Source organism: Achroia grisella, unplaced genomic scaffold (genome assembly GCF_030625045.1).
Source record: "Achroia grisella isolate CSIRO2021 unplaced genomic scaffold, CSIRO_AGI_Agris_v1 utg319, whole genome shotgun sequence".
Taxonomy (NCBI): domain Eukaryota; kingdom Metazoa; phylum Arthropoda; class Insecta; order Lepidoptera; family Pyralidae; genus Achroia; species Achroia grisella.
The window spans coordinates 389,130-608,499 of NW_026712795.1; the positions used below are offsets into that span (position 1 = coordinate 389,130).

Sequence of the window (219,370 nt, forward strand, 5' to 3'; positions counted from 1 at the left end):
AACATGGTACATTGCTTGCAACGGACCACTAGTTACTAATAATCCTCCCACCAGCGTAGCAATGTTATCAATGGGGGCAATAGTCTACATTATTAATACAGGAGACATTCTGTACGTTTGCTGCCTAGTTTTTTTTATTAGGTTTAGGTTATTTCCCTGCCCTCTAGCTGCGACATTCAGAGGTATATTGTTTTAGCGTTGTTTCAGAATTCATGGCTAACTTTCGTTACGGATGTTGTTTATTTTATATTTCAGGATAAAGCCCCAGACACTTAAGCCTCAAGTGTTTACGACTCGCACGATCGAATTGATTAAAATTTATCCAACATTAAATAAATCCAAGATAATTTAAAATTTATCTAATACTTTAATAATTAACCTATTATTATCATCTGTGGATTCTGTAGCAACATTAAATCCGTCAGTCAGATACAACTGACAGCACAGATTATCGGTGTCAGTGTCAATAATACAGACTTACTGATCAGTCAGCGTCAGAATTTCATATTTCATTTCAATATCAATTATCGTTTAAATTCATTCATTCATTATTTATTATCCGATTTCGTTTGTATTCTTTGCCCGTTCACGTCGTTCGCTGGTTGCTTCTGAATATTACATTTTATCAACTAAACAGTGTTTAATAGTGACTTTGAAACAAATAGTGTTGAATATGTTACGAGTTGTGCTCGATGCATTTTGGAACGAGCATGTTTGGTTGCCTCCTAACACTACGTGGGATAGTTTAGCGCCTGGACCAGATAAGGCAGTCATTTACAACGATTCCAATCACGTTTTCTATCCTATACCGTTAGCATTCGTGTTTATACTTCTACGATATGTGCTTGAAAAGTAAGTATTAAGTCCATATAATTTTAACGAACTCGTTCGAAATAACCTATCATTTCATTGTAATGAATCTAGTGAGTCACGCATTTGCCGGTCTCATCTTATTGAGTTAATCGTTCTAATTTCTAAAACAAATTCTTGTATGTTAAGTAGGTATTCCGTAATAAATCATTCTTCATTATTATCTGTGATAGTTAATGACTGCTCTGTATATTATTTTTTTAATAATATATATTATTTTACATTAATTATTCAGTAAATAATTAATTAATTATTCCTATGAATATTTAATATTGTAAGCATGTAACTTACAATGAATCATAAAAGTGATAATAGTTAAAATATGTATTATCATTTTAGTTGTAGGATAAATACTTAATTATTTTAATTCAACATTATTACAATTTTTTTCTGGCAATAATTTTATTTTTTTAATATATTTTTTCGTTTGATCACAAGGAATTCCATTCCATTCCTATATAAAGTAACAACATATAACTCAAGCATACAAAAAAGTAATAAAATTTATCTGCATTTAAACAAGCAGTGTTAAATTTTATTTGTTGTTTCATTGTAAAATACAATAGAAATAGTAAAGTGACTGCATGACTTTGGAGATAAAATAAATTGTTACTGTGCTTACACACTGTCTGCATGTAACCTTGTGTGTTCTATGCATCAATTACTATGTCTACACTATAGAATTACCTATCCTAATGCCTCTCTTAAGTGAATGACTGAGTCAGTCATATGATTTGCATGGACTTTATGATAATAATTTAAATTTAACTTAAACATCTATACTTATATATCAACAACAATCAACTAATAAAGCAATAACAATCTGTAATAAATTACAGATTACCACAGAGTACAATTTTCAAAGATAATAATAGAAGTTTTGAGGTTTTTATGTCTGCTAGTTTTATTAGTGGTTTCACCTAGATCACATTGTTTTGTAACACAATGGAGCTTCTAATGAAACCCAGATTTTATATATTTATAGTATTTTATTTTTAATAATTTGTTAACACTTGTAACTAATTATATTGTACTGACCTAAATTTGTAACAAATTATTTTTATTACTGAAGCAATAAAAATGATTATATGATAATCATAAAAAAAATTATGCAGGTATGCAAAAAACAAATGGGTACACAATGAATCTGCTCAGTGTATCTTCTAAACACAAAAAATATCTTGCTTGTTGTTGTGATGAGTCTGCATTCCAAATGAATAAAATAATATGACTATTCAACAGTGTTTCTATTAAGTTTATTGGAATAAACACTATTTCTATTTTTTTCTCAATGCTAATAAAATAAATCAGGTACTTTGGATAGTATAACAGACTTATGTATGTAGTAAATATTATCTTTCCAATGTTCCTGACGGCCTCAGTTGTTCAGCACATTACTTCAGTGGTCGTAGGTTCAATTCCTCGCACTGTACAATCATTTGTATTCATGGGTCAGGTTATTTGTATCATTCTGGGTGTTTCTATGAATATTATGTTCCTTATTTACAAAAAAATATCTTAAGTATTTATATTAGTTGTCTAGTACCCATAACACAAGTTCTGTTTAGCTTCGGACTAGATGGCATTGTTTGAATTGTCAAGGGATATAGTGTATTTATTTATCATGTTTGTTGCAGTTATGTTTTCAGTTCCTTTGGCAAGTCACTCGGCATTAAGGACACAAGACCAAGGAAAGCACCCAATAATCCCAAACTGGAGGCAGTATATCAGACATCACCCAGGTTGAAAGATGTATGTATTATTTTTAATTATACATATAATAAAAATGGTTATTCAGGTCATGCTTTGTGGTCGTAGCCCACTCATACGTAAATGTAATATCTAATTAGGAAATTTTACACTCTATCCTGAGGAAATAAAAACGATCCCTCCTAAGAATATGCTTCAATTTTGGTCTTTGACGAGTTTAGGCTGCGAACTCTAAAAAGGATGAGCACAATAGAGCTTTGTATGTAGCAGTGCCAATAAAAAAAAAATAAAAAACTACCTAACCTCAGTCTGACCTATTTCAGCTAGCTTTATAAGATTTTGACTTAGTATAATCACAGATAAAAATTAGTAGAAACATGTTTTTCGGTTGACGGGTCCCGTACCGCACCGCACCCCCAAGGGAGTTGAAGGTTGGGGCCTCGGGGTGAACCCTTTTGCCCCAGTATTGATTTTGGGGACAACAACTTCCGGGTGACTGGATAAAAGTCTCTAGATTTTATAAACAATTTATATCTCGACGTTATAAACAACATAACTTTCAAAATATAGTGCCTTGGGGACAATATCGCATTTTTTTTTATAATAATAATAATAATAATTTCAGAACAATTCACACAGCGCCATCTAGACCAGACTTATGCTAGCTAAAGCTTGTGTTATGGGTACTAGATAACGTAATTATATACATATTATTCTGATTATATATCTAATTCTAATTCGTAAATACATACATAAAAAACACCCAGACCGATACAAATAATCATAATGTTTGCGCCGAGCAATCGAACCCGCGACCATCGAACTTATAACGGACGGTGTGCTACCGCTAGACTATGGAGTTCGTCAAATCTTATTTTTATATATTCGTTTTATATAGATTTTTTTTGACGGGTGAGATGTGGCAGTGAAATTACAGTGTACTGAGGCATGACATCCTTGACCTCCGCAATGACAATGCCTGAGTTACCACTGACGGTACAGGGTGACGTGGCGTCTGAACACAAACTACCGAATGGCACCAATAGAGAAGAGCAATATATTAAATAAACAGTTACTTGAGCAACCACCTACTTACCTTACATTTATCTCTAAGTATATTCAACCTCATTTAATCTTTATCTCTTAACATTACTTTGACATTACTTGTTTGTTAACATTTTCGTCGTATTTAAAACTAAAAGTTCATTCTATTTTTATAAATGCGGAAGTGTATCTATTCTAGCTATTTGTTACATGTTAAACTAAACTACTACATGTATAGAATTTTATGAAATTTTTTTATTCGTTCTTCTTGTGCTGATTCTGTTTTCCAAATGAGTGATAGAATAAAAAAAATATGTCTATACTAAAGTGGTTATATTAAGTTTTGTTTATTTAGTTTATTTTAATAAGATTATTTTTAGTGTCTTATACTCATACAGAGCATGGTGGAAGATCGCGGAAAGTGGCAAGAGCTCCACTGACAAGAGCGTAGTTCTTAAGTTATGAATGAATCTCATACTGAAACGATGTCGCAAGTAATCGTTAGTTTTATATATCCTTATTACTGATATTATAAATGCGAAAGTAAATCTGTCTGTCTGTCGCGCTGTCTGGCTTTCACGCAATTACTACTGGACTATTTTAAATGAAATTTGGTATACAGGTAGTCTAGACGCTGAGAATGGATATAGGCTACTATTTAATACGAAAAAAAAGGTTCAAAGGCGATGAAAGGTAGTATGGACATTCGTCGTTTTGAAGCTAGTTGGTACGATGAAACTTTTTTCATTGGATTTTTTCGATTAGATTTAAATATTTTCTCATTATTTCGTCAAGATCACAATTTCACGACGGATGAAGTCGCGGGTACAGCTAGTATCTCATAAAAGCAGACGATATCGCAGGCAACTAACTAACTAACTACTACTACTACACTATATATATGTATATATAAGACTACCTGTTGCGATATTTTTTTTAAATAAGAGCAATGACGGTGTTGTAATTTGATTATGGCGTTTGGGTAAAATCCGCCAATATCTTACGGAAGGATTAAGAAAAAATATAGTATAGGCTTTGAAACGATAACCTTAATCTAGATATCTACATTGTGATATACAACAACTCTTCAGAGCCCGAACTAGTTGATGCAGCCGATTACGGTAAAAACAAGCTAATATGTTTTTCTCGCGAAAAAATCGACAGTTTGTCGCGAGAAAAATGTAATATTGTTTTGACAGAAATATTATAAGTGTAGGCACAAGGTAACCCATTTTAAAGTCTCATTTATGTTTATACCAAACTTCATCATAAACCAGTCAGCAGTTTACGCGTGAAACTCTCATTATTGCATTTAATATATTACATATTCATTACACTTTGTGTCGTCTGAACATACTTTCACCCCCTACGTCCCTTCCAGAGTATTTTCAGCCCCGATTTCACCCCCATCCGTATTATTTTTATAAATTATTACTAGACGGACTACGTACTCATCATACATTGTTTTTCACGTTAAATTTCATTCAGAAGCATTTAACAGTTCAGTCGAGCAAATGTTCCAGACAGATAGACATAATTTAAAATGTATAATATTAGTACATTAGTTACAATATTAAAGCAATATGTTAATTATATTTGAATAAATGTATTATTATATATATAATATAGATTCGCCAGGAGTTTTGTTATTAATATGGGGAATATTCTTTCACCTACAATATATTGTAAATAAGAGTCATTATTGCCTAATTTTGAAATAAATATTGATAAGCATATTACAGGCAGTTGCGGAATCTAAATCCATGTCTATTGGCATAACAATAAATTCCAACTGAATAATATAGATAACTGTATATAGGTTATTATGTACTGTTATATAATAATCGTATAGATTATTATATAACAGTACATAATAACCTATATATACACATAAGATGTAACTGATCGCTGTCTGTACATGAAAATTATTGAATGACTTATTAATGTTTTAAACGCGAAAGTTTGTGAGTATGGATGGATGTTTGTTACTCTTTCACGCAGAAACTACTGAAGGGATTTTTATGAACCTTTACAGTAATATAGCTTATACATCCGAATAACATATAGGCTTTAAAAATTCACGCGACAAGACAAAACCGCGGGCATAACTAGTACGTTCTATAACGTATATCATTTAGATGTACGTTATAGAACCAAAAAGAATGACTTTTAGTATTTTTAGTAAAGTTTCATCAAAATCCGTTCAGTAGTTTTTGTGTGAAAGAGTTTTCATTCATACATCCACCCATTAATACTCACAAACTTTCGCGTTTATATTAGTAAGTTAAAAAAATGTGAGTATGGAGTTGCGGGTTCTAATACCTACTATGTCTCGCAGTTTTGCCCGCGTGGAATACTCGCTGATAATGTGGCTATCTTTAAATAATAGTATGTTTATTATCCATTATCACTATTCTATATTTATCCATTAATGAAACATTTACTATGTTTCATTTACCCGGTCATATATAAATTATATCTCACATTAAGGGAGGAAGTTAAGGGTTGGACGAAGACACTGATAGGGAGTGGGGTGTCAATTTAAAGTTATCATATTATTAAATAAAATTTTTTTTTTATTCATGTAGGTCTATTACAGACTATTATGATATGTCAAATCTACCGTCAGTTCGGAATGATTTCGAGCTGAGAACTGAAAAGAAACTCAGCTCGTATTCTTTTCAAATAAGGTTGAACATGTTTACAAAAATACAGATACATTTTTAAATTTAAATTTGGGAGAATAGAGTGACCACCAGCATATGCTGTTATTTTGTTAAAAGCAAATAGTCTAATTAGTGTTCGTAACCCAAACAGACCAATCTTCGCAAGCAACACACGTTCACGAGTATGACGGATGAGCCAGCCATCATGGCACTCTATCTATCTATTGAAAAAAGTATTGTAAATTACTGTTTTTTTTCTAAATTTAATAAAATAACTTTTTAAAACTTTGATAAGGGCGAGGGGGTGATAAACTTGAAATTTGTGTAATGTATATATTTTACGGTTGACCCCTGGCAGACGGCAGTGCATTTATTCCACAGAACAGAATATGTTATCTGTGGTTTATCCAAATACTACTAGTTCAGTCATTTCAAGAATTCCAATTTTGTATACCAATATTCCTCCGGGAACATGGAAACAAAAACAAGTAACAAACTATGAAAATAATTCCTAAGGAAATAATAATAGAGTCCCTATTTCCTTAGTTTGTTTATAAATAACTCTCCTATCAATAGTTTGTATGTAGGTATCTATATTTTATAATTTAGAACGCTATTAACTATAAATAACATTGTTACGCTATTGGAATTCAGATTCTCGGGTTATAGGGCGATTTTTAACTGATTATAATGGAATTATGTACCCGCCTGTGCTAACGATTTACGCTGGCGAGGTACCATTGGGGGATGATAAGCTGAGCATGAGGTCAGGTTAGATTTAGCCCATCATGACAAATTCATCAGGAATTTATCATGATGGTTTCCAGAAGTAACCGCGTGAACCTACTATGGTATATTGCTATAAAAAATATATATTACATCCAATATTTACATTTTACATTGTTTCCTGGTACCTAAACTACGTAGAAACTTGTATTTTTTTTATTTCCTCTTACAATTTACAATTATTGGAATTACAATTGACTGAAAAGATAACAAAAAGAGAATCAAAATAGGTATTAAATTAAACATAACAGACTATCAGTTACTTGTAATGTACATGTGTGTGTGTGAGACAGAGAGAGAGAGATTGCTAGCATAGCAACGGGAGCATTAGTCCACATTAATGAAAACCCCTTACCTGCAGACGGTTTTAAATGATAAAAAATGAGCTACCACATATTAGAGTAATCGAAAAGCCAATATTTTAGCTATTTTGTGACATTTAGGCCAGGGTTGGATTCAAATATTTAGTTATGTTATCAAACACCAAGGTCTCTACGACACGTGCACGTGACGTTTACATATCGCGTACCACGTTGGCAATAATTTAAATCGTCTTTTAACAAAAGCTTGAAAAAAATTTTCAAATTCACTATGGACGAATTCATTGAGAGGAGTATGAAGCGCGGAGCGATCTCGGAGATCAGATTTGCACTCTTTGTAACGATACTCCTCCGAAACGGCTTGACCGATCGAGACCAAAATTTCATCGAAGGTCAACCTTCGTACCTTTATTGTTTACCACTCAAAAAAATTCCGATCGGTCAAGGTTGACTTTTTAAGAATAAACGCGCTTCGCTCAACATGTGACCTGGTCTTTAAAAAAACATCGGTAACAAATCTACTTATAATTATTACAATATTTACCAATAAGTATGTAATACGGTCTTTTGTATTATATACTAGAGGGTAAATATTGTAATAAGGGTTGAAAGGGGAGATGAAAAGTTGTATGGAAGTATCGTCGATTTTGAAACTTGAAACTTATTTTTTAGGCTGTTGATTAAATATAATTAATATAACATTCAAAGTTTGTGAATATTTTACTCATAGGGGCGTAAAATAAATTCCATTATCTTAAAAAGAATGAGTCTTTCTATATTTTATCTGTATTCTCTAATGTTTTGTTGCGAAAAAACCATACGATGACGCCCAGTGACATGGCAAACCATAAATACACTTATCAGAAATCGATTAAAGATAAAAATCTGTGAAGTGTGAGTTAGGCTCTCACAGCTAGGGTTCGGAACAAATATTGTAAACAAATTTTATTTTCATTATTCTGCTTCACTCGTTGACATGTTTTATATATTAGTGCACCGCCAACAATCTTTCTCTGCACCACTCATGGTTGCCTGGTAGATAACGCCGCAAGGTGTGTAAGTCTACCATATGTACACATTATTTTTGTGCATTGAAGTTAAATAAATAAATTATATATTTGAACACACCCAGGTAGGTTTCCGTTTATCATTTTTGAACCCTAATATTTGTCGTAAGTGTAATAAGTGTAGTAATAATATAATGCTGAAAAGTTTCTTTGTTCGGTTGAACGCGCTAATCTCAGAAACTATTGGTTTTATTTTTTATTTTGAGCAGTGCAGAGCCTTTTGTTCCTCGTGTTGTGTTTTTATAATTCTCTGTATTATTTTTGTAATTATACTCTTATAATCTCCTTATCTTTTGTCTGTACCCCTAACGTGACAACGTATGAATGCATAAAAGACAAAAACATATTCTAAAAAATCTGTCTGTCTGTTCTTTCTAGTCACTGAAACGGATGGACCGATTTTAAAAGCATTTTACTTGCAGTAACTAATGTTATAAGGAGTAACGTACGCTACTTTTATATTAGAAATTTTATTTCAATAAAAGAACACTTAAATTCCACGCTAACCAAGTCGTAGGTAACTGTTAGTTTGACATATAAATATAGTATGACATGATAACGCTATGTGACGTTACATCGAACCATATATTTCAGTTTCTCGTTTCAATGATATATTAATTACTGAAGTTGATATCAATAATGTTAATATCCGATTTAATTGCTTTTATCGGGTATTTATTATTAACTATCTTGGTGGTCTTTTTTATGTAATTGGAATGGTAAACAAACTGCCGGCCTATATGGTGGTTGGAATAATACCAGAGTATCACCACCGTACCACCCGCCAAAAACTAAAGTACCATCTGTATGAATGACGGTCCTCTACAGTGCGGTTTTCTAGAAAAATTTTTGCTACGCACAACCACTTTGTAGAATCACCTTCCAGCAATGGTATTTCCAAACTGATACGATATTGAAACCTTCAAGATAAAAAGAGCTTATTCCTTCTTAAAAGGCTGACAATGCACTTTCATTTCCTCTGGTGTTGCTCATGGTCGGCGGTAGTCACTTACCATCAAGTCAGCCGCCAGCTCGTTTGTCCCCTGTGCTATAAAAAAAAAAGAAAAAAAAGGGGTCACGATCGATTACATGACACCAGTGTTGGTATTCCAGAGGATTAAGATGTCATTGTAAATACACTGCCCAATCTCAACCCAAACACAGCTTACAATGCAAGCTACTTAGCGGCTGAAATAAGTGAGACTGAGGTACCCATGCAAAACACTAAAAAAGAGACTAATTAAAAAGTTCACGAATTGTATATTTGTTAAATTAAAATGTAAATAAAAGTAATACTCTAATATGTAGGCAAACTAAATCATCAGTAGCCCACTGCAGTCCACTGCTGGACATAGGCCTCTTCCAAGCCACATCACTGGGCGTTCAACTCTTCTCATACAATTATTACCAGCAACCATATGTATCCACTGTAGAATGCATCTATTCCAGTTCTGCGATAAATATGACTAGCCCACTGTAACCCTTACGGTTAGCTTGCAAATTCGTAGAGCTATGTTGGTCTCCTTAGTGTTCTGGCGAATTACTTCGTTTCTGATATCAAATCAGAGAATCCCTCAGAGAAACTCCAAGCATAGCTCTTTCCATAGCTAGTTGAGCGACTTTGAGTTGGTGGTCCAGTCGAATCGTCCGTGTCCACGTTTCGGCACCGTAAGTCATAACTGGGTTGTAGCACTATAATTACAATCAATATTAAGCATGAAGTAAAAAGTTTCTGAGAAATACTAGAATGTTCTATTGCGGAGAGGAATAAAATACACAGAAAAATAATAATATACAGAAAAAGACTATCACACACATGCTCCTTATCCTTTTTATACGTAGGTATCTATTGTCGGCCTTGATTTTATTAAAGTGTATTTATCTAAACCCTATTATATAATTTCAGGTTTCAAGTCTGGCGAAAAAGCTGGATATTTCTGAACGGCAAGTGGAGCGGTGGTGGCGCCTCCGCCGCAGCCAGGACAAGCCCTCCACCCTGGTGAAGTTCTGTGAGAACGCGTGGAAGGCCACCTTCTATTTCTGCAACTTCACATTTGGCACCTATGTACTGTGGGACAAGGAATGGCTCTGGGACATAGATCAGTGCTATCTTGGATATCCTCATCAGGTAAATTTAACTTTTTTTGTTACTGTAATGACTAAAAACTGATGGTCCTGGTGGAGAGATATATTTTTTACTTATTCAGTGAGAACCATGCCTTAAAGAAAGTGTTTAACATGAAAGTGGATGGATGGAAAAGATGACCGCAAAAATGATGGATGAATTATAATAATGATAATATCCACCGTGTGAATAGTCTACGGATATTATTACTCTTGTCACAAATTAAGAGAGAGCTTGTGTTATGGGTACCAGGCATACCAGCCAACTGATATAATATAATATAATAATATCAGGACACTTCACACAGCACCATCTAGACCCAAGATAAGCTAGCTAAAGCTTGTGTTATGGGTACTAGATAACTGATACATATACATAGATTATTTTTTTTTGTAAATAAATACATATTATACATAGAAAACACCCAGACCGATACAAACAATCATACTCATGAATACAAATGTTTGTGCCGTGCGAGGAATCGAACCCGCGACCATCGGTCGTAAAGCGGTGTGCTAGACCGCTAGACCACCGAGGTCGTCAATAAATAATATAAGTATATAGATACATTTTTTAGTAAATAAATACATGATATGCATAGAGAACACCCAGAGCGATACAAACAATCATACTCATGAATACAAATGTTTGTACTGAACCCAGGCGCATTGAAAGTAAAGCGGTCCACTAAACCGATAGACCACCGAGGCCGTCATCTTGCTTAACGAGGATTACTAAAATGTTATGAGTACCTTGTGATTTTACTGCCTTAGATTAGAGCAGAGCTAGCTGTGCCCGCAATTTGATCCATGTGTTATATAGACCTTGACTAAATAAAGGAAAAATATTTAATAATCTAACACCAAAAAGAAACGAAAAAAGTTACATGCCTCTAGTTTTAAAAATGACAATACTTCCATACAAAGTTTCATTTTCCCTTACAACCCTTTTTCGCATTAAAAAATAGCCTATGTCCTTTTTCAGGGTCTAGAACATCTGTGTACCAAATTTCATTTAAATCGGTTCAGTAGTTTTGTCGTGCAAGCGAGATAGACAGACAGAGTTACTTTCGCATTTATAATATTACTAAGAACTAAGGATTACATCGAGTAGATCGTGAATCTCAAATACAACAGGATATACACTATTTATAAAATATAAGGAAATATACAAGGATAATAGCTAGGTTAGAATGCTAGTACCTCTATAAATTGTTGCTTAACTGGTACATTTACGCTTTATTTCAATAAATAAAGCTGAAATTACACCCTATGATTTGTTGTAGTCCATTTTGGAGTGGACTGTGGCTGCTCTGTGGTCTTTCAATCCAGTCCTCTTCTACAGGCAAATTCTTCTTAAAATAAAATAATTATTCTTAATCTGCCTATTAATTATTGTTATTAATAGGTAAATTAAAATATTAATTGATATTATTATTGTGTAATTCATATTATTTGATTTCTACATCCTAAATTTATCTCTTATCTTTATTCTGTTTGCCACATTTTTATTTTTTCTTTTACCGAGTCTTTGAAAAACCTGTTGTTGACTATCTCTAGAAACGGACTGTTGATTTAATGTATTGGATTGTAAGCTGTTGGTTTTATAATAAAAGCTGTCCCTGAAAACGTGGTTTTGCCTTAAAATAAAAAAAAAAAATTTAGGGGTGGACTACCCCTAACATTTAGGGGGATGAAAAATAGATGTTGGCCGATTCTCAGACCTACTCAATACGCTCACAAAATTTCTTGAGAATCGGTCAAGCCGTTTCGGAGGAGTATGGGAACGAAAACTGTGACACGAGAATTTTATATATAAGATTAAACTATTACAAAATCATGCTTCAAAGTCATCAGACAATTAAAATTTGTATGTATGATAAATTTTATTAAATTATTATTTGCACATTTTGACCTGCTCAACACTTCCTATGCCACTCTGTATTGTGTTGACTGGAAGATATCTCTTTTCGGGATACGTCCAATTAATTTCTATCTAATTTCTCATTAACATACCTGAAAATATATTTATGTACAATAAAGAATATAGAAGAATAAAATAAATAATAATAAAAATAAATTTCTTTCACTAACTGTTAATTATACAAGTCCGTTTTATTTAAAAATGTATTGAATTTAACTTGTAATGTATAATTAAATGTTACATTTTGTGTGTGTATATCTAATTCCTTCACTATGTCTATTAAATTTAATTGGTATACTATTCAATATTCTAAATTCACATGTGACAGAACACCTGCATTTTCCCTTGAATAATAAATATATATACCTACACATAATACACAAAATTTATTCGTTTCAAACTCGAATACTATTTAACTCCTTTATTGATTACTGGTTCTATACGATAGTGCTGCCCGCGTGAATTTTTATAAATAGTGTCGTATATGTTAATATAGGATATTACCTATCTATGTATGAAATTTCATTCGAATCTGTGCAGTAGTTTTTGCGTAAAAGAGTAACAAATTTCCATTCATCCAGCATCGGTAAAGTGTGAGTGGTGGTATAGAACATGATGTCTGTGATTCTGTTTGGGTATACAGGCGACGGTCACCGCTTACCATCAGGTAGTCCGTCAGCTTGTTTGCCACACCAATTGCTTGTGACGGCCCCGGTGGTCTAGCGGTTTAGCGCACCACCTTACTTCCGATGATCGTGGGTTTGATTTTTCGCACGGTACATACATTTGCATTAATTATAATTTTCTATATATTATGTATGTAATTACAATAAATATATGTCTATGAATTTACATCTGTTGTCTAGTACATATAACACAAGCTTGCTTAGCTTGGGATTGGACATGTTGTATGAATTTTCCTGAAATATTATTAAGAAAAAAATGCTCTGCCTATTTTGACACAAGATAACGATGTGTGAATAATCTTAAGGTTATTAATTATTATTTATTACTATTACAGGGTTTAACCAACGACGTATGGTGGTATTATACGATATCATCAGCATTCTACTGGTCACTGGCCATATCGCAGTTCTGGGATGTGCGCCGTAAGGACTTCTGGCAGATGTTCATCCACCACATCGCTACCATCGCTCTGCTCTCCTTCAGTTGGGTGTGCAATCTGCACAGAATTGGAACGCTAGTGATGTTTTTACATGACTGTGCGGATATATTTGTTGAGGTACGTACTAAAGTACAATGTATGGGTCATAGAGGTCCCTACGACATGGTTGAGCGCGATGATGGCAGGTTCATTTGTTATTATCATGACGGATGCTGCTTGTAGGAACTGGTCTGCTCTGATATATATGCTTATTGATATTTAGCTATTTTTAAACATTTGTGTTAAATATTTATTTATATTGTTAACCGGGTTCTAACATGAATAATTTTATGGTAAATAAAGGTATTTACCTCTCTCGACGGTTGGAGTAGTAAGCACCTTTATTTATTAAAAAAATATTCCATTTAAAACCCGGTTATCAATACGAATAATTATTGGTATTTGATAGTTTGTATGCACACAAAATTTTAAAAATGTAAAATTGAAGTTTTGTCAAAAAGCAACAAAGTTTTTTTGTAATTCTACTTAAGAAGTAAATAGCATTTTTTTTTATAATTTATATAACAATTGCTGCTTGTAGTAACTGGTCTGATTTATCTCAACTTGTTGGTTCTGTATTTATTATTTTAACTGTAGTGAATTACTGCTATTTGGTAGTTTGTATTTTCACATTTCAATTTAAAAATGTAAAATTATGACTAAATATTTTAAAAGAGGAACACGCAAGTTTCTTGTTTGTTCTTCTTGTTATAAAACAGCTTTCCGAATGAACGGTAGATTAAAAAAAAATAATTATGACTATTCATAAATGTTTATAAGTAAGTATGCGAAAAAAATGTATGAAATTTTCTATTCTCTTTTATACGGGATTTCCTTTGGTAACTGGCTACAAAACAATTAGTTATTGATGTGATTTAATAACAATGATGATGATGATGAAATTCCTCGCATTTCAGTTGGTGAAAGCATCGAAATACGCGAAGTACCAGCGTCTCTGCGACACAATGTTCCTGATTCTAATCGTAGTCTGGATCAGCACAAGGATTGTCATTTACCCATTTTACATTATATGGAGGTGAGATCACATATCCATACTAATATACAAATGCGAACGTGTCGGTCTGTCTGTCTTTCACTACTAAACGGCTGAATGGAACTTAATGAAAATTTATGTGAATATAGATTGTATCATATGATGTTATCTTTTACTTAAAAATAGCAGGCGATGCCGCGTCTCAACAGCTAGTAATATAATAGATGCGAAAGTATGTCTGACGTGTAAACACGCGTATCCCCTATATGTATGGTAGAAGTGAACCATATATTAACTTCTGCTCTAAACGACATATTTTCTATTCCTCACGGAATGAACCTGTTAATAATAATAATAATTCTGGCTGTGTTGTCTATGATACACAGTGCCATCTAGTCTCAAGCCCAGTAGAGCTTATGAAATAAGCTCTACTGGGTACTAGACAGAAACGGTAAATGATATACATACTTAATTGTTTTTCGTTAATATACATTATATATATAGAAAACACCCAGACCGACACAAACAATCTCACTGATAGTCATAAATACAAATGTTTGCACTGTGTGAGGAATCGAACCCGCGACTATTGGAAGTAAAGCGGTGTGCTAAACCTTAAGACCATTGAGGCCGTTCAAAATTATTAATACAGTATATAAATTAACATTGCAGTACGTCGATCCGCGCCCCCATGTTGCTGCCGATGTTTCCCGCGTACTACATCTTCAATTCTCTGCTCTGCCTGCTGCTGGTGCTCCATGTGGTGTGGACCTGGCTCATACTTCAGATTGCATACAAGACCATACAAGCCGGACAGGTCAGTTGTACAGTATTCTCATCTCATCTCATACATCTCGATCTTGTTCATTTTACGCTTAAATTTTTGCTTACACATAATATTTCTGTCTACACTTAAGACTAGAGTTGCCAGATTTTTTTCAGCCTATAAGGGGCAAACGCTTATAGGCAAAAAATACGGGAATTTAGTTTTTTACCCGGTACAGTTTATTACAAATAAAAAACAAAATTATATAGTTACATTCTTTATTTTTTTTTTACATTTTTTTGAAGAGCAAATCAGTTTTAACATATTTTTATAGGTTTTAACATATTTATAAAAATCAATACAATTATAATCGTAATTAAAAACGGTCATCAACTCGCTTTCTATTAAATTAGGGGTTCGAACGTTGCGTGCGTGAGTATTTTTGTCTAGCGTAGATCGATCGATTTAATAATGAAAAACGGTGCACGACTCGAATACGGGACAGAGTCAGTCTCGCCGGGACATTTTAACTAAGCCTAAAATATGGGACGTCCCGGGAAGTTGGACGTCTGGCAACGCTACTCCCATTAGTTTATCTTTCCAGATAATATATATTTAATTTCAGTATAAATTCAGTATACGTCCCGACGTCGCTTCGAATAAACATGCTCCTAATAAGCCATGTCACACTACCAAATAAACTTACTAACGTACAATAATGCGCCACCTACCACTTTTGTTGTATTTTCTCTACCTAAAGGTTGTCTGGAAGAGATTGCTTCTAGCGATAAGACCGCCTTTTGTACATCCATATCTCTTTTGTGTATAGTTCTTATGTATTAATTCTATTGGTGCAATAAAGAGTTTATAAATAAATAAATAAATAAATAATTTCACCTGTTTACTTACTATCTACATACTACAATAAACAATATATTATGTAGCGTCACCTCATGACATCATCATACGCTACAGTGGTGAGGTGATAGACGGTGCTGCAAATTAAAGTTGAATTATATTTAAAATTTCAGATGGAAGGCGACATCCGTAGCTCCAGTTCTGATCTCAGTGATAGCTCGCACAATTCCAACCACACCACACCTAATCATGTAAATAATAAAAAGTAAGTACTCATATTAATTGATATACGAAACGTAGTTTATTTGACCACCTCGGTGGTCTGGTGGTCTAGCAAACCGCTTCTTGGTTCCAGGTTTCATTCCTCGGACGGTCCTGACATTTGTATTCATGAGTATGACTGTTTGTGTTGGTCTGGCTGTTTTATATTATACTTGCCTCAGCTTCGCCCGGCTATACATATAAACCTTCCTCTTGAATCACTCTATCTATTAAAATAACCTTCAAAATCTGTTGCGTAGTTTTAAAGATTTGAGCATACATAGGGACGGACAGACAGCGACAGCGACTTTATTTTATACTATGTAATAATTATTATACAGGTATTTAAAAATATATGTAAGTATTTATATGAGTTGTCTAGTATAGTTGTAGTAGTAGTAGTAATATGTTAGTATGTAAAGATGATTAAATAAGTACATCACTTTCTTTCAGAACCACATAGGGGCCATCTTCAACAATCTAAGGATAATTATCACATGTCAGGCTCACTGTACATACCTAATGTTATATTTTTATACTATATATAGAAGAGAAAAACCGGTATTTTCCGGTTAAGAGTATACCATGGGAAACTTATACCTCAATTTATACATCTAAATTTGAATTTTCAAACTTCGAATTTGCAGTTCGATGTTATTTTAATTTGAAATCAAGATATAGATAAAACCTTATTAGTTCAAGGATGAGATAAGGTAGTGAAATTCCAGGGTACCGAGGCATGACTTCTTAGTCCTTCGGAATAGCTACTCTTGAGTGGTATTTCAGGATGATGGCAGTTGCCACTTACCATCACTCACTGTCAGTTTATTTGCATAAAAATAAGTACATACAGTCCAGAATTCTACTATGAGGGACAATATAAATTGATACCTAATAGTCTATGAATATTTAATGAAAATTGCGTTAAAATATTAATTAATAATCCTTGATATTGCATTTTACGATTAATATCGACTTATTAACCTTTCATTATATGTACCAATATACTGTATATTACGATATAAGTGCGTTATGATAGTTATAACACACGAGGCAACACAACAGCCCGATTCGAAAACGAGGTCGTAATAGAGCCCATTATGTTAAATATGCACATATATCGTACGAAATTTTTCAACACACTTGATTTTAAATAAACTCAAAAAACTGCACATTGTTGCCTTTCCTCCGTTTTACTTTATTAAAAATTATAGATTATAAATTAGCGCGTTGCGAGATTTATAAATAAAAATAGCAAATACTAGTGACGCACTGTTTGCGTTTATAACGCACGCGTATTTCGAGCTCATTTAGCGTAATTGATTTATATATCGTAAACCGGTGAAATTATATCCATGTTACGAGCAAGTGTGTTGAAAATGTTTTTATCTACAATTTTCAGTCGTTCTTTTATTTATTTTAGTTTAAGTATTATGAAAGTTAAGTATGGTAAAAATATCACATGTATGATAGACAATCTACTTGGTAATTTGTTTAGTTGTATTTCCAACGCTAGTTATTAGCTACTATATTGCGTGAAAATTATTATAATTACAATTTACTACTTGAAAAATATACCCTACTGTTCGAGTATTAAAATTCATTTTCATGTAGTAACTAGGGTTCCATCCCATTCATCATAAAAAAAAATATAGCACTTCGAAATCTAATATGAATTTGTACGTTCTGGTCGTATTCGTATAACAGAGTAAACAAACGGATTACAAATCTGTGGACGTATATTATGTTACTAAATTTATTTATTAATTAATTCGTAGTTTTCATCCTGCTGTTTTTTTTTAAACAATTGCGGTGAAAGAAATATCATAATAATGTTTAATGAATGCTGGCACTTGGTTTCGGATTAGTACACTTTATAATAACGTTTTAACGTTTATATTAGGCTGATTACTGTCTCGAAAATACTCGGCTTGTCTTTATAAGATGTGTAACAATCACATTACGGGGACCACGTAGATTGTTTGGTTTTGTTTAGTCTTCTATTGAATGTTCTAGTATACTGTTTATATAATAGCATCGCGATTAAACGCAAACAATTTCTAAGCACTGAGCAAGTAATCACTATGTTTAAAAGTTGGCACAGCCCTGACTATAAAAACTATGAATAGATACACGCGCCTGCGCTAATGGTCTCTTGGGGATCAAAGGAAGATTATATATTGTTACCCAATGTATTCATCCATCCCTATTACTAACAATCCTCTTACCCTTATGCGACCTGTAGTATTAAAATGTTATTCTAAAAATAAGTGCTTGTACATTTTCAATAAAGGAATATTTTCTTCCAAATTCGCGGTAGTGTACGAACAATAAAAATATATCCTGTTGACTACAGACAGCGCATTGATGTTTTTTATCTGTGGATTGCTATTTTTCTTACATATCGCGATGTGTGCCTTTTCTGGACGTCATATACGTAACGTAGCGTCATAGTCTTTAGTAGAAACACATCGATGTACATGTCGGTCTATAAGTATTGAAATTGGATGAGATTATCTATGCGCTTTTTTGTTTTAATAAGTCTCTAATTTTTGTACCGCAAGTGTCTTATATTTAACATACATTGCTCTTGTTTTTTGCCGATGTTATTGAAGACTTAACATCAATGTTTATGTAGTATCAACCATCCATTCATCCAAGCAATGACTAATAAACAAATAATACATGACGTACAAAAAGTACGCGCGTTTACAAGCGCGGGAAAAATAGCAAGCCATACATAAAAATCATTATATCTGTGGCTTCGATTTAATAAATATTGATGATTTTTTATCGATGATACAAGTTTTGCTTGTTACTATTTTAAAATGGCGATTAATCGCGTGTGCTAAGTCTTAGGTAGAACTAGATATAATATAAATACAATTCTGCGTAAGTCTGTCCTGTATATTCATATGTTTTGTAACGTTTTCATAAACATAACGTCGCGGTATGTTTGAAAATAATATAATATATTATTTATTAAATAAAATGTACTGAAATCTTTAAAAATCGTCGTCGTATTGTTATTATGTAATAATCACCATGTAGAAGCCTACTTATCCTATTAAGATAATCACTGTTGATGATACTTTTGTATAAAAAAAACATCTTAATATTATAAACGTTGAAGTTTGTGAGTGAGAATGGATGAATGTTTGTTACTCTTTCACGCAGTCTACGGAATGGATTTTAATGAAACTTTAAAGTAATTGTAAGGACATTATTCAATATGTAGTGCAAGAAAGCACTACAAAGTACGCTAAACAATTACAAAAAAATAATGATTAAAAATGTGAAATCTATACATATATACAAATACATATATATACTAAATATCATGCTACTTACTAATCCATGACTTTGTTTAATTTTAGATGTTAATTTATATGAAATGAATAATTCACAGAAATACATATATATATATTTCTACATCATATGTTGATGCGTGTCTGTCTTGATAATATGACATAATACAAGTATGTGCTCTTAAAAATGTTGTTAATAATAAACTATATCTGTACAATTGTTTCAAACGGACAGACGTTCTGATATGGTATTTGTATCAATGAGATCACAGACCCCATTACTAATAATCCCTTCTCTCCACTATAATATTTATAATAACATGTATACACTACACACTCAACTCATACAAGTGGAGTTTGTGTATATAATAAACGGAGAGTTTTTATGGTATTGCTAATAGACGACCATGGTGGTGTAGCGGTTTAGCACGTCGCCTTACTTCCGATGGTGCGGGTTCGATTTCTCGCACAGTATAAACTTTTGTATACATGAGTATGATTGTTTGTATTAGTCTTGGTGTTTTGTATGTTGTGTATGTAATCACAAAAAAAGGTATTTAAGTATTTATATCAGTTGTCTAGTACCTATAACACAAGCTTTGGTTAAGCTAGGGACTAGATGGCGCTGTGTGAATTATTCGGGGGTTAAAAAGAAATTTTGTTGATTAGGAGTGCAGTCTGTTACCATTCTCAAGTGATCCCAAATGTATAACTTAAAGTGGATTCTTGTATAAATGTATTCTTGTATAATGTACATTTGATATTATTATGTAACGCTTATTTATTACAATAAGAAAGTGTGTATGTTAACTAAGTTATTGTCTTATTTTTTAAGGTTTATTTTTATTTTAAAGGTATAATCGTACGGGTTTAATAATTTAATTTAATAAATTTAAACATAATAAAAAGGCCAAGACATTTATATATAAATTCGGGTATAACTGATATTTATGTATTCTTTACAATAACTATTGTGTCTAATTTAAAATACGATAATATAAATCTAAAATCATATTTGGACATTGTTCCAAATATTCAAAAATTAATAATTATAATAAGGCTTCCGGTGATAATAATAAAAATAGTGAGTATTACATTCTTTTAAACGAGATGAAAGAAGAGAAAAGAAAAAAAACTAATCATATTAATAATAATTTGAGATACAATATGACAGAATTGTATTCATTCGTTCATTAAAAAAAATAATCAATGGAGTAAATGCATTTTTTAAATAAATAAAATTGCTTTTTAAAGTCATCTTTTAAATCTAGATACTTTCTCCTGGCAGTCGGCTAAAAGTAGATAATAGAAAATATCGCTTATTTATTCATTAATGGCCACAAGTACACTACTTACATAATAAGTTATGCGACCGATAATCCGACCGCCCACCTAATAAGCACCGCAGATATCATTATTAAATTTCTATTGATATTATTAAATGAACTACTTGTTTTTTTTTACTCGTATGAATATACCTTTAATTTTTGTTAATAATCACTCGCTGTTATGCAAATGCGTAGTGTGAAGATACACCAGTGTATGTACAGCATAACTATAAGCCTCGTTTGGACTGATTTAGTTCATTGGCGAGTAAATTAATATAACATAAACGAGTCACGAGTCATTTAACAGCAAGAGCTTGAATATGAATTATTATAGGTGAAAGTTGTCCTCATTACATCTTGGTAAAATATACGCCATTTGTAATTTTTGGTAATTACGATTACAAGTGGTCAGTAATTCAGGAAATCGATTAGGTACTAGGTTAAGTCAGTCCGAACAAGTTTATAGTTTAGTTAGATATTGAATGTTTAGGTCACATGAGTATTTTTATATATCTATAGCTATCTCTTTCCAACATATACTTTCTCCCATTCTATTTTTGATACCAAGAAATTCTTTGGGCTTTTGTTATTTCTATTTAAAAGATAATAAATAATTGAAATAATAGAACTAAAACATAATAGAAGGAAAAGGATTTTATTTCTATATCGGAATTGTGGGAAATACGTATACATATGCGTCCCATGGTAAATGGTTACCAAATAGTCTGTTTTGTGAGATACAAAAAAAAATTACTTGAAAATTTGTATTACCTAACGAATTTTTATTATAATGTAGATGAAAATTTAACTTTTTTTAAAATGATACTGATAAATCATCAGTAAATAATTGATAAGAGATTATAATCTGTTTTAATTAAATTTATAATATTATGTTGATCTGGTTGCGATATATTGGACATAGAGCTGATTGTATGTATTTTTCTCATTTGAGGCTGGCATTAGGACCTGATTAATGTTGGTTATTTTTCTATACATTTGTTCATAAAAAAGTCAAACATGTTATAAACCTATTTCTAACTAAATGTATCGTTTGACGTATTTAAAACGGGTTCGTAAGTGTATGTTTTTATGAATAAAGTGTGATTTTATAATTTAGATGTTAGTCGATTGAGCACGTGTTTTAAAATCTTATTAGTGAAGTTTTTGAATTCTATTCTGTATTTTGCAATATTTAATCAGAAATTACTGTATGCAATCTTAAAATAGGTACTTTGTATCAAAAATTCGTCGTTTTGAATAGAGAAGAAATCCTTTACGACGACATGACGAATATATATTTTGTAAAAGTACCTTAATTTTTTTTCATACTGATTCAATTTTGAAACATACATCATAACAAATATCAGACTGACATGTCGCCATAGAAATCGCGCACGCATTTTAAAATCTCTCTCAAAACCTTCCACTCTCTTTCCAGCTTCATGTGATTCAGGGACGAGCCCTGTTAAATAATTTAGTTTATTCGTTTTAGAGAATTCTGTCTTCTCATATTGAAGTAAAAGACTACCTCCCAGTTTTGATACATATATAATATTTAAAATACTATTATTATAAGCACAGAGTCTAGAGCAGAGTTCTTTTGTCTCTGCACAGTCGTAGCTACTTTGCTGTATATCCATATCTACTGCTTAAGGATATACCAAGCTGAAAGACAATGATAGTATTCATTACGCTGAAGAAATTTTCCAAAGAAACAAAAAGGATCTTAAATATTTTTCATCATGCTCGTTTGTTTTCAATGCTATATAGAAAGTATAAAATGTTAACGTTTACTTATATATTAAATCTACAATGAAAGTTACTGGCACAATTTATATAATATTCCTATAGCCACGTTTAAAATAAAAATATTTTTTTTTACAGTTTCTTTATGAAAGTAGTTCGGAGTCTCACGAGAGATTCTACTTATCTTTCGGCTTGGTGTACCATATACGACTAAGTATAAATATATTTTTCAAGGCCACATGTAATATTTCTCGTATATTGGGATGGCTGTATTGCAAAATGTGCACATAAATGTAATTTATTATTCCATTACATGATTCCAGTATATATTTTTAGATTCTGCGCATACACAGATTATGTAATAACTATTTAGATCTGGTATTGATGTTATTCATGTAATTAATACAGAATATATTTTTTAACACAACTTTTATTTGTGTCACTTAAAGTTGTAACAAATATGTATTAGATGTAATAATTGACATTTTTCTACTGTAAAAATGTGAATTTATTACTTTAAATTCTGTAGTGAATTTTAATTTTGTGTAACGAAACAATAAATTTATTTAGCATTTATAAGTCTAAGAGGGATAATTTGAATGTAACATTATAAATATGATATTAATAATTGTTACATAATAAAATGTGTTTTAAACTTATTGTTTATATTGTGAATACCTTTCCTTTTTCGAAACTAGTGGTTAAGATTCAGTTACCCAGTGGGAGCCTAGAGGGAGCTCAAACCGCGGCAGGTATGGAGAGACTGAAGACCAGCTCAAGACTGACGGATAACAATATTTAGCTACAACGGATTTTGTTATTAATATCAATGGTAGCTAAAAATTCGGTTATTAATATACTAATAACGGGTGTAGGCTTTTTAATGCACGATATGTGCGGATGTGTGCATCACCTTTGGTGTATACAAAAAAATACTTAAGTAAGTCAAGATTCCCGTTAAAAAGTAAACTACTAAATTATTTTCTGGGTTAAAATATTCTCTTATGATTTAAGAATTAAATAGAATGTTTAGTGAATGATAGATTTGAGATTTTCCATAAACTATTTGAGAGTTGCAGAAGTAAGTGGTAAGGTTCGCAATTGCAACTAAAATAATTGTTTTATAAGAATAGAATAGAATAGAAATGGAAATTGATAGTACCATCGTCACACAATTTAAACCCATTCAGTCGTTTAGTCTTGAGAAGGTAAAAATAAACAGATATATATGGGTGTTAAAAGAAAACTACCGAATGTAATTGCAGAAATAATTCTCTGGCTATTTTTATTAACGTATTTAATTACATACATTAAATTCTTAACACACTTATTGAAATACGTAAACTCTTGTATTTCTAGATTTTATTTTTAGTTAATTCTATATATATACATCAATAATACGATGTATTAACGTGGAACTATTAAAAAAAATAGGTATATAACTAAATCAATGTCACACTATGTATTCCCCGTGATACGGTGGGCTAGTTAGTCCCTTCATAGTCATTCAAACGGTACATACATTTATGTACCTTGCACAATTCTAAATTTGGAACACTATTTCAATACCACATGACTTGCACAGTAATAATTTAACGTGCAAAGACCACTCCTAATCAAGCATCTTTGTCTATGGTAACGCACAAGTAGTTTGCCGCGATCTGTATTGGCTAATATGATCAATATACACACGGTTAATCCAAAGAGTCCTCGGATACCGTTTCGTAGAGCTCATTTGTTGTGTGCTAAAGAATTGTAAGGCTGATGCGTCTATCATGAATCATGTCCATGTGCCGCGTCTTGACCGCACGTTGAGCGTCGAATGGTGTGCGGAAAGCGACCCGCGCATCTCCCGTGGGCTGCCCTCGTTCGTTAAATCTTCTTATTACGTCATCCTGTGTTAATTCAAATTCACTGAAAAAGTTCATTATATCATCAATAGTGGCACGGAATGGTACGTTCTCCATTGAAACCACGCAACCTGGGGCTCCGAAATCCTCCAACGCTGGGTCTTGTTCGTCGTCATTTCGCATCTCCCGGTCGCGATTATTATCATAACCACCACGTCCTCGTCCAAATCCTCGTCCTCTGCTCCTATCAAAGCCGCGACCTCCTCTGTCAAAACCACGACCCCGGTAGTTGCCGCGACCTTGGTCAAAGCCACCCCTATATCCACCTCTATCGAAACCTCTGTTGGAATCAAAACCGCCGCGGCCTCCGCGATATGGTCCACCCCTATTCATAAACCCTCCACGCGGAGCATCAAAGTATGGTGGAACGGCAGGAGCGTTGCCCAATAAGCCTTCAGGTTGATTCTTCGATTCTAATGCTTCTTCGACTACACTACGTGCTACGAGATCGACAGTAACTCGACACCCCTCTAAGTTTTGGCCGTGCTTTTTAACAGCCATTCTAGCTTCTTGTGGAGATCTGAATTCACAAAAACAGTCACCGGAAGGTGAGCCGCTAGAGTCCAGCATAAGGTGTATACGAGCTGGTACGGCACTAGTGTCGGAGAGGAATGTCACTATTGTTCTATCTGTTGATGCTCGTGGTAAGCCCTTCATCAGTACACAGTCTAAGGGCTCGTCGTTTAAATCGGAAGTTATTGCGTTTGTTTTAGGAACTTGTGGTGGCCCGGCCATTGGATTCATTTGATTAGCGAATGTGGGGCGAGCGGCCCAGTTGGCTGCTGCAGCATGAGCATCTATACCTGTAGGAGCGGGAAACCCAGTAAATTGGTGTGCACCGGGAAACGGTCCACCGAAACCTTGCTGTGGAATAAAAGGGGCATTGAAAAAGGGCGCCCCTGCAACAGCGGGCTGTGCTTGTGGATTTACCTTACGCCCTTTATCTTCGAACTGACGTCGTTGTCGAGGATCACGTGGTACAACCGGTTCTGGTTGCTGCTCCTGGACTATCGGCAGCACTGGATCCTGTGGTTTATCATTTTGTGAAATCCTTTCTTTTTCATAATCTTCACTGGTCATTGTAACGATTGTGGGTGGGCGTCTTCCGAATATAGTATGTCTTTCTTTTCTTTCAAAAGCTGCCTTTGCATCTTCTGGCTTTACAAACTGTACATATGCAATTTTAGACCGAGTCACACGACAGTCATTTAAAGCAATGGATAGAAGTGAAAAATCACTGAACGCTTTGATGACGTCATGTTCCTTCACAAAGTTGGGTAGATCTGATAATTTCAGAACAGTGTAAGGTGGTTGGGAATCATCATTATCAGCGATAATAAGGGCTGGATCTTCGTCATCATTTTCCTCCCTGTATGGAAGAAATGAGTCCACAGCCGTTTCGTATTCATCGTCATCTAAAGTTTCCACGTTAACCGGCGAACCTTTCAGCTCGTTATTCTTCCGTTGTAAAGCTAAATGTTTGGACCGGGGATCGCAGAATCGTACGTAGATATTTCCTGTCCTTCGTCCCATGGTATCGTTTATCATTTTAATACCATGTTTGTCAATCATAAATGGGAAAAAGCGTCTTACGTCACCGTAACTGGTATGATTCGGTGCATTTCTGATAGCAACACAGCAGTCTCTCTGTTGATCATTATCAAAACGCGAAGGCCGACCTTCGCGACGGTAACTACTCCCACCGCGCTGTGCATTAGCGGCCCTACCGCCTGGGAATCTTCCAGTACCATTTTGTTGATCACCTTGAAAAGCATTGGGATTACGTTTTTTGCCAAGCTCTTGAAGTTTGTTAAATGCGTCTGCCATTGAAGGATCGTTAAAAAGATTTGCTTGTCCATCTCCTGCGCTTATAGCACCGTTTGGCATCAGTGCACCATGCAACATTTGTTGTGGTGGAAAATTAGTGTTGTTATTGGCAATGGATGGTGGTCCCGGTGGCATAACATTGTCGATATTTTGAACTTCGATATTTTTCTCCTGAGAGCTCTGAGGCGATCTGCGATCATTGCGCCGATCACGAGACCTTCTTGATGGTGAACGATCGCGGGATCGACTGCGGTCTTTCCTATCACGTTTACGGTCACGTCTATCTCTACTCCGGCTGCGGTCACGTCGCCGTCTCTCTCTGGAACGTGATCTATCCCGTCGATCTCTCTTTCTATCTTTCCGGTCTCGTGATCTAGAACGAGACTTGGATCGACGCCTTTCTTTCTCTCTACTTCTTTTTCTCTCAGGTTCCTTGTCTTCTTCTTCTGCTGAAAGATTTGTAGTTGGGCTGACGAGAGGTGCGGGAGGTTCTATGACGGCCGGTTGCGGGATCTCTTGAGGATTTCCAATGCCAGGAATGCCAAAGTTTGCTAATGGATTGTTACCTAATGCAGTTGAGAAAGGTGTTATGGTGGGTGGTATAGAAGGTACCAACTGCTGTGGAAGCGTCACCGGAGGTGCGACGGGGGCTACAGGAGGTGCTGGTGTGGTCAAACTCAGGATCGGTACACTCTGTCTCGCCGCTTCTATGACTTTGTGCATCTCTGAACGAGAACTGAGCAATAGTTTCACTTGTATCTCCTTTATTTTGCCGCCATCTAACATCATCGCTTGACGCGCGTCTTCATCCGTACTGTAACAATAGAAATGGGTATTTGAGAATATATTCAGACATAACAGTAATTCTATGGACATGTGTAATCGGATCAAAACAGATCGTACCGTTCAGAATAGTAAAGTAGTATTGTTATTAAAAGTTCGTCATAACAACCTATTATTACCCTAAAATATGGACGACCGCAGTAATGGCTGGCTCATAGGTCATAATCGTGAAGGAGTGCTGCTTGTAGGGATTGGTCTGATTACTACAACTGATTCAATCTTAATGTGTATTTAATATTTAACCCAAATAAATTTGTGCTAGTTGGTAGTTTGTAATCAAACGTTTCGACTTATTTAAAAGAGCAACAAGCAAGTTTCTTGCTCATTCTTCTTGTGATGAGACAGCTTTCCGATTGAGCGGTAGTTTAAAAAAAATGGGATGGGTATTCAAAAGTGCTTAAATTAAGTTTATTTGAATAATAGATTTTAAATTCTATTCTATTATCACTGTTTAGACAAATATAGCCTACTATAAGCATAGTGTCTAGGTTTTTTTTTCTAGGTTTAAGTTGTTCTACCTCGTTAAAATAAGTAAATAAAATAGCTGACATGCTTTGTACAAAGTCTCTCGAGGTAGTCAGCTAGTTGACCTATTTCTGCCAAGCTGCTTGTTATTTGTGTTTCGTTTAAAGGGTCTCCCCCTTTAAACGAAACACAATATGGCAGTAAAATTACAATACGGAGGTAAGACACCTTTCTTTGGAATGACAATCCATACTAAAAAACATGATGACCGTGCTGATATTCGTGTACCTATATAGGCAATATAATTAGTATCTTACTAATATTATAAAGCGAAAGTTTGTGACTATTGATGGATGTTTGTTACCCTATCGCGGAAAAAACGACTAAACAGATTTTGATGAAACTTTACAGTAATAGTAACAGTAACAGTAATTAATGATAAATGTCATGTGTGATGTAGGCCAAGATACACGAGTCGATTTGTATAAAAAGTTTATTAACTAGATTTTAAGGGGAATCTTTTTTAAATTTAGTAAATAACTTTGTACCTTGTCTCATTGACAATATATCTATAATCAATAAATAAATCCTGGACAATTAACACAGTCATCGTCTAGTCCCACGGTAAGCAGAGCTTGTATTATGGGTACTACCATAGACCACTGATAGATATACTTAGACACATTTTTTTAATACGCTTATAACACACATAGATAACAGTCAGATCAATATAAATGCGAGGAATCGAACCTGCGGCCATCAGAATAAAAGCGCCCCGGTAAACCGCTAAATTACTGAGCCGCTCAATAGTAATGAGTCTAAATGTTCTTATTTTTAACAATCCTCTCTTCCCACAGTTTACGGTATTTACAACTACAGCAGCATAAAAACATAATTTGAAGTTTATGGAGGCCATTCCATAATTCTAAATTGAAGGTCGTAACAGTCGATTTTCTACCCTAACAACCATTTCCTGCCGTAAAATTGTTTGATTCATAACCTGTTTTTTTTTTATTTAAAAAAAAAATTTTTTTTATTACTACAGGTATTCATTACTCCATCACTGATTATATTGATGACTAGCTGTTCCAGTGACCTGCGTAGAATTTAACTTAATTTTTCTTAAATAAAAGTAGCCTAAGTTACTCTTATTACATCAGCTACCTGGTAAAAAGAGACCCGTCATAATCGGTCCAGCCATTTCAGTGATTAGCCAGAATAAACAGGTAGACAGATAAAAATTGTAAAAAATGTTTTTATGGTATATGTACCTTAAAATTTTGTCATCAACCTCAGACCTTCTATTTCTCTATATTCACTTGTCTTTTACTTTCGCCCTATACTTATATTTCTCTATGTAATTAGAGTATTTATATTCGTATGCGTGTAGTAAAAAAACGGTTATTTCAATATTACAAACAGACACTCCAATTTTTATTTTAGATGTATAGATAAACTTTAATACTGGTATAAAAAAAACCATTCTACCTTCCTACCTACATTTACATTTCTAATTTGTTTTAATTATTTTTGTTATATATTTATAACAAAATTTTGCATGGTTACTTACAAAAACAGCTTGACAGACGTTTGGACGCTATTAACTATTGTACTCGTAAAATATGGAATGAGTCGTCAACGAAGTTGCTACAATGTTTAAACAGAGTCCATGTGTGTATTGATAAATTATTATATGTAATTTTATTGTATATGCATGTGCAATTATAAAAAAAATAGGGAAATACTTCATATATAAAATATGGTGTTTCAAATAGGTATATTATTATAAGAATTAATTTGTAATCATGTTTTTACAAATAAAGTTGCAAATTCTTTGCGCCTTTTTATACCTATATTAATTTTTGTGCCTATTTTGAATGTCTCTTCATTACAGGTTTTAGAATCGTAAGATTTTTGTTGTCATTTTTTTATTCTTACCATTCAAACATTATATCTATATAACCTACATTACAATTATTTACCATTTTTTATCCGTCGTTTGATTCTTCTGACACATATAATTCATTCACTCTATCGCCCAAAAAGTATTGTATTGAACTTAATAAATAGCTTCGTTGCTGTCTAGTTGAGGTAGTTCTTGTTATATAACTGGACTAGTTGACAGGCTGACGGTCTACACGATGGAATGTGGGTACCATCGCGTATATACATGAATGGCACTATATAGACACACGTCATCATGTGATGTCCATGGTACTATTAATGCGTCCATTTTAGTGTAATAAGGAGCCTTTCAAGTATTATCTACGTAAGCATTATGGGGAGGGGGGGATCTTTGTTTTGCTTGATGACTACGTCATAGGTAGTTCTTTACTTTTTTACACGAAAGACAACCCTCACATTGTCTTTGCTAAAAAAACAATACATTAATTAAAAATGTTTACGTAAGCATAGGGGGAGGGGGTAAGAGCTTTCTTTACTTTTGCTGACAAGGGTGATGGGGGATGGGGGGGGGGGGATGGGGGGTATTTTATTGTAATAAATCTGCTTACGTAATACTTGAACGGCCCCTAAGTACTTTTTATTATTATACAATTATAAAAACTTTTGACAATTCACACAGCGTCATCTAGTATCAAGCTAAGCAGAACTTGTGTATTTTGTGATAGTGCGCCGCTTGCGCTAACGGTTTAAGCTGGCGGGACACCAGTGGAGGATGATAGGAAGAGTATGAGTCAGAGGCCATTTCACTAGACATTTATCACATCATGAGTCTCAGTAAATTTCGGAGAAGAAAAAGACACCATGTCTCCGTACCTTGTATTTTCACTGCCTTAGCTCACCCTACCAGCGAAAGAAATCTATCAAAGCAAGCTGCATAATGGCTGAAATAGTTGAGACAGAAGTAATCATACTATTTTGTAAGTTATTGAAAGTCTATATTGGTATAAATAGAAGGTTCGATTCTAGTAAGATACAAACATTTGTATACATTAGTCTGTTTTTTCTTTTAATTTTCTATGTGTTTATTTGTATTGAAAAATATGTGCCTTTACTTATTTATATCAGTTGTGTAATGCACATTATTAAAAATCCTGTTTAGTGTGGCACTAGATGGCGCTGTGCGAATTGTCTGAGTTATTATTTCAATGAAATGAGAGGATTAATCTGCTATTTAAATGCTAAATCATAATATTTAGGTATAGTTTTGTGACCAATTACAGACCACTTCGTAACAACAATTGCATTTTTTTTCATGTGGATGATAATGGAATGTTGCATTCGGCTGCGCTAACGGTTTACGCTGGCGGGGCACCATTGGAGGATAAGATGAGCATGAAGTTAGTTCAGTAAGCCTCATCATGGACAATAGCATATTTAAACTTAGCGTGTAACTGCATCTCTCAAATTACTCATACATATAAAACATTGTAAACATACCAATTTATTGGGTAATCGATTACGAACGCAAATTTTTTTAAAATCAGTAAAGATTTAATGGAAACATTTCATTCCATAAATATTCCAACAGTCGTCCTTATGTATACATACATACATACAAATAGTATGTAGATTTATATCTAAATACTTTGTACCTTGTCTCTTGACAATATACCTATTTATAATAAATAAATAAATCCTGGACAATTAACACAATCACCGTCTAGTCCCACGGTAAGCAGAGATTGTGTTATGGGTACTAGGCAATTGATATAAATACTTAGATATTTTAATTTGTACATACATACAATCATACTCATGATACGTTTGCACCGTGCGAGGAATCGCACCCGCGACGATTGGAAATAAAGCGGTGTGCTAAACAGCTAGATCACCAAGACCGTTAAATCAAATCTATAAGTAGTATTACCAATTATATTTAATTTACGAATATTTTTATAACATAACTGTATCTCAATAACTCCTGTAAGATGAAGGAGAAATTTATTAGTAAGGTGTATTAGCCGATTCATTGCTAGGAATGTAACTACTATATCAGCTCCACCTTCTTGAATCCATAGTTGTTATATAAAGTGTGTCCATGCAATAAAATTGCGATGTAGTTATTCTTTAGAATTTATTTAATCTCTATTCAGAGACCTTATGTCTCCCCTCTCCCAATCGCGATAGCAATACTTTTAATTGAAATTATGCCGTAAATAATTATTCATTTTAATTTATATTTTAACTTAATTTAATATTAATTTTTGATATTATTTGTATTTTACATTTTTGTGTGTATTTAGTCTGTACGTACTAACATTAATTATAAGAAATCTGTAATACTAACAAAGTGGGCAATTAAGCGTGATAATAAATACATTATTATTATAATTATGTTCCGTTCTATTGGCTCCATTCTTATGATGTCAATTTTGTCGTCAGTTCGGAGTGCTTTCGAGCTAAGAACTGATAAAAAAACTTAGTTCTTATTCTATTCAAATGAGCTTGTACATGATTGTTACAGTGTATATAAAGGAATTTTTCGTAATCCTAAAAATTCATTACAATTCCATTATTATGCAATTTTTTTTCAAATTTTTATACTCTGGGAGGTTTCTTACGTATCAGCTAAAGAGAGGTCCCTTTTTTTGTAATAATCGAGTTTTTCTGTTACGTGTAATTCTAAATAATATTTTTTAAAGAAAATCTGACTGGTGTGAAATGTTGAGATTAGGTGCTGCCTTATCCTACGTTGAACATAGGATACTTGGGAGTTAAATTAATTAAAAAAAATGATTTATAATAGTAATGTTTTGTATGGAGAGGGATCGGAGACATACAGCCTTAATTCCTGGTGAATTCAACATGATAGGCTAACTGACCTGATTTTTATTTGATTTTATCAACCTCCACTTGCGTCACGTCAGCTTATACCAAATAATTATATTTTAAAATAACCCCGTGAGCGTTTCTCAGCTTCAATGATTGCTCAACTAAGCTCTTTAGATGATATTATCATAAAATTCTATTCTATAAATATACTTAATATAACTTTGAAATAGTTTTGCAGTCCTATTTTTTATTCTACCACTCATTCGGAAAGCAGACAATAAGAACGAGCAAGAAACTTGGGTGTTGCTCTTATAAATAAATACTTACCTACAGAAAGTGTACTGTCTAAGTACAACCTTAAAAGATAAGTAGGTACAAAGATGGTTATGGGATGATTTATATAATAAGAGGGTTATATGAATCGTCCCATAACCATCTTACCCCGTTATCAAATCGGTTATCAAAATATCAATTCAGTATTTTTAGCTGGAAAACACACAATTCAGTTGAAGTGACTAATTGATTACCGGAACTTGAGTTCAGATAACGTTTTAATGTCAGTTGTAATAACCAATACTTGTTTGTTGTAAATATTGTTAGGTACGTCTACTACGTCACAATTTTTTTAACGCCCTCGGTGCTTTCCTTCCTATGGTCGCGGGTTCAATTCCTGGCACGATACAAACATTCATATTCATGATTACGATTGTTTGTGTAGGGTTATAAGGTAGGTACAGAAAAATATGTGGGGTCGGTACCATAGCCGCTAAAAATATATCTAAGTATTTATACCAGTTGTTTAGTACCCATAACATAAGCGCTGCTTAGCTTGTGACTAGATTACGCTGTGTGAATTGTCCGGGGTTATTATTATTATTTAAGTCCCCACAAATAATAATTTTCCGAAGTAAAAAGTCCAAACGAATACTTCGGTAGTCAATCAGTTGGAGATCGATGCTTTATTCAAATAAACTTAATTTAAGCTCTTTTCAATAGCCACCACAAATATTTTAGTCTACCGCTCATTCGGAAAGCTTTCTCATTACAAGATGAATGAGTAAAACAACAATAAGATGGCATATTGAGATAATTAATATTTTCTAATAAATATGTAGTTCAATTATCCGTCATCTCGTGAACGGGTGCTGCTTGTGGGGACTGGTCTGTTCAGGTTGCGAACACTGATTAGATTTTTTTGTTTTTTTTGCAATGGCATATGCTGGTGGTCACTCTATTCTACCAAATTTGAATTTTAATGACTGTGTATTATTGTAAATATGTACAACATTTATTTGAAAAGAATACGAGTTGAGTTTCTTGTCAGTTCTTCTCATCTCGATATCATTCCGAACTGACGGTAGATTTGACATATAATAAGAGTCTGTAATAGACCTACATGAATAAACATGTTTTGAATTTGAATATGAATTAAAATGAACACAACGATTTAGAAACTACCAAAACTACTAGCTAGTAATACTGCTGGTAGAACAATATCATGAATTCATTTAGAAGAATTCTAACACCAAATTGCTTCCAATCAATCACATAGAACGGTATGTTTTCGTAAACCTAGATATAGAGTTTACTAGCATTATTATCTGCCTTTACCTTGTTATGTTATGACATTTTGCTTTCTATTTTAATTTTGTATTCCACAGATTTTATTTATGCTGGTAGTCGCTGTATTCTCCCAAATTTGAATTGAAAAATCAATTTTTATTATATACTTATTTGAAAAAAATATGAAGAGTTTCTTGTCAGTTCTTCTCATCTCGAAAGCATTCCGAAATGACGGTAGATTTGACATATCATAAGAATATAGTAATGGACCTACATGAATAAAGATATTTAGATTGTTTTTTGACAGATTTCATTTTTCATCGACACGTTTAATATTTATACATTATCAAAACTCTAAAATTATATCTTTGCTCTATAGTCAAATATCCGCCATTTTGATAATAATAAATTATAAACAAAAAGGCGCTAAAGCACGCACGAGGATCGTGGGAATGCGCTAACTGGCGGCGCGCGCAGTCGATCTTGTTCTCTTTGTCTACATTTACATGCACTCTTTCCCGCATGAAAGAGCATACGTGTAAGGGTAGCTATTGTATCTGATATAGTTGGTATGTAGACTTAGTGTATGTAATATGTACCTCACGTGTAACATATCGGATAAGTGCTAAAAGTAATTAAAACGTTTCATATTAACGAGTGATTAATACGGAATGAGAATTTTAAAGTTTCTAGAAATAATGACCACATTTTTCTATAAGACTTGGTTCCCGGCACAGCGCTGCTGCAAGGCAACAACTGTGTTATTGAAAGAGTTCAATAATAAACTGCGAATGACAACGATCCAAGATGCAATGATCCTATTTAAAAATTTCCGTGTTTAATACTTTAAAAATATAGTTAACCATGTCATAACACTAAAAATTTTATGGTGAATAAAGGTATTTACCTGCCAGCAGTTTTGCCGTTGGCACCTGCCGACAATAACATTGCTCCAGCATCCAGTATTCTAGTCAGCTTGTGACCACGGCTAGTGCAACCTAGTCGAAACGTCGAGATGTCAGAGGAGAGACGTCTTTTATTTACCATAAAATTGTTCATGTTAAGACCCGGTTAATTAATGAAAATTAACAAATTAAACGTTAGCGATCTAACATTTAATTTCTCCATCGTTATCTATAAAATGTATCTCTCCTGCTAGGTCTAGTTTGGATAATGTCCATCTTAGAAAGTTACCTAACAATATTTGCGACTAATGAGTAAAATTTTGAAATGGTTCTTTATTTCAAAACACATAATTTGAAGAGATAATTTTAAAGTCCGTACCTCAAATTTAAGGTCCTGTTAATAATAATGACATACATCTGAATTTTATACAACCCCAACTGTATAAGTTTCTATAACAAAGTAAAGTGGGGCTGATAATGAAATGACACTTCATTATCAGCCCTACAAAATCCTACACTTCTACAAAATGCTGATCGCTGAACGTTGAGTAGACGTCGCTCAGTCTTAACACTTCGGCTGCTATTTACGAACTAAAACCAGTATGATCGATGGTGCCATTGTTACAGAGTCAGACAGTCGCGGTTGTATAAAATTCAGAATATAAAATACTAACTACACTAAAGGTTTATGCTGACGATACACAAGTGGAAAATGACGTATCATGAAGTAAGGTTAGTTGGACTGCCGTAGCAAATTCGAAGATATTAACTACAAAGCGCTGTGAAGACTGCGCTGCTTATGCGTTCGACAAACCCATATACTGGAGAATCTCCAAGAACCTGCGCAGGCTAGAGACAAACATCGGTGTTTTTGTATGTCATAATAGGAGTTAATAAATAGTATCGTTCAGCTCCATCAGTCAGAACCTATAAGTGAATTAATTTGTGTTTAATTTAATAGAGTACAAAAGAAATAGCATTTTGATGATATAAATAATACTTAAATAAAGCGACTAAAACTTTCTAGAATACAGACATTTCAAATATTACACTCATGTCATATTATGTGGCAAACAAAGACTTTATTTGCCATGTTTTCTATTACTTAATTGCCAAGGAATTTAGCATTAACGTAGCATTAGGAAGAGAACATAGGTCTCTTTTTATGCTGCTCAAGACGTGGACGAATTTGCAGCATAGGTATGTTTATAACAGCGATGCTGATTCATTCTTGTAAGACTTTTGTTACAGTAACATAAAAAGTGATTTAAGAAGTCTGGTGATCTGCTGTTTAACATTACAGTAAAACTCATCAACATACATTAAATATATGGAATATGTGTGTGTGTAAGAAATAGCATTAATAATACCGTACACTTATTGTGCACGATACAAGTTGTGACTGAACATTAGATATCTATACCAGTTATCATTTATCACGTATCACGATGAGATTGCAGTCAATCGCGATCAAATTTCTTAATAATTATATTTTAGCATTATTCAACCCCTTTCATTTTAGGTCGTGAGGTGAGATTTAGGCACGCCAAAAAAATTATGTGTGATGAACAGGAAATGTTTGAAAAGTTCTGATCATTAAATATGGAACGTCAAGTACTATTATAAAAATGTCCAGACAGATATAAAGATTGTAGATACGGCTAACGATCCTCCTTCAGGTTAGGGCAATACAAGTCAAAAATCCTTATCTAACGGGTATTTCCAAAAGGACGAAAAAAAATTTCGCTGATTATAAATTGCGCGTTCAATGAAAAAATAATAATACACGTGTTACTTCACCAAACCCTACTCCCTCTCGTGTTTCCTAACTTCTCCATTCTAGCTTCGCGTAATTAATAAAAGTCAAATAAGAATAGAATAGAATAATAGATCTATTACCTAACGAAGGAAGAAGTCGTTTCAATTGCAACTAAATGTATTTTCCCCAGAATGTTGTGACGTTTTTTGCGCATTCTGTCGCGTTGTTTGAGATCCTCCTTTGTGCAGGATGTCGGGTACAAAGGACAGGTCAATAGATGGGCCATAATCTGGGATGGCGTTCCGCAGTCGCAAGTCTCCCTTGAAACGACACCACACACAAACAATACAAAAAATAGATAGAATTAATTGTATTGTTAACCCCGTTAATAAAATAAATGTGTAATACCAGTTAAAAAACTACTAAAACAGAGAAATCGGAAGAAAGCGCCAATATTCTCTAGTGAATGGCGACTAGTGATCTAACACAAAAATTTAATGATTAATGTGAGCACACATACAAGGCGTTTTCAGGTCATCTTGTCAAAAAGGCAATATGAAATCTAAACTAAGTATTGTAAGCAACTTCATTACATATATTGTTCTCATGATATGGTTTCTTAGTCCTTCAAATTTCAAACCAGAGAACGTGGTCACGTTACTAATAATTTAACGTTCATCAGAAACACACCCTTATATATTTTAAAAATATTATTTGAAATGTAAAATACTAATTACATTTTGTACTTTTAAACTGTTTTTTAGAAAACCATTTTGTATTTTATTTGTATTACTTTTTATAACCTATTTTATATTTGTAAAACATTTTTTGTAGTTTGTAAAATACTGACAATTTAAGATTAGGTAATAGAAGAATCAACTCCAATTGTACAGATTTAAATAAAAAACCTCACGTAGGCCACGTGAGGATTTTAATTTTTGTGTCTCTTAAGGCTTCTTCAATTCCATACTAAGTTTCAACAGATTTATTGATAACATCATACTGATTTCCATTATTAATTTAGTAACAAATAAAATATTATTTTTTGCAATTTCTGTAGGTGCTAATTTTGTCACGATTGACGTTGTGTAACCAAACTTAAAAAGTAATGATTTAATTTAATACAATAAAGTTAAGAATTATAAAATAATTGATTTTACTAAAATATTTTGAAAATACATATTTTACATTCAATATTTTAAATACAAAATGAATAGGTAATTTTGTTTATGCATTTGGTATTCAAAATGCAAAAAGTATTGGCATTGTCTATTTCAATACATTTTGCTCATGTCTGGCAATAAATCTTAATTTTATGAATAAAATATGTATTACCAGCATACCTATATTAATATTGTAATATTATAATGCTGGGGAAACGAGTGTTACAACAGGTCGACAAATTTCCTACATCCTGGTAACAACCGAAGGGAAAGATGAAAGTCCAGTGAAAGATTATCTGACCGTAAAAAGAGAAAGTTTCTTAAAATTAGTACATCATTATTTTGTTAATAATTTTTTCCCCTCTTTTCTGTCTTATCGTTATATACCATTAGTGCAGATGCCTCTGCAACTACATCCATAGGATCATATAAGAGTCGCAGTCTTCGATGAGTCACACGCTTGTAAGAGCACAAGCACCCATAGCGTTAATGAAATAAAACATAATACAACTGTACCGGAGATGACTATACCAGACGGCATAGCCTGAGGCATTGTTGACTCACCATGTCGTAGTGAGTCCAACGCTGCAGAGTCAGCCTACAGCAGTCTATCGGATTAGTTTCTGTTAGCTCCATAACCGGAGTAAATAAATTGACAGGATGTTTTGTTGTGTCTGCTAGATTGGAACTGACTGGACATTTGGGCCCAAGTCGCAGTAGTAAATCATTGGAAGCGATGCTCTAATAACGCTAAGGTAATGTAGTTGAAATTGATCAACACAAAACTGAACAAATATTACTTATTCTCACCAAGGGTATTCAAGTTTTCATAATATTAACTCATGGAATGAATGAAGTCTATTCTTAAACAACAAAGACTCTGTTCCTTTATGTACATTTTACTTTACAATCGGCCTCCTAAAAGGATGACCAAGTGTTTGCACTGCTGTGCATCTTGTAAAAAAATAATATTAGACGTTGAAGATTATGGTAATGATGAAATTCCTATGAAGGGTCCTCCTAGTAATACTGTTGCAATGTCCTGTATAGATACTATCATAAAAAAACATTACAAAGCAGCAGAGTAACATTTTATTAGCTGCAGAATTCCCCACGCCGTCTTCTAAAGAAATCCATGATCATATCATACATAAGTTTTGTATAGTTATTTCCACAGCACTCGTTTTGGTTGGCGGAGTAATTATATTTTATGACGACAGTTCCGATGACAGTGATCCTTTATAAATATGTCAGTTTTATACGATACTTTAGAACGTTTGTCTACGTGTAGAAAATTTTACGCTGCAAAATGTTTGTGTCTATTGCAACTTACATACCTTTTTCATCGATCGCTATCTGAAAGCTGTGGTTGTCGCGTATATATCAAATTAATTAGAAACATTACTAAGTATGTAACTAAATCTTAAGCACAATAATTAGCCCACGACCTCAGCGACTTAAGTATAACAAGACTCAGAGTCTTCTAACTCCCATTCTCAGTTTAACAGTGACGCAGTAAATTTCTAGAAATGTTCCACAAAAGATGGAATACAATAAGCTCTAATCTTACTTTCGTCTCATATGAGTAATGTGTCCAGCATTTTCGATCATAAATACGAGCAGATAAAGGGATGGATTTGTAAACAATTGCTAGTCAGTGTGGGTAATACTGTTGAAAATAATATAGTTTACAGGAAAGCACCTAAGAAAATAAGTAATTAAAAAATCCGGATAATTTTCTATATTTTGTTCATTCGTAGGTTGTAACTATATTTTACTTTCTTTTTTAGAACCAATAGTTCTATGTGCAGCATTAAGAAAAATAACATTATTACCATAAAATTTCAGGTTATCAATCAATCAAGATAAAATCGCCTTGCCACCGCCCATTTTCGTTAAAATCAATTCGGTCCAGTCTGTCGCTCTTGATTCTTGGCATATCGGCCATCTAAAACACTCCTCACGAACATTGTCTCTGGCAATGCTACAGGCCGTCACTACAATTACGTCATTCATGGCTATATTTTGCAGATACGCTTATCAAATAGCAGGGAACATACATATATGTAGGTATGTTAATTATAAACAGACTTGATTCGGGACTTAATACTTAAGCTTACGTTGACTGCTAACTACGGAATAACTCGTAGAATGAGTTACTTTCCAGGACGCCAAATACGAAATACCTCGCCCTGTGTTTACTTGCTATTTTACGCAACTAAGATTAAATTAGTAATATCTTAGTACTAATATCGACAAGCAAGTCGCAGTAATAGAAAATGTATTCAAAAGCAAATAATAATTATTCGTTGAAAGTTTTAAAAACTTTATGCTTATTGATAATAACTTGCTCAAGAATTTGAGTTTTATAACAATATAATGTGATTAAGTCAAATTCTCATTTTAAACCAGATTTTTGAAAATTGCCGTGACAGTCAACGTATTAAGAAGAAAGACGATCAAACTTTACTCTAACCCTACACAATGGAAGAGCGAATTGTTAGTAATAGGGTAACGTGTGACCTTATTGCTAGCAATACATACCATGTAAGCTTGATCTCCACGCGTTTTCCCCTGGGAACCATCGTCGTTAATTCTCAGTGAATTCGTCATGATGGGCTAACTGATCTGACTTCATGCTGATCCTATCATCCTCCACTAGTATCTCGCCAGCGTGAATCGTTAATGCATGAGGGTGCACCATTCTATCATCATTCATACAAATAAATGCTAAACAACCTTGTACTACCATTTTCATTACAATTAGAATTGTATGAAAACATTCATTGTTTGTAGTGTGTAGTGTATTCTTATATAGGTTCATATTAGAAGAACATACGTCATTGCTGCTCGCCGAGAAGTATATAGTAATATAGGGAAACAATATTGTATTCCCAATTAATAATATGTGTATATGTATGTATACCTAAAGCACACAATATTATAAAGACGACTAAGGCTTTTGCTGATATTAGAAATCAACAAACGCCTGAATGAGTTTGGTTTGAATTTTATACAGAAAAAGGATATAGAACAGACATTTTTAAGAAGTCAAAAATGCACATTTTTAAACAAAATAAGCAATTATCTGGTAAGTTAGAAGAATTTAGTTAAGTATAATCTACCTAAATCCTAAGTTACAGGGACATGTGGAAACATGTGCTTATGACTTTTTTAATGAGACTTACAGATATTTAAAAATCGTTGTAGATAAAATATACTACATAGTATAACGCACAAGTCATATAACATAATAAAACAATTTTAAGATAAATGTAAGTTATGTATAATTAAATCGTAGTTTAAAAACAATTATGTGTGAATTCCACAATGTCTCGAAATTAATTATCTATAGATTTCTCTTAGCGTATCATACAAGATTTTGATGAATTCTTAGTTTGCCGAAGTCAGCGCACATGTTCAGTACCTTCTAATCTTTTGTGTTAAGTTCAAGTCTGTATTAAAGTGGACACGAAATATAGTATTTGAAATTAAAAAATAGTAGTATAGTAACAGTATAACAGTCGATAAGAAAGTAAAGAGGTTTTAAATAGATGTTCGTGGAGTACTACGTGTAAAAATTCTGCACGAGGAATAAGAACAATTTGATAAACGCTGCGAAATAAGAATAGTCCGTGATGTACGTTGTGCTTCAGTTGCATCTGGGAGATAAATATCAAATTGGTGTCCTATGCAGATTTATGCCCACAGAAAATTTTTAATGCTATACCGATAATTTTGGTACCAATAGCTTAATTTACCGATTGTCTGAATAGGTGTTTAACAGCTGGTAAAATCATTTAGTTCTTACGACACTACCTACCTGTCTTGTCCTGTATTGCTAATAACTCCACGCGGTCTCCGCTGGAAACCATCGTAGTCAAACTTGATTCTCGTAATATCATATGACAAGAAATGTAGTCTTTGTCTCAGCCTACACTATGAGCCTCCAAATAAGTTTACGATCATTCTCTCGGCTATAATATTAAGACGAATGTTGCTGTTCAATTCCTTACTTTCTATTGCTAACAGAAACCGATAGTAACTACTAATTTAATAGCAATAAACTTTATAAACAAATCCATTCCTGTCGTAAGCATCAAGCCATTGCTCAGTTTAAGGCCTATTACTTTTGAAAGCAGATTGCAATTTGACAATATTACATGTGTATTTTGCAGACATCTATGTTCAATATTCCGTCATTAAGGCTTCCAAAATACACATATAGTAATTAGTGTAATTCTCCTAAATAATACCTAATTCTCTAAATATTTCAGGTAATGCATTACCCACATCCAATTGCGAGGACTGGTCACACAATATTCTCGAATTGCTCAAAGTACATACGATACGCATTGGTTTGTTTAATTTCAATGGGGCGCTTTGATTAATTTTCAGATACATTTTGTAATCCAGCAATAATTTTAATTATTTGTCGATGGTAAATTAATTAATTACTTAATTCTATGTTTGCGATGTATAGTATATTTTTAAGCTGTCAAATTGCGATGGGTTGCGACGCTCTTATTGCCTATACAGTTGACTAAACTTGATTGATTAAACTAAAAATTTATCAAAATTTGTAAAAATTTTTATCAACAGGAAACAATATGTCAGTAATGTAGAATCTACAACAATGAGAAGTGAAGTGAGAAAGCACATCATCACCCTGGTCACGGAGTAGGCAGAGAAATCTTATAAATCGTTTCAATGATACTGTGTAAAATCAAGAGATCTATAGAGAATTAATGACATAAATACGTAACGATATTGTATTTTTTTAAGTACAGCAATCATCAGAACCAGTAACCGATGAAGATGAGGCTATAACTAGTAATAAAGGCACTTTTGTCACTATATGAACGATGTCAGATGTGTCCCAGGAAGAATAGAATAGAAAATCCTTTATTCAAATAAAATTAATTTAAGCACTTTTGTATAGTTATAGTTTTTTTAATCTATTGCTCATTTGGAAAGCTGTCGCTTCACACGAAGAAGGGCAGAAATTTGCGTGATGCTCTTTAAAAAAATTGTTGAAACTACATTTTCAAGCCAAAATGTGTGAATACAAACTACCAAATTAAAACTAAAATCCGTCGTAGTGAGTAGAGCAGACCAGTTCCTACAAGCAGAGCTCGTTCACGAATATGACGGATGAGCCAGTCATTACTGTCACTCTAAGATCAATATAGATGTAAATGTTCATTGTTCCAGGGAGCTTATAAGGTCTGTTCAGTATTATAGAATTCAGCTGTAATTATGTTGATGTACAACAAAGCATACTTTAAATTTGATGTAATATTTCAAGTTATATCCTTATAGGTTCACCGAAGCTCAGTATTTGACAAGCACAACAATAGTGCGTATACAAAATTTCTGATTCCTCACCGTCTAAATTTTCTCCTACATTTAGCTTCTGTGATGCAGTAATTTAGGATTCCTAATTCTATAAACTCTATTTGTCAAATGTTTTATCAGTTTCAGGAACACGCCTTATAATTGTTAAGTGTGTAGCTTAAAATGTATTGTCCCCAATGCTATATAAAAAAGGTGTTTAATTTCTTCATATTAGCAGAAGGAAGAATATTCATATCTTAGTAAATAATGTTATTTTATATTTATTGGAGTTGAACATTATATCTGAACTAACCTTTCACTACTTGATACATTCTGGAACAGCGAATATATTGAAAAGGAAATTGTATGAAAGGACGTTCAAAACTACATTAATTAGTGGGCTTAATGGATAAAATTTACTAGTACCTCCAAAGGACATACAAAAACATTCCGTTGAGATGCCACCAGTCCGCATATACCAAAACATTACGAATATTGAGTACTATGTTGCGGGTTTATATTTTAATGACAAATATTCATCGTTTTTCGAGTTTCTAGCACACTAATGTTTACATAAGAGTTGCCGCAAACGAGATACAATCCTCGATGAATTGTTTTTCTGGTTTAGTAGAAGACAGCATTTAGGTTTGCCACAAATGAGGTACATTCCTGAATAAATTGTTTTTCTGTTAAGTAAAATAGAAGACAGCATTTGCAGACTTAAAACTGCTATAACCCTAAAAAAAATTGTGTTATCGACTTTATCGTCACAAAATGTAAGTAGATTTATCAGAGCAGGTTTTTTTTTTTGTAAATGCTGATCATTTGAGCGTGCAACACCTCTGTAGATAGTAGTCAAGATAAAGCAAATACTTCGTAGGCCCTATAAAGTTTTTTTTTTAATCTAAATTTATTTTGGGGATTTTGTTTTTAAACATTCCATTTATTAATCGTAACAATTCAATTCGCTCTATAAAGTATATTAGATAAGTAGACATATATCTGATTCATAGTTTTTTTTACAATGTTATCTCATTTTTGTAGATGCACTGCCTACATATATATGTTTATCCTACACTATGGTTGACTGGGAGAAATTGCCTTAAGCTGAGTCCGTCATGTGCACCTTCACTTGTGTAATAAAGTTTTAATAAATAAAATAATATATTCTATATTATTCATCAGGATATATAGCGAGTTAAAGAGCTATATAAATGAAAATAATTTTGTATTTTTAATACTAAACTGATTATGTGAATGTCCTGTTTTATTTTATTAAAATTATTTATTAAAAATTAATTATTTATTAAAATTATTTTCATTTGTCCAGTTTCTGCACCTCCTCATTGTGTGGCTCATATTTTTTTTATATAAATGATTTGATTATGATATTTTTATTCGGCTACAATTAGCATGTGAGATTAAATTGAAAATTTATGATCTCACACATACTAATTAACGAGCAATTAAACAAAACAATATAACTCCATCAAGTAGTGAAAAGGACGTCCGCAAAATAACACCTAATTCGATTAAATATATTTTTATAATAACAAGATCTTATCATAAGCATGATTCACGAAGTATTTAAAAAAAAATTCATTAATTTTATCTGTCATTATAGCCAAGTACAAAATATTTACATGATATGTACGCACGTGACTGTGCCTGTATTAGGAAATAGATGTATAAATATCCCTTATTTATTATCTGTTGGTATTTTAGAAGACCGAACAATTTACCGTCACAATTGTGGATGAAAATCAAACGAGGGGACCAGTAGATGACCCCTAAAGACTGTTGCATAAGGCTTAGCTTATATTTCGATACTATGTTTAATAAGTAACTATCACTTATTCACAATTATGTTGCAGATACTAGACTATATATGTAGTTATTTAAAAATAGTAGATATATATATACTCTGATATATTTATCAGAAAAAGTGATACCTAACAATATCTACTTACCAAACACATGGAGGACTGCTCACATAATCTCGTACTAGAGAAGTAGGATGGTAAATATTTTTTTAATTATTAATTGTGTCATACTAACCAAGTGTAAAGTCCATCAGGATGCCCGCTATCACACCAACCATACCTCACAAATTATATATCCTTTTTTATTCTTTTCATATAGTTTCATGCAGTCCTACTCTTATATTCTCCAATAATTTACAGTATTTATCTCTATTTTCGTCTATTCTAACTTGTATTGTACATGATAATAATATTACCCAATCCAGATACTCTTTTGTAAAGTCTATAATTTTGTTTTACAAAAATTAGATGGATGTAGAATTTTTGCAAAACAAATATATCTACAAATTCAGAGGCTACAGTTTCAGTCTTTCTATAAACATTAAAGTAAGAAGCAGTTGTTTTTAGTTGTCAGTTTTTCTTGGCTCGTAAGTACATTCCAAACTGACGGTTAAGTCGAGTTATTAGTGTTTGTAATAGACCTACATGTAGACATTTTCATTTCATGTCCATATGTTTTTTAATATGTCCGAATTAAAATATAGGGTAATTGAATCATATTGTGTCGTTTTATTTATTAATATATAAATTATCTAATAAATACACACTTAATACTAATTAAAAATATATAACAAGTATGTGTTTGTACTGAGATGTTTTCAATGAAACTGTCCAATGAAAAACCCCAGCTTTCGTTTCAATATTTGTGAAGTTAAATAGCTACCTGAAAGCAATGAACGCATCTCCGAGCTCGCCTCCTACGATGTGGACTCCCCCTTCCGGTATTGAGAGTCCTCGAAAGAAATTCCTAATGTCCAGGGCATTGGCGGACCACGGGAGGTTTTGCAGGCGTATGATGACACTCATTGTTGCACCGTTACCTATAAAACAAGTTAAAGTCTGGTCCATTTCACTGTTTGAATATTTCTATTCATAAATATACATTACAAGTCACTCATAGATCTATAAATCAACACAGAATATACAAGACTGCATTACTAACAGTGTAAGTTATTCTATCATTAATATTATTACAGTTAACAATATAATCATAGGTCATTAGTGAAGAATATGTCATTAGGTAATTGAATCATTGTTAGGAAATAGAAAGTAATAATCATTGTAGATATTTTTTTATGTAATTGAATGGCAAACAAGCTGTCGTATATACCCTGGTATAACAGACGAATGTTACAGATGGGCGTAACATTCGTCTGTTATACCAGGGTATATAAAATACGACGGATTATTTACACTTTTTTTTTATGGATGATTAATAGAATGGTGCACCCGCCTGAGCTAACGGTTTACGCTGGCGCGGCACCAGTGGAGGTTGATTCCTATCAACCTTGACATGATGTCAAGTCAGTTAACCCATCTTGACAAATTCTCCAAGAATTTATCATCCAGGGGATCTGCGTGGAGATCAATCTGACATGGTACATTGCTAGCAATAGGGTTATTAATCCACATTACTAACAATCCACTTCCCCCACCCAATCCCATGCTAGTACCATACACACCTTCGGGTGACGCGCGTGGAAGAACAAATATGTTGCCATTCAGGAAGACTAAGATGTTATACTTTTGTACTCTGATGTTAAACAGTAAGAAAACTGAACTAAATAGTCAATGAACTAAACAGTAAAAAAAATTGTCTGGGTCGAAACTCAATCGCACTCGAGAATGCTTGCTTTGTAAGCTGCACCCTATAACCAATACGGTTGTAGGGTGCAGATTAGACAGGGAAATTACAGGATAAGAGGCATGACATGTTCTTCTAGTATGACAACGCATGGTTGCTATTCAGGGCGAGACATGATCTGTTCCTGCATGTAGGCGACGGTTACCGTTTACCAGCAAGTGACCGTCAGCTTGTTTACCATTCACATTGTGATATATAAAAAAATAAGAATAACCCAAAAAATATTAGTTTGTATATAATGATTGTCCGCAGGTTGTCTGTACTGCTTTGAACGATGAGGCCGCTCTTTGTTGGCATTCTTTATATTAAGTTCTTTTTTTGTAAATATTTTTTCTGTGCACAATAGTTATATTATTATTAATTGCCACATTTCCACAGCTTTTGCGGTTTTTACGCCTTGTGGCGTATACCACACTTTCGGGCCGAAACCAAGTGTAGTGAGTGTGTGTGTGTGAGAGAGAGAGAGTGAGAGTGTGTGTGTGAACTTATTGTGAACCTTATTATTATTATTGATAAAATATTAGTTTCAAAGTTTCTTTGAAATGATTCAGATCAAGATGTACTAAAAAGACGATATTTTTAGTATGCATTCGAATGCACCAATTTTAGTATATCCCGCCATCTTGGAATCATCTCGACGAAGACTGGCAGAAGCGACGTCGCAACTCCTCCAATCGGTGGTCTAAAGGGTTAGCACACCGCCTTCCGACGGGTGCGATTCCTTGCATCGTACATAAATTTGTATTCATGGGTATGATTGGTTGCATCGGTCTGGGTGTTTTCTACGTATATTATGTATGTATTTGCAAAATAATGTAACTAAAAGTATTTATAGCAGTTGTCTAGTACGCCATAACACAATATCTGCTCAGCTTGGGCGTAGATGCCACTGTCTGAATTATCCAGGAATGTTATGGCTATTATGTCTATTCCATACTAATATGTAAAGTAAAAGAAAAAATATATCACTGTTATTATTTTATCACTATTAAACGGCTGAATAGATTTTAATAAATTTAGCGTAAAGATAGATAGAGTTAACTATTTTATCTAAAAAAAGCAGAATAAGTCGCGGTTAACTTTATGATACATTATTAATATGATAGGATTTAGAATGTCCGTGTAATTTAGTATATACGAAAATAGCTTATATTTATATTTTTACCAAATTGTCCTTGCAATTTCTATCTCTAAACCCAACTAGTGGTACGCCTTTGGTTCTGATAATAAGTTTTGGAGATGTATAACATATATGCATGTCACTGAAATAAAATCTGTATGTATAATATCATAGTGTTTATATCATACAGTTGCTGTTACCCGCAACTTCTTAAGCGTTAATTTTAACTTTTTTACTTTTAAAATAAATAAATATAATCTTATATAAAAGTTGCCAAGTCATCATTAAATATCTAAGAGTGAAGGTTACGTCAAAATATTTCCTGCGGTTTCCGAGAATAGCAAGAACAAACAAACAGACAGAGAGAGTATTTTTTATATAAGCTCAGTATATACATACTTTCACATGTATTTAATGAATCTTGAAATAGCTCCAACTTCAAATTACGAACAGACACTACAATGTATTTATTTGTATAGAACATAAATTTCAAAACATGATTTATAAAATTAAAATAAAATAAAATCAGCTTTCCAATATACCATACTTGATATATATCCTTTAATACTCTAAAAGAAAAACTAACCATCTATGGGAGTATTTACCTACTAAATCACTATTCAAAACAACCTAGAGTGGTACTAACAAATTTACCTACATACGCACATATGTACAGAGATTGCACATGTGATAAGACCAGCCTTTTGCCTTAGAACTAATGTTAGAACCATTGACGGCCTCAGTGGTTTCTACGTAGGTATTATTTGCGTATTTACAAATCAAAAATATCGAAACATTTATATAAGTTGTCTAGTACCCATAACAAAATCTCTGCTTACTATGGGACTAGATGGCGCTGTGTTAATTGTCCAGGGTTATTTATTATTATTATAAATATTTATTTCTAAGGTGTACCTATATATTAAATGTAATATTTCAATTATTAAAAATTGAAATTAAATTATTCTTACTGCATTATGAACCAATAATTATACTTATTACTGTAAGACCTGCTACATAATATACTTTGATTGTGAAATGGACTACCTGTCGCCACTATAGACTACTGCATGGGGCTTCCCAAGGACATATTAAAGCTTCTAAAGGGTAAACAATGCACAGGTGGCAGGTGAATGAAACACCAGGGGGTGTTTCTTTCCATAGGCTACTATAACTGTTACCATCAGATAGGACATATGTTTCATTACCAACATGGTTGTATAAAAAAAATACTTCAATTTGTAACAAATATTGTTAGTAGCTTACATTACAATTAACTAAAAAAATACAACCACATTTAGAAACTACTCTATTTTGTAGGTTGGGTAAAATACTACATTAACAATATTGTAAATATGATAGAAGAATTTAAATAGTCAAGACAAAACCAATCCTAAACATCTTTTGTAATAATTTACTTTTATACCTAAAAATTATTTAAACAATTGTAAGGATATAATTTCTTTCAATACCAATTTTATTTTAAGAAATAGGGTAATACAATTATTTTTTATGAATGATAATGGAATGATGCACCTGCCTGTGCTCACAGTTTATGGCATCAAATCAGATTAGTTCAAGATGGGCTATCTTGGCAAGATTTACCATGATGGTTTCTAGGAAGGAGTCAAAGGTCTTTGACAGGGTATATTGCTAGCAATTAGTCCACATGACTAGGGGGAAAAGCGATTGTCTGGACTGATGATCTTATTGCTAGCAATATACCATATCAGGTTGATCTCCACATGGTTCCCCCTGGAATCCAATGTGATAAATTCTTGGTGTATTTGTCACGATGAGCTAACAGACCTGACCTCATGTTCATCTTATCATCCTCCACTGGTGCCCCATCAGCGTAAACCATTAGCACAGACAGGTGCACCATTCCATTATCATCCATAAAAAAAATTCTACATCATTAACAATCCACTTCCCCCCTAACAATACTATATTGAGATTACCCAACAAATGACTATTTTGGAATGAGTGATATTCGAAAGAAAGTGATGGACAACAATTTTTTTATGTTATTGGCACACAAGTTAACAACCCATATGATGCTAAGTGGTAATTGTCACCTATATGTATAAACAGACATACAGACATCACATTATCATAAAGCACCTGCAATACCACTGATCCATTGCATACCACAGCCTCATCATGCCTCTTATCCTATAATTTCACTGCATCATCTAATCTCTCAATAGAAACAACACATTCAGAAATTTGTCATGATTGACTGAGAACACTCCACTTTATTTGCATTGTATAATCATTGTCTAGAGCTCTAACAGTGATTACCATTAGCACAGAAAGAACTATTCCATATTCATCCATAAAAACATTACTAACACATAATATTATATGTTAGGAATGTTTTTTTTTATATAAACAAAATGTCTTGTGTGTAATAAACAAACACAATGTTTTTTCTAACACATAATAAATTCTCCAGGAAATAATGTTGGAGACTTTATGGGAAGTGACATGATTCCACGCTCAACTGGAGCATACTGCCAATATTATGTTTGTGATGTTTGCTGATTCATTCATTCTCTTATCTTTCACATAAAAGAATGTAATGCCCAATAGGTAGAATGTTATTTAGCTTTTTGTACTTTATTTATAAATATAATAGAACAGAAAGGATTCAACAAGTTGATACAATATTTTCCAAATTATTACCTTACATAATCACTCACCAATTCAGTTTAAGTAGAATAAAGGTTAGATTAATACTTTAAAATGTAAGCTGGTGTATATATTTTTGTTTATTGTTTTCACTAGACGCCATAATGTTGTATACAATAATATGTAGTCCCATATTTTAACAGCAATAATATCTCAATTATGAACCATAGATAAACAGTAATATGCCATTGGTTTTATTTGTAAAAGTGACCAGTGATTGCCAATATAAAGTTAAGTAAAATATTATGTTTGGAAAAGCTACATGTATACACCTTATAGAGAAACACAGTGTAACAGATGCATAAATTTCAGTAGTATGCAGTTAGGATTGTTCTAGAACAGAAATTCTAAAACAAAATTTCTGTACAGGTAAGGGGGAAGAACCATAGAGTTATAACCTATTGTTATTCTACATAAGATATATAGCGCAATAAATATTATTATTAACAATTGAATAATAGGCAATATACAAAATTACAAAGTGAACAAGTTGTTCCTTGTGATAGTGACGCCATGCCATTGTTTGATAATGATATCGTAATAAATTCAGGTCGTCACCGCCTTGGACTTACCTACAAATACACAAAGTTATACGTTTTCAAACAATCAGCATTGACATTTTTTGTACACAAATAGTTCACAATGAAATATATCACATACGTTGTTAAACTTTAAAGATCATTCAATTTATTTAATATCGGCAGCAGAGCGTCATTCCACGACAGAGGAAACAAAATTAAAATGGCGGATGGAAATGGCGATTGTGTTTTTAAAAGACATTTTACGGCTATGGATAACTGCCGTTGTTAATTTTTATATAAGAGCCAATCTCATAGAAATTAATTTCAGCAACCACATTTTTTTATTGCGTATATATAACTTTTTGTATTATGTACATATAAAAGAACATAATAGTGGGTGGGTGGCTGTATTTTCAAATTTAACAAACACATACATAATTGCAAAAGTTTTAATTTCATTATAAACAATTAGAAAACATAACTTGAATACAAACTTTTGTGTGTCCATTGGCAACTCTATTTCTCCTAATTCCGTTGTGAAACAATTCTTCGAAGTTATAATAAGTACATGGTATGGTCGAACAACCTACTATCCAGATGCCTAAAATTATTATTAAAAAAAATTGCTGTCATATAAATATTTGTCTGTGAGTGAATAAAATTAGCGAAAAATAATTATACTTTTATTTTTACACAACATATAATTTCTCTACTTCTTCAATTTAGTAATATTTTGTAAGTACAACTCAATATTTTTAAAATGGTTTCCTTCTATGTATTGTTTTTATTATTATTAAATAGATGATGTCAATAATAGGCAAATATAAAATTCGATTACAGTTAAAAAAATATTTATCCTAATTTGCCGAATTGTTTCTCTTTCGTTATTATTGTTTCTAAATATTTTTTTACTACAGCATATATATTTTAAAGTGACCTTCTATTAAGAGCATTACTTAAGTAATTCTATGGTGTTGTTTCTTAATATGTTTTTATGTTTTATTTCTTGCATCTTAACGGTTTAACTTTGTGTTTTTACGATGTATGTTTATAATTAGTGACCGATACATTTTAATAATTTAATTAATTTATTATAACGTATTGTTCAGCAGTGAATAAACAATGCATGTTGACTTAATTCTATATTCTGTTAATTAATAGAAAATATTATTGATTCATTATTTTGTAATAATATTAATATTCAAGTTGTATATAAGATATCAACTAATTATAGTTTTAAATATATGTTTGCATCTCAAAATTGAACCTTATAATATTAATTTTTAATCTCATAAGATTAAACAATTTTTTTTATTTTAAAGGTCAATGTCTTCACAGCCATCTAGATTTATTTTTAAATATCGTGCTTTCCTTTTGGTGTACAGGACAATAACCATAGTTTTTTTTTCAGATACAACAATCAAGTCATTGATTTCTGAATTTAAACAGTATATGCCTAGGTAGTTTAAAAATGAAGTTTTAAAGTTCTTGCTCAATATTTAAGTAGGTTTTAGACATTTTTGACTAGTTGGTGTATGTTAAAGTGGACTAAATGTGTGATAGATATCCTGGATATTTGTTTGGAGGGACTCCTGTCAGTAGTTGGGACAGGGGTTTCAATACAATGGAGAATGTAAGTAGATATTTTTTAATCAAACTTTTTTCACATTGTTTTTGTGTATATAATATATAATAATTGTATATGTAATGCATAAACATTTTCATTTATATTATAATGTATAAACATCACTTAAGTGTAAAACTTCCATACTCTGTAATTTCACTTCCATACTGCCCGAATAATTAGGTTTACAGCTTACAAAGCAAACTGTTTAACAGCTATAATAGACTATATATATGGATACCTATACAGTGGACCTTGTAAAAACTAATTACAATCTTGTTAATTAAAGTAAATAATGGAAACAGGGTATTTACTGTATATTATATATACCTAAGCTAATAATTCAATGCCTACAAACAGTCTGCTCATGGTTTAAATGGAGGTAGCAGTGGATTTAAATATTTATCATGAATGGAAAAATCTCTTTACCTATTTTCTCAGTTGTTTTCTCCATACACTATCATCACTATCACTGGAAAACTTTATACAGTTGATAGTAATAACAAAATGCTCTCTGTATTATTTTGACTTTGTAGCATATCTAATTTAAGATTTATATGTTTACATACCTAACATCTATATAATATTACTATAATAAATATCTGTTTATATTATTTTGATTTTATTCTGCTTTAGACAATCTATAATATAAAAAAATGTTATTTTTTCTGATGCTCAGTCACATGATGTATTTTTGAAAGGATATTCTTTTATTAAACAGATATAGTTTATTATTACTTAACACTTGTGTATGTTTGTTTACATTTATATATGGTATTCAAGTATAGATTAACATTCATAAATACATTTTTTTTTGTTCATTTCAATATAAGCATTTAAGTACAATAGCTCTCTTCAATTTTTCTGCTATATCTGATCTAGCAGTGTTTCATTAGTGGTACCACAGGTTAGTGGTTTAATAGTACAGGTAGACCACAGTATGTAGTCCAGAATTATGTATATGAGGGTCTGCTATCTTATCTATGGATGATGGATAATTTAATTTAAGAAATAAATGCCAGAAAGTCTCTTAATATTTATGCCTACTTAGCTTGGAGCATAACTCCATGAAAAGACACTATATATAAGAGCAGATTTATATATGTATATTCTAAGACATGTATGAGACCTTATTTATAAATAAATAAATGATTAAAATCAGATAGGAGATTACAACTAAGTATTAATCTAGTAATATTTGGGTTGGTGTTAGTACATAGTTGTAATTAACTAAGTACTAACATTAACCCAAATATTACTAATTTAGTTGCATAAGATTACCCAACCTTCATATTAATACACAATAGAAGGAATGATTTTTTTTATGATAATTACTTTTTCTTGTGTATTTTTATTATAGCGATGTTTGAAATCGTGTTTAATTTTCTAGGGCTCTGTGAACTGAAAAAGGTCATAGGAAATGAGATTCAATAGTTTAAGAATTGTGCCTTAGAATATCAACCTTCTAGATTTAGAAACAAATCTAGTTGGTTTTGCACAAAAAAAAAACATTTTTTGTTATTTGTTTGTGCGATGAACAACTTTTTTCATTATATAATTTCTTTGTTCAAAATATTTTCATTTAAGGTTTTTGTTGTTAATTTTATTAGTGTTATACTTTGTTTGTTGGTGATTAGAATTTCTTCATACAAAAAAATGTAAGTTTCTACTGTTTAATTTAGCATGATATAATTATTTCAAAATATGGTTGTAGCTATGGTAACTGGGTAAAATAGAGCTCTGTATTTCATTTCCACAAAATTTTAATATGTATCTAGGGCCTAGGGGTAAGCTTGTAAATATATGTGTTTAATATGCTTACAGGCCAAACATTGTGATAGTAAAGATTTTTTTTCAGTGTCCATATTTCCAGATTCCCAGTAGAATCATTGTCTCCTTAGGTGGTTCTGATTAGTCATCAGTTCCAATAACCTATGCCTTAGAAGGCGAAAATAAAATAAATGGTTATCTGAAGTGGGATAACAATGAGCTGTCATGTTGATGATGTGTCTAAGTTTTCATTACTATTAGGCATGGCAGTGGCATAATTTGTTTAAAAGAGGAAAATTGATAATGTTTTTATAATAACAGAAATATGCAAGGAAACTGGAAGTCCACTTGATGGTTAGTGGCAACCAATATAAATTAATAACACCATGGACTTCACGTCGTCATATGACACCCATGGTAACACTTATACATTGCCATTCCACCAAGGTATGACACCTTGGTGGAATGGCCCTTAAATTTCAGTTAAAATATTAAACATGTATTTGTATTGTTATAGAAATATATTAAAAACTAAACAAAGGAATGGCGATCAAAGTATCATTATGAGAACATTGTACCACCTAGTGTGAAATTTGAATGTTTGTAAGTTTTTCTAAGCTTTAATAGCACCCTTATAATCCATTATTAATGAGCTCTGTAACTAAAGCGCCAGTAAAAGAGGAGTCCCATTTGAATTGGAAGTGTGCCAGCCTCTCGTACATGCCGTCAATGCAAGTAGGGTTACCATTTTATGGCAGAAATGTAACACTGTACCAAAAATTCGTATACGTAATTGTTATTTTTCTGTAAATTTTGATCAATTTAGTAGAATGTATAAAATGTGGAATATTTTGCCGGCTTCAGTGGTCTAGCGGTTTAGCACACCGCTTTACTTCCGTTTGTTGCAGGTTCGAATTCTCGCACTGTGCAAAAAAAAAATATTCATGACTATGATTGTTTGTATCGCTGGGTGTTGCTCGCCTGGGTGTTTTCTATGTATATTATGTATGTGTTTACAAAAAAATATATCTAAGTATTTATATCAGATGTCTAGTATACATAACACAAGCTCTGCTTACCATGGGACTTGTGATGATGGCGCTGTGTTAATTGTCCAGATTATTTATCATTTAATACTTTCTGTTAACAGCGACTTCATCTGTTTTTTTTATACAAAGATCTTAAATATATGATATTTTTATAATAATAAAATTATATTATATTTTTTTAAAGTTTTAAAGAGCGGTATATCATTGAGCCGCGTCCTTGTGAGAAGTTAAGGTTAAATAAACAGACTGATGTCCTGTTAACTATATATAATACAATATCCATTAATATTACTAGCTGTTACCCGCGAGTTTGTTTGCACAAACATTCATCCCTTATTAACCTCCACATTATGTGTATGTTTGCTTTGTATTGGACAAAAACGTAATGTTTAAATAAATAGTTGAAATTGTGATGCTAGTTTTGCAAGTCCTATTTTATAAGAAATATAGGTGTATATAGATTTCATTTGAAAAAGAAATTATATATAATGTATTAAATCACATTTACCATTTTTTCCGCATCGCGTAATGTCCTTGAGAGAAAATGTAGCCACTTGCCAAGAATGCCAACCAATATTTCACTTGTATGCCTAAAAGTATTGAATTCTGCTCAACATACATAGATCTGAAAAATTACAAAAAATTTTGTATTATTGTAATTTAAACGTCCATAAATGACTGGTACTGAATTTAATGGTGTTTTATACCCCTGGTTATTTTTTATAAACTGAAAATTTGGAAACTATTAGTGGCTGCTCCGGTTTCGCACAGTTCTACTTCTATTATACACATATATTTCATACTATGTAAAGATTATTTTAGTATGTTCATAACGATTTTAGGTAAAATACTACTTTGAGCCAATTTGCACAGGATTCGTTTTGCAACTTAAAAAACTGAGTATAACCCAGGACGGATTTTGATGAAAGTTTTTAGTAATATAGCTTTTCATAAAACACATAGACTATACTACCAGAAAACACATAATTTCAGAAAACACATAGATTATAATTTAAAAAATATATTCCATAATGATAAATGTTAAGTAAGTGTAATGCAGACGGAGTTGCGCGGACCAGACAGTTTATCATATTATTAATCATTCAGAGTGATTAATATTTTTTGAGATATTAAGCCAATTTCAATTTAGACGTCTTTAGGCGCCTGCCTGACAGGGCTGGCGTTCGATTCGGTACAGAGACGTGGTGACGTATGAAAATGGGCAAAGGAATATGTGCCAAACTGACTAGGTCAGAAAGTTTACAATTAATTACTTGCACAAGGTAAAGTTACTACAGTTTCGGTATAGGAAGTAAAAGCGCCGAACCGGTCAGAAAGGCGCCTTAGAAAAAATGCTTTTTTAGGTAGGTAATAGATGTTTTAGATGAGAAGCCTTGATGATTAATATCATAAATCTATGCAAATTTTAAATTGATCAATCTATCACATATCAATGGTTGTGAATGAGGAAGTGTGCTGTTTGCCTGTCTGTATGTTTTGGATACTAAACTGTGTTTAACTAAATGGTTCTTAAAGAAACTTGATGCCATGATAGAAATAAAGGATAGACTATCTTTTATTGACAGTAATATCATAAAGAGGAAATGTTTTGTATGTTTGTGACGAATAAACTCAAAAACTACTGCAGCAATTTGAAAAAATCTTTCAGCATTAGAATGCTTCAATATATCCCCCAGTAACATGGACTATATCTAAATATATTACTAAATAAATTATGTATTTCTATTAAAATTCAATAAACCTAAGGTGTAAAAAACAGTCCACGCGTGCGAAGTCGGGACTGACCGCTAGTCTTAAATAAAGCAGATCAAAACCAAAATCAAAAACCATTTTTTCATGTAGAGTGTTAACCACTTATGAACGTCAGGTTTTTGTATTATTATTTAATTTGTCCTTATCGCCCAATTCAATTGAATCTGTGTTAGATTCAATTGTGAATAACTGTAAAAAAACTTTTTTTAAAAGCCATTTTTTTATATTGTTTATCTGTACGAATATATATGTTTAACATTAAATAAAAATTTTGCGCATGAAAAAAAATTGCCATGCGCGTTTTTCATTTAAGTAACATGTAGATGTATATATATGAAGCCGACTGTACATTTAGTTTCAGTACGTTTTTGTATTACGTACAGATGTGGCCACAGTCCAAACATAAATTGTGGTCACAGTGCATCTTAAATGTAACTATTGCAGTTGAAAATGCCACCGATTGCGGGACCTTTTGTCATATTCCGGACTCGACACTAGGTACTATAGGAACTCGATTTTACAATTTCCTCATAAGTTGCTTTTATTATACAACTAACTTACTTGTTTGCCGTGACTGCGTTTGTTTTTTTAGTTAAATGGTAGCTTATGTCTGTCATTCTTATATATTATTTACTAGCTGACCCGCGCTACTTCGTCCGCATGAATTTAACTTATTTTTTATTAAAATGAATAAAAGTTCCTAAGTTACTCCATATAACATTAGCTATTTGCGAGTGAAAGCACTGTTAAAATAGGTCCAATCGTTTCAGAGATTAGCAAGAATAAGCAGACCAAAAATGTTATATTTAATTTTTATTTCTTTCCGGTGTAAGTACAGCAAACACTATTTTGATATATAATTTAGAATGTTCTGTACATTACTATACTAACAAATTTTACATCAATCTTGAGAAATCCTTGATAGAGAGGACTGCTACTAAAATTATTCGAGACAATATTCAAATTCAAAAATAATTTATTCATATAAGACATATTAGGCGGTTATGAACGTCAAATTTTTTGTATTAATAATTTTTCCCTATCGTCCAGTTCAGTATATAGATTCAATTGAAAAGAACTGGCAAGAAACTCAACTGAATTTTTATTTTTTTTAAATACAGTTTATTTAAATTGTGTAATTATGTAAGTGTCTATGTCTAACATTAAATAAAAATCTCGTGCATGAAGGATTTTTTTTTTCATTGCCCATGCACGTGTGTCATTAAAGTAATAGTTAGTGAGTAATAAGCTTTGCTGAATAGATATGATTTAACAGATGTTTTTAATTTCTTTAAAGGTAAATCTAGTATATCATTTGGTATCTTATTATTTACGTATATTCATCATCATCATCATCTCAGACCGAAAGAGGTCCACTGCTGGACATAGGCCTCCCCCAAAGATCTCCACAACGATCAGTCTCAGCCATGACCACGATATCGTCGGCAAATCGAAGGTGATTGGTGTACTCGCCGTTAATGTTGATGCCCAGCCCGCTCCAGTCCAGAAACTGGAAGACATCTTCCAACGCAGCGGTAAACAGCTTTGGCGATATGACATCGCCTTGCCTGACACCTCGCTGCAGTTGGATAGGCTTCGAATTCTGGTCGTGGAGGCGAACTGATATAGTGGCGTATTCATACAAACATTTCAACGCTTCGATATATCGATAGTCAATTTGGCACCGCTGGAGAGACTAGCACAGCCCACGTCTCGATCGAATCAAAGCTTTTTCATTGTCCACAAACGCAAGCTTTTTCATAGTCCTCAAACGCCAAGTGTGATAGTAGTTACTCAGTAAAACGCTGCTGCCCGTCCACTGGTCGATGAATCCCTTAGTCGCCTTTTACGACACCCACGAGAGGGGGGGGGCTTTACGTATATTATCGAGATCTTAATGTTTACGTCGAGTTTCTATCGAGTGTCCATAGTTGTGTATTGATATAAGAGGGTCACGGCCGCTCTTTTCGCTCCACTTTTTCGTTTGATTGTAAACTTTACGGGTTTCGTATTGTTTTTTTAAATTGCTATATCCATTGCGGCTGATGCGGTATACGTGGTTTGCTGTTCCGTATCACCCCCGGCGGGGCTCAGTGCACGATTAGTATTCGTGGGTGCCTTTACTCTACCAGTTGGTTGGATTAACTTCACGCCTTTCTATTCGGTACTACGCGGGTTTTGAGCGTATGAAAATATTGTAAATTATATTTGGTTTTGTTAAATTTAATTTATATTAGGAAAATTGAAATAAAATATACAGTTGATAATGTGAGATTTTTATTAATAAATTAATTGTAGTGTCCGATTTCGATGATAAAATATATAATTAATACCGAATTAAAATTTGCAAGTGTATAGCATAATACAAAATTCTATGTGGGAGGAGTACGAGTGAGTATACTCTGTCGATTGAAAAAAAAAACGTAATCAATTATATATGATTGTACCGTGCGAGAAATCAAAATTTTTTAGTGTAAATCACCTTTGTAGAAAGTTCTTGGTCATTAGTCTCATCTATTTTAAAAGTGAAGCCGCTTGCAAGATGTCTTTCGGTTTAACGGTGAGAAAATGTAGTGAAATTATGGGATATGGATGCGTAACATATAAGTTTCGGAATAGCAACGCAGGCTTCGTATCACGGCCATCATATGATGACGTCTTGAATCCATGATGCAGTCCATGTATATGATAGAGATATTCAGTGGATTACGTATACAGTTGTAAATATAATTTATTTCGTTCCAATTGCAGTTGCACGTTACATACAAACTGTTACTTAGCAACAATACTTATTTTAAATGTGATGGATTATACTTTTTCTACTTCAATCAATGTGCCTAATACGGTCCCTTAATCCATTACATTTAAGACATTCTACATCTCTACATTTAAATAACATACATAATATAAAACAATATACAGAAGAGTAAACAATAGAACTACTAGCAAAAAACATATCCAAAATTAAATCTGTTAAAATACTAACAATATCTGTTGGACCTATACCCCATAACCTGATAGAGATATTCAGTGGATTACGTATACAGTTGTAAATATAATTTAATTCGGTCCAATTGCAGTTGCACGTTACATACAAACTGTTACTTAGCAACAATACTTATTTTAAATGTGATGGATTATACTTTTTCTACTTCAATCAATGTGCCTAATAGTATATAAGCGACGTTATCGTCTGCCATCATTTGTCTACATCCATCATCAATCCGCCTCCTCCCAGGTGCACATTTTTTTATGGATGATAATGGAATAATGCAATGCCTGCGCTAACAGTTTACGCTGGCGGGGCACCAGTGAAGGATGATAAGATGAGCATGAAGTCAAGCCAGTTCGCTGATTGTCAGTTCAGAGGCAAATGGCAATTTACCACAACGGTTTCGATGGGGAACCGCGTGGAGGTCAACCTGACATGATATATTGCTGCATTAGTTCACATTACTGACAATCCCTTTCGCCCCATGTGTGTATTAGAAGGTTTTTTTACGGTTGATAATGGAACGGTGCACCTGCCTGCGCTAATGGTTTACGCTGGCGGGTCACCAGTGGAGGATTATAAGATGAGCATGAGCAGGGGCGGATCTACCTCTTTTTGGGCTGCAGCCCAGGGCCTCGAGTACACAAAGAGCCCCAGTCCCTGCTGAAAAAAATATTTATAATGTTAAATGTTTGGTCGGTGTATTTTCTTAGTTGAGTAATATAATTAGGTAGGCCCTTAAGTACCCAGATTTAGCCAAGGGACCCACAAATTCACGATCGGCCCCTGAGCATGAGATCAGGTCAGTTCGTTAGTCGTTGCAAATTCAACAGAAATTTAACACGATGGTTTCCAGGGGAACCTCGTGGAGGTTAACCTGACATGGTACATTGCTAGCAATAGGGTTATTAATCCACATTACTAACAATCCCCTACCCTCTGTGTTAGAAGGTGCAATTAATGAAGTGGATGTTTATAAATTACAGCAAATCCAACAGCAGTACAGAGGACGAGCGGGCCCGGCGAGGTTTTGGGGCAGCATGTCGGAGGGAGGCGGGGTGTCGGCCGCGGGCGGCGACAACTGCAAGACCAACCTCATAGTCAACTACCTGCCACAGACTATGACAGAGAAGGACTTGTATGCCATGTTCATGACCATAGGACCCATAGAGAGTTGCCGAGTGATGAAAGACTTTAAGGTGGGTCAATAAAATGAACTATGAAGAAATAATTATAATCACAAATTGCAGGTTTTATATATGTATAAGGTGCTACTAAAGTGTCTGCATTATTATATATAATGATTATGATATTACCATATGTAATCATATTACCATGGTAGCATTAAATTACTTTTCAATTTTTTTGCTTCAAAATATCTTTATTCTTGTAGGTCTATAACAGACTCTTATGCTATGTCAAATCTACCGTCAGTTCGGAATAATTTCGAGATGAGAAGAACTGACAAGAGACTCAGCTCGTATTCTTCTTTTCAAATAAATGTTGTACATGTTTACAATAATACAGATTCATTTAAATTCAATTTTGGGAGAATAGAGTGACCACCAGCATATGCTATTGCAAAAGCGAAATTAAATAAATATCAGATATTCATTAATGAATTAATCTTTACTGCATGTAAATAGGTCTCTACTTGTATTTAGGTATGCTAAAGCATTTATTGATCCTTTATAATAACCTAACTGAAGTGGTAACGTTGCTGCAACCAGATAAAGAGCTGTTGTTAAAATAGAGTATTTTCATTTATTAAGGATTTTTTTGGTTTTTTAAAAACATATAAATAATATGATGATGAGATGATGATCACAAAATAACATGGATGTTAATAGATTACTATAGTATTTTATAAGTTTTGGATACATTATTTAGGCGTCTCGGATTCGAGACGTCAATTTTTGTGGAAGATATTGTTAATGTTTTCTAATACCAATGGAAGAGCTACAGAACAATTTTATTATAGTTATGTTATAATACTCAAATATAAACATTTATGTTGTAGAAACTTGAAATTATACTATTTATAACTGGAAAAATGTTTTAATGTTAAGAAGATAGACAGCGAAGTGACAAATTATATAATTTTGTTTTTATAGTTTTGATTAAAGAATACAAAAATAAACTTTAAATATATTAATATAAAAAGAGTTTCTCAACAATCTAGAAACAATTTTTTTAACCTTTTTACTTAAGGCGCATGTTTGTATGCTTACAGACTGGCTATAGCTACGGCTTTGGTTTCGTTAACTTCACGCGAGAAGAGGACGCTGTGAGGGCAATCGACACCTTCAATGGGTACCAATTAAGAAATAAAAGATTAAAGGTAAATTATAACATTATTTTATAATAGTAATAATAATCTCAGGACAATTCACACAGCGCCACTAGACCCAAGTTAAGCTCGCTAAAGTTTGTGTTATGGGTACTAGATAACTGATACAAACACATAGATATCTTTATGTTGTAAACATACGTATCATATGTAGAAAACACCCAGACCGATACAAACAATTATACACATTAATACAAATGTTTGCACCGTGCGAGGAATCGAACCGACCATCGAAAGCGGTGTGCTAAATCACTAGGTCACCGGCCGTCAATATTCAATATTCAAATAAGCACTTTTGAATAGTCATATTTTTTTTATTCTACCACTCATTCAGAACGCAGACTCATCACAATAAGAACGAACAAAAACTTGCGAGATGCTCTTTTAAATAATACATGTGTTTGATAATGTTTCCAGGTGTCATACGCCCGGCCGTCAGGGGATGACATAAAAGAAACTAATCTCTATGTGACGAATCTCCCGCGAGCTATCACCGAAGACCAGCTCGAGACGATATTCGGAAAGTACGGAAGGATAGTGCAGAAGCATATATTGAGGGATAAAAGCAACGGTACGCCGAGGGGCGTCGCTTTCGTAAGGTAATTTGTCACTACTAACTTAAATATGATTTATGCATTCAATATTTAGGCTGTTGATATACAGTCGGTCAGTTGTCAGGTGCGACTAATGTTTCTATGGAGTCCGATTGGCGCAGTTGTTTGTTACGCTTTGCCCTCTTCGGGGTTGTATCGGTAACTGATTGACTGTATATCAGCAGCCTTTGTATTTGCCAACCCTCTAATTATAATAGTAATAGTAATAATTTTATTTATATAAACAAATTGTTATGACTATTCAAAAGTGCTTAAATTAAGTTTATTTGAATAAATGATTTTCTATTCTATTCTATTGTGCAAAAAAAAACAAATACACAATGGATAAGCTTATATTTAAAATTAATTCCATATATATACAATAGTTCTTAAAACTATTATTTATACGTGAAAAATAAGTAAGTATATTGTTTTTATTTATACGTGAATTAAACATCCATGGTCGCAAATGTAATAATATTGGGAGTTTTTTATCTTCTTCTCCAGGTCAAAACGACCTAAAAGAATTTGAATAATTCTTTTTGTATTCGAAATCAGTCCATTCTTGAGATCAAAAAGAAAATTAATTTCCTTCGTAATTTAACACAGCAAAGATCATACCAACCATTCTAGAGTTATATATTGTAGCTAACATGACTTTGTTTTATTTTACTATTTTATTAATGTGTTTTATTTCGAACAGGTTTGACAAAAGAGAGGAAGCGCAAGAGGCGATAGCAGCATTAAATAATGTGATACCAGAAGGGGGCACCGAACCGCTCAGTGTGAAGGTCAGTTCTATCATACACTGTTGATTATTTAAGAGTAGTCGTGCCCGCTTTCGTATGCGCGACACTCATAGGAATTATAATAGTATGGTGCGCCTGCGCTAACGGTATACGCTGGCGGGGCACCAGTGGAGGATGATAGATGAGTATGAGGTCAGATCAGTAGCCTATTGTTCGCCACAATTCACCAGAAATTTAACACGATGGTTTCCAGGGAGAACCTAACATTGCAATGGGGTTATTGATCCACATTGCTAACAACCCCCTTCCCACCTATGCGTGGTACTTGGAATAGCAGTAATAACACTTACGCTGATATAGACTGCGGTTTCATACAATATATCAGAGAATACTGCATTCAAATATGTTAAGCCGTTTATGAAATTGGCGTGCACAAAGAGATTAATAGAGAGAAATATGAAAGAACAATCTTTTTTTTTATTACATGGAGGAAGATACAATTTGTGTGATTGTTTGGGAGAAGACTTCTCGGGAGGGGGTTCACGTCGACTGGTGCATTGTTTGCAATGGCGATAATAACTAATCTCCGTTACTAATACCCTCCCCGCCCTCACTCCCGAGACAGTAACGACTTTTTATCTATATCTTTTATCACACACACATATACAGACATATGCTGTGTCATACACACATCATACATACATACATAGTACTTACATGTGTATGATTTATCCTATCTTATTTAATAAAATATCCAATATTATTTAAAAAAAAATTGTTCTGTATTATCTACGATGTTACTCATCCCGTATAGCATGAGAGTGCTTCCACTTCCACTTCCACATTTATGACAAGCACTTTTTATACAGACACCGTAAAAGTCATAAACATATAAAATAAGAACATGTCAAAAATATCAATTACTAGCTGTACCTGCGAATTCGTCCGCGTGGAATTTAATTTATTTTTTCTAAAATAAAAGTAGCTTAAGTTGCTCCTTATTACCTGCCAAAAAAAGTCTCGTCAGAATTGGTCCAGCCATTTCAGAGATTAGCCTGAACAAACAGACAGACAGACAAAAATTGTAAAAAAAATATTTTGGTGTTCATATGTACCATATTTATATTCATATGCACGTAGTAAAAAACGGACACTCCAATTTTATTTATATCTATAGATGTATAGACATAAAAATGTCTGTCGCCAACGCTACTTATTTAAAGTAATTTTTAATCCTGTAATTTGAAATCCTAAAATATTTTTTTCTACTCCAGTAATAAAAACAATGAACACGTTAATCAGATTTTTTTTCTGACGCTATTTATAATCGACGTGTTAGCGCGCAAACTGGTTTATTCCGGTTTTAATGGCTGTAATATACCACCACAGATTCAAAAATCTCCTTAAGTTGTTTTTTTATGGATGATAATGGAATACACACGCCTGCGACTGAATATACGGTACGGTATACGCAGGCGGGAACCAGTGGAGAATGATGGACTGAACATGAGGTCAGGTCAGTTCGTCCAACGTGCAAATTCATCAGGAATTTATCACGATGGTTTCCAGGGGAGGTCAAACTGATATGAGTATATTATTGACATTAGCCCCCCCCTCTCCCTCTTAAGTTGATTTGCCTGTATTTACCTTTATGTATATTCGTGATTATCATATTAGCATTACAGGGCACGCTTAGCATGCACTATTGGCCGGGGTACGGGTCTAAATTGTTGTTTACTTTGGCAGCCTACTGGGACAGACGCGATCTACAAACGCGCTTCGATGGCTGTATGGCGCTCCAATAGCCGACTACGGTTGCACAGTGACACTATGGTGCGATATGACGTCATATCTTACTTTGATAGTGTGACCAGCCGCGTTATTATGTAACGCCGCTTTCTAACAATTCTCAATTGATTTTAAACACTATTTCTATTGTTTTAAGGTTGTTTATAATTATATACATTACACAAAGGATATATTTACTATGATAATATTTTTATGGGCTACCTATATGAAGTGCAGGTTATATATCAAAATTCAAAAGAATACAGTCTTTTATACGTATAAAGAATATTACACATTTTACTTATTTTAATAATAGAAAGAAACGAAGTGAAGGTAGACCTGTCTGCCCAAAATTTACGATCTACCCGACGAGTTGTAACACTGCCGAAATATCGGGAATTCAATAAAAATAAATAAAACGTGGTGAGGTCTCGTAATATTCTTAATTTTACGTATAAAAGACAGTATCATTTTGACTTTTGGAGCATGACGTATACTTTATATATATCATAATTTTCTTAACTATATAACTAAAAATAATGTATAAATAATCACTTCAAATTTTAAAAAGTATGTGCTTTGTCATGATTATCATGTGTTTTCTAATAGCAGATTCGTTACTAGGACGTTTGTAACAGCGTCAAAGTATTGGGAACTCATAAATAATATTATCATATTAAATATTCGTTTATATAAGGTGTTCAATTAATGACAGATAGATAGACTCTGTGCAAAGTTATCTATCACTTGTTTTTTTTCTGTTAAGCGGCTTACTTTGTAAGCTGAAGATATAGTAATGGAATTACAGAGTACGTAAACATGTTAATGACGGTCTCGGTAATTTAGCGGTTTAGCATATCGCCTTACTTCCGATAGTCGCGGGTTGAATTCCTCGCACGGTACAAATGTTTGTATTAATGAGTATGATGTATCGGTTTGGGTGTTTTCTATGCATAATATGGATGTATTTACAAAAAAAATCTATGTATTTGTATCAGATGTCTAGTACCCATAACACAAAACTCTAACTAGCTTAACCTGTGTCTAGATGACGCTGAGTGAATTGTACTAAGATTATTATTATACCTTAGTTTAAAATTGGGAATAATGAGATCTGAGCGGGTACTACCAGCGTTACGTGACGACGTAATATCCGTCGTGCTGTTCATGTTTGTAGACTACGATTGTACCACAAGGTGGTCATTCAGCTTATATGTGCTTTCAGTTACGTAAAAAATTGTTATAAAAAGTCGATAGGTTAAAAATTTTTTAAGAACCATTTGATAGTTGCAGTTACTAAGAATTGCAACTGTGAATTGGTCCGTAATTAATCGCAGAGCTGTAAATTTGAATCAGTTTTAATTGAGAATTGTTCGCAACTGCGTTACATAATTAAGCTTCGATTGTCACACAAGTTATGTTGCTGACGTTACTTTCTGTTTTGTTTCGGTTTCGATCATTGTTTCTTCTAGGCTGATTGTCGATTGGTTGCTACGTTTTTTTTTATCTCTCGTCTTTTTTTGTTGTATTTACTATAATTGATTGTGTTGTAGTTAGGTTGTCTTCATTTATTAATGTGTTTCTTTTTATTTTCATGTACAAGCTATTTATTTATGTCATGTATCGTAAAGTATGTTTATAACAATCAGTAAGCCATGTAGAATTTTATTGAAATTGATGTGATCTTATGTATGGTACTTAAGAAACAATATGAAAATCTGAATATAAGTTTAGATTTTTTCATACTAAATTGGTCACATGACAGTCTGTATGAAGGCACTGAAATTTATTTTCATTTTTCCGCTTTGATCCTTGGGGAAAGGTTTGTAGTTTCATGAACACTATCACTGGCTGTTGGCTTAATATACAGGTGAAAATAAAATAAGCTATTATTTTGTTAACATTTAGACTTTTTTTTTTGCGAACTATACTAATGCTGTTTGACGCGGCTGGCCTTTACAGCGAATGATATAGGTGCAAGCGCAGGTGACACTCCAAACAGAGGAAGGTCTTACGGAGCGGCTGAAGGCTAACTTCTGCCTGACGGACTTCAGTCAGATGTCACTGTTGGGTTCTAATCTCAGCTCAGGCCGTCGCGATTTGTATCCCCGTTTGACCAATTCAAACGGGGATAGAAATTGGATCGATAGGGTTATAGGGGTTAGGGATAGGGATCATTTGAGTATGCATAATAAAGTTGCAGTACAATAAAATTAGCCCGTAAAACAATACGAATGATATTTAGTAAATTTAACTTACTGAAAAAACATGGTTAACGTTTGAAGGGTGTCGCTAGTGAAGCAATTTGAAAGTTTAAAACATTGTATTTCCAATGTCGATCGATCGTAATTGTTAAGAGTAGCTGCTGAAGATACTTTTAAATATTCTTGTTCAATATTTAAAATTCTAGTTATTAATTCTGTTGCTACATTATTAGTAAATAACGTCATTCTAAATCCAAGATGGCGGAACGTGCGTAATGGCGGACTAGTTACATTTATGTACATGGTTATTAAATGTAAGGATTTGCTGAGAATACCAATACTGAAATGACTGTACTAGCAAGTAACAACTATTATGGCAGATTTAAAAGCTTGTTTATTGAAATATTTATAGTTTTTACTATTCATTCATTACAATGTATGTAGTCTAATGCTAGAACGTTCGATAATTATAGGTGGCCGAGGAGCACGGCAAACAGAAGGCAGCTTACTACGCGGGCTGGGCGGCGGGATTCCAACATAATCGAGGTAATACTTTATTAATTATATATTCAATTTGGTAAGTAAAAAAAATTATATGGGTACTAAAAAATTAGAACCATATCTACTTTAATATTTCACTAATACCTTTTTAAAATTAGATATTTTTTTCTGATAATAATTCACCACTAATCAAAGACGGAATGATGAGAAAGTAAGCTGTCTATGATGGGTTCTTGAACGTAATTTACGTATTATGAAAAAAAGCAGTGCATCGCAAATAAAAAATATAATTGCACATATGTTGCTAGACATGTTCTTATTTTAAATTTTCAAATGTGTGAACATCTAAATTTAAATGTCTTTTTATTTTTATTAATGACAACTGGTCTATAATGCTAATGTTATTGTATGTATTTCTTTTTATTAAAAAATATGTTATGATATTTTAAAATATGCCACATAGGTTGGTAAAGGTTTGTGCACTATACAGCCTTCGGTAATTTGAAAATAAAATTTTTTAAAGTGCAAATAACATAAGCTAATCCAAAGACAAATTGTGCACGCTGCCATGGATCAGCCTCTGTACCGCACGTACCGCAGCGCCACCACAGCCTCGACCAGCTCGACATGCTGCATAGACAAGACTACCCGACCAACTACGGGTTGTACGGTAACACCTCGAATCGGTTCCTCCGACGCGATTTCTACAACCAGTCGTCTTATATGAGTCACCATCGTCCGTTTTGAAAAGGGCTCTATTGTAAAAAGTTCCGTTTATCCGATACTAGGATATAAACGGACATGGACTTTTGTTTTTGGTAGTGTAATGTATATTGGTATAGTGTAAGACTAGGTATTGTGGAGTTTTTTTGTAATATTAATATATTTCTTTAATTGAGTCATAGACACAAAATTCCTTAACATGTGTTTTTAATTTTGATGTCAGTTACACAGTAAAAGTACCTTTATAGTTTACTTTTTAGGGGATATAGTCTCAGACATAGCGCTAGAAAGAGGAATATATGTTTATTGCAATTATATTGTTTATATTGGCAATATTAATATTATAAAGACTCCACAATACTGTAAAATTTACCTACTTTGCGCTTAGTTACCCTGTCCACTGTTACTCTCCAATGCTTCTTCTGTATGTTAAGAATATTCTAGAAAAGAGGCGAACGCGTGATGGAAAGCGAAAGCACCTTGTTACCAGTTTTGTGGACAATTTTTGTCATTAAAAATAATATACCTTCTTACACTGTGTTTATTATTTATTGAAGAGCTAAGAGAATAGGATACTTCCTTAGCTAGATTATAAAAATATTAATATTTGACAACTAAATTATATATTTTTTCCTATATTTCATAGTACCAAGAAGTGTAATACGAACAAAAAATGTTCACAAAAATAGTTGATAAATGTTTTGACTGAGGCGGAATATTTAATATGTAAAATTTAAAAATGGAATACTAAAATTTAAATTTAAAGGAAAATAAATTATTTTGTGCTGGGATAAAACAGGTTTCTTTCATTATAAGGACTATAAAGGGCTGAACTTGTGTTATTTATAACAATTTTAATGATATTTTAATATAAATCTTTAGCCCAGCACGAAATTTGAATATTAATATAAAGACTTAAGGGACCCGATGTCTCAGCACAAAGCCCAGTATAGTTGACTCGAAAAATCTAGACTTTTATTAGAGATCCGGTAGTCTTTGCATTCACCATAACTGTTAATATAGTATACATATATAGTGATCTAATAATAAAGTGTACAGACGCAAATTCTTATTATTTCGCTAACTGATTTTAGACAACGATTTTTCTGTTTAATGTTTTGTTTCATAATTTTAATTAATTATCCAAAATTTATAATAAATTATAAATTAATGAAATTCAAGTTTAGGCAATGTAAATTATGTATTATATTTTTTATGATCTGAATATTCTTTATAGGTTTACCAAATATGAAGATTCAAGAATGCAATGGTGAAATTAATATGTGGCTTGTTTTTTTAAATGTTATTTTTAATTACGAGTGTAATAGTTTTTGGAATATTCATCTGAATGCTAAATATAATAGCAAATTACTATATTGTCAATTGTCAATAGATTATTCAAAATAAAAAAAATAAGAGATTTGTAGACATGTTAAATATTTCAGTTTCCAGTAATATATAATGATATTTTTATGTACAAATTGAATATAGGACCCAACTTTTTAACATTTGTTTACCTTACCTTCGAATATATGCAGCAATGGTGTAAAATAAATTAATAATTTTAATTTGAACTGTAGACCGCTGCATCGCGTTGCGTTTGTGTATATAATATTCGAGTAAAGAAAAATATAAAATAAAAAAAAACGTAAGTGAAAATTGTTGTCTAGAATCGATGACTTTATAAACAATATAATAATAACATAAGTTGTGCTCATGTCAATTCAATTTATTAATTTTAAAACGACACGATATGAACACGCAAGTTTACAAAGTTGCGTTTGTAAATTTCGCCTTTTTGTGGTTTTATATGTTTATCTATTTTTATATTTCACTTAATATCTTAAATAAATAAAATAAAGATTTGCTAATGTATTAGAAATTTTTGATACTGTATAATTTATATGTACCTATAATACATAAAAAAATATTACATATACATTATTGATGTATGTATGTAATAGTTAAATCTGAATAAAAAGTATTTAATTTTTTGCATAACAATTGGATTTCATTAATATTTAATATTTTTTTTACTTATTTTTCAAATAATTTAAAAGAGTATATTATATTGTCATTATAAATTTGCGTGTTCAAACGTGTCCAGATATCGGCTTATGAACATATAACGTGCTCAATATATTATAAATTGGTCTGTTAAACGGCGTATTATAGTTAGCTATTTATATATGGTAGTGGATACGGTGTAAAGAATAAATACATTCATATGTTATTTGAAAATGACGTTTATATGTTTGACTAGCTGTTCCCCGCGACTTCGTCCGCTTAGAATTTGACATTTATTTTCTAAAATAAAAGTAGACTAAGTTACTCCTTATTACATCAGCTACCTGCCAATAAAAATCCCATCAAAATCGTTACAGTCATTTCAGAGATTACCAAAGATAAGATACCGTTTCAAACTGACAAAAAAAGTAAAAAAATATTTTGGTGTGCTACATATTTATATTCATATGCATGTCGTAAAAAACTTTAATTTCAATATTACAAACAGCCATTCCAATTTTATTTATATGTATATATAATAAGGACATTAGGCTATTTAATGAGAGAACTAAACACTTGTATATTTATGTTTTAATTTAATACTTGGAAATCAGTATGCGTACGCTCTCTAACTCTGCAGAAAGCGAAGTGAGGGTTTTACCTTCATCTGTAGGTAAGCTAAATGGCAATTATTTACATGTATTGCCCTAATGTAGATTCATAAATCAAGGTTACCAATAAATATTTAGTTTTGGCTAATATCCTTTTTTATGGATACTGTAGGACACAATATTGGTTTTATTTTCTAAATTCTTTGTGTAATATACTATCGACTTATGTTATTTTATGATATCATAAATAACATGAAGATAAGAAAGAAATCTAAATTGAGGTATATATATTACCACCACATCAAGATTTAGTCAACCCCTGTGCGATTTATAAACCTATATATTATGTAACATATAAACATTTGCATTATCAAATAACAGATAAGGTTATGCATTCTTTAAGCCGTATCTTAGACCTATATATATTCGTTGCATATATAATTATGTATGTTAGTCATGAAGAAATCGTTTTATAGTGACAGTAGTGACCGGTAATGTAAGTTTCCATATTTCTGTATATATATTATATATATATATTATTTTGTATCCTAAAATACTTTTTCTGGGACCTGATGAATATATATACCTATAGCTTTTAATTACACATGATCTTTGCCTGTGTTAATGTCGCCCTAAAAATATTGTTTTTTTTCTATGAATGTTAAACTATACCTATGTATATATACTATATATTCGAATTGTTGTAAAATAGTTGATTTGAATATATTGGTGTTAGTTTCTTAACTTACAAGACTCGAAGCATATCGAATACGTACGAATTAATTTAATTGATATAAATAATAATTTGTTCTGTTCTTACAATTTAATGACTTATTTGTATAAATTATTGAGTATATTTTCGTTTAACATTTTTAATTTTAGTAACAAAATTTAGAAAGAGTGTGTAACTTTGAAATTACTGGCACACTTCTTAATATTTATTAATTAGCAATTAGCCTGAGATTCATTTCATAAAATAATCTGAGCAGTATGAGAATGTAAAACCCGCTCGGTCCATAACGTGATAAAAAGAAGAAACTTTAAGGTTGGTAATTGATAGATTTATTAACGGAAAACATCAAAATACAAAATGTTAGTATAATGCATAGCCTCATATTGAGTTCGTTAATGAAACGTAAAATGTCTATGGTTAGAGGTTATATAAATGCAGTTTTAGACATTGTTAAGTTGCTAGCACGCATTCACTATGATTCGAGTCGTCACAGTGACAATATACCGCGGTGATTCGAATGTTTAGTAGTTGTTACGGAGTTTACGAGTGTTATTTATTCCCATAACTGTCCATTACGTCACTTAACTTCTTGTAATGATGGATATCAGGATATATATTTATTGTACTTCTTAATACTGATGGGGCATTAGTGGAAGATGATGAGACGAGGATGTCGTCAGGTCAGTATACCTGACTAATCTAACAGGAATTAACTGCGATGTCTTCTAGGGGAGATGGTTCAACCTGATGTTACCACGTTAGGTTGACCTGTCGCTAGCAATAGGACCTTCCAGTCTCCTTTAGTAACAACCCCATTACACCGTATGAGTATATAAAACTAAACTTGTTTATATAATAAAAAAGAAAGAAAAGAAAAAAAGTATCCTTTTAATGTTTTATTACGGTTATATACAATTAATTATATCAGGGATTAACATGACGGTTAGAATGTGTTTGAAAAAGATAAAGAAGGCAGATCTGTACACCCAGATATTTCTCGTAAGAACAATACATCAAAATTCTTATTTTTGATATAATTATTATTCGTATATAATAATATAGTCTGATTCTATACAACATCAAACGTCAACTTGGTAATTCTGGCAAGAAGAATGGGCAAGAAATTTTGCTGTTTCTTGTCAACCAAATGTTATGTAATTTAGTAGGAGATTATAAAAAAATATACGTAATTGCTCCTCTTTTTATGTTAATACCTGATATCCATCATAATTCTTTACCCTTCTTAGGTTAGTGTATAACTAAAGTTATTAAAATACTGTATTTTAACTATTCGAAGTGTAGAGACTTTAAGTGTTAATCGTATGATTCGGTGGGGATACCCATATATACAATACTCCGAATATAATGCTGTTATAGATTATAAAAAAAAATGTATTACCTAACATTTGACACGCAAAGCACGTATATTTTAATTAATGAAATAATGCAATTATTACATTCAGCATGATTAGATAATATATTACTTTAGTATTATCATTAAATAGTTCTTATGTTATTGTAAATTACGTTAATATTAATTGTTAAGTAAATTGTACGTTGTCAATAGTTGCCTTTACACAAGACGTTCTGTCACGCGCGAAATAGCGCGGGAAAACCAGCGCGCCATATTGAGTATTTTATGTTCTATCGCGCTTGATAGCTCGTATGACACCTGTCACTTTACTTTCTTTTAAATTAATATATTTTATTTATAAAGGAGACATTTAAGTTTATAAATTATCAATAACTCTGCAATTATGTTTTTAACCCATAGTCAGATGGCCGCCATTTTGCAACGCAAAAAAGCCACGCACTGTTGGAGCACGCGGAAATGGCGCGAGCGGCGGTCTATGTCGTTCTCTTTGTGTATATATAAACATGCACATGCACGTTCTTTTCTGCATGAAATCATATTTGCTACGTATTCGCTATTCGCTATTGCTGCGTAAAAAAGCGTACTTGTAAAGGCAGCAAATATATGTTTTGTGATTATCTTCGCTCTGTATGGTTTCTTTTAATGCCAACTCCTTCATATAAAATATTTTAATAATATATTGTTTAATTAAGTGAATTATAAAAACAGCTATTATTATGATATGGATATCTCTACTGAAAATGGAATGTAGGTCTAGAAAGCTAGAACTAGTTTCCAAATGTGAATTGTGCCTAATAATGTGTAAAATCTAAGTAACTATTGGGAATTACTGATTGGGAGGTTTAAAAGGAATATATAAAAGCAATATAAAGTGCACGCATAACGAGATGAGATCTGAAAAAAGAAAAATGTATTTTTGTTTTAATTTCTATTTCTATTTGACGTTGATAAACCGTCAATATTTTTGTTCTAGTTTATTCTATAATTTCTAATTTACGTAAATAAAAATTCAGCACGCTCTAGTGTTCTTTCCTTTTTTTATTTTCGAGTACTATAATTATCATGTGTAATTGCGTTAAAATAATATATTATAAAAAAAAGAGAGACGGTCAACTTGGCATGTAGAGACGATCGACTTGGCTTCTATAGACGATCGACTTGGCTTTTATAGCTTATTATGATTATTGTCATTTCACGTAAGATAGGTTATATTAATAATGTTATACTTTCCCATGTAATTTTAAGTGACTATTAATGCTTATATATTTTTAAGGTTTTAGATTTTAAACGGTCTTATGATATTCAAGTGTTTTGTTGTATTGATAATTTTATTATTACTTATTGTAATTCTGTATACAGGTGCAAATTATTGTAGTAGAGAAATGTTTACCCGCGGAAGGACTCATGGAGCGACTGAAGGTTAACTTCGGCTGTCCGATACGACTTTAGTCTGAGGGCACCGCTAGGGGTTCGAACCTCGGCTCAGGCCGTCGTAATTTCGATTCCAGTTTGAATTGAACGGGGATCCATCGATGGGATGCTGTACGGTGACATTACCGAAAACTATGTTTAAGCAAATAAATTGTCTAGCCATCATATGTTACATCAAAATCAATACAGACCTTATTATCACCGATTACAGTTCAATTTAAAATAACATTACTAATTATATCTTATATATAATATTCTCCTGTCACAATGTTAGTTACCATACTCCTTCCAAACGGCTGGATCGATTTTTATGAAATTTTATATGCATATTCAGTAGATCTGAGAATCGACTACTATCTATTTTTCATACCCCTAAGTAGTAAGGGATATCCACCCCTAAATATATATTATTTCGACATAATATTTTATTTTCATTTTATTATTATTTAGGATTGAAAAATATATACAACCCTAAATTTTCACCCTTCTAGCATCAACCCCTATTTTTTAATAGCGATTTAAATTTATATGGCAAAACAACATTTGCCGGGTCAGCTAGATTAAATATAAAATTACTGCATTATTTACACTTGTATACAGATAAATGTGTCTATTATCTAAATATTTTACATGTTTGTGGTTTACATATATATGTTAGTTTATATAGTTTATATTTTAAGATGCTAAATTCAATTATAAAGAAAAAAAGAACAAACAATGTAACAGCACTCGCTAATAAAATATTTTTATATGTAATTTCAATGGAACAAAATGCCGATGGTTATCCTGATGGTAAGCAGCAGTCGTGTATACATGAACAGCATCAGGGATGTCCTGTCATGTGATATAGTGGCCCGCATGTGTATTCCATAGGAGTTAGGTGACATGCCTCCGTATCTCGTAGCCCGATTTGGTAATAAAAAAATGTAATGATAGTTAATATTAAAGTTGTCTCGTTGAAATGGGTTGTCTGCATGACGTTACGTTAATTATTAGTGTTTAATTTTAATATGTGCCACGCATAATAATAAAATGAATTAACTGAAAAAAAAAAAAAAAATTTGGAAAATACGACTTTAAAGTTAAAAATCATTAAAGTAGAAGTTTCAAAAAAATAATCATTGTTACGCATGCGTTGTGTTATTTTTTTTATATATAACTAGCGATCCATCCCGGCTTCGCACGGATGCTTTATATCTTTGAATTTCTCTTCTCTAACTTGTTCTATACTATAACATTCATGAGTTAAAAAATTAATAACCGGCTATAAAGTTTTCGGTATCAGTAGAATTTCCAATTATTAACGAGTTAATGCGTTTTATTATTAAGCGTATTTTTTATATTTGTGTGTATTATATTTAATCTACATTATTTATTTTATTAACCGAGTCTTGACACGAATAATTTATGGCAAATAGAAGTATTTACCTCTCGACGTTTCGTGTCAAGACCCGGTTAATAATATAAATAATGTATATGAATATATATTAAATTATAGTTTAAAAATAACTATATTTAATCTGTTTGTACTCCTATCTTTAAATGTATTCACTAATGTAATATTCATTTGCGAACTGTAACATTACTCAGGAATGAATTCTCCGTAATATAAATATTAATAATTATTATATAATTTGATTTTACTGTTTTTTTTTGTTAATAGTAAATTATTTTTTGAATTGTTAGAAGATATGACGTATGAATTAGAAAGAGTAAGAATATTTGATCTCTTTTTTTAATTATATAAAATATATATGACATTATACTATGGAGCTCTGTATTAGCTATTGTTTGCTTTTTCCAGGTGTTATTTTATGTCGTAGAAATGATAAAGAAAATATTTACAAATGATACAATCACAAACGAATGTTCGTTTAAATAATGATTAAATTTTAATAATAATTTAATTCTAATCTGTTATTACAAGATTGTTGTACCTAGTTGATTGTTGTGTTGTAAAATTATGAATGGTCGAACGAAATCGAAAAGGTATTCTTCCAAATTCTGGCCAAAAGGATATAGTGATGTATAAATAAATAAATATTATTCATTATATACGGATTTTATTGTAAACATTAAAGCATGTAGTTTGAGGTTTATTAGAGATTCTTTTATGTCTTATTTGAAGTTTTTAACAGGAAAAAAATTAATATTGTTTATATGAAAGTTTGCGAGAATAATATGCATGATTGTTATTTTTTAACGATAGAACTACCAGATAGATATATAGATAGGATGAAATTTGGTACACAGATACATAGATTATATCCTAGATTAATATTATAGCCGCGACTTTGTCTCCTTTTTTTTAGATGAAAGATAACTTAAATTCGTCCTCGTGATACAATGTATCCGATTCGTTCAGTTTATGATATTAGAACACTATTAGAGCTTTGAAAAACAAAATGCATCACTGTACTCAATTTCCTAACGAGTATACCATCAAGATATTATTCTTTTCTTTTAATGTTATTTTATAAAATAATCGTAACAAAAAAAATTTTTTTTTTCAGATTTCTGAATTTTGAACTTTATTGTTTTAGTTGATAATTTAATATTATATTAAAAAATATTTCAATTCAATTAATTCTACACATTTTCTTTAATTTTTGTTGTCATTAATTTAAATTATCTTAAACATATAGAAATGTTTATTAAAATATTATACTTTATTTTGTTTATGTTTTTCTTAAGTTTTTTTTTTCGTTATTAATTTAATGAAACCCTCATCAGGTGACTACCAATGGAATTGCGGTAGTTGTATGGTACCAGACTCGTGGGATGGATTCGTACCGCAACCTCCAGGAGGCAGTCTGCCGGGGACCCCTCGAAACGGCTGCAGGCCAGGCGCGTGCGCCAACAGAGGCGGCTACCAGAACTACATGTCGGGTAAAGGTCCAGGGAGGTCAGGTAGAGGTGGTCGGAATCCACCCTGGGCGCCCGGGTTTGAAGAGCGGTTTAAAGGTCAAAGGTGCAGGAATGGACCAGCCACGCCTTACTGGTAATGGTAGGATAAAACTATAAGGGTAAACAGTTTCTCAATGTATAATTGTGATATTTTAATGATATGATGATGTGTGATTTTGTATGTTAGGTTTTAAAAACTTAATTTATGATGTAACTTGACGACTGAAACCTAGATGGGAGAGTCAGTGATATTGTCAATTGTTGAACTTGTGGTGAAAACACTTGGTATGTTCGATAAGTGTGTTTGAGTACCTCAGCTGTCGAATTAACTTGGTTTGTTAATGGTGTTTTCATCACCGCAATCAGTCAGAAATATAAATTGGCATAATAAGATTTTTTGGTGTCGACCAGATTAGAACTTCCGACCATTTGGGTAGTATAAGTCGGGGCTATAAACTACTAGGCTACGACGCCCTACGCCTAATAATATTCTGGTATACCCATAAATACAGGAGTTTGTAGAAATAAAAGCTAATGTTATTTATATTATTTACCGGGTCTTAATAATTTTATGGCAAATAAAGGTATTTACCTTTCTCGATGTTTCGACTAGGATGCACTAGCTGTGGTCATATGGTTTTACATATGCAATCTGTTTCGAGAATTGGAAACAAAGGTGTTATTAAACTAATAAATAAAATACACTATCTTTGTAATGATGTAACTTTAAAGTGTAAATTAGCAAATTAAGAAAAAAGTATTATTTTTCGGTAATGCATTATGTGTGGTATAAATTTTATTTATTTATTATATTTTAACTAGTTTGGTGTTATTTTACAGGGATTTATGTTGATGAATGATGGTAATATATTAATAGTTTTTTTTAATTTAAATTTTATGTTTATTTCTCATTATATTAATAGATTTTCGATAGATTATGTAAATTGATAGACATCAGTCGCGGTCGATACGCGGAAAATAGAAAAATATTATGACACCCTCGGTGGTCTAGCGGTTTAGCACATCACCTTACTTCCGATGGTTGCGGGTTCGGTTCCTTGCACGTGCAAACATTTGTATTCATCGGTATGATTATTTATATTAATTTAGATGTTTTATTATGTATATATTGTTGTTGTACAAAAATAATGTATTTAGGTATTTCTATCAATTGTCTAGTAACACAAGCTCTGCTTAGCTTAGGACTAGATGGCGCTGTGTGGATTGTTCAGGGTTTATTATTTCGAATTTATAGCCCCGTATTCATAGGTCATTGTGGCTTAATGTAATATTATGAGCACGAGTTTTATACAGCATTTGTAATAATGGGTATACCAGTTCGAAACCCAGTGATATCGATCCAAGGTACAGGACTGCCTTTCCGGTCATAACCGGTTAGAATTTAGAAATATCTAGAAAATCGTACTGCCGCCAAAGATTTTTATCTTTAATAGAGCGTTGATTAGCAAAATGGAGGGATTTATTATGTCAGCATATAGGCGTATATAATAATGAAGAATAAGTTACGAAATATTTTCGTACTAGTTGCGTGTGAAAACAGGTTTTTTTTCTTTTTTTTTTGTAATTAAATGAAAAGGCACGCTGGTTTTATTTAAAACCGTTTTTTTGTTTGCATTTGTTCATGTAAATAAGATATTTGTGTTATATACTTTGCGTTTTAATGTATGCGTGCCTTTATATTTTTTTTATTTTAGTTTTAATTTCTTGTTGTCCCCTGTTAGTTCTTTACTTGTATATTCTATGTATTGTCTTTTTATGCTACAGATCCCTAATTTAAAATATAATTCAAAATTGTTTATTTTATGAATTCGAGATTGTTTGCAGTTTATTTATATTTTTTTTTCAGCAAATAAATAAAATGCAAATTGTTTTTTTTCATATTTGTGATATATAGGTTTAGTCGTAAAGGGTATATGTATAAAGCCAAAAGACTGTGGTAGTATTAATGTCACTGAAAAACTTTCCCAACGATGAAATGTGATGTGAAATTAAAAAAAAAATGAAATGAAAATCGTGGTCACGTGATTAAATTTGTATGAAAAGTTCGGAATTTGTATTACGAATTTTCACTTTGTCTTAATGGAAAAGGTTCCGTATATATACCGGGTGTAAGGAACAGGTTGGCAAAAACTAAAACACTAAACCAGTGGAAATTCTTACCGGAATTTTTTAAATTTTTTTTTCGTTTTAAAAATCATGTGAACTATGATATTATGTAATAATATAAAGAAATAATAATATTTCATAGCGAAATAATATAAAATACCATAAAACATCACTGTAATTCGATTTAAAATCCTTCCCCGCGCTGATCAGTTCAGAACTGACGTGTCACCGCGATACTTCTCGTTGTAAAATCACATTGCGCGCAATACATAGCGCAGCGTCAAAACTAAGAATAATTATTTATATGGCTCTGGTGCATTTCCAGTGGGGAAATACTATGCCGTCTGATTCAGACCATTCTTCTGAATCAGCTGTTTTAGTTTTGGCCAACCTGTCCCTTACACCCTATATATACGAAGCCGAAAGATTGTGGTAGTATTACTGTCACTGAACAATAGTCCCAAAGAAGAAAGGTGGAAATAAGAAAATACATCAAACGCGCGGTCATGTGATAAATTTTGTATGAAAAGTTCAGTACTGTTATTTCGAATATTCAAGTTTAATTAATTTTATTGACATATGTAATAGTAGTGATATATATCTTGTAACTCAAAGCATGCTGCGGTTACCTATAATTATGAGAACAGTTAGTAGTTAAGACCATTAGAATTGTATAGAATGATGACAATTTTTTTATTGCTGTATCTTATGTTGGTAATCCTTAAAATAAATAAATATCCACTTTATCTCTTAGTGGAAAAGGTTCAGTTTGCAAGTGTTCTAGTTAGCTTTTGACTCTGTATACCATTTACGACTGGCGCCGTATTAAATATAATGAGGGACTGTACTAGAAACTCACAAGCATTTATGTATATTTTTCACTATCTGTTGTAATAAGTTTGTTTTTAAGTTTCCTGTATTTTAATATTACAGATATAACAATAGTATTTTGAATTTTATTTCGCACTAGTAATATCTTGCGGCACAGCTTGCATTAAAGCCGTAAAGGCTCAAATTAAAAAAAATCTAAATTCAAAATATTTTTATTCATGTAGGTCCATTACAGACTCCTATGATATGGAAAATCTACCGTCAGTTCGGAAGGATTTCAAGATGAAAAGAACTGACAAGAAACTCAGCTCCTATTCTTTTCACATAAATGCGGTACATGTTTACAATAATACAGATTTATTTTTAAATTAAAATTTGGGAGAATAGAATGACCACCAGCATATGAAATTGCAAAAGCAAATAGTCTAATCAGTGTTCGTAACCCGAACAGACCAGTACCCACAAGCCCACTGAAAATGCTCATTACAAGTGAAAGAATTTATAAAAATTAATAGAAGATATTTTTATTTGACGGGCTCGGTGGTCCAGCGGTTTAGCACGCCGCCTTAATTCCGATAGTCGCAAGTTCGATTCCTCGCAATGGCACAAACATTTGTATTCGTGAGTTTGTATCGGTCTGGGTGTTTTCTATGTATAATATGTATGTACTTAAAAATCTATGTATCAGTTATCTAGTACCCATAACACAAGTTAATCTTCATCTAGCTTAACTTGGGTCTAAATAGCGCTCTGTGAATTGTACTGGGATTATTATTATTATTTTATAACCGAGGTAGACTTGAACAAAATCTACCCCTAATTAAATAATATAGGGGTTTGCTACTGTACTAGTAAGGAACAATTTACCATCAGGTATGTCTACTTTTATTTGTTAGTAGGATTATAACAAGGTTTAAAAATCAAATTATAAATAATGTGTGATGCGGCGTTATACCTAGGGTCATTCATTGCATTTTTCGCTTACTGTTATCGTAAAGAATCCACTTTTCGTCACTTGTCACAATTCGATCCAATATCCCTTCATTTCTATACCGATACCACAAAGCAACACAAGTTTTAACACGCATTTCTTGCTGCATGTCAGTCAAATCATGAGGCACCCATATTAATTTTTTTTTATCTTATTGATTGATGCAAACGGGTCGCTAGTATAAAAATAAAATACTTTTTTATCGTATACTTTTATTGTCATCAAAAGATATATTACCAAAACATATTCAGTCTATAAATAATAATAGTTGCCATTATAAAAATATATTTTATATTCAAAATTGTACACCACATGTAAAATATCCTGTATCTTATATAATCTACATAATGATTTTTTAAAAGGTACCTAGTTAAGTACAAAATTATGACTATTTTTACAAACGTATCTCCGATACCTATGCTATATACAACGTGTGTTAGAATTAACGCAATTCCTTATAAATCCAATTAGAAAATTTAGTTTTATTTGATTAATTAATAAACATTTTTAATGTGTCAAAGGAAGACAATGTAATAATTTTGTACTTCTGCACTTCACACAGAGCCATCTAGTCCCCGACTAAGTAAAGTGACAATTTTGTAAATCTATACAAATAAACAAAATTGAAGTGTTTGTAATTACGAAATAACAGCTCTTCAGTAAATGCATAAGAAAGTATATACGGTATATACTTATATCAAATAATAAAAAAAAATCTTGTCTGTCTATCTCTCTATTTGTTCTAGATAATCTCAGAAATGTCTGGACCGATTTAGACGCGACTCTCATATGTAGAAAGCTAGCCTTATTGGAAGTAACTTAAAGTAGCCTACTTTTGTTTTAGAAATTTTATTTAATAATTAAAAAAAAAGTTAAATTCCACGCGAAGTCGCGTTGAACAACTAGTACGTGATATATAGAAAAATATCCCAGACAAATAGACAAATGCTAAGATTGCGGTACTTCAGTTACACGTTGTCGAAATTACAAGGAGGATATCTTAAAACATATTCTTATATAAATCGTCATGAAAATGGCTAAACTTAGAGTAGAAGAGTATGATAATCTGTTTATAGGCAAAACTTTTATAATTATTGCCCCAACCTTCCTCCGTCGGGCAATGAGGCAATAGGAAGGCAAGAAATCGCAGCAATAAGCACTGTTTAATATCTATTTTCAATATAAACAAGTAAATCTTTGCTTAATGTTTAATTAATATGATAACTTATTTGTACTGACTATACTTATACCGGATGACTTTGTTTATCTAGCGTAAAAATGTATGACACGAAGAAAATAAATTACTTCTTAATATCAACAGAAGCACGAAGATTTCGTACTAAAAAAATGAAATCGAAGCGATTGATATAAATCGTTTATTTTTTTTCTTCGTGTTTTGTTTAATTATGTATAATTTATTTATTTAAAGCCTTAGTCCCCAAAGTGGTCTAAAGACCAATAGGAGTTATAACGTTTAAAAGAAGCATATTTCATTATTTCAATAGTTCTTAGTAAAAAATATATTTGCAACTATAAAAAAAAAATGTTTTCGTATTTGTTTGTATAGGTATAAAACTAAAAAAAGTTCCAATCTCCTACGACAACAATACCCTCGTTACGCGGAAAACGAAGTCACTTGATATAGGTACAGGTACAATCCTACGAACTACATTAAACTATTCACGTAGTATAAACAAAATGGCTGCTACAACAAGATGGCGGTTAAATTCAGTTAAACATCATATATTTGCTGCTTCAACCAGGGCAGGAATTTCGCTAAATCGGTAAATACTATATAGTGTTTAGGATCACATCGGCGTTCGTTGTTCCTTGCTACTGATAAGGAGACGAGTCCTCTAAGGAACCAAATGTCGTTGTATTTGAAGACCATGCCGCCACCGCTGTCACCATTACACACCGTTGCACCTGTGAATAAATCAATGTTTTAATATACCTGCTTTAGTACACCCCCCTCCGCTTGATCCTATTCAAACGGGGTTTGAAAGTACGATGGCCTGAGCCGAGGTTCGAACCCCTAGAGGTGTCCTCAGACTAAAGTCGTATCCGTCAGGCAGGAGTTGGCCTTCAGCCGCTCCATAAGTCCTTCCGCGGGTTTGAAGTGCCATCTACACTCGCCCCCTATTGTCCGGTGAAGCTGTAAAGGCCAGCTGCGGTCAACAGCATTAGAGTAGTCCGAAAAAAAAACTTTAGATACAATATACTTTTATTTGCATTATACTGTAAAAGATAAAGTTATCAGGGGTTATCAGTGGGTAACTAAAAAGTCGTACCTCAGATTACCTATTTCAGCCGCCAAGCAGCTTGCTTTGTAAGGTTCTAGGGTCCAGAAGACCTCTAGTAGGGTAAATAACTGTGATAGAGGTACTTTTTTTTAATGGTTGATAATGGAATGGTGCACCCGCCTGCGCTAATGGTTTACGCTGGGTACCAGTGAAAGATGATAAGATGAGCATGATGAGGTCAGGTCAGTCCATCCTGGTAAATTCACCAGGAATTTATTACGATAGTTTCCCACGCAGGCGACTTTCTACAAAGTCTCAAAAGTCATGACGATGAGTGGTGAGATAGCGTTCCGAATGAGCGGTCGATTAAAAAATGTGTGATGACTATTCAAAAGTGCTTAAATTAAGTTTATTTGAATAGCTTTCAAAGCTTCTGGAATGAAACTTATACAACTTACCATTCCTATATCCAGCGCAGTAAGAATACTCTGATAGATAGCGTGAGAAGAATTCGCTGTACGATTTGATGCAAGTGAGTTCATCTACCACAGGCATTTCTACTAGAGTCAGCTCCTCTGCGGCTAGCCCCGTCTCATCGAAGCCCCAGCCTACTACCTGTAAATTATAAATACAATGTTATAAATAGAAAAAAAAATATTGTTTGTAATAACTAGATAAAAATGCAAATAGGTTTTCTCTCTCTCTCTTATATTTACTTACATATAAATATAAATACATAGGTATATTAATGAAAAACTCAGAAAGTAGTAAACAGAAGAAAAACCTAAAATAGTCCTCCTTATTAAGGTCAAAAATCTCATATTCACAAATTTGAGATTTTCGAGGATCCTCGTACGGTTGACATCCCGCCATCAGGTGGATTACAACCAATTTTTTTTTCTTGTTGTGAAGTCTTGTACTTTATTTTTTGTGAAATTTACAAGATACAAATTTTAATGGATACCTTACACATTATGTTTACAATTGTTATCACTTGTACATAGTTTATATATGTGTATGTATAGGTATATAGTTGATTTAATTACTGGTTGCTGGTTTACAGCATGCGTAAATTTATCTATTTTGTTTATGACATTTATATAAATAAACATGTAATAAATATTTTAATAATAAACAATGTGCATGTGCCCATGCACGTGTTCATCAGTATTAGCTGATCAGCGCAATTTTGTTTGTGCCACATTTTCCCATTTTTTCCAACATTTTTCATTGCTACTCCACATCTGTAGGTCGTAGCGTGATATAGTCTTCTTCGATAAATGACCTATTAAAAAGTAAGAGAATTTTCAAAATTGGATCAGTATTATATATATACAAACTCACAAATTTAAAATATTTTCTTCTTAATATGTAAAAAATAAAAAAATTGTATCATGTTGTTTGTCCATGATGGAATCCTAAAATGCTGAACCGATTTTGAAGAAATTTCTTAATATATAAAAATTTCGGGTCACGTTGTTTGTCCGTATGGTAATTGGGGGATTGGACTCGGTAGGTCTGATTTGGTTGGAAGAAGCACTCCTGGTGGTTACTATCCTGGAGGAATCGATAAAGAAGATGCAGAATAATAGATATATACTCACCGATCCCTTCTTGCCGACGACGTTGTTGATGTCGACCAGGTCGTCGGGCCAGAGGCAGGCGGGCCGGACCCAGTCCGAGTATGTGACCGGGTCCCGCAGCACCAGGATCGCCAGGTCCCGGTTGAATGTAGAGGCGTTGTATCGCGGATGTTTTATTATTTGGTCGACCTGTTCATTACATTATATCTTTATATATACAAATTACGCGTCACGTTGTTTGTCCGCGATGGATTCTTAAACTACTGAACCGATTGCTAATTTGAACATTGTGTGAATAGAATAGAGTAGAATAGAATAGAAAATCATTTATTCAAATAAACTTAATTTAAGCACTTTTGAATAGTCATAACAATTTGTTTTTTATCTACCACTCGTTCGGAAAGCTGTCTCATCACAAGAAGAACGAACAAGAAACTTGTGTGTTGCTCTTTTTTGTGAATTTGATCAAATTTGAAAGATACAATAGCTTACATCTCAATTTATAGTCGCAATATTATTTTATTCAAGAACGTTGGCCACCGCACCCCGTGGCCGGGTCTACTAGTATGTATATATAACACTAGCTGTCCCCGCGAATACGTTCGCCTGGAATACGACGACGAATTATGAAATTCCATACAAACTTTCATCCCCTATTTTACTTTCCCTTAATGATAAATTTTTTATAAACATTGAATGTCATTTATATTTATATTTCATCAACATCCTAAAAATAAGTTTCAATTCCATACATCCTTTCATCGCATCTCTCAACCCCTGTTCAACCCTTTTTTCGCATTAGTAGCATAAGTCCTTTTTCGGAGTCTAGATCCATATACCCAATGTTATTCGGCTCAGTAGTTTTGGCGTGAAAGCAAGACAGACAGACAGACAGAGTTACCTTCACACTTTCACATTTATAATATCATAAATATATATATTATAGGATATAAGGATTTTTAAACTTACAAATTTGATCTGTACGCCTTGCGTTGAGGTCCTGAGGTTATGTTTCCCCAAGTAGACAGAAAGGGTGTCTTTGTTGACCACTCTGTTACCATTCTTCAGGGTCACGCAGTGAGCCGCGGTGATGACGTGCCTATGTGACACCAGAGTACCACCGCAGATGTATTTGTTATCTACCGTCTGGAAATAATACAACACTTTCACGGCTGTAATTCCAAGAGGAGTTTTTTTAATGGATCATAATGGAATGGTGCACCCGCCTTCGCTAACGGTTTACGCTCGCGGGGCACCAGTGGAGGATGATAAGATGAACATGAGGTCAGGTCAGTCAGCGCATCAAAGTCTGTCTGAGAATAGAATAATATTATTTGTTTTAATATTATTTGTATATAGTCATATTGGATGTTAAATTAGAACTGAGAATAGATTAATATTGTTTGTTTTAGTATTATTTGTCTATGGTCATACTAGTAAATTAATTATGGTCGAATTTCGGCCACTGTTTGCAACCACTAGTTAAAATAGTTATAAGTATTCGGTTTCGGTCGGCCGTGTCAGAAGTCGATAACTCAGTTTTAGTGACATTTAAAATCCAATTTCGGTTGCTCACTAGTGCCATCTAGTCTTTAAATGGATGTAGAAATAGAAATAATAGAAATAGAAATAATCTTTATTCAAATAAACTCATTACAAGCACTTTTGAATAGTCATATTTTGATTCTACCACTCATTCGGAATGCAGATTCATCACAAGAAGAATGAGCAAGAAACTTGTGTGTTGCTCTTTTTTATAGATGTTTTTTTTTATATAAATAATTACAGTGTAACAAGTAAGAGGCATGCGACAATCAACATAGAAATCGCTACGCACTCATTATTAGTGTAATCAGATAATATTGTCAGTGCTATGTATTTAAAATTGTTCTACAAAAACATTATTATCGTTACCGAATTCTTCAATTTTATAGTAAGCTTTTTTGCAAAGGAAGTGTTTTATTTGACATTTAAATCTTTTTTCTGGCAGATTTATAACAGACTCTGGTATTTTATTGTAAAACCTTACGCAATTGCCATAAAACGAATTACTAACTTTAGCCAAACGACATGTTTTTGTCATTACTACAAAAGTGGTACCTGAGTTTGATAGAGAGCGATCTGCCATGGCCATTCTCCTTCGTAAGTCGGTTTCCCATTGAGCACTAGCAAGTTCGGATTCTGTCGCATCACTTTACCACATTGCACCTGAAAAAGGTTTTTTAATTAGCTTGGAAGTATCACAAATGAGTATCTCATATAGGTCCAAACTAAGAGGAGATGATTGTACTGTTACTAGTTAATTAATAAAGTATTTTTTCTGTAAATAAATTAATAAACACTAAGCACGTATATATTTTGATGGTCTCGATGGTCCAGTGGTTGCGGGTTCTATCTATATTATGTATGTCAAATTCAAATTCAAAAATCATTTATTCATGTAGGACATTTTAGCCGCTTATGAACGTAAAGTTTTTACATTATAATTTTTTTCCCCTACCGTCCAGTTCGGCATATAGATCCAATTGAGAAGAACTGGCAAGAAACTCAATTGAATTACTTTTTTTTTTAAATCCAGTTTATTTACAATGCAATGCAATAGATATTTATATAGGTGTCTATGTCTAACATTAAATGAAAATCCCGAACATGAAAACTATTGCCATGCACGCTCGTCATTCAAGTAATCGATTGGTGAGTAATAGGCCTTGCTCAGTAAATATGATTTAACAGATGTTTTGAATTTATTTAAGGGTAATTTCAATATATCCTTTGGTATGTTATTGTAAAATTTTATACCTATGCCCATAAAAGACCTATTGACTTTTTCTAAACGATACTTCGGGATGTATATATAAAATATGTATCCATGTATTTGTATCAGTTGTCTAATACCTATAACACAAGCTCTGCTTACCTCGGGAGTAAATGACGTTGTGTGATTTGTCCAGGGGTTTCATTATTAATATTGTACTGTAATTATATATTACATTAAGATAAATATAAAATAAAATCCCACTGTACAATTAATTTTGGCCGTTCCCGCCATTTTAGAATATATATATAAAATTTTAATCTGTACATTGTACAGACTACGTTCCAACCATCGACTACACATGTCACAGACAAACCCGAAATATTATACCACAAATATAAGTAGACCCATCTTGTAAAGAAATAATGAATTAATGGTGGACCCGCTTCCGCTAATGGCATATATAAGCTGTGGGGTCACCAGTGGAGGACGATAGGATGGAAATTAAAGAAGTTTAACTGCCAAGAATCATTAGGAATTAACCACTAACGTTTAGCTAGGCCGGTAATATTATAGGTATTTAAAAATTGGATGTCATCCGATGAAAGGTTACGACGCGACGTCGACCAGAATCGATCCTGCCTTATAATATATATTTGAACCACTAAACCGTAATGTTCTCGAACTCATGAACAAGGTCATGCTAAACCAGTTGAAATAAGTTTTCTTTTAATAATGCTGTTGGTCGCTGGTGGGACCGGATTGGAAACCAGTTCTTTTATAACTGCGAATCCTTTGAGTATTATTTCCAGGGTTGCCAACCTAAAAACATTTAGCTCGTATGTGGAATACAGGCCACTTATTTAGTCTATGATCTATTTTATAAGCTTTATATTTTGAATACCAAAATTCTATTCTAAATTGTCACTGTATTCTATTGTTACTTTTGGTTTCCCTTCCTGACCCTAGTTAGTAGTATTTCTTTATAATATAATAATAATGCACAATATATATCTACAATTCCCTGGTTTCCTTTATTTTATATCTTTTGAGTTCTCCACTTTCAGACTTCTCTTTCTCTTTTATGACTTATAGGAAGTTGCGTGGATCAGTTAATACAAATAGCATTATATACCATTATATCCCGCCCCCATCGTACAATGCACTCAAATCTCGTCACACCAATTTTAGTCATTTTTAATACCTCTACCCCTCGTCTGCCTCTGCAACATTTATGTTGGTTAATAGTTACAATTTCGGGTTTTAATATTATACGTCATACTCGTGAACGAGTGTTGCTTGTTGGGACTGGTTTAATGTTACGGCTGTTTTAATCCTATTGTGTATTTAATATCTGACCCTAATAAATTAGTGCTAGTTGGTGGTTTGTATTCACACGTTTTGAATTGGAAATGTAAAGTTACAATGATTCAAGTTTCTTGCTCGTTCTTCTTGTGATAAGACAGCTTTCTGAATGAGCGGTAGATGAAAAGGATGATAATTATGACTGTTCAAAAGTGCTTAATTTAAATTTATTTGAATAAAAGATTTTCTATTCTATTCTATAATTGAATTGTGATGTCACAAAATCTAACAGACATTCCAGAAGGGTTTTGTTAGGCAGTTCGGAGTATGAAGAGCAGCGAGTCAAAAACTCGTATCTGTACAGAGATTCTCGTGCGGTTGACATCCCTGGTTATTTCCTTATGACCACACCTTGTGACTTTAGCGTATAATATATAACAAAAATCCGTTCTAACATTATACATGCGAAAGTGTGTCTCTCAGTCTATCTGTCTATCTGCCTGCGCATTACCATTTCATAAGGAAACGGCTGGATGGGTCTTAATGAAATTTACCATGACATTAGTCCGTATCTTGAGAACTAAGGGTATCTTTTACTAAGCTATTTAATAAGCTTCATATATATGAAGCTTATTCAGTTTAGTTCATATATATATCTATATGAACTACTTTAGGTTTTAGTTATTCAGCCTTGTTCCTTACGACTGGACGGACAGGAATAAAATATGGTACTTTTGTGTGTCTGTCTATGACATTGTAGCTCCTAAATAAATGAACCGATTATGAAGTGTTTTTTATGGGTCCAATTTATTACTTATTATATATATTTAAACATACATAGAAAATAGACAGACCATACAAATAATCATACGAATACAAATATTTGCACAGTACGAGGAATCGATCCCGCGATCTTTGGAAGTAAGGCAGTATGCTAAACAGAAGACCACCACGGCCGTCAAACAAATAAATTAAAAAACACTTACATTCTGGGTATCCTGTACACCTGTATTTCCCGAGTTAGTATTCCCTCTCTTTGGTGGCAGTTGGATCAGTGGTTTCTCTCGATCGAAATATTCAGACGGGTCTATCGGCCGGCTGAAAGAAAAATAACTAGCTGTTAATAACGACTTTGTCTGCTACCTATATTGATTTTTTTTATTTAATAAGTAATATCCATTGATATGATGTAATCTAAGGTAAGGTAATAATTACAATAAGAAACCCAAGACTATTCATACATTCACGTCATTCAGTCCCAAGCTAAGCAGAGCCCGAGTTAATGGTATTAGACAACTGATACAAATACTTAAATATTTTTATTCTTTCTAAATACATACATATTCGTAATACAAAGAAAACACCCAGACCGATACAAACAACTATAATCTGGAATACAAATGTTTGAACCGTGCGGGGAATCAAACCCGCAACCATTACAAGTAAAGCGGTGTGCTAAACCGCTAGACCACCGAGGCATCAAATACCATTATGATCCGATATGCCGATTAGTTCTAATAACATAAACGCAAAAGTTTGTAACGTCTTTAGAACACACACTAGCGTTCTTAGTACTATATGTACTTATTCAATTTCAAATAATTTTATTCATAAACAATATTTCATTGTGTTGAATTCAATAATAATATGTCAAGTTAAATAAACACGGTAAATAGTTAGTTACATTTCAAATAGCATAATCTTGATGCACCAGAATCTGGCATAAGATACGTCAATCGAGTAAATTCATTTGTTGCAAACATTCCAACATAATGTTTTTAAAGTTTATTTCTAGAACTTTCTAGTTTTAGATTATATTCAAATCTATTATAGTAGATATATATTATAAATTTAGCTACTAGAACTTGTGCACTAGGGTGTAATTAAATTCAATTTAGATTTATAAGAAAAAAGTTTTATCGTTCTGCCTTCAAAAATGAAGAATTTCCATATAAACTTTCATTCTCTATTTTATTTTACCCTTATAAGGCTAAACTTTGAATGCCTTATTTATTTGACGACCTCGGTGGTCTAGCGGTCAAGCACACCGCTTTACGACCGATGGTCGCGGATTCGATTCCTCGCACGGCACAAACATTTGTATTCATGAGTATGATTGTTTGTATCGGTCTGGGTGTTTTCTATGTATTTAAAAAAAAATATCTGTGTATATGTATCAGTTATCTAGTACCCATAACACAAGCTCTAGCTAGCTTAACTTGGGTCTAGATGGCTCTGTGTGAATTGTCCTGAGATTATTATTATTATTATTTATATTTAATCAACAATTAAAGAAGTTTTAAGCTTCTAGCTTTAAAAATGACGATAATTCCATACAACCTTTAATCTACCCTTTTAACTCTATTTTTTCGCATTAAAAAGTAGATGTCCTTTCTTCAGTGTCTAGACTGTCTGTGTAGCAAATTTAATTTAAATGGTTCAGTAGATCTGGCGTGAAAGTGCGACAGACAGACAGAGTTACTTTCTTTTTACATGAAATAAAAGAGGTACATATTCACACTATAGTCTTAATTTTGGCGATTCCCGGCATCTTACTTGGTAAATGTTTTTAATAAAGTCTGTAGCCGCATAACTTTTTAACATGGCATAAATTTTATTTTTTCAACTGATTCTTTGTTATAAAACCTCATTCTTTAAGAACTCATTGGTTATAAAACCACATTGTGATTGTTATAGCGAGATATTTTCCCGCGCATTTTTTCCCCGCACATTCCATTTGTAAGGCGTACCTACTATATGTACATACATATATTAAATGCGGAAAAACAATGCAACCACAATCTACATTTATACGTCTACAGACTTGTTCTATGTTGTTTCCGTCGGTACAAAGTTTCATCCCCTATTTCAACCTCATTTCAGATTATTATTTGAGATTAAAGATATCTTATGTGATCTGAGGATGGACTTCGTGATCAGATCTTAATATAAATTGTCATTAATTTTAATATATACAGAAAAAAATATTTGATATATTTATATGAGATTTTTCCTTTGCTCACGACTTTGGGTAGGGAGCCCACATATCCTTTTCTTTTTTAAATGGCTTGGCACAGCCAAATATTTTAAATTAGGAATTGATGTATAAAAAAATATAATAATTTTGACTGATCATTATGAATACCACAACCAAAATATGTGTAGTTACATATATTTTTATTATTTTCCAAAATTAATAATATACTGTTAGGCTTAAAACTACTAGCATAATTATTCCACCACCAACTATAGAAATTGTAGAATTCTACCCGAAGTACCACCATGATGTTAAGGTATTCTGTTTAATTTAAAGCAGACAGGGAAGTGAAAATAATCTTTTTCAGTAGAGGTACAGAGCAATTAATATTATATTTTATAATAATTGGCACAGCCCTACTGAGAATAGAACCGAAATTGGAGTTTAGGAAATAACCTAACATTATATAGAATTATTGTTCTATAATAAAAAGAAGAGCTTGCATAAACAATAAGAGGCGCCTGCATATGCTCATTAAACATTCAAAATGAATATAAATAGGCAATGCTAAAAAATTATACAAAAATAATTGTTCAAGACCTGTAATTTTTATTTTATAAAAATTACAGATAATGTTGCCATTGTGAGACTTCGTCATAGCGTTGTTTATGGTATTCTGTTTATATACATAATTAATTATTATGAATTGAATAAGTAATTCATACTGTTTATTTCGATTAAAACTATTGTAGCTGACATAAAGCTCAATTATAAATACTATAAAAAAACAGAATATTTATGTAATAGGTTACTGTAAATATATATTTTATTAAATTTATTAAAATCGATTCATAATAATCATTTTAAAACTACAGAACTATATTCAAATTCGAATTCCATATTTGAAATTTAAAAATATAATCTTGTCTATAGTTCAGTCTTACCTTAGCTCCTCGAAATCGACTGGCTCACGATTACTATCTGTGGTGACGCGGAATGGCGGAGATGGGGTAAGTTTGAATCCAGGTTGGTTGATATTTAAACCGTTATGATTCGGCTGTTCATCATCTCTGGTAAAAAAAAAACAATTTCACAGATCTCAATATCATTGCCAATAACAAATCAACCAACCTAACCTGTTGTTAGTGAAATTTTTAGATAGATAGATAGGTATAGAGTATGAGTATACATGCGGGGTTTTTGTGCGAACTAACAAAACTACTTTCTATTTCTTAAAATTAGATATCATGCATATTTATATATATTATTATACACAGATTTTTCAGATATTATGTACACAATAAAGACATTTAATTTTGTAGAAAATTTAAATGTATTTTCTATTATTTATCAGCTGAATCACAAATTAATTCGTAAATATATAATTATTGTTTTATGAATAAAATTATGAATAAAAAGTAATATAAAATCAGTAGCTGACTCGTGCACCTTCCTCTGCATCACACTTATTTGACATATATTATATTTAGCTCAATTTACATAATATCTCTTTAAATTATAGCCTATTTAATTCCGATGTATAAGTTATATTACTGTAAAGTTACATCAATGTCCGTTCAGTTGTTTTTGCGTGAAAGCGTAACAAACATATCCATACTCACAAACATTAGCGTTTTTAGTAATAGTATGTAATATTATTTTATCTGTGCTATTAGTAAGCGAAAATGAATATGAGTTATGTACTGTTAATTATTCATTACAATAATATTATGTAACTAAAATAATTTCACGGTTAGTGTGGGGGAAGTAGTAATTATTGTCTGTGTACATAAACAGCACCAGGGTTGTAATATCCTTGCTGTTGTCCCATTGCTAAGGACAGAGAGATAAGGCCTTACACCTTACAAAAGGGAAGGTAAGTAGGGTAAAAAGAGAGCACCTTACCTCAGATGAATACATCTAAGGTATACGGTGCTTCCTTTTTGCCTGTTATTATGTATACATCTATACATATAAATAAAATTGGAGTGTCTGTTTGTAATACTGAAATAACCGTTTTTTACTGCATGCATTTGAATACAAATACGGTACATACACCAAAATAACATTATTTACAATTTTTATCTGCCTCTGTTCCGGCTAACCTCTGAAATGGCTGGACCGATTTTGACGGGACTTTTATTGGCCGTTGGACTTGAAACAATGGTTGTCACGTACGATTATGATCTTTTGCGATGGCCGTACAAGAAATAACTTCTTCAGGTATTTTTTAAGGGATCAAAATAGCATGGAGGAGGATTATAGGATAAGCATGACGTCAGGTTAGTTCGTCATGGTTAATTCACCAGGAATTAATGACGATGGTTTTCAAAAGGAACCTAATTTCCTTCTTCGTTAGCAATAGATAGAGTGATTCAAGAGGAAGTTTTACGTGTATAAAACATGTACACCAGTGTTAACGCGGGGCGGGTAGCTAGTGCTATGAAAAATAAATAAATAAATAATGCACAATTAACAGCATCATCTAGTCCCAAGCTAAGAGCCTGTGTTAAGGTACTAGACAACTGATACAAATACTTAGATATCTTTTTCTTTTTTCAATACATACATAATACGCAAAGATAACACCCAGACCTATACAAACAACCACACTTATGAATACAAATATTTGCACCGTGCGAGGAATCGAACTCGCGACGGAATCGACGCGATCGAAACCCTTATATTCGTGGAATTTAATATAAGTAGTAGACTATTAGTGCGGTCAAAAGTTCATCATAACTAATTACTTTGCTGTACATTACTTAGAAATATAGTGTCAAATCGTTTCTACGTCTAATAGCTTAATAACAAAAAACCGCTACAAGGAAAATTCCGCGTCTTGTTTGTCTTTGAGAAAGACTAGCTGTACTCGCGACTTCGTCCGCGTGGAAAATAAAAGTGGCCTAAGTTACTCCTTATTACATTTATTATTTAGGAATTAGGGGATTTTTCTGACTAAAATTACATTCAATACTTAGTATATAACGGAAATATTCGTAAAATATAGCTATACTCGCGACTTCGTCCGCGTGGAAATAACTTTATTTTTCTAAAATAAAAGTAGCCTAAGTTACTCTTTATTACATCAGCTACGTCCCAAAAAAAGTACCGTCAAAATCGGTCCAGCCATTTCAGAGGTTAGCCGGAACAAACACACAGACAGACAGATAAAAATTGTAAATAATGTTATTTTGGTGTATGTACCGTATTTATATTCATATGCATGGAGTAAAAAACGGTTACTTCAATATTACAAACGGATACTCTAATTTTATTTACATGTATAGATGTATAGATGTGCGCTTGAGGTTTTTTACCTTTACTAAAAATAAAAGAAAAAAACTTTGAATGTAATTTATTTTTATGTATTGTCGACCTGCGATGTTTATATTAAAATACGTATACATATATAACATATTATGACAAATATATGTTATTCCCATTTCAAAAGAGCAACACGCAAGTTTCTTGCTCATTCTTCTTGTGATGAATCTGCGTTCCGATTGAGTGGTAGAATAAAAAATATGACTATTCACAAGTGTTTGTATTAAGCTTATTTGAATGAAGATTATTTCTATTTCTATTTCGTACGCGTGGTACTTGTATATAGAAGGTATTATACATATAAACCTTTCTTTTGAATCACTCTATCTATTGTTAAAAACTGCATTAAAATCCGTTGCGTAATTCAAAAGATATAAGCGAACAGACAACGGCGGCGACTTTGTTTTATTTTATACTAGCTACTCGCCCAGGCTTCGCTCGGGTGTACATGTATTATATATAAACCTTCCTCCAGAATCACTCTATCTATTAAAAAAAACCCAAAATCCTTCTAAATCCGTTGCGTAGTTTTAAAGATTTAAGCATACATAGGGACGGACAGACAGCGACAGCGACTTTTATACTATGTAATGACTATGTAAAGATATATATTTTAAAATATTATAACATACAATATTAGCTACCAGTGAATGTAAGTCTAGTCAAAATCGATTCAGCCGTTTCAGAGTTTAGCAAAAATAAACAGACAGACAGACGAAAATGTTTAAAATATTATTTTTGATGTACCATACTTTCATATGAGTTTAGTGAAAAGTTGTTTATTTGAAATTATAAATGTTTGTATATAAGTAAATTTGTTACAATTCAGATTATTACTGTTCCACAAAGGCTATAGTGACTATTGTAACCATCAGATGGGCCGTATGCTTGTCTGCCACCATAATAGTAAAAAAAGCAAGGTTTTCTGTTAATACTTTAGCTGGTACTGGTTTTGTGCAAGATTGTTCAACGGCCTCGGTGGTCTAGCGGTATAGGACACTTCTTTTCTTTCGATGGTCGCGGATTCGATGTGGGGACACGGTATAAACATTTGTATTCATGAATAAGATTGTTTTGGTATATTGGTCTGGGTGTTCGCAATGTATATTATGTAGGTATTAAAAAAACAATTATGTATTTATATCAGTCGTCCAGTACCCATAACACAGGCTTTTATTTTTTTTTATAACACAGGGGACAAACGGGCATGCGGCTCACCTGATGGTAAGTGATTACCGCCGCCCATGAGCACCCGCAACACCAGGGGAATTGCAAGTACGTTGTCGGCCTTTTAAAAAGGAATAAGCTCTTTTCTTGAAGGTTTCAATATCGTATCGGTTCGGAAATACCATTGCTGGAAGGTGATTCCACAATATATACTTCTGCTTAGTTTAGGAATATATGGCGCTGTGTTAATTGTCCAGGGTTTTTTATTTAATAAAGAATAAATAAATAAAGAATAAATAAATAAACAACGAGTCATTTTAACATGTATCATATTGGTTAAGATATGACTAAATAACGTTTACAGTTATCAGAATCAGTAGCCAATGTGATTAGGTAAACGACTAGTTAATTTCATCTGCCATTAGAGTATAATTAGGTAAATTAGTTCCGGAATTAGGGGATTTTTTTGACTAAAATTACATTCAATACTTAGTATATAACGGAAATATTCGTAAAATATTAATAACTAGCTGTACTCGCGACTTCGTCCGCGTGGAAGTAACTTTATTTTTCTAATATAAAAGTAGCCTAAGTTACTCCTTATTACATCAGGCCAATAAAAGTCCCGTCAAAATAGGTCCAGCCATTTCAGAGATTAGCCGCAATTAACAGACGGACAGATAAACAGACAAAAATTGTAAAAATATTTTGGTGTATGTACCGTATTTATATTCATATGCATGTAAAAAACTGTTATTATAATATTACAAACAGACAGTCCAATTATATTTATATGTATAGATTAATATTAACATGTACTGTTTACATAAAAAATGAGGTCATATGGTGCCTAAAACCAATGGAATGGAATACATACTCGATGCATCCCGTAGCACTGTTGTATAGTAATGTAGGATAATCTATACCTATAATAAAACTGCAGAGGTCGAATTTCTGTACATAGAAAAAAAAACACAAAAAACTGAATCAGCCGAGTCATGTTACAAATGAAATAGATTTTTTAAATTTATTGTTTCTCTGAAAAAAACAACACACTGTACAAACAGTGTACAGGCTAATCTCCGAAACTGTTGGACCGATTTAAATGAAATTTTGCATGCAGGTAGGTTTTAAATAATAACCCTGGACACTTCATACAGCGCCATCTAGTTTATTCCACCATGCTAAGCAGAACTTGTGTTATGGCGACTAAACACTTGATACAAATATTTACATATATACATTTATTTTTGTAAATGTATGTATTTACATAAGAAAACACCCAGATCAATATTCATGAATACAAATGTTAAATCATGCCAGTAATCGAACCCGCGACCATCGAATGTAAGGTGTAAATGCTTAACCGCTAGAGGTCATCTCAGTTAAAATGATTTCTTTGTGTAATCATTTTAATATTAATGTGTTTAGTAGTTTTTTGCGTGAAAGAATTACAAACATGTAAGATTCCTCATAAACTTTCGCGTTTATATGCCAAAATGTAGTGGTTACTTGTTCTGTGAAAATTAGTAGAATTTCTACCGCCAATCAGCTTCCTTTACAATTTATGTTCCGGGTGAGATTTGGTAGTATATATGGGTTTGAAGTTTTTTTTTAATAACACAGGGGACAAACTAGCATGCGGCTCACCTGATGGTAAGTGATTACCGCCGCCCATGATCACCCGAAATACCAAGGGAATTGCAAGTACGTTGTCGGCCTTTTAAAAAGGAATAAGCTCTTTTCTTGAAGGTTTCAATATCGTATCAGTTCGGAAATACCATTGCTGGAAGGTGATTCCACAATGTGGTTATGCGAGGCAAAAAGTTTCTAGAAAACCGCACTGTGGAAGACCGCCATTCATCCAGATGATCAGGATGGTATTTCAGTTTCTGGCGGGTGGTACGGTGGTGAAACTCAGCAGCTGGTATTAATCCGAACAATTCCTCAGAACACTCCCCGTGACATATGCGGTAGAAAATGCACAGGGATGCAATATCACGCCGCGAAGCCAATGGGTCGAGTCTGTCACACAGACGTTGATTACCAATGGTTCTGGCTGCTCGGTTCTGAATGCGGTGAAATGGAAGTAGCTAGTTTCGGTTTGAAGTATCATAAATAGCAGTGCATGAGCATTACTACTGGCTTCTAGAATAGAATATAATCTATTTATAGCAATACAGCCGTCCTATAACGCGGTGTCCGTTCAACAGCATCTCATGAATTCCTTCCGAGCAGCCTATGAATGACTCTAGTAACAATCGAAAAGCAAGTGAAGATGAACCAAGTGAGGAAGACATTTTGCCCATTAACACATTATAGACCGCATGACCAATTTTTTTCAGTATTCTGGAAATTCATTATATTAACAATGCTTTACGACATTTTTCTAATTTTTATACTATTTTCAATTGTTCATACGAACGGGCTACAGGTAGGTTCTTTTTTGGATGAAAATCAAGTTACGTTTAATTCTAAAACGAATTTGTTTAAAGAAAACTTGTCTAGTGCGAAACGTTAATATTAGATGTCTTATTCTATGTACAAACTTGCATTTAGTTTAATTAGTTATTGTAGAAGATTTTCATAGTAACACTATTTAATATTATGTTATCTGTGGTAACACGTTTTATATGAAGAGGCGTCGACATGCAGCCTTAAGGATATCATTTTCGTTGTAACCTTTATGAAGACGTTTGTTCTGTTCCTGTAAGTAGGCGTCTATGGCTATTAGGTTTACCATTAAATGAGCCTTCAGCTTGTTTACCATTCCAGTCATATAATATACTACCAAATAATGAATGGTAAGTTTGTCGATTTATGGTTCAAATTAAGAATACAAAATACTCACATTTTCGATGGTATAGGTTCATTTACTGGAGGCGTATATACAGGTCCACTATTAGTAGGGGTTCCATGAACTGGTCTTGTTATTGGAGTATCTTGTGGCTTCAGACCCTCATACAAAGTTGGTCTATCCGGTGTATTAATAGGTCGTTGATTTGAAGGCTGATTGGACCAACTTGATTGTTCTACTGGCTTTTCAACCTCAACCTTCGTTGGCCTTGTCGAAGGCTTTGTAGGCTGAGGTTTTGTCTGCTGCGGCCTGGGCTTGGGGTTCCGAGTTGGTTCCCCATCTTGTACAGTCTCGAAAGTGTCCGGACGAGGGATATCGGCATTGCAAATCTCCCTTCCATTCAATCTAATGGCTTTTAATTTTGGCGCCGGTGGACTTAATGGACTGTACTGCACGAAGAAACGGACGGCTACCGCTGGGCCAGGATGTATTTTCATCTTTGTGTTTTCAACCTTAAAGTCTATATTGTCTGTTGTCGACACATCTCCTACCCAGTTCTGTTTTGGAAAGAAATTAAATGAGGTTACAAATAATAATATAGTACTACTAGATCACTAGTGTTATCCGAGATAGTCAGACGCATATAGATAGGGTAGTCAGACGCATTGCTAAATGTATATCTTATATCTATCTTTTTATATTGTTAAATTAGCTACTTGCCCTGGCTTCGCCTGGGTGTACATGTATTATAATTATTATGTATTGTGTTATAAACCTTCCTTTTAAATCACTCTATTAAAAAAAACCGCTTCAAAATCCGTTGCGTAGTTTTAAAGATTTAAGCATACATGGGGACGGACAGACAGCGACAACGACTTTGTTTTATACTATGTAATGATTAATAAATCAAGAGATTATACATTACTATCCATAAAGTGGTTATACGACGTCTGGCCAAAATAGATTTACTCGAAATTTAAATCTTAAGTTAATTTGAATTCTAAACGCTTAACATAATAATATAAAAAACTAACTAACTAGAGCACGGATTATATACCTGTGGAGAAAAAATAAAGTATATATTGTATTAAATAAATAAATAAATACAACAATAATTACCCCAAGTATATCAGCCTTCTTGTCCAACACAATATTCAGCCATAATGAGTGCAAAGTATTGTCTGTTGACAGATTGACCACTCCGTACCACCTGCCGGGCTCCGTGCCCGGTGGTTCGTACATGAAGACATTGGGGCACGGCGATATAGGCGCGGAGTCTTGTGCGAGACCAGGTGCAACGAGAGCTGTGACTAGGAAGCCAATTAAGGCTCTAATCTGGAATGAGAACATTGTTAGTAAGTCAATAGGATTTGATAAATGTTAGCGTCAAGTCCTTTGCGTGAGTAACTCAGTTTTCAACTTTCTCTTCTCTATTATTTCAACCGTAAAGCAGCTTGCTTTGTAAACTGCGTTTCCGTTGTAAGGTACAGATTAAGTTTTTTTTTCGGACTACTCTAATGCTGTTGGCCGCAGCTGGCCTTTACAGCTTCACCGGACGTTAGGAGCCGAGTGCAGATGGCACTCCAAACCCGCGGAAGGACTTATCGAGCGGCTGAAGGCCAACTCCTGCCTGACAGATGCGACTTTAGTCCGAGGGCACCACTAGGGGTTCGAACCTCGCCTCAGGCCGTCGTAATTTCGATCCCCGTTTGAATTGGACGGGGGATGGATCGGAGGGGCGCCCAGGGGCGCCGGTGTGGAGTGCCCGGGCGCGCGCAGGCGCCCGATTGAATGCGCGATATTGTGTGTTTGAGGTCGTCGTCTTCACCGGCGAGGACGGTGTCGTGTGTGTGTGTAAAAGTGTGGTCGGGGTGGAACGGGAACAGATTAAGTAGTGAAATTATAGGATAAGAGACGTCTTAATCATCTGGAATAACAAAGCATGAATGGTGTCACGGGTACTTGATACGGATTACATAATAACGTGATAACCGTAGTGTCGTTCATGTAAATAGGCATAACGTAATGTCCGTAGTTCATATTCCTGTATGTACGTAGGCGACGGTTACTGCTTACCATCAGGTGTACTGCTTGCCATTCTAATAAAATAAGAAAAATACTATAACTGTAATAATCTCATTAGTGTATTTATTATAATCAATTGATATCCTTAGTGGTGTGGCGGTTTAGCACACCGCTTAATTCCGTTGGCCGCTGGTTCGATTTTTCGCTGAATATCATTGTTTGTATTGGTCTAGGTTTTTACTATGTTTATTCTGTATGTATTTATAAATACAATATGTATTTAAGCATTTATATTAGTTGTCATAACACAAACTCTACTCTTAACTTGTATTATCATTTAAATTAATAGGAACCAGTGGTCATCCAGTGGTCGATATTGGACCATAATTAATTTAACATTGAGTAAGACGATGACCACAGACTTACGATAAACAAAAGAGCATATATACTAGCATATACTAGCTACTCGCCCCGGCTTCGCACGGGTATACATGTATTATATGTATATACAAAGCTTTCTCGCAAATCACTCTATTAAAAAAAACCGCGTCAAAATCCGCTGCGTAGTTTTAAAGATTTAAGCATACATAGCGACAGACAGCGATAGCAACTTTGTTTGTGTTTAATTGAAACTAAGGGATCCAAAGGGACTCAAACAATTACATGCAGACAAATAACACAAATGAATTTGGCACGTTTTAAAAATAAAATTGAACATAAAATATCTAGTGTCATAGTACCTCAATATGACCCGGACATTGTATGTGAACATATTTTTAATTTAATTGAACTTGAAGCTAGCAGTGAATTTAAAATAAAAACCTTTTCAACTAGTGTAAAATCAAAGTTTTGTGACTGGGCCACGTTTGGTATTTATAAGTCTAGGGCTAATCTTTACGAACTTTACGAAAAACGAAGCTATATATCCGATCCCTTATTTCATGAACATGTAAAATCTTATTAGAAAATATTTAAAAAGGTTTGTCATACAGCTAAGTCTCTCTATTTAGGTAAAATAATAACTAAATCTAAAGATAAAATAAAAGCCACTTGGAAAGTAATAAATAGCGAAACTGGAAAAGTTAATTTTCAAAATAGTAAAATAGCTTTAAATATTAATAACAAATTGGTAAATTCCGACACAGAGGTCGCGGATACATTCGAATCTTATTTCACTAATATTCCATTAATTACGACACAGGCTCTAAAATCTTCCCCGTCTGCTGCTGAAACTTTACTAACAGACAATGTTAGCAAGTCATCAGCTGTATTTAACTTTAGACATACATCATCAGTAGAAATAATGAAAATATTCAAACAGCTTAATAATAAAAAAACAGAGGATCTATGGGGTATATCTGTTAAAATACTAGATAGTATAATGGAAATTATTGCGCCCTCTCTTGCTTTTATTTTCAATAAATGTATAGATGAAGGTAAATTTCCTAACATAATGAAAATTAGTAAAATCATACCGCTTTTTAAATCTGGAGATAGAAGTGACCCAATAAATTATAGACCTATATCTATACTCCCAGCACTCAGTAAAATTTTTGAAAAAATAATCCTTATGCAGCTTGTCAGTTATTTCAATTTAAATAATTTAATCCACAATAGTCAATTCGGTTTTTCCAAAGGTCGTTCAACTACAAACGCAGGTGCAGAGTTGCTTAGACACGTATTTGCTGCATGGGAAACTAAAATGGATGCGATAGGTGTTTTTTGTGACCTTTCTAAGGCTTTTGATTGCGTTGATCATAATACATTGCTAAAAAAACTTGCTTTTTATGGCGTCAAAGACAATGCTTTAAATTTAATAAAATCTTATCTATCTGATAGAATACAGAAAGTGAAGGTTAGCAACGCTACGTCTGACGGGTCACTTGTGCAAATGGGTGTACCTCAAGGATCTATTCTCGGTCCATTTTTATTCCTAGTTTACATTAATGATCTCCCATATGCCATGCAGGATAGATGCGGCATAGTATTATTTGCAGACGATACTTCATTGATTTTTAAAGTTAATAGAATGACTAATAATTATGACGATGTAAATAGTGCTTTGCGGTGTCTCCTGCACTGGTTTACAACTAACAATCTTATGTTAAACGCTAAAAAAACAAAATGTGTTAATTTCTCTCTGTCTAAAAGTTTTAATACTAATTGCAATATTAAATTAAATGACGAATCTCTGGAATTTATAGAATCTACTGTCTTTCTAGGAATCACACTAGATAATAAAACACAATGGGGTGCACAAATTCAAAGCCTTGCAGCGAAACTAAGTTCAGCAGCTTTTGCCGTGCGTAAGGTTAGACAGTACACTGATACTGATACTGCTAGATTAGTCTATTTTAGTTATTTTCATAGTTTACTCTCTTATGGAATATTACTATGGGGAAAAGCGGCAGATATTAAAAATATATTCATATTACAAAAACGTGCCGTTCGAGCGATCTACTGTATGAAGAGTCGTGACTCATTAAGAGAGAAATTCAAAGAGGCAAATATTCTCACCGTTGCTTCTCAATTTATATATTCAAATATCCTATATGTTCATAAAAATCTTGACTTATTTCCAAAAAACAGCAATATTCATAATATTAATACAAGATTTAAAGACAAACTTGCTGTCCCCAAGTATCGTTTAGAAAAAGTTAATAGGTCTTTTATGGGAATAGGTATAAAAATTTACAATAAGATACCAAAGGATATGTTGGAATTACCCTTAAATAAATTCAAAACATCTGTTAAATCATATTTACTGAGCAAAGCCTATTACTCACTAAACGATTACTTGAATGACGAGTGTGCATGGCAATAGTTGTTCATGCACTGAATTTTCATTTAATGTTAGACATAGACACCTATATAAATATACATTGTAAATAAACTGGCTTTAAAAAAAAAGTAATTCAATTGAGTTTCTTGCCAGTTCTTCTCAATTGGATCTATATACCGAACTGGACGGTAGGGAAAAAAATAAAATTATAATGTAAAAATTTGACGTTCATAAGCGGCTAAAATGTCCTACATGAATAAATGATTTTTGAATTTGAATTTGAATTTGAATTTGTTTTATACTATGTAATGATGGCAATTACATGGTTGTGTGTGTAATGTTTTTTTATTGATTTCATGTATTTTTTATGCATAAGTTTAAAAAAATATATTAACTTTCTGCACACCTTCTCTATATAAACTATTAGTGTGCAATTTCATACTCTTCCGTCTGCGAAGTTTTCGTATAAAAAGTTTTTACTTCACGTATCAATGATAAGCGATATCGTGTAATCATAGAACATAGACATAGAATGCCTATAGAATCTCGACATGGAATTCAAACCCCTCCTTATTAAATAAGTTGACGAGTTATGTGACTTTGGGAAATGCGAAAGGAATTCACTGGAATGGGAACGTAAGTGTACTGTACTTACTGACTGAACTTAGATTGCTATCGGAATTCCATAAACGCATTCAAAATTAGATCACAGCAAATGGACGAAGTAGATAAATATAATGTACATATATCTAACGACATGACCGATTTTGATTAAATTTTATATGTATAGTCAGTAGGTCTGAGAAAAGGTTTATATTTTTATTCCCCTAAGTGTTATGGGTGGCTCATTCCTTTAAAAAATTTTTGACAATTATTTTTATATTTTTATAAAATCGCTATTAAACAATAGGGGTTGATGCTGAAAGGTTTAGGGTTGTTTGTATTTTTTAATGCTACAAAAAATACAAACAACCCTAAACCTTTCAGCATCAACCCCTATTGTTTAATAGCGATTTTAATATATGGCAAAATTTATAAAGCAAAGCAACGTTTGCCGGGACAGCTAGTATATATACATATATTATACTTAGTAATTACACCCGCATGAAATTTATAGCCTATGTGTTATTATTACGGAACAAATTCTATAATCTGTGGTTTTTCTGATGTATAAGCTATATTACTGTAAAGTTTCATCAAAATCCGTTCAGTAGTTTTTGCATGAAAGAGTAACAAACATCCATACTCACAAACTTTCGCGTTTATAATATTATTAAGAGTGTATTTTTATTTTGCTTCCAACGGTCCAAAAGTCACCTTTATACTACCAATATATAATAGAGGTTAATTACAATCAGTATCACAGATCTCTTTTTTAATTTAATAAAACACAAATAGAATAATTACGACAAGACATCCTCGTTTATCATAAATTATGCATGAGATTATAATTTTTGGTTCTATGAAAATTTATTCGTCACTTTACGCCACAACGCGTTTTGTACGACGAGTCCGAGAGGCAGTTATTAAGAGGTCGCTAGGAATGCTATAAGGAAAAAAGTTTTATTATTGTATTCTCAATCAAAATGATAAAACGTATCTAATAACCGCATTAAATTAAGTATTTGTAAGTTTACACCCAATCATGCAAGTCTAGTATGTAGGTAATATAATCTCAAATATACATTTCTATCTAATTATTTTTGTAAGACTATTTTATAATAATTATAATAATAGCGCCAATTCACTTTTGTAATACTCCTTTATAATAACAATAATAATGGCCCTGGACAATTTACACCGTCAAGTCCCAAGTAAGCAAACTTGGGACTAGACGGCGCGGCGCTGTGTAAATTGTCTTAAAAGAGAAGGTGCTAGACAACTGACACAAACTGAAGTAGGTACATTTTTTTATTAAATACATATATAATATATATAGAAAACACCCAGATCAATACATCATATTGAGGAATACAAATGTTTGTGCGAGAAATCGAAGGAGGAGGATGTCCCAATTGAATTCCTTGACAGATTAGCTAGCCTAATAGAATGATATGGATAGTGATAAAAATATTAATTACTGTAATATTAATGTCCTGTGAAATAAATATTTTAACTTTGACTTTAAAAAATCAAATGCAATTTTCCTGCTCGTTCTTCTTTTGAGACAGCTTTCCGAATGAGCGATACATTAAAAAATATGACTATTGAAAATACTCAAATAAAGGTTTATTTGAATAAAGAATTTTCTGCTATTTGCTTTATACAGATCAGAATAGACCAAATTAGACTATTTAACTCAGGTAGACTATTACAATGTCGTCTACGTTGTAATGAGACAGCAATACGAATGAGCGGTACATTAAAAAAACATGACTATTCAAAAGTGGTTAAATTTAAGTTTATTAGAATAAATAATTTTCTATTTTACTTTACACAGATCATAATAGACAAAAATAGACTATTTAACACAAGTAGATTATTACAAAGTAGTCTACGTTGTGATGAGGTAACAATATGAAATTTTAAACGAAAAAAAATTATTCTTTATTGAAATAAACTTAAATTTAAGCACTTTAATAGTCATCTATTCAAAAGTGCCTAAATTTACTTAAGTTTGTTGTGTGTTTGTTGTATATTAAACACGAAAGTTTAAAATTAACTTTTACTTAAGTTTATTTGAAGTAAGATAGTAAATTTTTTTATTGAATATTCTATTCTATTTAATTTATTTCTATTCTATTTTACTTTATACAGATCAGAATGGACCAAATTAGACTATTTAACACAGGTATTATTAGTACATACATCGTCTAGGTGCTTTTGAGTTTATTTTTAGTAAGGATTGCGGTAAGGATATTCACCCAACTAAGACAGTCTCACATAAAACTGGTGTTGCGGGATTCCCGTGCAGCATCACTGCTTGTGTACCGAGGTCAACCAGTTTGCATACATAATAAATGTAAATCTTATAACATAATATTTATTATATATTTGAAATTTAGTTCATTTTATTGCACATATGCATATTAAATTCAAATTTCAAAATATCTTTATTCATGTAGGTCTATTACAGTCTACTGTTTCTACTATTACAGTTCGGAGTGATGTCGAGATGAATTGACAAGAAACTCAGCTCGTTTTCTATAATATATTATTATATATATTATATGTATATGTAAGCACATGCATATACATATAATATATATAATAATATATATTATATGTATATGCATGTGCTTACATATACTTACTTTTAGTATATACTTTTTATGACATACCGTTATCTTATTGATTATATTTGCACCGCCTACAATTTTTCTCTGCACAACCTGTAGTTGAGTGGTAGAAAATGCCATAAGGCGTTAAATCTATTATATGGTATTTGGTACATTGAAATTATATGAATAAATAAATATTAGGCTTGATAATAGACTAATAGGGATTTGAATAATATATATGTAAATATATTTAACCTTTCATAATCATTATATACAATTATTGTGTCACAAATGTTAGTTACCATACTCCTCCGAAACGTCTCTACCGATTTTTATGAAGTTTTATACGCATATTCAGTAAGTCTGAGAATCGGCTACTATCTATTTTTCAAACCCCTAAGTGACTTGATTGTCTACCCCTAATTATTTTTTTAATTTTTTCGAACATAATACTTTATTTTTATATTATTAAGATTTAGCATTTAAAAATACATACAAATCTAAATTTTCATCCTTATATCACTAATCCCTATATTTTAATACCGATTTTAATTTATATGGCATAACAACGTTTGCAGGATCGGCTAGTATAATATATAATGTATAGCCGACACAGCAGTCCATTGTCCATACAATGTTCTCTTACAGCCAAAAACCGTACAAGATGCAAACAAATTACGAAGAGCTCTATCACCAAGGAGGACAATTAATAGAATCCACTGATACCATCATGAGAGCCATAACCGCTCTGTTAAGAGTATGGGGCTAAAAAAGAAGATAACATAGATAAATTTTATGCGCACGTCATACGTAGTGGACGTCGAAAAGGGTACAGGCGAGCCAACCTCAACCGGATTGGGCCGATACCGAGCCGATTGCTAGTGTTGTGAGTAGACAATATATATAATAGTATTTCTTTATTTGGACAATGGTGTGGTGCAAGCACTCAAGTAGGGCCACGGTTGTGGGGGTGCTCGTGGCGGCGCTTGTGCTTCTGCTGCACAGACCTCACACGCACTACACAGCACCTCCACATCCTTATCGATGTTTTTACTATCCCTATGTGCATAACTATCCTGCGTTAACGGTTTACGCTGGCGGGGCACCAGTAAGGATGATTAAATGAGCATGAAGTCAGGTCCATGAGTCCATCTTGGCAAATTGAGTGCTATTAATTTAGTTTTTAATAAAATGAAGTATTAAAAGAAAACATTGTCTATTTACAATGTAGTAAATACATTGTATAATTTTAGGTCCATATTTATACAAGCCAAGCATCTATATACTATCGGAGTTAAGTAATTACATTAAGTCGATTACCTGCCCAGCTGTCGGTTGTAAAACTAGTGCAATTTGGTACAGAGCTAAACCACTAGACTGCTAATGCCGACAGTTTTAAAACGTAAGATTAAACCGAATAGAATTCTTTATCATAATTGTAAAAGTAAAAGAGCCTACTGAATCTTAAAGGCATAACCTTAAAATAATGATAGGGACAATAACGGGCCATTGTCCCTTAAACAAACACCTGTACACAATAGATGCTACAGACAGTCCCCTTTGTCGGGGTTGCGTTGAAGCTGAAGAAACGGCGGCTCACGTAATCCTGGAGTGCGCAGCAGTGACCCCTAAATTCCGTTATGTCAAAATCACAACTAACGAAACTGCCTGCCTAACAACACGGTTTTACCGTCTTTAATTACATACAAATCTAAATATTTTTTCCTATCCATATATATTACTAAAGTTTTAATTACACCTATAGGTCGTACAAGGTCCCCAGTATAATATTTTAACATTAGTTTACACATGTCCTTCTATATTTCCTTAATATTGGAACTGATAAACGATTTATGTTTATAATTACCTCGTCGCTGGTAGGTCGCTCCGACACGTCGACGTTGTATTGTTCCTTCACATTAGGACAAACACGCCGTAAATGTCCCTGCTTGTTACACACCCTACATACATATCGGGTAAAAGACCCTGTACACATACTTTGCACTGCTGGTGTCGCTGCATACTACGCCCAGCGCCTCCTCTCTTGCCATCCGCACGTTGGAATGTGCGTCCTATCGCTGGTACAGTGTTCATCCAAGGTTTTGCCTTCGGTTTCCTTATATTTTCCCGCCACCCGGTACTATTGATTGCCTGACATTCCACGGCTCCTTCGCTGGACGGTCGACCTTCCACTATTGCTGCATCTCAGCTGCTTCCATGCTCGCGGCCAGCTTATACGCTTTACAAAAATCCAGTGCATCTTCTGCGAAAAGCCGCTGTCGAGTTGTGTCATTTGTGATACCACAAACGAGCTGATCCCGCAAACTTTCTTCCAACCACATTCCAAACATGTACTCGCCATTTTTTTTAACACTGCCACATACTGAGCTATACTTTCTCCGCTTGTCTGTTTCCTTTGACGAAATTTATATCTTTCGGCAAGAATACTCGGTTTCGGCTGAAGATGCCTCTCCAATATAGCCACTACCTCCATAAATGTTTTCGTTGTAGGTTTATTTGGTATACACAAATTCACCAATAACTCATAACACTCCGCACCCATAACGGTTATCAATGTCGGCACATGTAATTCTGTAGGAATACTATTCACTATAAAATACTGCTCTAGCCGCTCGACGTATAACCTCCAGTTGTCTGTATGCAGTCGAAACTCCGATATCTTTCCAACTGACATTTTACTATATTACGCGTATTTCGTTCGTAATGAATAGACTCGTCGCCACTGAGAAATACCGGTGTTTAATCGCAGACAAAAGAATATGACACATCTAAAGACACATGAAACAGTTTGCTACACTTAATTTTAATTGGTCTGGATTTACACGCACAACGGCCCAAATGAGAGGCTAATTGCGGAGACTGAAGTCCAAGTTACATTACATTACATTACAATGGTAAAAAAGCTAATTATATATATATAGTAACTAGTAACCCGTTCAATCACAAATCTTTGAATTTCTCGGCTTATTCTATACACGCATGTGTTATATATATATATATATATATATATAAATCTTCCTCTTGAATCACTCTATCTATTACTGCATTAAAATCCATTGTGTAATTAAAATATATAAGTGAACAGACAGTGGCGGCGATTTTGTTTTATACGACGTAAAGATCTTTTTAATTATATTTTATATTGCTGTTATTCCGGAGGGACTAAGATGTTATCCCTCTATATGCTGTAATTACCGAAATACTGCTTACAAAGCAAGCAGCTTGGCGGCTTAAGAAATTACGGTAGTGAGACTAAAGTCGACACAGACTTGGTAATAAATAACTCTGGACAATTAACACGGCGACATCTAGTCCCACGGTAATTAGAGCTTGTGTTATGGGTATTGTACGTTGGACGCCATTTTCTGCAATCAGCCTCTCATTTGGGCCATTGTGCGTATAAAGCCTAGGCTACTAGAGTAGCCAGCCAAGCTCCTCTCAAAAGCGCAGAAGTCTCCTGGTGTCTTCACAGGCAGACTGAGCGACTTCACCGTTCCGAGGATTTGTTTTCGTTGTGTGGCTATAGCAGTAGCCACTGTGTTGTGTTATGGGTACTAGACAACTGATATAAATTCTTAAACATAATATATTTTTGTATATATCTAAGATTGAGGTTGACGGATGAGCTATCATTGCACTCAACCATATTAGAGGGAACACATTAACCCGGCCCACCACGCCGCCACAAGTTACGTTACGTTAAGTTTACATTACTCCACTACGTCATTTATAAAATTTACTGCATAGTCTGTAACTATTACAGTTTTTGTCCATTACAATAAGTCATTAATGAATGTATAATGAGTTTATCCAATATTAAACACTAGCTGTGGCCGCGGTTACACCCGCCTATGTGTAATTCTGATCCATAAGCTAAACTACTGTGAAGTTTCATGAAAATCCATTCAGTAGTTTTCGTGAATGAGTAACAAACATCTATACTTACAAACTTTCGCGTTTATAATATTATTATCATCATAGACAAGATTGATAACTATGTCAAAAGGAAAATTATATACCTTATAACAAATAGCTATGAATTATAAATGTAGCTCTTGGACAGTCCATCTTGGCAAGAGTATATTCACTAATACAATACATTGTATCATTTTAGAACCATATTGATATGAGCTAAGTATCTGTATGCCATCGGAGTTAAGTAATTACATTTAAGTCTATTACCTGCCCAGCTGTCGGTTGTAAAACTAGTTTATACATTGTAGACTTAATTCTTATACCTGCTGGATATTCTTGAAGTAATATATTATTTACCACCTTCAAAAAAGGAGGTTTTCAATATAGTTGTATTGTTTTTGCGTTATTAATATAGTTAAACTGGTTTTAACACGAATAATTTCATGGTAAATAAAGTTTCGACTAGGTTGCAATAGCCGTGGTCAGGAGCTGACTGTACTGTTTTTACTTTGTTTTATTTTGTTTTCCTCCTTATATTCAGATTTTGTTATTCCTTCTGAGAACTCTAATATCAAATTTTAAGAACCATATAGACCATTAGAAAATGTTTTTTTAGGTATATTGGCGTCTTTATTTTTTTTAATATCTTCTTAATATTTATGAAGTACTGATATTTATAAGACTAGAGTTTTATATAAAAACTAGCTGTTCTGGCAAATGTTGTTTTGCCATATAAAATAAAACTGCTATTAAAAAATAGGGGTTGATGATAGAAGAGTGAAAATTTAGGATTATGTATTTTAATGCCACATTATAAAAAAATTAAAAGGTTGTTGTCCAAAAAAATTTAAAAAGATGTAAGTGGTGGACACCCTTATCGCTTAGGGGTATGAAACATAGATAGTAACCGATTCTCAGAACCACTGAACATGCATTTAAGATTTCTTAAAAATCGGTCAAGTCGTTTCGGAGGAGTATGGTAAATAACATTGTGACACGAGAATTTTATATATAAGATAGTATCACACTACCAGTATCATAAACTAGTGCACCACCGGTTTTGCACATGTGACGATTATTGTAAGAGTAGCTTTTTTAAATAAATAAATATTTGTTAAGTAGATGCATTGAAAATTGGAGCACGTGGCAGACTATGACATGACCTAGAGGCATTTTCTCCCAGTCAACCCTACAACAAAGAGAGATTCATGTGGGCCGTGCATTATTAAAATTAACTTAAAAATGTATTCTGTGTATATTATATACATATTAAAAAAAAGAAATTAAGTTTTTGTTTCAATTGTCTAGTACCTATAACACGAGTTCTGCGTAACTAGGGACTAGACTGCACTCTGTGAATTGTCCTGAGTTATTATTTTTATTAGATATTTATTAATTTCTATCGTATTGTTGTTATCAATAGATAGCGTCGACATGACGTCGTGGGCATAACTTATTTTGACATAAAAAATAAACTTATTAAGAGCCCAAAGTATTCTAGATCATGGGGCTCCAAACTTCAGCAAGCAGTATGTTCCAACGGCCGAAACAGTTTTGATCTTTCTGGCCTTAAACATATTTCTAGAAACTTTCTGCAAAGTGCGCGACCTATTATTGATCTAATATCTATATGAATACAACCATTTCAATTCCATATACATTTTAATTCAAATAATTTCAATGACGTCTAAGAAACGAAACACGTGTGGTGACTTGTGAAGTGTGCAAAAATGTTCACAAGAAAATCCCCATACACTGTGACGTAGCGGTACACAGGTTCTGTCTGTTAATTACGTAATTAGTTAATTGCAAGCCGAAGGCCACACACAATAATAGCTTTTAAATTTCATCCTCATGAATTTATTCTCTTTGTGTAAACAATATTAAAAAAAAACTGAATCGTGCTGGTGTTCTTTATTTGAACTTTTGGCGGGAACATGTTTTTACTAATTTAGTGGCAGGTACGTCGAATAGAGAAAAAGGATTGTTGTAGTGTTGTTCTAATGTATTAATGAAATATATATATATATATCGATAAATTTATAAAAGTTGTACGATATATAATTACTTAGGGAAATTATACGAAATGAAAAGAATTAGGTACTACTTTTTCTGAGCATTGTTGCTTCTCTCTTGTTCGGTTGTATTGTTTTTGTTAAGTTACGAGCTATGTTTACCTAAATAGACTTTAATGAGTTTTTTAACAAACAATAGGCCGTGAAAATATCTTAAATTGGTTTCCTACTATTTAACTTCATACAATAAAAGTCCGTTTATTTTATATATAATTTCACAACAAAATGTTAATGATCACAGTGTAAGATAGCTTATTTAGACAATACCTCATGTCTATTGGTAACTAGCTTTACATGCATTACTTTTTATAAATATTGGTTGCTATTATCTTTTTAAATTTCCAATGTAGGCAGGCAAAGGTATCTAGACAATACAGCTCGTTCATTAGGATGAACGAGCAGAAAAATATTTAAAATAAATAAATATGCCTGCCTGTTTAATACCAATAAAAGATTGCCAAAAGATATTTCCTTTATATCCGAACTGGTTTATGTAAGGTGAAAGTAGATATATGTATATACGAAAAAAAAACATTTTGTGTATGGGTTTTTTTTACATATACAATAATAATGATAAATAAAATTTGAAGTTTATATATATGCTTATACTTTATGAACTCTAACGGTCTTCTTAGTAAGTACGTAATAGTTTCTAATCAACATATTTGTCCCCATTACTTCTATAATACATTATTATTGTCTATAATCGAGGTTTATGATAACATCCGCGTTTGTTGGTATACAATGATAGAGACGTAACCTATACGATAATTTGTTTTATAACCCTTTGATATAAACAATTTTAAACCTTCATATTGAGATAACTCATTTATATTTAGTTTCAATAACATTAATTACATCTTGGCCTAGATTTTTTTTAAATATAATTGGAATGGCCAAAAGCTGACTACCTGTTGGTAAGTGGTAAGTCTTTATATATGAACAGCACCACGGACGTTGTTATGATACCACTCATGCGACGTCATTCTAGAGGAGTGTGCATCTTACATAGTAATTTTACAGCCTAATTTAACCGTATAAAAAATTTGCATATAAAATGGCTGAAGTAGGTATGATAAAGATATGCAGAGGACTTTTAGAAAATCTACTTCAATCAAATTATTCAAAAACAAAAAACTTAAATTTGAGCAATTTAGAATGATCACATTAGTTTCTACCACTAGTTTGTTCAATTAGGGAATTGATCTTCGTTCACGGCCTCGATGCTTTAGCACACAGATCTGCTTCCGATGGTCGGGTATTCGATTCCTATTTGTATTCATTAGTATGATTGTTTATATCGATTTAGGTGTTTTCTATGTATATATATTTATATATAAAAATGTATCTAGGCATCTATTAGCGCCATCTAGTGCCAAGTTAAGCAGAGCTTGTGTTATACTAAACAACTGATACAAATAATTACACATTTTTTTTGTAAATACGTTCATAATATATACAGAAATCATCCAGACCAATACAATTATGTTATGAATACATATTTTTACCGTGCGAGGAATCGAACCATTGACCATCGGAAGAATGGAGTGGGCTAAACCGCTAGACAACCGAGGCCGTCATATAGTATAAAACTGGATTGGAATGAAATCGATTTTGAGATTAGAGTGCAAAATAGAGGTAATAAACAGTATAAGGAAGAACATCAGAGGTCCATTCGTTTAGTTACCCTTAGTTCTTACTTTATAAAAGTAAGTCGGACTAGCGAATATTGTTATTACATACCTATCTGACTATATATATATATCTTTATATCTTTGGTCCTGAGTGCGCATATTTTTTAAAAATAATATTCCATATCCGTAAATAACAAGATGGCGGATTCAAAGCGGATTCATACTAAACACATTGAACAAAAACATCTCATTGTTATAATTAAAATAACCGCATTAGATGCGAGTGCAAAAAAAACTGTTTGGGTGCGTGTGTGACATTTGTATTGCCTTGGAATCTATATTTAATTCAGGATATTATAAAGTGCATATATAAATGTGATATTCGTCTACCTTCGCAGTTGACAAACCAGTTCTTAATTAACTAGAAACACATTATTAATACACACGTTAACCACTTCATCACAGAACACAATTCAACATAGATCACTTAGAAAACTAGTAATTTATGTACTATTTTCACATCTCTTACCATTTTTAGTGGTCAAAACAATGTTTTCGTACAAAAAAAGTTTTAGAGATTCGCGACGCGCGACTCCCGCGCTCGATACCTCAAGAATGACATAAAGGAAATATAATTACAATCTGAGGTCAAGTTTACGATAGCCGGCAGTAGAAGACAGAAGGTGTACATTCATACGAGTGAGAGGGACGGCTATATTTTGATTATGCGTCAATTGAGAGGGTGCTCATACGCAAACTCGTTGGCAATGATGCTTCAAACGATTATCTTACTAATTAAGGCTCTACATAAATAGTGTATAATTTTATAAAATCCCGAGTCAAAAGAACCCATTTTATTACGTGAGCATTAGTTTAGATAACGTATGACGTGTTTACCCTCTAATCAAAATAAAAAATACAGTTAATGTGAGGTACATATGTACTATGGGATACCCCAATGTAGATAATAAGCAAGGAGGTATATTCCGTATTGACTATTCTCCACTGGCTCTGATTAATTTAGGACTTATGGATGAGAAAGGAATGGTTTACCCGCCTGCGCTAACGGTACGCTGGCGGGGCACCAGTGGAGGATGATAAGATGAACACGAAGTCAGGTCAGTTAGCCCATCGTGGTAAATACACCATGAACTTACCACGATGGTTTCCAGGGGGAGGAGTTCACGGATTGCGTGGAGGTCACCCTGACATGGTACATTGTTAGTAGTGGGGTTATTAGTCCACATTATTAACAAAACAAGAAGAAAGGGGATTATTTATTTATTTATATAAACTAATAACCCCACTACTAACAATGTACCATGAATTTATCACGACGGTTTCCAGGGGGAGGAGTTCACGGATTGCGTGGAGGTCACCCTGACATGGTACATTGTTAGTAGTGGGGTTATTAGTCCACATTATTAACAAAACAAGAAGAAAGGGGATTATTTATTTATTTATATAAATAAATAAATAATCCCCTTTCTTCTAAATTAGGACTAGACGACATATGACAAGCAAAAAGCCAGTATACCTATAGAACTCAGCCACTAAGAAATAAAGTAAAGTAATACTAAATTGATCACTTGACCGCGCATTTAAGAAAATGATTTCTATTAATCATTTTGTTTTTTTTTCAATGTTTAGTTTTGTAATTTACTATCACTGGCCATTAATTGTAAATAAACAAAAATATAATAAAAAACATACCGTGATGACTCTTACCGCTGATGGGGCAGTCAGTGACATTGTCGACTGTCGATGTTGAGGTAAACGCAATAGGTACTCGACATGCCTACGTTTAGCACGATATATTTTCAATTCAAAGTGGCAGGGGCAAGTCACCCAGACTAATTTTTGGTTTGGTATCAGTGTTCCCTCAACGGAGAGTCAAAAATATAAATTTAAAAATATTTCGCACACTTTGGGACCATTCTCTAGAAATATACTACACTTTGGGAACATTCTGGAAAAATAATTATGACCCTAAGGTTATAAAGTAAATTTTTTCTATTCGAAAATCATTTTGATTGAATTTATCTATTGCAAAATACGGTCGTCCATAAGGTTGTACTACAAAGCGACGTAATTTCGTTTGTCTATTATTCTTCAAAAAAGACAAAAGGGTTGTGTTGTACTTACTCGTAATTGGCGGGAAAACGCGATTATGGCGGGAAATGGTTGCCATGGTAACATTGTGTTGTAAGACATTCTAACGGTATTTTTGTATATAAAAACTAGCTAAACCTGTAAACGTAATTTTGCCATATAAATTAAAATCGCTATAAAAATAGTGGGTTGATAGTGGAAGGGTATCTTTAGGTTTGTACGTTTTTTTAATGCCAAATCATGATAAAATACAATAAAATATTTTGTCAATCAAATGAAAAAATATTATGCGTTAAGGGTAACCTCTTATCATTGAGGAGTATGGAAAATAGATGTTGGCCGATTTTCAGACCTACCCGATATCGATACCGACTCAAAATTTCATAAAAATTGGTAAAGCCGTTTCGGAGGAATTTTGTAACAAACATCGCGACAGAAGAATTTTATATATTATTTTATTAGTCCATCATAAAATGGAATTTTCTGTGTATTTAAAATAAGAAATAAATAATGGACCTACATGAATATTATCTCAGGTAGGGTAATCAGCTACATTGGACGTGCCCACATTTCACAGGGTATATCGAATCCAATGTGACAGGGTTCACGTGACAGGATCTCAGGTTAACGTTGTTTACATCACAGGAGAGTTAGTCAAAAATGTAAATTGAAACAAACTGATATACAAAGAATTTTGGTGACGTCAGATTGAACTCACGACCACGACGGTTAGTCAACGACACTGTATAATCAACTGAACTTTCTATATAAATGAGTCATATGCTGTAGGTATAATATTAACGTAATATAAGTCTATACAAACCGTAATTACTTGCTCGGCCACCTATTGTAATTTAATTGGATTTTCCCAAATTGCTTTAATAAATTATGTAGTCGTGAACATATAGACTGATAACAGATACGAGTAAGTATTTAAAAAATAGAATGTTTATTTACAAAATATTCGAATATAATAGTAAATTCTTTATTCAAATAAAATATATTAAGCACTTTTGAATAGTCATAGTTATTGTTCTTTTAATTCTTTTTTAGTTATTGTTCTACCGCTCATTTGGAAAGCTTTTTTTTATTTTTATGGCTGTTTAACCCCAGATAATGGAAAAACAAAAGGGACCTTTTTTGTGCAGAATTTTTTTTACTACAACTTTTATTTAAAACATTTTTTCATATTTTTTTATCGTTATCGAGTTATTTTGAAAAAAGGCGTTTCTCATTCATCTTTTATTATTTTTTTCATTCCTTTCCCGTCAATTTATCAAACATATCAAAATTTCTTTCTGATTTGCGGCCTTATTTTTATATATTGCGCCAAAACTGGTCACATCATGTTTTAATTTAATATTTTATTGGACTATTAAATATAGCATTTATAATATAGTAAGACTTTTTTTTTATTTATCATGACCATGGATACATGTCCTTCAGTTGTTCTAAGATGTTCCTATAATTACCACTAGATTAGATAGAAATATCTTTTTTGTTACAACTCTTATAAAAAGCTTATTTTTTTTATTCCTAACTGATTGAATAAGCTTCAATTAAAGCATCTTAATCGACACTAAGAACTTTAAATAGAACTATTGCATTGGAAAATCTACATCTTTTTATTGTACCCTTAATGTAATGCGGATTTACGGAAAGATCAATTAATACTGGCTCTTCTTTTTGAACATAGTATTCTTCAGTCGACTGTGAAATTAAGCTCGAAGTTCCGACCTTATTCCAATACCAATAGAGATTAAAATTAATAATTGATATTAGTATTCATTTGTTTCTGGCCCTTAATAGGGAAATTGAAATTTATTATTATCGGTTTAAGAGTGATTTTGCTGTGTTTGGTGTTTTGCTACTAATCGGCGTGATCGGGTACTTTCCACCCGTCTTGGAACGTCTATGCAAGATTAACGTTGGTTAGTGAAATACAATATCGACATCGATAACCATTTTTTTATATACATATTTTTAATTCTATTATGACAATAATTAAATATAACAAAAACACGAACGAAAGTTTTAAAAAATTGTGAAGTTTGTTTATTTGTAATACTTTATTGTACAATAATATTATAAATGAAAGGACACAATTGACTTAGAAAAAAAAAACATGCGTACAATGGCGGACTTATCCCAGAAGAGGGATTTCTTCCAGTCAACCTTTGAGTTACTGAGAGGAATTGCGCAGTGGTGGAAATAGGTACAATAAATAATACGCGTCACAATGACATCTATAACCAATAATATATACAGAAAATACACAAAAATATATATACGTATACATACATACATACATACACATACATATACACATACACACACCAGAAATGAAAAGAAAAATAATGTAAATAAGTGGAGCATTAAAAAGCTAAGTTCACTGTAAAAAAGAATAACAAAATTTGTCAAATACGAATAATATTCATATACAAGCAAAAACAGCAAGAAGTTTTAAAAATATAAAGTTAAAATCACTGCGTAAAAAGAATTAAAAAATCTGTCAAATACGAAACTGGTGTAACTGGCAGTTTGAATGAAGCGACAGAAGCGCCTGTTGTTAAAAGTTCACAACTTTGGATAGGATTGCGGTTTCAATATGTGCTGACGCTGGAAAACCTTTTTGTTTTTAATCTGCTTTTTTTGCAGTTTTATTTACGTCACGTTATTTTATACAGGTTTAAATGGAAAGGGTTGTGTCAACTTACACAGTGACAGTATTTGTGAAATGAACATTTTCCCCTTATACCTAATAATATGGGTCGTTTGTTGATAACACCATTTTGGAGCATTCATGTATCAGAAACTATCGTGGCTTGGTGTACTTTATTACTATGAAATGGATCAAAAGGTCGTGAGTCCGATTGCCTCATTCTGTGATAGAAGTGTTTCTATCACAGAATATTATTTGTGTAAATATGAACTAAATAAAAACAAGAGACACACTAATGCAGCGCCAATCGCTGAGATAGAAATATGTAGAGCTATCTATTTTGAATTTTAGCTTGAACCTATCAAATTAAATATGATGCCATCAAAACTTAACAATCATTGAGGAGGTATTATTTTATGTAATTCATGACATTCGCATGAGGGAGCGAGAACACAACTGTTATAGGAATAGTTTTCATCCCTTTGATGATGGTCCTTATAATAAAATTGTTTTAACCCCTGACGAAAAAAGAGGGGTTTTTTCGTCAGGGGTTTTGTGAAAAAATATGAATGAAGGAATTGCTTGCCATGCATGTTAATAGGAGACTAAATACTCCTCTTGTGGGGGAAGGAGATTGTTAGTCATGTGGATTAAAAACTCCATTGCTGGCACTGTGCCATGTCGGGTTGAAATTTGTTGTAGAAATATGTAATAAAACTATTTATGACTGAAAAATGTATTTTAATGTTAAGATGGTAGATACTGAAGTGACATGATATAATTTTGTTTTTATATTTTTGATTATGGAATAGAAAAAACCATTAAATATATTAATATCAAAAGAGTTTTCTCAACAAAATTTCGCCCTTCCAGGGGGTACTTCCCCCTGGACACCATTGTGATAAATTAAATGAAAAAATACAAATTACATCTTATTATCCTCCACTAGCGCCACGACAGCGTAAACCGTTCACGCAGGCGGATGGTGCACCCGCCATCCATTATCATCTATAAGAAAAAAATAATCTTCTTGTAAAGAAAAAAAAATTCGTCTTTTTTGGATAATGATTTGCTATTGATTATTATATAAGATTACAGATTTTGTTGTAATCAACATAACGATGCCTTAGTAAATATGATTAAAAATCGATATCGATAAAATAAAATCGATATTTTTGTAATATGACGTACAACACTAATGTCTCCCGAACAGTTACAAGAAGCTTCTTGCGCCGCATTCGGACGGGGTAATTTTGTGGTGAAACAGCTTTCTGGTACAGGCGTCCACATAAAAATATGTACTTGTATATACATTTTAACATTACTAATAAAAAAATATTGTACTTTATATCATTGCCTTTATCAGAAAAGGAACATATAAATAAAATATAAATTATAGACTTAAAATTAAAATATCCAAAGTTATTAATAAACTTCATTTATATATATATATATATATATATTGGACTTTTTTTAATGTTTGATAATGGAATGGTGCTCTCGCCTACGCTATTGGTTTACGCAGGCGGGTACCAGTGGAGGATGATAAAATGAACATGAGGTCAGGTCAGTTAGATTCCTGGTGAATTTGTCACGATGGTTTCCAGGGGGACCGCGTGGAGGTCAACCTGACATGGTACATTGATAGTAATGGAGTCATGAGTCCACATTACTAACCCCTTCCTTCTTATATATATAGGGGATATAGAACTATTTACATGAGTATGTCATATTAACAATTATCTGAATAGAAACTTTATTATTATTATTATTATATTCACATGGGAGCGTTGTGGCCTAGTGGTTTACTAACCTGACTTTCACCATAAAGGTCGTGAGTTCAATTTTTTTTAACAGCTTATTTTGCTATTATAAATCCGAAAGTTTGTGAGTATGGATGTGTAGATGGATGTTTGTTTCTCCTTCACGCAAAAGCTACTGAATGGGTTTTGATGATCTGGATGGTATTTTGTTTATTGTAGAGACGGTACGTTTGTTTTTATAATAATAACTAGCTACCCACCCCGGCTTCACACGGGTGTACATGTATTATACATATACATACATATAAACTTTCCTCTTGAATCACTCTATCTGTTAAAAAAACCGCTTTAAAATCCGTTGCGTAGTTTTAAAGATTTAAGCATACATAGGAACAGATAGACAGTGACAGCGACTTTATTTTATACTATGTAACTAGCTACTCGCCCCGGCTTCGCACGGGTGTACATGGATATTATATATATAATGGGCTACTCGAATCAATGCTCCAATAGGCTTCTACAATATATGCATCATGACTAGGGCCCTCACTGCACACTGCAAGCTGAATAAGCACATGGCGAAATTAGACCTTAGCGTAACATCAACGCCACTACACATCCTATGTGGTTGTAGCCCACTTATGCATTAACGAAATATCTTCTTTGGAAAGTATACACTATATCTTGAGGAGATAAAAACCATCGCTCCTAAGAATATCCTTCAATTCTTGTCCCTCCTTGTCTAAGTAGCGAACTTTAAATATGGGCGAGCACAATAGATCTATACAGGTCGCAGTGTTACAGGTCTTAGTAACTAACAATAACCCAAACCATCAATAAATATAAAAAAAAAATACAGCGCATTTGTATATCTACTGGTTTAACTGTACAGAGTACTAACTGTTAATCTCCGTATACCGTGAACGGACAGCTTTGTTTGCAGTCAATTTCAACTCGTTTAAAGTTTAAATACTAGTTTTATGTTTTTACGGTTCACTCCACTAGCTATTTGGGGATGAGTCGTGTATTTTAATTACTTAGAAATCAAGGTGTCTTAAGGGTTGGCAATGCGCACGTGACACCCCTGGTGCTCTGGCGTCCATAGGCTACGGTAACAATATACCATCAGATGGGCCGTATGCTTGTTTGCCTATACCGTTTAATATTTTAATGCCCATATATCAAACTGTAAAACAAAAAAAGCTTTTATTGCTATACTTTAAAAGCTTTTATTTTATATTTATTTAATATTAATAAATAAGTATTTAGGGCAGGTCACATAATAAGAGGATATGATAAATGGAGTAAGAAAGTGACAAAATGGTATCCCAGGGAAGGAAAACGGAAAAGAGGCAGACCCCATACAATATGGGATGATGATATTAGGATAGTGGCAGGAGTAATGTGGAACAGAGTGGCACAAGAAAGAGAAGAATGGAAACGATTGGAGGAGGCTTTTGCCGATTGGCAAACAGATCTACAGACATTAAAAAAATTCCAAATAATAGAATAATTATTTCGTTTTAAGTTTTAAAGCTTTGTTTGTTTTAAAATAATGTATAAGTTGGATCTGAATAAAGGCTATAATAATAAAAAAATAAGTATTTAACATAAAATAATTAATCTTTATTCCCAATTTCATCATTACATAGTATAAAACAAAGTCCCTGTCGCTGTCTGTCCGTCACTATGTATGCTTAAATCTTTAAAACTACGTAACGGATTTTGAAGCGGTTCTTTTTAACAGATAGAGATTCAAGAAGAAGGTTTATATGTATAATATATGTACACTCGTGCGAAGCCGGGGTAGGTAGCTAGTACCATATAAATAAAGTCTACTAAGCATAACAACTTATAGTGTTCTATTTTTTTAATATAATTGTAAACCTTTTATAACTACATTTTTTAATATATTCTTCATAGGAATCATGTATTAAAGTAGTTTTCAGATGTGTTTATAAAGTTTAGTAATCAAACCAAAATATCTGTATTCATGTAGGTCTATTACAGACACTTATGATATATCAAATCTACCGTCAGTTCGGAATGCTTTCGAGATGAGAAGAACTGACAAGAAACTCAGCTCGTATTCTTTTCAAATATGGTTGTACAGGTTTACAATACTAATCTTAAAAATGTTATAAACGCGAAAGTCAGAGAGTATGGATTTTTGTTACTCTTTCACGCAAAAACTACTGAACAGATTGTGATGAAACTTTACAGTAATATAGCTTATGCATCAGAATAACACATAGGCTATATTTTATATTAAATTTAACGCGGATTAGAGCACGGGCACAGTTAGTAATATTATAAACGCTAAAGATTGTGAGTATGGATGGATGTTTGTCATGTAAAAACAACTGAACGGATTTTGATGAAACTTTACAGTTATATAGCTTATACATCAGAATAACAAATAGGCTATAGTTAAAAAGATATATAAATTGGGTGGAAATATAATGATAAATGTCATGTAAGTCTGATACAGACGAAATTGAGCGGATCAGCTAGTTTATACACATAAATAAAATTTGAGTGTCTGTTTGTAATATTGAAATAACCGTTTTTTCCTACATGCATATGAATATAAGCACCGTACATACACTAAAATAGTCCGCCAAATGTATTGTACTAAATATTGTATTGTGTGTATTAAAGTTAAATAAATAAATAAATAAAATAAAATAACATTTTTTCCTATTTTTGTCTGTCTGTCTATTTGTTCCGACTAATCTCTAAAATGGGTAGAAGGATTTTGACGGGACTTTTTTTGGCAGATAGCTTATGTAATAGGAAGTGACTTGGGCTACATTTATTTTAAAAAAATATAGTTAAATTCCACGCTGACGAAGTCGCGGGAACAGCTGGTAGTAAATAAAATGACTTGAAAAATGGCATACATACATATGGGATCAAAGTGACCCTTATAGTGTCATATCCGAAACAATACCAATATATTCAGGTCGCTTCGTATAAACAGTAAGTATATAAGATATTCTCTCATCTACGGTCTCGTGTCGCTCGAGAGTAATTTGTCACTCGTAGTCCCAAGTTGCGGGTTGATAAGTCGGCGATATCTCACCCAATTTGCCTTTTGACAGCTTATGAAGCTTATCTCTGGATTCCTTGCAAGCAGTGACATGTTTAAGAGCGTCTCCTTTTAATATAAACATCTGTAAACTTGCAATTTATATATAAATATCATAGTGACTTAAATATAAGCATGTAGGCCTCTGTGGTCTAGCAGTTTAGCACGCTGCATCACAAGTGATAGTCGTGGTTTGAATTCTTGCACGATATAAAAGATTATTCATGAGTATTGTATAATTTCTACATGAAAAGTAAATGTAACTGGCAGCCTACATATACGTGCGTTGCCATATCCGCAAAACATAATATAAGAGAAAGTTAAGAAAAAGAATGAAATTCAAAATTAACAGAGACACAACATTGCATTTTTATTTCATAAATATAATAAATATCTATCAACCATCCCTCAAATCCTCGATCAGGTTTAAACAAGTATTAAAACATCTATTAAAAAGAGTAATACACAAGTTTCTTGCTCATTCTTCTTGTGATGAATCTGCATTCCGAATGAGTGGTAGAATCAAAATATGACTATTCAAAAGTGCTTGTAATGAGTTTATTTGAATATAGATTATTTCTATTTCTATTTCTATGATTATACAAATAATTATACTGAAAACTGTCTGGGTGTTTTCTATGTCTAGTAAATACATACATTAAATCTATGTAGGTTTATTATTATATATTTATTATCTAGTACTCATAACACAAGCTCTGCTCTCTCATGATAACATGGGACTAGATGGCGCTGTGTTAATTGTACAGGGTGTTGTATTATTTATATAAAAATATTATTCAAGAATGACTGTTAATATTGGTCTGGGTGTTTTTTATCAATAGTTTCATCTTTCCCACGAAGAAGTTTATAATCCATTATGACTGCACGTTGAATTTCATATTTGTAAAAATGTATTTTGGTGTCTATAGCGTATCACTTTTCATTTACAACGCCTTCTCGTATGAAATTTACAAATGTACGGTGTGAAGGAGACACTATTTTTACTTTATGACCTCGTAAACTGCACATATTTTACAGCTACTAAAATATAATGTACGACTGTAATCGCAAATGGGGTATTCAGACACATTCTCAATTCTCTATATTGCTGAACGCAACATATGACATGCTCACATTCAGCCGACTCTCCCTTTTTTCGGACTACTCTAATACTGTTGCTGCTGGACTTTATAGCTTCACAGGATGATAGGGGGCGAGTGCAGATGGCACTCCAAATCCGTGGAAGGACTTATGGAGCGGCTGAAGGTTAACTCCCGCCTGATGGATACGATTTTAGTCTGAGGGCACCGCTAAGGGTTCGAATCTCGGCTCAGGCCGTCGTAATTTCGATCCCCATTTGAATTGGACAGGGAATCGATCGGAGGGGGAAGACTCTCCTGTGAATAAAGCACTTGTAACAAATTAAAAATTCTCCGCGGGACTGGTAGGTTCGTCTCCTGTCCCATTGGAATAAAGTAATGGGTATATTTCTCTTGGATTAATTTTTGAATTTCACATATTTATTGAAACTTTAATGCACAAATACAGAAATAAACGTACATATGGCGGACTTAACACCATAAGACCCATAAGACTTGTTACCGGTGTTTTATTCACAGGAGAGTTGGTGAAATGTACATCGACACATTTTATTTGGTGTCGGTTAGATTAAAAGCTGTGTGAATTATCCTGAGATATTATTATTGTTTTTTATATCTCCCTTTGATGGTGTAATAAACTTGTCATTGCGGGTGAAAATCACTAAACAATGACAACTATAAAAGAAATCATCATGATGAAGATTTTTTTTAAATGGAAATCAAAAATTTGTCTTTACTTGTGTTTAGTATTACATTATTATTATTATTTTATACTATGTAAAGATTTTATTTATATAACCTAACTAATATTATAGATGCGAAAGTAACTGTCTGTCTGCCTCGCTTACGGGCTAAAAATACTGAACCAATTTAAATGATTGGTACACAGATAGTCCTGAGAAACGACATAGGCTACTTTTTAATGTATAATAGGGATTGGAAGGTTATTTGCAATTTTTTTTTTAAAGCTGAAAGTTTGTTACTTATTTCTAAGTCTGTTAATTAAATATTAATAAATATAACATTCAAAGTTTTTAAAAAATTACCCTTATGGGGGTAGAATGTAAGTGTGTATGTAATTAGTGTATTTATTGTGTTAAAAAGTAGGTTAATTCTATTAATGTATGTACGTATTTATGTGTATTTTTTTATTATAATTCTATTAGCCGTATTTATGTATCTCTGCACATCCCTAAGGTTGACTGGGAGAGAAAGCTATAAGTTTAAGTTTACCTTTTGTACCAATTTTGGTAATCAATAAAGCAAATAAATAAAAATAAATAAAATAGAATAAAAAATAGGGGATGAAAATGGAAATTCGTAATTTTTGAAGCGAAAACGATAATACTTTTTTATTTATTTTTTACTGGGTTATATTGTTAAATATTTATTCATTAATTGGTCAAGGTCACTAGATGACGCGGCAAGTCGCGGGTACAGCTAATATATTTATATATCAGATATATTAGTACATAATACCTCACCGCAATCGACTCATACATTTCCAATGAGTTAGCACAACTAATTATCTACTTTGTACCTGCGGGAGCAGTATATATATATACATATATATGTATATATAACCCGTACGTATACCGAACTCTACTCAATAACATTTTGTACTCAATTACCTTAATGAAATGTGTATGTAAGAGATTGCTTTGAGCGATAATGTATGTAATGTATCTGCCTCTTTTGTAAATATATGTTTTATGCACAATAAATAGTATTATTATTAATTTTTACATTATATTATACTATATATATATTATACTATATGCGTGCCTACACTTGTAATATTACTGTCAACGCTTGAGACCTTTCTAATAGTTTTCATCTCTACAAACATAGATTTAAGTTCAGTGTAGAACAGTCCGCATTAAGACTCCGCGTTGAGTACTCGTGTTTCTAATAAGCTTTGTAGCACACTAAATTCAAAATTTTAAATTCAGAAATCATTTATTATTGTAGAACATTTTAGCCGCTTAGAACGTCAAGTTTTTACATTATATATTTTTTTTCTCTACCGTCCAGTTCGGTATATAGATCCAATTGAGAAGAACTGGCAAGAAACTCAATTGAATTACTTCTTTTTTAAAGTCCAGTTTATTTACAATGTATAGGTATATATATAGGTGTCTATGTCCAACATTAAATGAAAATCCCGAACATGAAAACTATTGCCATGCACGCTCGTCATTCAAGTAATCGTTTAGTGAGTAACAGGCTTTGCTCAGTAAATATGATTTAACAGATGTTTTGAATTTATTTAAGGGTAATTCCAATATATCCTTTGGTATCTTTTTGTAAATTTTTATACCTATTACCATAAAAGACCTACCAATAAACTTACTAATCTATACATATAAATAAAATTGGAGTGTCTGTTAGTAATATTGAAATAACCGTTTTTTACTATATAAATATGGTATATACACCAAAATAACATTTTTTACACTTTTTGTCTGTCTGTCTGTTTGTTCTGGTTAATCTCTGAAATGGCTGGACCGATTCTGACGGGACTTTTATTGGCAAGTAGCTGATGTAATAAGGAGTTACTTAGTCTACTTTTATTTTAGAAAAATAAAGTTAAATTCCACGCGGACAAAGTCGCGGGTACAGCTAGTGTACAATAAATAGTACAACTATCGGTATACTCATATTACAATATATAATATATTAAGTAGCGACACTTCATCACAACATACCTATGTGGTCAGAATAACCACCGCGCTACGTCCTTTTATGGACAATAAATAGATTTTCGACAACTGCTGCAAACTACGCAATCACAATTCATCATAATAGTGTCATCCACTTATCCTTCTTGCACTATTAATAGTAATGACACCGTTAACAATCTATCGAAGGATAATCTAATTCTAACAGCACCGTCCAATACCTTGGTATTCGCAATAAACCTCAATTATGGGCTACTGTCTTCGCTCCCGGAATATTTAGTAGGATTAATGCTTGAAAATGTTTCCTGATTTATAGGTAACTAGCTATTCGCCCGGCTTCGCCCGGGTGTACACGTATTATACATATAAACTTTCCGCTTGAATCACTCTATCTATTAAAAAAAAATCACGTCAAAATCCGTTGCGTAGCTTTAAAAATTTAAGCATACGTAGGGACGTACAGACAGTGATAGCGACTTTGGTTTACAACCGCGGTTATGGCCGCGGAAACTTCAATAAAAAATATAGCCTTTATGTTATTGTGATGCATAAGCTATATTACTGTAAAGTTTCATCAAAATCGGTTTAGCAGTTTTTGTGAATTTATTGTCTTTGTTATAAATACATGGTTACATTTTTTTGTATACATATTATATATAGAAATCACTTAAATTGATACAAACAAGCATACTCATGAATACTAATGTTTGTATTGTACGAGGATATCAACCCGCGACCATTGAAAGCAAGCCGGTGTGCTAAACAGCTAGACCACTAAGGCTGTGAATACATGAAGAGCACCACGGAAATCACGTTATCATGTCATTCTCAAAGTACTTATCACACATACATTGCCAATTGGATAAATAAAATGTATATATTATACTAGCTTTTGCCCGCGGCTTCGCTCGCGTTAATTTATTCCCTTAGGGATGGAATTTATCAAAATTTTTCTTAGAGGATACCTACGTAATAGTAACTTTATGCATGCAAAATCTCAGCCTGGTCGGTTTAAAATTGACAAAGTTTCATACAAACTTTCATCCCCTATTTTATCACTTTGGGGGTAGAATTAATCAAAATCCTTTCTTAGCAGATGCCTACGTCATAAAGTCTACCTGCATGCCAAATTTCAACCCGATCCGTCCAGTGGTTTGACCTGTGCTTTGATAGATCACTATGTCAGTCATCTTTGAGTTATATATATTTAGATATATATATACTATACCTTTGTACTAAGTTATTCCATTGCCTTATTCTTCAGCTAAAAGACATCTTGCGAAGCTGTAATAGGATACAGGCTACTTTGTACAGGGTAGAAATGTATACAGAGAATAAAAATATTTCTTTAGTTTTTCATGCTGAAGTGATCATGGGACTGCGCAGTTTCTATGAAAATTTTAAAATTTATTTTCTTTTTGGTGTCTTGTTTTATACACACACATATACATTTCTGTGTGTCTGTTGTCTCATCTGTCTGTACGTTAAATATATAAAACATGTTTTACGTCTATATTACATTTAAAATACTAATATTTACTATAAAAAAATCTCAAATACACTTACTGTGAGTCGGGTGACCTCGGCTGGTCCCCCATAAATCACAATAGGGGACTTTCGATAAAGATTTGTGACTCTCACCCCGCACGCACCCCTTGTAATCCGCATTTTCTTGTATTGATAAAATAACCATTACTTTTGCCTTCCAGAGCGGTTTAAAACGAAATCCCGATTTATTAGTAGATAGCATTTCAAAGCAAGTTTGGGGTAAAAAAAAGTAAATATATATATTTTGTATTTTAAAACATCGAGTGAGTGTGTGTGTACTTATTGTTCCAGACTGGTTGGGATAAGACCGTTCACCGACATAACGATTGGAATGATTTTGGTGGACATCACCCCCCACATTTCGGTCACCTCGTGAGCCAGGTCGAGATATTTTCTCTTTTTCTCAGTTTCGGCTTATTATTATTATTATTATTATATTATTATTATTACCGCTTTCTGCATCTTTTCTGAGATGTTATTCCAGACTGGTTGGGATAAGACCGTTCACCGACATAACGATTGGAATGATTTCGGTGGACATCACCCCCCACATTTCGGTCACCTCGTGAGCCAGGTCGAGATACTTTCTCTTTTTCTCAGTTTCGGCTTTCACGAGGTTCTCGTCGTAGTATGGTGATGGACGAAAGTGCCCGATCCATTATTTGATTATTATTATTTTTCGAGGACCGGCTGGGGCTTACTTAAACGGCAACCTCTCATTCGTGAGGCCGTACTTCTATCTTGATGGAGTATTTTGGCTACCTGGTTGTGTCTGTGCAAGTACTCAGTGTTGGAGAGGAGCACATGTCTGAGTGACTCTCCGGGATGGCGACATGCCCGACAGATGTCCTCGGTGCCATCCTTATTATTATTATTATATTATTATTATTCTCTTTTTCACAGCTTAAGCTAGTAACTAGTAGCGAGGACGGGATATTATTTATTATTATTATTATTATATTATTCTATTATATATCTCTATTAATATTCTATTAATAGTCTATTGGTTTATTACTTTTTTAAGGCTGAACGGCTCAACTAATGTAATGAATGTCGTAATGAAACTTGACAAATAGCATGGATGTCTTATCTCAAAAAAGCAGACGAACTAGCGGGAAATCTTAGGCAATTTACACATCATCTAGTCCCAAGCTAAGTAGAGCATGTGATATGGGTCCTAGACAATCGATATAAATACATAGATATATATTTTTTTTAAATATACATAAAATATATCCATGCATCCAGACCAATACAAACAATCATATTCAAAAATACAAATGTTTGTACCGTGCGAGGAATCGAACCCGCGACCATCGGAAGTAAAGCGGCGAGCTAAACCATTAGACCATCGAGGCCGTCTATGTGCAATCGGTGATTACTTATTTGGCCCCCTGTTGTAATTTCATAGGATTTTCCTAAATTATCGCAGTAAATTACATATCAATACAGTATAAAGAACACAGTAAGTATATTAGCGTAACAGAAAGAAGGGTCTCGCGCAATAAGGGACACAAAGAATAAATAGATCTATTTGTAAAAACATACAGCCCTACCCCGATGCTGGGCCATATTTTTTTTTCTATTGGCTTTTTTCTATGTCTATAATGTATGTACTAACAAAAAAGAAACGTATTTGGGTATTTGTATCCGTTGTTTAGTACCTATAACACAAGCTCTGCTTAACTGTGACAAGATGGCGCGAGAATTAAGTATTTACAAAAAAATGTATATAAATATTTGTAAGTTACTTAGTACTCATAACATAAGCCTTGCTTAGCGTAGTCCAGGCTTATTATAACAAAAACTAATTTAACAACAGACTTCAATAGAAAGCAAAAACTAATCGAAAAAATTTACTATTGTACTATTGCCCCCCCCCGTATTGACTTAAATCGGTACAAGTTTTTTTTTATTTATTAGGTCTACAGACCTAGATGTTTTACAGAGTATATAACTTTACACAGATAAAATAAACTACTTAAGTATTACATCCTATTAGATGTAGACACAGCACGCATAGCTTAATTTTTACACACACAAAATGACACTATACAATAATAATTAGTATTAATAAAGAATTATGTTAAGATGGTTGCTTATAAATGCTATCGACAGGGAACTCATTCCCACACATTGGAACCTAAGTGGTCTCGGACAATGCGGTTCCAGAGGAGTTTCCTCCCGCGTACACTTAGATTGTGGAATGAACTTCCTGCCTTCCTTTTCTCACGAGACTACAGCATGGGGTTTTTCAAGAGGGTATATTAAGGTTTTTTAAGAGTCGGCAACGCGCACGTGATACCCCTGAAATTTCAGGCGTCCATAGGCTACGGTAACCATTTACCATCAAATTGGCCGTATGCTTGTTTGCTACCATCGTAGAATAAAAAAAATGGTTTGAAATAAAGACTAAACAAAATGTAATATATATTATAATGTTTGCAAATAATTGAACAAGAAATGTATTATAATATCACTCGCACTCGGCCTCGTGAAGCAAGATGGCGCGCCTCACGTAACGGTAGTGGTAGAAACTGAATACTACCAGGAACGAAAAGAAATACACACCTGAAACAATTAATTATATGATTATCTTATTAATATTATAAACGCGAAAGTTTGTGTGTATGGGTGGATGTTTGTGACTCTTTCACGCAAAAACTACTGAAAGATTTTGATGAAACTTTACAGTAGTATTCGATATACTTAGATCAGAATAACACATAGGCCATAATTTAAAAAGACATTATGTAATTTGGGCGAAATATAATGATAAATGTCAAGTAAGTGTGATGCAGACGAAGTTGCGGGTCAGATATATAGAATGATATATATATGACTAGCTATACCCGCGACTGTGTCCGCGTGGAATTTAACTTTCTTTTTCTAAAATAATAGTAGCCTAAATTACTCCTTATTACATCAATTACCTGCCAATAAAAGTCCCGTCAAAATCGGTCCAGCAATTTCAGAGATTAGCCTGAACAAATAGGCAGACATAAATAAATTGTAGAAAATGTTAGCCAGTTTTGATATAAAATAATCAAAAAATTTAAAGTTTAACATACAAAATTATAAATTTGTTAGGTTTCTATGCCCTTTCAGGGCGTTACAAAAGAATTGTAACAATTTATGTACTCTGTATGCATGAGCTCTATATTTTTGTGATACTGCAATAAATATACGGCGTACTTTGTAAAAGCAGAAACTTACATTTATATTAAAAAAAAAGTAATAGATAAAAATTTTCATTAATCAGTATAAAATGTATCTGTTTGAGTACTGGCAGCGTCGGCGTGAGTGGTTTTCGTTTGTATGCATTTAAGTGGATTAAAAATAAATTATTTGCAGCCACGTTCCGTTTAGCGGGCGCGGGATTAAATTAAATCGAAAGCCATTTTGAAATGTGTGCTCTTTCAAATAATTAAAAAAATATGTAACTAGCTGTGCCTGCGACTTCGTTCGCGTGTTATAGTGATCTCGACCAAATAAAGATAAAAATAATAATCTAACCCAAAAAGGCAATGAAAAAAGTTTCATCGTTCTAGCTTCAAAAATGATTTTCCATATCAACTTGCATCTATTTTATATTACCACCACTTAAAGGTAATATTTTTACAAAGTTTGGATGTCATATTTATTTATATTTAATCTATTCTATACAACTCTTCATCTCCCCTTTCGACCCCTTATAACCTTTTTTTTATTTATATTTAATTAACAGCCAAATAAGTTTCCAGTTTCTTGCTTTAAAATTATAATCGGTCAATCATTGAAATGATGCAGGCTTTTTATAAATACTTTAAAGGTTTAAATGTAACATTTAATTATAGTGAAATTCACGTAAAAGTGTTAATAACGTTTATGTTACAAGTATTTTTACGTAAAAAGTAGGCAATATACTTTGAAGTGAGAGAAGAAGTTAACTAATGGTTTCTTCCATGAATTTTTAACAATAATATAAAGTATATAGTATATATATATATATATATACCTATATAATTTTAATATCTTAATTTTATAATCTATACATATAAATAAAATTGGAGTGTCTGTTTGTAATATTGAAATAATCGTTTTTTACTACATGCATATGAATATATATTTTTTACAATTTTTGTCAGTCTGTTTGTTCCGGCCAATCTCTGAAATGGCTGGACCAATTTTGACGGGACTTTTTTTGTCAGGTAGCTGATATATTAAGGAGTAACTTAGGCTTTATTATAGATAATTCTTGTATTTTAGAAAAATAAAGTTAAATTCCACGCGGACGAAGTTGCGAGTACAGTATTATTTATGTATGTTAGTCTATCAGGTATTTATAATATGGGCCTAGTAGCCTGAAATAAATAAACAAAATAAAACCGAGAATGGTCAATTGTATCCACAGATGTCATTTGCATAACTTGGGAGGAACACTGAATAATAAAAAAAAGCTCTATGACCCTTTTCTCTGAGAAAATACGGATGAATTCGGATAGAGATTTTGTGGTTATCTGTAATTTATTATCTGTGCACCTAAGCCCATCTGATAGATTTATCGATAACTGGCTGTACCGCGGCTTCCTCCGCATGATTCCATATTGATTTACTGAGAGAAAAATAATAAATCGTCTGCTTTATTCCGACACTAGTTATTGTTAAATTTCATGATTACCGGTAGAGCCATCACTAAACAAACAGACTTTGATATTTGTAGTAATACATGTAATTTATATAAATAAATAAATAACCCTGGACAATTAACACAGCGCCATCTAGTCCCACGGTAAGCAGATCTTGTGTTATGGGTACTAGACAACCCATATAAATACATATATATACATATAAATATATATTTTTTGTAAAGACACATATTACACATAAAAAACGTCCAGATCGATACAAACAGCCATACTAATAAATACTAAAGTTTAAGCAAAATCGGATTCGACCATCGGTGGTCTAGCGGTTTAGGACAACCATTTGTATTAATTAATATGACAATAATAAACAGTGCAAGAACAAAACAGACAAAATTTAATTTATAAGTGCCATATATACTTTCATATGCATTTAGTGGAAAGTTGTCTATTTAAAATTACAAATAGACACTTAAATTTTATTTATTTGTATAGATTGTTACTAGTAATAAATGTAACAGATTTGTTCAACACTTCAACCAATTTTAATGAAATGATAACTACATATTGGATATCGGCAATTCATTAGTTGGATGTTTGATTTCAAATTAAACAGTTACTGTAGGCATAGAGCGGTTTTAATATATGACGTCTCTATGTGGATCAGTGGCTGTAGCAATTGATAGATAGGTCACATGTACATAGTATATTATGACAATTCACACGGCGCTATCTGGTCCCAAGGTAAGCAGAGCTTATGATACTAGATAACTAATATAAATGCGTTTGTTTTTTTACAGACCGACAAACAATCGTACACATAATACAAATGTTTGCACCGTACGAGGACTCGAACCCGTGATAATTTGAAGTAAAGAGATGCGCTAAACAGCTAGGCCAGCGGTGCCGTCCAAATAAACTGAATAAAATTTCTTTATGTACAAGCTCATTTAAAAAGAATACGAGCTGAGTTTCTTGTCACTTGTTCTCATCTCGAAATCATTCCGAACTGACGGTAGACTTGGCATATCATAAGAGTCTGTAATAGACCTACATGAATAAAGATATTTTATGAGTTTGATAAACAATAATGTCCGATTTAAGTTGTCATTCAACCAACTATATATTTAATAGTTTGGGTTTTCTTTTGTAATTTTTTAATTCATTCATATATGTGCCTCAAATGAAACACAGTTTACAAAGCAACAAGTAACTTGGCTGAAATGGACTGAGTTACTCACGCAGATGATTTTTTACAAAATCTTCGGTATATGGTGATGGGCGAAGATTAAATTAAATAGATTTCTACATTGTTCTACAAGTCACCTTTTAAGAGATCTTGAGAATGACAAGGATCGTAAACGTGTTGATAAAATAGAAATTTTTTAAAAAATTGACAACCACCGGAAATATGATAAATCATAGATAAATTAAAACCATTACCTGCTCCTAAGAAAGTGAATAATCCGCTGACACATGCCAAGTTAGCTAAGCGATGCTGGTCGTCCTTAATTTTGGAAGCTGTAAAAATAAAAACAATATACGCTTATTCAGGAAAAAACCGACTCTATGGCTATATGACATCATTTTAAAAAATATTTACTAAAAGTACAAAAATCTTAAACGTGGCAGATAAATACAGTAGTTATATATATTGATTAAATAAATAAATATATCATGCTATATTATATTACACAAAAGTCTTTCTATCAACACTTTTTTATCCTTATATATTTTTCTTCTATTTATCACACATACTTATAATTCATCCATTTAACTGATTCTTCATTTTATATATTTAAATTCATCACGAATGCTATTTCTTTTTTTCAAGTGGCTCCACTGAAAATCAGCGCTGTAGTGACACGCTGCGGCACCAGCTGAGTGGAAGCCTTTTCAGCATAGACGATTATTAGTTTTTTAGTTTTCTTTTTTACTCTGTACTCTTTTTTATGCTGAATAAATGATGATGATTATTATTATTATTGCTTTATTAACGCAAAAATTACTAGGTTTAGAGTTATTAATTTTATATGGAAGAAAAAAATAAAATATTCAATAAATATATAATCATCGTTTCAGCTATAAAAGGTTTTGAACACACATAAAAAGTAGTGTTGAATTCATTATCTCTTAATTTTTTTAAAGCCGGTACGAATTATATTAAACAATATCGTCACTTCTAGGATCTGTATTTCCTAATTTTAGAGGTATAATATAAGATCTAAGCACTTGTTTATTACTCTAATTACATAAAAAAATAACAGATTCACGCAGCGCCATCTAGTCCTAAGCTAAGCTTGTGTTGTGGGTAAGCAACTAATAGAAATATATAAATACATTTTTCTGTAATATATATAGAGAATACCCAGACCAATACAAACAATCATACTCTAGAAAATAAATGTTTGTATGGTGCGAAGAATCGAACCGCGATCATCAGAAGTAAATTGGTGTGTCTAATATTGAAGAAATAGCGAGACCTTGCTAATGAACGCTAATAATTAATTATTAATTCATAGAAAACAAATTTTATGTAGCCTCTAGAAACACAATCAGAATTTCTTTTGTTCAACCTGAAACGCATAATTTTCATGGCACTACAAAATTAGGAGCCAGGAATAATAAGTTCAACTGTTCATCATCCAGTTGGTAGATTGTCATTATTGTGAAATTGTAAACCTACAAATGTTGTTTGAAAGCTAAAGCTGTGGTCGGTGTAAGAGCGATAAGCGATCCTTGAATAAAAAACTGGCATCAGTGAGCGTAAAACTCACCTTCTTTGTTTCTACTATTATTTTAGGTTAAAAATATTTAGAGTAATAACAAGGGCAAACATACGTCTCCTCTCTGCAATGACTGCTAAAAAGGAGGTGTCTGGACGTTTTTTGTATTTCGATTGTTTCTAGTGTTATTAATTCTATATATGTAGAAATATTAATTTTCTACACAATATGATACAATTATAGACAGATATTGCAATTGATGTTGGCTAAACATCATGTCAATGGGCTGGGAACACAGCTCGTAGGACAGATGGCCGTTGGGGCAGTAAAGTCCTCGAGTGGCGACCGCGGACTGGAAGACGCAGCGTGAGAAGGCCTCTAGCAAGGTGGACCGACGTTCTGGTCAAGATCGCTGGAAGGCATTGGATGCGAGCAGCGCAGGACCGATCGTCGTAGAGATCTTTGGGGGAGGCCTTTGTTCAGCAGTGGACGTCTTCCGGGCTGAGTTGATGATGAAACATCATCAAATTATAATTGTACTAAATAATAATCATAAATTTGACTAAATCTATTATAAAACAAAATCCCTCACCGCGTCTGTTCATATGCTCAATGATAATTACAAAACTACTCAATTAATTTTCATTTCATTCGGCAACAGAGTGATTGAGCGTTTAGGTGTAAAAATAATAAGCTTTTGTGTACATTAACTGAAATACTCGAGCCATGCTGGGAGTGGTGGCCTGGTAGTTAACAATAATTATAGTAATTAGATCAACGGCGCATGTCACAAACTATTGTTAATATCGACGCTTAATTGTACGGTAATTGACCACAAAAGGTGTCAGATGTAATGCTAATTAAGATAACATAACGTCATAACTGTTGTCTTTGATGGGGTAGCCAGATTCATTGTCAATTATCAACATACTTGACACGTCCTTCCACTTCCTTTTCCACTTCGTTGGGTTTATTTGAATCCAACTTGGCAAGGCAAGCCTGTCTATCGGATTATTATTGGTTTAATATCGATGTTTACCTCATAGGAGAGTCAGTCAGAAATATAAATTAACACAATTATTTTTTGTTGGTTAGTTTTGAAATTACCACCTCTTGGGCGTAATTCAAGGTAGAAAATAATTAAGCCAGAAATGTCATACCTCAGTGCCAATGCCAATTAAAATCCGCTTAATATCAGACTCCAGCTTTATGCTATCTTGGGATTCATAATGAATTTAATCAGTAGGAAAATCCTACCACTGAGGCGACAAAAATTGTAATAAAACGGTTATACTTAGGGATAGAGTAGACGCGATGCTTTTAGTGTAGATTACTGGCGATTTTGATACTTTTCGGAAGGTTTACTATTTAACTATCAATACATTAGTATATATAGATAGTTGAATAAATGTAGAATAAAGTAGTAGAACAAATATTAAATAGGAAACCTTCCGTAAAGTATACAATAATAATTATAAAGTGGTAAAGTTTGTCAGTTTGTAGGGGTAATCTATGGATATAATGAACCGATTTTGAAAATTCTTGTACTAATAGAAAGCCACGTTATTTGTAAATGTCATAGATTATGTAACATAACGATAGGACCAATAGCAGTGGAGCTGCAATGAAAAATGTAGCAGAAACGGGAAAAATGTGACGCAAACGAAATTGCGCGATGATTGTAAGTTGCAACCGCCTATATACATACAACAGTACCACTGAAATCACATCATTAGGTGACGCATTTGACCACTTGTGCGTTCGCATTCTGGAAGACTAACTCTTTAAAATAGTCATTTAAATAATCAGAATTACTCTGGATAATTCACACAGCGTCATCTTGTCCCAAGAGCTAAGTAGAATCTCGGAACCCCAAATATTATCTTTCTCAAAGATTATTTTTAGGACTTATGTTTGTAATTCAGAATTTGATTTTTAACTAATATAATAAATAGGTAGCATTTAATTAGTATCAGTTGTTTTATTTAGGGTCTCGTTAAAATTTTGCCACACTATCCGGATCCCACCTAAAAATTTTTGCCGACCACCAACCAAACCACTAAATATTAGAATGGAACACAGTAACTGAAAGTATCTCGTTTGTTCAACTTAAATAAGGTTTTATAAACAAATATAAACTCTTCAAACCCCATTGGAGTCTTTTCGAACTGAATTAATAAATGAAAACGTAATTAAGAAATTTTGTTAGCATTATTAATGTTTGAATCAATAATTCAGGTATTCATTAACTTCAAAATACTCGTAATATCACTCTGACGGAGTATAGTTTCAGAGTGAACGTTTTTCGTTCTTTCATTAGGGATTAGGAGCAATTTGAAATTGGCGAAATTTGATACAATCTCAATGATTGTACAATTGGTGTACAATACAAATAGGAAGTTATAAATAATACCCACTCTATAGGTGGTTCTTGTTTTAACAAAGCATCTAATTAGTATGACACCAATTAGCGAAACTCGAGGAAATCACCAATATTAGACGGCCTCGGTGGTCTGGCGGTTAGCGGTAGCACCCATAGTACTATATTGTTCAAAATTACATTAAATTGAACAGTATTTTTAAATCAAATCAATTTTTAATCAATACCAGTAATTAAATTAAACACGTAAAGTACCTGATACAAAGAAATAATTAAAACAACTCATGCAAATATTTACGTTAGTGATTTTATTGTTTCTCATGTTATTTTTTGATATCTTTATTATCATTTTATCCGTTCTAGTGATTGATTAATTTTTGTAGCAGAGAAAATCAATTTTAAATAATGTTTAATTAACGCCTGCATCTTCATAACTTATAGCATCACGTAGCGTACATATACGATCACGTCAACTTTCAAACAAAAACAACTGCATCTAAATAGGTGCATTCATTTACGACCTACATTACCAGACAATTTATATGTAAAATGTAAGAAGATTTAATATGTAGCATCATACCGTCTTTAAATCGAACGCAAGCACGTCCAATTTTTGTGACGGCCAGAGAAAATACTCCAATCCAGACGAGGGTAGCCACCAACAAGTACACCTGAAAATATTGATTATCTGTAAATATAATAACACCATTATGACTAAAATATATATTAACGTCCCCTCGGTGGTCGAGTGGTTTAACACACCGCCTTACTTCCGATGGTGCGGGTTCGATTCCTCGCACGGCACATACATTATGAGTATGATTTTTTATGTCGGTCTGGGTGTTTTCTATGTATAATATGTATGTATTTACGGAAAAAATATATATCTGCGTATTTGTATCAATTGATACAAACATAGATTTATTTTTTTGTAAATACAGCTTGTGTTACAGTACTAGGTAACTATCTAGTACCCACAACACAAGCTTTAGCTAGCTTAACTGGGTTCTAGAGGACGCTGTGTGAATTGTCCTGAGATTATTATTATTATTATTATATAATATCTAAGGGGGTAGTTAGAAGCATTATCAACTGTCAACGTTGCGGACAATGCAACACTGCCAATAGTCAGTGTTGCATTGTCCGCAACGTTGTCTGTATATTCTGCTTTGTAGCATAATAATGCTACAAAGCAGAATATACAGATTGTTTACTATATTTTAGATTCGAGATTTTGTAAATAGGTATTATGCGACAAATCAGAAGATTGTTTACTATACTTTAGTTTTATTTGAGATTTTGTAATATTAATTTCAGTTGACAAGCAGCTTTCTTTATAAGCTTAGGTAGCAAAATTACATCATAAGAGGGATGACATGAAAGATCCATCACAAGAACAACGAGCAAGAAACTTGGGCGCTGCTCTTTTAAATAATTTAGTTATAACTTTAAGTTGAAATATGTGAATACAATACCAACTAGCACTAATTCATTGGAGTCACAATAATAATAATAATAATCTCAGGACAATTCACACAGAGCCATCTAGACCGATATAATAATATCTAAATATACAATCAAATTAGTAACTGGGGTTGACTAACTGAATAAGAGTAAATCAGTCGTTACTAGTCATTAGAGCAGACCAGTTCTTACTACAGTCGAATTAATGTAATTGTAAGAGATTGCCTTGAGTGATAAAGGCCGCCGCCCGCCTTTTGTTAGCATATTTATATTAAGTTCTTTTTGTAAATATTTCTTATGCATATTATTGTGTACAAAAAAAAATTTATATAAAAAAAGAACTTTAAATGAATATGCTAATGAATTAGTCTTACACATTTATTATATATAACAATAAATAGTTATATATAATAATATTGAAAGGTGACTGACATAGTGATCTATCAACGCACAGCCGAAACTACTAGACGGATCGGACTGAAATTTGGCGTGCAGGTAGATGTTACGACGTAGGCATCCGCTAAGAAAGGATTTTGATTAATTCTACCCCCAAGGGGATAAAATGGGGGATGAAGATTTGTATGAAACTTTATCGATTTTAAACCGATCAGGCTGAGACTTTGCATGTATAAAGCTACTATGACGTAGGCATCCCCTAAGAAAGGATTTTGATAAATTGAACCTCCATGGGGATAAAATACGGGATGTTGACGGGAAACTAATACATCATCCTGTAAATGTATTAGTTTGAACCTATCAGTACCTAATGGAACAAATAAATTAAGACGAACAAAATAATTTTTATTTCTTTAGGCTACTTTTATTTTAGAAAATCAAGTTAAATTCCACGCGGATGAAGTCGCGGGAACTGCTAGTTATTACATATATCTCTTTTAAACACTCACTATTATGACACTTAGAAATATATACCTACTTCTATATTTAGAAGCATACGACCAACCCTTAAAAATATAAACGTTCAATATTTGTCACTTTCCAAACGTAGTGCAAATAAAGCATATTATTTTCTATCTCTGTCTGCCCTACCCTTTTTGGGATGATATATTGTAAACCAAAATATTTGTGTTGATGGATCCCACGCAAAATATGAGCATAATGTTTAGGCGCGGTTCTTGTTTGCTTTGCCTTCGACATTATCAGTCACATATATTGAATATGAATAAGACTTTATTTGTTTGAAATGTTATGACTATACGTACATATACATAAAACAATATTTCTTGTTATTCATCTACCTTTTCCACTCTTATGAATATGGTAGTTTGTTTTTACATAAGATCTTCAAAATGTGAAGTTGTACAATAGTTACTTAAGAAAGGAACTCGTAAGATTCTAGTTTATTCTTAGCTATAATCTGTATTATAAATGTCAGAAAAATAAAAAAACTCCCATGTAAATACGTCAAGATTTTTTATATACATATATGTATTGCTTTTTTTTAATTTTTTTTTTATTGGGTTGTTTGGGCTATTATCAGATGTTTGTAGCACCTGCAGCACTGCGACCTACATAGATTTATTGTGCTCGCCCTTTTTCAAAGTTCGTTTTTTCAAAGTACCTACACCCGTCAGGGACAAGAATTGAAGGATATTCTTAGGAGCGATGGTTTTTTATGTATTGATACATATTTCATCATATTTTTAATAATAACATTACCTGTACTTCACAAATATGTAGAAGAAACAAAAATATAGTTGACTTACCAGCATAGCACGACAGTTTTCAGTGAGAGCTACAATGAGCAGCAATATCCCAGCGCCGGTGACGCCGCTCAGCACAGCGCCGGTGGCCACGCTCATAACTGAGAAGAAAAATACAAACTGAAAGGTCTTCTAAGATGGACAAAATCTAAACAAACAGTAGTTTCGAAATAGTCTTATTTTCTTTTAAAATATTAATAAAATGTAGATCTGAAATCTAAAGTTTTTGCCCAACTGAAGAGGAAACGCCACTACACATCCTATGTGGTTGTAGCCCACACATGCATAAAGGAAATATATCCTTTAGAAAGTACACCCCTGAGGAGATAAAAACCATCGCTGCTAAGAATATCCTTCAATTCGTGTCCCTGATGGGGCTAAGTAGTGAACTCTGAAAAAGGGCGAGCACAAGATATATTATATCTATGTAGGTCGCAGTGCTCTAGGTTTGAGCACCTGACAATGGCCCAAAACCCTTTGAAATTTCTGATTCCTCTCATTCCTTATCACATAATGTGTCACTTCATCGATCCCTTCCATCAGCAACTAACGTGTAGTGTAAATTACGGTTCACCTCTAATGTAACTTTTTGTAAGTGAAAGTGATTCTTAATTCACTACCCATGAATACAAATGTTCGTACCTTGCGAGGAATCGCACGCGCTGACAACTGAAGTAAAGCGGTGCGTTAAATCGCTGGATTATGGAGCCCATCCAATATTAAATATAATTACAGCAATTATGTATTAGTAATAACCAACTATACGTAAAAATTTCCAATATGAAGTCATTTATATAAAGGTTTGCAATAGTCATCTGCGAGGACACTTCGATCTCACCCTTTTCAGCCGCCAAGCAGCTTGTTTTGTAAACGATTTTGGTTGTGGGATGCAGATTAACCAGTGAAATTATAGGAGAATATAAGAGGCATCTTAGTCCTTTGTAATGGCAACGCATAAGTGGTATCACAGGTGTCACACAATAAAGTGATATCCGTAGTGCAGTTCTTGTAAATAGACAACGGTTACCACTTACAGGTCGGCCGTCTGTTTGTTTGCGAATTCAATAACAAAAAAAAATACTACATACCATTAACATTCTGCCTTATTCTCTATATCTTATTTATAAAATTCTCGTGTCACAGTTTTCGTTCCCATACTTCTCCGAAACGACTTGACCGATTCTCATGAAATTTTGTGAGCGTATTGAGTAGGTCTGAGAATCGGCCAAGATCTATTTTTCATCCCCCTAAATGTCAGGGGTAGTCCACCCCTAATTTTTTTTTTATTTTAAGGTAAAACAACGTTTGCCGGGACAGCTAGTAAACTATAAATGTGTAAGATTTCATACTCTTCCGTCCGCGCAATTTTCGTTAAAAAGAGTAGAAAGTTTTTGTTTCTCATATATGAATTATTTTAGTTGAAATTTATTAGTTTTGTATCACGTAAATTAAAAAAAAATTGTGTGTAATTATATAGTATTCCGGAAATTAATATCCGGGTCTTCATCAGAATAAAAAAATGGATTATTGAAATTTCTTACATTGAGAATTTGTGGTCTGATGCATATCGTCATACTGCTTTCCGTGAGTCAAAATTAGAGTCAGGAGAATAGATCCAACTAAGATTTGACAGAAGGCAATCATAAGAACACCAGGGAATAAATTACAAATGCCACAGCAGCTCTCGAAGTGGCAGCCAGGCTTGTGGACAGCGAAATGGAGTGGTGCCCTGGTGGAACTGCGACTACTGCTCTTATCCCTGTTGTCACCAGATTTTGCGAATTCTATAGTACTTTTTGGCATTTTGATGAAAATAATTCTAACAAGTTTTATATGATTTCGGTTTGTTTACTTTAATGTAGAATGACTTTAGTCTTGAAAGATGTTTCTGTCATTTGTCGGTAATTGAGTAATGAGGTGATCTTATTTATTAATATATCGACGACTATAATCACAGACGGGGTAGTCAGAGCTAATTTATTTTATACTAACTGTGCCTATAAATTTATAGCCGATTTTAATGTATAAGCTATATTACTGAAAAGTTTCACAAAAATCCGTTAGGTAGTTTTTGTGTGAAAAAGTAACAAACTTTCGCGTTTATAATATTAATAAGATATATTATAGGAATTACCTGGAATGACATTGCTGTGTTAATCAAAAACGTATGTAAATTAACGAGTAATAACTCGTAAACAAAATATTGAGTTTTGGGGTTTTAATAATTTTAAATTAAGTGTGCTTATTTTTCCATTTTCAGATGAGAGATTAGAGATTCAGTTTCTAAGTTTTACAGGATGCATTGATATTTACTACTTAGCTGTTACACGCGCCTTCGTTCTCGTGAAACTTATTATATTTTAATACAATAAATAAAATTTCTAAAATAAAAATAGCCAAAGTTAATGCTAATAACATTAGCTATCTGCGAGTAAAAGTCCCGTCAAAACCGGTAAAGTGTTTCAGGGATAAGCAAGAACAAACAAACAGTCAGACAGGTAAAAATTATTTCAATAAAATGTTTCATGTACCTAAGTCCCGTATATACTGTCATATGCATTTAGATATTTATTAAAATTAAAAAAATTATTCAAACTCTTAATTTGTGATTACAGTTTTTTTTTATTCGTATAGATTTGAATAGATTCTTATCTATCTAGTCGAGGTACATTTGTAAATATAATTTTCACAAAATATCTATGATTTCCTGTTTTCGTAAATGCATTATAACCATTCGTCAGTATCATTAAAAATAACATATAGATTATGTAGGTAGATATGATATTTGATTGTTTGACTATCAATATTCGATATAGCTAATATTTATTTATTTCCATCATGCTTCTTTGCTATTCAATTATATAAAAAATTTACTCTAAAATTGGCTTTGCTAGTCTAGCCGTTTAGTACACTGCTATACTTCCGATGGTCTTGGATGCGATTCCTCACAGTGTGCAGACATTTTTATCCATGATTATGATTACCTACTTGTATTTTTTTACTGGTTTATGGTGGCATGATGGGTGCACCTGGAGGATGATAGAATGAGCATGAAGTTAGGCCAGTTAACTCGTAACGAGGTCATAAGGAATTGGCAACGATGGTTTCCAAAGGAACCGCGTGGAGGTCGCGCTAGCATGGTAAATTTAACAATGGGGTTACAATTCAACTTCAATTACTAACAATTCCTTCTCCTTGTGACTGTGTACTGTATACAAATATAATATTATGTAAAAAAACCTTGTCTAAAGGAACTCCTTTTAATAATATATTTTAGTCATGTATTATATTTTTTAAGGTTATTAGTTTTATTGTTTATTTTTTTATTTCTGTGTAAATAAATTTGTCAATAAAAAAAAAGTATTAAGTTTTTTTTTTCAGTTTAGTTTGGAACTAGATGGTAGTGTGTTAATTGTCCTATGTTATTTTTATGGCATTCTATGGGTACTGAAAATAATATCATCATTAGGTAATGAGATAGGTTTGGCTGTTTCTAATGTATTTTTAATGAGCCGCTCTAAACATCAGCGCTAAAATATTGTATTTACAGAATATGTTGATGGAGGACGGGTCCCTTTTGGTTTATTGTAATGACGGCCTATTTGTTCAATGTTATGATCATTTGGATTTTTATATATATAATAGGTGTATATTCTGCCGGAACTAGTGGGAGATCTGTGAGTATTAACTAAATAATTAATGGAATAACTTTATACCAGAGTTATGATTTTACAAACAAAAATTAGTCCACAAGTTTATGATCTTAGAAAAACTATAATTAGTTTATTTTTGCTTGTCACCGGAGTCCATAGAATGGTAATCTCTCCTTGTGACTCTGGCTATGGTGTAGGTACACCGTGTGATTTTTTAAAGGATAAGAATCTCACACACCCTCTCGCTCCCCCTTTGGTCAGGATGAAATTATTTTGAAGATTATTTTACACGATATAAAAATTACGTCTATCTATATAACCAATTCATACAAATAACTTTGTACAGTTATTCGTCAAAGATAACTACTACTACTAGAGACAGTTTTTAACTTATTTATTTAATTGCTTTATTCACTACCAATAAGAGTAGAAAAAGATTTAAGACAGAAGCAGGTACAAAAGGCGGTCCTGTCGCTGACGCAATCTCTTCCAGAGTTAGGAAAGAGAGTGTTACTAGAAAGTAGGTAGGTAGGTAGTAGTAAAAATATACCGGATGTACACAAGATAGGGTTTAAAAAGTAATCTAATATTAAAAACAAACTAATAGTTTATAGAGAACTAGAGCTTAGAACCCGGCTTCGCACGAGTGTACATGTATCATATATATATAAACTTTGCTCTTGAATCACTCTATCTATTAAAAAAAACCGCTTCAAAATCCGTTGCGTAGTTTTAAAGATTTAAGCATACATAGGGACGAACAGACAGCGACAGCGACTTTGTTTTATACTATGTAATGATTTAGATACTTTCATTCCTTTCTATCCAGGGTCCTTATAAGTCTACATTGATAACAGCACGACGCTGTGTGAAAACAAAAGTACCATATGAAAAAGAACGGACGGCCATAGCAAATCTGGAGCTCTATAACACTTCTACAGCAGTTAATTTGATGAGGGGAAACTTTACTGTATTCAAGGAGACCAAGCATTTGAAGGTATTTTTAGTCGAATTATCATCATCATCATCATCATCATCACTGCAGTCCACTGCTGGACATAGGACATAGATATAAAAATAATCGGTATTCAAATAAACTTAAAATGAGCACATTTCATTTTCATTCTACCACTCATTCGGAATGCAGACTGTTGTTCTAAGCTCATACAGATTAACAAGGATTAGGCATATGATATTCAACATAGAAACTGCTACACACAAATTTTTGTAAGTAGCAGCCAAAATATAAGATATATTGAAGTAATATTATTTTTATTTTCATGTAACTGGAAACAAGCAGGATGACGTATCTAATAAAGCATAATTACCTATTCAAATTGTGTATAAAATTGTCGCTATACTCACCCCAAATACACCAAAATGTCCGCCAATTTGCAGCAAGTTTTTAATATGACCGTTCGTTCCCGCGATCGAAACTGTCACTGGTGTTGCGCGCCGCGTCCACCAGAGGGCAGGATTTGCTCACATCCCCAACATAAAGACATTACAGGGACGTATAGATACTTTTATAGTGTAGGTGTGTTGTGGTATGTTGAAGGTGTAGTGCCGCGAAAGTGTCAATAATTGCAGGTAAATTACACACAAATGAAATAATAATTTATTTATTAAAACTTAATACACAAATAAAGGTGCACTCAGCGGACTTAACATCTTCGATTACTCACACGACACAATAAGTATGTCTGTATAGATTTTAGACGGTCTCGGTGGTCTAGCGGTTTAGCACACCGCTTTACTTCCGATCGTCGCGGGTTCGATTCCTCGCACGGTGCAAACATTTGTATTCATGAGTATATTTGTTTGTATCGGTCTGGGTGTTTTCTATGTATATTATGTATGTATTTACAAAAAAAATATCTAAGTATTAAATCAGCTATCTAGTACCCATAACACAAGCTTTGCTTACCGTGGGACTAGGCGGTGCGTGTTTTAATTGTCCGGGGTTATTTATTTACTTTGTTACATATGAATGTGGATGGTTATAAGGGCAGAGGAAGGCCGAAAAAGAGATGGATGGACTGTGTGAAAGATGATATGGTAAGAAAGGAAGTAAATAACGCGATGACTGCGAACAGGGATGAATGGAAGCAAAAAACATATTACGCCGACCACAAATAAATGGGATAAGGAAGAAGCAGATGATGATGGTGTTTTCTATTATTCCAAAAAAATTGTTGTAATAATTCTGTAATTGTTTAGTACACTAGGAACTAGATGGCGCTGTGTGAGTTGTTCAGGCTTTTATTATTATCCTATATTGTGCTGGATTTGTTTTTCAGGGTACAGCCAAACACTACCAATGGGTGAATAAGAAATGGACGCCGAGTTTAGTTCTTCGTCAAGACGGCTGTGGTGGTATTTTTGTTACCATCCTCGTATCCGCTATAGGAGTTAAATATGACTCTAAGAACTGCGTAGTATCAGTTGTAAGTCTGATAATTGCTATGTAACTTTACGACTACAAGCCTAAACGGGGTAGGCAGAGGTATTGCTAACGGTTTTTGTTAATAGAACACTAGAAATGCTCAGTTTTAAATGACATACCTTTGGGATTTTTTTTATAAATGACAATGGAATGGTCCAGCAGTCTGCACTAATAGATTACAGTGGACGATGATAAGATGAGGATGAGGTCAGATCAGTTAACCCATCGTGACAAATTCACCAATAATTTATCACGATGGTCTCCAGGAGGAACCGCGTGGAGGTTAACCTGATATGGTACAATCAATGCGATCATCAGTTCACGTTACTAACAATCCCTTTTCCCCCTACCTTTGGGATTGTTTGATGGTATTTTTTTTATGAATAAAAGGTTCACAAAGTATTTTTTTATTTAATATATAATTGGAATTATATAATATCTAGCAAGAGATATGAAAATAGAAAGAGGCAATCAAGTGCTCCATTCCTGGTATCTAAAGTTTCATATATCTGTACCCTTTATTTTTGTCAAATCTGATATTTCTTTAAATATTCTTTATTGCACATAAATACATTTGTAAGTACATTAATTACAGCTAATGTTTACAAAGGAGGACTTATCTCTAAAAGAGATCTCTTCCAGTCAATCCAATAGAGCGTGGCATAGAAAGTGTTGAGTGGGTTAAAATGTGCAAATAATTTTTTTTTTTTTTACTTTTTCTTTTATGTATTTGTAATGGCAAACCAAATGACGTCAATGTGCTTCCTCTAACATGGTTGAGGGCAATGATAGTTGGCTTCATCCGACATACTCGTGAACGGGTGCTGCTTGTGGGGACTGCTCTGTTCGGGTTATGACTACTATTTATTTTTTTATAATTGTAAGTTGCTAATTGTAGCAGAATTAAACAGAATAATATAAATCCATTATGTAGTGAAATGGATATTCGCAAAATATCGCATAATTCTATAAAATATAGTCCAGTAGTGTCTATAATTTGATTTGTCTGTTTATTTATTTATTATTTGTCTTTTTGTATTAACAGGGTAATTATTTCTTCAAAGACTTGGATTCTAACAAAGTGGCACACATGTGGCTACCTACAAAGGAGTACGGGAGAGCTCTGTGGAAGGTCGAAGCCTTCAGTACTGACGGCTTGGTGGATTGCTGGGACTTCACGGAAATCGTTGAACCAATATAGACTTTATTATTATTCCATATATACATGACTTAATTGTACAACTAAGAACCTAAAATTAAAAAGCTTAAAAAATATAATATAATAACTAAAATATATTATTAAAAATCCCTTTAGGCAAAGTTCCGAAGATATTGGCAGCGTTCCCTCTTTGAATAGCTAGACTAATTCTTTGTCCAAGATAGCTGCCAGCTCTTCGGTCTTCTGTGATGTCGACTTTATTTATATGATAATAGCAATAATAATAGCCCTAGACAATTTACAAAAAATAAGAGCTTGTTATGGGTATTAGACAATCATAGGCATATTCTTTAAAATACATACATCATATACGTAGAAAACATCCATTACAAACTATTATATTCGAAGTCTGTATTATCCGAGGAGAACCAATGACCGTCGGATGTAAAGCGGAATGATAACCGCTGGACTGCCGACGCAGTCGCATCATTGTATGAAAATGATTAATAAGCATGCAACATCTTTTTTAATCTTCTAATAATAAGATTATAGCCATTTCGTTCGCTTCACAAAAATGCGTCTGTTATAGAGCATTTATGGCGTAATGGTCCATGAACAGCTCTTTTCGTAGCTGTATAAACAGATACGAGAGCGGCATGGCCTACCACAGGCTCGACAAGGGAAATTATTGGCAGTAGTCGGTACTGAGCCGCCTAGCTGGCGCTTCCATCTCTTGCCAGCAAGCCTTTGAAGCCATCATCGCAAACCCTTCGACCCCACAAGGAATATAAAGATATATTTACAAGTAGTTCTATTAATTAATATCTCAATTACTATGTATTTATGTGTTAATTCACAACGGTTGCTTTACCGATTAACATAAACGAAAAATTTTTTTACAAGGAACTTTCATCCTTTTGCCATGCCGTATTTATACCGTGTGACGGTATAAATTGTCCAAGTTTCATTAAAATTGAATGAAAGATTTTGGAAATCATCGAGGAAAAACTTGAAAACTTGAATTTTATTTATAAAGATTGTGATTTATTTTTATTAAACAAAATAACCTTTGATTTTTTTGCTCATATTAAATTACAAATAAAAGTATCGTATTTGTGAATTGTAATTAATCTTCACTTAGCACCCCTTCCTCTCAATCCCTAATCATCGAGACCCATCGGGTGGCTCTCTTTAAACATCTTATATTTATATTATAAGTCAGCAAGTTGTGAGTATGGATGTATAGATAGAGAAATTGATGTTTGTTACTCTTTTACGCAAAAATTACTAATTGGATTGTGATTAAACTTTACAGTAATATAGCTTATACGTCAGAATAACACATAGACTATAAATTTCAAGCGGGTGAAATCACGGGAACAGCTAATATATGGTACTTTAGTAATATTTAACTATAAAGACTTAACGTACATACATTAAAAATAAAGCAAATTCATGTGGAATACATGTTCTTCAGCCGGGAAGTAACGTTCATTAAGTATTTAACTAAATAGCTCTGCATGGAGCATACAGTACTGGACCATTACAATGAGGTCGTCACACACAACGCTAAGTATAAACTTATTAATATTACAAACGCGAAAGTTTGTGAGTATGGATGGATGGGTTTGTTACACTTTCACGCAACAACTACTGAACGGATTTTGATAAAACTTTACTGTAATATAGCTTATAATAATAATAATAATAATAATTTATTTATTTGCTTATATATCTGAATAACACAGGCTATAATTTAAAAGATATTAAGTTAATTGGGCGAAATATAATGTCAAGTGTGATGCAGACAAGTTGCACGGGTCAGCTAGTTACATATATTAATTTTTTTGTCCATTAAATTTTTAAAAGTATTACGATTTTTTAGAATATTCATGCAGCTTTTGAAAAAGAAAGGCCTAAAATTAATAAATTAAAAATATTACGACGCAGGATCTTACGACAATGTTGAAAGTATGGTCGCCAGTTAAAATTCTCGATTTGATAAAATCGAAAAACCATTAGCGCAAGTGACAGGATGAAATATCTACTAATTATATTTCTTCTAGATTGAATGACTTGCAAGAAATTATATCTCAGAAAACATTACACTTTTGTTTGTAATATAGCTCAAAATTTCCTTTATTGATAAAAGTTCTTTTAATTTATACAAAACTGTATTATCACAAAGTAATATGATCTACATTTTATTTAAAAAAAACATTGAAAGTCTCTAAAATCATTGCACCCTTGCGAGGACGATATGCGCTCAAGTAAATTTAACATTGCACTTTCAATTAGAACATTCACCTGAAACGAGTGTTGTATTAGTGTAATAACTATTCAAGTTTCTAGCGTAGATGTTTGCAGATAAAATCTTATTGTATGTGCAACGTCTGTGACTACCTTTATGGATAGAAAATGCGCAATTTTATTTCAACTCAACTGCAACCATTTTAGCTTCAAGAGGTTTTTAAATGCTCGAGCAATTTTTAAACAAAAATAATTTTCGGTAATTTTTACTTTGGCGTACATTTGCATTATTAGTTATTAAATATTTAATAGACATTAGTACGTAAATGATAATATGATTTAATATCTAAATTATAAGATCCATTTTGCATTGCAGAATCAATAATCCTAACATTGACGGTAGATTGGATATATCATAAGAGTCTGTAATTGACCTATATGAATAAGACATTTTGAATGTTGTTTTTTTTTTAATTTTGTATTGTTTTGGGTTCTGTTATGTTTATAAAGGCCCCAAATATTTCTTTTACACATCTGTTATTACAAACAGCTAGTTAGTAATTATTAAATATTTAGAGTGTTTAGAAAGCCATTATTTTTCTCGGCGGGAAATATAGAGGGCTGTAATAACCGGAATCAGGTTGACCTCCATATTCCCCCAGTTCCCCTGGAAACCATCGTTATAAATTCTTGATGAATTTGCCATGATGGGTTAACTGAACTAATCTCATGCTCGTCTTATCATCCTCCACTTGTGCCCTGCCAGTGTAAACCGTTATCGCAGGCGGGCCATTCTATTATCATCTTTAAAAAAATTTACACTTTCTCAGGCAAATTCATAGAGATTGCCACTACCTCTAAAAAATCTACGCAGTCATTTATTTTCCATTCGTTACTTCCTTCTGTTTTATCGATATTTCGCGCCAAAATGGAGCTGGGTCCGCATGATTGATTAAAATGATAAATGAGTTAGCCATTGGACACGTCACCGGCAGATTAAAATGATTGCTGAAATGTGGAACAGCGCTTTTAGTCTGAATACTCGCTTTGATGACGTATTCCATATTTTATGCGTTACCGCATTTGTATACGAGCATTAGTTAAGTGCTCACCTTTGTGCAAGCCTTTATAGAATTAATATCGAGTAGATAGAGTTTCGATTGCCAGCTATTATTGAGTTCCGATTGTACGCTGTTATAACATATTGGCTTCTATGTATATTATGTATGTAAACAAAAGTTGTCTAGTACTAGATAGCGGTGTGAATTGAATAATGAATATGCTTTGTAAATCATATGGAAACTTATTTTATATAGGGGGGAATATAATTATCAGTAATGTGGACTAATAACCATATTACTAGCAATGTACTGTCAGGTTATAATAATAATAATAATTTTTATTTTGCATCAATATTTACATTGTAAAACAATTCCAACATTTAAAGTACCTAAACTAAGTAGAAACTTGTATTTTAGGTACCAGTTCCCTCCTCTTACAATTCACAATGTTTGAATTACAATTTATAATAAGAATTAAATGCTTATCATTATTTATAATGAATGTGTATAAGAGAAGAAGAAGGAGAGATACTAATACGGGGACACTAGTGTTTCACAGTTTTCATATGGGCCATTTCAAAATAATCTTTTTTATATCATGATTAGATTTATCCTTTAATTTATCATTATCCTTGCCAGCAAGTGCATTGTATAACCGAGGTGCTATACAATTAAATTGCTTCTTTGCAAATGTTGTTTTCACAAATGGAATTGGATATTTAAATTTTCTAATAATGCGTTTTGGTTCAGATGTTATTGCTGGCACAGTTACACGATGATATCGTCTTAAACACTGATATATGAACATTTTACGCACTGACAAAACATCAGCATGTTCGTATACCAGCGTTGTAGGATGTCTATATGGTAGCGAAAGGTTGACCACCACGTGGAACCATAACCACTTCGAAAGAACTGTAGAAATTCGTGGTGAATTTACCACGATCGGCTAAATGACGTGATTTCATTCTCATTTTATCATCCTCCACTAGTGCCCAGGCAGTGTAAACCTGTGAGTGCAGGCGGGTGCACCATTCCATTATCATCCATAAAAACTATTTCATATAGAATTAAATAAAATGCTTTATAGCCATTGCAATAAACCTGTATTTAAATAACATTTTTAACAAAAACTCACTTCTAAAACCAATACACATAATTTACTTACCATTAACAACAATACCAATAAGTTACTTACACCTATATTTAAATATAATAAAATTATACAAAATATCCTCCTCACCAAAATCTAACAATCACTTAAAAATAACAAAAATGAATATTTATTTGGTACTGGTGTGTAAACACAAACATTAATATAAAATTAACAATAACAATTTAATTGTAGTAATAAATTATTAAATTACTTTAGTCGCTAAGTTTTTTTTTATTAAAATACGGCCACTTATTCGAAGTTTTACAAAACACAAGTAATACACCGACAAAAGCCCAAAATGAATAAATCTACAAATAAAATATAAAATTCCTGCCAAAACGTTTTATTCCCCTTAAATTTGCACTTCGCGTTGACTCTCGACAATGTTGGTGACGACGTTTTGCATCGCCTTCAATTTGGACCCGTCCTTATCTGTTATAACCCTATTAATAATATTGGCCACATCTTTATTCTCAATTATAGTGATGTGGTTGCCTTCTAAAAAGTGTATGGTTATAGGACCGTCGCTATGTTTGTCTAGACCGTAATTTTCTTCGCAGACTATGAAAGGTGGATTCTCTTTGGGTCTCAAAAGTATTATTGGAGACTGAAGTTTCTTTGCAGCTTTGAGATTATAATTCAGTACCACTTTGACTCTGTCAAAGCACGCTTGCGCCGCGGCTGCAATAAAACCGTGAGAGTAATCATCGTTCTTAACGTATTCCTTTGACAAATTGATACTGAAGTCGATTCGTTCAGAATAATCTTCAATTTCGTTGAGCTTCTCAATTAGGATGTTGTTCACGTCGTTGTTTGGTGCGATGATGTCTAAAGTGTGGCAGATCAGACTGTTCTGCAGTTGGAAGTCGTTCTTGAAAGTCATCGTCATGGTCGCGATTGAGTAGAGGAACTCAGGTCCGCCGTCCAAGCAGAATACAGTTCCTTTGAGACCTGAATGAAGATTGAGATGTAAGTATAAGAGTTCTATAAAGCATGATCTGCATTAAGATTAAGTAACAAACTATCTAGCATAAAGAACAAATATTATTATCTTGTAATAACATGCTTAAAATTAATATTACTCTCAATTTCTTAATTAAACTTCCTATATATAAAATTCGAGACGAAGCGAGCGAAAATTATTTGTCTCAACGGCTGGAGGAATTTGAATAAAAACTTTACAGAATAAGAGTTTTTATATGTAGTTAGGAGAAATGAGAAAGTTAAAGAAAGCTACGAAAAATGCCCATCCAGGTTTTAGAAATACTCAAATATGTGCATATTTTCAATATATTAATTATCTTCTAGTTCGTGATTTATGCTTACTATTAATTCTAAATTCTTGGGTCTAAAAATGTTCAAGACCTCGCCCAACTACAATACTTTATTATAATTATGTTAAATTCGTTAGTATCTGACCTATTATTAAATTTGTAATATAATATAAAATATTTAATACAATAACAATTTAAATTGTTTTAAATCTCACCATTTTCTTCCATTCTGGCCGCTAATTCCAACGCGAGGAGACTTCCGAAGCTGTACCCCAGGATCCAGAATTGAGATCCGGGTGCTAAGCGAGATATCGCCAACTATAAAATAAAGAAGTAACAGTTAAAAAAACCGCACTAATACAAAAAAGCATATTTTTAATGTAATTGGAACGGCTAAAAACTATCAATGTGCCTGACGGTAAACGGTAATCACCTGTATATCATAACCATATGAACAACATTACGGACATTACGTTATTATGTGACTCCCGTCACACATGCTTTGCTATTGCAGAGAACTAAGAGTATTATCCTCCTATCCTCCTGCAATTTCACTTTCAAAAAAGTTATATCTCAAATTATGTTCTTTCTTACTAGAGGCATCGAAATTTCAGTAATTTATTTTAACTTGCCTGATAAAGCCTTTCCACCATTTGACCGCAATTCTCGTTCTTGTGTTCAGTTCCCAGTTGCAACACGCACACTTTGATCTTTAGTCTGCGGCACAGTGGTTCCAGTGCTGATGCACAACCTTCCAACCCTGGCAGCATGAACATCACATTATCCATCACGTGGATAGCTTCTTCTCCCTGGAAAATGGAAATGATATTTAAGCACTATTCGGTATTTAGTTAGAACTTTTGGTGTTTATTTTTATAGTATGGGCCAGCCTCCTGTGACTTTATATGTTTATTAACTTATTTTGCGAGTTTAGTCTAAGTCTTTACATTCTTTAGATATCTATTTGGATTAAAATAGAATGGATAAAGGAGAAAAAGAGACGAAATATATGCTATTCACTTCAACTCCGTCGCTGATCATAGTCGGCATGTACAGCAGAGGTTCGTTGGCTAGTTTTTCTTCTCCGAAGTTCCTTATGAGGACCTTGAGACCAGCATTGGCGTCGATATTCAACGGCTTGACTGCTGATGTGGACGATGCTTCTTCTCGCTGTGCGGTTAGTTCTACCAATCTGAAATTTATTACGGTTTTTAATCTTATATCCGTCATACTCGTGAACGAGTACGGCTTTATTATAGCAAAAGGGACAAACTTGTTTGCAGATCACAATTGGTAAGTGATCATCGTCGCCTACGAGCTCCCTCAACACTAAGTGAATTGCAAGTGTATTGCCGGTCTTTTAAGAAGAAATAAGCTCTTTTCTTGAAGGTTTCAATATCGTATCGGTTCGGAAATATCAATGCTGGAAGGTTATTGGTGGTTGTGCAAAAGATTTCTAGAAAAACGACGCTACTCTCCCACTGATCTCTATCGATCTTCATATCTGAGCTTACTCTCCTTTTATACCTATCATCTTTCACACAATCCATCCAATTTTACTTTGTCATCCTCGCCTTTTCATCCATGTTAAATACTTTAAGATATCCTCGCTTCTGTGGGGTACAATTAAAAATTGAGAATAATCAACAATTTAATTAATCTTTTAATGAAGAATTACCTTGCAAATGTGAGGGTTCTGATATCCTGAGCGGTGAGGAAGATCTCGAATTCTCTTTCCAGGGTCTGCTTGATCTCCACAGCCATCATGCTGTCCATACCCAACTCAGCCAGAGATACTTGTTGTGATACTGTCTTCAGATCCTTAATACCTAGTCAAATCAAAACAAATTAAATCAAATATCATTTATTCGTAGGACATTTTAGCCGCTTATGAACGTCAAGTTTTTTGTATTAATATTTTGTCTCTATAGTTGAGTCAAAATATATTATCAATTATAAATGATTGGAAGGAATATATCGTGATGAGATTCAAACTGTATTACATATAAGCCTCATATAGATATATGTAGACATAAAACGTCAGGAAAATCATAGATCGCTGCAAACGTTATTATCAAGAAATTATATATGGAAATTTGGTGGGAGTCAATTAGTGCTAGAGTGCCTAATTAAGGGTAATGTTAGGTTGACATGTAAAAGCAATTGCGAAATCTATTTCTATCCACATTTATAGTGCGTTATACCTATGGCGCTCATTGTACATACATACTTAGACCTTTACTTGAGACCTTGCATGTAGGAATATTTATTAACTTTTTATTGCACTAGAAATACAAACAATTATACAAAGAACAAACAAATAATAAGTAATAAGATACAATACAATAGTCTTATCGCTTAAGCAATGTCTTCCAGACAAACTTTGGGTAGAGAAGAGAATACAGAAAGTGGTAGATGGCGCAAGAATGGAATAGAGAAATAAAAAAGGCATGGGAATACTAAATAATAATAATTTACATTATACTAACATATATATATATAACTACTGATCATGTTATGTTACACGAATATCTATATTATTATATAATGAAATATCTGTGTACTGATCTATATACATGTAACAGTTACCATTCTTTTTTTATTAGATTTGGGCTATTACATAGATGCTTTAAACCTGTAGCACTGCGAACTACATAGAACTATAGTGCTCGCTCTATTTCAAAGTTCGCTACCTAAACAGGGAATCCTAAGAATTGAATATTCTTAGGAGCGATGATTTCTATCTTTCTCAGGGTAGAGTTTATACTTTTCAAAGGAGATAAATCGTTATTAGTTATCACTTACCCGCAGCTGATTTGTCATTGCAATTACATGAAAAAAACCGACCAAACTGAAGGTTTTAATTTTTTTTCTATGATGTAATAATAATAAATAACCCTGGACGATTAACACAAACCCACTGTAATATATATATATATATATGCAATGAATCGAACCCGCGACCTTTGGAAGTAACGCGGTGTGCTAAACCACCGAGGCCGGTAAAACATATAAATAAGCGATTTCGCAAACGAGATTACAGTACACGTAACGGTAAGTGGTAAGTCACAATATACATGAATTGACCTTTTCTCTAAGGGACTTGGTACGGTTTTGCTATCATTTACTAACTTTATGGGAAGGGGATTGTTCTTTACGCGATTCCCCTCGAAACCATCGTGGTAAATTGTCATTTGGCAAGATGGGCTAACTGACCTGACTTCATGCTCATCTTATCATCCTCCACTGGTGCCCCGCCAGCGTAAACCGTTAGCGCAGGCAGGTGCACCATTCTATTATCATCCATAAAAAAATATATATGAACAGCACAATGGACGTCAAAATTCAAATTCAAATTTAAATTCAAAAATCATTTATTCATGTAGGACATTTTAGCCGCTTATGAACGTCAAATTTTTACATTATAATTTTATTTTTTCCCTACCGTCCAGTTCGGTATATAGATCCAATTGAGAAGAACTGGCAAGAAACTCAATTGAATTACATTTTTTTTTAAAGACAGTTTATTTACAATGTATTTTTATATAGGTGTCTATGTCTAACATTAAATGAAAATTCAGTGCATGAACAACTATTGCCATGCACACTCGTCATTCAAGTAATCGTTTAGTGAGTAATAGGCTTTGCTCAGTAAATATGATTTAACAGATGTTTTGAATTTATTTAAGGGTAATTCCAACATATCCTTTGGTATCTTATTGTAAATTTTTATACCTATTCCCATAAAAGACCTATTAACTTTTTCTAAACGATACTTGGGGACAGCAAGTTTGTCTTTAAACGTCACGCTTGACGCTTGTGATGTACACAATGCGTTGCCGTTCCAGAGCGCTAAACTGTCATGCTTCCTACAGAGTAATGCAATTTCACTGTTTTATCTCACACGTCAATTAAATTATATCTTACAGAGCAAGCTGCTTGACGGCTGAAATGGATGAGACTGAGGTATACAATATACATGCAGAACAGTTTCTACAGTCTACCTCGGTTAATATATTTTTAAAGCATTACAACAGAAAAACTTTAGCTTTATTTCAATATATAACTGTGCCTAATTATATACTATAGTATTCGAGTAATTTTCATTAAAATAGTGTTTACGATAGCAATTTGATTTTGATTTTTTAGCTTTCTTTTTTTTTAATTACATATTTATTTAATTATATATACAATTCTCGGTCCTCCGTCAATTCTATTAGCTGTTGCGGAATTCCTTAGGTTTATTCTTTTTTGTATTTTGACATAAATTAAAGGTGCTACAAAGAAAATTTTCTAAAATAACGAATATAACTTCATGAAATTTTGTCCATAGGACAAGGCAACTAATATCAACGTTTCACACTAGTCGGATTTTCTTTTAAACATGTTTGCTTTTTAATTTCACGTAATTGTAAAAAAATGTACCTATTTTTAACTCAACTATATGAACAATCCAATATAGTATAAAAATGTGAAAAATCTACAAAACATTGGAATTATTATGAATTTTCAGAATAACGGAAAAAATACCTTTGTATTTATTGTAATACTAGAGTAAGCCTTGTGAGCGGAACGTAAAATTTTACGGCAAAATTCCGATTGAAAGTATTCCTATCGCGCTTAGGTGAGAGGATACGTAAGGTCTTTGAATAGAGAGAACGAATACTCAAGAATACCCATATCGTAAAATTATTTTGTAGATATACTCCTCTTAATTAATATTCGTACATACCCATAATCTGAGCTACAGCATCCACAATATTTCCACATCCGGATCCGCCGACCTTCTTCTCAGCGACCACGATGGAGCTAACTATTGGAGCGTCCTGCTTCAAGAATTTGTCCAGCGCCAGTAGACATGAGGATATTCTCTGCTGCAGGGTTCCACCGATCTCCAGCTGAACGTCATCATCTTGCATGTCAGCCACTAATCCAACCTATGTTATAGATAGATAGATACATTCTTTATTCTCCAATTACAGACACCATAATATATAAAAATAGTGCAGAAAAAATAAATAAACAAATAAAAGAAATGGAGTTGACTTGATGTGCCGCAAAGGTGAATAGGCAATCAACTCAGTTCATACACATAAAGCAATAGATAAATCTGCGCTGATATTCTGTTAGTTCCTGTACTTAATAATATATAATATAAAAGTTTATTTCTCGCCAGATTTGAAACTGTTAGTTTTTTTTATTTTCACTGGGGACGAATTTCCTCACTTAATAAAAAGATTTGTTTTTAAAATCCCCATCGCAAAAAGAGGAAATGTATGCAATTCCGATTTTTATTTATGTATTTTGTTACCCTGGACAAGTCATAGTCCCGTAGTCTTTGATTAATATTTTGGTTTGATATCTATGGTTAACGGAAACTCAGAAATATTATAGTTTATTTTTGCTGTAAGCCCGATTTATATATTACTTTTGGATCTAACTTGGGTCGTTAATCACTACATCTATATCTTCTTTATTATGTGAAATATATTAACTTACATCCCCAATAGCTCCCCACTGTACAGCAAGAGCTGGTAGGCCAAGCTTCTTCCTCCACTCGCAGATCCTCTCCATCACTGAGTTGGATAGACCGTAGTTGGTCTGCCCAGCGTTACCACGACCGCAGGAGACAGATGAGAATACCACAAAGTTTCTGGTGAAGAAAGTACAGTAGTATAGAATATCTTACTAAAATGAACATGGAAGTTTGTGAGTGTGAATGGACGGATGAATGGATGTTTGTTACTTTTTTACGCAAAAATTATTCAATTAATTTGAATGAAACCTTGCTTATACATCAGAATAATACTTAAGCTATAATTTTCACGCGGCTGCAACAGCGGAATCAGCTAGTTAGCTAAATAAGTATTTTTGAGGTAAAAGATAAATAACATACGCCGTTATTGTTACATATACATATCTTTTTTGGTAAAATTCATTCACATTCTATCTTATTGATAGAAGTTGGGAGATAAAAGCTTAGAAGAAAGAAAAGTCAACATCAACATACTTAAGTGTGGGACATAGTTTCTTCGATAGTTTATCCAAGTGGATGGTAGCCAGTGCCTTCGGGTCGAACGAAGTCTTGAAAGTTTCAGCAGTTTGGTTCTGGAAGATGGAATCCTTGAGGACGACTGCGAGATTGAAGATCGCTTCCACGGGACCCATTGAGGTCGCCATCTTTAGCATTTCCTCGCAACCAGACTCCGTTGTGACATCGTGGGTGGAGATTTGGACTTCCGCTCCGTAGGATGCCCAGGCTCTATAATGGAATCAAATTGTTAATTCTTTACTTAGTTTTCTTAGTTAACCAGCCCGGCTTCGCACGGGTTTACATGTATTATACATATTTGAATCTTCTTCTTGAATTACTCTGTCTATTGCTAAAAACTTAATTAAAATCTGTTAAGTAGTTTAAAAGATCTAAGAAAACAGACTGAGGAAGCGCCTTCATTTCATTTCTATGTAAAAATTTAATATATACAAAATTCTCGTGTCACAGTGTTTGTAACAAAAGTCCTCAGGAACGGCTTGATCGATTCATATGAAATTTTGTGTATATAGTCAGGTCTGAGAATAGGACGTAATTTATTTCATGCCCCTGAGTGATAAGGGTAGTCTACTCCAAACAGATATTTTTATTATGATTCGACATAAAAAGTACATACAACCAAATACTTGATTTTTTATTATTATTATTCATTAATGGAAAAATATTTGAAAATTTGATTTTAGATTGATATAAGCAGATTTCAAAATGAGTATATATTTTTTATTGAGTGGAAAAAAATGGAAATATTCTTTTTAAACCTTGGTATAACAAACCGTGCGGCCACGTAAACATCACAAAGTTTCTCAAAGTTTATTTTCAATTTATTTCTAGGTAAAAGTGTTTTAATTTCATCAGTTTTCTAGTAGGCTTTTGACTGCTTATACATTATGAAAATAACTCCATATTAAATAACGTTAAGCTTACCGAAGTCTAGTAGATTGGTAACCATTGCTGACTCCCTTTCTGGACGTAAGAAGGAGTTTCCTAGCGCCTCTCAATATGCACCAATCGGCTAATTCCAAACCGAATCCACCCAGCCCTCCTATTATGATGTACACGTGGTCCTGATGACATATGTACCTGGAAATATATATATTACATATATATATGACATATATAGGTCACAGTTACCTGGATAAATCACGATAAACGCATCAACAGTGCTTGCTATATATGTATGTTAATCTTAGATTTATGATATTTCATATTTTTTGCTTTATTTCATCGTTAATATTAATAATAATCTCAGGACAATTCACACAGCGCTATCTAGACCCAAGTTAAGCTAGCTAAAGCTTGTGTTATGGGTACTAGATTACTGATACAAATACTTACTTACTTTTCGTAAATATATACATATTATACATAGAAAATACCCAGACCGATACAAACAATCATACTCATGAATACAAATATTTGTGCCGTGCGAGGAATCGAACCCGCGACCATCGGACGTAAAGCGGTGTGTTAGACCGCTAGACCACCGAGGTCGTCAAATATTAATTATATAAGATTTAATTAAATGCTCACAAATTTGTTATTAATTCATTATATATAAAAATATGATAACGTACCTAGGAATTGCTTCAATGGGCAAGCAGGCAGGTTTCACGGGACGGTTGGTCCTCTCCTCGTCTCGGATCTTAATGATCACCTGTTATTAGATTTGAAAGAGAACTGTTAATTCATTATAATATTACAAATCCGAATGAATGTACGTCTTTTTGTTATGTGACATGACAATAGAATTTATCATATCACATGACAATAGATAGAGTAGAGGGAAGGGGATTGTTAGTAATGGGAACTAGTAATGCCCATTGCTAGCAATGTATTAAGTTAGGTCGACCTCCACGCGGTATCTCCTGGAAACCATCGTGATAATTTCCTAGCGAATTTGTCACGATAGTGGTGGTGGTGGTGGTCATCCATAAAAAATGAATAACAGAGAGAGTAAGAGAGAGAGAGAGAGAGAGTAAGAGAGAGAGAAAGAGAGAGAGTAAGAGAGAGAGAGAGAGAGAGAGAGAGAGAGTAAGAGAGAGGGATGTACGAGAAAGAAAATGTTACCTTTCCGATGTGCTTGCCAGCAGCCATATATCGGAATGCAGTCTCCACTTCGTCCTTTCCAAATGTACAGTAAGTTAAAGGACGAATCGCACCACTTTCCATACCGGACAGCAGAAGATCTTGTAACCTCTGTTGAAAACAAATAAATTATATATAAGGACGTATGGAGCCAAGGGCAAAATTATATACAAAGACGTAAGGTACTCATTATTGTAAGGAATCATCAACTTCTTGTAAACTCCACTCTCTAGGAAGGTACTAGAGAAATAGAAATAAAGTAATATTTATTAAAATAAAGTAACTGGAGAACTTATATTTATTCATCCAAAACAATACAAATTTTAATTAACAATAGGACAACATAATTGTAACATTACAGAAATTTTTTGTCAATAACATAATAAACTTAAATATTAAATCTCGGTATGTCAGCTAGAATAGCTAGCATATATAATATATATATATATGTATCTATGTATTTATTATTCCCTAATTGTTTTTTGTATATAATATAAGTACATAGGAAACATTTAGCCCGATACAAACATTCATACTCATGACTACAAAATGTTTGTGCCGTGAGATGAAAGAATGGAACTCGTGAGAGATCGAAACGAAAAAGATCAATGAAAAATTGACCCTTACCAGTCTGAACTCCATCGATTGATCAAAGATGTAATCCAACATGATGCCGTGGATGGAGGTCTCTTTGAGGAAGAAGTGCATGCCTATGGGCGTGTTGTTGCTGATGTCGAACTTGCCAATCTCGAGGAAGCGGCCCCGGTAGCAGAGACATCTGATTGATGCCTGGAAAATGTCATAGTATTTCTTATTCTAGACTTAAACTTTTTATTTTTATAGCACAGGGGACAAACGAGTCTGCGGCTCACCTGCGGATAATGATTACCGATTAGAGTAGTTAAAAAAAAATATGCTGATTGGCTTAACTTTATGCACAGGATGTGCATCAACCTCTACTAGTGCTGCGCCATCGCATATCGGCAGTGCAGGATGGTGCAACATTCTTATTTATGTATTGGTTAAATTAATGTGTGTTTTCCTTTTTTCTGTACTTCTTTTCTTCTTGCTTTCGTTATTTCTAATTTCATTTATAAAAACAAAATATAAAATTTTCATAGATTTTAAAAAATCTTTCACTTTTAGATACATTATCATCTAGTAACATACCAGTAATATAGTTAGTTAAAAATAAAGTATAATCTTACTTGTAGTTTGTCGTCTGACAGCGAATTGAGGATCATATCGACACCTTTGCCGTTGGTTTCCCTGCGGATCATGTCCTCGAAAGAGGTGTCTCGAGAGTTGCCGATATGACTGTCTGTACATACCAATGATATTATTATATAGTTATATTTCTTATTATAAATTGAAAGGTGTGTCAGTCTAGGTATTCAGGGCAGACCTTCATGAACTATTTTCACGAGGCTCTTCAAGCCACTTGAGGGTATGAGAAAGTAATTTATAAGAAAAGAATAATAAAAATGGCGACTGCATGTGCTGTGTATTATTTGGAAGCATTTAATAATATAATTAAAACTTTTAATATAAATCGTAGTATAATCTATACATACAAATAAAATTGGAGTGTCTGTTTGTAACATTGAAATAACTATTTTTTACTACATGCATATGAATATAAATACGAATACACCTTAAATAACATTTCCTACAATTTTTATCCGTCTGTCTGTATGTTCCAGCTAATCTCTGAAATGGCTGAACCGATTTTGACGGGACTTTTATTGGTAGATAGCGGATGTAATAACGAGTAGCTTAGGCTACTTTTATTTTAGAAAAATAAACGCGGACTAGCTAGTCTAATATAAACAGAAATTTTAACGAGTACAAGGAAAAAAATGTATATACGAACACAAAAAGGCTGAGGCCGTAAGGTCCTATATGAATAAATACATTTGATTTGATTTGAATGCTTGTCATAAGTATTTATAATTTATTTCTAGTCTTTATTGCACCAAATATAGAAAACAATAAAAATAGTAAGTATGCATTATCTGATTTTTCTTATTTCTTTGACATTTAGGGACTTTTGTACGAAATAAAAGTGCATGCCAGTCCCTTCTTCACCGGATGATTGGAGGCGAGTGCCGATGCACTCTAAGCCTGCGGAAGGACTTATAGAGCGGCTAACTAATTACCGCCTGATGGGTATGACTTTGGTCAAACCACCACAGGGGGTTCGAAAGTAGGCTCAGACTGTCGTAATGTCGATCTCCGTTTGAATTGGAGGCAGTCCCATTATAAAACTAATAATTATATCACTTCACAAATTACCTTTGTAGCACTATCTGAAGGATCGGCTAAAACACTATACATCGACAATACTAATCGATATGATAATACAATACATCATACATCGATAATACAATAACCTTAACTGATATAAAAGCCTAAACAATTTCTTCCCGACTACCTTTGGGTGGATAGAGAAAGTGCAGATAATAAAAAGCGTAAACTATATCACCATATTACCTTTGAGTTGTGGGAACAGTTTCTTGATGAACGCCCTCTTTTCGGCTGTACCGACAGTGGTGAAGACTTCGCAGCCGTAGTGGAGCGCCACGTTGATAGCCGCCTGGCCGACCCCACCGGAACCCGCGTGGATCAGGATGGACTCACCACGCTGTATCTGACCCACCATCACCTAAACCAAATCATATTATGATTATCATTGTTTTTTAATAACAATAATATATATTTGACGACTTCGATAGTCTAGCGGTTGAGAACACCGCTTTCCTTCTAGTGGTCATAATTTCGATTTCTCGCACTCGCACAATAAATTATTTATATTTTTATATTAGTAGGTACAAATATGTATATTATATTTGTAGTTTCCTTTTATTATTTTTATTCTATGTTAGTTACTTAAATGCATCACTCTCTAATCTTTTTCTCTCTCTTTTTCTTTTTCTCTAATCTTTGCTCTATGTTCGACTGGGAGAACTCTTGTGATGCCTTATAATGTTAAGTCCGCACTATGCACCTTTATTTTTATATTTATGCGACAAAATTTTAATAAATAAATAATTATGTGTGTATTTACATAACAATGTAGTTACATATTTATATCAGTTGTCTAGTGCCCATAACACAAGCTCTGCTTAATTTGGGACAAGATGGCGCTGTGTGGTTTATCTAGGGATATTATTATTATTATTTACCATAGCATAGTAGACTGTTCCATAAGCGACAGGCACGGTGGCCGCCTCCTCGAAACTCCACTCATCAGGTATAGCCCAAGAGAGCGCCTTATCGCATTCTATCATGTTTGACAGACCAGAGTTTCTCACCATGCACATCATTCGGGAGCCACTGTTGAAAAATCATTGAATGTAAGCCACTACACACGAAACGATTATTTGAATGACAAACATGCATGTTTATAAGTTAAAACACATCAACAATACATAAGTGTACCGTGCATATGTAAATGCGTAAACTCATACATATTAAATATATATTTATTTACAACTAGTTGTTCCCGCGACCTCGTCCGCGTGGAATTAAACAATATTTTTCTAAAATAAAAGTAGCCTAAGTTGGAGTAACTTAGGCTACTTTTATTTTTAATTATTACATCAGCTACCTGCCAAAAAAAGTCCCATCAAAATTGGTCTAGCCATTTCAGAGATTAGCCGGAACAAACAGATCGACAGATAGACAGACAAAAATTGTAAAAAATGATATTTTGGTGTGTGTTACGTATTCATATTCATATGCATGTAGTAAAAGACGGTTATTTCAATATTACAAACAGACACTCCAATTTTATTTATATGTATAGATGTAAGATTAATTGTAAAATAAAGACTATTATTATTATTTATTAAATATTTTTTTCCCTTATTTTATGTTTAAAAAGAAGGAAATATTCATATATTTATTTACGACTATGAAATGTATGTTTATCTATAATAGTTCAGTAAAATTTATAATTAAACATGATATGACCAGTTTTAGCTCAATATATAAGAACAAATTTATAAATCCCTTAAAAAATAATATTATTCTGAAAGAAATATTTATTTAATTGACAGGAAAGGGATGATGGGTCAAACACGCGGGTCTTATCCAAGCGTGGATGAGTTTAAAATGATGATGATAAAAGTGATGACGAAAAAATTTTTTATTCGGCATGTATTGAGAAAGTCGGCTTTTTGTAATAGTTCTATTATTATTAGAATAGAATAGAATAGAATAGAATAGAAAATCATTTATTCAAATAAACTTAATTTAAGCACTTTTGAATAGTCATAACAATTTGTTTTTTATCTACCACTCGTTCGGAAAGCTGTCTCATCACAAGAAGAACGAGCAAGAAACTTGTGTGTTGCTCTTTAAATTTTTAAGTTTACATTTACAAGTCGAAACGTGTGAATACAAACTACCAACAAGCACTAATTTTTTGGTGTCAAATATAATCTTGCAATAATATAAATCAGTCGTAGTGATAAGAGCAGACCAGTCCCTACAAGCAGCACTCGTTCACGAGTATGACGGATGAGCCAGCCATCACTGCGCTCGACCATATTTTAGGGAGCCCATTGACCCGGCCCACCACGCCGCCACATGTCTGGACATTTTAGTGAGCATGACTACTCATTCCACACGACCACGTCACAGCTACAAAAATTACTATATGGTAGTTACAGTATTCGCACTTTACATAAGGATGCATGCGGCAATCAATACAAAAGCCGCTACGCTATCATATATCAAGAAAGCAGTATGAAAATTATAATTATAACGTTGTCCGCAAATAAACTTATTCTTGCTATATATTGCTATCATCTATAAATTCATCTATCTTATAATAGGCTTTTTTACATAACATTTGTTTAATATAAGATTTGAATTGCCTCTCTGTAAGAAGCGTAAATCAGTTTATTATAGAATCTTACACCATAAAATGAATTACTAACTTTGTGTAGACGGCATTTGTAAAATTACTTATGTTTCTACTTGTACAGTCTTTAAGTTTCTTGAAACTATCTAAGTTTTTCCTTGTATACATAATATTTTCATAAAATGTGAGGCAACGGTGAGGATATTTGATTGTTTAAAGCATTGACGTAATGACTCTCTAGAACCCATACCATAAATAGAACGTATGGCTCTCTTTTGTAAAATAAATATAGTATTTATATCGGACTTTACCCCATAGCAGTATGCCATATGACATAATGCTATGGAAATAACTAAAATATACAAGTTTTGCCGTCGCCACGTCTGTTAATTGCCTTATCCTTCTAATTGCATGCAGCAGAACTAAGTCTACTGGCTAATTTTGAAATATGGGGCCCCCATTGTAACTTCGAGTCCACTGTTATTCCTAAAAAAACTGTATCATTAACAAAATTTACTATTTCATCATTAAGCAATAGCTGCGTATTTACTTGTTTTACATTAGGCAGCGTGAATTTAATGGTGTGTGTTGATTTTCAATAATAGATTATTACATGTGAACCAATTTAGTATAGCAGAGATAGCATAATTTACATCGTCTAATTGATTACATTGGCGACCAATTTTTTATTTACGAAGTATCAGCAAATAACACTATATCTGAGAGACTTTCTCTACCATGTAGGGAAGGTCATTTATATAAATTAAAAAGAGAAATGGGCCTAATATTGAACCTTGAGGAACGCCCATTTTTATATTAGTTCTTAGACTTTACACCATCAATATCTACAGTTTACCCTATCCTCTAGATAAGTTTTCATTAGACTTAGGTCATTATCTCTAATACCATAATATTTGAGCTTGTACAAAAGTGTTTCATGATCTACGCAATCAAACGCCTTCGACAAGTCACAAAAAACGCCGAGAGCATCCTGTGAGTTTTCCCATGATTCGAATATATGTGTAATAAGCGCTACACCTGCATCAGTAGTAGACTTGCCGGCAGTGAAACCATATTGCTGACTGTGAAGCAGTCCGTTATCCCTGAAGTATTTTAACATTTGGTTAAACATAATCTTTTCAAATACTTTACTATTATTATTATTATTGTTATTCTTTATTTTTTCTCAGCTATTGCTGGTTTTCTCCACACTTACGGGCCGAAACCAAGTAAGTGCAGAGTGTGTGTATGTGTGTGTGCGCGTGTATGTGTGTGTGAGTGTGTGTGTACTTATTGTGTGCCTGGTGTGACTGGTGTTATATCATTTTCATCGATTTCAAGAAATTTTCGGACTGTACGACAGGTATTTAAGATGGCAGCCTTTTGAAGGGTGATGTAAAGTGTTTTTTGCATATCTAATTGTTTCAGGCTATGATGTAGGTGTTTGGGTATGATACCTGTAGATGAGAGGACTATGGGTATTATATAAACTTTTTCCTGTTTACAAATTCTTGTTACTTCTATAGCTATATGCTATCTTGTTATTCTATAGCTTCTTATTATTTATTATTATTATTATAGTACAAACTTTGGAGCACGTCCGACGACTTCGAAACCTTGCACGCACTCCTGGGCGAGTCTGCCGCGAGCGACCGCGTCCACGGTCACGCGGCCAGTCGCTGTCATCACGTCACGGAAGTTCAGGGCAGCACAGTATACCTTTAAATCGATTTTTATATCAGCGAAAGTACTTTAATATTTTGCAATATTATTTGGGAAGAACAGTATTAAAATCTACAAATATACCATTGTTTTAAATTGTGATTGTAATAAACTTGAACTGAATTGAAAGTAAAAGTATCTGGTCCTTCGAGCCGGATCTGAAGCGACCTATGGATTATATATACGTAAGATATGGCAGATAAAAGAAGTATGTCAGAATACAATATTATTTTATATATAATAGATAAAATAATAGACAATAAAAACATAAACAATGTATACAACGGTGCGTCATGCACACTTAGAATAAATGATACAAATGTACAACTGATTAATCGAAAAAAAATTAAAAATGGGCGTTTAAATTTATTTATTAAATATATTTTAATTATTAAATAAGTAACTAAAAATTGAAATAATATTGGATAATTAAAATTGTTATTATTATTATTTAGCCGCCAAGCAGCTTGCTTTTTTGCTGTGTTTCAGTTGAAAGGTAGTGAAATCACAGGATTTGGAGGCATAAGAACTTATCCTCCGGAATGACAATTCATGTGGTGGTATCACGAGCGTCACATGATTACGTGGTTTTGTATGTATAGTAATAAATCACTTACTTGCACAAGGTAGCTAGATGGGTTTTTGAAAACTTGGTCCTTTCTGATAGAACCCTCGAGCCATCTGAGTGAGGATAGATCTCCGATGGTCAAAGTATTCACGAAGGCGTGATCAGCGCGAACAGTATCCAGATCTCCGAGGAGGAAGTGACGGTACGTGCCCCATTGACCCTGCAATAGTGCATAGTTTTAGTTGAATTCTCCCTTCATTTAATATTCTAATAAATATCTGTTGGCCGCAGCTGACCTTTTCGCCCTTATCAGACTAAAATGTGGACGAAAGCTGAAGGTACTCCAAACCCGTAAAAAGGCTTATGGAGTGGCTGAAGATTAGCTACTGCCTGACTGATATGACTTCAGTCTGAGGCATCGTTAGTGGTTACAATATTGATCCAAACAGTTTTAATTTCGATCTCAGTTTGATACGATAAGGAAAGGTCGGTGTTGTGTTGCTTCCTTCAAGTCAAAATATAATTTCTATAAAGAAATTAAGGTAACTGTTTTTTTGTTAACATTTCCTATGAACAAGACTAAAAGATTCTATTCGTTTTAAATTTAATTTTTTAGAATAAAGAGAAGCAGAATACGTCAGTCAATACAATGTCAATATTATAGATTCTGAAGGCATTCGGATAGATTTGTATAAACCAAGTTCCAAATATACATAATTTGTAAATTTTACTTAAAATTCAACGTACGTGAAGGACATTCATCTACCTACATATAAATCAAAATCTTTAAATATGTATCATTTACTACTTACCTCTTGATAAACGTTAATTGCTAAATCTTTATCCAATTGCTCCTCATAAAATTCCAAGTCTGGATTGAATTTAGGTGCGGCTGGATCAGAAATCAGAAAACCACTAACAATTTCACCGCCCGGTTCTTTCCTTAGGCAGTTCACAAGTCCCAGAAGTCCATTGATGGGCTCGTCTTGTGTATATAGTACTACTTTCTGACCTTCTTTCATTTCTTCTTTTACTTTTTCTACCCAAGGGAAAGTTTCATCCATAGTTTCAATTTTGACGAATTTAGCTGGCCGAGCGCCAACGCGTTTTCTTAAAAGAACTATGTATTCTGTACCAACATCTTGGATTGTTATAATGTCGTATTTGTCTGAATGGTCTTTGGGATTTGGAAGCTCTTTCTCTCGGCTTATAATAAAGCATTTGTCGCGAAGAGTCGCCGTAGCTTGACTTAATACCTACAAATAAATAATATCTATTAAAAAATGTGGGGATTGCTGTACGTTGGTCGACCTCGTTGGTCGTTTTTGTTTCTGATAGTCGCAACTTCATTTGCATTACAGACTTATGTATTCAATATTATTGTAGTGTTCTTCAAATAAAAGGTAGTTACAACTAATTCCAGATTGAAAAGATACAACAACGGTCATGTAATATTCCAGACATTCCATTCCATTCCAGATATTTTCCATTATATATTCATGTCTCTAATGATCGATATATCTAAAATGATCTTATATGTATATTATATATCTTTGTATTTACAAAAAGAGTACTGAAGTGTGTTTATCCAGTTTTTCAGTATCCATAGTATAAGATTTGTTTAAGATTATTTTTTGTTCTTATTCATTTATTAGAATCATCGTTACTTATATGTATATTAATCTGTAACTTGTATAACTATAACACTGTAGCTTCGTGTTATATTTGGATCATGAGGAAAATTAATTTAGTAATACTGTTAGTGAAGATTATTAATTCGAATAGAACAATTCAATATCAACAGTAACATGTAAAAGTACACCGTTAATCTTCCTAAAAGAAATAAACTATTTTAAGTTTATATATGGACGGTATACCGTTATTACGGTGCGGTCGTAACCCTATAAGTCAATTAAGTCTAATCGAATTGCGATTAAACACGTCTAATTAGTTAATGGAAGCTAAAGAATTAGGTTGATACATGATATTAAACAGAGAAAGGCACTAATCTGAGAATCAAATTAAGTATTACTTAACCTTAATTATGATACCCAGAATTTCGGAAACAACTTCTCGAAACACTCTATTCTTTTTACTTTATTAACTTTAGTAAATTTTTCACGAAATGTATACATAATTATGTTACTTTGAACGTTGGTTTTCTAATAATTAATGGAATAAAGCTTGTAAAAAATGATTATACTAATAAATATATATTTCATAAATGTGAGTGAGCGGAATTCTGATTTAAAAGGTTAGCTATGGCAATGAATGATTCTATTCTATTAGTTGTATTCTAACCATAGTATAAGCTCTGTTTTATGGTTTGGACTAGCACTGTGTGAGTCTTGCAGTGTTTTAATATTATTATTACTTACAGTTTCTCTCTTTAATAAATTAGCACCGACAAACAATACAGCATTGGTTTCTGAAGCTAGTTTCTTGTTCTCTACAGTTATGGTTGAAGGCATTTCAATAGGTTCTTCAGATATGAGAAGTAGTTCAGCCTGAACTAAAGGCAAGTCACCGAGTACATCAGCCACTTTCTCAATAATAGGTTGCAGACTGTCATTCTTATATTCTTCGTCGGCAAGTTCAATGCTTTTAACTTTGTATGTTTGTATGTTTTCAAGAATAAGCTGAATGTTTGCACGTAGGCAGTCTTCAATCTAAGCAAAATGTTAAGAATGCTTAATTACTTCCAAAAGTGTGTTATATTGTACACTAAGTACATAGGTGACATTTTTCAATTTCTTTTAGATTGTTTGCCATTCAAATTTTGTTAAATAATAATTGAATCTATATGTAATAACGATACAAATAAAATTATTTATCTATTTATGTACTTATTTGCATCGAAATAATGTTATGGAGACAGAACTAGAGAAATAGAAAGCAAATTTTGTTATAAGGATGCAATGGTTGCTGAAGTTATCCAGACCCAGTGCATCGAATTGGGAAATTCTTTCACTATTTTTGGGTTCATTATTCTAGAGCAACAAATACATCTATCTTATGTTATTATATACAAAACCCGAAAAAATTTGGGAACGATAAAGTTCTTTTAGTTGTCAATTATTATATAATAAAAGTTATACCTTGACTTTGCTCTTTCCAAAGTTAGGTATGAATTCGTTCTTTTCCAAAACAGGTACACCTAACGGTACTCTTCTTGAAATTGGTGTGGCATGCAACCCTCGGATCTCTACGCCTCCCGATCTAAATGTAAACAAATATATATATATATATATATATATGAAAGAATCCCTGTTTGCCTTGATTGTAGCATCATGCGTGGCCCATTTTCGTTAATTTCTTTTTTTGTTGTGTTTGTCAATGTCTGGAGTAGGTTCTTCATTTTTTCAGAACCTTAAAAACTTTATGGTTTCTTTTTTTTTAATATTTGCAAGGTACTTAAAAATCATGCGCGGAACATTAGAAAAGTTAATTGTGAATTCAATATTCACAATTATATTATATATATAATATACTTAAGACAGGACAACGTTGTCGGGACAGCTAGTTTCATATAAATCAAATCACAAGTTTTGTGTTTGTAATCATTTTCAATGCAAAAAGAGAGGTGTTAGTGGAGTTAGGAAACACAGATATCAAACTGAGAGGCAGCGGCAGGCTCGCTCCCTGCCTTTGGCTACCGTATTTGGAATAATAGTCTTGAGATTGTTCATGAAACGTAATAATTACCTTATTACATCAACGTCATGGTAAACCCGGACTTCGAATGAGCGGTTTTTCGATTCAGGGTTCATTTTCGATATGGCGTTATAGTGGATACCGATATCGATGGACAGCCTCTCGATCCTGGTAGGCACGAAGAGTCCACGAGTGTCCTGGCCGATAAGCTTCATTTGTAGCATGCAGTCCATAAAGGTGACCCAGTTGTTCAGCCAGGCGAGCCTACCTCTGGTGCCTTCGACGTTGCAACCCAATACACCGCGGAATAAGCCACTGTAATACATTAGTTAAATTAATATTTATTTATATATTTGACCACGGTGGTCTAACGGTTTAGCACCTCACCTTACTTCCGAAGATCACGGGTTCGATTCCTCGCATGATACAAACAATTGCATTCATGAGTATGATTGTTTCCATCGGTTTGGATGATTTCTATGTAAAATATGTATGTATTTACGAAAAAAATCTATGTATTTATATCAGTTGTCGTGCACCCATAAAACAAGCTTTAGCTAGCTTAACTTGGGACTAGATGGCGCTGTGTGAATTTTTCTAAAATTATTATTATTATTGTCTCATTTTCTCAGCTTTTGACCGTTTTTTCGCTTTGTGGCGTATACTACATTTACGGGATGAAATTAAGTAAATGCAGTATGTGAGTATGTGTGTACTTATTGTGAGCCTTATTATGTACCTTATGGGTACTTCTATCTCACCTATTAATAGTGCCAAGCAGCTTGCTTTACACGCTGTTTCGTTAGTAAAGAGAGTTGGTAGCTGAAATGAGGGAAGACTGAGGTAACCGTGCATACTTTTTATAACGGCTGGCAGCAGACCTGGGTTGACATTTACCTGTACTGATATCCTCGAAGTCTGAGTTCCTTGTAGAAATCTTTGGTGAACATATGCTTGATATTAGGTCCGGATGACTCTGGTGGTGATTTCAATGCTCGGTACGTCTGTCCCACGTTCTTCTTGGCGTACACGCGGCCCGTAACTATGGAGGCTCCACTTTCAACAATCTTTTGGGAATGGAGAAGAAGAATAATTTTCAATTATTATAAAGTGAAGGTTTATGACAATGGATGCATGAATCTTTACATACAGTAAAATGGTAACGAGCAACAAGCTGTCTGTTTGTGTGTGATGGTTTCAGAATAGAAAAAGAATAATCTTTATTTTTATTATTTGACGGCCTCGGTGGTCTAGTGGTTTAGTACCTCGCTTTACATCCGATGGTTGCGGGATCGATTCCTCGCCCGGTGTAAACATTTGTATTTATGAGTATGACTGTTTGTATCGGTCTGATCCGTTGCCTAGTATCCATAATACAAGCTCTGTTTAGTTTGGGACGAGTTGGAGCTGCGTAAATTGTCCAGAGTTATTATTATTATTCAAGAGCTGCTAAATTGCGTAACCAAGTGCACTGGCTAGTTTAAAAAACGGAAATACTCACTTCAAAGTTACCGCTTCCCTTCTGTATCATGACGATGAACTCCAAGTGACCTTCTTTGGGTATATTGGTAGCTCTCTGGAAGCGTACATTCTCGAAGACCACAGACAATTCCGTGAACAGTTCCCCCATCATCATACCCAGTGTTTCCCACACGAGCACCAAGTATCCGGTAGCCGGGTATAGGTTGCGACCTGGTGGAAAAGAAAATTGGATGTTAAAAATGTAGGCACATTTTGCTTCATGTAATGAGGAACGCGGGAGATGTTTCTAGAATAGAATAGAATGGAATAGAAAATCATTGAAATAAACTTACGTTGAAGCACTTTTGAATAGCCATCATATTGTTTTTTTAATGTACCGCTCATTCGGAATGAAGAATAAGAACACATCATAAGAATAAGCCAGAAACTTGCGTGTTGCTCTTTTAAATAATTTAGTTACTTTTTTACGTTTTTAAGTTGAAGTGTGTGAATATAAACTCTTCAATGTAGATATTTAATATTAATATAGAAGGACAGGTCGACTAAAGAAAATATAGGTTATATGTGGGTTCACTAAAGATTTTTAAAAGTTTACCAATACAAAAAATCTGTGATTACTTAATATTAACAGGGGGACCGGTTTGTTAGTAATGTCGACTGATAACCCGATTATCTAGCAATGTAGCATCAGGTTGACCTCCACGCCCCCCAGGGAACTATCATGATAAATTTCTGAGGAATTTATAATGAGTTGACTGACCTGACCTCATGCTCATTTTATCATAATCCACTGCTGCCCCGCAATCGTAAACTGTTACCCTAGGCGGGTATACAATTCCATTATTATTCATTAAAAATATTCACTTACTATCGACAACGTGTCCAGCCATGTATTCGCTGTCCTCATCAGCTATGGACATCTTGACAGTTCGCTCGCCTGACTTCATCTTCTCTTGGGCTTTGTATGATGTTACATACCTAAACAAGTACAGTCGACATGAATTAATGATATCCGTGATACTAATGACATGAATTAATGGTATCCGTGATACTAATAATATGAATTAATGATATCCGTGATACTAATGACATGAATGAATGATATCCGTAATACTGATGACCTGAATTAATGATATCCGTAATACTGATAACATGAATTAATGATATCCGTAATACTGATGACATGAATTAATGATATCCGTGATACTATTGACATGAATTAATATTATCCATACTCATGCATTATCATTCTAGAGAACTAAGATGTCATGCTTATTTTCATGTAGGTTCTCTGCCCTATCTTTACCCATTAACCGAAATACAGTTTACAAAATAAGCTACTACTGAAATCGGTATGACTGAGGTAGCTACGAATTTTTTTTTTGTACAATTCACACAACGACATCTTGTATCCAGGTAAGCAGAGCTAGACTATAAGTACTTATATTTTTTGTAAGTACATACATATGTAATATTCATAGATAACATACACCAATACAATCATGCTCATGAATACAAATATTTTAACGGGCGGGGAATTGAACTCGTGACAATCGGAAGATAAACGCTGGGCTAAACCATTAGACCTCTGAGGCCATCAAATAATTAAATAGAATGAACGACGTAACAAATATAAAAGTTACAATCTGAATATGAACATAAAAGTTGCGAGTATGGATGGAAGAATGGTTGTAAACCTTTCAAAAACTCCTGAACGGATTTTAATGAAACTTTACACTAATGTAGCTTATACATCAGAATAACACATAGGCTATAATTTGTAATTGATATTATGCAAATTAGGTGAAATATAATGACAAATATCAAGTAAGTGCAGTATAGGCGAAGTTGCGCGGGCTAGGTAATAAACTCATAATTTTGTTACGTCGACTTGTGATCTGGGTATTGTAGCTGGTATTACGTTCAAAGTAATTCATCTCAGAGCCACTGTAATTTTACATACACTATGCAGGAGAGCCGGGCGTCGTTTATTATTCGAGAACAGGCGAGTTCAATAAGGCTGCTGTCAATAGCTGAAAAATATCGCTAAGAACCTCAATATGTATTGGAACTTAGTATGTTTTACGATGTTTACAAAGTGGTACATTTAAATTTATTTCATTTCTGGTCTCGGTGGTCTAGTAGTTTAGCACACCGCTTTACTTCGGTTAGTTGCGGGTTCGATTGCTAGCACTGTACAAACATTTGTATTCATGAGTATGATTGTTTTTATCGGTATATGTGTTTTCTATGTATATTACGTATATATTTACAAGAAAACAATATATCTAAGTATTTATATCAGTTATCTAGTACCCATAAAATAAACTCTGCTTATCTTGGGACTAGATAGATCGGGTGTGATTTTTCAGGGATATTATTAATTAATATAAAGTAAATTAAGATTGTACGCACAATACCTAGATTGTTGAGGACATGGAATCGATAACATTTCTTGAGTTTTTCTTATTCGAAGGAAAGTTTATGATTCTTATAATAATTAATTGTTATTCAATTTTATTAATATTTAGTTTAAACGTAGAAAATACGTAACATTATTACACCTTTGCTCAAAACGTCGTCTATTTTTTATTGGAAAAACAAAGAATAGGCGGAAATTGGGGATGCAATTTTGTATAGGGAATTTGTAATTTCAAATCAAATCATTTATTCGTAGAATACGGTACTTATAGGTGTATACAATATTAAATATAATGTCCAGTGTATTCAGCCTGCATATGCGTGCAAATTTTTATATATTAATATATAAAGTCAAGTAAGACATATAAAGTACATTACATAAACAAAAATAGACAAATCTACTCAACGTACAAGTAGAGATAGAGTAAACGAAGTCGCAGCCGTCACCTAGTCCTTGATATATTGCAACGTACATGTTATTTTATATTGGATAAGCCCTAACTCGGCGTCTTGGCAATATCGGAGTCAATGTACAAAGTGGCTGCAATAGATCAGAAGAGAGCTATTTGTCTGCGGCCACTTGACTGATCGCCGTCAATTAATATACAACTCGGCGAGTCTTTACAGCATCCGTACCATTTGGGCGTACTAAATTGGATTCCGGTACATATATAGACTTTTAACAAAATATGCCTTAATAAAAAGTATGTATCCATTTTATATTATTTACAAGAGATCTTCGTAACCCTGCCTTAAAGAGACTCCTTTTAATAATATATTTTAGTTATTATATTATATTTTTTAAGGTTGTTAATTTTAGGTTCTTTGTTGTATAATTAAGTTATGTATATATAAATAAATAAGTTATGTTAAATAAACAATTATAATTAAAAAAAAAATGGAAACAAATAAAAATTACAAGAGATATGTTATTAAAAGAACAACACATCCATTTCTTGTGAAGAGTCTGAGTTCCGAATGAGTGGTAGAATAAAAAAAATGTGACTATTCAAACATGCTTATTAAGGTTATTTAAATAAAGATTATTTCCATTCGTATTTCTTACAATTTCAAAGTTTTGTATTACTTTTGCAGCTCTTTCATTTGTATATGTCTACTCATAACATAGATTTCAGTCTTGAGTGTAAAGTCAGTCCACATTACGACTCCGCGTCGAGAACTTAGATTTCTATCTTGAGTGTAAAGTCAGTCACATTACGACTCCGCGTCGAGAACTTAGATTTCTGTCTTGAGTGTAAAGTCAGTCACATTACGACTCCGCGTCGAGAACTTAGATTTCTGTCTTGAGTATAAAGTCAGTCACATTACGACTCCGCGTCGAGAACTTAGATTTCTGTCTTGAGTGTAAAGTCAGTCACATTACGACTCCGCGTCGAGAACTTAGATTTCTGTCTTGAGTGTAAAGTCAGTCACATTACGACTCCGCGTCGAGAACTTAGATTTCTGTCTTGAGTGTAAAGTCAGTCACATTACGACTCCGCGTTAACTGTTTGCGTTGTTAATAAGCCACACACACTACCACTACCACTTGACTGATTGCCATCAATTAATTAAGACTCGGAGTTTCTTTACAGCATCCATACCATATGTGCGTATTTAATTGGATTTTAGTAAAAATATAGGCAATGGAAACTAGGTACTTCATAGTTTTGAGGTTTGATAGTAAAAGGTTTTACATATATATAGTGTTATAATAGACTAGAGTGTTACATTTTAAAATAGTATTAAAGTTTATTTTAATAAAGATTATTTCTAATATGTTTGTATATTTTGTCCCTCCTTTCTATTATTGGTTGGTGGTGGTAAGTGAAAAGAAACAGTTACTTACCAGTCTTCACTGTGCTCCCATTCTACCAAATGAGATAGCATGGGCGTGCCTCTTGACACCGGGAACTTCACATGTGGGTAGATGTTAGCAAGCTGCGGGTTCAGTCCTGACTCGTACAATCTGCACAGAAATTCAATAATAATTTATCATTATATTCGTTTTTATACTACTGGAAAAGCAAATAAGCTGACATATATTAGTCAGCTATATAATATAATATAATATAATATAATATAATATAATATTATATAATATAATATAATATAATATAATATAATATAATATAATATAATATAATATAATATAATATAATATAATATAATATAATATAATATAATATAATAAAAATAATAATAACATCTCAGGACAATTTACACACAGCATTTATCCAGTACCAAGCAAAGCAGAGCTTGTGTTATGGGTACTAAACAACTGATATAAATACATTAACACATTTTTCTTTTGCAAATAATCCTATACATAGAAAACACCCAGGCCGATACCACAAACATACTCACTCATGAATACAAATGTTTGCACTGTGCGGGGAATCTAACCCGCGACCATCGGAAGTAAAATTGATACACAAAGTTTTATGTTTTTTGGTGACTGCTAGATTTGAACACACGATCTCTTAGGGGTATTCAGAGTAGCAAACTACAATGTAACGACACTCTCATTGTTGCCTCTCCGATCGAACCCGTGATCAATTCAACCTGCGATCGAAATTACGGTTGAGCGGACATACTATATTTCTAAACCCTAGCTGTGCCCTCAGTCTAAAGTTGTATCCGTCAGAAAGGAGTTGGCCTTCAGCCGTTTCATAAGTAATTCTGCGGATTTCCTCCTATTGTTCGGTGACGCTGTAAACACCAGCTGCGGCCAACAGCATTAGAATAGTCGAAAAAAGCTCTCACTGTATTATAAACGCAAATGAAATAGCGAATAGAACTTACTTTCCAAGCGCTGTAAATAGAACTTGTACATTGTCATCATGATTCCTCTGAGTTAGTGATATATTGATGACATCCTTCTTGAGTGACCGTTGAAGAATGGCTCGGAGTAGGGCGTGTGGTGCCACTTCGATGGTGATAGCGTTGTGGTGTATGAGACGGGAGGTTTCTTCGAAGAGGACCGGGCTCTGTAAAATGGTTATTATACTTCACGACTGTTTCTCAACATGGAGTAATTAGATTCATTTTTTTATACTAAATAACAAACAAGCATATGGTCCATCTGATGGTTACCGTAGCCTATGGACATTTGAAACACTAGAGGAACACCCCTAGTGTTACACTTGCGCGCAATAGTTAACTGTCGATTTTCTTAATGTATATAGAAACAAAATTATTGTTATTCTACAAATCAAAATATTATTTTATATGAAACATGTAGGTAGAATTAATATTACTCGGAAATCATTATTTTTTATTTTATTGAGGATAATTTGCTGTTTAAATTTTAATGTAGTTTTTAAAATAATACAACTCTTCAATTATAAACGTTAAAGTCACGAATTGAAAATATAATACGATATTCAAAATTTCTAAATTAAAATAATTATTCACGTAGAAATTTTTAGTTACTTATGCAAATCAAGTTTTTTTTTCCACTAATATTTTGTCTCCATCGTCCAGTTCAGTACAGATTTTATTTCGAAAATCTTAATTGAATTTGAATTTTTAAGATTCAATTTGTTAACTTTGTATATTTAAGTATCTGTGTCTAATATTAAAAGAAAATACCGTTATATAATTGCGAAGAGAAAGGGAGATCGCCGGGTCAGCTAGTATATTTTTTTTTATACTAAAATGGTGGCAAGATACTATACGGCCTATCTGATGGTAAATAGTTAGCGAGGCTCTGGACAACAGGAGTATCACGTGCGTGTTGCCGACCCTTATAATAAAATAAATAACACTAGACAATAAACACAGCGCCATCTAGTCCCATCGTAACCTGACATTGTGTTATAGCTGGTACCTATAACACAATGTCAGGTTACGATGGTTAGACAACTGATATAAATACTTACATTTTTTTATAAATACACACATAATATATTTAAAAAACATCTAGACCGATACAAACAATCCTACTCATTATTACAAATGTTTGCACCGTGCGAGGAATCGAACCCGCGGTCAACAGAAATAAAGCGGTGAAATGTATATATTATATAACACAAGATATATATATGTAATCTTACCAAAAGATTGTTAGTGTGATATTCTGCAGACGATAATTCTGCTTTGGAACTCTTCCATTGCGCTTGAGGTACCGATGTAGAGACCCAACGCTCTGATCGAGCCTTCGGTGATGGAATGACTTCTTTCAAGTATTTTAGAAGCCTGGGACCTAGTGAGTTTAAAAAAATTCTGGTATAGCAAAACAAGCTGAGGGCCAACTGATGGCACAACAGTACCAGGGCTTTCAGTTCGATATGCCTGGTACCTTTGCATGTTCCGATTACTATGGATTATCGTTCTTAATACCCTGTAATTTCACTGCCATATCTCAGCTTTGAACGTAAATATAGCTTGCAAAGGAACCTTAATAATTAAAAGAAACCTTAAAAGCAATAATAGTTGTAGAACAATAGGTTAGATGTAATTTTTTTTTAATAAATTTGGCTTACGCTTTAGTAGTTGTAGTTATTATTATTATTATTACTATTATAAATGCAAAGTGTGTTTATTTGTCTGTCAGTTTGTCTGTACATAACGTACAGACATTATAACGGTTGAACGGATCTTAATAAAACTTAATGTGAAGATAGTTCGTATAATGATCTCTCATTAGAATGTGGATTTATTTATGTTATCTATTACAGCAATTTCAAAAGGGGGTGAAATAGGGGATGAAACTTCATACATACGAAATCGTTGGCAAAAGCTAATGATATATATATATATATATATGCGAAATCGTATCTATCTGTCTATTACTCGAACCGAGAAGCGAGAAAAAAGCTAAACTGATTTTAATTAAATTTAACGTCAAGATAGCAATCTATCGTAACATTAACAAGACATTTAAACAAAATACTTTTTATATGTTATTGCAATTATATAAAAAAGTTTGTTTTGTCTCACTTTTTGTTCATTGTACTTATTTTTTAAACTGGAATACAACAGTTTCAAAAATGAGATGTATTTCTATTATATTTTAATTAAATTTACATATTTCATTCCACACTATTAGATACGAGTACTTGCTCCTCATGCAATTATAACGAGGAAGGACAAAGATAATCTTTTATCTAAGAAAAAAAGACAAAAATGAGGTATCCGTTAGTGTACCTATAATGAAATAAAAAAAAAATCATTTTTTTTAACAAGCTTACCAGCATCTGCGATATATCGCGAATGGTATGCTATATTGGAGCACGGCACTTCTTTCGCAAATATCCCCTCACTAGTCAACTTGGCTACGAAACTCTTCATTATATCCGCAGGTCCTGAGATGGTGCTGGAGTCGGGACCGTTACGGCAGGCTACCTCGATCTCAGGTGGGCACATAGATTTAATCTATAAAAAAAAATTTATCCTTATATAATCTATACTATATCTATACTAGCTGTCACGGCAAAGGTTGTTTTGCCTTAAAATAAAAAAAAAAAATTAGGGGTGGACTACCTCTAACATTTAGGGGATGAAAAATAGATGTGGGCCGATTCTCAGACCTACTCAATACGCTCACAAAATTACATGAGAATCGGTCAAGCCGTTTCGGAGGAGTATGGGGACGAAAACTGTGACACGAGAATTTTATATATAAGATAATTGAAGCAAAACTTTTTACGAAACTTCGCGGACCGGGGAGTATGAAACTTCGCACACTTATATAGAATAGGAGTGTGTAATTTTGTATTTTTTTTAAATCGTGCAAAAAGGATCAAACACACTATCATGTCATCACATATACACATAGAAGCCTTTGACAATAGAACCTTAATAATGTTCAAACATATTTAATTATGGTCAAATTTGAACTATTGTGCGATCACTAGTTCTCGCTAATATATAAAATACTCGTGTTACAGTGTTAGATGCTATACTTCTCCGAAATGGCTTAACCGATTTAGATAAAATTTTATACGTATATTCGGTAGGTCTGAGAATAAGTTGTTGCCGAAATTACCGAGAAAGGTATCTTTATATTTACTTATATAACAGATTAGAGCCAAAACGTACATCTTTACGGCATTGTTTTGATTGAAACTATTGCTATCTCATTTAGGTGAGAGAAAACGCAAGATCCCTGAATAGACATAGAATAACTTCTGAAGATTATCTAAATCTTAATTAAATTGCGTGGACACACTCCTTTAAAATCTAATAAATTTTATTATTGACATTATAGTTAGTATTCAAAATTATGCTTATTTACCTGGTTATAACCGAGACCAACAGCAGCCATTGATCCTTTGATGAATTTAGTCTCAATAGACGCTAAACCTCTGCTGTATGCTGCCAAAATCATCTGCTCGGCCGTGAAACAGCCATCTGCGTATGCGCACCCCAATTCGCCAACACTGTGTCCTAAAATATTGAAAATTTATTAGAAAAGAAATAAAATGACCCTTTTTCTTGAATTCTTAATATAAATCGAATAAAACTATTAATTTGTAAGGTTTTTAATATATTAAAACTTTGAAATTGTGAACGTTTATATACCAATGCGATCTTTAAAACTTGTGAATAGTAAAAATTAAGACAATAAAACAATTTAAATTTCTGTGAAAATGTTTGATTAATTTTGGATAAGATTGATTTGGAATGAAAATTTATTCACCTGCAAAGAGATGAGTCTTATGAAAATGAAACAATAATGAACTTGAGAGTAAATTAATATAAGTATAGACAGCGTGATATAAGATAATTAAATGTTATTGTAGGATCTTACGATGAGTGAAGGAAGGTCAGAATGGAAGGGAAAAATTGTTACGGTAACATCAAATAATGCAAGAGGTCATGAACTCAATCAATATCTGATAGATATAAAAAAGAAAGCGGGGTTGACTTCAAACGAAGAAGGCATTAATAATGTAAAATTTGATAGAAATGTTATTATATTTAATTGTATTAAAGAAAAAAAAGAATTTCAATTGAGGCTATGAAGACTTGTTGAGTGAAGATGGTGTATCAAAATATACGAAAGAAATATAATTAAAAAGAAATTTTACTATATTTAAATACTTCAAAAAGGCTAGGATGATGATGACGTTGATTAAAATTTGATGGAAACATTATCGTTTTTAGTTATACCTCTGAAAAATACTAATGTAAAAGACCGACTTACCAATGATATGGTCAGGCTCAATGCCAACCGTCTTCAGTACATCAGTGAGACCGATTTGAACTGCTGCGATGCCAATGAACGAGTTTAATATGTTGTCGTAGATTTTAGGGTTTGGTTCTGTGATCACTTTGGTTAAGTTGATGCCTTTAGGTTCTAAAGCTTTGTGACACCTGTACAGAAGAAGTAAATAAAATTTAAGTGAAGCTTTTTATGAAGTCTTTATCTTAATGCATTTTTTTTGTAGGGTATTAGGTAGTGAAATTACAGAATAAGAGCCATGATATCTTAGTCCTCTTTACTTAAGTAAAAATTATAGACATATAAAATCAACAAATATTTTTTCGATTTTTAAAAAAACGCAAAACACACAGACTGCACACAAACAATTCGATGGATTTTTTTTTGTAAATATAGACATAATTATACAAAACTTTGCAAAATGCTAGATTCCGAGACTATTAAAAGTAAGGTGGTGTGCTAAATCGACCACGTAGGCCGTTAAGTTAATAAAGTGATCATACTTCTGAATCGCTGCAGCAAAGACAGGAATCCTCATGAGCTGCGTGGCCATGCCTGCCCACTGTGACCCCATACCCGAGTACACGAACCAGATTGGGCGACGTACACCGGAGAAATATTGTATATCGCGGACCAGCGGGATGCTTTTTGTGGGTGTAGTGCCTAAAAAAGTATATAAGATCATTAGTTATCTAGATATTTTTTTTTATATTTTAATGCTGTTTGCCGCAACTGGTATTTACTACTCCACAGAACAATAGATGGCTAGTGCAGATGGTGTTCCAAATCCGCGAAACGACTTATGAAGCGGCCGAGGCCTAACTCCTGTTTAAGGTATACGACTTTAGACTGAGAGCACCGCTAGGAGTACGAGCCTTGGTTCAGGCCATGGTATTTACAATTCCCGTTTGAATTGGATGGGGGTTGATCGAAGGGGAAACTATTTAATGTTGTCGTATAATTCAATGATTAATTTCATCATAACTTTATTTCCCCGCCTCGCCTCGTTCTCGTCATATTGAGATATACCACATTTGAAATGTGATAACATGAAATTTATACCCCCCTCGCCCTTTGTCACACAATATCACACTTCGACGTAATTAATGCATGGCTCTCAATTAGAGTCGTGTAACATACACCCAAAAACTAACATAATCCAAACTCAGAATTAGATTAAAAAAAACGGTAAGCATTTTTCGGATGATCATTTCAGTTTGTATTTATCCACTGTTGGATATAGGCCCTTCCAATGCCTTCCACCATTTGCGATCTTGCGCCGTCCTCATTCTGCTATCTTCCCTGGCCATCTTATTAATGATTGGGATGGAATCGAATATGCTTACCTAATAACGTGAATCCTCTTACAACATGACCAACGATGTCTTCACCGTGGATAGCATGGTACAGTCTAACTTGTTCTACATCCACCGGCCTCGTCTCCAGGTCATCAAGTATTTTGGTTACAGCCGACTCAGTACGACCGGACGCGCAGACGAGACGTGGCAAGTCATCGGCTGGGAGACCATTGTTGATCTGATTGATACGAGAAAAAAAAAATAACTAGAATAGTTTAATAATAAAGAACAATCTAATAGTTAATTAATGGAAGAAGAAAACATTACGCCAACCCCAAATAAATGGGATAAGGAAGAAGTAGATGATGATGATAATGAATCTAATAGTCCAACTGATAATAAAGTATCAATATACACTGTAAAAAGTCATATATAGGGGTACTTTAAAAATAAAATGCATCATTTTGAATCTCGGTATGTAATATTGTGTTGTCTGTGATCTCGGTAAATATTCAACCTTTAATTGAATACTTTTACGACGCTTTTACAAACATTTGGTTACGGGTCAACTGATATAGGCGACGGTTACCATTTACCACCAGTCTTGCTTACCATTCCTATTATACAAAAAATACGGTTTATTCAATAAGTTTACCTTTTCAGAAGCTATATTTTGTAGAAGTATATGGGCGTTTGCTCCACCAAAACCGAAGCTGCTAATGCCAGACATGCCCCTGTTCCAGGGTTGCTTCTCCGTGATGACCTGGAGTCTGCCCTCAGCCAATGCGGCAACACCGTCTCGAGGCGCCTTATAGTTCAGATTTGGTGGGATCAACCCTGTGCTGTATGCTATACACATCTGAAAACAATATATGCAACTTCAACGAATCGTAAATTTAAAAATTATTTCTCAATCGCAGCCAGCCTCAACTACGCACGGCTATATAACCTATAAATTCAAAATTTTTTAATTTTATATTCACCTAATTTCATGTCTACGATAGTTAATATTAGTAGTTGCTTCTATTAGAATGAAAAATACCTTAGCAATTGAACACAGTCCAGAAGCAGGCTCGGTGTGACCTAAATTTGACTTGACAGAGCCGATCATGAGTGGTTCTGAGCGGCCGGTGCAGAAGATCTCATCGATGGCCACCAACTCCTCTGGATCACCGACACGAGTACCTGAATTGAGAAAGTATTAGTATTATTTAAAATGCGGTTTATGCACGAAAATCTTCTGAATATGGATCGGTGCACCTCCCTGCATTAACAGCATACCCTGGCGGGGCACCAGTAAAGAATGATTGAATGGGGATGAAGTCAGATCAGTTAGCTCATCGTAATGGATCCACTAGGAATTCATTGCAATTATTTCTAGAACAGTCCACGTTGAAATTGAACTGTTATTATGGAGTTTCTACTTTTTACTTTACGGGATTTCTAATATCTTACTGTAAAAGGGCTTATACAGCGTCAAAAACATCGATATCTATACCGACCAACGATCTTAGAAGACACAGATTATAATACATAATCACATATTTCTACTTTCAACCGACTTTTTTACGAATTGCATTTCAGTATGATGGTATGGTTGGAGTTATAGGATATACCATCACATTAAATCTCAGGAACTGCAACGCATTAGGAATATATAATATGAACGTGACGATGACACGCTGTGTGACCGTAGAAATTTTTCTGTGTTCCCATTTTTCATTCGGCCGGTCGGCCGACAGCTTATTTACCATTCCAATAAAAAAAAATACCGTAGCAGTAATTCATAATGACATCTTTGTCTCATTTTGTAATATAAGTGTTATTTTAAAAAATCCTAGAACGGATATTATAAAAGGTAACAATAATTTCCTGGTATGATTTCAACGTTTGCACCTCACGAAGAGAAAACTAAATTAGAATTTATATACCAAGCAAGGAACAAAGAAGTAGTTAACACCGACGAAATAATGGAGCAGCTTTTGCCCGTAATTGAAATGAAAGCGTATAATAAAATGTATAAAAATACGAGTGCAATTGTTACCTTGCCGCTCATTTAATTTTGCACAGTGCATAAACTGGGAAAGGAACGGTGTACAGAGCAAACAGCGCTAATTGTCTGTGGTTTACAAAATTTTGAGCGTTGTTGTGTCATAACAAAGTTGGAGTATTTATTGAAAATTCAGCAATATTAATATTATAAAGTAAACTATTGGTGCACTGACATGTACAACGTTTTATTCAATTGGAAATGTTCGGTTTATTTGATTTTGACGGCATCGGTGGTATAGCTGTTTAGCACACTGCCTCGCTTCCGATATTCGCGGGTTTGAATTCTCGCACGATGCAAACCTTTATAATTACGATTGTGATTCTTTGTCTGGGTGTTTTCTATATATATATTTAAGTATTTCAATCACTTGTCTACTACCCTTAACATAAGGTATACTACTTAGCTTCCGACTAGAGAACGCTGTGTAAATAGTCCTGGATTATTTTTATAATTTGGTAGAACAACAGAAGTAAAAACAACATTTTTTTTAATCTTTGTACACGTAAAAACCACTCCATGGAATTTAATATTTAGCTTTACTTCGTGGTTTCACTAATTATTTCATTTTAAAAAATGGATAGGGTGCACCTCGTACCCTAATCCCGTATAGCGTCGCATCACCCGTTCGTCTGTGTGATTGTTATAATTATGATGTTTCTTTTTTGCTCGGCTCCAAAGTGTCGTAGGATAATGTTTAATTTATAACTTATAAGAATTTGGCTATTAAATGCAAGAACGTTTGTAAACCGATTGAAATCAAACGAATGCTAAATTTTTTACAATAAGTTCATCGTAAGACATTTATGAAAACCGCATTGAGACTAGCATAAATACAAAGACAAACATAGAAATTATAACAATAATTGAGTTTTATTGCGTCGACAAAGTCGTCGTTGCGTCGATTATAGCTTTTCTTATGTAACCTTGTACACAGAGAGATCAGTTTTACTGTGTATCAAAATTTCAAGTAAGGACCAACGGAAGAAAGAACATTATTATACTGCAACCCCTTACTTGACTATTATGAATCAGAATTGTACGTTGAATACTGGAGCTTCCAAGGGTATGTTCAGGTGTTCTTGTACGAATGTGTAGCCCAAATATATTTTGTAAACTTCAATACTGCAACGTCGCGGTTTCAGCAGAGCCATTAAAGATATTAATAAAAAATGGGGGTTTTCAGCGGGCCAGAGACAAAACGACGACGGTTGCAGATTCAGATTCAAATAGTTAATTAATTAACGATCGCAAATGATTGATTAACGCATCATTTGTACTATTTTTAAATAAATAAAAAACTATCCAGGATTTTCCGATTTTAATCAAATAACCAAAATCCTCATCTCACTAAAAGGCGCAAACATTATACTTATAGCTGTACCTCGTAATGGCCTCTCTTCAGCTGAACAATACGATATCTATTAACGCGCATATTTTGTAACTTTTAATGAATATCTTTCCAAGGAATGATTCAGATTGTTTCTCTATTCTCCGTTCAGCGTTCACAAAAGGAAGTATTATGCGACATCAAAAAGAAATTGTGCTTATTAAAATTATTGTTTGTTTTGCGTGTTGCTTGGCTCGGAAAGATAGCACTAATTATTGTAACAGATGATGGTATTTATATTCTTTGTACAAAAATAAATAAATAGTATATTTATATATATAATATTTATTGATAAAAACAATGTAAACATATTGTTCTTAGGAATAAATACACAGATCTATATTCAGCTACATTTTGATCATGATTTAGATAAATATTAATAAAATGTTAACCGAAAAAATATGTTTCAATAAACGACGAATATTGTTTACCTACACTAGATATATACCGCGGTGCTGCTCGCGTGGAATATACATCTATGTATTATGAACATCACGGTATCATGTGATACCCGCGATACCACTCATTCATTGTCATTCCAGAGAGCTAAGATGTCATGCCCCTTATCTTGGAGTTTCACTTCCTAATTTGTACCCTAAATGGGTACTAAGCAACTGACACAAATATTTATATATTCATTTTTGTAAATATAGACAGTCCTTGACGTATGTTGTTTCGATTTACGACGTTTCAAGTTACGTCGAACAATGTTTAGAAGTCGGTGTGGGTTGGTCTGTGTTAGGTGGTGTCCTAAACCATCGAGGCCGTCATATCTTTCACACTAAATTCCCAAAATATGGTTCATGGAAATTTCTATGGTTCGATGGTTCTAAGAGAATAGATATATTACCTGTGCCGTGGGCTTCAACGAATTCCAAACTTGAAGGTGAGATGGAGCATTCCTCGTAGAACTCTCTGAGGAGCAACTTCTGAATGTTACCGGCCGGGTACGTAATGCCCTGTTCCTTGTAACCGTCGCAGTTGGTCTTCGCATGTAATATTTGGGCGTAGACTCTGAAGAAGATTTAAAACCCCTTACATTTGAGTAGCAGGAACAAAAATTAAAAGAAATTACTTTATAATTTCAATTTAGATTATTTCGCATAGAAAACGAACGAGTTTATTGTTGAATTAGATTTCTTTTAAGTTGTATTCTTATACTAGGACTAGCTGTCCCGGCAAATGTTGTTTTGCCTTAAAATAGGGGAATGAAAAATAGATGTTGGCCGATTCTCAGACCTACTCAATACGCTCGCAAAATTTCATGAGAATCGGTCAAGCCGTTTCGGAGAAGTATGGGAACGAAAACTGTGACACGAGAATTTTATATATAAGATGACGGAAAATAAGCATACGACCTATCTGATGGTAAATGGTTACCGTAGCTTACGGACGTCTAAAATATAGTTGGTTAAGAAAAAATTCAAAACACTGTAGCAATATGCAATAGCATGATGCTGTTTTTTTAATATAACTGGATTGGCAAACGGGCAACTTTGGTGGAAGTCGTCGTTCATAATCTTGAATAGCTTAGGAACATTATCATATCCAGTACTTCGAATGGCAATGCGGAGATCATTGTTGCCATTACGGCAGATTATGATGTCATACTTCCGTACATGGTAATTTAACTGCCTGATGCTTTAAACGAATCATCGAACGAACAAAACAAACTGCTTATTGGTCGAAGTAGGTAATACAGTGGTGTCCACATGGATGACTTTGTAATAAGTCTACCTCGAACTAAGTCATGCTCTCTATTATTTTATGATATATGTAGCAAATGAAGCTATGGAAGTTGTACTATAGTAAGTAGTAGTAGTAAATGTTGGAGAGAGTGGAATTGATAATTTACCTTCTAGAGTCCTTCGCTTTTTGCAAGAAGCAGACTCCAATAGCTTCAGAACGAGCATAACCATTGGCACTGCTATCGAAACTCTTGCAGCGACCATCAGCTGACAGTACACCCAATCTGTAATAAAATGGTGTTACTTAGTTGTTGGTCCATTATTGAAATAATAAACCGAAATCTACCATTTGGAGTTACTTACCAGTTCTCATAGATCATCTTAATAGGGATGGCAAACATATCTTATATGTAATATCTTAAGTATAAATTATTTTTATTATGACTTACCAGGTTTCTTTTTAACAATAGAAGTAAAAAAATGTACAATAGCTACCTTGAAAATTGCAGTGATACGAAGGGATGCAGACACAAGTTGGATCCGCCGACCAAAGCAGCGTCGCAGTGGCCATCACGGATGGCTCTGAATGCATGTTCCAAGGCGTACAATGAACTAGAGCAGGCAGAGTCTACAGTATACGATGGACCGGTTACTCCAAGCCAGTACGAGATACGGTTAGCTAACATAGCACGAGAGCATCTGCAAGTAAGGAAAAGAAATCGTGTAATTAGATTAATGAGGATACTGAGAATTGTGGTCCTAAATAACAATTCTCAGTCTCTGTTAACTTAAGAATTCTCAGTGTTCTGAGAATCATTATCAGATGCTGAGAATTGTTATTTAGGATAACAATTAAGCAGCATCCTTAGCATCCTCATAGATGGATTCCTCAGCTATCTATGAGGATACTGACAATTGTTTTTGGAATATGTTATCAATGATTATTTTTATGTAATAGAAATGAGAGACAACTGCATATCTAATGATAACGAAAAGTGATATCGTCGTCTAAAGTCATGAAGAGCATCACGAACATTATAAACTAGACAGTGAATGTGTAATAATCATGCGTTACCAATTCTGAGAATTTGATATACCTCCGTACCTAGTATCTTCACTGCCACATAGGCAGGTTGATAAAAATCTATTTCTTAGCTTATGTATAAGCTAAGAAATAGATTATAACTGTTTAAGTCCTTTGTCCTACAATACTACTATTGGGATTCGTTATTCATCATTCAAACCAGAATACGGCATATTGCTTGGAAACAGAAATATATAAATTAGAAGAGGTCTTTACGTGGATGATATATGGTAATCTCCTATTAGTAATTCTGTTTACACGTCGAAATGTTTCCTAGTACCCGTATATAGGATTCTAGTAAATAAGGAACTTACCCAGTAATACCGAAGCCGTTCACCTGCATCTTCTCGTAGAACCATGTCTTTTCCGATTCAGAGAAGCAAGCTCCAACGAACACTCCTGTTTTAGTGTTACGCAATTCTTTGGGGTTCATACCTGATAACAAAAATCAAAATCAAAATATCTCTATTCTTGTAGGTTTATTACAGACTCTTATAGTTTGTCAAATCTACCATCAGTTCGGAGGGCTTTTGAGCTAAGAAGATCGATTCCCTGTCCAATTCAAACGAGGATCGAAATTACGACGGTCAGAGCCGAGGCTCGAACCCCTAGCGGTGCCCTCAGACTAAAGTCGTATCCGTCAGGCGGCAGTTGGCCTTCAGCCGCTCCATAAGTTCTTCCGCGGGTTTGGAGTGCTATCTGCAATCACCCCCTATCGTCCGGTGAAGCTGTAAAGACCAGCTGCGTCCAACAGCATTAGAGTAGTCCGAAAAAGTAAAAAAGTCAAATCTACCATCAGAAAGCCCTCCGTAGCTTTCGAGCTAAAAATAACTAGGTATATGATAACTATAATATAAGATAGAATATATATATAAGCTAAGAAAGTCGGCTTTTTTTCTTTTCAAATCTGTTTGTATTTGATTACATAATAGATTCTCTTTTAAATCAAATTAGAGAGAATGTAGTGACTATCATATGCTTTACATTTTGTCGAAAGGAAATATCTCTTTTAAATTTTTATTTTGTTCACATTGTTTTTAATTAATTAAAGTTATTGCTTTATTGTTTTTAAGTTTTGTTGTGCGATAAAATACTATTAAAATATTAGTAACATTGTCGATAATGGTTATTTATTAATATAATAATATTTATGAAGTAGATTTAGACATATCCGATCAATTTACATTAAAAACGTTTTTCTATTCCTGTAGATTGTATGCGAAGAGTCTCTTATCTCAAAATCCATTAAAACTTTCCTCTGTTGGAGTAATTATAACTCAATATTGTCACTGCAACCATTTTGGCCGCTACCCGTATTTAAATTTTGTTCATTTCGTATTCAGAGTTTATTGATGTTGTAGTCTTTTGACCTTTATTTAGCACTTTGTTTCGTTTTGATTTCGGATTCAAATAATTTATTTAAGACACATAAGAGTATATACCTGCATATGTTAGACTTGAACGACTGCTTATAAGGACTGATTTACTTTGATAAATATAACTGACTTATTTTGTTACTCAAGTAATTAATTTATTTATGTCACATTTGCCATTTGGTAGTTTGTATTCACACAGAATTTTTAAAAATGTAATTCTGAACAACATTTATTTAAATAAGCAATACTCAAGTTTTTTATTCAATCTTCTTGTGATCTGAGTGAGTCAGTTTTCCGAATGAGTGGTAGAATAAAAAAAATATGACTAGTCAAAAGTTTGTTAGACTATTTTTATTTCTGTTACCGAGGGGTTGTTTTATAACAATGGTGTATATGTGGGCACCTCTGTCTCGTGTATTTCAGCCGCCAATCAGCTTGCTTCATATGATGTGTTTTGTTTAAAGGATATATTACTGACTGATATGATTTTCTTCTCTTTCTATTATCATCCATAACATCTCGCCAACGTACAACATTATGCATCAACACCATTGCATCATCATCCAAAAAAACATTAACATTTAATTAATCAAAACATTGACTGTAACCATTACCGAAAGTTCTAAGTTGTTTTGCTCTAACATGGGACTTTGAACTCATGAATAAAACATATACATGCTTTGACGTCACTCCGGTCATTATTGGTAAAGACAATATAACGACAAATGCTTTAATTCGTATAGACTATTTGTGCTTCCTCATTATATGTTAACCTATTCGTACAAGTTTATCAGGTACTATACCTACTATACTACATTTTTTTTTAAGGGATGATAATGGATTGGTGCACTCGCCTGCGCTAACGGTTTACGCTGGCGAGGCACCAGTGGAGGATGATAAGATGAACATGAGGTCAGGTCAGCTAACCCATCGTGACAAATTTACCAGGAATTTATAACGATGGTTTCCAGGGGGAACCGCGTGGAGGTCAACCTAACATGGTACATTGCTTGTAATGGAGTCATAGGTCCCATAACTAACAATCTCTTTCCCCCCACTATACTACATTACGCTACTCGTATTTCCGATTGAGGGCATAACTCTCTGCATTATATATAATACTAGCTACCCACCCCGGCCTCGCACGGGTGTACATGTATTATACAAATAAACCTTTCTCTTGAATCACTCTGTCTATTAAACCGCTTCAAAATCCGTTGCGAAGTTTTAAAGATTTAAGCATACATAGGGACGGACAGACAACGACAGCGACTTTGTTTTATACTATGTAATGACTAGCTGAAAAACCCCTGAAAATGTTTTGCCATATAAATTAAAATCGCTATTTAAAAATAGGGGTTGGTGATGGAAGGATGAACATTTAGGGTTGTATGTATTTTTCAATGTCATATTATAAAAAAAATTGTTAGGGCTGTACAAACCTTATTACTTAGTAGTACGAGAAATAGACAGTAGCCGATTCTCAGCCCTACTGAATATGCATATAAAATTTCATAAAAATCGGTTAAGTCCTTTCGGAGAAGTATAGTTACTAACATTGTGACACGAGAATTTGATATAGCTATGTATAAGACATATAAATTATTTGCTACTAACATCATCTCCATTGAATGATATTCCATAAATCCATTTATTCTCTCTTCTATTCACGTTCTCTATGCAGTAAATTCTCTCTAAATACACAAACATGTCAGCAAGCTCAATAGGAATCCTTCATGCGAATATTTTAGGATCTATTCTGATGGATTAATGGATAGGACACGATGAAGCGATGGTGTTCTATATTCTGTTTAGATTTATAATCAACTTAGTAAAGATTGTTAAACTTAAAAGTATTTACTCAATTCAGGACAGTATAGTCGTTGTTAGAACGAGGTTTGACGTCGATGAGTAGACTGGCGGGTATAGCAGACGAAGTATGTTTGAATGAAAAAGAGAATGTATGGTCTTCTTGTATGACTTCATATTAATGTATCCGTAATTTGTATGTCGTAATAATAAATGTATTTTAATTCTTATCTTCTTCAGGAATATATTTTGTTTATCTCTTGCCCTACGTTATTTACTTGTACACCACTAGTTACTCTGTTAAAGTGAGAAGTTCGGAGGTAACTTCCCTCACAGTCATCAATACAAGTCAGTTTTTATTTTGTTCATTAGTTATTGTTAGTTCAGGTGACACTATTAGTTTAGAAAAACTAACAAGAAACACAACTATTGTTCGTTTAAAAATCAATCTATTAACATTATTTATCTATTAAGTGCACCTAATTATATAACTATTATACTTGAAATCCTGTACATGTTTGTCGTTAACGTAATCGTTTAGATCGGTTAGATTAGAAATAAGGCTTTGCTCAGTAAGTTTTTTAATAAAAGTTTTAAATATATTGATAAATTATCTACTCCAAAAGGTAAGGTCGTAACCTATATTATAAAATTCCTTAGAATTCTCAGCTCTTGAAAAGAATGTCGCGGAAATAGAGAGTGCCCAATGAATGTAACAAATTTAATTTGACCAAAAGCTCCCGAGTTTTTGATCAGATAAATTGCCTCATTACTGACAAAGAAAGTAAGTGGCATCCGTCTAAATTCTATTCTACACTGCGTATAAATTACACCAATCTGTAACGCTATATAAGTGGTATTGTAATGTTAGGTAACTTAAAATACAATGTAAATTGGACTCTATTCTACGCTATCAGCCTCTCAGCTGGGCTATTAATTTAAAACATATCCTTAATACAAGAAGATCTTGATAATAAAAGAAATAAATAACACTCTATTTTATATTTTATAGAAAAACGTTAAATGAAAACTAATATTGTAATGAGGCTTTCTGAATTTGCCTTAAGCTTAGCTGGGAGATAATATTGAACTCGCATACAAGTACACACTTTCATACAAGATTTATTGTTTGGTAAATAATACAGGAAAATGAAAATAAAAAGTAATCACTTCAAATACCTAGATCATTTAAAAGTTACAGATATTGAAACTGTCAGTGACGGTGTAACAGAAGGAATTTTGATCGAAATTATATCGATGGCGTTCATTAAACGGACGGGTAAAAGCAAAACGGAGCTATATTTTAAGTGAATTACCTTTTCCATTTTTAACAGTAGCTGCCCACGTGTTTATAGCAAATATTGGATTTTTGAGAGCGTTGTGGCCTGGAGATTAACTACCCGGGCTTACAACAAAAGGTCAGAATTTACTGAGAATTTTAAAAAGTCGGGCTCATTTCTGTTACATTTTTGACTAATATCCGGTGATGGAAAACTGATAACAAACAAAATGGACTGTTGAACTGCCTTTCATTACGTTTCTATGAAGAATACAAATTTGTATTGGGTTGAAAACTATATTATTTATTTAAAACTTTAATGCCCAAATACAATATATGGCGAACTTAACACCTAAGAGCGTGTACCAGTCCACCATAAAGCAAACTGAGAAATTAGTAAGCGGCACGTTATAGTTTACAAACATACCTACGTGGTAACTTTTCGTCACATTTCATATACATATTCACATTCTAGTAGAGATTACAACTAATGGACGGTAGGAATAGTGATATAAAGTTCTGAATAATACGTATTCTAGAGAGATCTAAAGTGGAGACAGCGAATTGGGAAACGTAGCTTAGGATGCCCCACAGCTGGGTGAAGTGACGACATATGTGGGCTTGCGGGTTATATCTGAACGAGAAGGGCTAAAGATCGTGCCTTGTGAGAAGCCAATGTGCAGCAGTGGACTGATGATAATAATGATGATGATGAATTTAAAACAAAAATGTCTTATATGAATAGATTATTTTCATTTGGACTTTGAATAGAATCAAAATCAAATCGGAAGTTTCGATTGTGCGAGCATTAAAATAGGTACTTAATTAGTCATGACTTAATGTGTCGCCAATGCATAATGTATGACGATAGTAAATTACACTAAAATGTTGAATATTCAATTAATTAAAAATACTTATTTATCTTTAATTTAATTATAAAGAACAAAATAGATTTTCTTACTGGCTGGGACGATAAACAAGATTAGGTCTCACGTGAAGGTAGCGTTAATTGTTTTCTGTATACAGTTACATGAATAACAGTAAGGACATTAACATGTGAGACTCGCGACACCACTCATGCGTTGTCATTCTATAGAGCTAAAATGTCAATAAGATGGCTAAGATTGCATCTTATTTAGTAATTTCAAGGCCTAATGTACCTAAACCCTATAACCATAACACAATTTATAAAGCAAGCTGCTTGATTACTGAAATAAGGATACGACGGTCTAAATACGAAGTTCAAACCCTAGCGGTGCCCTCTCAGACTAAAGTCGTATCCGTCAGGTAGGAGTTGGCCTTCAGCCGCTCCATAAGTCCTTCCGCGTGTTTGGAGTATAACTTGTACTTGGCCCCTATCGTTCGGCGAAGATGTTAAGGTCAGCTGCGGCCATTATAATAGTTCGATTACAAACGCTAAAATAGGTGAGACTGAAGTACCCACTTAGACGACTTTTTAAAGTCTACTTCTGGGAAAAAATATAGTGTAAAAACTTACCGGCATCAATAACAGCTTCGTATGCCTTCTCAAGAAGAATTCTGCACATCGGGTCCATCGTGTGGGCCTGCTTGTAGTGAACTCCAAAGAACGAGGCATCAAACTTGTTCACATTGTTGATCTTGCCGGTACGTTGAGGAATTTCAGGATGGGTCAGGTTCCAACGCCGATTGTCGTCCGTGATCAAATCTACCTGATGACGTCATTGGAATGACGTATTCATTATTTATAGTTATCTTTTATAACATCGGAACTTTAATCTAATCTAGTAATTGAGTGGTTTACCACCGTAATGGTGGTAAACCTTATAGAACCTAAAGTTCTTAATTTCGAATTTGTCAAACACCAAGAAACTTAGTGTGTTTTATCTGACTGAAATTGTTAGTATGAAAACACCGATAACAAACTATATTAAGATTGTATTGAAGGTAAAAAGATTATTTGTTTTTAATTAATGAGCTTTAAAAATAAGGTTAATACAAATTTTTTCAGCATTTAAGAAATTACTTTACCTAAAAAATAAATTTACTTTATTTAAAAAAATTGAATTCACTACAATAATTTAATTGTAACCATGCTGAGTAGCAGCATGTCGATTGTGTTTCTATAAAAAAAGCTATTACGACTAATTTAGGATAATGTTAGTGAATAAGTACCTTATTGAAGAGATTCTCCTGCAAATGCATCACAGAGTCGGAATCAGGGAAGTATCCGGCTAGCCCGGTGATGCAGACCTCCTCCCCGGGGGGTGGGTGGGACAGCCGGTGTCCTGATGTTAGTCTATCCTCAGCGACGTAAGTAGGCGCCATCTAGAAAACAAAGTAGATAAAAGGTAAAAACACTTCTATATACTTCTTTATTTATAAAAATATATATAATAATACTATCGATGTGAATCATCAGAGAAGAGGATTCTTGATTCATCTTAATGTGGAGTTATAGTTCCATTTTTTTATTGTTTTTGGGCTATTGTCAGATGCAATGTCCTGTAGCACTACGACCTACATAGATCTATTGTGCTCGCCCTTTTTCAAAGTTCGCAACCTAGACCCGTCAGGGACAAGAATTGAAGGATATCCTTGAAAGCGATGGTTTTTATCTCCTCAGGATATAGTGTATACTTTCCAAAGCATGTCGTTTATGCATGAGTGGGCTACAACTACATAGAATGTGTTGTGGTGTTTTCTCTTCAGCTTGGCAAAATTGCTAGCAATGGACCATCGTGATAAATTCCTCGTGAATTTGCCGACGGGTTGACTGACCTATCCTCATGATTATCTTATCATCGTCCACTGGTGCCCCGCCAGCGTAAACCGTCAGCGCAGGCGGATGCACCATTCCATTATCAACCAAAAAAAAAATATATAAAACTGCAGAGCAATTAACACTTCGTTTTATAAAAGTTGGCACAGCCCTAATGAAAATTTTACCTGTAATGAATCTATAATCGTTTTAAAAAGAATTGATCAGTTTCACACAAAAAATGTGATGATTTATATATAACGTTAAAATGAAACTTTTGCTTGCACATAGGCCATGCTGAAAATTAATTGGTTACACAGATTCATAGAAAAATAATATTTTGTTACTAGTAACGGTCTAATTGAATATGTCCACTCCAATAAATTTAGAATAACAAAATTCAAATTTGCGCGCCAAAATATTTTTCTCCAATTAATATTTTTAATTTTGTTCATTTAAATTTAGAATTAACATAATAATGTAAACATGTTACATGACAGTTTTCGTTTTGCTGCTCAATGTTATTATTATTAATAATGTCATTGTTTTGGATATTTTGGATTACGGTAATTGTTGAAGACGACGAAACATCTTGATAGGCGGCAGATGAGTAGTATAATGTAAACAGATTTTTTTTTATTTTAAATAAACTCAACCATAAAACTGTGATTCGCACTGTTGCTTCCTCATCGTTTTATTTTTTAAATCATTGCGCTGTTTACGGATTGTGATTAGTTCGAAATTAGATAAAAAAAAGCATAAAACTGCGTTTATGGAATATAACTTCACTATTTGCGTTTATAACGCACGCGTATTTTATGACCTGTTTATATATCGAAAACTGGTAAAATTAGATCCACACAACGAGCAAGTGTGTTCAAAAAGAATATAATACAAGACTGTATGTGAAATGTTCTTTGTCTAAGTTGTTAGTACATTTTTTTTTTAATATTAAACTATGCCCTATACAACCAAATAAGTTTTTTTTAAATTTTATTCATTGTTTCCTATACCTAATATATACATAGATAACACTGATAAATAAAACAAAATTAAAAATTCCAGTTGAACGATCGTTTAGGCTACGGAATGAAATGAATTCATTACAATAACAAAACACTTTGAATTCAATTGGAATGTCAGGGATTGACCTTTACTGAACGGTATATTAACTATTAATCGCATTAATTTATACTATTAAAATACTAGTAAGTGCCTATGAGAATATGAATAAATAACAATAAATATATAACTATTAATTTATGTCATTTAAATGACAATTTATAATAATAAGTAAATTTAGAATATTTATATAAATAAATATAAATTATATTTAAGCACTCAATCGTAACATTGTTTATACATAACTTAATTATACAACCTTAAAAAATTATATAATAACTAAAATATATTATTAAAAGGAGTCCCTTTAGGCAAGGTTCCGAAGATACTGGCAGCGTTCCAGCTTTGAATGGCTAAACTAATTCTTTATCCGAGGTATCTGCTAGTTTTTCGGTCTTCTGTGATGACATTGACATACAGAAAATCCTACTTTTAAATGATATATAATATATACATACGGTATATTAACTATTATTCGCATTAATTTATGTTTGACAAATACTATTAAAATACTAGTAAGTGCCTATGAGATACATATATATCTATTGATTTATAGAATTAGACATTTGACATATCATAAGAGTCTGTAATAGACCTACAGGAATGAAGATATATTGAATTTATAAAATGAACTAAAAAAAAACTTAATACATTTGATTTTATAAATATGTATATAACTATTAATTTACATAATTATGAAATTCAGAAAAAATAAAAGATATTGTAAATATCTCTCACTTTATTCTTTTTACAATAGATCGTAGATTATTGTTGATTGGATGTTATTATAATTTATTCGTTACTGAATTCTGGTTTTTAACCCTTGCGACCCTGACGCAATGTTTGACGTGTGTATCCGTCCGGGGCATCGTAGCTCCGAAACGAATGGATTGAACTTTACGTATGAAAGCAGACGTGATCGAAACATTTTTTTAATTCTTTTAAGCAATAAGCACATTTCTTTTTGTAAATATATACCCATCAGATGGGATGTATGTTTGAATGCCACTGTCGTAGTATATATAAAAAATACAACATAGACAACACTCAGACTAATACAAAAAATCATACTCTTGAACGCAAATGTTTGCGTCGTACGAGGAAACAAACCGCGACCATCGGATGCAAATCTGTGTATTAAACAGGCGATCACCGTGGTAGCCAAATTTTATATATTCTTAAATTATTTTTGACATTTTTATAAAAAATATTTTTTGCACATTTTAACCCACTCAACACTTCCTATGCCACGCTCTATTGGGTTGACTGGAAGACATCTCATTTAGAGATAAGTCCTCCTTTGTTAACATTAGCTGTAATTAATATACTTACAAATTAATTTAAGTGCAATAAAGAATATTTAAAATATCAATCTATATTCAAAACTATGTGACACTAAAGTATTCATTTTTTTACCAGGGTGGTGGCAAACAAGTCATTTAGTGGTGAATCACAACCTATGGGCTCCCGAAACACCAGCGGTTTGCTGTCACGTGCGCGTTGTTCATCCTTAAGAAACTTTAATATACCCTTCTTGAAAAACCACATGCTGTAGTCTCGCAAGAAAATCTCGGCATACGAGTATTTAATACAAGGATCCTTATTATCCGGACCAATATTATAAAATAAGGTATGTCTATCTGTTTTTTTGTCACGACTAAATTCTTGTAGATATCATTATGAAATTTGACATGAAGACAGATTGTATCACGAAGTATAGAATTTATTTTATCACAAAAAATAATCTGATATAATCATGGTTTGATGGTCGAACAGAAAACACTAGGCTTCCAAGCTATATCCGAGCTCTATTCAATGATTCATGATGCCCCATTTAGAGGTAAAACATGTGTCGCAATATGGGTGTAGACTCAATAACAGTTGGACTTTGGTCATCAATAAATAAATTAGAAATACTACCAGTAGCGGTGGTCAGGTATTCTGAATGAATATTTGTTGTTAACACATGCTAATCGTAGCAGAATTAAACAAAACTATATAAATGTAGATCTTTGGGGGAGGCCTATGTCCAGCAGTGGACGTCTGCTGTGATGATGATGATGATGATGACATAAAGTAATCATCTGGAAGGGGTGAAATAAGTACTGAAAGTTTGAACAAATTCTTCTGCACAAATTTTCATTAGTTGTTATTGTATTGTATTATTATTTAATTATAAAACTATAATAATAATGGCCTATGCGTCTGTTATAGACGATTTATGTCGTAATGGTCCATGAACAGCTTTTTTCGTGGCTGTATAAACCGATACGAGAGCGGCATGGCCTACCACAGGCTCGACATAGAAATTATTGGCAGTAGTCGGTACTGAGCCGCCTAGTTGGCGCTTCTGTCTCTTGTCAGCAAGTCTTTGAAGCTAGGCATCACCGCAAACCTTTCAACCCTTCATTACACGTTATTTAGCATAGCAGAAGTATTGTACGTACTGATATGTAGTTTGTAAAAGAGCATTACATATATTTATAAAAAAGTTATTAATTTTGTCAAAAAAATATTTTAGAATTTTGCGTATTTCTATATTTACGTGTGTACGTTATTCCTCCCAAGCAGGAATTGACCTTCAGTCGCTCTATAAGTCTTTCCGCGGGTTTGGAGTGTCATCTGCACTCGCCCCTTATCGTCCAGTGAAGTTATATAGTCCATATTGTAGGTACGTACTGATATGTAGTTTTAATTAGATTGTAAAAGAGCATTACATATATTTATAAAAAAGTTACTAATTTTGTCAAAAAAATATTTTAGAATTTTGCATATTTCTATATTTATGTGTGTACGTTATTCCTCCTAGGCAGGACTTGACCTTCAGCCGCTCCATAAGTCCTTCCGCGGGTTTGGAGTGTCATCTGCACTCGCCCCTTATCGTCCAGTGAAGTTATATAGTCCAGCTGCGGCCAACAGCGGTGGCATTCGACAAAAAGACGTTTGTCTCAAAAAAAGACTTAACCGATTTGAATCCGGTTATTGATATATTAGAACAGGCTTCTTGTAACATTTAATGTTTGTTTCATTTCAATTGATTCCAATAAAAACATAAAACATTATTGTTACGACTAGACATCTATTAGAGATGTAACTGATGGAAGATATAAGAGAAAATCTACTATTGAGAGACTCAATCAACTTAATAGAACCCGAAACAACGATTGTTGTAATTTTTGTATGTTTGTTCTGTTTTCACTAATATATTATGGTAATTAACTTAACCTTGCTCAATATTTCATATTTGTTTTATTGCAATCGGTATACAAACAAAAAAGTTACAAACTACTTGCTGACCCGGCAAACGTTGTTTAGTCGTATTAATTAATATCGCTATTAAAATAGGAGTTATGGTAGAAGTTTGAAAACTTATGGTTGTATGTATTCTTAATGTAATTATCATAGTATGTAGATATATAAAATTGAAATTTTTGACACAAAAAGAATTAGGTGTGGGGTTTACCCTTATAACTTATAGAGGTATGAAAACAGAATACAACCTATTCTGAGACCTTCGGAGAATACATATAAATCTTCATTAAAATATATTCGGAGAAGTACGGCAACTAACACTGAGACACGAGAATTTTATAATAAGTTTATTCTTAACGAATTCCACGGCGCACTAGTAAGATCTTGCGCTCTCTTATACTAACGAATATAACGCAAGTCCTGGGAATACCTATTCCTTAATTAAAATGTAAAGTTACTATATTAAATTATAAATTTTAATATTAATCAAGAGAAAGTAATATTCGTTTACCTCCAAAATTATTTTTAGAGGTTAATTATTAACCCGACACCGCCGTAAAATACTTAGAACAGCTTACCTTGAGTTTTGTGTAAATGAACTTGGTGTACGAGTGGGCTGGGATCGAAACGGCCGTGGACACCGGCGTGTACCCACTGCGTTTCTGTACGACCGATGCCATGTACCATGTTTATAAAACGGTTAAATAAAAAAAATATATATACAGGCTGCTCCATTTGGGACCATTCTTATCTGACGTTAAACTTTAAGGAGAGTACGTTCTATCATTCAACTATACGGCGATCACTAGTACTCCATCCTTATGTTTGTATTCAGACGTTTTGACTTGAAAAATGTGACCTCACAAGGATTATTTAAAAGAGCAACACACAAATTTCTCGCTCGTTCTTGCGATGAGACAGCTTTCCGAATGAGCGGTAGATTAAAAAAAGTTCTTATAACTATTCTAAAGTACTTAAATTAATTTTATTTGAATAAATGATTTTCTATTCTACTATGTCGTGGAAATTCCACATATCCGCACTGAACTGTTAGTGTCGTTTTCTAATACGCACTGCTAAAGAGTGGAATACATTTCCAGCTTTCGTGTTCCCGGAGAAATACAAGTCTGGATTGTTCAAGTCTATAAGTATGGTGAATAGATTTCTTCTGGACCTGGACCTAAACGTCATCCTAGGTCTTGCGATCGTTTTCCACCAGATGAAATGAGATTACGCGCAAACTCATTTATAATAAAAAATAAGCATGGAGAAGTGTGTCATTTTGTCATATATGATAAATAAATGGTGCACCGGTAACAGTTTATGCTGGCGGGGACCCAGTGGAGGATGATAAGATGAATACAGTCAGTAAGCCCATCGTGATAACTTAGCCAGGAGTATATCATGATGATTTCAGGCGGAACTGCGTAGAGGTCAACTTGACATGGTACATTGCTAGCAATGGGGTCAATAGTCCATATAACTAACAATCCCCTTCCCCGCAAAAATGTGACATTATGGGGCTATTCATACATTATGCCACACTAGCTGTGCCTGCGGATTCAACCGCATGAAATTTATAGACTACGTATTGTTATTCTGATGTATAAGCTATATTACTGTAAAGTGTAATTAAAATCCATTTATTAGTTTCTGCGTAAAAGAGTAACAAACATTCATTCATAAGTATGGACTTATAAACTTCCGCGTTTGTAATATTAGTAAGACTTTAAGGGCCAGTAAAGAAGATGTTAAAGTGAGACATTGTAGGACAAGGGTGGGAGAAGGGGGAAGTTATGTAACATTACTTCTGAAGGCAAATTTTTACCAAATTATAATTCTGATTGATGTCATTTAAAAATGTTAGGTATATATTTCGAGTCTTATAAAAATCAATAAGATTACTAGTAACGCAGAGATTGCTTTTCATAAAATTTTGTATTTTTATACCATTATTAAGGCTCATCCACAGATAAACAAGGTTAGTAGAAGCTTTTTTTGTAACGTTACATTTTAAGAAACATTTTTTGATTAAGTATAAGCAAATTAAATGAAAAATATATAAAACTAAATCTCAACAATGAAATGTTTAATTTCATTAAAAATGTCAAGGATATATAAAGCCTCGAGTCAAATAAAATTAAATTGGAATTTTTGTTTTATTGTATTTGGCATAAAACAGTTTCACAATATAGTAAGTATTTAAGTACATAAATATAAATTAATAATAGCAAAACCAATACAGACGTATTACAAATTCACAATAAGTATTTTTTTAACATTTTTAAATGACATCAATCAGAATTATAATTTGGTAAAAAATTTGCCTTCAGAAGTAATGTTACATAACTTCCCCCTTCTCCCACCCTTGTCCTACAATGTCTCACTTTAACATCTTCTTTACTGGTACACTTAAAGATTTACTAATATTACAAACGTCGAAGTTTATCGAGAGACATACTTATGAATGAATGTTTGTTACTCTTTTACGCAGAAACTAATAAATGGATTTTAATTAAGATATAATATAGCTTATACATCAGAATAACAATACGTAGTCTATAAATTTCATGCGGTTGAATCCGCAGGCATAGCTAGTGTGGCATAATGTATGAATGGCCCCATAATGTCACATTTTTGCGGGGAAGCCTTGTTGTTATATTAAATATTGACCCCATTCAATATTTATTTAAAAGTTGACCTCTACGCAGTTTCGCCTGAAATCATCATGATATACTCCTGGCTAAGTTATCACGATGGGCTTACAATCAAAAAACTTGACTTTTCAAAAGTGCTTATATTAAGTTTATTTGAATAAAGATTATTTCTATTCTATTCTATTCTATTACGGTTTCTTAAGGGTCGGCAACGCGCTCCATAGGCTACGGTAACCGTTTACCATCAGATGGACCATATGCTTGCTTGCCACCTATGTGCTATAAAAAAAATCTGTATTCTTACTCCATTGCTATATGGTTCAACCATAGCAAAACTCCACCCAATAATATAATATTGAAACTCATGTTTGATTTAAAATCTTCTGGAAACCTCGGGAACACGTAAGCCTCTTCATTGTATAATCGTCACGTATTTCATAACTACGATGCACTTTTCAATTAATAGTTTATTGGCAGTTAACCAGAACTTGTTATAGTTTTGGATAAAAGGAAATTATAGTAACTACTAGCTTTTGCCCGCGGCTTCGCTCGCGTTAATTTATACCCTTAGGGGTGGAATTTATCAAAATCCTTTCTATGGGGATGCCTACGTCATATGCCTTTATGCATGCAAAATCTCAGCCCGATCGGTTTAAAGTTGACAAAGTTTCATACAAACTTTCATCCCCTATTTTATCCCCTTAGGGGTTGAATTAATCACAATCCTTTCTTAGCGGATGCCTACGCCATAACATCTACCTTCATGCCTAATTTCATCCCGATCCGTCTAGTGGATTGGGCTATGCGTTGATAGATCACTATGTCAGTCACCTTTGAGTTATATATATTTAGATTACTTAATATATTACTTAAATAAATAAGTTTTAGATAGATATAATATATTACAAATATTATATTCGTGGACAATTCATACAGCGCCATCTAGCCCACAGCTAAGCATAGCTTGTGTTATGAGTACTAGACAACTGATACAAATACATAGATACTTTTTTTAGGAATACATACATAATATATCTATCCAGGCCGAAACAAACAATCATAGTCATGAATACAAATGTTGGTACCGTGCCAGGAATCGAACCTGCGACCATCGGAAGTAAAGCGGTGTTGAAAAACCGCTAGACCACCGAAGCTGGTAAATATGCTTTATTGGTATTATGCAGAGATAGAAGATATGTATAATTTATTATAAAAACAACAAGGCGGTCTTATTGCTAAAAATATTTTTTCAAGGCAAGTACCAATGCACGTCAATATATTCTCAATATTTGAATTCAACGTAGAGGTGAGCCTCTCTCAGACAAACTTGGTTTAATATTACCATTGCAGTATTTCAAAATAAAATCGGTTTTTCAGCTAGAAATAAAATTTATGTATGATCTTTTTTGTGTTCATCAGATTCGAACTTGCGATGTAAAGTATTTAAAGTAGTGCTATCATCAACTTCAGTGTCTAATTTAAAATAAAAGATAGCCTCTCACCTTCGTGATACAAGCGATTTTATTTCAGCTCATTCGCCTTGAAAAGATACCAAACAAACAGACACATATTAAAATTTATAGTTAGTGTATCTAAAATAGTTAACGACTAGGTCCCAATGCTGCCAGGTTTATCTAAACGAGTATAATTTCCAAAAAAACTGTCTTGTTTAAAAAAAAAAAGTTTATAATGTCGAGACATGAAGAGTACTAAGTATCATGTCTAAAAAAAAAACATTTTTTTTAATACAAAAAAGTTTATAATATCGAGACATAAAGAGCCACATTCTCTTAACCTTACTGCATATTGTCGCGAAAATTTAAAGTTTTAGTTCACAAAAACACCTTTCTGTTTTCATCAAGTCCGTTATAAGTTATGTAGCACCCTGTTGATAAAATATTTACGTCTAATTTAGCCTAACATCGAGTTACGGCTAAAGTTTTAGAGAGACATTTCCTAAAATGATCATAAGCCGTCACTGCACTTGGACCCACCAATACATTTACTTACTGTTACATTTTTTTATTTAGCACACCGCCTTACATTCGATATTCGCAGGTTCGATTTCTTGCATCTATTCTTTATGCATACCCATATATTAAAACATACCCAAGTACTGCATTTTTTTATATAATGTATATTAAAGTCGTAGGTTCGATTCCTCACATGGCATTCCTCATGCTAAAGCATACCTCAAGTATTACTACATTTTTTTATTTAGCGGTCGTAGGTTCGATTCCTCACATGGCATTCGCATGATATTCATGAGTATGATTGTTTCCATCGGTGTGGATGTTTTCTATTTAGAATATATATGTATTTACAAAAGAAAAATGTGTCTATATATTTAAACTAGTAGTTTAGTACCCAAACCATAACAAGCTCTGCTTAACTTGGGACTAGATGGCGCTGTATGAATTGTCCTGCGATTATAACCATTCATTGATCATTTAAGAACCAATCTTTTGTCGTTGGACCTCTTGCCACATCCCACGATCTTGATTCATTGATCATGATTCTCTTGAAATGTTAAAATATTCTAAAAACAGTCAAAATGTTAGATATTTAGATTTCGACGTACCTGTTATGTTTTACGGCAACATGTTACGGTATTTATATCCTTTGTTTGTAAATAAGTTGCTTTCGTTTGCTGCGGTGATAGAATCCAAGTGACCTCTGCTTGTTGATTGCCTAAATTACCATAATTATGCAGAGCTATGGCCAAAATAATGGAACAATGAGGTAAATCGTCAATTACGATTCAAATGTATTATATAAGGCGCTACAACGGCGTTTTAAGAAATATTATTTTTAAAATGTACACTTCCCGAAATATGCGGTGCTGAATGCACGAAAACTCTTGAAATAATTGATAATGCAATTATTTCTATCTGTTTATAATATTGATATAACCGTTTTTTACGACACATATAAATATAATTAGAAAATCATTTATTCAAATCTTAATTTAAGCACTTTTGAATGTGTAACAATTTTGTTTTTTATCTACCTGTTTATATTATAATATTGATATAACAACGCACTAATTTTTTCAAATTACGCAATAAGATTGCATATGAATATAAATACGGTATATACACGAAAATAACATTTTTTACAATTTTTGTCTGTTTGTTTGTTTGTTCCAGCTAATCTTTGAAATGGCTGGATCAATTTTGATGGGACTTTTTTTGGCAGGTAGTTAATGTAATAAGGAGTAACTTAGGCTACTTTTAATTAAAAAAATTGAAGTTAAATTCTACGCATTATAAATATATTATCATGCCAACTAGACAGAAAGGATCTTTTAAGTAATTTATTATAAGTATTTGATGGTATATTTGCAATAATATGGTTAATCTAATTTGTACCCATGTTTTTAAAATATAATACTGAATTGATTATCTTATAATGTAGCAAAATTTATATTTAAAAAGGTTTTTAAATTAAAATCCATCCATTCATCCTGTAATTTCACTGCCATACTTCAAATGATATTCAGATTACGTATAAGCTGAAATAGTTAAACCGAATAACTTATGTAGATGACTTTGTTCAAAGTCTTACCTCATTATTTCTCGAAGTAGTAGTAAAAACTGTATAAACTTTAACACACAAAACATTTCTTTCTAAGTTTTTATTGAGGAAAACGTGAAACGCGGAGCAATCTTACAGATCAGATTTGTACTCTTTATAAGGATCCTTCTCTAAAACGGCTTGACCGATCGGGACCAAAATTTCGTCGAAAGTCGACTTCCAGCGTCCATAGTTTACCACTTAAAAAAAGTCCGATGGGTCAAGGTTGGGTTTTTAAGAATAAACGCTCTCTGCTCTACATGTGACCTGGTGTGTAAACAAGACACTGGTAACAAAGCTAGTATATTTATGGTATAACATTTTAATTATTCTTAATTAATAATCCATCACATTCGTAGGTATTGCCGTAACAAATCCCCATATCATCATTAAAACCCTCTGGTAAATACATTAATCCATCTGCATTTGTACACCATTATACAGATATACGAATGTTTCGTTATTTTACAGAAAGAAATGACGCATAAATATTTAAAAATGATAAATTTATATATTTTTTTAATGATAGTCTGTGACAAATTCTAATTCTGTATTCGAAATTAATATTTAATTATTCCATTTCAACGCTTGCTCTTAAAGTAGATCTATTCTTAGGCTGTATATAATTATTCTGTTGCCATATAGTTATAAAAAGAAAATATGTATTCTTGAATCAAATATGGTGGAAAATACACGGAAATTTTATTGTTGAAGAAAGTATTTTTATTTCCATCAACCTCCGATTTATTCGATCTAATCTCATTGTTTTTCGATATATAAATCAGTTCATAAAACACACGTACGTTATAAACGCAAATAGTGCAGTTTTATTCCATAACCACATTATTCGCTATTTTTTTAATCAAATTTCGAACTTCGAATGCACGGCGCCTGTCAATAGGCAGCGCGCTGTTTTAAAAATGTAAAACGGCGGGAAAGCAAAGTATCCATCACAGTTTTATCGTTGAATTTATTTAAAAGCAAATATGTTGAAAACGATAATATACTCAGTTCTACTACGGCCTCTTTGGGTTGGTCTTAAATTCCGCCACGTTTATGCGAGTGAAAATACAGGGTATGTAGGCATGATATCCTAGGGTTTTGAAATGGCAACGCATGTGTGGTATCTAGAATATATATTTTTTGGTTCTATTTATCCTTTAACGGAAAGGCAAGGAACTGCGCGCATATAGCCATGTCTGCATGTTTTTTATATTATTGATTTTCTTTATTTATTTTATATGTCTCTAATGGTGTCTAAAATATCACATGACAGCGTCGTGTCCGCGGAGCTTTTCATGTTGCCATTTACAGTCAGTTTGTTCCATTCCAGTTTTATATAAAAAAAAGTCAAAACCACAAGATATAGCTAACTCTAAATATCTTATACGTACCAGGAGATCATAACACTGCAAGAGACTTATAAAACTTGTCGCAAACTTTATCGCAGAGAAGTAGAATATATCGCGCTGGCTTACTTCCGCATATTTACGATAATACACCCTCACCTCTCGATAATGTTATATTGTGAGACTCGAAATGCTTTTATTGAGATAAAATGCTCGTAAACGACTTTAATGTTAGCAGTTTTTTTATCCTTTGATTATTGAACATGGCAACATTCATGGAGATATAAAATTACATTATGGTTTTTTATGGTCCTTATTTTTTAATCGATAATATTATACTCAATGGTAATTTTAATAACAAGAAATAATCTTTATTCAAATAAACTTAATATAAGCACTTTTGAATAGTCATGTCTTTGATTCTACCTCTTATTCGGAATGCAGATTCATCACAAGAAGAATAAGCAAGAAACTTGTGCGTTGCTCTTTTAAATAAATATTGATTTAATTATATTTAATTAACAACAAGGATTAGGCATGCGACAATCAACATAGAAACCGCTACGCACTTAATCTCTGTTCAATCAGATAACATTGTCAGCGCTATGAATTTTAAGTTAGATATTTTCTACAAAAACATTATTATCATTTATAAATTCTTAAATTTTATAATAAGCTTTTTTACAAAGAAAATATTTTATAACACATTTGAATTTTTTTCTGGCAAATTGAGTACAGACTCTGGCAGTTTGTTATAAAACCTTACGCAATTTCCATAAAACGAATTACTAACTTTCGTCACACGGCACTTAGGTAAAACTATAAAATTTATACTACAAATTAACAATTAATCCTCTAATTTACAATACAGTCTCACATTATTTACATTGCATAGAGTAAGTTATGACCATTGACAAATGTAACAGACCACGCGACCAAAGACTAACCACGAATGTATTATTAGTGAATGTCATAGACAAAATTTAAAGTTGGTAAGATCGAATCAAGTTGTTGTTTTTAAATATATACTATTTTTATTCTTATTGCTTTAAGATTTTAAAACTCTTTTGTATTTTTTAAATTTTTATGTTACTACATATATACAGCTACATGTTGTATGTACTAAAATTTCATAGCATTATGTTGAACCTCCTATTTTCAACAAAGAATGTGCCGTTTATTATGAAACTTAAATAATGTGAAGCACGTTACTGTAAAATTAATACACAAAACATCAAAGACGTGGTATTTGAATCTGCCTCCAAAGGTTAGGCTGGAATTCAACTTTAACAATACCCCGCGTACCCGAGCCGACATTAGGCCTGAACGGTCTTAAACCCGTTTTAATTAAATGCGTTTAATGAAAGAAACCGGTACGTAGACGTTTTTGGATTCGCCCAGTTGTCGCATAAAATGTCGCGCGATTTTCAACAGGCCGCCTGAAAAACTAAAGAGAAGATAAATAAAGAAATAACTTTGGATATGTAGTTACATATAGTTCCAGACAATGCAGAGTTTATACTATACTAGTCAACTAATATATCACTAGATTAAGACAGTAAGAACACTGCGTGGGTACTTCCGTCTCACCTATTTCAGTCACCAAGAAGCTTGCTTTATAAGATTCGTTTCAGTTGTAAGGTACAGATTAGGCAGCGATTATTTCGCTGCCTAATCTATACCATATGTATACATCTTAATGAATGGAATAGTTACGAAAATGGTATCACATGATAACGTAAGGTCCGTGGTACTATTCATTTATATAGGCGACGGTTACCACTTGCCATTAGATGGACGGTCAACTACAGCAAAAAAAAACACATTGTTGCCAGAAGTATAGAGACAAAAGTTTGACTGTCCGGCAAATTGATGGAGCGATTTTTATGGTTTTGCTATATTGTACATAGATAAAAGTCTATTTTAATGGCAATTAGACGGATTTTAGAAAGAAGGTCGTGTTATCTTAATTTTTTTTTAAATATAACATTGTATAAATAAATATCAGTTTAAGATGTCGAAACCGGTTTTTTATTTTAATGATATTTCATTTACTAAGAAAATTCCATATACATAACATCCTTCCATTTACGTAAATTTAATAAAAAACTTCCTTCACTTTAACTAATAATCATATCTGAAAACGGTATATAATTCAATTAGTTATGTGTCAGAAATCACATTGTTTTTGCTCTAGCAAATTGAGAGATACTAGCAGTAGCGGTGTTATTATTTATAATTCTTTATTGCATCAATATTAAAAGTAAATACATAAATATATATATATAACAATACATTACAAAAAGAAGAAGATACAGAAGGTCTTATCGTTAACATAATCTCTTCCAGACATCCTTAGGAAAGAGAGTATTATTAAAAAATAGTAAAATAAGAGAAAAAAGAAAGGAAATAAGAGAACAAAATTATAATAATAAACATTAAAAAAAGTATATATACACTTATGTAAATTATCAATATGAATATACTAAAAAATATCTTTATAAATATGTTTGATTGTGTTTAGATTTTTATGTTTGAAAAGCGGCATTTTACTCGTTCTGTGTGTTTAGAGTCATTGCGTATTTGAAAAGGCGATATTTTCCCCTGAGTTGCCGTGTCGCCGTCTCAACGCGCTTACTTCGAATTTATGGTCCTTCATAAACGCTTATAAGCTAAAATTTAATTTTGCAATTTCTATAAGAAACAAACTGATGAAATGCTAATATTTGGTTTTACGCAAACTGACATCAGATAAAATTGTTAATCTCATATATAAAATTCTCGTGTCACAGTTTTTGTTCCCATACTCCTCCGAAACGGCTTGACCGATTCTCATGAAATTTTGTGAGCGTATTGAGTAGGTCTGAGAATCGGCCAACATCTATTTTTCATCCCCCTAAATGTTAGGGGTAGTCCACCCCTAATTTTTTTTTTATTTTAAGGCAAAACCAAGTTTTTCGGGACAGCTAGTTACTTTATATAATTTTGTAGTTTTTATACAAATGTAAAATATAACAACGCTTGTTTAAAAGAACAAAAGGCTCATTACTTTTATTTATGTCACATACATTAAGAATGACAAGAATGAGCCTGTTGCCCGGTACTATAAAGATATTTGTTACTCAAAAGTGCTTATTTATATCGATTTTTTTTATTAGATATTATTGATATTTCTGATTCAAATACTAGTAGTAGATGAGTTTTTTCCACGTGTTTATGATAAATGTATCATTGATTATTAATCTTGCCTGTCTTCTGCTTGATGTCAAATATGTTACAAATAACTGTGTCTGTGTCGTATGAAATCTGTTTTTTCATGCTATATTACTGTTAAGTTTCATCAAAATTCGTTCAGTAGTTTTTGCATGAAAGAGTAACAAACATCCATGCATTCATTTATCCATATTCACAAATTTTCACGTTTATAATATTGGTAAGATGAGGGTAGCCGAGTATTCTATTATTTTTTTTTCTTGAAATTCGTTTATTACTGAGAAAAAATAAGGAAAATTAATGAATTGCCCATTCTAAGGTATTTTTGTCATACATATACATCGAAAAAACTGCTAAAATACCAAACGGTTCAATAGCCGAACACCTGCCAACCCTGGTAGTATCAATAAAAAAACAAAATCACTTGTTCGCACAGTAAGACATTAATTATCAGGCCCTTTGCCTGTCAATAGTGAAGAAGTTGAATTGAATTATCGGGCAAAAGAAGAAAGGGGAAAATCGAAAACGGAGCTGCCCGATACAGTTATAAATTGCATTTACCGTAGTATGGCGATTGTATTTGTACATTATACATGTTTTAGGCGCCTTTTTCAATCGGTTTACATTTGCAATTAATTGGGATTCACTATTTTATATTTTTACTACACTAGCCATGTCCGCTATCGTTAAATATCAATATAAAATCATAGGCTATCTATGTGTTATTCTGATGAGCTATATTACTGTAAAGTTTTATCAAAATCCGTTCAGTAGTTTTATGTATCCATACTTAGAAACTTTAGCGATTGTAATATTATTAAGATTAAGATTAGCAACGTGTTAAATCCATATTTGTAATGGTAGAATTACCTAATATTGTTATCAGGCATAACTAATATTTTATTAGTTTTGTTTTTTTTATATATTTTTTTCCTCGTTTTGGTGCCATTGAAAACCAGCGGTATGTTTACATAGGACATACAATAAAGCAGAGTGGAGCCATTTCAGTAACTACATGTGTATGTAAAAATATTATTTTATATTTATTTTTAATTATCTACATGTCAAATTAAGTTTAATTATATACACATTTTATTTTATTGTTTGTTTTTTTTTATATTGTTGAAATATTATATAATAATTATATTGTTGTTTGATTTTTTTTATATTTTTTTATAACATTGTTGAAAAGTAATAAGTAAATATTTTTTCTTTTATTCTTTCTAGTTTTAGTCTTGTTTACGTTTCAACAGAATATTACAAAACTGGATCGTTATGTTTAATTTTTATATTGTTATTAACATTCCAGGCTAGATGGGTTTGTGGTTTTAGTTGTAATGACATATTGTAATTTAAATATTGTAATGGGTGAAAACTGTGATTGGTACAGTTTATTCTGTAAATAATATAAATGACGTAGTGGAGTCCAAAAAAATCTTGAAACAGTCATGACTCGCTTATATAAAGTTCAAACTTGTGGCGGCGTGGTGGGCCGGGTTCGATGTCGATGATGCAATCTCTCCTCTAATATGGTTGAGATTATGCAATGATGTGCTGGCTCATCCGTCATACTCGTATACGGGTGCTGCTTGTGGGGACTGGTCTGTTCAGGTTGCGAACACTGATTAGACTTTTTTTGAGCATTTTTTTGAATTTTTTTTATATAGCATATGCTGGTGGTCACTCTATTCTCCCAAATTTGAATTTAAATGAAATAGTATTATTATAAATATTTACAACATTCAAAAAAAAAAAAATTCAGTTTAGCTTCATATTAGCTTTTATTCTTGTTTTCTAATTTTCTCATCTCGAAATCATTCTATGTCAGTTTTTATTATGAACTGACGATTGTTTTTGTTTAGATTTAATTATGTGTGATGAAGAGTCTGTAATAGACCTACATGAATAAAGATATTTTGAATTTGAATTTATAAAAGTGTAATATAAAATCACATCAAGATGGCCTCGAAGGTCTACGGATTCTAGATTTCTAGCGTCTGGTCTTTCGATAGTCGTGGTTTCTATTTTCGTACGATGTAAACATTTGTATTCATAAATATAGTTGTTTGTTTTGATCCTGATGTTTTCTATGTACGTTATGTTTATATTTTATCCATTGTTCATTCCAAGATATTCTTAACTTTTTTAGGACTAGATGGCGCTTTG

General features: G+C 33.0%; 7 protein-coding genes across 10 annotated transcripts; 3 read left to right on the forward strand and 4 right to left on the reverse strand.

The window, feature by feature from the left end:
• Window positions 1–612: 612 nt before the first annotated feature.
• Window positions 613–16,563, forward strand: LOC131843563 (ceramide synthase 5-like). Its single transcript, XM_059192237.1, has 7 exons — window positions 613–852; window positions 2,508–2,622; window positions 10,370–10,591; window positions 13,533–13,754; window positions 14,594–14,712; window positions 15,343–15,487; window positions 16,468–16,563. The coding sequence occupies exons 1-7, from the start codon at window positions 674–676 to the stop codon at window positions 16,561–16,563; spliced, it is 1,098 nt and encodes a 365-aa protein (XP_059048220.1). The 5' UTR covers window positions 613–673.
• Window positions 16,564–24,259: 7,696 nt separating this feature from the next.
• LOC131843533 (RNA-binding protein 12) lies at window positions 24,260–51,691 on the reverse strand. Its single transcript, XM_059192198.1, has 3 exons — window positions 51,520–51,691; window positions 46,153–46,309; window positions 24,260–27,488 (listed from the first exon to the last, which is right to left on the reverse strand). Exons 2-3 carry the CDS (start codon window positions 46,293–46,295, stop codon window positions 24,683–24,685), a joined length of 2,949 nt encoding a protein of 982 aa, XP_059048181.1. The 5' UTR covers window positions 46,296–46,309; window positions 51,520–51,691; the 3' UTR covers window positions 24,260–24,682.
• A 424-nt stretch (window positions 51,692–52,115) lies between these two features.
• On the forward strand, window positions 52,116–78,862 carry LOC131843582 (sex-lethal homolog). Of its 3 annotated transcripts, none has more exons than XM_059192258.1 (8): window positions 52,116–52,203; window positions 52,880–53,101; window positions 61,663–61,875; window positions 62,910–63,017; window positions 63,444–63,625; window positions 64,323–64,410; window positions 68,834–68,906; window positions 78,475–78,862. In XM_059192258.1, exons 2-8 carry the CDS (start codon window positions 53,021–53,023, stop codon window positions 78,744–78,746), a joined length of 1,017 nt encoding a protein of 338 aa, XP_059048241.1. In that variant the 5' UTR covers window positions 52,116–52,203; window positions 52,880–53,020; the 3' UTR covers window positions 78,747–78,862. The 3 variants fall into 3 exon arrangements, with proteins under 3 accessions (XP_059048241.1, XP_059048242.1, XP_059048243.1); XM_059192259.1 differs by lacking the exons at window positions 52,116–52,203; window positions 52,880–53,101 and adding exons at window positions 54,629–54,750; window positions 55,380–55,465; XM_059192260.1 differs by lacking the exons at window positions 52,116–52,203; window positions 52,880–53,101 and adding an exon at window positions 54,629–54,750.
• A 5,114-nt stretch (window positions 78,863–83,976) lies between these two features.
• On the reverse strand, window positions 83,977–117,044 carry LOC131843538 (clotting factor C-like). 2 transcript variants are annotated; one of them, XM_059192207.1, is made up of 10 exons: window positions 116,954–117,044; window positions 101,871–102,086; window positions 100,806–101,308; window positions 94,405–94,530; window positions 91,470–91,581; window positions 88,524–88,631; window positions 87,393–87,569; window positions 86,445–86,612; window positions 85,299–85,455; window positions 83,977–84,523 (listed from the first exon to the last, which is right to left on the reverse strand). In XM_059192207.1, the coding sequence occupies exons 1-10, from the start codon at window positions 116,954–116,956 to the stop codon at window positions 84,330–84,332; spliced, it is 1,764 nt and encodes a 587-aa protein (XP_059048190.1). In that variant the 5' UTR covers window positions 116,957–117,044; the 3' UTR covers window positions 83,977–84,329. The 2 variants fall into 2 exon arrangements, with proteins under 2 accessions (XP_059048190.1, XP_059048191.1); XM_059192208.1 differs by lacking the exon at window positions 94,405–94,530.
• A 16,786-nt stretch (window positions 117,045–133,830) lies between these two features.
• LOC131843578 (uncharacterized) lies at window positions 133,831–146,141 on the reverse strand. The gene is made up of 5 exons (XM_059192249.1): window positions 145,839–146,141; window positions 144,301–144,398; window positions 141,693–141,783; window positions 137,450–137,527; window positions 133,831–133,952 (listed from the first exon to the last, which is right to left on the reverse strand). The coding sequence occupies exons 1-5, from the start codon at window positions 146,098–146,100 to the stop codon at window positions 133,858–133,860; spliced, it is 624 nt and encodes a 207-aa protein (XP_059048232.1). The 5' UTR covers window positions 146,101–146,141; the 3' UTR covers window positions 133,831–133,857.
• A 1,746-nt stretch (window positions 146,142–147,887) lies between these two features.
• On the forward strand, window positions 147,888–151,597 carry LOC131843527 (uncharacterized). The gene is made up of 4 exons (XM_059192193.1): window positions 147,888–147,974; window positions 148,780–148,947; window positions 150,251–150,397; window positions 151,442–151,597. The coding sequence occupies exons 1-4, from the start codon at window positions 147,888–147,890 to the stop codon at window positions 151,595–151,597; spliced, it is 558 nt and encodes a 185-aa protein (XP_059048176.1).
• A 4,358-nt stretch (window positions 151,598–155,955) lies between these two features.
• On the reverse strand, window positions 155,956–207,074 carry LOC131843581 (fatty acid synthase-like). Its single transcript, XM_059192257.1, has 41 exons — window positions 206,988–207,074; window positions 201,450–201,602; window positions 200,794–200,986; window positions 195,146–195,266; window positions 194,243–194,446; window positions 193,915–194,031; window positions 192,910–193,073; window positions 189,662–189,804; window positions 189,275–189,478; window positions 188,668–188,857; window positions 187,825–187,984; window positions 187,304–187,473; window positions 186,392–186,543; window positions 185,346–185,529; window positions 184,209–184,357; window positions 182,956–183,140; window positions 182,000–182,119; window positions 178,598–178,707; window positions 177,749–177,939; window positions 177,145–177,314; window positions 176,299–176,562; window positions 175,692–175,812; window positions 174,972–175,262; window positions 173,406–173,849; window positions 172,643–172,813; window positions 171,892–172,022; window positions 168,619–168,769; window positions 167,927–168,098; window positions 166,642–166,754; window positions 166,061–166,222; window positions 165,416–165,544; window positions 164,923–165,002; window positions 164,273–164,428; window positions 163,307–163,558; window positions 162,796–162,949; window positions 162,029–162,233; window positions 158,975–159,125; window positions 158,317–158,488; window positions 157,929–158,105; window positions 157,512–157,614; window positions 155,956–156,973 (listed from the first exon to the last, which is right to left on the reverse strand). The coding sequence occupies exons 2-41, from the start codon at window positions 201,600–201,602 to the stop codon at window positions 156,375–156,377; spliced, it is 7,278 nt and encodes a 2,425-aa protein (XP_059048240.1). The 5' UTR covers window positions 206,988–207,074; the 3' UTR covers window positions 155,956–156,374.
• Window positions 207,075–219,370: the final 12,296 nt, after the last annotated feature.

Coding starts and splice junctions, on each gene's coding strand:
- LOC131843527 (XM_059192193.1), top strand. CDS start 147,888: ATGACGGCCTATTTGTTCAATGTTATGATCATTTGGATTTTTATATAT. Junction 148,948..150,250: donor AGGAGACCAAGCATTTGAAG/GTATTTTTAGTC, acceptor TTTGTTTTTCAG/GGTACAGCCAAACACTACCA. Junction 150,398..151,441: donor AGAACTGCGTAGTATCAGTT/GTAAGTCTGATA, acceptor TTGTATTAACAG/GGTAATTATTTCTTCAAAGA.
- LOC131843533 (XM_059192198.1), bottom strand. CDS start 46,295: ATGAGTGTCATCATACGCCTGCAAAACCTCCCGTGGTCCGCCAATGCC. Junction 27,489..46,152: donor GATGCGTTCATTGCTTTCAG/GTAGCTATTTAA, acceptor CTATTGTTACAG/TACGGATGAAGACGCGCGTC.
- LOC131843578 (XM_059192249.1), bottom strand. CDS start 146,100: ATGCCAAAAAGTACTATAGAATTCGCAAAATCTGGTGACAACAGGGAT. Junction 141,784..144,300: donor AAAACTGTCGTGCTATGCTG/GTAAGTCAACTA, acceptor CAATATTTTCAG/GTGTACTTGTTGGTGGCTAC. Junction 133,953..137,449: donor ATTCACTTTCTTAGGAGCAG/GTAATGGTTTTA, acceptor TAATTGTTTCAG/GTGTGTATTTCTTTTCGTTC.
- LOC131843538 (XM_059192207.1), bottom strand. Junction 91,582..94,404: donor GTCGATTTCGAGGAGCTAAG/GTAAGACTGAAC, acceptor TTTTTCTTTCAG/CCGGCCGATAGACCCGTCTG. Junction 87,570..88,523: donor TCGCTCTCTATCAAACTCAG/GTACCACTTTTG, acceptor TATTATTTCCAG/ACGGTAGATAACAAATACAT.
- LOC131843563 (XM_059192237.1), top strand. CDS start 674: ATGTTACGAGTTGTGCTCGATGCATTTTGGAACGAGCATGTTTGGTTG. Junction 2,623..10,369: donor CATCACCCAGGTTGAAAGAT/GTATGTATTATT, acceptor ATATAATTTCAG/GTTTCAAGTCTGGCGAAAAA. Junction 15,488..16,467: donor AGACCATACAAGCCGGACAG/GTCAGTTGTACA, acceptor TTAAAATTTCAG/ATGGAAGGCGACATCCGTAG.
- LOC131843581 (XM_059192257.1), bottom strand. CDS start 201,602: ATGGCGCCTACTTACGTCGCTGAGGATAGACTAACATCAGGACACCGG. Junction 186,544..187,303: donor TGAGCCTGACCATATCATTG/GTAAGTCGGTCT, acceptor TCAATATTTTAG/GACACAGTGTTGGCGAATTG. Junction 182,120..182,955: donor CTATTTACAGCGCTTGGAAA/GTAAGTTCTATT, acceptor ATTTCTGTGCAG/ATTGTACGAGTCAGGACTGA.
- LOC131843582 (XM_059192258.1), top strand. CDS start 53,021: ATGTGTGATAGATATCCTGGATATTTGTTTGGAGGGACTCCTGTCAGT. Junction 53,102..61,662: donor GTTTCAATACAATGGAGAAT/GTAAGTAGATAT, acceptor TATAAATTACAG/CAAATCCAACAGCAGTACAG. Junction 68,907..78,474: donor GGGATTCCAACATAATCGAG/GTAATACTTTAT, acceptor AACCCTCATCAG/GTGACTACCAATGGAATTGC.